Source organism: Carassius gibelio, chromosome B18 (genome assembly GCF_023724105.1).
Source record: "Carassius gibelio isolate Cgi1373 ecotype wild population from Czech Republic chromosome B18, carGib1.2-hapl.c, whole genome shotgun sequence".
Taxonomy (NCBI): domain Eukaryota; kingdom Metazoa; phylum Chordata; class Actinopteri; order Cypriniformes; family Cyprinidae; genus Carassius; species Carassius gibelio.
In genome coordinates this window covers 17,386,224-17,674,581 of record NC_068413.1, presented here as the reverse complement: position 1 = coordinate 17,674,581, position 288,358 = coordinate 17,386,224, and the positions used below count along the sequence as shown (strand labels likewise).

At 37.7% G+C, this 288,358-nt stretch overlaps 5 protein-coding genes across 7 annotated transcripts; 3 read left to right on the top strand and 2 right to left on the bottom strand.

Moving 5' to 3' along the window:
- The first annotated feature begins 131,595 nt into the window (after positions 1-131,595).
- On the top strand, positions 131,596-140,159 carry LOC127977911 (dual specificity protein phosphatase 8-like). Its single transcript, XM_052583135.1, has 5 exons — positions 131,596-132,202; positions 136,914-137,080; positions 137,612-137,771; positions 138,016-138,139; positions 138,255-140,159. The coding sequence occupies exons 1-5, from the start codon at positions 132,136-132,138 to the stop codon at positions 139,324-139,326; spliced, it is 1,590 nt and encodes a 529-aa protein (XP_052439095.1). The 5' UTR covers positions 131,596-132,135; the 3' UTR covers positions 139,327-140,159.
- Positions 140,160-146,075: 5,916 nt separating this feature from the next.
- Positions 146,076-183,060, top strand: LOC127977918 (MOB kinase activator 2). Of its 2 annotated transcripts, none has more exons than XM_052583149.1 (5): positions 146,076-146,522; positions 179,116-179,276; positions 180,110-180,203; positions 180,611-180,735; positions 181,865-183,060. In XM_052583149.1, exons 1-5 carry the CDS (start codon positions 146,506-146,508, stop codon positions 182,134-182,136), a joined length of 669 nt encoding a protein of 222 aa, XP_052439109.1. In that variant the 5' UTR covers positions 146,076-146,505; the 3' UTR covers positions 182,137-183,060. The 2 variants fall into 2 exon arrangements, with proteins under 2 accessions (XP_052439109.1, XP_052439108.1); XM_052583148.1 differs by lacking the exon at positions 146,076-146,522 and adding an exon at positions 168,769-168,930.
- A 745-nt stretch (positions 183,061-183,805) lies between these two features.
- Positions 183,806-209,344, bottom strand: abcc8b (ATP-binding cassette, sub-family C (CFTR/MRP), member 8b). The gene is made up of 40 exons (XM_052583151.1): positions 209,183-209,344; positions 208,185-208,344; positions 207,873-208,014; positions 207,139-207,260; positions 206,869-207,035; positions 204,580-204,822; positions 202,056-202,244; positions 200,734-200,898; positions 200,489-200,644; positions 200,229-200,363; positions 198,850-199,012; positions 198,255-198,295; positions 198,029-198,180; positions 197,576-197,681; positions 196,619-196,750; positions 196,414-196,486; positions 196,229-196,334; positions 195,467-195,499; positions 195,330-195,362; positions 195,164-195,262; positions 194,635-194,719; positions 194,464-194,544; positions 194,249-194,386; positions 193,983-194,096; positions 193,112-193,196; positions 192,143-192,387; positions 190,994-191,160; positions 189,629-189,698; positions 189,352-189,509; positions 188,555-188,647; positions 188,355-188,457; positions 187,506-187,619; positions 187,300-187,420; positions 185,935-186,065; positions 185,773-185,851; positions 185,574-185,682; positions 185,360-185,463; positions 185,077-185,210; positions 184,940-185,002; positions 183,806-184,066 (listed from the first exon to the last, which is right to left on the bottom strand). Exons 1-40 carry the CDS (start codon positions 209,201-209,203, stop codon positions 183,929-183,931), a joined length of 4,770 nt encoding a protein of 1,589 aa, XP_052439111.1. The 5' UTR covers positions 209,204-209,344; the 3' UTR covers positions 183,806-183,928.
- Positions 209,345-210,059: 715 nt separating this feature from the next.
- LOC127977919 (secretory carrier-associated membrane protein 5-like) lies at positions 210,060-218,163 on the top strand. Its single transcript, XM_052583150.1, has 7 exons — positions 210,060-210,245; positions 211,203-211,251; positions 211,395-211,514; positions 213,566-213,722; positions 214,143-214,244; positions 214,334-214,451; positions 215,538-218,163. The coding sequence occupies exons 2-7, from the start codon at positions 211,245-211,247 to the stop codon at positions 215,730-215,732; spliced, it is 699 nt and encodes a 232-aa protein (XP_052439110.1). The 5' UTR covers positions 210,060-210,245; positions 211,203-211,244; the 3' UTR covers positions 215,733-218,163.
- Positions 218,164-224,371: 6,208 nt separating this feature from the next.
- Positions 224,372-264,738, bottom strand: LOC127977916 (lysyl oxidase homolog 1). 2 transcript variants are annotated; one of them, XM_052583145.1, is made up of 7 exons: positions 264,541-264,738; positions 240,305-240,413; positions 239,868-240,005; positions 236,903-237,059; positions 236,702-236,797; positions 227,932-228,047; positions 224,372-227,585 (listed from the first exon to the last, which is right to left on the bottom strand). In XM_052583145.1, exons 2-7 carry the CDS (start codon positions 240,346-240,348, stop codon positions 227,579-227,581), a joined length of 558 nt encoding a protein of 185 aa, XP_052439105.1. In that variant the 5' UTR covers positions 240,349-240,413; positions 264,541-264,738; the 3' UTR covers positions 224,372-227,578. The 2 variants fall into 2 exon arrangements, with proteins under 2 accessions (XP_052439105.1, XP_052439104.1); XM_052583144.1 differs by lacking the exon at positions 264,541-264,738 and adding an exon at positions 247,212-248,585.
- Positions 264,739-288,358: the final 23,620 nt, after the last annotated feature.

Genomic DNA, 288,358 nt, shown 5'->3' with positions numbered 1-288,358 from the left:
ATAGCGAGGACGTGGAAACACCCCTATTCAACCCGTCTCTTTGGCACCGATTCTCAATATTATGGCAATGTCGCGGGGCTCAATGAGCGAGGATACAGAGCGATGCCCTGGGTCGAACAGATGCTTGCGAGCTATCTGTCACCCGGTTCGGCATCATCTCTGAAGGCTCCGGCCTTGCCCACGAAACCGTTAAGGGCTATGTGGCAGCAGGTCAGGCGGGGGCGTGCCTTCACACTATGGGTGTCCTCCAAGCATATCAGGCCGACCTGCTGAGAGATGTAGACGAGGGAGAGGGGATCAAGTCCGACGATATCGCAGAGCTTAGACGGGCCGCTGATCTCTCCCTCTGTGCCACCAAAGAGACCGCTTGCGCGATTGGGCGGTCTATGGCAGCCTTGGTGGCTGCGGAGAGGCATTTATGGCTGACCGTGTCTCAAATAAGAGAACGTGACAGGGTCTGCGTCTTGGACGCCCCGCTTCAAGCCTGGGGCCTGTTCGACAACACAGTCAATACAGTATTCGACAGGTTCCAGGAGGCACGCAAACAGGTGGCGGGTTTCCTCCCTCGTCGCTCTCGTGGGTTATCTGGGCGGGAGATACCCACGCCACTAGCAGGCTCCTCAAACCACGAGGCTCAAAAACAGAGCGTCTGAGTCAGGGACTTCCAAGATAAAATCAGACCTTCGTACAATTATCGATGCCAGGAAGTCTTCGACGAAGATGTCCTGACGCCAGAGTCACAGTGACCTTGAGGGTAGCCCCTACTGGGGTAGAGCGGTGTCCACCTCATTATCCGGTCTCTCCCCGGTGCCCTCTGGAGGCCGGTCTGGCAACACTGGCAGACTTTGAGGGTGCAGCGGTCTCCCACGAGCGTCACTCCCAGTTATGTCTGTCCGTGAGCTTAGCGGAGCTGGGAAGCTCGCCACCCCTTCGGGGGCCTCTTACACTGGAGATCAGTCTTGAGAGAGACTTGAAGTTGAACTTGAACTACGAGTACATCCCTTCGGCCTTGCACTCTCACCCCGCACGTTCACGAAATGTGTTGATGCGGCTCTGGTAACCCTCCGTATGCAGGGCATCCGCATTCTGAATTATATCGACGATTGGTTGATTTTAGCTCAATCAGAGCAGATGGCGGTTCGACATTGAGGTGTCGTTCTCGCCCATATGGGGGAGCTGGGTTTGAGACTGAATGCCAAGAAGAGTGTACTTTCTTCAGTTCAGAGAACCAACTATCTAGGAGTAGTATTGGATTCGACCACGATGCAGGCACGTATGTCTCCTGCTTGGATCGAGTCAATCCTTTTCTCAGTCAAGAGAGTCAGGGAAGGCCTGTCACTCACTGTCAAGCTGTTTCAGAGACTGTTAGGGCTCATGGCAGCTGCTTCCAACGTGATACCTTTTGGCCTCCTGCACATGAGGCCCTTACAGTGGTGGCTCAAGACCAAGGGGTTTTCCCTGAGGGGTAATCCATTGCGAACTATCAAGGTCACGCAGCGATGCCTTCGTGCCTAAGACATATAGAAGAAACCTTGGTTCTTGAATCAGGGCCCGTTGTTGGGAGCTCTTGGTCACCATGTAACGATAGCGACAGACGCATCCCTCAACGGTTGGGGTGTGGTCATGAGTGGCCACCCTGCCCGCGGTCTGTGGAGCGGTCGCCATCTGACATGGCACATCAATTGTCTAGAAATGCTAGCAGTGTATCGAGCATTGAAATATTTCCTCCCAGACCTGAGAGACTGTCACGTGTTAGTGCACACCGACAACACAGCGGTAGTCTCGTATATCAATCACCAGGGGGGTCTGCGTTCACGCCCCTTGTACAAGCTGGTATACCAGATCCTCCTGTGGTCCCAGGGCAAACTCCTCTCGTTAAGAGCAGTATATATTCCTGGGAGATTGAATGTGGGAGCAGACATGCTGTCGAGACAGGGGCCGAGGCCCGGGGAGTGGATGCTTCACCCCGAGGTGGTGAAGCAGATATAGCAGATATTTGGCAAAGCTCCACTGGGACTAGATGCCATGACACAGACTTGGCCGAGGCTTCGTCTGTTATTAGTAGCCCCGTTCTGGCCGGGCCGAGTATGGTTTGCAGATCTGATCTCTCTCTTCGACGGCTCTCCATGGGAGATTCCGATCAGGACAGATCTACCCACTCAGACGCAGGGCAAAATAATCCACCCTCGCCCGGAGCTGTGGAAGTTGTGGGTGTGGCCCCTGAGGGGGCACAGTTCCTAGCTTCCGGTCTCTCAACTGAGGTTGTTGATACCCTCCTCCAATCTTTTCCTCTACGAGGAAACTGTACGCCCTGAAGTGGAAACTCTTCACTTCATGGTGCAGAGACTGCCAGCTTGACCCTGTTAACTGCCCAGTTGGTACAGTTCTGGAGTTTCTACAGGCTAGGCTCTCTGCAGGGTTAACTCACTCCACCCTAAAGGTGTACGTGGCGGCCATAGCTGCTTACCACGTCCCTTTCGATGGTCAGTCAGTGGGTAGTCACCCCCTAGTTACACGTTTCCTCCGCGGTGCACTGAGGCTGAGTATGTAACGTATGTAACCCTAGTTCCTTGAGGGAACGAGATGCTGCGTCACACAGCCATACTCCTGGCACCCCTGCCGGCGCTTGCTTCCCTACTCGAAGCTGAAGCCAGCTACGTGGCACGTGCTTTTATAGCTTCCTGGTCGCTACGTCACCCCGTCCGTGACGTCACGCTCTTCCATTGGACCCATTGCACACGATATTCAGAGTTGTTCTTGCCAAAGGCGTTCTCCAAAAGCTAAGTGCTCGACGCAGCGTCTCGTTCCCTCGAGGAACTAGGGTTACATACGTAAACTAGGGACGATTTTCATGATTTCTGAAGATCATGTGACACTGGAGGAATGATGATGAAAATACAGCTGTGCATCACAGAAATAAATTACATTGTGATATATATTCGCATAGAAAAGGGCTATTTTAATTTGTGATAATTCTTAATATTTATTTTTTTAATGTGTTTTTTTGATCAAATAAATGCAGTCTTGTTGAGCAGAATAGATTCTTTCAAAAGCATTAAATAAAATATTACCTACAGCAAAGTTTTAAATGCAGCAACCTATGTGAACTATAAAAAATGTGTTTGTTATTATGAATCGCATTAATAAAAACAACGTAAGTTTATAATTTATCCATATAATAAATATATGGACTTTACAACATACAAGTTGTACCTTTAACCCACAACACTGTTCCATAAAGTTACTCATTGCCTTTTGATACAGTATATACTTTATTTTTTCACAAATTAGACTTTTATATTTATTTTTTTTTTATCAAAGTTTTTACAATATTGTATAGTACAATGAAGTATAATAGCATTTTTAGCAAAGGTAGGTTAACCAAGTGTTAGATTTGTACTTTATCAACTTCAATTCTGTATTCAAATGGAAAACTGCTATATAATCTCAGCCTATTATCTTAGACTCCTTGTGTACAAACTGTGTTCACAGAGCATGATAATTGTACATGAGACAAGTATTTAGACATTCTTGCCATTTTTTGTGAAAGCTTGAGATGTAGGGCTGTTGTGCAACACAAAACCAAAGAGTTGGCCTGTGAGACTGGATTTGTGGAGCACAGGCTGACATGTATTCATGTGCTAATGCACTGAGTCTTTGAAACCCTTTTCATTTAGCCAATTCCCTCATTTACTTGATGGCGCACAAAAAGTGCCCTCACTGCTTAACGTTAAATTTAACAAATTCAAATTAGTTCCACTTCGATTAGTCCCTGTCGGTGATGCTAATTCCATCATCTGTTGCTGACCAAAGGGTCTCTGGCCTCTTCAGCAATCTAGGGAACAAAATAAGTGAAGATAAGCAGATATGCTTCATCAGTCCCACTTTTGTGAAGGCTTGGCAGTGTCTGCACTTATCGGTGTTTCCCTACACTTTAGGTCTATCTGAGTGACGAAGCTTGTTGTTGCGATATCAAACACGCATGGATTTCTGTACAAGCAGGTCCACGAAATGCTCTGTAAACAGCACATACATGCAGCTCCTGCTGAGAAATGACACAAAAAGCCTGGAGGACGCGGCACTGCGAGGCTCGATGGAATCAAAGACAGCGATTAGCATTGTTGACAAGCATCAGATGTGAAGTATACTATCAGAAATGCAGAAATGCCATATGCATATACAGTCAGAGATTCTCCCACACACTTCACTGCAGGATTGCAGATATGTATTTTTTTCTTTAGCTGTCATTTTTGGATGTTGTATCCATGGGAACAAAATGTGATTTAATGTTAATGTGTTTTTTTTTTTTTTTTACCATAATAAATGCTTCACCAAAGCCAACTATGCAGTTAAAATATGGTTATTTATTTAAAAGATCAACTATCTGTGCACATATTAACACTTGTAATTTTCAATTTGTGGTTTTGGGTTTATGTATTGGTGATTAAATATATAATTATCTCATTATTCACTGTCAAGCACATTTATTTCTATAGCACTTTATAAAATACGGATCCATCTTCGTGTTAATAAAGATAAAAATATCAGAATTAAACTACCTAACTCCAGTCAGCTGCTACTGATGATACTAGAGTCATTATTCAGATCAATTCATTCCAAAGTTGATTTGTTTCAGTTCTAGCAAGGCCAGTGTTGTAAAATACATCAATTATGATTCAATTTTGATTTCATCTGTAAAGCAGCTCTACAGAAGACAGCAGTGTCGTAATTCAACTAAACACAGTTCAATAATGGTGTCGATGTTGCATAGTTAGTGTCATTGTCCAGGATTATTCAGCTCAGATTTGGTTCTCTCCTGATAATGTCATTTAAATCAATAATACTGCTGATTAATGTGTTGTCTTTTAACCCCCAGAGTGTGAAATAAGGACAAATGGTTCTTTATAATAATGCACTAAATAAAATGGTCCAAAACCTTTGGAGAAGTGAAGGACAAACAGAGGACAGTAGGAGGAGAGGGAACATGATGGATTAGTGAACAAAAGAAGCATGGGGCACATGCAAAGGTACTGTATAAATCAGTTTGATAGCACTTTATGTAAGGGAACACTATTAAGTAATTGCTTATTAGCATGTATATTAATACTCATATTGGCTATTCATTAGTACTTATTAATGCATGACTATATTCTAGATCCCTTAACCCTACCATATAAACAACTACACAACAACCACCTGACTTACTATCAAAAAGCAATAGAACAATACTTTACTAAGGGAAAACTGCATGACAGTAACTGTAGAATAAATAAATAAATAAATAAATAAATAAATAAATAAATAATAATAATAATAATAATAATAATAATAATAATAATAATAATAATGAATCAAAACTATGTTTTCTTTGCCAGAGGTAGAAAGAAAAAAAAACGCCACAAGCTTGAAGAAATGGAGGACTTTGTAAGCATTTAGGGAACTTCACGCACATTTCATAATCTATTGAGTCTTGAAAGAGTATCATATTTAGTACTATTTAGTAATTTTCCGAGACGTATGGCCATAGAAACATACACACCAAATTCCAATTTGTGTCCTATTTTTTTAAGTTTTTACAGAGGTTTGTTCATATTTATATATTTATGAAGGGATATTTCCGAAATCCCCTTTGTACAAACCTTCAATATGTCAACAAAATTAAACAAGAATATGAAGCCTGGCTTTATCCAATGTTCAGCTTTCAGCTCTGAAAATGAATGCAAACCAGTGCTTATTTAATTAGATATTTTCATTAGCATATTTAAACACAATATTACAGAAACCCATGATCCAATGTCTTGCTTTACTGTGATATATATATATATATATATATATATATATATATATATATATATAAATTAAAACTTTTACCCTGTTTAACCTTTTTTTTTCACTGAAGAGAAATAATAATTTACAGTTAAGGGACATGTAATGTGTTTTTGTGCAAACTGAATGAAAAGGGATGTGTGCTAATGTATAATGTTGAGGGTTTGAGATTATTCGAGAAAACTGCTGAGGAATAGGAATGTTTAATACATTTCTAGCTCCAACATCAGCAATATTCTACATTATGTTTCCGAAGTGAGCAACGCATTTTCTCCTGGATTTGATGTATTTTGAGGCAAATCATCCAGTTACACACAACATCCTGAATACAATGAAAAGTCCAGTATTATTGAGGATGACTCTACGAAAGCATTTGCACAGCATGTTTCCTAACACGGTTGTTTTTGAGTCCTCTCAGGCGTGACGGCTGTGAGTAATTACTGCCATATTGTTGCTAATGTTGTCGTGGCAGTGATAAGGCCGTGATGGATGTGACTGTCTCAGACGTAGATGCTTTAGAGGATGCTGACAGCAGAGAGCAGACACAGATGAGATCCTCATTCGATCAGTTCTCCTGTCTTTTCTCAATACCATCAAAAAATTCAGGAAATGTTGATGTTGTCTACAAATTTTAATCTGTGATAAAAAGGTGATTCTGTCAGTCAACCAATGGTGCTTCGGATCAATTCACTTGAGGGGACAACTGTGCTTTAAGAAAGGGAATGTCAATGATACCTAAATGTTGTATATACTGTACATAGCAATAAAAAAACAGATGTTTTTAACCATTGCTAACTGTAACTTTATATCTCAGAATTTTGACTTTAGAATATTCTATACTGAATTGAGTTATGCATTTCTACATATTTTCACAAAAAAAAAAATCATGCATCCATAAATCCATGTATGATTTTTTTTTTTTTTTTTTTTTTTTTTTTTTTTTTCACAGCCATATAAATAAATAAACAAATTGGGACTTTTAATTTTTAAAAAATGTGGTCTTATCTGCAGCAGTGTGCAATGCAATATAAGATTCAACTGACATCAGTTATTACTAACATTACATACATGTATAAAAATACATAAACACAAATACAGTACAAAACGATATCTAATATATACTGTATATGCATTCAGACCTGATGTCTTTGAAAATAACCAATAACAATCATATGCTTCAGATCATGATAACTAGCAGGCTTGCTGTTTCTTATCTAATGATGGAGTAACCCCTGTTTCCCGAAGCGGCGTGTGGATTGTTTATAATAAGCAGAAATTCCGTACATCATTATGAGAGCTGTTGGATCCAAAAGTGTTGAACAAAAGCCGGAACATGTATTCCCAAGACAAAAATATTTCTGTTCATAAAAGAAATGCTAATGCTGAACATCACAGACATCAGTGAATGCAGAGATGCCATATACTGTAGCTACCGTATGTGCCAAGGCATATTTGTCATCTGATTACATGAGATGTGGATCATTATAAGGAGTCTGCTGTCTACAAATGGCACTGGTGCTGGAAAAATAAATGAAAGCACAAGTGAAGACAGAGCAGTAACCGGCAGTCTGCCAACATCAACATTTATTGGTGTAAATATATAAATACATATGCAATTTTTTTGGAGACAATTGTTTAGATTATGTACTGTGAAATGCTCAGGGAATGGACTTCATCAACTCATGCAATATGAACAGGAATGTAAATAAGCTAATTTAAGCAGCCTTACAAAAACAAGACTAATTATATTTGTTTGGTGATATACAACGCTGAATTTAGGGGGCCACTAGGGGTTAACAATGGCCCTGCGGTTAACAGTGAAATCTCCAACCATAATGACCATGAAACTAGTTCAGTTAATGACTTTCAAGAGTCTCAGCTCAATTATACTCATGATGTCCATTTAATAATTTGGTGCAAAGATTTAAATCTTAAAGGGAATAAAGTCTATAGAGATATGCATGCTTAGATTAATCTAAATCAGTCTCTAAATGTCCTCCCCCTCAGGCTATCCAATATGTAAATTGTTTCTTCATCAGATTTGTAGAAATGTAGCACTGCATCAGTGTCTCATCAATGGATGCTCTGCAGTGAATGGGTGCCGTCAGAATCAGAGTCCAAAAAACATGCATCTCTTGTCTTCTCCAGATGTTAACTGATGGACTGGAGTGCTGTGGATTATTGTGATGTTTTTATCAGCTGTTTGGACTCTCATTCTGACGGCACCCATTCACTTCAGAGCATCCATTGATGAGACACTGATGCAATGCTACATTTCTCCAAATCTGATAAAGAAACAAACTCATCTACAACTCAAATGGCATGAGGGTAAGTGAATTTGAAACATTTTAATATTTTTTGGTGAACTATTTCATTAAAACACACACATATGTGTGTATATATATATATATATATATATATATATATATATATATATATATATATATATATATATATATATATATATATATTTTTTTTTTTTTTTTTTTTTTTTTTTTTTTTTTTGAACAAGAGTAAAAGCAAGAGTAAAGCAAGAGGTGCTCCTGAATAATATCATCTCAGCAGATCTAGTTTTCTCAGAATAAATTACTGAGACTGTCTGATCTAGATCCACAGAGATTAAAATTCACAAAATTGAATGGAATTAATGATGTTTTTTTGTGTACACCATGCTGAGATTAGACGGGTGTTTCAGATAGAGGTTAAGTGTAAGATTATGTCCCTGGCCTGGATACATAATAACAGCAGATTTTAATCCAGAGGGGGGAACTGCACACAGTATTTTGCAGTGTCTGCCAGTTTTAGACCCATCTTTAGTGCATTTGTGCCAACTGGGAAATCTAGTGTCTGCAACATTGTCTTCAACATGTGACTGACAGAATACAGAATACAAAATTATTAACATAAAAATAAGATTTTTTTTTTTTTTTTTTTTTTTTTTTTTTGTCAAGTCGCAAATGTCTTAATTAAAACTGGCAAAATCATTTTGATGAGTTAATGTAAAAGCATGCATTGGCATTATTTATTGACCATATAATTTGAACATTGTATAGTATTTATTGTCTTATGTAAAGTTTGCAATTTAACTTATATTTGAACAATTAGTTTAGCAAATTGTATTTTTTTTATTTTTATATATATATATATATATATATATATATATATATATATATATATATATATATATATATATATATATATATTTATGAATTTGTTCATAATTTTCTAGATTTCTGTGGTTATATTTGGTTGTGCCTTGATTTCATGAATGTCTGCTATTGAAACTTTTACTGTGTTGTAAATGTGTACAGTTACTCTTTGCATCAGTGTATATGTAATCTGTCGGTGGTCAAAGAAGGGTTGTGATTCATTAAAGAAGACTTAAGGACACGCATGTGTACAGGTGTCAAGGTGGGACAAACTCTCTCATCGAGCGTGTCTTAGGAAGTGCACTTAAACGCACACTTAAGAAGGATGGATGTCTGCTTAGCATTTACAGTGGAGACACCGTCACGTCCTCAGCACTGTTTGCCACGGGAACTTTATTCCCACCTCTATAGCTCACGGCAGGAACGTGCATCGAGTTCAGAGGAAACATCTGATTCTTGAGCAGGAGATTTAATCTTGCCTGCCTGCGGCGATGATAATTAACTTATTAATATTGATGACATAAGCCATTTTTGATGCCAAAACCAGCATGTTAGTACACGCTATACATATTTTTTATTTTATTTTTTGGGGTGCAGTCAACTGCCAAATGATCATATAATGTATTTAATAAATATTTTCCTTAAAAAAAAAAAGAAATGTGTATTAACAGGCACTGACTTTGTAGTGTGTTTTTAAATGTGGCAGTCCAATAATTGACTTTGACTACATATTAAATAATGACAACATTAAAACTAAACACAAAAAGTGTTTCATTATTGAAAATCTCAAAACCTGTACCTTTAACTACATCTTTTGTCACTGTCTTCTAGACTGATCTGTTTTACAAAAATAAAATCAAATAAAATCAGTTTTTGTACTTAAAAATGTCAAGATAATTCAGTGTCATTTGCCATTAATTGCATTTATTCGTGAGATTTACTAGTTTTTGAGTGCAAATTATTTTTAATTATTAGTTATCAATGTAGATGTAAACTGCCTGTTTGATTCACAAAAATGACTCATTTGTTCTTTAATTGGATGATTCACTGAAAACAATCACTCAAGGGAGTCATTTGCTTGAGAGTCAATCATCTTTCACACTGTTCAACTCGTGTTGCAGGTTATTGTGTATTCTATCACAATATTCCACCAAAAATGCATTTAAGAATCAAACTGTATTCAGCTATATGCATCAGTTCTCAGTGGATTTCCAAGCCAGCTTTTGTGCATTAATATTTTGCATATAAACACACAGTCCAGAGCATTTACTGTGTTTTACAGGTCCTTCAGTGGTGCTGTTTAACTCAAAAACACACCTATTTGTTGATGTCATATGGTAAAAGCTTGTGCATGCTTATTTTCCAGAATGCTTCTTTCAAAATATTCTTTTGATGCCTTTTATAAAATGTCTGCACTTATTCTACTGTCATCATTAGATGTCTCTTATTACATAACAACCGCGCTTTACTTTCAATGAAAAAAAGCAAGTTTCACTCAAGAGCAAAACCTAAGAATGCAGTTTCTTCAAGGAAACTTATGCACATTACTTTTTAACAGACAAATAGAGAGATACTCATGTATCCATGATTCATATCCCAGAATGCTCCAGAGCTATAAATACTCCAGAAGTGCTGTGATGTCTGCAGGCAAAGCAGCAGCTCCGTACTGACCCGTATCAAACAATAGAGCCGAGGAGACGCAAACACACAGCCGTCCTCACACACTCACATACGCTCTCACAGAACCAGAGAAGTTCTAAGCCGGTTTATTCCAGAACCTCGAGCCAGAAAGCCACAAATACTAAGCTCACAATGTTCTCGTGGACATAGACAAAAGCTCTTCCTACAATAGGCAATAAATCCACAAACTCAACACTAGCTGGTCTGTGTGGGCTGTAATTCCCTCCGAGTGCTCTGCTGTCAAATGTGAGGTTTGGAGAGGATTGAAATGGAGATCAGTTCACACAGACATGAACAACGCTAAATCATTTTCAGACACTCCACTTTTTTCTTAATTTTTTTTCTATGTGTGTGTATGTATTTGTGTGTGTATACATCCAAATCATCCATCCATTTATTTATACATGTATTTATTTGTTATGTGTGTGTGTGTGTGTGTGTGTGTGTGTGTGTGCTGTAAGTGTAAAAAGTAAATAAAATTACAAACATAATCAAATAATTTCTTTTTTATATATAACAAGCTTTTATCAAATATAATCATGTTTATTCTGTTTGAGGTCAGTTTGACCCTGAACAAAATGGCATTGCAGAATGAAAACGGAAATAAACAGTGGTCAGAGTGTATCTCTACAGACTGTGTTTTAAATTGAAATCAAAACATTGGGGTGAAAAGTCCTCGCGCTTAATCACGCTTTTATATCCCAGACCCAAACAAATACAATTTTTTTTGCTTTTAATGGAGGACACATGAAGCATGTTTCCACGTTGCAATGTGTTTTGTTTCTCCTGAGATAGGAAAGGTGAACACCCTGATACTTCAGAGTTAAGAGTTTTTATGTATTTGGGTTTCTAAGACCTCTAAAAACAAACATGAGGGTTAAAAAGATATTTGTATGCATGCGTAAAGGTAAACAAACTCTTAAAACGGACGATTTCTGAGGACGTTCCCAGGAGACTGATGTGTTCCCCTGAGGGCCGTGAGTTTGAGGACACGCTCATGTGTCCTAACACAGATCTGAACTCAAACTCCAGTGTGTTTTGAAGTTCAATCTCTGCAGTGGAATTAAAGATCCATCAGTGAGATCTGAGATGCTGAAATCAGGTGTTTTCAATCATACAACACTTATTCTATTTCAAAAGAAAGCATCAACAGACCATTTCAGGTTTTTCTTTTTTTCTAAATATCAAATGTGTTTCTTACTATGCGACACAGCTGTTGCTTAATGTGATTATATGCCATGATGTCTGAAACTAACTCTTGAATGCACACATTAGTATTCACATCACAAATGGGCTGCTGTTCTTTTCATCCCGGTCTTTTTCAGCACTCATCTGTCTGTGTTTAATCAATAATCTTTTTTAGAGATGTGTTGAGTAGGGTTACAGCCTCACTGCTGCTCTAAAATTCAATGCAGTGAGGGATGCATGACTAAGGACACGTATGAAACAGTAAAGCAGGCGTGGGCTGCTTACTTTCTGGTCACAGCAAGTTGCTATGGTTTTCACAATGTCATCAATGGCAGGATAGTTTTCTTTTCTTTTCTTTCTGTTTTCTATCAGCACATAAAAGCTTTATTGCATGCACAGGGCTGCAATGATGAAATATAGACCGAGTTCACCCGGAAATGTATGTACATAAAAATGTATGTACAGAAGTAAGATAATATATCAAAGTCTGGAATGAATGCAATGCAATTTACATGTTATAATCAAGTCCTTTACTTCTGCTTTTTACGTCAACACTTAAAAAAAAAATAATAATAATAATAAATAAAATAATAATAATAATAATAAATTAAATAAATAAAAAAGCACTTTAAATCACAACAAATTGTGATATATATATATATATATATATATATATATATATATATATATATATATATATATATATATATACTTTAAATAATAATAATAATTTGGCATTACTACAAAGTGCACTTTTCAAAATGGTGTAAAAGAGTCTCTTTTAAGTACAATTAAGTGTCATTTGTATATGTTGTATTATTATTATACTTTGTTAATATAATATAATATAATGATACTTTGTTAATCTAAAAGTAGAGCAGTATTAAAATATATATATATATATATATATATATATATATATATATATATATATATATATATATATATATATATATATATATATATATATATATATATATATATATATTATTTTGTTTTCATGCTATATATCAATGCTATTTATGAAAACACTGTGGGAGCAAATTATTAAAATACCTCAATCCAACAAAATGTTTTCCTCACAGAGGAAAAATGCTGCATATGAAAGCATAATTTTAATTTAAAAATTTACTTTTTTTAAATGTATTAATTTAGCTCAAGTTCATTTTGGTGACATATTGCAAGTGTGCAGTGTGTTGCTAAACTGTAAAGATGCATCCATCATTTACATGCTGAGACGTTAAGCATTCTGCAGATGTTAAACTGAGACGAGGAATAAGCGGAAACATCATCTCAAGGAGAAAGCGATGCATGCAGGAGCATCACTCATCCAGATAACATACGCAGCTCACACTCCCTCTACAACTGATATGCAATATTTAGAAGCCACCTTCTGATGCTGAAGGGTTTCTGCCAAAGTGCATCTGTTTACTTATTTTTCCTCTGCACTGAAATTAAAATGGTTTAGATTTTTTTTTTTTTTTTTATCAGAAATGGTTAGAAAGAACAATCAAGTAACACATTGAATTAAACATGAAATCAGTAAGGTTTTTTCAACCTAAAATAAATAATGCACACACAATTTTTTTTTTTTTTTTTTTTTTTTTTTTTAAGGTGAACATTATTATTGGATTATGCTTTACAAGACAAATTAAGTTAAAATTTCATATTTAATGTCTTACTTGCTGTGTCTATGTAATCATGTATGACATGTTCCAGCAAATACTGTGGTAAAAATGTTATTATACACAGTTAAAAAAAAATAACATATATGCAAAGTTATTTAAAAGAAGGGTTATTAGAGTCTCGCTTTTACCATGATATACTATTGTTTTGTTTTTGTTGTTTTACTTCAAAATGTCGTATTGATTGTGTAAATTTACAAGCACTTTCTAATTGAATTATTGATTCTACACCAAACTCTTTTCAGTGTACTAAAGCATACTAACATACTAAAGCATATTCTGATACTGGGATTCAATCTATCAGGTTAAAGGGGGGGTGAAATGCTCGTTTTCACTCAATCTTCAGTTAATCTTGAGTACCTATAGAGTAGTACTGCATCCTTCATAACTCCAAAAAGTCTTTAGTTGTATTATATTCATAAGAGAAAGATAGTCTGTACCGATTTTTCCTGGAAAAACACGACCGGCTGGGCGTGACGTGTGGGCGGAGCTAAAGAATCACGAGCGCCAGTAGGCTTTTGTGTTGAGAGCATTTGGAAGCTGTGACATTACCGTGAGGAAAAAAACATCATCCAAAACAAACCATGGCTTACAGTCAGATTCAGCCGTTTATTATGATCCAGAATCAGATCCAGAGGCTGAAACTGAACGAAAGCAGCAGCAGCAACGACTTGCTCCGAGCGGGGCTCGAACCCGGGTCTCCGGCATGGGAGGGGACGCACTAACAAGGAGGCAGAGATATTTGAAGCAGTTTTACTCACCGCCTGCGGTTCCAACACACGATCGTGACCTTTTTCCTTGGGATTGCATCATCCTTAAGAAATAAACGATATGCAGATCCAGCGTCAAACTGGGCCTTGTTTGTAAAACAAGCATCTTCGAAATGCAGGGAACAAACACAAACACTTGCACAACTCCGTTGATGCTCTGTAAAAATAAACTCCGTCCACTGGTCCCTTAATGCTGTTTTTTTTTTTTTTTTTTTGGTAATCTGTGCAGGGTTGTCTTGCCCTGGCAACCAAAAACACACTTCTTTTGTGACATTTCACGACGCTCTCGCTCTGATCAGTGAATGTCTGTTGTGCTCTCAGTGCTCTGCTATACGGGAGCGCGCGCTCTTCCGGCATCTAATGTCACACAGACCCATACTCGAAAAAAACTTTCCGAAACTTGTGACAAATCGGAAGGAGTATTTTTGGAACAGAAATACTCCTTCAAACGTACAACTTAATTTTTGAAACTTTGTCCATGTTTAGCATGGGAATCCAACTCTTTAACAGTGTAAAAAACTCTCTATGCATGAAATAGCATTTCACCCCCCCTTTAAAGGCACAATTTATCCAGACCACATTCATTTCAAGAAGTTGTGTTTGCATTTGAGCAGCCTTTTATCCTTTTTGCTTCATCTGCAGTCGGAAGAAGAAAGATGGAACAAGAGGGTGAGGAAATAAGACTGTTCCTTGTGGCAAGCATCTCTTAAATCCCAAGCTATCAGCTTCAGAATCCAGACAAGACAAAGCGCAGTGAGTCATGAGTGGGCCTGTCACTGAGGGCTTTGACGGGTTGCTATAATTTATCATGGATGCCCCTGTACAGTATGTTGAAAGGGCCGCAGCTGCTCTCTGCTGGGAGAAAACAGCACACGTGCCTCATTTAGACCGCATGATCCTTTTGCACGACCTGTTGCAGTGAGTCTGGGGAGAATAAGTGTTCTAGCGAGTGAGAGTATAAGGAGCAACTAAACTGGATATATAGGCAGGGGCAGACCGATGAATAGCATTATAAATTAAGATTAGAATTTTAAAATCAATACATGCTTGAATAGGAAGCCAATGCAACCTATGAGGTACTGGAATAAAATGTTGACGGAAAGTTGAATACCCTAGTACATACCCCTGTGGAACACCCTGCTGTACTAATGTTGGTTTAGACTGACATTTACCAAATAAATACATCGAAAGCAATTTGTAAGATAAGATTTAAACCATTCAAGTGCAATCCCAGAGATGCCTAACCATGTATGCAATCTTTCAAAAGGGACAAGATGACATATTGTGTCGAAAGCAGCACTAATATCAAACAGGAGTAAAATACTAGAAGGCCCCATGTCAGCAGAAATAAGAAGATCATTTATAGCCTGTACTAGAGCAGTCTCAATGCTATGACCTGATCTAAATACAGATTGAAACGATTCTAAGATATTGTTTATGGACAGGTATTCTTGTAACTGCCCATCAGCAACTCATTCAAGAACCTGAAGTGAGGTTTTCATTAGATTAGAGGCGTGTTCGGTAAATACAGTAGTGCCCTTACAGGAAAGGCTTCATTACACTGGAAAAATGGTGTAGGATTTACTTTAAAACAATTTTCCATTGTGACCATTAGACCATGTGGAAATTATACAGTGACTTTTTAAAATTAATTTCTACAGGACATGTTCATACCACAGTCTGCTGAGGGTCATCTCACGCAAAATAAATAGTGTTTTGGAGGCTTTAGCACAGATTTATTATACTTTTTTTTTTTTTTTTTGTGAGACATCTACAGTATGTGCTTTTTTATGTTATTCAACACATCAAAATAAGTGCACAGTTTTAAGATGGATAAATAGTTGTTAAAACAAAATTATTTAAAATATGGAAGGATGATTTTATGCCACTAGTTTGTTGATTTCTGTATAGTAGGAAACATGTTTTCTTGAATATGGAGTAGCTATAAAGACTAAAAGGTTTAATAGAGTAGTGAATTTAAAAATCAGACTGGGGGAATGAATCAGACGTTAGATTTAAGCACCCTGCAGCCAGATCTTCAAAGAAGGTAATTTTTTATTCATTTCTTTACATGGCTCTGTAAGAAATATCCATAACTTTAGCAGAAACAATAATGAATTGAAAAATGTAAACTAAATGTAATTCTTTATTATTATTCTTATTAAGTCTTCTTAAGATCAGTATACTTACAAATATAATATGATATACAGTACAGACCAAAAGTTTGGACACACCTACTCATTCAAAGAGTTTTCTTTATTTTCATGACTATGAAAATTGTAGATTCACACTTTAGGCATCAAAACTATGACTTAACATGTGGAATTATATACATAACAGAAAGTGTGAAACAACTGAAAGTATGTCATATTGTAGGTTCTTCAAAGTAGCCACCTTTTGCTTTGATTACTGCTTTGCACACTCTTGGCTTTCTCTTGATGAGCTTCAAGAGGTAGTCACCTGAAATGGTCTTCCAACAGTCTTGAAGGAGTTCCCCGAGAGATGCTTATCACTTGTTGGCCCTTTTGCCTTCTGTCTGTGGTCCAGCTCACCCCTAAACCATCTAGATTGGGTTCAGGTCCGGTGACTGTGGAGGACAGGTCATCTGGTGCAGCACCCCATCACTCTCCTTCTTGATCAAATAGCCCTTGATGCCTTCAGTGTGATTCTACAATTTTCATAGTCATGAAAATAAAGAAAACTCTTTGAAAGAGAAGTTGTGTCCAAACTTTTGGTCTTTACTGTACATCTGAATCTGCTTCACTTGATGCATCCAAAACTCTAAGATTCAAGGTTCAAAGAAAACCCTGACTTTCCCACTGGTAGCTACAACATTATGGAGCTGTTCATGTGCTCTCATCTTGTAAATACATGTCTTGAAGGCAGCAAAGCACACTTCTTTTTAGCATCACAGCAAGCCGACTAGCCAGATATAATCCCTGAACAACAGGAGGGAACTGTATAGAGCTCAGATGCTGCCATTCACTATAGCATAAGAGTGCATGCCTGGGGAGAAGAAGAAATGTGGTAACCTACAACTCTTTCACTTCATGTTCACAGGATTCATGTTCAAAACAGTCTATCACTTGTCTTTAATGATGGAGTGTGTCAACTGAATGGCTGTACACAAATCTTTCCTAAAACCTCGATCTCTGGCTGCATTAGCTGGAAAACACACACACACAAGACGGTAAACCATCATGGGGATATTACAAAAAATCCTCATGGAAAAAAAAAAAATCATTTTTTTTTTCTACTGTACAAAACAAACTCACACACATACTCACACACTATACTCACTCACACATTCTCTCACACTCACTTACACACACACACACAAACACACACACACACACTCAACTTACTCATGCAAGAACAGATTTTTTTTTACAGGTAATATATATAAATGAAATGAAAGGCAATTTAAGTTTCTGACCAATCCTTTAATTCATATTCATTGTATTACAGAGTCACCACACAAAAGAATAGCAAATCAAAACTTTTTTTTTTTTTTTACTTAAACGCTGACATTTGGCCACCAAAAGATGATTTATTTTGCAGGAGATGAACCTCAACATACTGTAGCATGATAATGTTCTGTAGAAATTAATTTTTAAAAGTCATCGCCCTTAAAAGTCATTGTATAATTTGCACACGGTCTGTTGGTCACACGGGAGCTATCTGTGCACTTGCAGGAAAATAATAACTTCCATAGCTATTTAATACTCTTTTGTAAGGTGCTTTGATGTGCATGGCCACTGAAATATTGATCACTGAGAATATGTGGTTGCACTAGTTTAAAAGACTTTCCGTACAGCAGCAAAAGAGAGTAAGTAAAATAATACTAGTCTTTCTGTACGTCTCCTCTTGTTAGTTGAAAGGAAGGCCGATCGTGGCTTTTATGGTGATGGGTGTGCAAATATATGAGCCACAACCTTTCTTTGCTGTCCTCGAGCAAGACATTATCCTCTTCAGTACATTGATCGCTCTCTTTTTCTCTGTCTATTTTATACATCACTCTCCTTTTACAAGATTTTACACACGTAGAATAGAGGAGCAATATACATCTGAGACCAAACAATAAAACAAACTAAACGTGAGCTTGAAATAATGCATTTACAGAGAAGTCAAAGTAAGCGGCATATCAAATCTGTGACAAACACAAACCCAATGGTACAGATCCTAATAAGACACTGAATCAAATCGCCATAGTTCACATTATTCACACCTGAAGAGCAACAGTCATCTTCTGTCATCTTCTGCCCAATCTGAATGAAATAATCCAATTTTCTAGCCATGTTGAAAGCTAAAAGGGCCCATGCTGTGTATATCTCATCCAGTCAGGGTTAGGAGATAATTAAAGAACATGGTAACATGTTTCATAAAGAAAATAAGGCAAAGATGAAAGAAGAGAGAGACCGTTAGCTTCCGTGTCAATTAAGCAAAAAAAAAAGACAGATAAGGCAAGCATGTAAATGCTAGTTTGGCATACAAATAGAAAAGGCACCTATTAATGAGATCCAGAATACAGCTGGAGTCAGCAGCTGAATCACGCAGACATTTATTATTCAAATGAACCCTCGGAGGGCGACAGATTAGTGATCTTGTCAAAGTGTAACGAGGAGAAGAACCACAGCGGACAAAGTAGATGTCAGAATTACACGGAGGAATCAGGCCTACCTGACAAATCCCCCACACTGCTGCTTCATCAGGAGGATGCACGTCCATGTGAGCAGAGACGGTGAGAAGGCCTTTGAATTTGACAAAATGATGTTCAATCCTTCTTAAGCCTCGCTTTGTGAATGCAGACTAAAGAGTTTCTAAAAAAAATACACTCTCTGAAGTCATTCCAGGTGTGGTTCTCGTTATTAGCAGACTAAACACTTCAGCGCATCACTACGGTAAAGTGCTGTAACGGATATCCCGAACCGAACGGCTGTTGTACTCTAAGTCAAAGGAAAGTGATATTTGACATCTTGAATTTCTCCTATCAAGCTGTGAAACTTTTACGTAAAACAACTTTAAACCATGGCACTTAACTCTACAGTAACATGTTTCCTAAGATTTCCAACCTTGTGAATAAGACCTCTGCATAATTGTACTGATTATGCACATGAATAAATAAATAAATTTATGTACTAGCAGATCATATAATATTAATAAAATAAAAGACGTAGTGCAAATAAAGAGAGGTAATATTTATAACTCACACTTAAGTAAAAGTTGAAAACTGTGCGTTGTAATAAAGTCTAATTAAAAACCTTTCAAGCATTTTGATATTTTTGTCGTGTTAAACAAGTACATCTATTTTCATGTGTCGTCTAACATATTAAACTGTAGTGTGCTATTGAATCTTACATTTTTTAAAGTTAATATATTTTAAGAATAATCATTGTAAACTTCATTGCAAACGTGTAATTAGAAGATATACTGTATGTAAATATATGTCATGTAAGTTGTAATATATATACTATATTTTAAGGGAACCCTATATTTTAGCAACCCTAAGATAAATCCTAATCCTAACCATAACCACATGTTAAGTGTATATAGTTAATTAATATAACTTGGTACTTAAATATAATTACACTGTAACAAGGACACCTTAAAATAAAGTGTGACCTATTTTAGTTTACCATAAATGCTTGTCAGTATATTCAGCAGTAACTTTAAACACAGTTCAAAAGAAGTAATTATGAAATTACACGTACGATATAAAGTTCAGCTAATTGTATTTAACATTAGCTATAATACATCATTGATTTCAATAAACATTCATTTAAGTATCTGAAAACATTGCGTTTAGTTCACATTCAAGTTTATTCTTTTAAAGTATATTATTTACACAGTAAGTACTCTTTTTAAGAGTATTATAAAGTATACTTTTATTTATTATTTTATTTAATTTTTTACAAGGGAATAAACCTGTCATTCTATACTATTAATATTGCTCTCTTTATGATGAATGTTTCTCTGCAAGTCACTTTATATGAAAGCATTTGCTAAATGCATAAATGTAAAACCAATGGCAGTAACTCTGTCATCACGAAGACTGCTTGTATATCACATTTGAAACTGCAAATTGCAATGCAGGAGCGATTGTCTTTTATTGTAAGTCATCAAAACAAGGAACAGAATCTCAATAGGTCATTTTGTGACAAATAGGCTCCGTTCCAAAACGCAGTCCGCGTAGGCAGCATTTAAAGGCATGATAGATGTGCTCCATATGTGAAAGTTGTTCCAGCATTCTAACGACACGTGTCCACTGGTGCGGAGTGAGCCGAGCTGAGCAGATGGAGTCCAACTACACAAAGGGAATTGTGGGATTGGCAGCGGATCAAACAGAGATTCACAACTTTATGCAGATGTCAAAACACCAGGTAGTGACACTAAAATGCTGTCATGAGTATTTTAAAATCTGCTGGAGTTCTGCAATATTAAGTGAGTAAATTATATTATTTGCATTACAATTTGCACACTTATGCACTATTCAATGCCATTTTGTAGTGCAAATACTGTTAATAATGTAGTAAAATACACTCACACACACACACACACACAGAGAGAGAGAGAGAGAGAGAGAGAGAGAGAGAGAAGGGAGACAGACAGAGAGAATCCACTTCAAATACCTGATGATGCACGTAATAATAATAACAAAATAATAATAATAATAATAATAATAATAATAATAATAATAATAATAATATAATAATAAAGACTTGCCTACTCTTGGACTAAACTGGCTGGGTTAATAAAACGTTGGGCACTCAAAACCAACCTCCATTTTTTTACTACCGTAATCATGTAATCATAATCATAATTATAGACAGTCATTACAGATGCATCCCAAAGCAGAGAGATTCTGGAGCTCTTAAATTAATATTCAAATCGTAATCTGCTTAACAAACTCACATTTAAAATAATATATTTCAAATATGTGATACAAATCTGACAGTCTGAACCTACCTATAAATTTCCTGTTTCTATGGGAACTGGAGCTTCTAACGGCTGCAGTGATGCGCTGAATCCTGGTACAATCACAGAGAGGCACAAAATCACTTTCCAGAACATTCTCTTTCACCGTTCCGGGCTGGTGGAATGATCTTCCCACACCCATCCGGAATGCTGAATCCCTGACGATTTTCAAGAAACAGCTGCATTCCAACAAACAAATAAGTAAAGTTGCCAATACTGAGCACTTCCTGTGTTCATTTATGATGAATCCTTTGTATTCCTTAACTTTAAGACGCTTTGGATTAAAGTGCCCACTATAGAATAAATGTAAATATATGTAGAGTTATACGCTATAAGTGATAAGAAAAGTTATACAAGTTACAATATTAATGAAATAAAAGGCCACTTAAAGTGAGAAACTTTCATGACGTTTCTTTACACACTTAAGTAGACTTTTTAAAAAGGGCAGTTTGCAATAATGTCAAACACATGACATACAAGTTTCAATAAAATATATTTTAATTTATCATAAATGCTTTCAGTACATTCGGTAGTGACTTTAACCATATTTCAAAGACAACAGAAGTAATTATAAAAATAAAGATTTATTGAAGTAGTACTGCAGCAGTTTAATTTAATACTTAATAACATGAAGTTATCTGTTTGAAAACACTGTATGCAGTTCACACTTAAGCATATCCTTTTAATGTATTCATTCTGTAATAACAACTCCTTTTATGCTTTTCAACAAGGGAATGTATGATACTGTACTGTTAACAGCAGACAACTATAAAAGAGTACAGGGACTCTTTGAAGGACTTTTGTGCTGAAGGGTTTTGGAAAGTTTTGCTTGCTCTGAATGAGCCAAAGGTCCTGGCTCTCAGTTTTTCTCAGACCATTCCGCCTAAAGCTTTGGAGGCCTTTGACAGTCTGCTGACCCAGTCCATAATCCAGACCAGTGTAACTAACAACCGCGACCCACACTGTGTGCAAGAAAGCTTTCTCTGTCATAGCAACAACAAAATAGCCAGCTATTTTAATGAGGTTATCAATGCTTTAGAATTATAAATGCCCTGCAAATGTTCATGACACCCACTACTGACACTAAAGAAATAATTTGGACTCTTTGTCAGTGACAAATGCCAAAGCACATAATGGGAACATGAAGAAACGAATGCTTTTAATTTATATAAAGACGTGATAATTGTCTGTTAGGTAACACATACTTTAAAGCAGATGACAAATGCTTTAAAGTAGCTTAATTTGTTCTGTCTGTCTCTACAGGCCCATGATGGAAATCTACAGGGCACTAATTGCAGAGAGACTGCGATGAGCAAATGCAGCTCGTGGTGTTCTAGGCTTGTTTTTCGCCTTACTGTGATGGATTGTGACACAAGAAGAGTCTGCATTTCTCTTCGCGTCTCTATCTGAAACCTCTTTGCCTACACCTACCCATCAATCAGCTGCAGCCGAGTCGTTTGCTTAGATGGCACTGATGGTGTATGATTGCAATGCTCTTTTCTTGTTCCACCTCCATTTCCTCACTCAAGCCTGCATCTATTTAACCCCCCCCCCCACTCCTCCCTTTCCGGATCTAGTCACAACACAATGTTTCTGCGTTTGACATTTGTACATGTGACTCATTTGCAAGACAAATCACAAGGTAAACAAAAATGCTAGCAACACAGATGAAGAGTGTTGCTAAATTCCCCTGAATTTTACAAATAAATCCTTGTCATCCCTTGTGATAAAGTACACTTAAAAAAAATACTTATTACTAAAATAATATATTTAAGTGCAACTGAATGTAATACTTATAAATTTAAACTACAATATATTTAATTGCATTAAATGCACTTAGTTGACCTTCAAAGGTTAGTTCACCCAAAAATGAAAATTATGTCATTAATAACTCTCACCCTAATGTCGTTCCAAACCCGTAAGATCTCCGTTCATCTTCAGAACACAGTTTAAGATATTTTAGATTCAGTCCGAGAGTTTTCTGTCCCTCCATTGCTAACAACAGCCCCAGAAGAGAACTCAATGCTGAATAAAGTCATAATTTTTTGCTATTTTTGGACCAAAATGTATTTTCAATGCTTCAACAAATTCTAACGGACCCTCTGATGTCACATGGACTACTTTAATGATGTTTTTCTTACCTTTCTGGACATGGAGAGTAGACCGTACACACAGCTTCAATGGAGGGACTGAGAGCTCTCAGACTAAATCTAAAATATCTTAAACTGTGAAGATGAACGGAGGTCTCACGTCTTTGGATTGACACGAGGGTCAGTTATTAATGACGTAATTTTTATTTTCACAAAACTTATATTTCATAATACCTTTTAATGTCTTTGAAATATGGTGAATGTTCTCATAAGCATTTATGATAAACTAAAATATGTTTTAATGTATTTTCTATTGAAGCTTGTATGTCATGATTTAAATAGACTTGAAGCAAAACATCTGTAAATCATTTAAAACTTGAACTTGAACTTGTGAACCAGAGCATGCGAAAAAGACGGTACAGACAGAGAAGAGAGACACTGAAATATAGTTTTACATTACATTTACATTTACAAATATTCATCTAGCAGACGCTTTTATCCAAAGTGACTTACAAACGAGGTCAGTGAAAACAATCAAAAACAACAAAGAGTGTAATGATATATAAGTGCTCTAACAAGTCTCAGTTAGGTTAACACAGTACACGTAGTATGGGCTTTTAAATAATATAATAAATAAAAAGAAAACAGATAGAATAAAAAAAAAGAATATAACAAGCTAGTGTTAGAGGTCTTTACACATACCCAATTGCATAATAAATGAAAAGAAAATATAATACAAAGAGATTAGAAAGGTAGTTAGATTTTTTTTTTTAAGAATAGAATTAGAATAGTGAGTGATAAAGTTAGAGTGTCAAATAAAGATGGAAGAGATGGGTTTTAAGCCGATTCTTGAAGATGGCTAAGCACTCAGCTGCACGGATTGAGTTGGGGAGGTCATTCCACCAGGAGGGAACATTTAATTTAAAAGCCCGTAAAAGTGACTTATGCTAGTGACTGTGCTTATTTGGGATGAACAATCAAATGATGTTCACTTGCAGAATGCAAGCTTCAAGAGGGCACATAAGTCTGAAGTAACAAATTTAGGTAAATGGGTGCAGATGTATTCTTGTGTATTCTTTTTGGCTCATTAAAAATTAATATTGCTGCCGCGTTCTGGATTAATTGTAAAGGTTTGATAGAATTGGCTGGAAGACCTGCCAAGAGGGAATTGTAGTAGTCAAACCTGGACAGAACAAGAGCTTGAACAAGGAGTTGTGCAGCATGTTCCCAAAGAAAGGGCTTGATCTTCTTGATGTTGAATAAAGCAAATCTGCAGAGAAGATAAGTGGTCCAAGAACTGAGCCCTGAGGCACCCCAGTAGTTAGATGTTGTGACTTGGAAACCTCACCTCTCCAAGATATTTTAAATGACCTATCTGATAGGTAAGACTTAAACCATTCAAGTGTGGTTCCTGAGATGCCATTTGCCAGTAGGGTTGATAGGAGGATCTGGTGGTTAACCGTGTCAAAAGCAGCGGACAGATCAAGCAGGATAAGTACTGAAGATTTGGAACCTGCTCTTGCCAGTCTTAGAGCTTCAATAACTGAGAGCAAGGCTTTCTCAGTAGAATGTTCACTTCTGAAGCCAGATTGGTTGCTGTCAAGGAGGTTGTTGTGTGTGAGAAATGTAGGGACTTGTTTGAACACAGCTCGTTCAAGTGTTTTTGCAATCAAAGGAAGAAGGGAAACTGGTCTATAGTTCTCTAAAAGAGATGGGTTGAGGTTGGGTTTCTTAAGTAGTGGAGTTATACGTGCCTGTCTAAATGATGAGGGAAAAACACCAGTGTGGAGGGATGTGTTGATGATGTGAGTGAGTGCAGGTACAACTGCAGGAGAAATGGCTTGAAGAAGATGAGATGGAATAGGATCAAGCGGGCAAGTAGTAGGGTGATTAGAAAGGACGAGTTTTGAGACTTCAGCCTCAGAGAGCGAAGAGAAGGAAGTAAATGAGTGTATATATATATATATATATATATATATATATATAGTAAAATGAGTTTTACATATATAGTTGTAAAATATAGGTTACAAGATTGAGTCATTCATTGCTGTTGAGTGGTTGATTGGTCGTTCATTTTACACCTGCATCTAAAAAAAAAAAAAAAATGAAAATAGTGATGTCATCTATGTATTTCAATACTGACCAGATACAATATGTTAGCCTGAATGCACTGTAAGTAACTTTGGATAAAGGCGTCTGCTATATTTGTGTGTGTGTGTGTGTATATATGTGTAACGCAAAATGCTATATTCGCAGAGTTATTAAGTCATGTTTTCTCCCTTTTTTTCAAACCACAACAAACACCAGTTTCTTTTTTTGCAGAATGCGATATATCCTCTCAACCAATCGCAGTGCACCATTTCATGCACTCTGAATACAACCAGCATCCTAGTTTTCCTCATCTACTTTGTACTTTGTGATCAACAAACAAGGGCTGCATGATAAATTGCATGTGATTTTCATGCGCATGTTCTGTGATTAATAATACCAGTAAATCTCCATCATGTGCTTTCAGATGGAAATTATTCAGATGCATTTAATACACAGAGCCGTAGATCACTGACTGCTATACCGCGTTCATTAGATGAATCACACTCGATTATGAACATGATATTGCATAGCTTATCAGTGTTAGGGTTTTTATTAGTGCCATTTGTGTTGAATGTAACATGGCAAAGATGAATGCATGTTCTTGTTCATGATGAAATTCTATTTTATTGCTGTAATTAATTTCATAGCATTAATAGCATTAACAAGATGGAAATGATGACTGATGAATGTATTTTTAGTCCAGTGCCTGTATATAAGATTAGAAGGAACTGGGATCGTACATTGTAATCTGTACAAGAAACTTTTAGATTTTTAGGAAAATCATTGTGTAAACATACCCTCATGGAGGACTGTGAGTGTTTTGGAGATTTGTGATATTAGCTACAGCGGCATGGGCATGTTTTTCTTGAGACCGACTGTGAGGATGAATTTGAAGTAACCGGCCTTTAAAGATAATCTTTAGATTACAAACATAAAGCCTCCTCCTGATAGCTGCTCTTATAAAGCGCCATATTAAATGCCCCCTCAGAAGGGCAGTTTTATCATCATAGATAAGAAGTATTATCCTCCTCCTCTGTAATTGATCACATTATAGCTAATCACTGCTCTTCTAAGAGACTTCACACGGATTCCGGCATTTTCTCCCCAGATAGCCTCTAACAACATTATTGATATGTATTATTTATGTTTGCACATCATTCAATTAAAAGCTTGTTGATGTTCTCTGGCAAGTTGTGATTAAACTATTAATCAGTTCCTGATGTGGACATGATTACAAACCTCCACCACCTTGACATCATGCTCTTCAGGGACTTGTCTTCACACGAATAATGAGTGCTGAGCTGAAACAGCTGTTAATCCTGTGTTTGTTTGGAGTGATACAGAGGAAACAAGCCATCAAGATTAAACTGCATTGTTAAACGATTATGAACTGCTATATATTCCTGGAACTAATTGCCATGGTTACAAATCTCATTTCATTGAGACTTATCATAAGCTCTTTGAGTGCCCAACTATGTCAGGAAATCACTTTAAGGGATAAATGATGGCTTAATATGTCCTTCTATTAAGCTATTTATTTATTTATTTATTTATGTATGTATTTATTTATTTGTTTATAAATCAATATTTTATTATTATTATTATTATTATTATTATTATTATTATTATTATTATTATTATTAATAATAATAATAATAATAATAATAATAATAATAATAATATAAACATTTATTTTAACATTTTAATACAAAACATTATTTTAAAATAATGTAAAATGTTTAAAAATAAAAAAATAAAATCATAATCTTCAATTATTTATTTATTCATTGTATTAATAATAATAATAATAATAATAATAATAATAATAATAATAATAAAACAATAATAAATATTTATTTTAACATTAAATTAAAAATATGATTTCAAAATAATGTAAAATGTTTAAAAAGAAGGGAAAAAAATCTTCAAACAAAATAATCTTCAATGCTCATCCAGGTCTTTGTCTCTGGCTCTTGTAATCATCCCAGCCATATCACCTGTTATTCTGCCTCGGATAATAACACAGACTTTGTCATATCCCTCATCCTCCTGTTTACCCACTAGCCTGCAAGGATTTATAAAATGACAGAGTTGCTTGCTTAGACATGTTTGCTTCTTATAGCACTATTGTGTGCAACACCCAATCAGAGCACATTACTGTAGCAAACATAGTGTGGCTAAAACACTTTACATGCAAAACCATAGACTTAAATTAATGTGCTCAGTTTTGTCATTTGAATATGGCCATGAATATTTCACTGAATTGAAAATCTATATATGCCGGCTGGAGTAGCATGAGCTCTGCATTACACTGGAGAGAGACATGCAGACATGCACCATGCAGATTTGATGGTTCAGTTGATGTGTGTAATACTGAGACAATAGCACAACCTTCTGACACACTGATGCAAAATACCACAAATGCTATTAGTATCTGTCCTCTCCATCTCCCAGTCCCTCTATACAAATACACGCTTGAGATTCAGCATGCGTCTGCATATGTCTGCATGTATTTGTATGCCCACTGAGAAAATCACAAAAAGAGTCCTAGTCCCATATGGACTCTACACTATATTATTCTAATAATATATGAATTGAGGGTCCTAATATATTTTGCTCTGTTCTTAAACCTGGTGAGCAGCATTTTACTGAATAATAAGGGCCCAGTGTGAAGGCCATTCATAAAAAGATTTCATTATAGCCAAAATTCAGCATTACGTGTGTCCTTCATGGAGAAGGCAATCTCAGACTGTCACTAGTTTAGAGAGAGAGAGAGCTCAGGCTCGCTGGGGAGAAAAATGTGTTCTGCAAAATGATATTACATTGCTTCTTTACGCAACACTTTCAAAGTGAAAAAGTGCGGCTAAAAGCATGTTCACTTTTATCCAAAACAGTGAATGTTTTATGTTGGTTGTTGCATGTATCATCCAGAAACAAAATGAAATGGGGCTTAAAGGTTAATGCGTTTTCGCATTTAAAAATAATGTAGCATCTACACTAAACCCTAGACTGAAGCTAAACGATAGTGTTAACAAAAGCAAATGTGAGATAAAAACACATTTGCTGAAGCAACCATGTCTTTTACAAGTCTTTCAGCTCTTTTATAGTGACTCATGTTTCACAGACTCATACCCGAGAGCTTCACATCACAAATGCAGTGCTGTGCCGGGTGTGCTAATGAGCAAGTTTACTTTGTCAGAGAAGCCAAACATGTGGAGCTGATTATGTGATGCAAATGTCAAAATGGAGTAGTTTACAAACCATGCACTATGGAAAAAAGTGTTTTAAGGTTTTAATAGTATCATAGTATTGTGAAAGAAACTGTGCAAAGTGTCTTTATTACCTGATAATCAGCCCCTGTAATCACAATTTAGATGCAAAGGAAAAAAAGTTGTTGGTGTTTTACTGCCTGTAGTGTTTATTTCAGCTGGAAACTGCAGTGAATTGTAAGTATAGGTACATTTTTGTTCTTTTTAGAAAAAAAAATAACAATCAATGAGATATCAGAAATACAAATGTTTCATTCAATACTATAAATATATATATATATATATATATATATATATATATATATATATATATATATATATATATATATATATATATATATATATATATTAGGGGTGTAACGGTTCACAAAATTCACGGTTCGGTTCGATACGATACACTGATGTCACGGTTCGGTTCGGTTCGGTTCGATACGTTTTAGATAAAGCAAAATGTAAAAACATCTCAACTTTTCAGAATGCCGCAAGCGCACCGCGGGTCATGTGACAAGAACTAACCAATCAGCTTCATCCTTTCCCGTAACAAGGTTGAGAGCTCAGCCAAGATGAAGGATCAGCTGATCATAGTTGTATATGGATTGCAATTTTGAAATAAATTTAGTAGCAGAGCTACTGCAAGCGATTTTTAGAGCTGCAAATCCATTTATCCTTCGCTGAAATTTCCGCGTCTCATGGAGAGAGCACGTCATTGTTGCTTAGCAAAGACAGACGCCTCATGAGCGCTTCTGCCCAAGCGCTTTGGAAAGGAGGAGAAAGACGCGCTTAGCGTTTTCCATGCGTTTTTAGGCACGATATGTGAACGGCCCCTAAGGCGCTCGCTCACTCAGCACGCGCTGAAGGCTCGTTGCAAAATGTCGAATGCCTTTAACAGACCAGAAATATAAGATCCTAAAATAACCAACAGGTCTGGTGTTTGGGTTGGATTCCCTGTAAGCTATAGTTTCTAAATGCTGCAGGGATAGTTTGCTGCGTGCATGTTTCTCCTTTTTTTCGTCTTTTCCCAGATAGTACTGACGCATATATCCCAGATATTCCCGCTGGTGTTTTTTTTTTTTTTTTTTTTTATTCCCGCTGGTGTACCCTGTCATGTTGCAGATGCGACATACCGTTGTTTTTTTATCCACCACTCTCTTGCCATCACCATTATAGTAGTGATGGGAAGTTCGGATCATTTTACCGACTCGGACTATTGAGTCTCGTTCAGCAAAATGAACGAATCTTTTTTCGAGTCATTTCGTTCATTTCGTTCATTTTAGCAAAATGTTATTAAAATATTAAGTGCTACCTCCCCAACACATCTAGTACTTACGCAAACGTTGATCACACTACAAACAATACAAAAATAAAATGCTATGAGATAAAGAAAAAAATACTCATTCTTTACCTGGGTCTTCAGTCTGTGATTAGCTCATCTCACCTCTTATCTGACAAGAAGTCTTCGGGTTTAAGTCATTCCTTAATCACGTGACAGACCCATACGCAAAACCAACGCGGTCGTGAGCCGGAAAGAGAATTGATTAGTTCATCTCATGAGTCTTTCGGGTCGAGTTTGACTCGTTCCTTAATCACGTGACAGCCCCATACGCGAAACTAACGCGGTCTTGAGCCGGAAAGAGAATTGATTAGTTCATCTCATGAGTCTTTCGGGTCGAGTTTGACTCGTTCCTTAATCACGTGACAGCCCCATACGCAAAACTAACGCGGTCGTGAGCCGGAAAGAGAATTGATTAGTTCATCTCATGATTCTTTCGGGTCGAGTTTGACTCGTTCCTTAATCACGTGACAGCCCCATGCGCTATTTCTGACATTTCTGTCACCGTGTTTTTGTTACTGTTTGTTGAGGATCTGTGGTTTGTTATTATTTTATAAATAAATAAAACCCTGTTATAAATAAAATTTTGATTAATTTGTCTTCTTGACTGTCTATTGGTAAATAAACACTAGGCTATATAATAATATAATAATCCAAGCTTACAATAAAAAGTATTTATAGACTAGTTTGTTCATTTTTACTCCAATTTTGAGTTTGCTGGTATAATAATTGCTTTTCCTAGGCAGACTTGACATATTGGTGTAATATATGTATAAGAAGATTGCTCAAAAAAGGACATAATGACATACATTAAAAGCAAATAACATTTTGAATTTGAATTATTAATGTTAAAGACAAATGTTAAAGACATTAAGGTTATGATAACTTCAGCTTTAACAGTTTTAACCCAGCTCAGAGTGAGGAGTTTCAGATCCTGGTTCACTGCCAGTGCAGGGGCCATGTTTTGGGAAGACTTTGACGAGAGGGTAGCAAGCTTGAGGCCTTCTGCTACCTCTTCTAAGACCTCAGATGCTATGATGGCCAACCTTGCAGAGCCACTCTTACCCCGCACATCAGACCCTCTGGCCTGGTGGAGGAGATGTTCACCAGTATACACAAGCCTTTCTGAAGTCACAAAGACAAGACTTTGCATTGTGGCCACATCCGTGCCATCTGAATTTTTTTTTCTAAAACTGGGCAGATTATCTCAGATAGAAGAACTCACAGACTCAGCCCATCCAAGGTCAGGGAGCTTGTTTTTTTTTTTAATAATGTAAACATGCCTTAAAGCAAGTCCTAGAAATATAGCCACAGTGTGTTATTTATTTTAAAGCTTATTTATTTTTATTTATTTAGAAAAAGACTAGCTTGTTGTGCAATATTTTTGTTGTTGTGATTTTAAAAGGTAATTTGTTATTGTTATAAGGCTCCATAGCTTTAGTATCTCTTAATTTTCATTTATTTTTTATTCAAATGGTTTAAAATTATTTTGGGAATAGCTTGTTGTGCAATATTTAGTTTTTCTTTTTTTTATATTGTACTTTTAAAGTTCATTTGTTAAGGTTATTAGACCCTGTGGCTTTATTATCTTTTAATTTTAATTTCATTTTTAATTATTTACATTTTTATTATTTTAATTTATTTTGGAATAGTTGTCCTCTTTGTTACAAAGCTTTTCTGTAATAAACAATAAACAACTATTCAAAAGTATGTACAGTGTTTTTAATGTTTATAAAGTGTCATATGTTACAAAAGTATGGTTTACACAGACAATCTGATTTAATAACTGCACAACTAAACAAAAACAAACAAACAGACATAAAAAAGATCAACATTTTAAGCATAACCAACTCTTTATTTCCACATTCAGTGTTATGGAAAAGTACCACCATGACAGAAATTAAAAACAACAATTTGAAACCAGAAATGCATCACGTTACTGTAAGAGTAAATAATACTAATAATAAATAAGTACTACGCACCCATTTTGTAAGGAAAGTTGTAAATGAACTAATTACTCTAGCCAATGTTGTCACACAGTACAAAAGAACGAAAAACCCGAAGAACCGAAAGATGAACTATTCAATTATCTGCATTCTTTTACTGTCAGTGTCTATGGTTTTAGCGTATGGGTCTGTCACGTGATTAAGGAACGACTCGACCCGAAGACTCATGAGATGAACTAATCAATTCTCTTTCCGGCTCATGTTGCATTGGGTTTAACGTATTGGGCTGTCACGTGATTGAGGAACGAGTCAAAAACCCGATAGACTCGAACTATGAACTAATCAATTCTCTTTCCGGCTCATGCTGCATTGGGTTTAATGTATTGGGCTGTCACGTGATTGAGGAACGAGTCAAAAACCCGATAGACTCGAACTATGAACTAATCAATTCTCTTTCCGGCTCATGCTGCATTGGGTTTAACGTATTGGGCTGTCACGTGATTGAGGAACGAGTCAAAAACCCGATAGACTCGAACTATGAACTAATCAATTCTCTTTCCGGCTCAAGACTGCATTGACTGACAGGTGAATTACTACTACTAGAACAGAACCCATAGAATAATGCGCATGCGCGACTGAACGAATCACTCCCCGAGACGACTCGTTCTTCCCGAGTCACATTAAAGATCCGTTCAAAATGAACGAATCGTTCAAGAACGACACATCACTACATTATAGCTTAAAGGGAATCCAAAGTGCACCCAAACACCAGACCTGTTGGTTATTGGAGGATCTTCTCATTTCTAGTCTGTTAAACGCATTGGCTATTTTGCAACGAGCCTTCAGCGCGTACTGAGTGAGCGAGCGCCTGCTGAGTAGCCTAACATAAACATATAAGTTGGTGTTTTTTTCTTCTTCGGGAGTGTCAGGGGCGTTGCCTGTTACGTTGTTTGGGTTATTGGGCTACCTTGTTGAACGCATATCATTATATTTTTCTCTCTCTCTTTTTTTTTTTTTTTCAAATATAATTAATTACTCCAACGAACCGTTCGGTATACATAATGCGTACCGCGTACCGAACCGAAAGCGTCGTACCGAACGGTTCAATACGAATACGCGTATCGTTACACCCCTAATATATATACAAAACCCGTAAATCATAAATAAAAAAAGGTACTATTGTACCAAACTTTTGTGTGCACTGCTTTGCAACATGTCAAACACTATTGCAATCCACAACACTTTTAGGAAAAAGAATGTGTAATATTAAAATGTGTACTTTCTGTAACTTTATGTACTAATATGTAAACTTAAGGTACTGATATACGCAGAACCTGATTTTACCAAGTGAGACATGTTCCTGGGACAACATCATTGTTGACCCTGGAACAACATTGTGATTAACCAATCAGATTTGAAGAACCAGTTTATAGATTTTGTGTAGTTTACGCTTAAAATCAGTGTTTGGTGCTTGTACATCAGTGTCATTCATCTATCATTTCCTCTGATTTTAGGGATTACTCATGGTTAAGGTTAGGTTTAGGTGTAGGGATATGGTTAAGAATATATTTTTAGAGTAAAATGTTGTTCCAGGGTCAACAAAATATGTTGACCTAGGAACACATCCAACTTGGCAAAATCAGGACTTGCCTGATATACACCCTTTAGGGGTGAATAAGATACAAAAGTGTCCCAATGACACTTTTTGTGTAGTCACTGCCTATATAGTCTGACAAATCTATGGAGTTTAAGATGTGCCCTCAGAAGGATGCAACTAGTGTAGGAAGTATGGCATTGAGACAACACTAGAGTTTGGAAGAGACTGACAGTAAACACATTCTGCTTTACCGTTTCCAGCCAAAGACCATAGGAGCGTACTTCCCCCTGGGCTGAAAGCACTTCCCTGTGTTTTGACCTTGCACATGTCCTCAGGCCTTTCATATCCTTTCCATGTTGAAATGAGTCATGTTACCACATGTCATCTTGACGTGCCAGTGAAAACAGTTCTGCGTGTTCTTTGTATTCTTACAGTCAAAATATAAAGGATTCTGAGCTCAGTCTGCAGCCGGGGGGAAGATGGACGGCAACATCAGAGCGCTGAGGTACAGAAAGGACCAGCGCTATGACTAGCTACATGATTCAGGGATGACATGCAGGAAGTGGAAAAAAGAGAGAGAAGTGGACAAATCAGGGAACGCCGGACGATTGCGGAACCCATCGGCTTGCAGCATGGAGATATCAAAGCAGCGGTATGGATCTGAATGCTAATGCTCCAGCCTGTCAGTCACTACAGCAATCGTCTGCTTTTGCCATCACTACCGTTTCACACACACATCAAGTGGCACAGCTTGACAGGTCTGCTGCCAACCGACTGTGGGGCCAAGCAATGATCAAATCTGTCAGTCATCAGAAGCAAGAGAGGAGACAAGCTAGGATGTTTTGTCACGTCAAGCCCACAAAGCTTCCTCTAACAATGGGCATGATTAATATTTATACCTGTCCAGGTGCCTTCACATTCATAATGCTGCAGGAAGCTGACGCGATGGGTCTGGAGGCTTCAGACGAGCCTCTATGTGAGGAACCTCAGAAACGATAACTGCAGCCTTCCCCTGAAGTAGAACGCTAAAGAAGCGGTGATATTTGTTGGCAGGCTGACTGGCATATTTTAATGTCCTGTTTACTTGTTACAACCCTGATGCTTAGTAAAGAAGAACCATGTCAGACAGCTTCTGTTCAGAACTGTGATTTTTCCCAAAAAATGCCTGACATATAAAAAATGCATAACTTTTGAAAAAAAAAAAAGTATGTTTGGAATCATTTAAAAACAAAACTACATCGTATTCAGGATTAAAATACATGAAATGACATACGATAACCTGAAAACATATATATATATATTTTTTTTTTTTTTTTTTTTTTTTTTTTTTTTTTTTTTTTTTTTTGAGGAACATTTTATTAATCCATATGTTTTCACACAGTTCCTCCTTGTGTAGGAGGAAAATACTAATTTTACAGCTTATCTTGCACAATATGCACCAAGGAATTCAGTTATTGTCTAAATAAACAAAATGCCTTTTGTACAACAGATGAGGTCAGAATCATTAGACTGTCTTTCTTAAAAGGTCCTCCAAAGGTCCTTATTACTTGACTAAATATCTCACTCTGTTTATCTGTGAACATGTGTGCTCGAAGGGGCTCACCTCTGCATACACAGAATGTCTCTGCATGAATGTATAAGTCTTTTCCAACCCACATTCCACAAAACAGAAATGACCGTGTCAGTTATCACTCCCACGCTCTCCCTGTGTGCCGTGTTAAGAATAGCCTCAGCGCGCTCTGGCCAGATGGACGGCATCGTCCACACCTAATGTGACACGCTGTCAGCACCAAATTAGCCTCAGAAAGAGGTGGGAGTATCAGGCACCAATCCAGCAGAGGAGAGAAACAATTCGATCTCAGCCTGAAGGGCATTACATAATGACTTTATTATGTGTGTATATGCTCATGCATAAACTAAGGCTTGAGACCTGCCAGGTTAATAGGTCTGTGTGTAATCACTAAATGTTGCATGTAAAGGGTTTCCCCTTCCAGTGGTAAATCATTGCAATTACTCCTGCATAACTGTTATTATTTATTTTTTATAAAAAAGAAATGCTGAATTAGTCCAGTTTCAGAACCATTACCTCCTTTAAACTGTTATTAGTGCGCTCTAATGTTACTTTAAAGCAGTTTATAGAGCACAGACATTAAACAATAACTGTCTCTCCAGGCAATGGGTAATTGGCTGACATTAAGCCTTAGCCAAGTCAAGTTATTATACAATGACAACTGCCATCTACGATCATTAGAAGGGGCAAAATAAACTAGCGGTATCAAACGGCAACTATTTGACTCGCCATTCCAGCTGGCTTCTGTCAAAAACAGCTCTATCAAGTTGGAACTGGAGGGAAGCTGGAGATTTTCTCTCTTATTTGGTTCCTCTTTCACAGCGGCTTGAAGGGAATCTATTTGGCAGCTCTGTGTGCTGCTAAAGCCTCACATCCCCGGGCGGCACAAGCCATAAAATCATAATGAGATCAGGTGAGATGAAAAGTGAGCTGTGGTGGTGAAGGCCACAGAGGCAGGTGGGAATTCAATCAGAGGAGTCAGGGCACACCTGGTCGTCTGGACTCATATTTTCTGCTCTTAGCGCTTGGGTACGAGCGAGTGCTCCATTTCCCCGGTGGACCTCCGGCCAATCAGAACATACCTGGTGAACACCGTCTGTCTGGAGGATCCCGTTAAACATATTGACCAGAACAGCAGCAGTGAAAATGTGTTATATTTCACGGTTTCAAGATTTCTCGAAATAATATAAGACCTTCGGGCGATGAGGAAGAGAGTCGTTTCCTTTGGCTCTCACCTACTGTATGTTCTACCTTGCTAATTAGCACTCTGGCATGACCGAGACATCTGTGTCCGGCAGAGACCGTGGATGATTTAAGATATTAGAGGATTTGCTGGACTGTATCACCTTCTTGAAGACACATCAGGAGCCTGGTGCTGCCACCATTAGCTGAAGCTGTACAATTATGAGTGCAGAGTTCAGCTGCTTAGCTTTGGCTCTTTAGGAAGAAGAGCAGCTCTGTCAGCTGCAGGTATGTGTGCGCGTCTGTGTTAGCATCTGTGCTAATTCTCATGAGGATAAAGCAGGCATCATCAGCAAAGCTAAGTCACAGACATTCGCAGTTAATGTTGTTGCTTTTTCGAGTCTGTTCTTCAGGGTCAGAAAAATAGCAAAGATTGTATTCTTTAAGTTGTTTTTTTTTTTTTTTTTTTTTTTTTTTCTGGGGCAGTACCCTCAGTGGAAAGGATGCATATTAGTACCTTAATGTGCAAAGAGGTAGATATGGTGCATATGTGTACGTTCAATGGTTTTCCCCCAGTATCATGTTCTAGCCAGCACAGGTTCACTGGAAATACATACAATTCACTACAGTCTATAGCTGAAATGAACACTCAAATCAGCAAAACACCAACAAACGTTATTATCATGCAGGATATGTTTACAGGGTCAGGTTATCAATTGATAACTAATGTGTTTCCTTGCTCAATGCTATGTTATAACCACACTGAACACTTGTCTTTGACCATAGTGCATTGTTTGTAAACTATTCAGTTTTCATGTCTGATTCATACAGCCAGCTCCATGTGCATGTTTTGTTTACAAAGTAAACTTGCTGGGTAGCACACCTGGTACAGCATTGCACTTGCAATTTTTAGCACCCGGTTATGAGTCTCATGAAACACGAGTCTGAATAAAAGAGCTAAAAGACTTAAAATAAGCAAGATATTTTTTTGTTGTTGTTGTTGTTGTTGTTTTGTTGTTTTTTTACATCTCAAATTTTATATTGTTAACAATACAATTAGGTTTCCTGTGCATGCTAGGTTACTTTCATGCACAATAGAGCACTAACATTTATTGACTTTTCATTTCTGAACTGTTACTATATAAACAATAACTAACGCAGTAAGCTGTTGTACGGCTTGCATTTTAAGCACCACTCACTGGACATTTGAATTTGAAAGGTTTGCTGAAATGTGCCCCTAAGACAATTTTTTTTTTCTTTTAGCTTGAGTTGATTTTACCCCTTAAAGGATCTACAATCAGATTGTAGATTTAGGGAGCAAAAGATAGGCCCATCTTGCAACAGACAGAGGAGAAAATATATGGTGACAAAGCAATATTCATCCAAGGCAGGTGCAAGGGAACAGAGATATCATCCGATGACCAGCCCTAAGGAAGTATGAATACAATAAACTTTGTGAAAGACTAATAGCACTTAGCTAAGCAACAATGGCACTGGCTACAGACGTGCTCATATACATCATACTCCTACTCTACGTGACTCAACAAACCCTAAATCAAGGTTTAGTAGACCATTTGGGAACTCCAGAAACTGCACTCTGTCACACATTTCCCTTTCCACTTTCCCAGATGGTGTGTGAAAACACTAATAAGCCTATTTGGTGCCCTTTTGATCAGAGTTTGCCGAAAGGCACTTACTCGTTCTCTCTCCTGCACTGCACAACCCATTATTTATAGCTGTTCCAAGGTTCTCCAAGAAGGCTTTGGTATTATACCTTCCCACAGGGCAATGGTATTGATGCTGCATCAATGTCAATGTGCAGATTTGAAAATGCGGTTTGTTTTTAGAGATAAAACACAGTGCTTTGTGCAATGACAAAATGCTAACAACATCACGGGACGTTTTGTTCTAGGCCTTAGGAGACCCCTGGAGAAAGAACCGTGGCATTGTATCAGATATTGCCATTTTGATGTCTCTAACAAGACATGATGTCCCGCCCAGTCCCAAATCGATAGGTTGAAATCGAAGTTTCACCCTAAAACAAATGAAACGACATGTTATTTCCAACGTTTTCAGAGAAAATAGTTTAAGAGAAAGGGGCACCATGTTGGCTCCTTATCAAATACAGTGTTGTAGAGACACCTGTCAGGAAAGGTGGGAAACACAATTTAAAGATTCAACCTTCACTGTCACTGCAATCAAACCATCAATCTGTCATTGCCAGCCCATCGCCGTAAATGAACCTTGCAATGTCATTTTTAAGAGAGGTAGGCAGGTCGGTAGCGTGTGAGGACATGGGTGGCTGTTTTTTTCTTTTTTTTTTCTTTTTTTTTTACACAAACTTGCAAGAACAGTTTTTGCATTTTTACAGATTAAGCATTATTTTACCAAGTGTATTGATCATTTTTAATGTTCATGATCTTAGGAAATACTGCTGCTGCACAAATAGCATACACTCTAAATATACAACCCAATGCTGGGTGAAATATGGACAAACCCAGTAATTGGGTTGCTAAACATGGACAAAGTTTCAAAAATTAAGTTGTACGTTTGAAGGAGTATTTTTGTTCCAAAAATACTCCTTCCGGTTTGTCACAAGTTTCGGAAAGTTTTTTTCGAGTATGGCTCTGTGTGACGTTAGATGCCAGAAGAGTGCGCGCTCCCGTATAGCAGAGCACTGAGAGCACAGACATTCACTGATCAGAGCGTGAGCATCGCGAAGAAAAAAGAAGTGTGTTTTTGGTGTCCAGGGCAAGACAACCCTGCACAGATTACCAAAAGAGAAACAGCATTAAGGGACCAGTGGATGGAGTTTATTTTTACAGAGCATCAACGGAGTTGTGCAAGTGTTTGTGTTTGTTCCCTGCATTTCTAAGATGCTTGTTTTACAAACAAGGCCCAGTTTGACGCCGGATTTGCACATCGTTTATTCTTAAGGATAATGCAATCCCAACGAAAAAGGGTCACGATCGTGTGTTGGAACCACAGGCGGTGAGTAAAACTGCTTCAAAGATCTCTGTGTTGTTAACTTAGCTATCGGCGCGTATGCACATCAAGTAAACAACATGCGATGTTGTCATCAAACTGCACTTTCCACATGTACAGCTTAAAAAAAAAAAATAAAAAAAAAATACGACATAAAGTGGAACTTAATCATTTTCCAAAACCGCTAAGCAAATATATACAGTTTCAGTACATACCACATAGAGACGTCGTTGCTGCTGCTGCTCTCGTTCAGTTTCAGCCTCTGGATCTGATTCTGGATCATAAATAAACGGTTGAATCTGACTGTAAGCCATGGTTTGTTTTGGATGATGGTTTTTTCCTCACGGTAATGTCACAGCTTCCAAACGCTCTCGACGCAAAAGCCTACTCGCGCTCGTGATTCTTTAGCTCCGCCCACACGTCACGCCTCCAGCCGCTCGGGTTTTTCCGGGAAAAAAACGGTACAGACTATCTTTCTCTTATAAATATAATAAAACTAAAGACTTATTGGAGTAATGACGGATGCAGTACTACTACTCAAGATTTACAGGATATTGAGTGAAAACGAGCATTTCACCCCCCTTTAAGGACCCATCAGCCTTGAAACGCATTAAATGGAAAGTTCTGTCATGAAACTCTAGACAGAACTTGCCATTTCATGCAGTTCAATCAGTGTTGATTAGTGGAACCATATTGTAAAGAGTTATCATGAACATATGTATGCTTCGGTCCATTTCATATGATAACTATAAGAATAAATGCATGATTCATGAAGCTTTTATTTGTTACAGTCAGCTTTTTGTCAAACCATTACTCAACAAATCATTGGTTAACGTTGCAAGTGGTTACAGGCACTTTATCATTAGTCTGTCTCTTTCAACCAGTTTGACCCAATGAAGTCAGTTTTGCAGAACAGTTTTGAACAAGTGGGCTTTTTAGAGTTGACAGGCGGTCATCAGCCGGTCTCAGTGATGTGGAGGATTTTTCAATGTGTCGTTTTTTAAAAGTCATGCTTTAAGAGCTCAACGATGAGCTTGAGGGGGAGAAAAAAGACAGTGTTAAATGATGTTAGATCATTTAGATCACATTCCATAATGTTTGTTTGTTTTTATTTATTTTTTTCTCAGTTATTATTATTAATAATGTGAGCAATTCTTGCCTCCCACTTGCCGTATGCCCTCCATTTACCCAAAACTGTACCATGCTTCAAATGACACATCACTTTTGAGAGCACTTGACTCACCTGTTGTTTATGCATGTTTCTCATGAGGGAAAATGCTTTATAAATGATTTAATTGTTTCCCTGTGTCTCACATTCATCTCTGTTCTAGGATATACTTCTCTGAGCAATTTGGAAACTTTGCATCACAGCACTTTTCATCTTATGAATTACTTATGTTGTTGTATTCTTATTTGCAAGTCGTTTTGGATAAAAGCATTTGCTAAATGAATAAATGCAAATGCATCATATCCAATAGCTGCGCTGTTTATTGTAAGAGAGCATCTTTGAAACTATGAATCATGCCAATGCTAGGAGACAAGTGGAGAAGATAAAATACAGAACAAGCCTCGCTTCATTTCCTGAAAGAGTGATATTTAATAAAACATCCCTTAGTCACAATTCAAATCCAATGGAAGTCTATTTTGTCTTGTTCACACAGGATTTGCAGGCATGCGTACCTGGCAGCTCTGACCCATATATCTGAGAAACGACAAGCCATTCAATGATTCTCCCTGATGAGTTTCCATGCCAGGGGAATTAATGTCTCTCAGCTTCTCTTCAAACTCAATTCTTGCACATAAATAGAGGTCTGAATGAAGCTGCCATTAGATGCCAGAGCAAAAACGGGTGCAGGAATCCTAAAAAAAAAAAAAAAATAGACCTTAACATTGCATAATGTTTTTGATCTAATTTCCCTATTCAAATGCATGTCAGTATTATCACTGCATAATAGCTGCTGTGGTCATGACGAGCGAGCTGTATCTGTGCCATCCTCATCGTGGATGATCTTATGAGGGCCAAGGAAGGACACAGATTTCTTAGGGGCCTGAGTAATGAGTGAGTTTGGGGGAAATATTATCATTATTCAAAACCGGTACATCATGCCTGTGCTGCTATGTGCCTTGCTGTGATAAAACAAGTAGCCACTAAATGAAGCATATTAAATGTTTCTCATTTATCAAGCTCTCTTTTAGGATTGCCCAGAAGAAATCTGAGGACGTTTGTTAACATAAACTTCAACTTTAGGTTCAATTCATGCACATTAGGTAATGTACTGTACCATGAACTAGTAATTATATAGCATTTGATAATGTAGGTTAATGATATTTATTTTACAAATATTGTTCATTGGGAAATCATTATTTGTATACTTCATTCATACATCAGATATTAGGGAAGCCAGATTGTTCAATATTATTATTATTATTATTATTATTATTATTATTATTATTATTATTATTATTATTGTTGTTATTATATTACTACTTTATATATTACTTGCCTTTGTGTTGCATTGCTAAAAATAATGCAGAAAACTTTGTAAAAAATATATATTTTATAAATAACCCAATACAATTACCCAACAGGCGTATCTTGCATAAAATAAAATAAAATAACCCAGGATTTGTTTTTAGAGTGCATGTATGGAAAGTGCTACTCTATAGATAGATATATAGATAGATAGGACATAAAACAAAATATTATTTGAGCTTGGTTCACAGTATTTTTATGTTTAATTCAGTGTGTCAACATTATTTTAGCTATTTCTGAGTGTAAATAGTTTGAAAGTAAAACCTACACCAGATTATTTGAGTGTATATAAACTTTGTGAATGGCGGATGTTAAAATTCATCGGAAAGAGTTTCTGCAGCCACAGCTTCAGCGAACGGCTGCTTATAGGTCAATGATTAATAATTTACAGTGGAAGAACTCATTTTTATGCACATAATGTTATCTGCATAATCATATTTTATGTATTTATTAACAATTCCTCATAGTGATGAAAAACATAACCCTTACTAAGCCTACAGTAAATGCAGGCCTCTATGTGCAAACAGACGCTGATGTTACCAGCTGCTATGTCCAGTTACCCATGATGCACCTGAGTAGTTTACAGATATTGTGGGCCCCATGAACTGGATTTACACTATATTTGATCCACTTATGGATGACATAGACAGTTTTCCGGCTCCCAGCGAGTTTCTTGGCTAATTCGTCACAGAGCAAAAGTGCTGTGAGCCGACAGCAGAGGACTGACTGTCACATTCAAACTTCTGAATAAAATATTTCTCATGTATAGTTGGCTACTATGAAGCTGCTCACACTGAAGCATGGTATAAAATTATAAAATTATAAAAAAAAAAAAAAATATATATATATATATATATATATATATATATATATATTAGGGCTGTCAAATGATTAAAAATTTTTATCAAATTAATCAGAATTTTCAGTGGATTAATCATGATTAATCACTATTTGCAATTACACCTGAATCCTAACCATTTTTTTTTTTTTTTTTTGAAATGCATACCAAAAGATAAATAACAGGACACAGATACATAATTTTCATGTATTGATTCATCAATATGTGGTTCTTTTTTTCTGGATTTCAAAAGTTTAACATTTACTTAGATCAGATTTACCTGAGCACTATATCAAACCATGCCATTTAACTACAGATAGTGTAAGAGTTTTAGATGAACCAGTGGTTAAATATAGCCACATATCTATGAAATTATGCATAGAGAAACTGGAAAGAATGAACTCAGAAACACAAACATGCGCCCTCTGCACTCTGGGCACTCTTGTTTTTAGGAGGTGTTCATTTGCTCTGCCACAATACTTTAGGATCGATATTTTCACGTTCTGAAGGCTTCAAGTGTCAGTAAAACCAAGTAAAAATGCAAATGCTTTCCCAAACAGCAGTAATTTTCGCTAAATTGCATGTATGCGTTCTGCGCATGCGCAGTGTGAAACACAGGACGCTATAACAGGAAGAAGAAGCTCCAGCGTATCACCAAAGTCGTCTCTGTTTATCGAGCTTGGCATGAATGTATTTGAGAGTAACTGGGGTAAAACCTTAAGCTTCTTCGGTGTTTTCGTCGCGGCACTCACCGCTGTTTTTTACTATCTTGAGAATTCAGAGACCGACGAGACTTTCTTGACCTGAATAATTTGTCACACTGGGCATGCGAGAAATGCGTTAAAAAATTTGACGTAATTAACGACAAACAACTAATTAACGTCGTTAACGCGCTATTTTTGACAGCCCTAATATATATATGTCTTGTCATTTCTTGCACATCTTATTCATCCATATTCATTTCTAATATATATAGTGACAACTGGGGTCTTTAACACTCATCTGTGCCCCAGTGATAAATCCAAGAGAGATTAGCATACAGCGACCTGACAAACAGGATATGTGTTTCATTGGATGTGATGATAATCTCCATCATCTAGACGTGAAGGATTATTGTCACACCGATTTATCTTATCATAACCACCTTCATCCCCTGAACTCACATTGCCTTTTTTTTTTTTTTTTTTTCAGAACCTCAGATATATATACTGTATATGTACACTCACTGGACACTTTATTAGGTACACCTTGCTAGTACTGGGTTGGAACCGCCTATGCATTCAGAACTGCCTTAATTCTTCGTGGCATATATTTTGTGATCCATACTGACATGATAGCATCACTCAGTTGCTGCAGATTTGTCGGCTGCACATCCTTGATGGGAATCTCCCGTTCCAACAGGTGTATCTTGCATAAAATAAAATAAAATAAAATAACCCAGGATTTGTTTTTAGAGTGCATGTATGGAAAGTGCTACTTTATTATGTTTAATTCAATGTGTCAACATTATTTTAGCTATTTCTGAGTGTAAATAGTTCTTAATACCATTTACAATGATGTTCCACCACATTCCAAATCTGCTCTACTGGATTGAGATCTGGTGACTGTAGAGGTCATTTGAGTAAAGTGAACTCATTGTCATGTTCAGGAAACCAGTCTGAGATGATCTGAGCTTTGTGACATGGTGCATTATCCTGCTGGAAGTAGCCATCAGAAGACGGGTACACTGTAGTCATAAAGGGATGGACATGGTCAGAAACAATACTCAGGTCGGCTGTGGTGTTTAAACGATGCTCAATTGGTACTAAGGGGCCCAAAGTGTGCCAAGAAAATACCCCCCACACCATAACACCACCAGCAACCTGAACCATTGAGACAAGGCAGAATGGATCCATGACTTCATGTTCTTTACACCAAATTCTGATCCTACCATCTGAATGTTGCAGCAGAAATCAAGACTCATCAGACCAGGCAACATTTTCCCAATCTTATATTGTCTGATTTTGGTGCGTCTGTGTGAATTGTAGCCTCTGTTTCCAGTTCTGTGTCCTGCTCTCGGTGTGATCTTCTGCTGCTGTATATCATCTGCTTCAGGGTTCGACCTGTTGTGTGTTCAGAGATGGTATTCTTCATACCCTGGTTGTAACGAGTGGTTATTTGAGTTAATGTTGTCTTTCTATCATCTCTAACCAATCTGTCCATTCTCCTCTGACCTCTGACATCAACAAGGCATTTTCATCTACACAGCTGCTGCTCACTGGATATTTTTATATTTTTCAGACCATTCTCTGTAAACCCTAGAGATGGTTGTGTGTGAAAATCCCAGTAGATCAGCAGTTTCTGAAATACTCAGACCAGCCGTCTGGCATCAACAACCATTCAATGTTTAAAGTCACTTAAATCCCCTTTCTTCCCCATTCTGATGCTCGGTTTGAACTTCAAGTAGTCTCCACCACATCTAGATGCCTAAATGCATTGATATGCTGCCATGTGATTGGCTGATTAGCTATTTTTGTTACCAAGCAATTGAACAGATGCACCTAATAAAGTGAGTGTGTATAAATATATATATATATATATATATATATATATATATATATATATATATATATATATATATATATATAGTTACTGAAGTTGAAAGAATGCATTTCTTTGAATTTCATATCATCTTAATACCATTTACATTCAAATCCTAGATACCATTTTCAATCCTCAATTCAAATGTATTTTTTTTTCTTTTCTTTTTTTATATATACATAAATGAAATTCTGAATGGTGCACAACTCTGAAGCACAAGCACATTACCTGCCTCTTTTAACCCTATAAAGACTCTGCAGGAGCTCCACTCTGAGACTCGGAGAAGTAATACAATCTAGGAACTTCAGCACAGCAATTCCATCACACAGACAGCTTGAAATGCCCTCCATATTAATCTGATATGAAGTAGGGTCAGTAATATAGAATGTGCCGGTCGGATGTTATCATGTTTTTTGATCCTAATCTGGTCTCTGCTTACACACCGAGAGCAGCACATGGTCCAAACAGGCAGAGATGGATTAGTGCGGCTTATCAAACCACACACAGATCTGCCTGCTATTTAACCATCAGAAGAGTGTCTTCAGTGCCAGCCTGAGAACAAACAAGACACTGTTGAGCTTCCCTTTGTGTTTATAGTTTGAACACCGCAGTCTGATAATGGAGTCTGTGTCTGTCACACATACTGTACGACTACATCTATAATAACAATACACTTGATCATGATTTTACATGATCCTAGGTCCAATTCTCGCTATTAACAAACTAAAATGTTTGCCTCAATAAACTGCCTGTTTATTAATAGTAAGGTAGTTGTAATACTACTACTACTGATAATTAACTAACTGAGATTTGTTATAGCACTTTTATATCATTGCTCTTTTGTTGATTTTGATTGCTTCCATTCTCCTCATTTGCAAGTTGCTTTGGATAAAAGCGTAAATAAATAAATGTAAATAATAACAAACATATTATTATTATTATTATTATTATTATTATTATTATTATTATATTGTGTAGTTTATAATTCATATAGGTTATCATTATTGTTATCATCAATATAATAATAATAATAATAATAATAATAATAATAATAATAATAATAATATTATTATTATTATTATTATTATTATTATTATTATTATTATTATTATTATTTCTTATTAATCTATTTATTATTGTTGTTGTCATTTATTTATTTATTTATTTATTAGTAGTAATCGGTTTATTATTATTATTATTATTATTATTATTATTATTATTATTATTATTATTATTATTATTAATAATAAACAATAACAACAACAATTAGTAGTTGTAGTAAAAGTAGTCGTACAGTTTATAGACATTATGTCAAGTTTGCCGCAAAGGAAAATTCTTTGATACTTCTCAATGCCATTTCAAACTTTGTGAATGCCACAAAAAACTCAATTAACTGAATTAAATATTGAAATACTCTACATAATCTCAGCAAAAATGTTAGGACACACTGGACTATCACACGTATCTGTTCCCTCCTCCTACCCAAAAACGCTTGTTCAGCTTCAGTGGTGAATGTGACTGCTGTCTCTTTCTGGATGTGTTATAAAGAGTGCAGTTTTCGGTCAGTGTCTTCCACTCGCACAGATCTCTGGAAAGTCTCCTGCAGAGAAGAGCAGAGGCGGTATGAAGCATCGCTCGGAGCAGAAATGAACCGAACACGATAATGCAGATCCTGCCTCCTGAGGTCAAAGGTCACAGTTATTAAGCAGAAAAAATAAAATAAAATCCTGCATCTGTGAGTGATCTGATATACAGAATTCAGGAGTATAAAATGAATTATTTTATCTGGATCTCCCCACATTTTCAATTTCTGTCTTTTTTTAGCTTACTTTCATCCTTTTGTTTCTCATGCTTGCCGTTATGTATTATTTCCATATAACAACAAACCGTCACACATTCATCCACGTTAAGAACTTAATTTAGTTGTTTGAAGTCGACACAGACACACCACATTAACAAAAGCAGACACAAGCTGATAAAGGAGGAACAGGACCACACATCCGGCAGCTATGACGAAAGTGAGTACCTTTTATTCCCTTACTCTTCTCTTCAGACAAATGTTTTGAAGGGAAAGTTCTTAACACAAATTTCAACATGTTTTATAATGTAGATAAAGAAAGTGAAGAAAATGATCTAAGAAAACGTCGCCTATCAAGCCCAGACAGCCAGAAACACAGATAACTCTCTGATGTACACCGGATCTCCTTCACACCAAGACGTGCAAAGCCTCCGAAATCTTCAGTCAGTATTTGAGGAACGGATGCTGATGCATTTAGAAATCTAAATGTACCTGCTGCTATTTACTGATTGAAATGCATCATCCTTAGCACTGATAACATTTGATTTTTTTTAACCCCATTACCTCTTTATGCAATCTGCACTTTACCCTGCTAGTGTTCTCTTCTGCATTGTAAACAATGATAATAACAGTGTGACTTAAAGGTGTAATTATGCATTTATTTATATTATTTGAGTTAAAATCATCTTAATGCTGGATGTGTTTCAGGTTTTGTCTTCTCCAGATGTTCACTGATGGACTGGAGTGCTGTGGATTATTGTGATGTTTTTATCAGACTCTCATTCTGACGGCACCCATTCACTGCAGAGCATCCATTGATGAGACACTGATGCAGTGCTACATTTCTACAAACCTGATGAAGAAACACACTCATCCTGATCTTGGATGGCCGCAGGAGAGACTATTACAGGTAATTTAAATTTTTAGGCAAACTGTTCCCTTAAAAACAAGTCTCTTTTTTTAAAATATTCATTTTTGCATTTAGTATGCTGTTTTGATTTCACTGCGTAATTAAAGTTCACCGGAGATAACAGCTCGCTCACAACAGTAGCACCACAAACACTCCTGCACACTTAATTGCTTTTAAAAGATTGCATTGTTTCTCTTCTGTAACATACAGTACTGCCCAATACATCGTCAATTACAAATTATCAGCAACCTTAAAAGTCAATCATATTGCTTAGCTCATTTTCATCATGGAACAGTGCAATTATGTTTCACAAGCCTATTATTCTGGGTGAGAGAAGATTAATTAAAAATAAATAAGCCAAAAGAAAACACTAATGCAGACTTTAAATAAAACAGCTCTACACTGCCATCCCACAACACAGAGCAGATGTATTCTGTTATTAATGATTGTTTATTATGAATGTTTGTGCTGCTTTCCATAAAATATCAAGGAGCACGACTGTTGATAATAATCAGAAATGTTTCTCGAGCAGATAAATCATCATATTTTCATGATTTCTGAAGATCATGTGACACTGAAGACTGGAGGAATGATGCTGAAAATACAGATTTTATCAAATAAATAATTTAAACTTTAATAGTTATACACATAGAAAATAGCTATTGTGATAATATTTAACAATATTAGAGTTTTTACTGTATTTATTATTATTATTTTTTTTTAAATCATTACAGCCTTGGTGAGCACAAAAATAAAATAAAAATAAAAAATAAAACATTATCGAAAAATCTTAGGAATTTACTAATTTGGTCATGCAATTAATGCAATTAACTAAATGCATTTCAGCTCTGGAATATATTTACGCATTGGACACATCCTGATTTCTGTCAGTGATAAGAAGAAATGAATAACGTTCTGTGCACTTTATTATTTCATGATGAAGCTCAATAAACCAATCCTCTAACAATCCCCCCTCTCAAATCTGGCCTGCGACAGCATTTCCCTTGGGCTGTAGGGGTTTTCTCTGGGTCCACAGGTCCAGACTTTGATCAGGAGGACGAGGGATTTAAAGCGGGTGTTAAGGAACAGGAGGACGAGACCCAGGCTTCGATTGACCTGCACCCATCAGCCATCGCTGGAAGACTTCAGCCTTTCTCCCACAGACCTGAGACCCGAGACAGAGACAGCCGGACACACACGACTGACCGTTAGCCCCTAGCAAAGACAGCGATTCTGCACAACAGATCTCACCTCTTTAATACGCTCTCATTTCTCCCCTGGAAAGGATTTCTGTAGCCTGCTGAAGGGAAAGCACTGTGTAATTACTGATGAACTGTAGATAACATATCAAGCTAAGGATGGTTTATGTTAATGCACTACTCATTTGTGAACGACTCAGGTCTGTAATACCAGGGAAAGCTAGCCGTTAGCATTCCTATTCATTTCAACATCGATTATGAAAATTAAATATGGGGTTAAAGGTGAAATATTGGCTGATAATCATGCACAGAGACAGTCGGATGATGTTTCTGACATTTTTATATGGAGGAAAATGTAAGAATCCAGTGGAATGGATTTCTATAGATATATCATATAGCAACTATGATAATAGAGTAAAAAGTGCTAGATTAGTAAACCAGAAACTAATTTCCTGCGTGTACACAACATAAGGCATGGATGTTTGGCAAATGCACCGCAGTGCAGTGTTCTCCTGTTCCTGTAAATAAATAAATACATAAAATGAAAACAGTTCTCAGGGGGGTGATAGCGTTGCCTTCGGGTCTGTGCCATTAAACCTGTTATTCAGTCAAACATATTGTCTTCAGTGAGCTTGATTCTCTTCCAGTGGTTTTATGACAGCACTTGACCTTACAGGGAAAACCAGTGTGAAAATGAACATGAGTTGATGAGATATTCTTAATATAAATGAGTCCCTCTAAGTATAGGGTATTTTTTTATTTTATTTTATTTTTTATTTATTTTTTTTATAACACATCAACTGGTTTCAGCTCATATATTTTATCAGTGCACCTTAATCTGCTAGTGTCCAATCTTAATAATTTAATACCAGTCCAAATAAATTGTGTTTTCCCTGTTATGGGCAAACTATGACAATTTATTTTATTTTATTTTTTTTATTTTTTATTTTTTTTAATAGCATTGATTCAGAATTTCAGTGGCATTATCTGACCAACCGAATGCTATTTTTCTGATCAGCTTAACTCAATCATAATGTGTTCAAAACGTCTGATGCATAACGAAATAACATCATATGATGTTGTTTGCATGGTTTTGTGATAAACATATCACATTTATATAATCTTAATTAAATTCAATTATAATTGTATTTATCTATACTTTCAGATGGGTGTTTGGTTAGTAACATACAGTAGTTGACAGATTTATTTATTTATTTATTTCTGTAGATGCAGTATGAATAATATTTCTTGTTTAGAAAATTCTATATATTTTTCTTCTGTGGTATTAGGATTGTAAAAATACATTTAATACAGATCATTTTGACTTAAATATTTTTTTTATTCATCATTTTGACTCAATAGCGGCCATTGCAAGAATTGCAATTCGAGACATAAAGGCAATTCCAAGCAAACTGAAAAACAGGGTGAACAAATATGTGTGTGAGACTTTTCTCAATGGATAAAACATGATATTTCTGAAAAACTTTGATAGAAACTGTATATTTATCATTGATGCATACAAAATGCACCCTACATTTAACAGACTGTACCAAATTTCAGTTATATACAAAATGTGACCCTGGAGCAAAAAAAAAGGTAGTCCTCAGTCTCTGGGGGATATTTGTAGAAATAGACATCAATACATTGTATGGGTCACAATTATACATTTCTCTTTTATGCCAAAAATCATTAGGATATTAATTAAAGATCACGTTTCATGGAGATATTTTGTAAATGTTTTACCCTTAAATATATGAAAACATAATTTTTTATTAGTAATATGCATTGCTAAGAACTTCAAGGGAGATATGATTTATTCAGCTTAATTAAGATAAATTTAAACTTCAGAAAATTGACCCTTATGACTGATTTCGTGCTCCAGGGTCACACATTGTTCAGTCACATTAGATAATTGTTAAACAAAACGTTATGAGGTTAAAATACAGAATCTTACTTTCATCTTCTTCAAATGCCAACTGAAAATAACTTACAAGGCAGTACAAAGCGCTGAACAAAGGCTCATGATGTATACCATACCCACAATGCACCTCTGTGATCTTGCATTGACTTTCAGTGGTGCTTCCTAAGCCGAAACCTGGTGATTTACTACAGACGGTGATCTGCAGTGCTTTAAATAAAGAGAAGTGCTGAAGCGTCACCATCCTCCTTCACTATACAGCAAGACAGAATAACAAATGCAGTGCTCATTTATTAAAATGCTAATTAGCTAATTACCATTATTGATATTAACTCATACAAATGATCTTCGTTATTGGATTTTCCTTGTAAGTGCTAATGGAATGATCATTACATTGGAGAATTATAATATAAAACACCTGAAACCTGTTCATCTTTTTGGCAGAGGTCAATTTATGGTAACAAGCTCAAATCAGTAATTTAAAAACTGCATAAATATATAGCCTCGCTACAACACATAAATACACTGATATTAATAGGTTAATAATAGGGTAATAATAGGTTCCAGTGGTTCTCATGTTGAAATTAGTTGGGACAACTTCATATTTTTCAGTAATCGACTTAAGATTTTGCATTTGCACTACAAATAAAGTTCCTACAATTCAGTGCAGTATGTTGGTTGAACTTAATTTATTTAGACTTTGTGATAACTCAAAAATATTGATGCAAACTGTTACTTTAATAAGATAAACAATACATAAACCAATGAAATTAATGCTTTTTAGAGTGTAGCTCAAATTAATGTAGTGTATTGTTCACTTAAAAGATTCATCGAGTTGTTCACAGCCAACCAACACAATTCCTATCTTTTATTAACTTAAAAGTCTATTAAGAGACTTAAAAAAAAAAAAAAAAAAATCAATTTTCACTTTTCTTACAAAGCAGGCTCATTACTTTCCTTCATTTTGTCTGGAGGCTTTGCCAAACTATGGAAACCCCTAAATGAAGGGAGAGCTTCAGAAAGCTCCTCAAGCAATGCTGGAGAAACTACTTAAGTGCTGAGTTACAACACTCACCAAAGCACTGCATTTACTAAAGTCTAATTCTAATTGTGCAGGGACATCAGTATTTTTTTCCCAATTTGTAAATTGGAGATTATGCCATGTGCAACACTAAAACCTTGCCTGTAAAACTTTATAAAACACCTCTCTGCTCAGACATTCGTTTCAGTTAGCTGGTCATTTCCAGGAATTTTCTTCATTATTGTGGCAGCTTGACCCTGCACTCATTTTTACTCTTAGTAGCATTCAAAAAAGTCTCTTGTAATGCATTCACTCTCTTTATTAGCATGAGTTTCAATGGAGATGGGAGCAGTACAGCAGAAGTTACAGAAGTGTTGATGCAGTCAGTGCACTTCATTCTGCTCGGCCGCAGTGTCCAGTGTGTGTTTCTGTCTGCACCCTTCACAGCCCACACTACACGACTGCAGTCAGGAAAGAGAGAGACTTCAGTGATGGAGAAAGATGAGTCAGTGCATGGAGGTGAACAGGATCATATCACTTTTCTACAGAAAAGGATGAGTTCAAAAACACGACCAGAAGCATTGCTGACTAGTGGCATCTGTCTGCATTTACTTCTTTGTCCATCACTATTAGATTGTTAAAGTGCTGTAACCATCGATGTTAATACACATCTCGTTTGGGACTCACTGAGTGACCTTTCTCAGCACTGCTCTCATTAGAAGCAACTTAACTATGATATAAGCAATTTAAAATGGCATTAGTTTGCTTTAATAGCCTCACTGTAGAAAAATATCATAACGTCAACGGTAAAAGAGTGATGAATGTGTTGTGATGAATATTTTTACCAAGCGGAGGATTATCTTGATTGTTTTTAAAATTCACATTCCTGAATCCAAGACAAATCATCTCATGAAAGTAACCTTACAAATGCTACAGTAAAAAATAAATAAATACATAAATAAATAATTTTCTCAGGATATGAAAATATTTTGTAATAAAAAAATAATTGACATTAGCAGAATTCTATGTTTGACAGCACACTTTTGATTATTTGTAATTGAAATAATGTGATGTTTCTTTTTAAAATGTTTTAAAAAACAAAATATGTGACACACACACACATATTTGTTATTATTAAGTGATATAATGTTAATATACCAATATTAAAATACTAATATCGTTTGCACCTTTTGTGCACTATAACAAACAAAAACAGGTGGTAAAGACACAAACCACTAAAATGATGCAATAAACATTAAACAACATTAGATGTTGGATTAAATCCTAATGTGCATATGTAATAATAATAATAATAATAATAATAATAATAATAATAATAATAATAATAATAATAATAATAATAAAATACAAAAATAGTACTTTTAAGAGAAAAAAATAAAAACAGTAACTGAAAAGTTTTGAGGGGGGGTGGGGTGGGGGGGGGGACTTTTACTTCCAAAGTCACAAATGTAACAGTATTTATTATGCTCATCGCATGTTGTTAAATAATTTTTTATTGCATTATTGTAGTAATGTTCATCACCATGAAGGTCGTGGTCAGTATACTATATATTAGTATTTCAGTAGATTGGCATATTAATATTATGTTCTTACTGAAATGCATTTATATATTTAAACCTGTTCTTACTGTAAAACGTTGCTACTGTGAATTCTTTTATTTATGTAATTTTTTTACTTTTTTTTTATTATTATTTTTTTACAGTGCTGGTCATCCCGTTAGCTATTTTATTTTATTTTTTTCAATGCAAGCAACTCCTTCCAGCCCTTGTGTTGCCCAGTGGAAAGAAGCTCTTCAGTCTCGGGTCAATAAGAGGAGCATGTTAACAGAATGCGTGCCCTCTCTCTTTCTCCCTCTTTCCCTGCTGTTCTGGAATGCTATCTTGTTTCTTTCCCAGCTGTCAGACTGCTGTCTGATGTATCAGAGGAATCCGCCTGGCTGTAGCCCTCCAACACATTTCTTCATTATATCTGTCTGTCACACAAGATGGAGGAGATTGCGTAGGCGTTTCTTTTGTGTTTGTGGCGTAGGCTTGTGTTCGCCTTGGTCCCTCTTCACTGCTGCGCACTGCAGATGACTGTGTATGCCATGCAATCTGTCAGCAGTGTCGTAGTGGGAGGATGTTTACTCTGGCCATGCATGCCACACATCGAGATCACAGGGAAGATCTGCAATACCGGCTGTCTCAATAAATAAGTAATTATATAAGGAAAGAAATAATTAAATGCAATGCACCATCGTCATGCAACACAAAAGAGCAGCCGTTTAGATCGAGGACAGCAGCACTGTACAGACTTGACGTGTCTTATTCTCACTGAAAGCTGTAGGTGTTGTGTATATTTGAAGCAACATGCGTGAGAGATTGATGTCGAGATCAGGGCTGTCACGTTAGGAGATAATCCCTGGGATTTCCGCCGCGATTTCACGGAATGCATTTTACTGTGCTTGAATAAAATGGAGAAAGAGAAGTCGTTAATTGCACATTTGGGTTTTCCTCCAGAAAGCGTCCAGCGTAGGCAAATGCTCACAATGATCTTCTGAGAGGAAGTGTGCTGATCTGCCATCGACTGCCGCAGCTTTCACCGGCCTCGTTTCAACACCATATTGACTGAGCCTGTCAAAAGCTATTAGTTTAAATCCTCGCCTGCTTCCGAGCTGAAAAGAAATACGGTTCGGATCAGGACAAGCGCTCAAAGATTTGGACAAAAACAAAAACAACAACAAGAGTGCGTTTGTTTTACAATAACGTCAGAAATGACAAAACACCCCTATGTTTATTAAATGGAGACCTGGAGACGCTCAAGCGTTTTTCTCGGCTGGCAGCATTTATTGGCAAATTCTTCAGTTTAGTAATCAATCTGGCTGTCTGAACTCTCAGAGGTTTGTCTGTATGATTCTTTCCCAACTTTATAATCATCTTTGAATTGATTCATAAATTGAATTGATTGATTCTTGAATTGGATCTTCAAGATTAACAGCCGACAAACATTTAAGGGGAAGTCATTTTTGCACCACTGTTGTCACCAAACAGACTGGAAAAATAACGGTGGACAGAGTGCAATGGATAGATAGGTGGGTTTGTGGGGTATAATGGTACATGCATCCATCATAGTACGGACATCATGTTTGAGTTCATGCCGTCTGATGATGGATACGGTCTGTCACAGGCGATCAATCCAGAAGGAGGCACACGATAATGCAACGGTAACTGTCAAAACAGGAAAGAGCAGAAGAACAGATGATCTATGCTCCAATCCAAAATAATAAATCATCGGTTTGGGAAAGTTTCAGGTTGATACACCGGTCAACCGGCTATTAATCTGAACCTTTTTATTTTTATTTTTTTTTTGGCTGATGTCTATTCCAGAATTGCACACAAACTGCATTGCAATACTTTCCCCAAAAAGTAATGCGTGTCGAAGTCTGTGAAGAAGAGAAAACAGTGCAGCAGGCAGATCAAGCTCACTGTTTGCGATGCTCAAAATATAAGAAGACAAATATGTGGGGGTTTAAAAATGAATGCAGAGGAACTGAACCTCTTCAGAAATGTCTCGATGGCATGTTCTTTTCCTCTTATCTTCATATAATGCATATTAAAGTAGTGTTATAAGCACAGCTGCTTTTGTTTGTACAGCGGTAACCAAAGAAACACTGTATGCTGTTCCATAAGCGCCACCTGCTGTTTATAGATAGATAGATAGATAGATAGATAGATGGATAGATAGATAGATAGATAGATAGATAGATAGATAGATAGATAGATAGATAGGATGCTTTAAGAGCAGTAATGTACTTAATGTGATGCCCTGGGTGCACTGCTGCTTACAAACACATTTCCAGAACACCACTATGGAAATCATTCGCTTATTAAAATTTCTAGTTATAGCGGTTGTTATTATTCCATAATGCTGTGAATGCTCCTTTTTGAATGCAGTGTCTAAAGCAGAAATGTGCTCATTCTCTGCAGTCTAATGTTTGTGATAATTTGGTTGTTCTTCGTGTTTCTATCCCCCAGAAGTTTGTTGTTAGATTAAAAAAAAAAAATATATATATATATATATATATATATATATATATATATATATATATATATATATATATATATATATATGTATATATATATATATATATATATATATATATATATATATATATATATGCAAAGCTGGAAAGGGTTCTTACAGATGTAAGAAATTATTGACCTTGACATATGACTAACTGATGAATCATTTCAGGTGCCATAAATGATGCTATAGAGAAGGAATGCTCCAATTAAATCCATAAATAGGTTATGTTGGTTGATGGTCAAAGTTTTTTGGAGTGTCCTATTTAAACAAGCATTCAGAGGATCTCTGATTTTGTCTGCTTCAAAGGCTCTGATTGTGTGGCCTCTTAAAAAACAGTCCTCGAGGATGAAGGCATTGCATTTTTAAGTGCTTTGTGTTTTTTTCCTCGGAATATAAATCATCACAAAACATTAAATGTGGACTCTACGGCTGATTACTGGTGCACTCATTCCCCAACGGTCACTCGCAGCAGATAAATCACTCGAGATGTGAACTCCATGGCATTTCCTCCATCTAAAGAGCAGTGTGCATCAAGGATTTTCAAACTTTTTGATGCCAAATATGACCTTTCCTACAATAGGTAGATATGTGCATGTATAAAGACCCATTTATATGGTTAAAACAATAGACATTTTTTTTGTAAATTAAGTAGAAGAATAAAATAATCTCTTTGAAATGGTTTTCAATCAGAAACTAATAATTATCTATAGTGATAAATGGTTTATAGTAATCAGATCCCAAGAAGTAACGTGTTTAGAGTGCAGCTTTATATTATCCGCCTTGTGAGCGATGCATTACTTTCTATTCAGTGTATTTAAAACACAGCAGCCCTGAACTCAGACTTATGAGATTCCTCCCTGAGTGACCTTAGATGGAGAAGTAAATCAGATGACCCTGAAATATTATTGCACTCAACAGGAGAAGATCATCTCCATAAATATAGACAGTTGACTATAGGTGAGCCGAGGGAATGAATGTGCTGTGTCTGAATGACTGTGCAGTACATCACACTGTATACAGCACATGCACATCAAAAACACATTAATGTGGAGCGGGCAGAACTGAGAAGACTGTGTGTCTCCCTGTCGTTTCGGAGCAGCATCTCTAAATATACTTCACAAAGCCCGATGCTTTTGCTGGAGGGAACAACTGACATATACTGATTAAGAGACATAATGCAATCAGACAAAAAAGAGGTAGAACTAGGAAAGCCTGATAGTATTCTGGATTGAAGTCTGGCAACCAGCGCATGCACTTTTATGTTTAATGGATGAATGCCTTCCGTTTGTTTTTGGCAAAGAGCACTGTTGTCTGACCTCTTTGATTTCTGCAGTAATCAGGCCAATTCCGCAGAGGGTTTGCTGTTTCTAAACATTTATCATTTTATATTTCTCACTGTTGATTTGAATCGTCCCAGCATGACCTCATAAGTAATCATATGCATTCATATGTAAAGTTGGTTCCAGTGCACATGTATTTTCATTCGTCTGAATACAGTCTGAGACATTTTGACAGCATCTAAAATGCAAACCTCATTAATGTGCAAATAACTGTGAAAACTAAAACCATAAAACAGTTTTTGATACTTGGAATTACAGAAACTCATGCATATATATATGCATGAAAAAGATGAGTCTTTAGATGTTTCTTTAAAATGAGTAAAGAATCAGCTGTACGAATTGAGATTGGGAGTCATTCCACCAGCTGGGCACAGTCCAGGAAAAGGTCCGTGAGAGCGATTTTGAACTTCTTTGGGATGGTACCACAAGGCGTCGTTCACTTGCAGAGCGCAAACTTCTGGAGGGCACATAAGATTTAACCAGTGAGTTTAGGTAAGTTGGTGCCATGCCAGTGGTTGTCTTGTAGGCAAGCATCAGAACCTTGAATTTGATGCGAGCGGATACTGGTAGCCAGTGTAACCTGATGAGGAGATGAGTAACATGAGCTTTTTTTGGCTCATTTAAGTCAACCCTCGCTGCTGCATTCTGGATCAATTGCAGAGGCTTGACAGTATCAATCAATCAATCAATCAATCAATCAATCACCTTTATGTATATAGTGCTTTAAACAAATTACATTGCGTCAAAGCACTGAACAACATTCATTTGGAAAACAGTGTCTCAATAATGCAAAATGATAGTTAAAGGCAGTTCATCATTGAATTCAGTGATGTCATCTCTGTTCAGTTTAAATAGTGTCTGTGCATTTATTTGCAATCAAGTCAATGATATCGCTGTAGATGAAGTGACCCCAACTAAGCAAGCCAGAGGCGACAGCGGCAAGGAACCGAAACTCCATCGGTGACAGAATGGAGAAAAAACCTTGGGAGAAACCAGGCTCAGTTGGGGGACCAGTTCTCCTCTGACCAGATGAAACCATTAGTTCAATTCCACGCTGCAGCAAAGTCGGTAGGTTATTCCAGAGTTTAGGCGCCAAATAGGAAAAGGATCTGCTGCACGCAGTTGATTTTGATATTCTAGGTATTATCAAATTGCCTGAGTTTTGAGAACGTAGCGGACGTAGATGAGTATAATGTAAAAGGAGCTCATTCAAATACTGAGGTGCTAAACCATTCAGGGCTTTATAAGTAATAAGCAATATTTTAAAATCTATACAATGTTTGATAGGGAGCCAGTGCAGCGATGACAGGACTGAGCTAATATGGTCATACTTCCTGGTTCTAGTAAGAACTCTTGCTGCTTCATTTTGGACTAGCTGTAGTTTGTTTACTAAGCCTGCAGAACAACCACCCAATAAAGCATTACAATAATCTAACCTTGAGGTCATAAATGCATGAATTAACATTTCTGCATTTGCCATTGAGAGCATAGGCCGTAATTTAGATATATTTTTGAGATGGAAAAATGCAGTTTTACAAATGCTAGAAACGTGGCTTTCTAAGGAAAGATTGCGATCAAATAGCACACCTAGGTTCCTAACTGATGACGAAGAATTGACAGAGCAACCATCAAGTCTTAGACAGTGTTCTAGGTTATTACAAGCAGAGTTTTTAGGTCCTATAATAACACCTCTGTTTTTTTTAATTTAGCTGTAAGAAATTACTCGTCATCCAATTTTTTATATCGACTATGCATTCCATTAGTTTTTCAAATTGGTGTGTTTCACCGGGCCGCGAAGAAATATAGAGCTGAGTATCATCAGCATAACAGTGAAAGCTAAAAAGCTCCGGATGATATCTCCCAAGGGTAACATATAAAGCGTGAAGAGTCGCAGCCCTAGTACTGAGCCTTGAGGTACTCCATACTGCACTTGTGATCGATATGATACGTCTTCATTTCACTGCTTCACTCTTCGATTCACTGCTACGAACTGATGGCGGTCATATAAGTACGATTTAAACCATGCTAATGCACTTCCACTGATGCCAACAAAGTGTTCAAATCTATGCAAAAGAATGCTGTGGTCAATTGGGTCAAAAGCAGCACTAAGATCCAATAAAACTAATAGAGAGATACACCAACGATCAGATGATAAGAGCAGATCATTTGTAACTCTAAGGAGAGCAGTCTCAGTACTAGGGCTGGGCGATATGGAGCAAAAAATATATCTCGATATATTTTGCTATATCTCGATATACGATATATATCTCGATATCTTTACAGGAAAAATAACCCCCAAAAAACTACTGCAAAAACAAATATGGCAAATATTACATGTTAAGGGGCCTATGAAACATTTTATTTTTTTCTTCACCATATGTTTTATTGTTACCTAATTCTGTGTGCATAAATGCATAAAAACAACTTAATTAGTTAAAAACAATTCTTAAAATAGCCTTATGTGAAATGTTTTTTTCCCTTCAGAAATTCTGTGTATTTACATTTTACTGATTATCAAATGAAGGCATAAAACATTCATTTAATTTATCTTTTAATTATTTAAAGGGGATTTACTATTAAAAATAAAACATGGGAGAAATGTTGTGTGATTATTCCTTATAAAATTATGTTCGTTTCATTTTAATAGTAGTAGTAGTGGGCTATCTACATTCTGCTGTACAATAGTAATAGATTTCTGTCAAATACTTTTATTTTGACGGGTTTACCTTTACAGTTCTGTGTATGTGATACCACAGTCTATGATGTGATATGAGCTAGTCTTACTCAAATCAAACGGTCAGATGCTCATGAAGTGACTCTCAGTGCAGTTCTGGAGATGTTCCTCATGTGTTCACGTCTTTATTTAGAGAGAGGAAAGACAATGAAATCAGCGCGAGCGTTATGCGAGCTTCCGTGTTTAATGAATGAAGACGCGCTTCTGCTCCATTCGTTGACACAGACACGCAGAACATGCAGGATTCATATTTAAATAGACTTTTCCGGGTTAATATTTGCAGATATTAGTCCATTTCGCGATTTGATGTAAGTGCAAAAAAAAATTGACCAATTCCGTGACATTCCGCGTTAAACTGTAAATTCCATTTTTATGACTGGATTCCGCGATTCCGTCCGCGTTTCATTGGGCCCAACAGTAGACATCTGCCTGCCGTTCGCCCTACGCCTTAAAACTGAAGTATCTCCATATAATGGAGCCAGTTGTCTTTTTTTTTTTTTTTTTTTGACTAGTTCTCTACACGCGAGGTGAGAGGGGACAAAAGCAAGGAGGCGGGGGGCGAGCACAGCACAGGGAAGGCAAACAAGCAAAGTGGCGGAATCAGAATATAAACAATATATCGATATATACGATATGTCAAAATCCATATCGTGTTTAAAAAATATCTCGATATATTTTAAATATCGAGATATCGCCCACCCCTACTCAGTACTATGATACGGTCTAAATCCTGACTGGAAATCCCCATATATACCATTTTTCTCTAAGAAGGAACATAATTGTGAGGATACCACCTTTTCTAGTATCTTGGACAGAAAAGGGAGATTCGAGATTGGTCTATAATTAACAAGTTCTTTTTGGTCAAGTTGTGTTTTTTTTATGAGAGGCTTAATAACAGCCAGTTTGAAGGTTTTGGGGACATATCCTAATGACAATGAGGAATTAATAATAGTCAGAAGAGGACCTATGATTTCTGGAAGCACCTCTTTTAGGAACTTTGATGGTATAGGGTCTAACATACATGTTGTTGGTTTAGATGATTTAACAAGTTTATACAATTCTTCCTCTCCTATAGTAGAGAATGAGCGGAACTGTTCCTCAGGGGGTCTATAATGCACTGTCTGATGTGATAATGTAGCTGACGGCTGAATGGTTGCAATTTTATCTCTAATAGTATCGATTTTAGAAGTAAAGTAGTTCATAAAGTCATTACTGCTGTGGTGTTGGGAAACGTCAACACTTGTTGAGGCTTTATTTTTCGTTAATTTAGCCACTGTATTGAATAAATACCTGGGCTTATGTTTGTTTTCTTCTAAAAGAGAAGAAAAGTAATCAGATCTAGCAGTTTTTAATGCTTTTCTGTAGGATATGTTACTTTCCCACCAAGCAATACAAAATACCTCTAGTTTTGTTTTCCTCCAGCTGCGCTCCATTTTTTTTTTTTTTTTACATGCAGGAAGAGCCAGGAGAGCATTACAATAGTCCAGTCTGGAGAGAACAAGAGCTTGGACAAGAAGTTGGGTGGCTTGCTCTGACAGGAAGGGTCTGATCTTCATTATGTTGTATAAGGCAAACCTGCAGGACCGGGTCGTTGTAGCAATGTGGTCTATGAAGCTTAACTGATGATCCATCACAACTCCTAGATTTCTGGCTGTCCTCGAAGGAGTTATGGTTGATGAACCCAGCTGTATAGAGAAGTTATGATGAAGCAATGGGTTAGCTGGAATCACCAGGAGTTCTGTCTTTGTAAGGTTAAGCTGAAGGTGATGGTCATTCATCCAGCTAGAAATGTCACTCAGACAGGCTGAAATGCAAGCAACTACCGTCGGGTCATCTGGATGGAATGAGAAGTAGAGTTGGGTGTCATCAGCATAGCAGTGATAAGAGAAGCCATGCTTCTGAATGACAGATCCTAATGATGTCATGTAGATTGAGAAGAGAAGTGGTCCAAGTACTGAGCCTTGAGGAACCCCAGTAGCAAGGTGTTGTGACTTAGAAACATCACCCCTCCAAGACACACTAAAGGATCTGTCGGAGAGGTACGACTTAACCCAGAGGAGTACAGTTACAGAGATGCCCATTTTTCTGAAGGTGGACAGAAGAATCTGGTGATTAACAGTGTCAAAAGCAGCAGACAGGTCCAGTAAGATGAGTACCGAGGATGTTGAAGCTGCTCTTGCTGCAGTCGCAGGGCTTCAGTAACCGAGAGCAGAGCAGTCTCAGTTGAGTTGCCACTTTTAAAGCCAGATTGGTTGCTCTCCAGGAGGTTGTTCTGTACAAGGAACATAGAAAGCTAGTTGAACACAGCTCGCTCAAGTGTCTTTGCAATGAATGGAAGAAGGGATACCGGTCTGTAGTTTTCAAGAAGCGCTGTATTTAGAGATGGTTTCTTGAGCAGTGGGCTTACCCGAGCCTGCTTGAATGCTGAGGGAAATGTTCCAGAGTGAAGAGAGGAGTTGATAATGTGAGTAAGCAAAGGTATGACTGAAGAAGAGATTGCTTGAAGGAGGTGAGTGGGGATCGGATCAAGTGGACAAGTAGTAGGATGATTGGACAGGAGAAGTTTGGAGACGTCCATCTCTGAGAGTGGAGAGAAGGAGGAGAAAGAGTGTGCGTGGGTCATTGTGGAATTGTCCTCAGTCTGCGGTGTGGAGAATTGGTCACTGATGGATCTTGTCTTATTTGTGAAGAAAACTGCAAAGTCGTCTGCTGTAAGAGTCGATGGAGGAGGTGGAGGCGGTGGATTAAGAAGAGAAGAGAAAGTCTTGAATAGTGTCTGAGCATCACATCAATTGTTAATTTTGTTATGGTAGTAGGATGTTTTAGCCGTGAAGACATTTGCAGAGAAGGAAGAGAGGAGAGACTGATACACACTGACATTGGTGAGGTCGAAATTTTGACAGGAACAGAACCCAAAACAGAAATGAAGTAGAATGTGATAGTACCGAACAAAATAAAAAAATTTGACCATTGGCCATTGTTTAATAACGTTATTTTTATCGTTCCATTGAATATTTGAAATTTGCTCTCAACCAATCACGAATTCCAGCAGTATGTCATATCTAAATGTGACGCTGAAGCCAACGAGTGAAATTTCAGCTCGGCTGTGAACTCATCATAGGCAAGTCTCAATGGTAATACACCGTCTGCATGGCCGGATTAAGACCAAATTAGGCCCGATGCTGCAGCAACCTCTAGAGGGGCTTGGCTGTTGTTATTGATTCTATTTGGAAGTCTACCGGAAGTTAAGTAAGGACACCTAAAGTGCGCATGCGCAGTAACGTTTGTTTATGTTTCGGAAAGTTAATAATATCAGAGGAATGCAGGAACAGAAACATTAAAATATAGATTCTGCTCAGAGTGAACCGATTAAATTTTTTCCCCCGTTTTCAAGCCTTTTACTGAACCCAGTTTGTTTTAGGTGCTTTAAAGCAAACCATATTACAGATGCTTTGTCAGATTTAAGTTGAACCGCAGTCCCAACACGTGCCGAACTGTGTGTGGAGAACAGAACGGTTCAGGTTTTTTTCAGCCAACCGTGCCACCCCTAACATACACACTGTGTGTGTGTGTGTGTGTGTGTATATACTGTATTTCATACTGTATATACATACTGTATATCATTTATACTCTATATCATTTTCCATCTGTATATTGATGCTGTAAGTTTAAATGTCAAACCCACACATGAACACTTTTGCACACAAGGCTTGTTGGTCACATGACTGCAGATAATACACTTCCTGGAATCTGTTTAAATCTGTGGTAACCTGAATCCTGTGGGATCTGCTCTAATCTGAACTGAACCTGACACTCATTTGATGAACATTTTAGGACCCTGAAGTGCTTCTCAAGAGATGCCAGATTGTGTGAATTAATTCTGACTTTGTTTAGTCATGAACAGAGAGGGAGCAGGCAAAATACTGCTCATAAATCCCTGAAAACACTGACATGACTGAGTTCATGAGTGAGGATCACAATGCCCCAAATTGTTTTAGTTCTGTTTTTGAGGTGTTGGATAAGTGGCACTGAATGAATACACAGATCAGATGAAGGTTTACTTTGGTGTGTCAGACTCTCATTCTCATGTTTCTCTGTGACACACACTGATGTGACTGACATTTTTTTCATTTCTTAAGCTGTATTCATAGCTGACTGCTCCACAGACATACTCTGTGATGTTAATCCTGTCTGTTTTCAGCATGCCTGTGTTTTCCTCACACAACCTTGGTAAAAAATAAGGGAACCAGTAACTGAATATTTTTCACTTAACTCTTCTGAGAAATCTAATCCTCTCCGGATAAGAATATCTGTGATTGCTGTATATCATTAGTATCATTATTTTGTTTGTTTTTGCATTGCCAGGTGCCAGCCTAAAGGGATATAAAAAGAAAATTAAATAATTCTGAAGAGTTCCACCATAACACCATAACTCTGTAGCATATGCTCTGAATGAAGGAATGAAACAGAACAGTACGTCAAAACTATATTATATGTTCTACAATTTACAGTTGTTTTGGCAATATTATATGTTCTACAGAAAGTGCATAGAAAACCAAATCAATAAAAAAATATAATAATTGTAATAATATCATATGTGTTCCTATGGCTCAGTGGTAGAGCTTTGCGTTAGCAGAGCAAAAGGATGTGGGTTCAATTCCCAGGGAACACTCATACTGATAAAAAAACAATAGAAAGTGTGTAGTCTGAATGCACAGTAAGTCACTTTACATAAAAGTGTCTGCTAAATGCAAAAATGTAATATAATATACTAACGCAGATTGTAGCACATACCAATGCAAAATAGCAATGTCAAGTGACCAAGTTCAGAAGGCCAAAAGTGCAGCACCCTGCTCAAGCCAGTCTGTGTTGGATATAATTGGACTGAACTTATTCTAAATTAATTCATGCAGTCATTTGGACGCTATTTTTAAAGAGAGGGAAAGAAAGAGACTGAGAAAGTGAAGCTTTCCAGTCCAGCAGTAAACAACAGAATAAATGTTTGATAAGGGACGACTTTCTGTATGAAAAGAAATGCAAGGTGCAGGTTATGACCCGAGCAGAAACAGCCTGCGAAAACAATTACTGTTGAACGCTGGTCAAATCATTTCTGAGCATGAAGAAGCTGGAGAGCATGTGAACAGATTTCAGCTGCAAAACAGTGTGAAGCCACACACTGACCTGACCTGCAGTTCAGATAGACTCATTTGTGTGTGTGTGTGTGTGTGTGTGGAGCTCTAATTACTCTCCTGAGATATGCTCTGCTAAGCAGGAACAGAGCTGGAAGTGGACAGATCCTAATTAAAACTCATGTCAGGGATCTACAGCTCCACACAACTCTCAATCCACTGCTGTCACTGATTCTCTGAGGACAGCATCAGGCTGTCAGTCTACTGTAGATGACACGAGTGCATTGATGTTAATGTGATTTCTTCTTACAAAACTGTCTTTTAACACTTTATTATAGCAATCTAATTATTAAAGGCCCAAGACACACTCTGACACCAAACTAGTTGGTGGCCGTTGTGTAAAGGTTTAATGTTCTTGGATTCTGTGGTTTAACTCACACTGTCTCGTGCATGCTGGGGGAAATAATTAGTCTATTTCTATCTGACACAAATGGTATCATTAAAGGCATGGTTTCTCGTGAAATCTGGGTTTGTGCAGGTTGAAGGTTATGAATTCAGAAGGCAGAGACATCTGAAGCAACTCAATGATTAACTGAACTTGAAGACGAGGACTAAGAAAATATGAGCTGCAAGCTGTCTGGATCAGTAAACAATGAGCTCCGAGGGCAAATAAATATGAGGGAGGCTTACTGACTGCATCTGAAATGAGAAAGAGGTCAGATTGTCACCTGTTTATTCATCTTTCCTCTCTGTTAGTGTGAATGTTTAAAAAGAATCACATTAGGAAGCACTGCAGAGCAAGAATCAAACATTTTCATCTCAGCAGCTTCATCTTCTGGCAAAAACCATTCAAAACGCTGCACTAAAGGCAAATTATACCTGTTTTAAATAGACAGGTGATGAAGAACAGGACTGGACCTTTTTATCTTGCAGTATTTGCTACTTTGAGATGTTATTACAGAGACTGGAGTGGCATTATGAAAATGTAATTCAAAATAAAGCACAATTAAAATGTATTTTAATGTAAAAAATAAATAAATAAATGCAAACGTGATAAATGTAAAACAAAAATAACAATTTAAATAAATAAATAAAAATTAAATGAAGTAAAATACTTAGAAAACAGTGTTGGGATACTCCTATATCACTAGGTTTACTTTGACACATTCTTAAATAAAATGAAATAAAATGAAATAAAATGAAATAAAATGAAATAAAATGAAATAAAATTAATTAAAATTAAATTAAATTAAATTAAATTAAATTAAAAAATATAAAATAAAACAAAATAAAACAACTGCTGCACTATTCCTATATCACTATAGTTACTTTAAAAATGTCAAACAAAACAAAATTAAATAATAAAAGTATCTAATGGAAAACTATTCTACAAAAATAAATAAATAAAAAATAATAATAATAAAGTTTTGTTCTGTTATTCCTATAACATTAAGGTTACTTTCCAAATGTAAAATAAAATGTAAATAATGTAAAATAAAATCCCTACCTAGAACAGTGCTGAGCTATTTCTATATCATCAGGATCTGCCACTGACTGTAGCACCATCTTTCTTCCGCTATGCATTAAAATCTGTAATCCTGCTAGTAAGACCTAGTTTCCCTAAATATATTCATAATCTGATTGCATCTTGCTTTGTGGAAACACTCACAAACATGCACAAAGCTCCCTTCCCACTTCATTCAGACTATTTATGGAAACTAAGCAGCTAAAATGGGTTATTCAGAAAAATCTCATGAATTGACGTCAACACAAGTGAATCGCATTTACACATCGACACAGATTCAGCAACTTTCCCCGTCCTGGTCAATAACAATGTAGAAGTTTATATCACTGTATGATTATATGCGGGGCCTTGGGAGCAATGGGAGCTCAGAAGAAATATGTCATTTTTACACCAAACAGAACTGAACAAAAAATAATAATGACGATATTTGTTTCTACACAAGCTTCCCAAAACAGGGCTGCTGTCGTCTATCTGATGTTCAGTCTCACTCAGTGTCAGAGTGTTTACAGACATTGATCATTTACATTTGAATAATTCAATTGTTGGTTTAGCAGGTGTAAAAAGAAAGCTTATATATTCATATTTAGTCAGCACTGATTAAAATTGGATGAGGGATGAAAACAGAAATGTTTGACACTGATGTAAACCAACAATAAACTTTAAAGGAATATATTTAAGTAATGTTTTTGGAGAACTCGCAAGTTACTTATTTTTAAATCAAAATGTATTAGATTTTAAATTTATAGTAAATATAATTAGCTTTTTTGACCCACTTAATTAATTCTACAGTATATCCTTTTGATATAATTTCAGAAGTACTTACAGTTTTTTTTCCTTGGTATATGGTTAAAGTGACGAATGCATTGATAAACATTTATATTCAACTAAAGGTTACACTTTATTTTAAGATGTCCTTGTTACAGTGTAGTTGTTACATGTATAACTGACTTAAGTACTGGGTAATATTTGGCTCAGGGTAAAAGTTTGGCTCAGGGTTACTTGCTTTCAATTACTCATTATTAAGTGTTATTATAATAGTAAGCACATGTGTAAGTAGGACTCCTTTTAAAGCAACAAAATGATTAATTTAAACTCACATCATAAACTCAGTGTGGTTTCATCCTCAAAATGAAGTGATTTGATTTTCGGTCATCGTTAAATCTACTCTGTGACTCGCTTTTACGATGTATAAAATATGGGCCCTCAGGATAGGAGAAAGCTTTCAGATTTGCACAGCTGTCAAGAAAGTGCTCTTTCTCTCTCTTCACAGGCATCTCTGACAGGAGAAGAGCGCTGATTTGTGGAGATCTCTCTCTCTCTCTGCGGAGAGCAGAAGATGATGCTGAATAAGGTTTAAACCAGGACGAATGAGAGAGAGTCTGGCTGGAAATTTTCAACTAAGCGACTGAGCGCTGTATTCAATGCTGCCTATTCAACTGAATAAAGGCCATTATTGTGGGTTTTATGGTGGCTACAGTAATTATCGCAAACATGAATGTGATAAACCCACTGCAATCATTAAAATATGACAGAAAGTGAGGGTGGCTCTCTGAGGACGAGGAGGCTCTAACTCAAGCACCTGAAGTCTCTGGAAGAGGCTGTTCAATGATTTCCCCAGGTGCCTCCAAATCACGAGTACGAGTCACGAGTATGAACACATGTTGATGGCTTCTGAAAGTGAACTTGAGTAATGTTTGATCTTTGGCCTGGATGCAGAAGCACTGAAAAGACCAACGCCTGACATTTGTGTCGCCAGACTGAACGCTGTTTGTTTTGGGAAGTACAGGGAAAAAATTATCTGGAGCGATTAAACATCTTACTACATCCCAGTGAATGAGGAGCAAACTATCTTGAAGAATGTTGATTTTGTTACTCAAAAGAACCCAGTATAATGAAACGTATTGTAACTTTGTATGTTGAAGAATAGAGCAAGTACATAAGTTGTGAATCGATGACTGAGTAAATAAAATAAATATTTTGTGTCTCATAAAGAAAACAACAGCAATTTTCAAATGGATTTACTAACAACTTGTGCCAGCGCAAACTTTCTTTTGGCTTTAAAATAAAACTGTGAGCATTAACTAAAGATGTGCAGGGAAGAATTAGAGCGGAAAAGGTGTGGACAGTTATCTTTTGCACCTGACCTTATTGAATATGCATTTGTAGGAGTTTTGCACAACAACATTTACTAACATTTGCGTTCGTCATATTACTGGTATTTGCGACATTATTTTAAAAAAAGCATGTCTCAAACTGTTTTGCATTTGAAATGGCTGCATTTATTGTTGCTTGGAGACACAGCACACGGAACAGAGAGAATAGAGAGGATTTTTTTTCCAAACGTTTTCGTTTATCTGAATGCCAGAAGAACACATTATCTGAATATAAAGTTTATCCAAGCCATTTTATTGTTAATATGTCCCAGGATTTACAAAAGGACATGGAATACCAGGTCTATCAAAACATCTACCGGTTCTCTTCAGCGTACTGTGGCTTCTTTATTTCTTTATTCTTTAGTTGTGACTACGCTAATTTGCACTGTGCTTGCATTTTGTGTTGGTCGATATGTAAATGAGATGATGCATCTGTGCAACGTTGCACATAATTTGCACGTTGCTAGTAAAGCACTTGTGGAAATTTCCCCTTTCAGGTATTTTGGAATTGTGCTCTCGCGCTTATTTCCCCTGTTTACTAAAATTGGCCCAGAGTTAAAACATACGCTAGCTTTTTGACTAATGGTGCTTTCTGTTTTTTTTTATTTTTCTCTATTTGTCAGATTAAATCACTTGACAGATCTGGTTGGTTAACACATGTTAAACTCGTGTAGGAAGCAATATTTGCAGTGTAACCAATTATTATCCTTTGATACCTTGCATTATCCTTGTCTTTCAGAGAGTTTGCAGTTCAGCGTTTTTGCTTGTTCTGCTGACTAAAGCTGACTCGCAGCCGTTCACCCCAAGGTTATCCATCCAGCTGTGCGCTGGAATAAACAAACGCCTCAAACAAAGCTTTGATCCCACGCACTCATGCTACAGTACACCAATGAAAGCTGAAAGAGTGTAAAATCGGTGCTCTACATTATTGCTCTCAGTATATCATCAGGCTGCTGTTAAAGCCAGAGAAGTCACGCATGTCTTACACCTAGTCTAGCTCAGCACAAAATCATTCTGACAGAAGCAGTCGCTTTCATCTTAGAGGAGCTCGCTTGCAGTTGGAGACAACGGGAACAGCACGTCGTGAAAGTCCTTATATTCTCTACTCCAAGTCATGACACAGAAACGTCTGAAAATTATGCTCACATTTTGCACCATCTAATTTTTTAAACAAAGATATTTTAGACTGTGAGAGAAACCTGCTGAGAGAAAAGACTGACAGAAAGTGACACCAAGGAAAATCATTACAAACTCAAATTGTTTATTTTATTTTGTTTTGGTTTATTTTGTTTCCTTAATGCAATCTTCTTTTACAATCTCACGGGTCACATTCATATGTATATATGAATTCATATGCATAAAATCAAACGTGTCCGATTATGATTGACCATGTGACACAACAAACAATACCATACTGATTCCAAACCTGGTGCAATTCATATGGCAATAATAAATAGAGAATTCAAAGTGTTGTGGGAAGATAATTGCTTTGTCTTTTTATAAATAGTGCTCGTTCATCTGATTCCACTCTGCTTCACTGAAGGTCAACTGATGTTCTGAAGATAACTCAATGTTGTGATGTTGCTGGGATGATGAAGTGAAAGACTGAAACACTAGATTTATAAAATGTCTATTCATTTTTACTGGTACATGGTGTACAGGTTGTGAACAAAACACTACTGGAGACCCCCCCCCCCCCCCCCCAAAAAAAAAAAAATTCTACTTCAACAATGTACCATTAATTTAAGCTGTGACATACCATTTATTTTATTGACAAATAACTTTCAGTTTCTGAAAATAAATAGTTTTCAGTGTACTTTTTCCATTGTTATAAACTACAATGATCCCAATCGTTCATGAACTTTACAAAAGCACAAAACCAGTGGTGCAACATGCACTCATTCATCAGAAAATTGGGCATCATTTATACAAAGAAACGTATTGATTATATTCAACAGCTCTTTCATAAGATTATCCATTTTGGCTCTATTGAAATTTCTGAATTCATGAGATACACATCTCTAAACTACATCATTCACAGTGAGAGTTTCAGGTTTTTGCCAGTGCAACGTCACGTCTAGCATCTACATTTCCCACTCAAGTCATCACTCTGTTGTCTTACGATGCCCTTTTACTGAAATGCTCCACATTGTCATTTATCACTCCATAAATAGGTTATGAATGGGCACCGGCGTATGGGAAACCCGGCAGCCCACGCAGTGTAACGTATTATAAGGCAATGAATCTCTGCTAGGATTTAAAGCACCTTTCCAATGCAAGAGAAAGCAGTTTCTGTGGTGCAGACTTATTAATGCAGCAAACATGTGTTTGCATACTGAAATCATAATCATAAAGGTGTGGCAGCCTGTCTCTGCCACTGAATAAAACATGAATAAAACAAGGTACTTCTGACTTTTTTTTCTTTTTTTTTATTGCCTTATATAAATTTGCTATAAAGTCAGAATTGTGGGATATACAGGTTTAATTCTCACTTTTTGCAAGTTTCAAGTTTACATCTTGTGATTCTGAATTCTGTTTCTCAGAATCATTAGATATAAACTCGCAATTGTAAGTTATACAAGTAAAGTCCAATTCTGAGGAACAAAAGACTGACTGTTTTCTTAAAGCTGCTTGACTATATCTCACAATTCTAAAAGTCACAATTGCATGTTGTAAACTTTTAATTACATTTTAATTTGTCAGAATTGTGCAAAACACAATTCAGAATTGTTAGATAAAAAATTGTCTTATTTCAATCTTTATTCAGCTGCATACAGCACACATGCAAAGCAGTTGCAAAATAAACAAGAAATTATAGAATGACTGCCTTCACAAAGTAGTTTTCCAGAACTTTCACTCTCGCTGTTCCTCTCTGGTGAATGAGCTGCCGAGCTCCACCTGAACTGCTGAGGCCATCACAACACAACTAAAGTCACATCTTCTGACAGTACTTCTCCTTTTCACAACTCTAAACCTATGCACTTGCAAAACAAAAACCTCTTTATTCCATTTCTCCTCTGCTTTAGATTGTCTCTTAGTCTAGCATTATATAAACAAGGCATTGTATACTGCGAATATTGTCAGCTCTGTGACAGATTGCTTATGCTCCACTATTGGATAAAAGCATCTGTTAAATGCATAAATGTAAACAGAACGTTTAGCTTGGCTGTTTCCATCAGTCAAAAACTTTGTGTCATCGTTTATGTGCAAAGCAGATGTGAGGAACTTGTCCTTCTGTGTTCTTCAGCTAAAGTGTTAGACATGCAAAGAAGAAAATAAATAAGACAATCAACAAATAACATTTAAAACATCAACAATCTGCTTTATAAGTCAAGTGCCCTGGCATTCTGCACGTCCCCGTGAGGCCGCTTGCAGAAAGAGATCAGAGCAGGGCAATTACGCTACTATTCTGGGGATTTAGCAGCTAATTATTTCAATACAACAAAGGAACACCTAGAAGATGGCTTATGAACGCTCACTATGGCACACACTTCATCAAAAGATCCCTAGAGTAAGTCCTTCTGAGTAACAGGACTCTTCTCCTGATGAAAGTCAGACTTCCCTTCTGTGAAATCGGGCAGAAACGTTGTTAATCAAATCATCGCTCTATTACAAAACAATTTAGCATTAAAAAACTAAACATAGAAATAATAATAAGAGACTTCTTAACCACTCAGATGTGTGTCTGCATGATAATTCTTCTAGTGTATGCATTTATGTGCATTGCATTTCAGGTGTAATATGCAAATTTGATGCATGTAATATCGACAGCTTCTGAAATATAAACACTTTGGACCATTAAAGATGATGAGGTTCAGCGAATATTGAGAATTCACAGATTTAATGTAATTTGCACAATTAATGCATTGGCATAACTTGGCTTCATGGACTGTGAGCACTTGTGACAAACTGCTTTTGATGTTCCTCGTCTCTAAGTCTCTTTGGATAAAAGCATCTGCAAAATGAACAGATGCAAATGTAATTTCACACAGAATTGAAAACAAAGCAGTTTAAAGTGATTATACTTGAATGGAACTGTTGTTTTGCTTAAGTATGTTGCTCATGCAAATGATAACCAGGACGTTTACAAGAATAAGCAGTGTCTGGATGGGTCATGTGACATCCAGCTATTCTAAATTACCTAGTGAAAGTTAACTAGTTTTAACTTGTGGCCTGCTCCTCTGCATTTCAAAGGCAAATAACAAAGAACTAAGATTGCTAATTGAGGCTCGTGGCAGGTCAACAAAGTTTCCTGAAGCAATAAACATTAGCTGAAAATATAATAAAGAAAGGCAAGAAATGATAAGGAGCTTGCTTTGCTTTAGGACACTGCTTGACAATGTGTAGCTTCGCCTTAGCTATTTTGATGAAAATCACACAACGCTGTGTTATAAGGTTAAATCAACCATCTGCTGGTAATTTGACTCACGCTCATTACTTGAAGAATATAAATTTCTTCCTGCTTGTGTTATTAGTTCATTCAGCAATTTGGAGCTTTAAAAACAGGCTAAACAATAAAGTAATTTGCTGAAACAGCTGTAATTTGGGTTTGAGGATGTTCTGATTAGACCCATGCAAAAGACTGGAAATTACTGTTTTCCTGCCTATTGTGGAGTGTTTATTAAACACTGCAGCACCTGTAGGTTAGACATTTTGGATACTGAAAAAAAAAGCATAGTTTATACTGAAGCATAAAAAATACTCACTTTTAGTAAGTCATTGTTGCACTCTTAAAATACTGGGTTATTTTATTTTCTAAGTCCTCTACAGGAGAGAGCGGTTCTCAGCACTGTCGATTTGGTGCACTTCTTCAGGGAAATAAAGGTTTGTATACACTTTATTTCATTTGTAAAGTCTTTACTGTACTGCAAATTGTTTTATTGTATGCAGCTAAACATAAGGACGAGATGTCAGTCAGCTGCTTCAGCATCGGTCACTTCACATGATGGAAACACCTTTTGCCTTGCAAGACATAAATGAATATTATTTGTTATAATACTGAGTTTAATTTAATTTGATGTAAAAATGTGTTCACTTATCTCAGTACTGTGTGTTTATGAGCAGGTTTAAACACGAGGCCGCGGTCTGATGTAGTAACAAAACATAGTAACACTTTCCTTAAAGCCTAGATGTATAGTTTTGATGCATAAGTGATGCCTTTTGATGCACTTTATAATGCATTGTACAATCTTATGAATAATTGTAAACAAAGTTAACCACTTCATTGTCACACTATGCAGTTTAAATTGTTATAATTATTTATGATACTACTCTTTATAAGGTATTACACATAAAGGCTTACGTAAAGTGTTACCATTCTTTTCAATGGATTTTGTAATACTCGAGTCATAACTTCTGGTTTACCATGACCTTCACTTTACAATTATTTGTATATTATTCATATTAATTATGAACCTGTATACAGTAGTCCCTAGTAGTTTTCCAGGATAGGAGTTCCAGGTTGGATTGTGATCCAAAAATCACAATCAAAGAAAACATGAGCATATCAGCTCTTGTGCAAAAGAGAAAACAAGACATGAAGGGACTGTCAATCATCATGATGACAGCCTTTTGTTTAATTGGTAATAAGTTTTACATTCACATATGAAATGTTAACATCCTGAAATGAGAATCCAACAATGACCCAAATCACTGAAGCTCCATGTTTATAAAAGAATAAAGATGCTCTTCCATCATTTACAAAGCCAAAAAAAAAACAAAGCCTTTATAATCAAAACCTTGCGTATAAACAAGCTGTTTCTTCTTGATATAAAATGACCACCCTGTTAACATTTCCTTCCTGTAATAATTCAGTTATGACAAGCATGAAAACACCACCTTTCATTTTGGCTCGATTTCCAAATCAAATTACTCATGATGGAGTCATTGAATTTGAACCAAGCAAAAGCAAACAGTGCACATTACGCTCTCCTTGGAAATGCACAGTAGAGGATGTAATTTAATGTGGCATTTCTTCACACTTGGCCAACATACTCAATACAAAACGCAAACGTAATCCACGCTAATTTACAAACGCGCCAGGTCTGTTAATTTAATTATCTAAATATGCAGGAGAATATAAGAAAAGGTCAAATGTGTTTTCCTTTGCAGGCTTGTCAGGGATTTCTGCATTGAATTCAGAGGGAACATCTTAATATTATAACATGGTGTTTCCTCCAGCTGCTCAGAGATCTATAAAAATACTGATTTCTAAATAAACCAACAACACAGCGTCATTTCACAACATTCCTGTGAGTCAGATTCTCAAGAGCGTTACAATCCCGACAGCTCGAGATCGAGGTGTGAGCTAAAGGCCTTCAATTCAAGTTTTCATAAGTGAAGTTGCCTTCAAGGCAGAGAAACAACTTTATTACACGGCTTCCTGGACAGTGTCTATACAGCGGATAAAAAACTGCAAGGACAATTCAGAAGGCCTTGAATAAAAAAATTAAAAATGGAGTACACTGACAACACAAAACACAAAATTTAAAAGATAATTGCGTGTGATTGCAGAGGAAGGAGTAATTGTGTGCTTCCCAGCTGCGAGGCTCGATTCAGCTCCTTTGGATCGCAGCACTGCGTTGGGAACGCCGTTTGTCGTCTCGTCAAATAAGGAACAAAGTCCTTATCATGGGCTATATACAAATAACCATCATCCCCCTCATTTAGGCCAATAACAGCAGGTACAAATGAAACGAAAGAAGGATCTCTATAGCAGATGAATGGGAGATTGCACATGTGTCTTCAAATCTATCTAGATATGTTTAGAATGCACATGTAAAGGGATATTTCCATTAGACTGCATTGAAAACAAACACATTTATCTGCAACTGGATCTAATTAAATTCAGAATATGTGCAGGTAAACAAAGTCACTGTTAAATGCTCAGATGAAAAATAAACAACCAACAAAAATGTCAGGCTTAAACCAGCTTTCAGTCTAAGGCTGGTTTAGACTGCTTCAGCGGGGTAATTAACAAGCGTTGCATGCTATCTGTGTAGATAAACAAGAAATAAAATCAAAGCTTCTAAACATATTCCAGCAATATTATGACTGATTCGTGCAGCCTATCCTCGCATCTTCCTCTCATTACAGTTTAGAAGTGGCTTTTGCTTTTGTTTAGTGAAAGATGCAATTCACAGTCGCAGTAAATGAAAAGCAGTTAGCACTAATGAGATTGAAAAGCCTTAAAACAATTACAAAGTGACATTCCCAGCTAATAGTTCCCCTGCTTCAAGCTGAGGGATTTACTAATGCATTGTTTTCTAAGAAGATGCGCATTAACGTGCGCGTGTTGTAGGAATAAGCGCATTGCAATATTTATGCAATACTTATGAAGTGTTCCTCTACTAAGTCTCCCAGGCTCTACGGTTTCTCTACGGTTTTGCCAAAATAAACAAATAAATAAATAAAAATCCCTAGTGGCACTTTTCAAATGTATGGAGTGTACTTTTAGCATATAACGTTATTTGTTACTGTAATTCACTGTTTGTAGCTGTGCACTTCCATATCATCTTTACAGAAGCTCCCTGGTTCCACAGTGGACCAAAATTCACCATCTGATCTCTGGAACCAGGCCAAGATATTCATTAAATTTGATTTTCTCTGACCTCCATTTGTGGCACAATAAAGGCCAAGGACGACGCATCCCAAATGGGCTTTAGAGGATGTTTGATTGAGCACATTAGCTGTAAAAGTAATTGTGTACATGCCCCTTTGGTCTCGCAGGTCAAAGAACATGAATTAAGAAATACAGCGGTCGTCTCCCTGGGCCAAAGAAGACGAAAACCAGTAGAGGTTTACCCAGAGACTGTTGAATAATATTAGAGTCTAAAGGAAGTTTAAAATGCACTGTATGTCTAATTGAAGATGTATGCCAGAGTGATTGTTATTAATTGTTTACTGCAAATGCCAGATTGGATTCAGAAAGGACACATCGTGCATATATAATTTAACATTATTTCCAAGTTTAAAGTCGAAAGTATTCATGTTAACCTAGAAATGTAACAGAAAAACCTTGGCCATGGGGAATATGGGAATAAACAGACTGGGCACCTGGACACAGAAACACCTGGCCTTTGACCTCGATCAAAATATACAGCTACAAAAAAGGGATTGTTCAACCAGAAATGATTCTTTACTGACCCTCATGTCACTCCAAACCTGTATGACTTTCTTAAAAAAAGAAAAAAGGTTGGATGAAGGAAAGATAAAGGAAAGAAAGAATTTGTTATATTGTGAGAAGCTGACTTGCATTCACAGTCATTTTTTATCATTTAATTTCCAAATGATTTATTGTATTTTTTTACCCACATTTATGTTTAATCAACACATTTGCACTGGATGCTCTGTTGTGGTCGGCCATCTGCTTCATTAATAAAACTAGAGAACATTAGAGAAAATTAGCTTCCTGTAACAGTTCTTAAATCTTCTGCAAGAAAAGTGTGACACTTGTAAAGAATCAGATATATTGTAATTTTAAAGTTAGTTGTTAACAAAAAATAAAAATACAAATATGTATGAGAATATATTAGGAAATGTAAAGTGATATATAAATTGATACAGTTCCATACATGGGAAATTAGTGCTTATATGTCTCAATATACCACAATATGGACCATGCAATAGCTTACTTGAGAGACTCAGTTAATTTCTCTTTCATTAAATGTAATTTTAATTTCTTTCGTAATGTATGAGTTTAAAAATGGACACAAATTCATAAACTTTTTCACAATATATATTTTCCTCATAATTTTGTTCATATATTGCACATACACGTGAGAGTATATGAAGAGTTAGCTAGTTTAGGTAACTCATTTTTTTTTTTTTTTAAGCATGTTTTGAATAATTTTATCATGTTTTAAGTGTTTACGTTAGCTGTGTTTTAGTTATTTTTAACCTAATCACAATAACTATATTAATAATAATTGATATTATTATTATGACTATTATTACTTGATATTAATTGGAATGCACAATGAAAAACACACGATTTGTGAAAAAAAAAAATTGCTAATGAAATCTTCATATGATGAAATATAAATATACATATGCTGAATATAAAACACAACATAGATATATAAATTACATAAATTGTGTGTGTGTGTGTGTGTGTGAGAGAGAGAGAGAGAGAGAGAGAGAGATGTTGCTGTGATGATGCTATAGTCTGGCTTCTTTTCTGCACAGCTATTTAAGAACAGTTATTTTAATGTATGTGTGGGATGTGTGAATTTATTTATATATTTAAGATGAATATTACTTTCTGTTACCATCAAATACTGATGATGCACAAATTCAGCCGAATGTCCTAATTTTCTCTTCCCTGATAAAGAACAGACTCTAAACAAGCACAGCATTAGCAACTACAAAATCCACTTCTAATTTATGCATTTAATTTTAGCTTACATGACGCAAATAATGAACTTCTGTTCTTCCAAAGCACAAACCTAACTACATTTCTACAAACCCAATAGAGGTCCCTGAAAATGGCTTCTTTTTCTTAGTTTTTTTGAAGTCTGATGAATTAGAAAAGCAGTAATCTACTCAAGCTGCATGCAATGAGGTATCATTCACATCTTTAGCATAAAAAGTGCAGGATGAGTTACAAGACCAGATGTAACACGTATTGATTTGTGAATAAAATATGACTAAAGTATGAGCGGTAGCTACTGTAATACTTGCTTATCAAACACCACTAATTAACAGAATCATCGGATACAAGACTAACATTTCATTTTTTATAATATCAATACTTATAACGATGATAATAACAGAGCAGCTACTCTTCAGACTTGAAAACGCTGTGGAGAGACACCAGCGGTCTCTATAATGATCTACAGCCGAAAGGTCAGACAAGTAATGCAGCTCTATAACAACTGTTGGCTTTTGGTGTTTCTGCTCCATTAAGCTCTAAGATGAGCCTTGATTGAACTGTTAAATAAGGTGTGCACATTTCTCCAGCGAGGAAGATCTGGGTAATGGTCTGTTCCAGCACAGTGGCTATAAACACTGGCTCATCACCGGCGCTCATCTGCTCCTCGTCCATGTCCCGTCCATCTAAACGTCCCTCTGACATTCGCTCGGATGTCTCTCGTCATCAGCCGCCGCTTGAAACGCTAGACCTGTGCAATTTGGACATGCATTTGAACAATATCTTAGTTTGTATTGAATGTGCTGTAGACCTGAAATGCAATTCAGTTTGGATATTAATACTAGACTTCTTTACTGTGAGACAATCATCATAGTTTAAACATTCATAATGATCTACACTGTATGTATATATATATATATATATATAATTTTTTTGACAATAAAATACTGTAGAAACGTTGATTAATTTCTACAGTAATAGATTTTTACAGTAAAATATTTGTTTTTGTTTTTATTTGATATATATATATATATATATATATATATATATATATATATATATATATATATATATATATATATATATATGTATATATATATATATATATATATATATATATATATATATATATATATATATATGTATATATATATATATATATATATATATATATATATATATATATATATATATATATATATATAATCATTATTTATGCAAATAAAATAAATATTATTTTAATATGTCAGACTTAAAATGTCAATGTTTTTTTTACAATAAATACTGTAAAAACATTTTGTTTAATTTCTACAGTAATAGATTTTTACAGTAAAATATTTTTTTTTTGTTTTATGTATATATATATATATATATATATATATATATAATCATTATTTATGTGAATAAAATAAATATACTTTTAATATGTCAGACTTAAAATGTCAATGTTTTTTGCAGTAAATTTTTGGAAACCACAGCTATTTTTTTACCTGTGTATTTCACTTTAAATTAAATTAAATTAAATTAAATTAAATTAAATTAAATTAAATTAAATTAAATTAAATTAAATTAAATAATCATTGTTAATGCAGTGTGCATCTGGTTTTGAGTGTATTATCACTGTATTTGAGACTCTCACACTGGTAAAACCACTATAAGGCCGCTGGCTGTCAATCAGAATCTACACTCATATCTTTGTCCTCCACGCCATCTGCTTTGTATCGATTCACACACTATTGGGCGCTCTCAGAGACACAGAGACCTTGTACAGTATGTGTGTGTATTTCTCCAGGGCTTTTTTTCAGCACGGTGCACAATGCTTGAACCATGCACCATTACGGCACCCATTCAAGTGTGCCTCATATGCCACTCACAGGAGAGCAACATATTAATAATCTTCACCAGAAGAAGCCGCATATTAAGTGAGTGTGAATTGTTTTCCAGAGTCATTTCATTACTTGCTCCATTACTCATCAGAATTTAGCAACTGCAATTTAAATTTGAATTTTGTCACCAAATTAATCAAGATTAAAAATTCCCATGCACTCAACCGTAAACGCTAAGTAATCTTGTTAGGTGTTGAACATGAAAAGTCAAGCGCTGGGATATGAATAAAACTCTATTGTGCAAAGGATCAAACGTTATCTAGGTATGTAGAGTATCTTATATCTAACATATCTGTCATGTGGAAAGAAAGAGAGACATTCTAATTCAAGAAAGACTTTAAAAGAATATCTTTCACTGGATGGAGCATTATGTTAAATTATGAATAAGATGTTATTGATGTTTTTTTTTTTACAAACACACAGCTTTTTTTTGTCTTCTCCAGATATTAACTGATGGACTGGAGTGCTGTGGATTATTGTGATGTTTTTATCAGACTCTCATTCTGACGGCACCCATTCACTGCAGAGCATCCATTGATGAGACACTGATGCAGTGCTGCATTTCTACAAATCTGTTCTTATGAAGAAACAAACTCATCCTCATCTTAGGTCTGAGGGACAGGTGAACTATTTCTTTAAAGGGGTTACAAAAATAATGAGCCTATGCACATCTACTAATAGAAAAGTGAAGAAGGTCTTTATTTCACTTTGGCTTTCCACAAACGGAAATAAAAAGCAGTTTTAAAATCTAGTCTCTGACTCTGCACATTAATGCGGTTCAGACGTTAAGCTTCGCTCAAAGTGTGTCATTAAAAAGGTTCTCTTGAAAACTGAGGCTTTGCACAACAATCAGCTTAGCCAAGCAGAAAAAGTTTCACAGAAGCAGAAACATTTTGAACCAGACCCAGTTTAATGTTCTGTCTGGAGTCTCAAAGCTGTTTAAATATGGCCATTACAAAACCTACACGCAAACCAACCTACGGCGTACCATAGTGTTGAACATCTGGAGAGGATCAGTGCCTCCATCAAGCATTGTTTTATTCTTTCCTGTCAGCCAAATTGCTAATTTTAGCTTTTCCAGATAAAAAAATCGGTAACACTTTATGTGAAGGCCATATTTATAATACATTATAAGGGTATTATTAAGGCATTATAATGAATGCATAATGCATCATGAAAAAGCTCATAATATTAACTCATGAATAATAATAACAATTATAATACATCATAATACATATGTATTTGTGGTTATAATTTAAGAGTATGATTATTTATAACACACTGAACACCATATTAAATCTATTTCATTTACAGTATAATGGACTGTATCATATCTTGACATTGTTTAAGATCTGCACAGTATCTTACTACAGCTTGAGAGTGGTTAGATGTTGAGTGTTATTTGAGTGTTTCCTGTGGAGCTGATGTTAATTAGTTGATTGAGCTTAATACAGGAAAAAAAATGCAATGTTTTATATGGTTAGATTTTATTTTGATGGTCTTAATCAGTCGACTGTAAGCAACTTTGCAACTACATGTCAACTAACTCTCATTAGAGTATCAGTATGCTCAAGAATAGTAGAATAATCTGACGTTCTTGCAAAGACACTTACAGTCTGTTGGTTAACCATCAAATTGAAGTGTTAGCATATATTTACAGTAGCAGACTCTAATGACCGCTAGTCGACATGTAGTTGCAGAGGTACTTATCAACAGCCGTCTAAAGAGTACCATCAAAATAATCAAACTGATATTACAATTAAAATAGTTCAGAGCAAATGTGTCATATTACATTCATCTGATCTTATATCTGATCTTATGGCTATTTGAGATAATGAAAAAAAAATATATATATTATTATTATTATTACTACTTATACGTGGTCTTTGATCGCTTTAAGTATAGTAGCATCAGAAAAAAGGCAAGATATGAGAAGTATAATCCATTGTGAAAGTTGATGCGCCGTGTTCATTGTGTTATAAATCATCATACTCTTAAAAGCTATAACCACAAATAAGTAAATATTATAATTTATTAAAACTGTTCTTATGAATATTTATGAGATGATACAACATATTATAAGGTTTTATTATAATGCATTATGCATTCATTATAATACCTTAAGAATACCCTTATAATGTGTTATAAATACAGGCTTCATAGAAAGTGTTACCAAAAAATGCATTAGCATTATTCTATTCTTCTTTGAGGCACTATATTTTGGGAGATCAGCAAAGAAAACAAATCAATTCAAAATGTGTCGAGAAATTATGCTGAAAATCACACAGAAAGGAGCAAAAATGTTCCAGAGTAAATCCTTTCAGAAGTTAATAAATAATATAATAACAGACAGAAAACACAAATGTGCTCATAAATATCTAATCTGCCTGCTCCTAAATATTGCAAACAGAAAGTAGAATATGGTTAATCCAGAGATTAGCTCCTCGTCATATATCATCCTGGTACCCATTCAGCACAGTTTTGGCTGAACAGAAATCATAATCCCTTGGGGATTTTAATATTAGAAAAGCAAAGACCTAGAGAGCTGAAATGTGTCTCGCTTATTGTCATAAACTCTACACGGACAGTAATTGCTTCTCATGGGGACGTCTGCAAAATAAATGTGTGTTACATAAAAACGATTTACATGTATTCACATGGAGAAGTCAGTTCTGTGATCTGACAGATTTAATAATAAGAAAATAATATTCCATTAATGTAATATTAAATATCCTACTTAATAATAGAATAGTGTCTAAATTGTGTTTTAAATGGTCTAAATTGTATTTCTCAAAATGTGAAAATTAGTAGAATAATGTTTAGATGAGAAACAAATTGTGTAGCTACTTGATCAACTGGTCAAATGAACAGCTTTGCAAGCCCTAATTTATATGCAATGCATGCTTAAAATCTAATTGCATGCCATAATAACTCCCACTTGCAGTTGTATAGCAGTGACTTAATATTGTCGTAATATTGTAGACATTTTCCAGGATTTCCGTGATGAAACGGTGAAGCAGTGGTGGTTCAAAAGCATTTCCAGAATGATGTTTGGATTGATCCCCTGAGATGTTGATTCAGAAAGCAATTAAAATACAACAAGACCTCAGTGTTTGTCAAAAACAGTAGGTAATTCAGTCGGGAATTTTTATGCGGGTGGTAGTGAGAAAAACACTGACTTTTTGGATTCAGATGGCAATGTCACCAACTAGCCTTTGTGAATGCTGAAAACACATGACATCCCCTTGAGAAACAATTAGTGTGTGAATAGGGCCATACACAGGATTCACCTTGATGAGTACATCAAGTCCAAATACGTATATAAAGTGCTGGCATCCCTGCTCCTGAACTGAATGGTTAATGCAGGATACTTAACTTCTAGCATTATGCATGAGTCTCTTTATTTCTGACCTCTCGTCGTCTCCTCTGGGCTTCGGGAAGACTGAATCAGATGTGTTTCTGGGGTAAAGGTGAGCCTCCAGGCCTCCAACAAATGCTTTTTACATTTTTACACCCTCAAACACTGCCTCACATATTGACTCAATGCAAAAGGTTCATGGAGGTAATTATATACAGGGCAGAGACTCGGAAACCCATGATGCTCTTGCATAGACTTTGAAATCTTGAAGTATTGGTGTGTTTTGTGTGAAGGTTACCTAAAAATGAATAAATAAATACATTTCACATTTACTCAACCTCATGTCACACATTATTAAGGTCTTTTATTTCAGTCTTTGCATGCAATTTAATACTTATATATATAATTATAACTATATTATGTCACTATTATGTCAGTGTCACTTCCTTTTCTAAAATGAATCTATACAAAAAGATGCAAAAAAAAAAAAAAACTGTATTTATGCTATCTAAAAAATATCTAAATTCATATGACGTTTTCTTTTCTTTGTCTTCTAGTCAAAATATATTTAAAATATGTAATTTCTTAAACTGAAACATATGGAGGACAAAATATATTTTTAAATGTTTTTAAACATATGTATTTAGATGACTAAAACACAGGCACACACACACACATACACACACTAATTCTATGTCTTTATCATAACTTAGATTAATATTTTAGTAATATAAAGTACTATAAAGGTTCGAATGAGGTAAAAATATTTTAATAATGAAAAAAAAAAAAAAAAAACGTGACATTGTTTGCATTCATTCCTATCAAAATTTAACAAATGGTGCACACCTTTTGAGCCACAATTAAAGCAGGATTTATTTCTGTGTTTCATTAACCAAAAGGTGGTGGACAGAATTTGTGTTTACTCTGTGAGCTTGTGCCTTACAAACACAGAGAGATGACAGATGACGGTGTAGAAGAAAAAAACCAAGGGAAAGAGAAAGAGTAGTTGTGTCTGACAGGACTCTTTGTAGCGACTGTGACATGTTTATATTTCAGTGTGAAGCTGTGTATGACGGTCAGAAAAACATCTCCACACACCTGACACTTTAATCACAGTCTCAGGAGTGCCATAACACACCACAAACAAACACATAGAGAGAGTTTCAATAAAACATATGAATCTGAAGGTCTCTGAAGGGTCAACGTGATCAAACTTTCCTGTCACACAATCTATTACATTAAATCAGTCTCTGATGAGAGTTTGCATGGACAATCTCTTTTAGTACAATTGTACACATCAATCTTCTTCATGTGTCTTCTTGAATTATTTTATCAAGAAAGCATTCGATCATGCATTAAATCTCTCTGAATTATGTTTAAACTCAGGCCTTTGAAAATAGAATAATGGACAACTAATTTGGAGCATGATGTGGAGCTGAGGGTGCTGAAGACCACACACTCGGAGCAGGATATTCAGACAGCTAATCCAGATGGAGCATGAAGTTAAGCGTAATCCTGCCTGATTTCTGGAGCAGCATCGCAGTCGAACAATCACAGTCGTAATCCAAAGCCCACATCTGCTCCAGGAACAACAAAGCATGATCATCCTGAAACAAGTGCTATTTGTGTGCATCACTCGCAGGATATGAAGCTGGATATGCTCTACTGGAAACAGAAGAGTTTATGCTTTAAACAACTCTCAGTTCATAGGAATTCATAAAGATTTACTGAACTCATAAATCCGTTGTCTGAAGATCAGAACAGCTTCAGTATCTTCTAGAAATGTCTAAATTATTTATTTTTTTATTTTTTTATTTTTTATCAGAATTCAAACTTTGACAAATTGAATCACAAGGGGTTCACAAGGGTTTTCACCTGAGATTCAGAGCCAGATTACAGGGGGTTAAAAATGACTTCAGAAAGATGGAAGCATCACAATGTTTTATAGAGAGAATGATAGGTCTGTTAGTGAAATCTGTCGACTTAAACAATATTTGTTGAAATATGTGCCAATGGTGACCATTCAAAAATGGGGAAACAGCACTTTTCAAGTGTTTTCTCCTAAGTTTGCATGCTTGTAACTCAAGAAGTATGAACTATATCTTAATACCCTTTTAGATTTTAGGTCTTAAGCAATTTTGCTTTTGGCATTTTCATTTTTAAAGGAGCCATATTGTGGCCTAAACTGGTACTGCAATCACTATAAAAATACTGTAGAGCGGTGTATCCCCTTCTCCTACTCTTTTTTTTTTTTTCTGTGAATTATGTTTATTCTTCATGAGAGATATTTTGATAAGTAATTATGTATTTAAAAAATGTACTAATTGTCATTAGTTAAATATAATCGTAAAGATGTATGCTCGTAATGTTGTTTTCCTCAGCGTCTCAGCATAATGACAGAGAAACAGGCTCCTGTAATGCATTGCTAATGTTAGCATACTTCCATGTGAGCTAACGTTATGTTACTTTGCACAAACATGCATAACTTTGTTCGACTGTCATGAATATATGAAATGTCCATTGACATCAAGTACAAGTTAGCCAAGCATAGATGAATCTTACCCGTCCAGGAGAAAATTAACAACGTTGGCGTCTGTGTTCAAATTATTCTCAGTTTTCAGCCGTCTCCATCTTTCAATACAAATTCTGGTTTTATTTCGAACTTTGTCACAACACATTTCTGAATTATGATGAGGTCTTTTTGATTTAGTAACATTATACATTTTTATCCGACTGGAGTTAGGGTAGGTTACAGCAAAGCTGGCAACACGGATCCCGAAACACTACTGACTTTCTGATTGGTAGATAGGAAGGAGGCGCGTCAGGCCAAAACACAAAATGACAACATCAACATCAGTTGAGGGAAGGGTTCTAAATTAATGTTGTAATGCTACGTGATGACGTTTCATATGCCCATTCGCTGCATGCAGTTTGCAGTGAAACCAGCATGAAAACACATGGAAATGAATAGAGCGTCCATCAGAATCAGAACACACAAGGAAGAAGACCACGGCGGTGGTTGGGACAGATGATGGATTAATTTCTGGGGGCGAAAAGAGGAACAAGGCAGGGGATGAGGATATCGACAGAGAAACAAAGAAAAGAAAATGTAATGCCAAATGGCTGACGAGTCATGAATGGCTTGTGTTTGATCACAAGAATGTTGTAATGCTTTGTCACGATTGCCGCATGTAATATACGCGAAAGAAGAAAAAAAAAACGAAACAAGCAATTAAGTGGTGGGAACTAATAATTTTAAATTTGAGTCAGTGTATATTTTGTATGCATTGTACTTTATATGTGTTTTTCATGCCAACAATGTTAATAAAATGATCAAATGCATTCAGTGGCACTCATAATTTATTATTTGTTACCGAAAAAAAAAAATGGCTAGTGGAAATTCTGATTCACATTGGCTGGTGATCAAAAAAGTTAATTTAGAAGCCTGGTTGAGGACTGCAACCCTGGCCGGACTACTGTTGTCAGTGATATAAACATTTAAAATGAACATGATTTCTTAATGTCTAGTGACACATCAGGGCCATTTTATGATTAATAGAAATACAAAACAACTGCATTGAACACACCTTTCTGAGCGCCATAAATATTTGTTCTCTAAAGTTTGAGTACATATAACTTATTTAAAAAAAAAAAAAAAAAAAAAAAAGCAAAAATATATTGGATTCGAGCTGCTAATAAACATTTCTTTTGGAATTTTACTCAAGAAGAGATTTAGCAGACTATTAACCCGTACGGAGTAAATGGGTTGGCAACAAGTCTGTACTAGACCTGTATAAATCCTATCTTACCAGGAGAAAATGTTTACAATGATGTAAACAAATCAACGTCAAGACACACAACATATACAACATCAATCTGACAAACAATTTGAAGTAAAATTCATATTAGCATCCTCAGTATGCTTATAAAAATAAAGATAAAAACCAAAAACAAATTGTGAATAGTACAATGCATTCACCAACGAATAAGATATGGACCACTGCAGCAGAATTTTATTCAGATACAGCAGACATTTGATATCATTATACACCGTCTCCCATCAACAATGGTTCAGCGAGCTGGAAGCATGTGGTGCGCAATCAAACCACATCAGTACAGAAATAAAGAAATAAAGCAACATAATGTGTGCAATCAAACACTCCAGACTTCTGCTTCATTAATAAGAATGCAAAACACAGTTAAACATTATACCATTATATAAAGGGGAAAGCATTCATAATCTTTGGCATGCTATTAAATGAATATGTGGCTACATTGAAACCACTAGCCAAGATGCTAACAGGTGCGTCGAGGACCCCAGGTATCCCTCAACTTTGCCTGTTCCCTGAGTGCAATGAACAGGTAATTATCTGGTTTGATTTTCAGTACTATTAATTTTCCTTAAGGTTGAATCATTTATGTTTTTGCATTCCTCATTTGTAATTCATTTTGGTGTGTTGAGTGTCTGTTAAATGCATGAATTAATGTAAATGTTGATGGAAGCATCTAACAACCCTCAAAGCACATTAACATAATCTTAAGTTCTTCACGTGCTAATCATGTGTAACAGTGCAGAGTCTGGGTGCCCTGGAAAATGACACTGCTCAGGTGTTATGAGACCCAGGTTGCTCTGATAGTGGCCTTCAGCTCTTCTGCATTGTTGGGTCTGGTATATCACATCTTCCTCTTCACAATACTCCATAGATTTTCTATGGGGTCAGGTGTGTTTGCTGGCCAATTAATAACAGGGATACCATGGTCCTTAAACCAGGTACTGGTAGCTTTTCCACTGTGTGCAGCTGCCAAGTCCTGCTGTAAATTGAAATCTGCATCTCCTTAAAGTTGGTCAGCAGCAGGAAGCATAAAGTGCTCTAAAACTTCCTGGTATACGGCTGTGTTGACCTTTGACCTCAGAAAACACAGTTGACCAACACCAGCAGATGACATGGCACCCCAAACCATCACTGACTGTGGAAACTTTACACTGGAGCTCAAGCAACGTGGATTGTGTGGCTCTCCCCTCTTCCTCCAGACTCTGGGACCCTGATTTCCAAAGGAAACGCAAAATGTACTTTCATCAAAGAAAATAACTTGGACCACTCAGCAGCAGTCCAGTCCTTTTTGAAGCGAGACACTTCTGATGCTGTCTGTTGTTCAAGAGTGGCTTGACACAAGGAATGTGAAGCTGAAACCCATGTCTTGCATACGTTTGTGTGTAGTGGTTCTTGAAGCACTGGCTCCAGCAGCAGTCCACTCTTTGTGAATCTCCCCCACATTTTTTAATGAGTTTTGTTTCACAATCCTCTCCAGGGTGTGGTTATCACTATTGATTGTATACTTTTTTTCTACCACATCTTTTCCTTCCCTTCTCCTCTCTATCAATGTGCTTGGACACAGATCTCTGTGAACAGCCAGCCTCTTTTGGAATGACCTTTTGTGTCTTGCCCTCCTTGTGCAAGGTGCCAATGGTCAAATTTTGGACAACTGTCAAGTCAGCAGTCTTCCCCATGATTGTGTAGCCTACAGAACTAGACTGAGAGACCATTTAAAGGCTTTGCAGGTTAATTAGCTGATTAGAGCGTGGCACCAGGTGTCTTCAATATTGAACCTTTTCACAATATTCTAATTTTCTGAGATAAAATTATTATTTTTTTAAATCTTTAATTATGTTTAATAATTTTTTTTTTTACATTTTATTTATTTTAGTAAGTAAAGGTACGCTAAAATGAAAAATGTTTCTACAGAAACTGTCTAAAATAAATGTAATTTTGTTTATATTTGATTGTTTGTCAATTAACTTAAAAACATTTGCTTTATAGTTTTAGTTTTAGTTAACTATATCCCTGAACCTGTAACATCGGCATGACTCTTATTCCATGCAATGTTTATGTTCCCACTGTGTGAAATATAATCTGTTTGTGTTGATATTGTGTCTATAAGCTCAGTCATACAACTGGCCTGAGGTGGAAATGCATAGCTCAGCCATCTGGATGCATTCATAGTCACTCAGCTCTTACAGAGAGTATACTACTTAATAAAACACACCTTTCAGAGTGCCACAAGAGGCTTGATTATTTTAGGCAGTCTTGAAGGATTTATGGAGGTGACCTGAATGCAGGCGTGGGGACAGACTCTGAGCCCGTGGGCCACTAGCACTACAGCATATTTATAGGATTAAGTTGTCAGCATGTAAATCCACAGAGAGCGATAAATAACCGCTCGTGCATTTGAATTGGGGATCTGAAATTGACAGCAGTGTACTCAGAGAGACCTGCTTACACAGAGCCATTGTTGAGTGTTTTTATTCATGATTATTTGTACAAACTAGGGCAGGATCTGTCAGTCTCAATGTGCATCTGTTTTCTTGAAATAGAGCAGTCATAAAAGTGGATTTTGTTGTGTTGGTGACTCACCTTAGATCATTATGTGATCCTGAATAGTCAGATGATTGGATAATGGCACCCAAGTGTCTTTTCTTGTTGGTCGAGCCAATAACGTAATGAGATGCAGTGAATTTATATCTTACGCAATATATTGAAATATATCAATGTAGGCAAATTGTCACTGGAACCGGACTCAGCTTGTGATCTGTGATGTGCCCAAAATTACTAACAGCAGCATGTTGCCTACAGCTTACATAAATAAGTGGTTATAAAGCATCGCTAACATCAGAAGAGTTGACATTTGTGGAAATGAATTTGGTTGAATAAATTTTGAGTTCCACCGAAGTACATCAAACTCTTATGTATCTTCCTCTAGTGTTCAGATGATGAAACTGGTTTGCATTTTTATTTATTTATTTTATGGAGAAAAAAAAAATGTCATATTAAAGATTCATATTTTCCATTGCAATCTGTAAGGAATCATGCATGTCAACAGCAAACTGAGTGTCAGTTACTATTAAATACAAGAATGCATACTGATTAAATGAAGTTTGTATATTCTATTCAGTAAGTCGATTGAGAAATCTTGGGGGTCCGATGGGGAACGCCTCGAGCAGTCTGTGTTGTTGCATGTGGGATTAATTTTGTATAGCATTAATTGTTTCTTCTTTGAATTTATAATAGCGTTGGAGAAACTTCAAAAGGCATCGCAGTGAACAATAGAATTAAAAACCAAAGCATGCACAGATCAGCATTAGGCTGAATAACAAACAAATAGTGTTTCTAATTAAAACACGTGCTAACAAACACGAGCGCTCGCATTTTTGCTGCTGCTGATGATGATCCTAAAATTGGTGACGCACCTGGAGGAATATCCAAGAGCATGCAAGAGGCAGAAAACGCATAAAATTTCTGACCAACCTAATTGTTATTCTACACAATTCACCTATCCTAGACAAAAGCTGGTTTATTAATTATTAACGCAAGTTAAAAGCACAGACAGGAAGATGGCTCTCATTAATGAAATACCCAAATCTCCAGAAAAAGATTATATTATTAGGCAAGGCATGGTCCGAAATGTATAAATATGGAATGATTATCATCCTTATTTTATTATTTTTTTTATGTGAATAATATATCAAACCTTGCATATTCTGACCTGCCAGCAAAAGCAGACCACTCTACGATGCATTTTTAATTTAATTTAATTTAATTTAATTTAATTTAATTTAATTTAATTTAATTTAATTTAATTTAATTTAACATGAGGTGTATGGTAAAAAAAAATAAAAAAATAAAAAATAAACTTTTCTTATTTTGATAGTTCACTTTAGACACTAACTATACGTTTCTTTGCAACTCTCATTACTATCAAAATAAAGGGTAACCTTAATAAGAAATGGGGCAAAAAGTAGACATTTGGCCAAAAATATCACCTACCCCTGAAAGTCATTGTTTGGTGTGCACACTTAGTAGAATAAAAGTTGTCCAGCTCATTTGCCATTCTCTTTGTCTTAAACTCTTGCGAGGCGAACTCTTGTTAGGCGAAGCCCTTCTTGTGGTCATCGGCAGCCAAAGGTCTGTCCATGCTTTTGAGTTTTCTTTTATTCCAGTCTTGTTTGGACATGAGAGAGCAATGTCTGATCTTGCTGCAGAGCGACGTGATGGATTTACCCATCATAACCTCACAAGGAGCAGGTATAAAGCTGCATGTGGCTCTCTGGGCTGTGACTTTGGCGGAGTTGCTATGCACTTCTTTCAGAGAAGTCGAGACAGCAACTTGATCTGTAGCACTTTAATTATTCTGTCTTCTCCTCCTCTGGGGAGATGTGGCTGGTTAGCTCCCGTCACTGTGCATATAGAGCATTAGCTTTGGTGTGAGATGTAAGTGTAAAGGTTACAAAGACTGTCCTTGGGGTGCAGGGAAGCATTTGTTGCTCTGAACTTCTGATGGATCAGAGTTAATGGAGCAGTGACCATGAGCAGACTGCTCTATCTAATGATGATTGGATGTTAGCTGGCATTACATGTAATGGACCTCCTTCACACTTGACCTTTCTTGTCTCTCTGGATGGAACAAGAACATCTCAAGACAACTAGACAAAGCTTTAAACCATCTAAACAAGTGGGAAAATAAAGATGTCAGAAGCTCCACCAATCTTGTTCCATCTGTAAATATAGATATACGTCTTTTAGACAACTGGAGTACAAGTTCACATTGACAGCCAGAGAAATTGTTGGCGTTCTGAGTGAGTTTGATTTATGCATGCATGCATTATCTTTCATCTTAATGATAAAACTATACATTTATTCATGATAGGATGAATTATGCACTGCCGTGATTCATACACAAACATTTTCCTCTGCATAATTAAAAGTAATTTCCCCTGTTATTTCTTCTTATTATTATTTATGTATTTTATTTGTATTGTATTTTTTGCGACAACAAAATGTTATTGGAGTAGGAAAGATGACCCATGATTGTGTGATATTGTTTTACTACAGTAACTTACATTTTAGACATAATATTGTTTCTCTCTCTTTTTTCTTCTTTTTTTTTCACTTTCATAAAAAATAGATCTAAACGGAGCCACAGCAGTTGCACAAACAGATCCTGAATGAATCAGTTGTTTTGTTTTTTTTTTTTTTTTTGAATACATTGGTTGAGTAAATGATCCAATGCCTAATTTATAAAGGAATTCAAATAAAATGTTTAGAAGATATTGGTTAAATAAATTAATCCAAAGTCTTAATTGTAAAGAGAGTAATGTATTGCCACCCACTGGTGTAGAGATTTACCTGTAGTAAGACTTTAACTGCAGCAGACACCTTTTGGTATTAGTTTTATTTATTTATTATTATTATTTTTTTTTAAAGCTAGAGCCAGTTTCCAACCCAACAACAACCAATAAGCACCAATAAAAGGCATATATCTATCCATCTATCTGTCTGCCTGTCTGTCTGTCTAATATGAGTCTTCTTTAAATTGTATTATTGATTTTTCAAGAACAATGAAAATCTGTTTCCCCTCCCATAAAACACAACGGATATTATTTAAAACAAAGAAGAAAACAAAGGAGAACCTTTAAAAGTGATTAAAATGTGCATTTCCGAACACGCAGTGCTTGTGTCCTGAACAGCGATGCCGAAAGCTTTGATCCGGCGTAGTCTCATCCCAAACGTCATTGGCAAAATTCACCTCATAAATCAAATACTTAAGAGAAGGATAGATTTTCTCAAGGGCAGCACACACACAGTGACACTGTCAGAATCAATCTTTGTTAATGACACAGATGTCCGAAACATTGGTTTCAGTATTCATTTATACCAGCTTTAACCATACACAAAAATTAATCCCACTGAAGTTTATTGTATCTCTCCGTCCGTGTTTTTTTCTGGTCCTCACTTTTCGCTTCACACCACACTTTTGCTGTCTGTCAGTCGAAAGTGTCGGTCCATGACTCATAGGGTGAAATACCACGTCTGAAGATAAAGAAATGTGTTTTGCATCTCTTAACTTATTGTTAAAACCTAAAGAGCGTTAAAGGAATAATTAGAAATTTGAAATCTGTTGCTGCGATGTTTTTTTATCAGCTGTTTGGACCATTCTGACGGCACCCATTCACTGCAGAGCATTCATTGATGAGACACTGATGCAGTGCTACATTTCTCCACATCTAATGAAGACACAAACTCATCTACATCTTGAATGGTCTGAAGGTGAGCACATTTTCAGCAAATGTAATTTTTTTTGGGGTGAACTATTTCTGTAACTCATACATGAAAAATCATGTTACTGCGCAGTAAGCGCTTGAAAGTGCATTTTAAATGGGAACTGTTATTCTACCACATATTTAATATTCCTAGACTAATGAACCTAAGCCAAGGTTACAGCTTTGGCTGTTTTTCCTCGAGTGACTACAGTTTGATCAACCTTGAGAAACCCAGAAGTCACCTTGATTAATGGTTTTGATTTCATTGTAAGCTCACATGGTAGACTCTGCTCTAACAGAAAACAGAGAGGGTCGTTTTAGACTTTGAAACATTAGGAACGAATTCAAGCCCTGAATGAGTTGGAAGATGTCCTTGTAAATCTCAGGTGAGCCAGAAACATGTCTGGAAGCCGTGTTATTGGCAGAATTTCAAGTGAGAGATAAATGAATCTCAAATTTTATAGCGAAAACTACATTAAGGGCACCAGACGGCAACAGAATTGAATCCAATCCATGCATATAGACTTCAGATGGAGACCTAAGATCCAGCTGCTTTCCTTTAATATCAAGCAAAAACATAAAACTTAATAGTTTTCTGCTTTAAAGAAGATTTGATTTACCACCTAGCAAGGCAAATACAGGCGCTCTGCCTTTCCTGCTTCAGCGTTGAGCAGCAGAAGGGTGATGAGACCACTGCTTGTCATATTTGTTTATTTAATGTATGTATCAGTTGGTAATTAGAGGATGCTAATGATCTGCTTTCCTGTGCTTTCTCATTTAAATACAGGCCAGGCCATACAAGAAGAGGTAATTATGCAGCCTTGGAATAAGTTTTGGCAGATGACATTATGAGAATGTTTTACTGTGGCTATGTCTCTTCTTTATCCTGCCTGCAGGGCAGATTTAAAGGTTTTGATTTACAGGAGCATTAAAAGCAGCGATGCAATTCATATGAAACCCCATCAGTGCCATCTGGGGAATACATCCTGGCATTGTTCGGTGCTCTATCTTATTATTAGTAATCCATTATAAGCAGAGAGAGAGAGAAAGAGAGAGGTTCATAAACCTGTTATGTGCTCAATAATCTGATCCCTGATCAGTTGTTTTACTACGAGGATTGCTGAAATTCACTCTGATAATAGCCTGCCATCATGTGCGGCGCTGTTGTTGTGATTAATTGTTAACAGCTACTCTTGTATATAGAAGATTATTAAGTGGAGTGCGCTCTTTGTGATCGTTCGACCGCCAAATTGTGTCAAAGAAGCAAAGCATAAACATGCTGTTACATCAGCTTTTCTGTGCTGCAGCAGGGAGAGATTCGTGGGTGGCTTTGTAGCTCACAGTGACTCTGCTGGAGGATGAGCAGGCGATCTGGGTGAATATATTGTACTGTGTGTTTATATCAGCGCTCTGTGTGCACAGACTCTCTGTAGATCAGGACTCTTGATCTGCACAAACTGATTTAGACTGCTGCATGCTCCCTTCGAAATAAAGCTTGTAAAAAAAGGGAGTACAGAAGAACCGTTTTGCGTTTCCCAAGAAAACTTTCAGACAGCAGTTTTATATATATATATATATATATATATATACAATCAATTTTTACCATTGATGTTCAAGGTGTAAATCAAATAAAAAATAAATAAATTATTTGTTCATCTGTATTTGTCTATATTGGGAATTTTAATGTGTGCATGCTCATTTAGCCTATATTTTTACATGAACAGTGCATACAATCAAATAATAAAATCATAAAAGTTATGTGTAATCCTATCTGTAATCCTTCACACATCTCAAAATTGGATTTTCATAATGTATATTATAATGTTGTGATTGCTAAATTTATTCACTTTTTAGGCTTAATTTTTTTCTTTTCTTATTTTACAGAATTTAAATAGTGCATATAATATTTAGTATATGTCTGTATATATGGATATATATATATATATATATATATATATATATATATATATATATATATATATATATATATATATATATATATATGTGTGTGTGTGTGTGTGTGTTTATATATGTGTTTATATACATATATTTGTTTATATACATATATATATTTATTTGTTTACATCAGCCATTTATTGCCCTTATGAAAGGAACATATATTTACCAATATATTTCTTAAAATATATTGTGATATACTGTAATATATTATTTTCCCTTTTTATTTTCTAATATATTATATATTTGAATACATTTAATAATATATTGATGACACATATATTATATGATATATTGCAAAATATACAAATGATTGCCGCTTTCAATGTATTGGAAAAAATAAATATTAAATCCATTATATATGAATATATGCCTAATATATTACATGATATTTTCCAATATACTGCAATACATTTTTGTTTCATAAGGGTGTTTTGGGTTTTGTTTCTGGTTCTGGTTTTCATGTCTTTTATTTTGATATTTAGCCATGTTTCATGTTCCTGTCATGTGATTCCCTTGATCCTCATGCGTTCCTGCCTTGTGTATGTGTCATGTTCTGATTGGTTGTCCTAGTCATGTGTCGTGGTCCTCATTGGTTGGTTTATGTCATGTGACCCTTATTGTTTTGTATTTATAGCCCTCATGTTGCCATTGTCTCTTGTCGAGTATTGTTCCTGTAAACTCTGTTGGGTTGAGTCCTTGGTTTTGTTCATGCCAAGTCAAGTCTATGTTTATTTTTTGGTCATTTTTGGGATTTAAATAAATAAAGATAATTGTACAATACAGTCACAATTTAGTCAGACAGATAAAAATTGAAAAAGAAAAAAATGACCTATATATCCATCTATCTATCTATCTATTTTTTTTGTACCTCACTGAGGACATATCAGTGCAAAATGCAGACTGTGGGAATCAATTTTTGTAGTTGTAAAAGAATTAACTATATAATAATAGGCATTGCGAAATTCAGGAACCACTACAACCTGATATACTTTATATAAAATGCACTTTATAAAAATCAACACCGTTTGTTCAGTTATTTTATTATTATACTGCTTCTATTTAATCACTCACTGGTTTTCAAGCAATATCCAAATACTGGATCAACTATGCCTATGGTTTCAATACAAATTTCTCAACATGTGAAACCTTTAAGATTGCAATGCTATATTTTAATATTAACCCTCTCAGGCTCAAATTAAGTTTTAGTAACTTAGTAAATTTAGTAACCTATAGAAAAGTTTTTAGTACTCCAGATTCATAAAATATGTATCTGGAGTAATAAAGTTTTTAGTTACTTTACTGTTGCAAATCTGCAATGCCTGCCTTGAGAGGGTTAAAGCCTTTTAATTTGCTGTGGACTCATCAGCTCTCTCTTAATGTCTCTCTATTCAGGACACATTTTTCATAAGAACATTTTCTCCATGTCATCCGTTGGTGTTTTCCGTTCTCTGAGTCGTGAGAAAACGGTTTAATTAAAGCCTGTTCTCTGGATCTGAAGCCACCCCCACCAGCAAACCAGAACCAGCAGGTGTTTCCTCCTCCTTCAGAGCAAGCTCTCCAGAATCAAGACACGGCCATCGCCACCATCTGCAGCTCTGATCTACAATAGCAGAAGATTGCCAGCCAGACGAGCTCCTTTATGCAAACCTGCACACAGATCTGTGTGATAACAGTCATCAAACCCACTCATCATTTTAATCTAAATATAAGGCCATTTGTTTGTGCGCTGATCGCTTGAACTGCTGATTAACACGTGTATTATATCCTGCCAAAAACAACGATTATAATGAACTCCAAGTGTGGTAATGTCATGATTGATTGCTGTTGATGCCACATGCCCTTCAGGAGAAATGACAGAAGCATCAGTGTATTATGATAAGGGTTTGGATGAATGGGTTACAGTCCCTCAGCACAGATTAAAAGGAGAAACAGAGAACATAATAAACTCTTGGTTCAGTTGTATGCCCTTAACCACACTGTGAAAAATTAGCTGATTGTAGAAGTTAAAAAGGAAGGCAGCTGTCTGCAGTTGGATTCATTTACATAATTACTTTAAAAACTGGCAAATTGGCAACAATTTAAAGTTATTAATTATTTGTATATGATTAGAAGTGTTAAGTAGTAATGTCTGAGTGTATGCTGAGAAAGAGGGTATATACTGTGTGTGTGTGTGTGTGTATATATATATATATATATATATATATATATATATATATATATATATATATGTGTGTGTGTGTGTGTGTGTGTGTGTGTGTGTGTGTGTGTGTACTGTATATAGCTGTTTTGAGATGCACCTTAAATTAATGAAAATTGTAACAGGGTTACTATAATAACCCGCCTGATTTATCTTAACTGCTATGTGTACCCAAAAATACACATGAACTAGACGAATTGACTGGCAACATGGGCACTATCTTCTCTAATACATTAGAAGCTTTGCCCCCATCAAATTGAAAAATGTTAGAGAAAAACATACTGTGCCATGGTATAACCGTATATCCACTCTCGGAAGAAACCCGTAGTCGTAGAACTTGGAAGTTTTTAGAATTGCTTAGAAAAACAGTATGTCCAGCTATAAGCAGGCTCTAAAAACTGCCATATCCACAAACTCACTGAAAATAACCAAAACAATCCAAGGTTTTTATTTAGCACAGTGGCTAAATAAACAAATAAGCAGACCCCACTTGATTTAACCACTTCACAACTCTAGTACAGGAAGAGCTAAATAAACTTATCACTGTATCTAATCTAACAACATGTTTATTAGATCCTATACCAACTAAATTACTGAAAGAGTTGTTACCTGTAGCCAAAGAACCTCTTCTCAACATTATTAACTCATCGTTATCTTTAGGTCATCTCCCAAAACCATTCAAGCTGGAGGTTATTAAGCCTCTCATTAACAAATCACAACTAGATCCTAGTGAACTGGCAAATTATAGACCCATTTCAAATCGTCCATTTATGTCTAGAATGTTAGAAAAAGTTGTGTCTGCTCAATTTAGATCCTTCCTGCATAAAAATGATCTGTATGAAGAATTTCAGTCAGGTTTCAGGCCCCACCATAGCACAGAAACTGCACTTGTTAAAATTACAAATGACCTGCTTCTTGCGTCAGACCAAGGCTGCATCTCATTGGTAGTTTTACTTGATCTTAGTGCTGCGTTCGACACCATAGATCATGACATACTCATAGATCGATTACAAAACTATACAGGTATTCAAGGGCAGGCTCTAAGATGGTTTAGATCCTACCTGTCCAAATTGCTACCATTTTGTTTATTCAAATGGGGAGTCATCTAATTTATCACCAGTAAAATATTGAGTGCCACAAGGATCTGTCCTAGGTCCTCTTCTATTTTCAATATACGTGTTGTCCCTTGGTAATATTATTAGAAAATACAGAATTAGCTTCCACTTTTATGCAGATGATACTCAGCTATATATCTCAACGAGACCAGATGAAACTTCTAAATTATCTAAGCTAAACGAGCGTGTTAAAATTGTAAAATATTGAATGACCAATCATTTTCATTACATAGACGGATGTACTGTTACTTCTTCTACAGTCAAAAATCTGGGTGTTATATTAGACAGCAACTAGTCTTTTGAAAACAATATTTCCCATATTACAAAAACTGCATTCTTACATCTTAGAAACATTGCTAAGATACGAAACATGTTATCTGTTTCTGATGCAGAAAAGCTAGTTCATGCATTCATGACCTCTAGACTGGACTATTGTAATGCACTTCTAGGTGGTTGTCCTGCTTCTTCAATAAACAAGTTACAGGTAGTCCAAAATGCAGCAGCTAGAGTTCTTACCAGGTCAAGAAAATATGATCATATTACCCCAATTTTACAGTCTCTGCACTGGCTACCTATTAAGTTTCGTATCACTTTATTATACACAAATTATCATTACTTACCCATAAGCCCCAAATGCCCCAAAGCTCCTGTGTGCCTAACTAGGCTTATACCACGCTACAATCCATCACGCTCCCTAAGGTCACAAAACTCTGGACGTTTGGTAGTTCCTAGGATAGCAAAGTCCACTATAGGAGATTTTTTTGCATTTGGCTCCTAAAACTCTGGAATAGCCTTCCTGATAATGTTGGGGTTTCAGAGACACTCTCTCTGTTTAAATGTAGATTAAAAAACATACCTCTTCCGCCAAGCATTCAAATAATGCATCTCATAATTTGTGACTGCATCTGATCAAATGTGCAGTATTATTCTTTAGCTTAAGTTAAACTAATTAATTTTACTTTGTTGGAACAGCAGCTAGGCTAATCATGTCTCTATTTTGTTTCTCTGTTTTGCCACAGGATTTACATCCCGTGGTAACTAGGATTTGCACAAGCACCAGTCTGGATCCAGATCCCATGAACTCCTATAGAGGGCTCTCCACTCAGGACTCTTGTATTTCCATTCTCAACTCCATTTCCCACAATCCCGTGCTTAGGGCTAATAACCACCAGGTGTTCCCCATTACCACTCCCCTATATAAACTGTCTGTGGACTCTCATTAAATTTGAAGTCTTGTTTAGTACTGTCTGGCATTTCCGAGCAGTTTCCTAATGTTTGTTCCTTCCGTGTCAGATCTTGGATTGTTTATACCAACTGTGATTCTCTGCTGCCTGCCCCGACCTCTGCTTTTGTCTGTTTTCAATTTTGGATATCCCTTGACATACCTGATGCTGTCTTTTGACCATTCTGATAATAAACCACTGAATATGGATCTGAATGTCTCTGACTCCATGTTACAGCAAGTACAATCACTTTTTTTTAAAGGAAAGTTATGTCGTTTGATTTTAATTGCAAATATTTTATCTAAATATCTTGTTAACAGTCTATGTGCAGACTGACATGTGAATGTGGAGTTGGAAGTGAAATACTCTTCCCATTCTCTCTTTTCAGGACTGTGTTGCCAGTGCTGTTGAAGAAATGATGAACGTGTGAGGTACATGCATTACAATAGCGGGTAATTGGATCCACTCAGTGTTACACGGATGACAAGTAAAATAAGTAGGAACATGAACAGTATTAATTGGAAATCAGTCAGTAGGTGAGCTGGTTTTCTTTAATGGATCATCCTTCACAGTTTATTCAGGTTCATGGTATGAAGTGAAAATTATATGTATTACCTTTGTTTTCAATCTAGCGCTGGCAGATGATTGGGAACACTCTCACACTCCAAACCAGACCAGCGTTTAATCTCATATGAGAAACAGAGTAAATGAACACACAGCCAGAATACGGCATCCTCTCAGAGTCCTGGCAGATGTGCATGTATTCACTGCTAGCCAGATTCAGCTGAGGACATGTTTAGGCTGTGCTCCAAATGCCTTCGCACCAAACAGCAGATAATCCATTTTTTCCAAATGTCGAAATGACTATAAGATGACTTCCTGCCTCCCAGCAGTCACCTGCCTCACATCATATCCAAAAGAACAAAATAATCATATTTATTTCTGCAGAAAAATGAAGATGTGCCACATCAGAATATCTTGAATCGTAGCTAAGTCTCTTTTGAGGAAAGCCAGTTCATTTGGTGGCCATCAAGTGCCACTTATGTGGGGAAAGACTGAGATCTTCTCTACATTATAAAAACATAAAGGTTTTAAAGATGTTTGGAGTATGCTTTGCAAGGAAATACTACTTCAGTCTTCCTCAAACTAAATACTTTCTTTAATGTAAATACTACACCATTTTTACAGTCTATTTCAAATCAGTAATTATAACCTAACGCTATTTTGCTTCTTAAGACCCATTGATAAAATTGGAAAGAAAGAAGAAAAATGTAATATATTTTCAGACTAACCAAACTAATAAAAGCCTGTTTCCACCACAAAATAAAATAAATAAGATAAGTACATTGTATTAAAATAGCACCTTTCACAGACAAGGGGGACTCAGAAAGCACTTAACAGTAAGGAAATAAAACCAAAACAAATTAAGTACCAAGAATAAAAATAAAATAAAATAAAACTGGATAAATTATCTCATAATTATTATTTTTTTCACAATCACTAATTATTTTCACAATAATCACAATTGTATGTTCATGATATTAACTATATCATGCTCCTTGTCATGTTTTATAACAAGTCCTGGAGTAGAAAAAGTGTGTGTGTGTGTGTGTGTGTGTGTGTGTGTGTGTGTGTGTGTGTGTGTGTGTGTGTGTGTGTGTGTGTGTGTGTGTGTGTGTGTGTGCGTGTGTGTGTGCATGCATGTGTGCGTGCATGCGTGTGTGTGTGTGTGTGTGTGTGTATCAGAGGGATCAATCTATCGGCCTTCTGGGTAGCATCCCATTTCTCTGATCCCTGACCCACACTTCAACTTCAACTCTTTTCTGTTCATGAATATTCCTGATTGATTTCCACCCATCTTCATGTCAACCTACAAAAGCATGACGTGCAGACAGATTTTCTAGATTATCATACTAATACTTCACCTCTCAAGACCAGTAGTATCTTTCTCATCTCTCTCACGTCACAAGTGACTCTGGCAAGCAAGATTTGGAACTAAAAGGCGTTTTTTCGTCATACCAAAGCAGGATGTATTTTTGCATAATGGATTATAGAGCAGTTTATCTGCTGCGTACATTTTCAACCACTTCCACGAAAGTGATTCAGTAATGTGATTCTCCAGACTGAAATAGACTTATATTTGAAATCTTCTCTCTTTGCATTCATGGGATTATCTGTTGCTCTGACTCCAGGTGAGTTTACTGCTGAAGCTCATGCTACACCTCTCTCTCTCTCTCTCTCTCTCTCTCTCTTTATCGCCTCTGAGGGACCCTTGACCTTTTAGGACCATGCTCTTTTTTTAAATGATATCTGTGTGCTTTCTGACAAGAGGTCAGGTAGAGATTCACTGTTCAGATTTACTTCTGGTTTATAAAGTTTATTTGGCATCTTTAAAAGTTTCTTCCAGGCTTGGCTGCTTTACGCTTCATCTGTCCTGCCAGCGTTTAAAGTGGTTTATAGGGGCTATAGAAGAGCTATACTTATCTAACTCTCAGGCTCATGCTGTTTTTAAAAAGAAGGGAGAGGTTACTGTCTGTTAAAGTGTCAGTCTGATACCCCCCACAGCCTCGGAAGATAAGGAGCGCTCTGATGCTTCTAACCATGCTTTTGCATGCGTGAGGGCACATCTCAGAAAAGAAGAAAACTGTATGAATGTTTTTCAGTTTTCAGTCCAGTTACATCAGTGGCATTAATGTTATCTTCCACAAAGATATTTGTCTTCAAAAGTCCATGGTACATTAACTTTATTTTATGTAAATTAATTAAATACAATCATCTGACTATAAAGTAGCAATTTTAGATGGTCCCTCGTGTTTTTTTAAAGCCAAAGTCACTGCACGCATTTACCAAGAAATCTTGGAGCATGTCATGCTTTCTTCTGCTGACCAGCTTTTTGAAGATGCCGATTTCATTCTCCTGCAGGATTTGGCACCTGTCCACACTGACAAAAACACCAAAAGTTGGTTAAATGACCATGGTGTTGGTGATCTTGATTGGTCAGTGAACTCACCAGACCTGAACCCCAGAGAGAATCTATGAGCTACTGTCAAGAGGAAGATGAGAAACAAGAGACCAAACAATGCAGATGAGCTGAAGACCACTGTCAAAGAAACCTGGGCTTCCAGACCACCTCAGCAGAGCCACACACTGATCACCTCCATGCCACGCTGAACTGAGACAAGAATTAAAGCAAAAGGAGCCTCTACCAAGTATTGAGTACATGTACAGTACATTAACATACTTTCCAGAAGGCCAACGATTCTCTAAAAATGAATTGGTGGGTTTTGATAAATGTGAGCCAAAATCATCACAATTAAAAGAACCAAAGAAGTACAATAAATGAATGGACAATAGCATTTTTTGGCCTCTTTTATGAAACACTTATTATTCTCTTTCGGATCTGCACATGCACATATACAAGTAAACTGCTGACTCTCCAGACACTGAGCTGAGGATCAGATTCTACACAAATGTATTTGTTTGGCTGATATTGCTGAAACCGAGAGAGAAAATGACAGAGAAACAAAGGAAATGCTTTATTTACAAAAAACACAACACAACTTCAAACACAAGCTAATAAAAACACAAAGGTGTCTTTTTTAATATGTGGAGGTCAGCTGGTTCCTGCACTAATTGTAAGCTGAGTCATCTTCTGCTTTAAGAGATAGTTCACTACAAAATCAAAACTCTGATGATTTTCTCATCCTCAGGTCATTCCACACCTGTACGACTCTCTCAAACACCAAAGCAGAGTTGTTGCATGACATTCTGGCACAATCACATTTATGGATTAATATTTTAACATTTGGATCTTTTCAGAAAAATTGGTTTGAAATATGTTCTGTAATCAGGTCGTATTCAGATTCATCTCAGATCAAATACACAATCTGGCTGCAGCAATTAATAGTTCAGGAGATTATTATTTGTAAATTCTGATTCAAACTTAAATGTAGCATTTTATGGACTATCTTCATGGCACGTTTGTGTCTTTAAAAGCTTGACTTTGCATTGCAATTCCATGGAGAAGAATGATTAATAGCTGCAGTATATCATGTAAAACCTTTTTGTGTTTAGTGCAAGAAATGAGATGATACCGGTTTGGAATGACACGAGGGAGAGTAAATGATGACAGAGTGAACGATTCCTTTCAGATTCTTCAGACAAATTAATTTAAATTTCAAGGATTTTAAAAGACCTTAAGAATTAATGTTTGAACAGATGGTATTACTGTACAATGAGCACCGAGAACATCAAATAGAAATCTTCAAAAGACAGCTCGAAGACTTCAAAAGATTTGAGACCTTAAACTGAGAGCGGTTAAAACACAGAGGACTCAATCGAGACGGGTTCAAATAATTTAAAGATTTCTCCAAATCAAATATAATCGTTTGAAAGGAGATTAACTATAAATGTGGGTCTGGTGATTTTTTAGTTTTTTTTTACTGCAGTCTGATTGTCATTCCAGGCCGTTAAATTCGACTGGAATCCATTGCTTTTGGTTCTCTTTAACAATCATTAGCATATAAGACCCATTTTATTGATTTTGTTGTGTTTGAGTAGATAATATATTTCTGTTAAAATATCATAACATCATAAAAAGACAATTTACTTGAGAAGCAAGTATATACAGTAAGACTTTTGTACAATTAAGCTGTTTTTTTTTAAATAATGAACCTCATAAAAATGTTTATACTTAAAGCAAACAATATAATATAATATAATATAATATAATATAATATAATAATAATTAATTAATTTGCATTTATGTTATGTATCATGATAAATAAATATTAGTGTTTTATTTATTATGATATTTTAGTTTTATTTTAGAGATTTGATTACCTCTTTTTATTTGTTTAATGTATTATTTTTAAATGTTTTATTTTAGTTTTAGTTTCATAGCAATTTTTTATTCTGTCTATTAGTTTTACTTATTTTAACACTGAAAAAAAAAAAAAATATTGATTTGGAAATTAGCTTAAATAATAATACAAATAATATAATAATAATAATAATAATAATAATAATAATAATAATAATAATAATAATAATAACAATAATATATATATATATATATATATATATATATATATATATATATATATATATATATATATATATATATATATATATATATATAAAACATTTTATTATCAATCTACATTATTCATCTACATTGATTGATTGATCTAGTTTTAGGTAACTCTTATAGCTCTGACACCGGGAACGTCCCTGTGATGAACCACCACCTGAGATTACATATTGAAGGAAAGTGAAAAGCAGAGCGCTTCAGTTCCTTACAGCAACTCTATCACTTTCAGTCAGCTGTTTACACATTTACTACTGTCACCGGCATTCATTTGATAAATGTTTGAACATACATAGAGATGTGCGAGCAAGAACTGTAGACAGTGAAAGAGAGAGAGAGGGTTGTTCTGCAGCGGTGAGATGCTGATATTGGCAGAGAGGAGAGGAGAGATCCAGATTCATTAACACTCTTAAATTTAGCCTGCAGTTTGACTGGGGGAAACTCATCTGTTCAACACCCACACCCTGCTTTGACTGAAAAACACCGGCAGAACACGGAGAAAGAAAGCGTTCTGTTTCTGCTCTGAGCGCAGTTCCATTTGCAGCACTTTGTCAGATATCTTAAGCAAATATGATTTGGGTGTGCATGATTTAGGATGCTGCTGGGGAAATGGCACTCTTATCCACGGTCTCAGATGCCATAATCTCATTATTGTCAGTTTGCCTTTCTAAATGGAGAGGGTTTTGTCTCAGTCAACCTCAGAGAACCTGCTTCTATAATTGTTGGTGGTGTTCGCCGAGGAAGGGAAGAGCTGAGAGAGAACAGATAGAGATAATACTCTCCCCACGGGCTCATAAGAAAGGCTGTCAAGCACTGGAGCACATGGTGTGAATACATATAATAGGACAAACAACAAATTGTGGCATGCTTTCACACTGGGTAATGGTCACTCCCACGGTCAGGACAGCTACGGCGCTCTCCAATCTGAGCAAATAATGCGCTTTAAATTAAACTCGGAGACATCGGCTTTAGCTTGTGTGTGTGATGAATAATACGCTGACTTCCTGTATAAAACATCTCTGCATCATAAAAGAAGATACATGACTTCAGAAGCAAGTCTGTGAGAGCTCTTAAGACCGTACTTGTGCTTAAAAAATAAATAAATAAAAAAACACTGTTTTACCTGCAAAATAATTACAACAAATATAGGTAAATAGTGAAATAAATAAATAACAATTTTAATTAAACATCTAATTTAATTAAGTAATTTAACAATGTATATGAGTATAACTTATTGTATATGAGTTTAGGACCTGAAGTGGGACAGTCATATTGACTCCTTCATCAGCTGAGGAAGTTTAACCTGCCAGAAAATCACTCTGGATCCCTCGCATCCAAGTCATCCCCTTTTTGAACTTTTGCCACCTGTCCGGCACTTCAGAGCCACAAATACCAGGACAGTCAGGCACAAGAACAGTTTCTTCCCCCAGGCAATCTACCTCATGAACAGTTACATTTCCCCCACTTATGCAATAGAAATGTGCAATATCCTTAAATTTATTTGTTACCTCCTCTATCCTAGTACATCCTTGCATCTCACTCTATTCTATTCCATTATCATCTATAGTACAACTGTTCATAAAATTTATTTAGCAATTTATTTTGCAATATTTGTCTTTTATATTATGATTATATATATATATATATATATATATATATATATATATATATATATATATATATATATATATATATATATATATATATATATATATATATATAAAAGGCATATTCTTTCTGGTTCTGATTAAATTACTTGAGAAGCAAGTCTGTAAGATAAGGCGTGTGTTAAATGAGCATGTTTGTTTTTCCCCATTACTTACATAGTGCTTTTTACAATGCAAATTGTGTCGAAACAGCTTTACAATATTAAACAGGGGAAAAAACGTGTTGAAAAAACGTTCCCCTCCAGGAACTCAGGAACTCAAACTACATCGGAAAATTACTTCGAGGAGTGTGTCCATGTATGCAGTCTTTGAAAGTGAAAAGAAAAAAAAAACGGTGAAAGTCATGACATTTGCCAAGTATGGTAACCCATACTCAGATTTGGTAATCGGCATTTAACCCATCCAAGTGCACACACACATCAGTGAGAAGTGAACACACACCCGGAGCAGTGAACACACACACACACTGTGAACACACACCCGGAGCAGAGAACACACACACACTGTGAACACACACCCGGAACAGTGAACACACACACACTGTGAACACACACCCGGAGCAGTGGGCAGATATAGATCCAGCACCCGGGGGGTAACTGGGGGTTCAGTGCCTTGCTCAGGGACACTTCAGTCATGAGTACTGAGGGAAGAAGAGAGCACTGTTCATTCAACCCCTCCAATCCTACAACTCCTGCCAGCACCGAGACTCAAACCAGCGACATTCAGGTTATAAGTCAAACTCTTTAATCATTAGGCCACAGCTGCCATTTGCAGTTCCACCCACACTATTGCTGAGGCACATCGGCGAGTGGGAATCGCGGGGATCATATATAATATGATATTATATATATTATATCTAGCACTCTCTCGAGATTTGGAAGCCTGCACTGCAGTCTCTTCCCCCTTTGAATGAGTCTCTGCTGCAGCTATCTCCTTCTGAGGAGATTGATGTTGTTAGCATTATTATGGAGAGATTAAGGTCATCTCAGTGTTTTGCATATGAAAAGAATTCAGCATTTTAGATGGCTCGTTTCTCCCTGCCCTCACTATAATAAGGGGTGGGGATGCACACAATTTATTTGTGGTTTGTTTTGGAGCTGAGCACGCACAGTCAGCTCTTGTGGGGGCTAGCTGTGTTCATTCATAAATTAACCTAAAGTGTACAAGTGAACATGCATTACCTTAGATGTTTAGCTCTGCTCCAACTGGCATTTGTTCTCGAGGGAAGAAAGTTTAATGGAAAGGCTCCCCATTCTTCTTCCTCTCTTGGGATATAAAGTTCTTGAGTGATAGCATGGTGTTTTCCTCTCTTCCTCCAAGGAGGTTGATGTGGTCAGCACGTCATTACTAGACTTTTGAGGAGTTAATGGAGATTGTAACTAAAAGCGTGCCATAGCATTCTATCACAGCTTTCATGTCAGGACCTACCGGTTTTCCCTGTCTCCACAGAGGTGTTGAGAGCATTGGTTTAACCATTTTACATTCCAGCTCTTCTTCTCTTATTTGCACATTGCTGGGTGGGAGCAGCCAACACTTATAGGAGTGTTGCTTCTCATACTCCCCCAGAATATCTGGAGTCAGAGTGGCGCTCGCAGGCCAAAGACTTCCAAGCAGAAGGTGGATCTGTGGACCATCATTCTCGTTAGATATTCTTCGACTTAAAGGTCATGACGCCTATGGCCCAGGACTTCTGAGAGCAGGTCCCTCTGGGGAAATGCAGTGTACACCTCATCATATGCTGGCCGTGTTTTAAACTCTTCTCCTACACTTTCTCCCAGACCTGATAAGCCATCATGTGCTGGTTCCTGAAGAAAACACAGCGGTGGTGTCTTATATTAACAGGCATCTATATGTCCTATATCTATATGTCCTATATATACATATATATATATACTGTATGTCCTCTGATAAGTTAATAAATAATGAAATAAATTAAACATATATATATATATATATATATATATATATATATATATATATATATATATATATATATATATATATATATATATACAGTATAATAATCAAATATTTTAATAAAGGAGGTTAAAGAGTCTTATCTGAGGTTATGACATGCATTCTCAGCATCTGTTTGGCTTGCCTTCATTAGTTTCTCTGCAAATATCGACTCAAACATTAAGAGTATGTCAGCAGTTCAGATCATTACACACAACGAAAGAATGACGGTGAGTTTTGATCGGTCTGAGTGGCACGAGGGAAGTGAAATTCTCTTAAATCGCAGAATATGTAATAAGTGGAGGCAGGCGGCTCAGATTTCAGCCTCTGTCTGGCTAATGAACCACCTGGCCCCGCATCAGACCCTCAACTCCGAAGATAAAACAAGTGAAACTTTGTCTCGCGTGTTTCCCTCGGCTGAGTGTGTGCAGAATCTCAAACGAGTTTGTTTCCGGCGCCGGCGAGAGCTCAATGGATGCAGGTGTCTGGCTTAAAATCTGAGCCTTGAATTCAGACACAATTCTTGTTTGCTTTACATAAGATGTTAGAGAGCATACATGCTGGCTCTGTTCCAGACTCTTTTGTGTGTAATTGGAATTTGCCACGTTCGAAATGCTACACTTTTGAAATATTCAGAGCGATATCTGAAAGACCTTGGACACAAACATAGAAACTACAAATGCATTCTGGCCTCCGGTCACCCTCCCAAGAGGACAGTCACAGACAGAATGAGACGGATAAAGATCTCATGATTTGTTAATGCGTTTTGGGGTCAAGGGAAGGGAAAAAGGCTTGCGCCAATGAGAGAGAGAGAGAGATTGCTATCGTTTCTCATTTAATCACTCTCTCTGTGGTTGTATGTGAAGAGGACATGGCACAGATAGCCATACTCCTGTTGAAATTTCCTATTTGCTACACAGGCAGAAAGAAAAAGAGGCAAAACGAAACCGTACCTGTGCTGAGAGTGATAAGCAAGTCCTTGAAGTGAGCGGCCAATTCCTGCCTTCCATCATCCATTTAACGCTGGAGTCATGTGCATGAGGATTGTCTTTTCAATGGCCTGAGTGCAGATAATAACGGTGAGGATTTAATGGAAAGCGTGTTACTCCAGAACTTGGAAAATGTGGTAAAATGGTACAACAGACGCTGGCCTTTGTTCAGGTTAATCATCAATCACAAAGAGTGGAGTTTCCATTCAAGCTGTTGTTTCTGATGGGAATATGGCTAATAATGTGCATGATTTGGATGTGTGCTCTTAGCTCTTTATCATGCATTTGACTGTTTAGCATATTCTAGTGAGCTGTTCTGCTTTTAATGTCATTCTTTGGAGAACTGGTTTTGTCAGAGATTTTTTAATTGCAAGAGCATTTGAAATATCAGTCACACTTAACAGTAAGCTTTGATTCATTTACATTAGTTAATGCTTTAGATGTCACACGCATCATGCCTACTCAGCTTGTTTCAGACAATGGGTTCAGAAAGAAAAAACACTCAAAAGTTGGGAATAATTCACATTCTTTATTTTTTTTAGAAATAAGTCTCTTTTGCTCACCAAGACTGCACTTATTTGACCAAAAATACAGTCAAATTTGTGAAATATTATTACAATTTAAAATAGCTGTTTTCTATTTGAATATTTATAAAAGTGTCATTTATTTATGTGATCTAAGCTGAATTTAATCATCCAGGAATCATTATAATTTACTGGTTTGCTGCTCTAGAAGCATTTATGATTATCAGTGTTGAGAACAATTGTGCTGCCCTATATCTTTGAAACTGTAACTAATTTCAATACTATTTGATTCATATTAAGTTCACCAACAGCATTTACCTGAAACAGAATCATTGTAAATCTCTACACTATCACATTTTATTAATTAAATCTGTCTGTGCTGAATAATTATGTATTTATTTGTTGTTGGGGGGGGGGGGGGTCAACTTTCAATTAAAATTAATCTTTGTCATTACAAGGGGAAAAACATATATATATATATATATATATATATATATATATATATATATATATATATATATATATATATATATATATATATATATATATATATATATATAAATGGAGTGCCACAAGGATCCGTCTTAGGTCCCCTTCTATTTTCAATATACATGTTGCCCCTTGGTAATGTTATTAGAAAATACGGAATTAGCTTCCACTGTTATGCTGATGATACTCAGCTATATATCTCAACAAGACCAGATGAAATTTCTAAATTATCTAAGCTAAGAGAGTGTGTTACAAATGTAAAAGATTTGATGACAAATCATTTTCTCCAATTAAATTCAGATAGGACAGATATATTGATTATTGGACCAAAAAACACTACACAGAATCTTGTAGATTACAATTTGCAACTAGACGAATGTACTGTTACTTCCTCTACAGTCAAAAATCTGAATGTTATATTAGACAACAACTTGTCTTTTGAAAATCATATTTCCCATGTTACAAAACTGCATTCTTCCATCTTAGAAACATTGCCAAGCTACGAAACATGTTATCTGTTTCTGATGCAGAAAAGCTAGTTCATGCATTCATGACCTCTAGACTGGACTATTGTAATGCACTTCTAGGTGGTTGTCCTGCTTCGTCAATAAACAAGCTACAGGTCGTCCAAAATGCAGCAGCTAGAGTCCTTACCAGGTCAAGAAAATATGATCATATTACCCCAATTTTACAGTCTCTGCACTGGCTACCTATTAAGTTCCGTATCAGTTACAAATTATCATTACTTACCTATAAGGCCCTAAATGGTTTAGCTCCTGCGTACCTAACTAGCCTTCTACCACGTTACAACCCATCACGCACCCTAAGGTCACAAAACGCTGGACTTTTGGTAGTTCCTAGGATAGCAAAGTCCACTAAAGGAGGTAGAGCTTTCTCACATTTGGCTCCCAAACTCTGGAATAGCCTTCCTGATAATCGTTGGGGTTCAGACACACTCTCTCTGTTTAAATCTAGACTAAAAATGCATCTCTTTCGCCAAGCATTCAAATAATGTGTCTTAAATTGTGAGTGTAGTTGCATCTGATCAAATGCGCATTTTTATTCTTTAGCTTGGGTTAAACTAATTAATTTTACTTTGTTGGATCAGCAGCTACGCTAATGATGCCAGAACACCCAAGAAGAAATGATGTTGACCTTCAGAGGACCTCAGATGATGCTAACCCTGAATCAACAACAGAACTAACAAATATTGCTACAAGTCTGACTGCATCATATAAGTATTATTAATTATTAATAATATTAATGTTCATCGTCTGGCTGAATACGTCTTGAATACATTTTTCTACAAATCCTGTCATACGTGCACAAACTGACAGTCACCACTAAGCTACTACTAAATATTGTAGAAACATAATTTTCTGTAAAGTTGCTTTGTAACGATTTGTATTGTAAAAACCGATATACAAATAAACTTGAATTGAATTGAATATTTAATATACAATTGCATAATTAAAATAATATGAAATTATATTTAATAGTTCACAATATTATGGTTTTTACTGCATTTATGATTTTTTTTTTTATTTTTTATTTTTTTTATTTTTCATGCAACCTTGGTGGACATTAAGAGAGATTTCTTTAAAAAAAACATTGTATTTTGGTGAATTTCAATGTTTTTAAATCAAAATGTGTTTTTTTTTAGCTTATGTGATTCATCCAGAGCCAAAGATGTGGTTATACCCAGTATTTCAATTTGTTAAGTTGTTAATTAAGTATAAAAAATTTGTGAAATTGTCACATGTAGGGTTCTGTGTCACATACACACACACACACACACACACACACAAAGATGGTGCGGTCTCAATGTAGCCTTACAGTGTCCAGTGCAGATGGTTTAAAATCATTTTGTTTATGTAAGCTGCATAATACATGGCAGATTGGATCTTCAGTTATAATTAACTCACTTCATGCCAAACCAAACCCATATGCTGGTGATCCTGGGAACAGAAAAGGATGAATTAAGAAGAATCTCCATTGAACATTTCCTACAAATATCTGTCAAGCACCAAATCTTACACAAAGCATTACAAAAGCACAGTAAAAGTTGTCCATGCACTTGTGCTCTAGTTCTTCAGCTGTTGTTTTCAGTTCTGTTGTTTCTGATAATGCCAGCGGTGCAAAAATGACACGCTTTAACTCTCAAGTGTCGAGGCCTGCCTAGTTTTAAATGCAAGGTTCAGTCCAGGTCTCTCAAAATCAGTCTCAAAATCATTCAGATATTGATCTGTGCTTTCTCAAACCTAGACAAACCTCAAGCACCATGTCAGGGCCCTGAGGTTGTGTTTGATTTGGTGCTTCGTCCGCTGGCCGTGACAAGGACGGCCTCTCATCCTCCCCTGAAGCTCTGCAGTTTTCTGACTTAACTAGCTCTACAGACACAAACACCAGACGGCACAGGTGTGAAGCCTCGGCTCATCTGAGGTGACTTCACCTGCGAGCTAGTGCTGTTGATGTTCTGGGGACCCTCACCTGTCCCGAGGGCTCTGTCCGTTCTGGTGGGAGATAGCTTTGAGAGAAACAGTAATTGGAGAGATGGAGTGCTCAGTATGTGTGAAAGATTGAAGCTGATGGAAGGAGACGATATAGAGTGACTTTCCTCAAAGCTGAATACCAAACTAGCACCCACCAAAAAAAGTTGTTTCTTTTAACTAACAAAATATTGAAGTTTTGAATCCAGTTCAGTTCACTTTTTTGACCCTCTCCCATACATAACAACTGATGGTACATATTAACAGTTTCTCTTACTATAAAGTTTAAACTTGGAAGTACTTTTCGTATTTTGCAGTCTAGTAGCTTTTGACAGGAAGAGGCTCAATCATCCTGATATTTCTTTGCTGCTTGTCCGTGAAGGATCCAATCAGACTCCAGTACTCTTTCTTCCTGTTTGAGATCCTGTTTAAATGTTTTTAGATGCTCTGGTTTTCTTTATTAATGCAGATCCTGTTACAGACTGGAGGGATGAGAAGGGTTTAGATGGAGGAAAGCAGCATCTCGCTGCCACTCAGCACTCTTCGAGGGGACAGACATGAGATAAGAGAGTCGTTTTGTGTTTTCTAGACCAGGCTTTGATTTGCAGCTCTTGAGAGCCCTGGACTAGATTTGACTTGCTTAGACAACACTCCTGATAAACATTTTATGCTGTGAAAGTTCCCGCTGTAATTATTTGGACAGAGTATAATGGAGACAGAAGTGCATGCAAAGCTGGGCAAATATTCCTGAGGATGTGTAAATCTGCCGAGCCTTCTGGGTTAAATTAAACACAAACACAGCTTTTATGTCGCATCTTCCCCTTCATGCAAAAAAAAAAAAAAAAAAAAGGAAAACTCGCGCCCAACAGCTGTTCATTCTGATATTTACATCTTCCATGCAAATAAATAAATAAATAATCCAAGCCGTCTGGCATTAAAAGGACTGAACATTCCTTGTTCTTTTAACACAATGCTCCCAAAGCAACAGCTCATCTTCAACCCAAATGCTGGTGTGAATTTATACCATCCATGAAAGCAATATTCTCTGACTTTAAACCTGGCAGAAAAACACCATTAAATGTGATGGGGAGGATTCAAGATGGAGGAAAAAAATTTAAAATGTAGATTTTTTTCCCCGCAAAGTTCGACCCTTATTAAACCCTGTCAAGTCTTTTATTGATTTTTTCCTTAAGAAGATACATTAAACCCACAGGAGCACTGCATCAGGATAATCTATATGAAAATCTGAAAAGTAATTCCAAGTTTGCATACCGGTCCAATCGCTCAGCCTATGATGCCATCACCACTACCCTCCACTCACACATCTGGACAAAAAGGACTCCTACGTCAGAATGCTGTTCATAGACTTCAGTTCAGCATTCAACACAATCATCCCTCAGCAGCTCATTTACAAACTGATCCAGCTGGGGCTCAACACTTCGCTGTGCAACTGGCTGTTGGACTTTCTGACTGGAAGACCTCAGGCAGTACGGGTGGGCAGCAACACATCCAGCACCATCACACTGAACACTGGGGACCCCCAAGGATGTGTGCTGAGCCCCCTCCTCTTCACTCTGCTGACCCACGACTGCACACCGTCACACAGCTCCAACCTCTTTATTAAGTTTGCAGATGACACGACTGTGGTGGGTCTCATTAGCAACAAAGATGAGACAAACTACAGGAGCGAGGTGAGCCGCCTGGCCGGGTGGTGCAGTGACAACAGTCTCTCTCTGAACGTGGAGAAGATGAAGGAGATTGTTGTAGACTTCAGGAGAGCACACACTGAGCACGTTCCTCTGACCATCAACGGTGCGACTGTGGAGAGAGTGAGCAGCACCAAGTTCCTGGGTGTGCACATCACAGAGGACCTCTCCTGGACTGAAAACACAGCAGCACTGGCCAAGAAATCACAGCAGCGTCTCTACTTCCTCCGCAAACTGAGAAGAGCCAGAGCCCCACCCCCCATCATGTACACCTTCTACAGACACACCATTAAGAGTGTCCTGACAAGCTACATCACTGTGTGGCACGGCGCCTGCAACACATCCTGCCGAAAGACTCTGGAACGCATAGTGAGAGCAGCTGAGAAGATCATTGGTGTCTCTCTCCCCTCCCTCCAGGACATTTACAGAACCCGTCTCACCCGTAAAGGTGATTCCACACACCCGTCACACAGCTTTTTCAGTCTTCATCAGGCTGTCAGGAAGCTGAAACTCCTCCCCTCTCTCCCCCTGCATCACTGAACTCTGAACCTCAACCACAAAGGCTCCAACTAACACACTGGGACACTTTGTACAGCACTGGTCTGCTCACTACCTCACTCAGCATTTAACCCACCTCATTCAACTACCTCTTCTGTCAGTTTAAATTAAGAACTGCTCTCTGAGATTTTTGACACTTTAATCAAACTGAATAAGCTCTATGCACTAAAATCATTATATCTGCACTGTTTACTTTACTGGTTTGCACTCTGTCTGTCATGTGCTTTGTGATGCTTTACTTATCTTTCTTTTTACATGACCTATTTGTATATTTGTATAGTTATACTTTATATTTTATCTGTATTTAATGTTTTACTAATGGTGTTATCTGTATGCACCAAGGGTCTGAGAGTAACACAATTTCAGTTATCTGTATGTATGTATTTATTTTATTTATTTTATTTATTTATTTTTTATTTATTTTGTTTAGCACATGTTTAGTACAAGTACAAAACTATGCAAGGAGGGAACGAAGCCACTCTAGGCTTGTACAGAGTTCCACTCCTGTTCATATTAACTCATGAGACATGCAGACTAAACACTCAAACAAAACAAAACAAACAAACTGTACATGTGGAATAATTGACAATAAAACAGATTTGACTTGACTTCACTTGATCTACAGAGCTGATGGATCAGTTAATTGCTATAAGAGGGTGTGTTTAGATTTCTATATTTATAGCATATTTTTACATGCTCACAGCCTGGAAGCCAATGCATCCCTGACGCCGAGTCAGTCATAATCATATAATCTAATGCATTTTTAAATAATAATAATAATCATAAATAATCTACACAATATATTTTATCACAGTCCATTGAAACTTCTCATCTAAGGATCACTTGAAATAACCCATATATCAAGGGTGACCAAATGTGCCATTTTCCCAGGACACGTCCTGTCAGGATTTCTTTTTTGCCTGAAATAGCCACATTTTGGCTTTGTTTGCACTGTGCAGACCAATTGTTGTATGACAAAGTACCATGAGAGCTCTAGACAGCAAACAATTTCTTGTACTTTTGAATCACTCTCACAGTTTTTTGATGTCATACACGGATCGGTATACTCCGTGCTGATTCAAGTCAAAATATATAATATGTCCACGTATTTGCATCGCTTTGACCGTTCTAGATCCCAGCTACTCAAGCACCATGATTGATCGATTACGTACAATGTCTGCATGTTATTGGTCAAACGATCATTACCTTCATTAAGTATGAAAATGGGAAACCAAAGTCAAAACCTGGATATTTTAGGCAATATAGAAATCCTGACCAGGACGTGTCCTGGGAAAATGGCACGTTTGGTCACTGTACATAAATCAACACATCATGGTGTCAGCTAAATGCACATTTACTTTTCACATTTTAACAATGTGTGTGTGTGTTTGTGTGTGTGTGTGTGTGTGTATGTGTGTGTGTGTCTCAAAGCTTACAGCACAGTGTATGGATGCCATCAGATGGCGAGGACAACAATCAGCATTTCCCCATCCGTCTCACAGCTGCTGGTCCTTTTTGAGTTTGTTGTTTGCAACACATACTAATAGCAATGAACACATTCGTCCTAACGGAGACAAAAAGAAACAAATACAAAAACCAAATGAGCAGATTTCACAGTCAACATTGCCTACAGCAATCATGTATTATGTCATATTAATCATCCGTCTTTTGCAGGAGATGAAACGAGTCCCTAGAGAGACATTGCATTTATTTCTGAACATGTTTTACGATTAAATAGCCTCTAGTGTGTTTGTTGTTGTTTATTTATATTCTTTATGTATTTATTTATTTGACAGCATTTTCTGAAGGTCAAAATACTGTAGTTTGTGGGAATCAAGTGCAAAAAGTTTTGAAGTCTCTAGAGAGGCCTGACAAACCTGCATTAATGCATCTGAACTTCATCAGCCAAACATCACAAGCACATGAGAGAGAGGTTAAATTATACAGCCACACATGGAAGGGGCAGCTGTGGCTTAATATTTAGAGAGTAGGACTTGGAACCCCCAGTTGCTCCCCGTGCGCTGGATCTATAGCTGACCACTGCTTCAGGGGTGTGTTCACTTCTCACTGCTGTGTGTGTGCACTTGAATATCCTCCAATCCTGAGTATTTGTCACCATACTTGGCAAATGTCATGACTTTCACACACACAACTAATGTCTTCCATTTGCATTTACACCAGAGCGCCCCATACCCATGCAAATAAATCAAATATAAAAGAAGAGGCATCCAACATCCACTGTGCTGTACACTAACACACCACTCAAAGTGTTTATATGCATGTGTTGATTTGCGATGGCTGGTTGAATGTATGACTGATGTGGATTTGCCTCACTTGAAACAGAAAAAAGGCAGATTTGTATAAGCTTACAGATTTGAGAATGCAAAATAATATCAGATTGCATATCACAAAAACAATATAACAGATTTCACACAGCATAAAGATGTTGTCACAATAGAGACTCCTATAAAGGGCCTGATCTTTCTGATGTTGTGCAATGCAAACCTGCAAGATTGAGCAGTCTTTGCAATGTGGTCTTTGAAGGTCAGCTGGTCATTACACCAAGATTTCTGACCGAAGTTGATGGGGAAATTGTAGAAGAGCCTAGCTGGATGGAGAAATCCCACTGTAGAGTGGGAGTGGCAGGAAAGACAAGAAGCTCAGTCTCGGCCAGGTTGAGCTGTAAGTGATATTCTTTCATCCATGCCGAGATGTCCGCCAGGCAGCCTGAGATCCGTGCAGCTACTGTTGGATCATATTGTTGAAATGAAAGATAGAGCTGTGTGTCATCAACATAGCAATGATACAGTAGTTGAATTCATGTGCAGTAATGCAGTGTATATGGAGAACAGGAGGGGTCCAAGAACTGATCCTTGAGGAATCCCAGTGACCGGTTGATGTGCTTTGGATACCTCCCCTCCCCAAGCCACACTGAAAGAACTACCAGAGAGATAAGATTCAAATCAGTGAAGTGGAATCCCTGTGATGCCCAGTGATTTGATGATTAACAGTGTCAAAAGCAGCAAAAAGATCCAGCAGAATAAGAACCGATTATTTGAAATCAGCTTTTGCAATCCGCAAGGCTTCAGTGACTGACAGTAGCACAGTCTAAGTTGAATGTCCACTCCTGAAACCTTATTGTTAAGCATCCAGTTTGTTGTTCTGTGAAGGAAACAATGATACCTGGTTAAAAATCAACACTTTTGAGTGTTTTTGCCATGAAAGGAAGAAGAGAGACAAGTTTGTTGCTATCTGTAAGTGAAGTGTTTAGTGTACAGTAAATTGTTATTGTTCATGTAATAAGATTTATTTATTTATAAAAGCACTATTTATTTGCTCATTCATGCACTGATTTATGCATTTAATGCACTTATTTATTTACAGGAAGTTATACATTTTTGGTTAGCATTTTTGTAAAAAAAGAGTGTATTTTTGTCTTCTATGTGTATTACATACTGTTTTGTATGAAGACGTCACTGATAGAAGCGCATGGAAGGTGCGTCAGTGTTACTGGGGACGAATGATTCACATGAGCCTGCAAACTTCCCTACATCTATCAAAATGATCTGAATCATCCAGAGGCATCTCTTCACAGACGGAAATAAGATACAGGGAAATGTCAGAGAACGTTGCTTTATAATAAGGTTTTGTGCGGGTGGCAGAGAACCGTTCCCCTGGCTCTGGCAGAAGCTTTTTGACAGCTCAGACCAGCAGGCCTGTTCCTGATGAATGTGTGACCTTTACAACCCGCTCTGACATTAGTTGTTGATAAAGACTTTTTTGTGCTTCCGGCTTTTGTAAGATGTCTCATATATCTGCTTCTTTGCATGACTCAAACATTCTGTCGGTTTGTTTTAACTTTGAGGCCTTCTCTTTGAAACGGTCGTGGCATGGGATGCTGCAGATACTACAGCCGGTCACACAATAATGAGGCTGGGACTTCACCACGCTGTAATTTATGAGACACAACAGCCTTTGGGTGTTTTTCTACAGACAGAGGAAAATGAACATGTGGAAAGGTACCAGAGGTAAGATTAGGATCAGAGAAATAAGAGAATCGATCCATCAAATCTCCAGCTTCTGAGCTGTAATTAAACAATGAGATACAAGCTGTGCACAGTGTGCATGCAACCTCTATTGCTTTCTAACATTTATTTATTTCATAAGACTGTGTACAAATGGTCAAACATGTTTAAAATATGTGCCATATATATATATATATATATATATATATATATATATATATATATATATATATATATATATATATATATATATATACAGTAGAGACCAAAAGTTTTGAAACATTACTATTTTCATGTTTTTGAAAGAAGTTTCTTCTGCTCATCAAGCCTGCATTTATTTGATCAAAAATACAGAAAATAAACAGTAATATTGTGATATATTATTACAATTTAAAATAACTGTTTTTAAATGTATTATACTTTAAATGATCATTTATTTCTGTGATGCAAAGCTGAATTTTTAGGATCATTATCACATGATCCTTTAGAAATCATTCTAATTGGAAACAGTTCTGCTGCTTAATATTTTTTTCAGAAAATGTGATACTTTTTTAGGATACTTTGATGAATAATAATTAAAAAAAAGCTATGTTTTCAAAATATAAATATTTTATAATAACAATATACACTACTGGTGTATATCATTTTTATTTAGAGTAATTAATTTCTTTTTTTTATATAAAATCAATACTTTTATTCAGCAAGTATGTGTTTAATTGATAAAAATAGTAAATTTCATAGTAAAAAAATTGATAGTAAATTAAAAATATATTATTAGAATATATATTATTAGAATTTTATTTTTATCTTGAATAAATGCAGTTCTTTTTAACGTTTTATTGATCAAATATATTAGACAGCAGAACTGTTTCCAACACTCATGATAAATCAGAATATTAGAATGATTTCTAAATGATCATGTGATCGACTGATGTTACTTGTGACACTGAAGGCTGGAGGAATGATGCTGAAAATTCTGCTTTGAATCACAGGAATAAATTATGTTTTTAAAGTATATTCAAATAGAAAACTATTATTTTAAGTTGTAATAATATTTCACAATATTACTGTTTTTTTCTGTATTTTTGATCAAATAAATGCAGGCTTGATGAGCAGAAGAAACTTCTTTCAAAAACATTAAAAATAGTCATGTTTCCAAACTGTTGGTCTGTACTGCATATATATATATATATATATATATATATATATATATATATATATATATATATATATATATATATATATATATAGTTTGTTTTTTTTGTGTGTTTTTTATTTTTTACTTTTTTTACTAAAAAGATGATGTATGAAATATTTCTGCTGCAAATATAACATACATGAAATAACTCCCAGCATACATCGTAGCAGATCTATACAGGTGGAGCTGGGGAAGGTGGAGGGTTTCTGAAGCAAGCTGCAGACTGCTACAGCAAACATGAGCCATGTATTTTAATATTGAGTATTGAGCTCATAGGCTACCTATAGAGGAGAGAACCAATAAGCTGTGCCATGTGATGATGATGTCATCAGGTCAGATTGAGTTAGACCTATTGAACTGCGCCATCTAGAGTTTCATGCCAGAACTCTGTGTTTATAATTATAACAATAATAGTAGTAGTAATAGTAATATTAATAATAATATCAGTGTATAGTAATATCTCACTGGGCCAGACCACAACTGACAAATGAAAATAACCTGAACTCAAAAAGACTCACAGAAATCACAGTTTTTAGGTTCCTCAGCATCCTCGGAGGATGTCTCATGGACCTTTGTCCTGGTGAAATGAGCACATCAGCACCTTTATTTTCTCAGAATTTTCTCCAGACACACAGAAGATCCGAGCGCCAGTCTGTTGTCCTTCTCTCCTCCGGATCTCACAGCAGCAGATTCAGAAACAAACTCCTGGACCCTCAAACTTCTTAAAACTCCCATACTTTATCTTTTCTAGATAATTAAATTCCATGCAATAACATGTAATGGCACTAGTAGAATGGAAACGCTTTTGTTAATCTATTATTTACTCATTGCTTTTCATTTATTTGTTTCTTTGTGCATTTGACATTGGTGCATTTGGAATTGATGTATGTTTATCTGTTAGTTTATGCATGCATGCATTTTACAGTCTAAACTTGTACTTCTATATTTTCTCTTTGACTATACATTTAATTTAATGTTAAAACAATATTTGTGGAAACTGTGATACATTTATTTCAGGATCCTTTATATTATAAATCCTATTAAAAAATGTCTTTATTACACTGATCTATGCATTAAAATGCATTGATGTATTTCTTAACAGTAAATGCACTATTTTTGATTTGCACTTGACTTGATGAATGCATTGTTGCATAGAAAGATCATATCTTGTCTTCTTCAACACTGTATGTTATGTATCTCATAATTACAGTATATCTCACAGCAGTGTGACTGTGGGGTTCTGCAGATATATCACGAAACCCGATCGCTTCCAATTCACTTCATCTTGTTTCGTTTCCTAGTGTCTCTTCTTTTCCTCCACAGCTTGAGTCTGTGAAGCATGGGGTTCCTTTCACGAGCTGTAAGAGTGTGCATCATCTGCCGAGCTTCCTGGGAAACAGAAGGGGAGAAACTAGAGAGAGGGACAGTAAGACACAATGGGTAGTAACAGCAGAAGAAGTGATGGAGATAAAAGAGAGATAGAGAGCAAGTGAATCAGAGAGAGAGAAAAGTGACAGCAATAAAAATTAAAGAGTAGGCGAAAAGAGAGCGAGAGACTGTGAAATATGGGGAAGATAGAAATGTGAGAGGAGCTGCTCTCAGTGTGGGATTGTGGGAAGGCCACAGGGACTCTGTTCATTAGGAAGGGAGTTGATGACTTGATTACAGATGATCAGATGAGTTTGTTTGGAGCTCGTCTCTCGTCTGCCTGGAGGAGGTTCAGTTAAAGTGCTGCTCTTTATAGGCCGTGGGAGTCCCTTTCATTCCTGCTCCATCTCTCTCGACACATGCTAATAGGGTCTGACCTTAATTGGCCAGAAAGTGATTTCTGCTGCAGCTTATTTACCCGCGCTGTGCGGTGCAGTGGCGGTAAACAGCCAGAAGAGGGCAGGAGTCCACTAGTGTTATACTGAGCTTACACACTGCCCCCGTCACGCGCTACCATGAGCGCGACTGGAATATCAATTCATTTATTTACTGATGCATCATGCATGCATTTATTTTTTAACACGTTTATTTTATTTCTTTTGATTCTAATTTGAGCAAACATAAACAATAAAGGTTTTATTTTATTTTATTTTATTTTATTTTATTTTATTTTATTTTATTTTATTTTATTTTATTTTATTTTACTTTATTTTGTTTTATTTTGTATTTATTTTTAATGCATTATGCTGTTTTATTGTTGTATTTTATTTACTGTTGTAAGAAAAACAATTAAACAAAAAAATATATATATATATTTTTTTTTATTATTTCCTTCTTTCTTTAGTTAATGTCACCCCACATTAATTGGGACATTGGGGGAAATTATTTTTTAAGGTTGAACTGAATATCAAAAGAGCTAAAATGTGAGTAAAAGAAAAGATGAACAGTAACATCACTTTTAACATGGACCTGAGTTTATACATGTACCATATGGTCCAACAATTTAAATATTGATTTCTTTATGCATGCATCATTTTCTTTCTTTCTTTCTTTCTTTCTTTCTTTCTTTCTTTCTTTCTTTCTTTCTTTCTTTCTATTCCAGGAAAGTTAAATGAATGCAAAATGACTGGTCTTTGCACTGCTGGAGTTTTCTGCGTTTAGTAACGGTTGGGCACATATGCAAGCCTCTTGGCGTCACTGTGTTGTTTGGTGTTGGTGTTGTTCAGTTTCCTGGAGCCTCAGAAGAACTGGGCCACCGTGTCACTTCCTCCAGACCACAGCCGTTCCTCCCTCCCAGTACGGCTGAACTCACTTCTTCCACTAACCCTGCAGAAGAAAGTGTGTCCATGTCCTCTTCTGTCATCTTTGGCCCATTTACCCAGCGCTTTGCTTCATTATAACCTTCTCATCCTGTGGCTGGCACACACTTCAGAGGAACACGTAACCAGAGGCACGATGCCAACTGGAGCACACCCGTATAAATGCTGAGCGCTCGGCTCTAATGTGCTGCTAATGAGTTTGCTCAAGGATTAACACTTTGTCTACACTCAAATAATCTCCTCATGTATTAGTCTTACCTTAGGAAGTTTGGTTTGGGTTCTTTCAGGGTTGTTCTGAAGTCTGTGGATGTTGCTGCAATGCAATTTGTGTTTTTCATTCATTTATGCATGCATTTAATAATCTATTTATGCATGCAGTTAACATTTATTAAGTATTTGAAAACAAACCTATGTTTTATGATTTTGAAATATGTATATAATTCACATATTCTCGTCATATATGTTTTATTCTCTCTGTCTCAAATCTGTGGGTTTTGCTGCAATGCAGTATAAATACAAGCACTTTCTGAGATGGAAACTAATGACTTATAGTTTCTCTGCAGATTAAACTGGGATAGAAAGTTTTTTCAGCACTGAAAAAATAAAAAGAAAGACTTAAACTTCAAGAAAGTCCCCAATTATTTCCCATGTGAAAAGAACAATAATTCTGCTTTCAGTCTTATAAAATCAAATAGTCCTTGTGTGATCTGTTTAGACTTCTATATGTAAATGTAATATATGTGCATATGTTAAATATGAACTATATAGTCATGTGAAGTAAAAACATAAGAAATATAATATAAGAAACCTTTTAAAAATGAATCTTATGACACATAATTACATAATTATTGCTGCAAATATACTTAAATATGTTAAATATTGTCATCTACCTAGAAAATGTATGTACTGTATGTTAAAAGTATATATCACCTTATTATTATATTTAATGTCTATTTAATGTAAATTGGTTTTAGCACTTTAAGTTAAATTCATTTAAAATTAGAAATGTTGCCTTTTATTTAGTTCATTAATTTTTTTAGGACAATCATTTTGTTTTAATCAAGGTTATGATAGTTAACTAAAACTTAAACAAAACGCATGAAGCAATTAACAACTGTTTGTTTTTCAGTTATTCAGTATTTCATTATGCATGGCAATAATAGTTAACTAACTAAATTAATGTTTGTATATAATTTCAGTTGTCAAGGCATTATTTCTCATTTTCATTTAGTTTACCTTGTTTTAAACTACTGAAACTAAAATAAAATCCATTAAAAACTATACATAAAAAAGAAAGAAAACAAATAAAAATGACAAAAGCACAAACACAATTACTAAAACCTTCATTTTTGACACTATGCATTCCATGTCTTTACATTTCCAGTGGTTTTAGTATTTGATAGTTGCCCGTGTTGAATATATCAGTTAAATCTATCTCAGCAGTATGTTCATTATGATATGGAGATCTCTGTAAAGGTGTTGAACTGTGGAGACCTCATCATGAGACGTGTGTAAGTCAATCTCTCTCCTCGTCCTGAAACAGCAGCGCATCTGTTGACATTCACAGTTCAACCCGGTGTTTTAATCACAGCAGTGGCCTGGGCAACACACACACACACACACACACACACACACACTCTCTTACCATCCTCAGGAACAGCTGAAGAGACACGACACACAACGAGAGAGAACCTGAGTTTACAGAAGAGCTGCTGTAACCAGCGAGGAGGAAGAGAGAGCTAGTGTCGAAAAAGGCATGCTGTCGTGTCCATGTTTACCATATATAAAGGAATAGTTCACCCAAAATTGGAAATTCTGCAGTGAATGGGTGCCGTCATGATGGATGTGTTTCATCTTGTGTCTTCTCCAGATGTTCAATGATGGACTGGAGTGCTGTGGATTATTGGGATGTTTTTATCAGACTCTCATTCTGACGGCACCCATTCGCTGCAGAGCATCCATTGATGAGACACTGATGCAATGGTGCATTTCTCCAAATCTGATGAAGAAGGATAGCTGTTGTCCAGTTTTGTGAGCAAATATTTGTAGTATTTCTGCGGTGTTTTGGCTTAATCTTTTATTTAGGATTTTTTTTTCTTCTTCTTCTTCTTCATTTTTTCCATTGCATCAGAAAGAGAGCTTAGTTCCCGTCAGAGGACCGCGGTCTTTATCACAGCTATTAGACGCTGTGTTTGTTTCTCTGAGTAACAGGCCGTCCACACACATGCAAGCTCTCTGTGACTGGACCTATTCATCTTCTCTAAACATCACGAACGCTTACACTCCTCTGTTTCCAGACTGTTCTGCTACACATTTTCTTCAGCGCACAAATGTGAGCGTGATGAGAGCTCTGTAAACATTGTGATTTAAATAACAGCCATAAAGTCGTCATTTGTTTAAAGCATATTTATGTTCGGCTCTTGTTTGAAGCAGGGCATGCTTCTCAAATGACTAAATAAATGAAGGGCACCCGAGCCATATTTCCACCCCACTGTGAATGATAGTGTACAGACCCCAGTTCTGCAGGGTAATGTAGGCCAGTGAGTGTGAAACACATGCCTCTGTGTGTCTATAAGTCCCCAGATATATGTGAATGCCAGCACTTTCTGTATATTAATCTGTGATGTTGCATTTATGTTGCAAACTTTCAAAGCCTTGATTTTATTTTGCATACAGTACATTCAACATCTAAAATACTGATGAATACAAAATGTTAAACATGTGCAGTACACTCCACTTCCCTGCGCTTCTGACAACCTGCAGCTTTAGAGTAAGTGCATTTTTTATATTGCTCTCAAGACTTATATTGCTCTCAAGACAAGGCAAATTCACAGCTCAGACTTCACCAGACTTGAACTTTGGATCACAGTGACATTTGCATGAGCTTGCGTCTCCGTGAATTTGCATGGATATGAATGGAAGTCAATGACATAAAGAGTGTTGGGTGGCCAATGCATTTTTTATTATACAATGCATGCACGCATCTTTGCCACAAGGGGAGCTGTAGTGCACATTTCTCACAAACTCTCTTCTATTTACAGGTCGAGTAACAGTTTGGAGTGTATTGTACGCAAGGGGCAAGGAACTCGACCGGAAGTTGAAGTCGGGTGGGGGCTGCCATCTTTTAGCAGAACTTCACTTGCGTTAGCATTCCCATTGACTCCCATTCATTTTGGCGTAACTTTGACAGCGAATAACTTTACATCTGAGGCGTTTAAAGACTCAGTTTGTCCATTATTTATTTCTAAAGATACACGAAAATGTATAAAGGGCTCCATTACCTTCTATGTTACATTATGGCCCCGTATAAACAGTTTTTGTAAAAAATAGGCTAACGATTGCGTCATAACCACTCGGTTCTCTGTCGCATTACCGTACAGACAGGAGGAGAAGCTCGCAGGCAATTAACTTAATATGGCGTACTGGCGTTACATTTTAAAATACTATACAAAATAATTAATCAGAATACTTACTCCTGCTCACTCACGCCAAAGAACTCCCCGCTCAAGCTCGCCGTCTCTGCAAGATTAACGATGGCAGTTTTCACGCACAGCCGCTTAGAAGATTTACATCTGGCAGACAGGTTGCTGACGTCGTCAAGCTTCGTTTGAGTCTGCGCGTCAGAAACGGAAGTGCTAAAAAACGCTAAAACTGGGCTTCATTTGTCTCAATTGAGTTCCAATGGAGTCGCTGTGTCCATTTCTTTTACTGTCTATGATTGTACGGCATGGGTCAAAACTATTTTTCTTTTAAGCTAAAAATCATTAAGATTTTAAGTAAAGATCATTTTCCGTTAAGATATTTTGTAAATTTCCTACCTGTAAACTTAATTTTTAATTAGTAATATGCATTGCTAAAAACTTCATTTGGACAACTTTAAAGATGATTTTCCCAATATTTAGAATTTTATTTATTTATTACATTTTTTGATTGATTTTTAATTTTATATATATATATATATATATATATATATATATATATATATATATATATATATATATATATATATATATATATATATATATATATATATATATATATATATATATATATATATATATATATAATATTTATTTATTTATTTATTTATTTATTTATTTATTTTTTGCCTTTCCAGATTTTAGATAGTTGTAGTCAGCCAAATATTGTCCCATCCTACATCAATGGAAAACTTATTTAATCAGCTTTCGGTTAATGTATAAATCTCACTAAAAATTAAAAATATAAAATACTGTTTTGACTGGTTTTGAGGTCCTGGGTCACAAATATGTTGATGTGTTTTAATTACCTGAATGATGCATTGTAATGGCTCAAATATTTTAAGGTTATTGTTTGAGAAATTATGTCAGAAATTTTGTTATGATATCTTGAGAAATTTGGTTTTTACCAGTAATGCACAAATGCATGCATGAGAGAGAGAGAGAGAGAGAGAGAGAGGTGAGAAGCCGCTCACATGATTTACACACACATCTTCTTCAAACATGTTCTCGCCTCTGACGTGCTTTTAGCTGGAAATTGCACGCTCTTCGTTGGGAATTCTGACGCTCTGCAGACATTCTGGTCTAAATCTGTGTAATGTTTCAGAAGACTAAAATAAAGGCCCTCATCAGACCTGGTGGGTGGCGTAAAGTCTGTGTCTTTGGCAAAAGCATGCAACGATGTCCCGAGGTTAGCTCACTGTGCAAGAATGTGTGATTTATTTCCCTTCACCCTTCCACCCTTTCCTTCCCACATCTCCTGTATACATCAGAGAAACAAACCCGATCATCCCACCTGAAGACGCTTGCTTGGAGTTAAACGGCTTCGCTTGATGTGCAGAGAACTAATAGAGCTGCATGTGTATGATCAGAGTTTTTTTTTTTTTTTTTTCTCTCTTCTTTTTATATATAGAATTGTTAGTATATTATGTAGTGAAAGATTACATCATAATAGTTGAAAAAAAAATCAGTGAAATTGTGCATCATAACATTATAATGTGTGTGTGTGTGTGTGTGTGTGTGTGTGTGTGTGTGTGCATATTATTATTATTATTATTATTATTATTATTATTATTATTATTATTATTATTATTATTATCTGCTGTCCTATGTTATGTCTGACAGCTGATTATTTTAGTTTAAATATATGGAAAATTAAACCCTAGAAACCCAAATTACTTGTTTTAAAATCAAATTAGGCATCAAAGCATTGTACTTTATACAGTTTAGTTCACATTCAACAGTGATATTTCTGATGTTATAGATTTATTTATTGAGAGATAAACAGCTGCCCATGAAGCAACGCTGACAGCATTAGATCTCTTTTTTTTTTTACATTTATTACTGCTTATGTGTTCTGTTTGACAATATGAACAAATGCATAGAAAGACAGCATGTCCTGTGCAGTATTCAGTATTCAGTATGCAGTGAGCTAGTTCTCCATTCTGAACACAGCCAGAGACTCCAGGAGAGCAGCTCTCAGGGAGACTGTGTCATGTTAGTCTACTGCCATCTAGTGCTTCTCACAGCTACTACATTTTGCAAAAAAAAAAAGAAAAAAGAAAAAAAATCACGTGACAGTTTTTTATTTATTTATTTATTTATTATTGTCCTCTGTTGCTGGGCAGCACATATTGCTTGTGTGTGTGTGTGTGTGTGTGTGTGTGAGAGAGAGAGAGAGAGACAGAGAGAGAGAGAGAGAGAGAATTAGCACCAAGTGCTCCCACAATTCTGCAATTTTCTCATTCTTAGATCAGTTTATAATTGTATGCAAAAGCATGTGTGTGTGAGTGTGTGTGTGTGTGTGTGTGTGTGTAAGATCTCTGTCAGTCACTCAGCAGTCAGTGTTGCTGTTCCTTCGTTAAAGATGTAGTATATTCCCTTCACCTCCACGTACAGAAATAGCAACGTTACTCGCACACCTATTTACAGCACTGCAGTCACACACACAAACACACACACACACACACACACACACAACTATGGACACACAGAAACGTGCAGGGCGGTCAGCGAAAAGCCCCTCAATTAAAACTGGTACATGAACCCGCCGGCTCCTAATTTGATTTCTCCAGTTCCTCTGATCTGTGCAACCCTGAAACATGTCCCTGCTCCACCGCAGCCAGCCGACAGAGAGACGCCAGAACCACGTCTCAGTAAACAACAAACAAACAACACTTAAAGGGACAGTCCAGCCACAACACATCGTTCTGTCATCATTTATTCACCTTTGTGTCGATCCAAACCTATAGGAGGAACGAAAAAGAAGATATTTTGAAGAATTTTGGTAACCAAGCAACTTTGGATAACATTGACTTTTACTGTATAATAATAATAATAATATCTTCTTTTGACATCAAATAAAGATGAGTAAATGATGAAAGAATTCTAGTTTTGGCATGAACTATCGCTTGTTAAGGCTCAGTCACATTAAGCCACTATTCAGGGAATTTTCACAACAGTTTTAAGTTGTTCACCAAACTCAGCACACCGAGCAACAGAAGTCTAGTTTGAAAGTGACTTCATACATCACTATATCATCAACAATTAACAATGAGCTTTTTTTGTGTGCTACATTTAGCTAATGGGATTGCACCTTTATGCTGCAGTTTAACGAAGGTATTATCACTTGTAGTTAATTTCTCACTCGCACAAAAACTGATTCAGTGTTCCTCAAAAGGAACAAAAACACTCAAATGCTCAGAATATGATGCAAACCTGCAATAATTCAATATTAAAGGACACAAACATTTTCTGTAGCAATGTCTTTGCTGCTGATCTTCAACAATCCAATTCAACTACACAAATACATTTACATTTCCTTTAGGCTGAGATGTATTTATTTCACTTTTGGTGTAAAATGGCTTTTGCAAACCGACAAGCAAGCCAAGCCCAGATGAGAAAAAGTAACACATAAGTAACGTAATGCATTACTTTCCATATCAAGTACTAACACAATGAGTTAGTTTTAAGAAAGTAATACAATATAATGCATTGTTTTTAAAAGAAACTTTCTAAACACTGCTCATATATACAGTATATAAATGGACACTTAATGGCTTCTCACTATTTTATCATGATGTTTTAATATTTTTGCTTGTTTTTTTTTTTTGTTTTGTTTTGTTTTTTGTTCTGTGAAACTTTGCCAAGATTTTATTTGCATCAATATTCTGCAAAGTTTGTAGCACTTTAGGTATTTTTACATATGCATCTGTTGTAGAGAAATAGACAAATAATGGATTCATCCATACTGACATCATGAGGAAGTAGATTGATTGGCATTTAACCTTTTTTATGCTGCAGTTTAACCAGGTTTTTAACACTTTCAGTATGTTGCCATGCATCTGTCACAGATTCTATCTCTTCCATCATGATGACAGCATGGATGATCAATGGCCATTATATGACAAAAAACTTTATTTGACCAAAAAAAAAAAAAAAAAAAAAAACACCATTTAACTTTTAGCACTTTATGGGTTTTCACATATGCATCTGTCATAGAGAAAATGCAGCACAAAAAGCAGTCATAATTAGCACAGCTATAGCTATTTGTAGTAATAGCCAACAATACATTGAATGGGTCAATATTATATATTTTTCTTTTATGTAAAGATCATGTTCCGTTAAGATTTTTTTTTTTTTTTTATGTCCTACCATAAATATATCAAAGCTTTATTTTTTATTAATAATATGCATTGCTAAGGTCTTCATTAGGATAACATTCAATGCGATTTTCTCAATATTTCGTTTTTTTTTTTTTTTTTTTTTTTGACCCTTATGACTGGTTTTTTGGTCACATATATTGGATTGGCTCCATCTATCTCATCATGATATGATTTCACATGATTAACGGCTAATGATTGATGGATGACGTCATCCGTGATTGACGCCGATTGATTCCAGGACAAACTGTTCTTCTGTTGAAGCGCAATCAGTCAACACGGACTTCCCAGTGACAGGACACAGATCATGCACGTGATGATGAGCTACATAAGAAACGGCGATGACTGTATAGTAAGCAGAAGGGTCACTCGAAAGCAACTGGGGCTCGTTTGTTGATTGCAAACACACAGACTGCGCGCACCGAGACGCTCTTCCCCATCGGTGGCCGCATAGTTGTGTGATGAGTCAGGAATGTGGTTGCATGCCTTACACATGAGCTATTACTGAACACAGGCCCCAGTAGAGCACAGCCAGTGCGCTCGCTCATTCACAGACGGGAGGGAGCGCGGGCGCGCGAGAGGGAGGAGGCTCAACAATAGAGAGCAGGAGCGCGCAGAGCCAGAGTCAGAAGCGAAGAGACGCGCCAGATGAAACATCTCCTCCTGTGATCCGTGTCCAGCGCTCGTCTGAGCTCCGAGGGGACTGTGGAGGTCTTCTGCGCGTTGACCTGGTGATCCCTCCTCCGCTGTGGACAGACATGCACGAGAGCGAGATGAGGCTGAAGATGCGCGTGAGGCGCATCAAGGAAGGGCGAGATCTGAGAGGTGAGCTGGACACTGAGCGTGCGCGTGGGGGATTTAGATACACGGATGGATTTTGCATGCACTTGCGTGATTTATTTCCATTTCATTTTTTTATTTTTTATTATTTGTATACCTTGCCACTCTGTTAGGGGAAGTGTATCAGGCTGGGTGCATCATTGCTTTACAGTATGTATGCATATATGCAAGTGTATGTCTCTTTCACTCTGTGTTATTGCATCTCTCTGACCTGCTTCTTATGTTTGGACATTGATGACAAGTTGCTTCGGGGGGGTGCAGTCGATTTTTAGTTACCTGATATCGTGAGTTTCAATCTTTGACTTAATTTGAATAAACAAAAGATCGAATGCATTGTTTATTATGAGCAAAGTGAAAGTGAAGGCAAACAAGATTATCATTTAAATTATATATATATATATATATATATATATATATATATATATATATATATATATATATATAATTAAAAGTTTAGTTTAATTTGATATACTTAAAATCAAATAAGTATTATACTTAAATGGAATATTATTTAAAATAAACATCAACAATAAAAACGTATTTTTTTAAGTACGTTATAAAACGGGTTTGTTTGTTTACTGTATAAGAGGAAATAGAAACTGTCTTCAATGTTTTATGAATAGTATTTGAGTTTTCAATATTGATAAATATTGATAAATATTTCAAATGAAACCTTTGGGTCTTACATGTCTGATATTTAAGGACCTCTTCCCAAATGATGAGGTAATGCCATCTGTTTCAGTGCAGCATCTTCTCTCACATATCTGATTTAGGGACATTGCAGGACAAAAGTTCAGGTGGAGATTTGCAACACTGTTTTTATGCAGATTTTAACTGCCTTCGATGTATGGTGCGCTGACATCAACAGCAGAACATCAGTATTATGAGATCTGAAATATGACATTGTGTCATTCCATCAATCTGAATGTGCCTGAACTTGCTGGAGTATCATGTCCTCTTTGACAAATATAGCAGTCTTGTTGTAAGCTCCAGCTAAGCAAAGTCCTAAATACTACAGATCTGTCTTTAGTCCTCACACACTCACATAATACACATTGTTCATTTATGATTTCATTTCAAAAAGCGCAGATGCAACTCTGCTTTTGTTTCTATAAAAAAATACAATCTGCACAAAACAAAATGCATTTATCCAAAGCAACTTACGAAAGGGAGAAAAAAAGCCAGGTTTATTAGACAACTATATTAGGATCACGCCAGTATAAACTCTCAGTGGGGATTGTTATACTCCAGCCTGTAAGTGTAACTCCTGCGCACCATGTGGAGCGCTCAGGATATTTTTGGGGACTGATATCATTGAGATCTCTGTGCTCACCAGAGAGGGGATCTACGCTGCTTTTTTCCTAACTCTTAATTCAGAAGCTGTATTATTTCAAACCAGATGTTCAGGAAAACCAAATCACATTGTTGTGGATCTTGCCACTAAGTTACTAAGTCACTTGAAGCTCACTGCTGTTCTTTTTCAGTGTTTGTCTTGTTTTTAGTACAAAAAACTAAGCATTATTAAATCAAAATTCATTTAATGGAGATGCACGGTGACTTAAGAAGTCCTGTTTTCTTAGAAACGGATCAAAATGAAGCGAGTTTATGCTTAAAACAAGAACAAATATCTGCCAAAAGAGACATTTTTTCGTATATTTGGTCTTGTTTTAACTGTTCATTTGTTCCTGAACTGACTTAATTTTGATCCGTTTCTCAGTAAACAAGACTTCTACAGTCGTTTTGCTTCTCAAGTAAATGTAACATTTAAAATATAAAAAAATCACACTGGAAAATGACACAAATATTGGTAAATGTATATACTGCATTATTCATATATGCAAAACCAAGATTATTAAACTTAAAAAAATATATATGTTATTTTATTTTTGTCTATAATTCTATATTGGTTATAATTTATGAATGTATGTGTGTATTTATTTCTGTATTTTATTATTAATTTTTTGCAGTTTAAATGTGACTGCATGTATTGCACTAACACCCAAATCAGATTTTTCAATGCATGCACTTTCTGAAAGTTTTGCAATTCATGCAAAACACGATGGTTGCTTGGAACACAGAATGTGTGTTAAACCTACACTAAAATCAATAATGAAGTCATTTTTATCTCTGCGAGCCACATGTCATGCATCCCTCAGAGCGGATTGGCTCCAGCTGTCTGTCCGCAGTAGGACACGCTGACATCATGCCTGTGGAATGTCAGCCAACCAGGTCTGCACTAATTCAGTCAATGCAACGTCTGCTCGCCTCCTATTTCTCTGTCATGCTTTTCTTCTTCTGCACGGCCCGGAGACTGATTTCACTTTGGCTTGTGATGTCATAAAACAGGCTACTCAGTCGTGGGATGTTAAAACCTCGTGTCAGAGCATGTCCGAGCACCGGGTGCAAGTCAAAACCTCTGGGGTGCATATGTGAGCAGAGACGGCCCGTTGGCCACCCGTGTGCTGAGCGATGATGTCATCCTGCTTGGCGGCGGCTTTTAATAGCTGGAAACAGACAGCCCTTGAGCTGGGCCTTAAAGGGCCAGGCGCTGCTTTAAAACAAAGCATGCAGCTGATTTGAATATTTAGCTCGCGTTTTTATGAAGTCAAAACTGACGGAGTGAGTGGCTTGAAACAGCTTCCTGGTAGTTTGGTGAACTCTTGGCATGAAGTCAGTGGCCTGGGGTTACACCGGTGTGAATCGAGTAACACTGACACTTCTTTCCGTGACAAGAGTGGGCAATGATGTCATTTGTGACTCACTCAAAGAGGTATTTTAAACAGGTTTGTTTGGTTTGACTCACATTACGTATCGAATGGCCTTGCCGAGTGATGTCATGTGATCATCACACTGAAAGGTCAGAACTCTTTCTCTGCTGTGAACTGGGTTAGTAAATGTTGAATCGGATGAAGGATGAATAATTGCTTTCTCCAGTCACATGCATTACTTCATGCAGATGAGCTCATCTGCTTTTACTGCCTGTTTACAAATGTTTTGCTTCTTCTGTAGCTATTTTGTTTCTCAATCTCTCCCTGTTTCGTAACAGTTTCCAGCTTGCATGTTCCTGTAACACTAATTCAGAGTGATGATGTCATTGCCCCGTCTGAGGTGTCATGTCTCAGATGTTTAGATGAGCGAGGACTGATTCCAAATCAGCAGTTCCTTTCTTCTTCATTAGGGATCCAAGAATAGTTGCAGATTGAATTAAGCCACTGGCCAAATCTGGAACAATGCATTGCATAGAAAATGTTAAAATAGTGTGCATGGTCCAAACATACAAAGTAATACATAAATAATACTGAGGCCAGTAAATGGGTGGGTAAGTGTTAAGAAGGTCACATTTTTAATTGTTTTTATACTTTTATGCAAACAATTTTAATCACGTATATTATATGAGTTTTATAGATGTGTATAACTTTGTGTCAGTGTGCTTTGGAATTATATTTATTGTGTAGAATATATTTAAAAGTGTTATACAAAAATTTAATTTAAATGATTTATGACATTGTATCATTTTTTATTTTTATTTTAGCGCACTGGTATTTAACATCCAAAACTCCATAATATTGCTTGTTGGGGGTCATTAGCAATAAAACGCTTACATTTCTCTACTAGACTCAGACTAAAGTCCCATTTGCACCAAGAACACAACTATATCAGTATCCACAGCAATGCACAATGACGTTCTTTGTATTATAAGCTTAAGCAGCAGTTTTGTCATCTGCTGCTTTGAGTGCTTGAGCTCTTTAAATCAGGATGGTTTCTGATTGGTTGTCAGTGTTTTTATTGTGCATAAAATCTTTCTGAAAGTAGCTTTAACAATATCATTCCTCTGTGCCATGATCGTTATACAGCAGACTCACTATCCTTTAAAACTATGTCTTATGTATATCATTATATTCGTGGTCCTCGGTGTAAAGGGGCCTTTAGAAGCTGGAATCATTGACCATGAAAGTGTGTGAGACCGTGGGTCGGGTGAGCGCTCTGGTTGGGTGTCAGTGTTCCCGCTGTGTGATGCTGGTCACAGGGAGAGAAGATGAGATCATGCAGGAAGCAGGAGACCGGAGAACCAGACACATGCAGACCATTGCTTTTCTCATTTCCTTTTTAAAGAGGAGCTTAGCCACTCTTGCAATCCAGCAGTAGTGTCGACCGATGCGCCAGCTCATGCTATAGTGTTGGTTTGGAAATGTAATAGGTTTACCCTGCTTGTGATGTACAACTAGTTAATTTTTTTATTTTAAAGTTATCTGATTACATTTGATTACTTTTATAATGTAATGAGTTGCTCCCCAACACTGCAAACTGGCTTGCTTGGGTGAAAAAGACCAAACATGGGTTCAGAGAGTGTAAAAACAATACCACAAAAGATTTCTTCATCCTGGCGGAGGCTCATCCACTGTACACTAAGTGTACTGGATAATATTCTGGTGCAAGAATTGAAACGACAGGATGTTTCTGCTGTGGCGGAAGGGCTTCTTGGCCCCTGTGGAGTTAGTGTTTGGGGTTCATGTGTAATTCAGTCGGTTAGGATGTTTGGAAACCCCCTTCATTGTTACAATTATTCCATTCTTACTGTGAGTAATTGAGTTTGTAGGAACAATGTGCGTACACACGATATTTTATGGTCTCTGCGTGAATCATATCCGAACATATTCATCCTAAAACAGTTCTCTTCTGCTCTGTATGCTTTCAGGTGGCTTTGCAGCTTTCTCTTCCTGTTTTCCTGAGCTGTGTGAGAGTAAACCAGCCACTCTTCCTCCTCTCAGCCTGTCTCAACCCTGTTTACCCGTGGCCAACATCTGCCTCACCCGCATCCTGCCCCACCTGTACTTGGGCTCCCAGAGAGACGTCCTCAACAAGGTTGGTGGACCTCAAGAATTAAAATAAAATATAAAAAAATAAGTTGTATAATTATTGCATACAGACCCCTTGAATATCGTCACATCAAATAAATTCTTTCAGTTTCTAGCACTCAATAATTCCCGAGGTGAAGACATAACATATTCATGAGGCATGATCAGATAACCAGAAATAGTTTTCTTTTACCTGGAGGGTGTTTGTGCATAGCTTGGAACAACTGAATTGTAGTGTATCTCATCACTTACTTAGATAACAGGCAGCTGAATGCATTCCGGGGAAATACTTTCGTTGATGTTGGGTTGACTTAAATGTTAGAGACTCACCATCAAAGCATTTTTTTATTACTTTTTTTTTGACAGATTATCTCTCTACATATTTCTCATTTACAATAGCTTTAGCATGCGTCACAGACTAACTGATACAACCGGAATCTGATCAAGGAAAATTTTGACCCCCCCAAATCCCAGTTCTATCTTCTTTGGGAGTGGTCTGTTTGTACGAATTTCTTCAAAAACTTCCATCTTTTCACAGGAACTGATGACTCAGAATGGAATCACGTATGTTCTCAATGCCAGCAACACCTGCCCCAAACCTGACTTCATCAGCGACAACCACTTCATGCGCATTCCCATCAACGACAGCTACTGCGAGAAGCTGCTTCCTTGGCTGGAAAAAACCAACGAGTTCATAGGTAAGAACATCAGACTCTGTGGTTTGCTGAATGGACAGTGGACTATTCTAGAAGCAAGCTTGTAAGACGGTAGAAATCTGTGAGTTTAGGAGCTTGGTTAACCTGAGCCATCTGTGCACCAGCTTTTGAGGGAGGTATGAGTGATGTCAGCGTTCGAGGTGGGCGAGTGAGATGACCTCATGCTTGGTGTGCAGTTTAACAGTGGAACTGCTTTTGACTGGTTTGCTATTCTCTCTGTCCACAGACAAAGCCAAGGTGGCAAACTGCAGAGTCATCGTCCACTGCTTGGCTGGCATATCCCGCTCAGCAACCATTGCCATTGCTTACATCATGAAAACTATGTGCCTGTCTTCAGATGATGCCTACAGGTAACTGCAGCTCTTTGGATGTTCAGATGCTCTATGGACTGACAGACCAAGCCTAGACCAAGTTCTATGAATTTTGGCATCCAATTGAATTTGTTCATGTCTAACATTCTTGTAGGTTTGTGAAGGACCGTCGGCCATCAATATCTCCAAACTTCAATTTCTTGGGTCAGCTGCTGGAGTTCGAGAGAGGCTTGCAGATGAAGGGTCTACCCTGTGACCCTATGAGGTTAGCAGGGAAGCCGAGTAAAGAGGTAGCAGAGGTCCGAAAGATGGAGAGCGATCGCTGCGACCAGCGGACTCCACAAGCTTCAGAGATCACCCTAAAGCCTCCATCACCTACCTCGCTGCAGAAAGACCTAAGCTCCCTTCACCTGTCCACCGACCAAATCCTTCAAACCAAACGGCTCAAGTGCTCCTTCTCCCTTGACATCAAGTCTGTCTACTCGTCGAACCAAAACCAGCAGTCTTCTCCCAACTCCTCATCGGATTTGGAAAATATGCCCAAACTCTGCAGGCTTGACAGTCTAAAGAATAGCAACGGGGTATGCAAGTACCCTTCAACGATGAACCACCCTAGCCCTACGGAGTCACAGTGTACTGATATGACTAGCAAGTCCAGGATGAGCCAGCGAAGTGAGAGGTGGGAAAATGGTGGCTTGGAGAGGTTAACTCTTTCCCTCCAACTGAAGCAGGGCAACTGTGGGCCAAGACCCCAGGATCCCATTTGCAAGACCAACTTTGAGGTGCCTTCTATCCTCAGCTTGCCGCTGGGTACATCTGCTTCTTGGACCATGCATAGAGGCTCGAATGAAGCCACCACCCCAATCACACCCACGGGTGACTGCCCTTGGTTCTTGGGCACTAATTTGACACCATCTGGAACGGGGAGCTCCGTGCACTTTGGCAGCGGTCCTGCCGGCACGGCTTACAGTTGCAGTGGCCAAGCTGGCAACTCCAAACCCAGGGACAAAACGCCAGAGCCGCTGGACTTTCAAAGACACCGTTGGCTCGAGGACGGGAAAGCAGTAGTGTGCAGTGTATCACAAGTGGACACGAAGTACAAGCGCCGCAGCTGCCAGATGGAGTTCGAAGAGATTATTAACACAACTCAAAGCGGCGAGGAATTTGGGAAGCTGGGCAAGCAGTCCAGTTTCTCTGGCAGCATGGAGGTCGTCGAGGTATCCTGACAAAGATGACAATCTAACTCCAGGAAAAGCTGTTTATTTATTACAGAGTTCTGTTGTTAAAGAGCTTTGCATCTAAGAGAGACCCTTTTCAAACTAGGGTTGAAACGGTGTAGCTTATGTGTACAAGGATACACTAAAGATGCGAAATGCCAATTTCTCTGGTATGCTGCTGGACTACAAGAGATTTTAAGGAGCTTGTAGACTTTGACATGCACTCACACCAAAGACCTCACAGAGTGACCTTTTTCTTGCATGTCATCTCAAAATGAAGGAGCACGATGGAGGATATCCATCTAGCATGACCACATCAAGACACTAGACATGAAGGAATGAATCAGATGAGTGTGTTTATGCTGGTTTTGATGCAAATTAGGGCAGTCACACTTAACAGTGGCTTCCGAGGAGGGACTGTATGTATGCCCAACTCTGAGAAGATGTAATTCCTGTGTGATGTTTATTATTCTGTCATTGCCCATTGTTCTATTTAGCTATGAATTGAGTAAATAAGGACAGTTTCATTCAGTAATTTCACTATTCATTGTTATGTGTGATAAAAGAGTGGAAATATGAAGTGTATGTTCGAGCTGAGGTTCTCTCAGATCTACTACTGTGCACTGAGCATGCTCAGAACGGCTGGCTACCTACAGACAGACAAGCTGCATCCAGCAGCACTATGTATTAAGCTGTAAATCTAGACAGATTTACAGTACATGTGTATGTAAAATAAATGTACTTCAACTTAAATGGTCTATTTAAAGTTTCATGCATTTTCGCTTTAATTTATTGTATGGGATTCATTCTGGCAATGAGCAATAATATATTATTTGAAAACATTTTGGTCTTTGTCTGAGTCTCTGGTGCAAATACAACACAGACACACATTTATAGTGGCTGTTAACTAAAATACACCTACACACACTTGTGTGTTTTCTCTGTATGGAGACAAACTGTAGTCTTCTATTGATTTTAAGAGAAAGTGTCACAAAGTGATTTCCATAAAAAAAAAAAAAAAAAAAAAAAAAAAAAAACAGATTAGACAAATACATTGTTTTAGAGGCAAATAAAGTGTTGTTGTTATTATTATTGTTATTAACATTATTCTAATATTGTAAAAGTTTAGCTTGTTAGAGATTAAATGTACGTTTTATAGGTTTTATACTTAGATATATTTAAAAGGTGCTATAGCAATAAGCATGAATTTCTTGCTTACCTTTAAAAAGATAAAATATAATTTGAGGACATCCGTGTATCAAAAATTTGAGGTTTTCTCAGGTTTAAAATGTTGTCCTGAAGACAAATTAGAGAGAGAGAGAGACTTAAACTTTATGATCTCTTTATTTATCAACAGTATTCGACAAAACATCAAAACCTAATCAGAAACCAGCAGTTAAAAAAGAGGGTAAGATTAGAAAAAAAAATAAAACAAAAACAAAAGAATTTTAAAAATATGCACACCTCTTAAGAAAAAGTTTAAAAAATAAAAACACCCATCACTTTAAACATTCGTTTGTAAAACAGAGAGAGAGAGAGAGAGAGCTAACAGGAAACATTATCAGAACGTTCTGATAAGGTTCTCTTAAAGTTATGAAGAAAACTTTGTCCAGTAGCATTAATAGAATACATTCAGCATTATTTGGTCTTTAATGTGCTCCAAAATGTTTAGACGTTAAAAAAAAAGAAAAAAAAAAGTTGGTACTTGCTTCAGAATGTTCAGAGAACATTTAAATGTAACTTTTGCAAAAAAAAAAAAAAAAAAAAAGAATTGACAAAAAATGTTTATAATGTTTTCAAATAAAAATGGACACACACACACACACACACACACACATTCAGTTCACAACACGTTATATGAGAATATGATGCATACAAAATAAAAAATAAAAATAAAAAATATATATAATAAAAGTAAAAAAAAAATTAATAATTATAAAAACATACCATTTATTGAACTGCATCTACAGTAATGATTGACATCAAACTGAAAAAAAAAAAAGACTGTGAAGGGCCAATTAAACTGAGACAAGAATACCCTACAATGGGTTACAGAGCTGAGGATCAATTCCAAATATTAAGGTTGCAATCAACATCTAAATCTAATTGTGTGTCAGTGATGTTCATTAGTAAGTGTTAGAGACTGATGTGGTGGGTGTTGCTTGGAGGAGACAGATTTGTGATGCTCTGTTATAGACTTTCCATTGAGCCACTTGACAGGCCAAGATTTGTGCTCTGTATTCTATATGGTCAGGATCTAATGTAGGCAGTGTTTCTGTAGGAGTCCATGTAAGTGTGTGTGTGTTTAATCAATGAAAAGACTTTCACATCAGTTACAGAAAATACATTTCAGACAGCTCAGCACTAATGAACTAATGATCTGCACCTTACTGAAGCCACACACACACACACACACACACACACACACACACAATAGACGCTTAAATTTACAACTGTATCTGACTGATTGAGTGCTTTAAAATCTATGAGCACTAATTGTCTTTTGCATGCCAGATTCCTTGTTTGAGTGCAATTAGGAGAAGGACATAATGATGGGCGTATGAGAAACATAACTCACCCAAGAAGAGCATCTTCCTCTGGCTTTATTTGGCAAAGACACACTGACCAATGCACAGATGGAGAAAACACTGAGCAACCTTAGAAGAGTGTTTGCTTTTATAAATGTTCTTGTTGTGTCTGTATATATATATATATATATATATATATATGTGTGTGTGTGTGTGTGTGTGTGTGTGTGTGTGTGTGTGTTTGTGTGTGTGCATATAAATGTGTGTGTGTACTTTAAATGTTAAAGGAATAGATAGTTATGTTTCTTCATCAGATTTGGAGAAATGTAGCATTGCATCAGTGTCTCATCAACGGATGCTCTGCAGTCAATGGGTGCCGTCAGAATGAGAGTCTGATAAAAACGTCACAATAATCCACAGCACTCCAGTCCATCAGTTAATATCTGGAGAATACCAAAAAAAATAAAAAAATAAAAAAATAAAAACACACATTCAGGAGTTAGGATTCGATTCAAACTAAAATACACATCCATAATCCATATTTTTTTCCGGTGAAAACGTGGTCTGTTCTGAATCAGGAGAGAAATACGCACACAGGGTTTTGGTGTATTTTGATGTGACAGACAACAGGAGATTATTACCATGGATTATGGACTCTTGTTTTGACAAGAGGCAATGGTTTGAAGTTAAAAAATATCTTAAATTATGGATGTGAGAAATGGATGTGAAAAAAAAAAAAAAAGTTTATTTATTTTTTTCAAAGTGTGATGTCAGTCAATATATATAGAGAGAGTAGATACATAAATAACTGAGTAGAATCACTCCTTTGTGCTAGCTACTCCTCAACACAACATATTTCCAATTCACATTACATTCAAATTTCTGCAAATTAAGAAGGGGTTCTGAGATACTGCCCCCTAGTGGAGTGGATCCAGTGTGTGACTCATTTACTCCATCAGCAAATCATGTCAGGGATTTCCTGTACAACAAATAGAGATATATTGATCACATCATGTGATCTCAACACGGCGTCTCTCACCAGGAGACCTGCTTTTTTTTTTTTTTTTGTATGAGTGAAATGTTGTTAATGAGAGAACAGCAGCTGATTTCACCTTGAACGAGCAAATGGACAATGTGTTGGCAGGCCAGAGCGTGAGAGAGCGTGTGAACAACCGATGAAGAGAACATTTGATTACATCCAGACGGGACACTGTAACGTGATCCAACCCCTCTGAATGGAAACTGGTGAAGAACCATGATGTCATCAGGACATTTTCCCCTTTCCATGATCTAGAGCAAGTGACTAACGCTGCTTTAAAAATAAATAGCACTTCTCTTCTCATCCACTTCTCTCTCGCTCCTCCTCTGGACTTACATAAGCAGAACACAGTGAACTACTTTCTTTCAGCAAATACAGGCCGAGTTGTTCATGATAGATGAATACATACTTCATTCCAAGCAAATTGGTTTAAATGTCAGAATAAATAGAGATTAAACAGCTGATGGCTGATATTTTGGGAGATCTGAAATGGTCCGTGAAGCTCTGAAGGATGTGAACATGATTTGTCTCAGTTCAGGGTTATCATCGTTAACTAAAACTGAAACCACAACTGTTTTCTTCTTATCTTGAGGTAAAATAAAATAAACTTTAACTGAAAAAACTTTTCTTTTATTTAAAAATATATATTTTCTTCATATTATGTTCATATTAAGCACTTAAATAACTAAATATACCAAAACCAAAAACTTAACCTACACTGACATACTTTAATTTACATAAAATAAAAATAATAAAAATGTCAAAAGAGACAGCGACATTACTAAAACTTTAACTAAAATTTGATTATAATATAAATTAAAGTTTAAAGTATACATCAGTTGTAAAAATTATTCTTAATTTATATTGGTTTTATTTTTTTTCAGCTTTATTATATTTCATTCAGTATTAAGTACACTGTATTAAAATTAAATAAACTAAAATAAGAAACTAAAACTACATCCATCTTTCCATCGTAATACCAGAGACATGCATAAAGAAAGTAAATATTATCATGTAGCCTAACAATCCGGTTTTGCTCCCACTTTCACATCCTGACTGGGTCTCATCAGCGCTTGAACACTTTCTAAAGAGCATCTGATTTTTCAGTTACAGTGAAGAGTGACCGTGGTTTGTTCGGTTCATAATACATGAGCAGGGAATGCAATGCTCTCTCAAGTCTCCTGTAATGGCCCTCTGCACAACAAGCAGGCTTTATCAAGAAGTGATAGTGTTGCAGCTTCCGCAGTGGAGAGCAATGGTCAGCATGCGGTCAGACATCAGATATCAGCTTTGACTGGACCGTTCTCTACCTGCTTACTCAAAAAAAAAAAAAAAAAAAACAAGTACACCGGAAACGCCAATGCAATGTACTGTAGAAACAGAAAATATTTATAAGGCCAAACATTACTGTTGCCCTAATCTCATCAGAGATGGCTCTCTTTCCTGCTCTTATTTGCTCTCGTCCTCTTCTTCCTCTTTCTCTTCCCCTTCCTCCTCCTGGTATTTGTCCTTGTTGTCCCCTGCCTCTTCTTCTTCTTCCTCCTCCTCCTCCTCTCTGTTTATTGTTAGCATCCATTGTTCAAAACAGGTAATCTGACCTTTGACCTATTTATAGGCCTATCTATACTAATGTAAAGCAGTGATTGGTTAGTGATCAGTTAAGCAATAAGTGTTTGCACATGTGTGTCTGTGTGACCTGATGAATAAGTGTAGCATTTTGATTGGTTGTGTTTGGAGAAGGAAAGCAAGTCACTTCCTGATAGATCTTTGTGTTTTACTGTAGGTAGAGAATAGTGTGTAGTGTTTGGAAAAAAGTGTTTTATGCAATTGAAAACTGAGTCAAAGGCTGAGAAATAGCTTATGGTTTTGAAGATTTGACATGTAGTTTTGCACTTTGAGTGAGAGGGTTGGTGTGTGTGTGTGTGTGTGTGTGTGTGAGAGAGAGAGTGTGTGAGTGTGTGTGTGAGAGTGAGAGAGAGTGTGTGTGTGTGTGTGTGTGAGAGTGAGAGTGTGTGTGTGTGTGCGTGTGTGTGTGTGTGTGTGTGTGTGTGTGTCTGAGCCCAGGCGTCTCCTGGAGTGACCTTGTCTGCCCTGCAGGTGTTGTGTGTTATATTCAGCCCTGCAGCGAGATCACTTCTGTTCTGTCCTCAGTCACTCAGTGTCACCGATCCTGAAGGACCACTGCGATGGAGAAATATAACAGAGTCCTAACAAAATGGATTAGTCCATGTCTGTAGAGAAGCTCTGATTCGGCTATATTCTAATCATCTAAATTTCGAAAACACACAAACACACACACGTGTATATATATATATATATTATATATATATATATATATATATATATATATATATATATATATATATATATATATATATATATATATATATATATATATATATATTAATGACCCAGTATTCATAAAGTGCATCAAAACTTTAGTTTTAAGTCTATATTCTGTATTCTCCAGTATTGTGTTGAATCACAACCAGCAGTGAGTCAGCTGAACACACTTTAACTAGAAGAAAGCAGAAGACAAACACTCAAGTGAACACTGGAAGAGCAGAGCACCAGTTTGTTTTGATGATAGATGACGCCCTCTGGTGGATTGATCAAATATTGAACAGGAAACAGCATTACTGACGTCACTGTGACACAAGAATCCCCCCCCCCCCCCCTACACACACCTTTTTTTACATGAAGTACATATTCAAGAAAGCGCTGAAACACTTCACGTTGCTCAGCTTGTTACATTTCGAATTCTGTAATTTAAAAAAATTAATTCAGCTTCTTAAATTAAGTATTATAGTATAGTATTATAGTAACACTGTGTCATTATTTTTGTTATTAATTTGCATCAGAGTCTTTTTCAAAGCTTCCATTTCTAGTATAATAATTTACGGTTTGGTCTTTATATACTCACACTGGATTCAGGCTAACACTTTTACTAAGTGCAGATAACATATTTTAGAGACAGCATGCAATTAACTTTTCTCTACACAAATAAAAAGGCACTAACATCAGACGAGTGCGCTGGCAGTCTTTTTTTTTTTTTTTTTTTTTTTTTTTTTTTTTTTTGAGTGCGCTGGCAGTCTTGAGCGTCTCGCGCAGCACGCACTACGTCACGTCTGTGTGTAGTCTTCCGCTTTGAAGGAAAACTACATATCCCAGCATGCCTCGGTGAGCCGACCACATCCCGGGAGAGAGGGGGTCGGCGTCGAACCTGTGTTTACTTCCGGATTTCCTGTATATGGCAGAGCTTGCAAACAGCCGCTCCACTTGCCCTACGAGCTCCGCGAGAGCCCCGTGGCCCGATCCGACCCGAGACCGTGTCCGGTGGAGCGCGATGCTTCGGTGACCGGAGAGCCGCCACACAGCGGGCAGATTACCGTCAGCGCAGCTTCACACGGAGAGGCTCCTTCTGCCACCCTTCGCCAAACGTCAAAGTCAATGCGGTCCTCGCTCTCAGCGCCGGAGCTCATCCGCCTCTCACGCGCCGAACATTAACGCGCTTCCGTTCGCCGAACACGAGAACCGGAGATTAAACACAACCGAGAGCCGAGCCACACTCCCAGTTACCGGGATACAGCGACGGGGACAGGATCTGTCTCTTTCATCATCATGGACTGGTTCATGGGGTGAGTGTTTCCAGATCGTCACATTTGTTGTGCAGATTGTCGCCAAAAATGATTTGATCTTCTAACTTATATAAATATACTGACGTTACATCCGTAGTCTGTGCTGCTTTTACATGCGATCTATGGAGCATTTACAGTAACTGTGACGCAATACTGTCACCGGTGCACGCGCATTCAAACTGATCGCGTGCCACCACCATCATCATCATCATCATCATCATCATTAATCTAGGTCTAGGCTATGATTTAGGAAGTCCGTGTAACATTGTATCATTTAAACCTCGCATCCGTTATAAAGTATCCTTCAGTTGTTAGTATTACAATATTGTCTAGAATTATTTTCAGTTCCACTTAGAAGTGTTCAGTAGATACTAACATTCACATTTTTTTTTTTATTGATTGAATGATTTATATATTTTTTTAGCAGGTAACATTTCTACAGTTTTACTAGTACTTGTGTGTCCCAGTTGGTTGTAGTATCTATCCCTTGTGCTTTTAACAATTATTATTTTGCTAGTTGGAATTCCGTTTGATTTTATATTAGGTGGCTTTAACTTCTATGCATTAATATTTACATTAATATTTTTAACGGTCCATTTATGGTGTAAATGCATTTTATTTTATTCTATTATTTTATTATAACATAAACATGCATGCAAATATGCCTCTGTTCAATCCTTTAACCCATCGTTAAACCTATCCGTTCCTTGAAAGTTGCTAAAGCTTACTCTGGCTTATCATAGCCATACACTGCTCTCCCTGTTCCTGACATTAAACCTGATTGGTCTCTGACTTGAAGTCAAGTTGTTGGCAGAAAACGGCATGGTCTGTGTGAGCTACTAATACAAGCGGTCGAGCTCAGTCACAGCGCTGACGTCTGCTTCCTGGAGAGATGCGACTCTACACGCCTTTAGAACATGTTCAGACTGTATAGAGTTCACAGAAACACTGACGCAATGATGCCAACTACTGATCGCATGCCTTCTTCTGCTTCATATCTTCATCCTCATCGTGATTAGCTTAGAAACCGCATCCGAGGTAGCTGAATAAGAACACACCTATAGGACGAGACTGTTGTATTAATGGATCCTAGCCTTCACCTGAGAGAGAGAGAGACATCTGTGGAGCTGTCACATGGCCAAAGCTTTCTGTGCGGACCTTACAACAACAAAAAAGAGAGCGCTTGCTGTTAATTTGTGCATTTCTTGCATTGCTTTGAGTCTTATAACTGCAAGGAATTCGAGTATTCAAATTATGCGACGTTCTAAATGAAGGCGGTGGGATGTCGCATCGGTTCTTGATTTGGCTTTGTGGTTTCTGTAAAAGAGATGCTGTGAAAGTGGAGCTCCTCGTCTTGGTTTTGTGAAGACCCTGCGCATTACAGACCGGGGTGGCTCGAATCAAAACTCTTGTATTAGGGGAATAACTAAAATTTGAATTAGTTTAAAATGTTACTCGCCTTCAGGCCATCCAAGTTGTGCATGAGTTTGTTTCAGGTTTGTAGAAACGTAGCATTGCATCAGTGTCTCATCAATGGATGCTCTGCAGTGAATGGGTGCCGTCAGAATGAGAGTCTGATAAAAACATCACAATAATCCACAGCACTCCAGTCCATCAGTGAACATCTGGAGAAGACAAAACCTGAAACACATCCAGCATTAAGATGATTTTAACTCAAACACATAGAGTCTATAATCCATAATAACACTTCCTCCAGTGAAAAAGTGTTCTGGTCTGAATCAGGAGAGAAATCTGCACAGATCCAGCAGCGTTTAAACAGATCTGAACTAATATGTGGCTGGATTTTGGATAGATGTTTTTATAGATAATGGACTCGTATTTTAGCTGGAAGCAATAGTTTGAAGTAAAAAAAAACTCTCATTCTGACGGCACCCATTCACTGCAGAGCATCCATTGATGAGACACTGATGCAGTGCACCATTTCTACAAACCTGATGAAGAAACAAACTCATCTACATCTTGGAGGGCAAGTACATGCTCTGCAAATGTTCATTTTTGGGTGAACTTCTCCTTTAAAACTATCAGGAATCGACTACAGCGTACTTTGAGAGGTTTCTGCGCATTGCTCTGATGTGTTCGCCGGTCTCTGGCAGGCGATAACGATAGGCCGAGGTGATGGGACTATTATATTTCAAAATCTTCTCAAGTGCTGCCTGTCTCGTGGTGCGGAGCACATTGTATTAGAAAGTGCAGTTCTTTCCGGCGTATCTGGTATGCAACCTGGCGACAGCTTTACATTCCTGCGTCAACCCACATCGTCATTTAAAGCGTGACCGATAATGTCTGTTACATGTCTCGTGGCATTTTGTTCACTGTCTGTCCCCAGACGCTGATGAGAGATACTTCCAAAACTGAATACCTTCAAGAGGGTGTTTCCCTCCTCAGTTCAGTGTTTACGAGACCGTGAAGTGTTTCTGATCCTCTTTATATAGACTCGTTTTACAGCAAATAGCTCAAATTAAAGACTGACATTTACGTCCACTTCCAGCATTCAGCATGAAGATTTATAATATTACTGATCTATAAACTGTTCTTTCTCAACGCTGCAGAACCCGGTGCCTTTCTAAAACCTCACAAATAGCATTATGGCACCAGCTTTCCCAGCTGTAATGCAGAAATAACTCCAAAGTTCATGTTTCCTGGGTCAGCATGTGCCCCGATATGTCGTCTGCTAATTGCTGTAGTTTGAGGTGGAGCACAATTAGCTGTTTCAGAGCTGCTGGCACAGGCTATCGACTGCCGATCGGTTGTTTGGCGTCTCTGATTCGGGTGTGACTCTGTCGAGCACAGGTTTGGGCAGTTCACGCTCCTCGGGAAGAATGTGTGTAGGATGAAGCTCAGATGTAAAGTAATCTTGATGCATGACAGAGACCCGCGTCATTGACCCCATGTTCTGAATGAAGATGGTGTTTATAAAGATTCAAATAAAATAAAATAACCTGAGCCAGCTCTTTTGAGGTCTGTCTGTGATTCTCAGATGATTTGGATTCAGGAAAAATAGTCAGGTGTGCAAAAGTGTCCTTAAAATCAAATCAACTACTTATCATTAGGGTCTTTTTTTTTTTTTTTTTTTTTTGTGAAATGTCAAAATTCTCATTTCCAATTTGGATAGCACTGCAAAAATTACTAGCCAGGCTAATTTGAAGTTCGGACATTATTAAAGACAACAAGTAGACAACAGTTGTATTGCGAGGAATAGCACAAATAATATTTGCACATATTATTTGGGTAATCAAATATGAAATACCACCGCTTAATCTTAACTTATTAAATAATAATCCTCATTAAAGTATCAAGTGCTCTCTGCGAGGTTCAAATCAAACCTATTTTTTGGTTCGTGACTCACTAGTTGACAACCGCTTGTTTGTTACATGAGACACAAATCGGGGGCTCGTCCGGGATGCAAAACCGAAATGTGACTTAGACCTCCAAACCACAGCACGCTAAAGTTATTTGCATACTGTCAAACGTCAACCCTGAGAGCGACGGTCTTACATGTGGTTTCTAGAAGTGAAGCAAAACTCTATATGCCACTTGTGCTTGGCTCCTCCCAGTTAAGGTTAGCAGTGCCTTCAGCTGGATACGAAGACATGCATCCACTTGACCCTGATAGAAACTAGGCTTGATATTCTGCAGTGTTGGGTCCCCAGTACAGCACCCAGCTGAACGCCTACGGCGGAGCCCGTCCTGTCCCACACCTCTTAGGGCTGGGTAATTGGGCTTGTGGAGGTAGTGTTGGTAGACAGCGAGAGAGACTGAAGGGATGTGTGTGTGTTTTCATGTGCATCAGATCTGTTGTCTGTTCTGCTCTGATGCTGGTCAGTGTTAGTGTGATGGGTATGAGCTGAGAGTTTCTTCCAGTAGCTGCGCTGCACCTGTGTTCAGGCCAGTGAAGGGAAAGCTGAGTAGTGGACATGACAGACCTGGAGAGTGTGCAGCCTGTGTAGGGCCTGAGGGCCGGTGGAGACAGCTGGATACGGCCTGAATGTGTTCAGTCTTGTTAGATTTGAATTTACTAGTATTTTAGTAAGCATTAGGTCACTATGAAATCAGAAATCGTTTTTTTTTTTTTTTCTAGATTCTGTTTTAATGTTTAATTTCAGTTGAAACCTAACAGTTTAATATCTCGATATTTACTCTAGCAATATTTAATATCTATGCATTTTATTTTATTTTTCTTTTGGGCCCCATTATTTTATTTTTTATTTTTTTGTCTACAGCGGTCTACAACCCTAATATTGATTTATACTGTAAATTATGATTTGGTTGCATCTGTATTTTCTGGATTGCATAAATCATAGGGCCTTTAAGTAGAGTAGTCATAGAGTGACATATTATCTGTAAAATCTTGACCTAGGTTGGATAGATGTACTTGTAAAATAGTAAAGGTTCATTGTACTTTATTTTTATTTTAATGTGTGTGTGTGTGTGTGTGTGAGAGAGAGAGAGAGTAAAAAGTTACACTATGTGAATGGTTTATTACCTTTTATTTAGTTTAAATAATACCATAGGTTGTGTCTTGTTTTAATGAAGTGTTTTTTGATTGTACAGCACTTTGGTTTGCAGGTGCAGTTGTAAAGTGCTCTATCAATAAAGTGAATGAATGAATGAATGAAAAAAGCTTTGGCTGATATGATACCATAACAAACATGGCGCTGAATGTTTGTATCTTAATGTAAATATTTTAAATGACATACTTCTGTTTGAGTCATCTTTAACTCAAAAAGTTCTATTACGTTTGCTTAAAATGTTTCCTGCTGTGTTTTTGGTGTGCTTCCAGTCTGTGCAGCATGTCTCTCTGTAATCGAGGCCGATTGTGTGTATGAACTAGTTCAGAGCTTTCCACTGAGTCAGACTGGTGAAGATCACGGTGTTTGGTGAAGCAGGAAGTAGCTTACATCAGCGCTCACCTCAAGCACTGGATTTATACAGCGTTTATAGCTTGTCTGTTTCGAATGAAGTCAAGGTAAACCTGGGAAATTGCTCTCTTCTGTCCTGCTGAATATGTTTTGATGCACACATCGACAGCATGAAGAAAAATAGCTCGCTGTGTAATGTTTCACTTCCTGTTTCTGCTGCAGAAAATATATGTAACCTTGTGCCTCTTTTTTCATAAATAGAAGAACATCCTCTGGTTATCTTTGTGGTGAAGGCAAACACTCAGGTGTGTGTGTGTGTGTGTGTGTTTGCCTCTTCAGTTTTTAGCATTTCTATTTTCAGAGGTAGTTTTGATGCAGTTGCAAAAGGGTTTGAAAGATTTTTTTTGATAAATGTTTTACTCGCCGTAATGTCGTTCTAAACCGGTCTGAGTTTCTTCCACTGAACACAAAAAGATGTTAAACCGATTGTTCATGCTGGTCTTCTCTATCAAAACTAATCATACAGTTTATTGAACTCACTTCGAAAAGGTCAGAAGGCAGTTGTACTCTATATTTTGTGTCGAAAACGAACAATAGCTTTAAGTGAGAAACTTTGTTAAAAAAATGTAAAATGCTAATAATAATCCAGTATTTCACCGGATACTACACCGCTCTCCAATCACTTTTATGTATCTGCATGTTTGTGTGTGTGATGATGGATCATGAGTGTGTCTCTCTCATGTGAGTCCCTCGTCCCTCGCTCTCTGACGTCTGAGGTGTGACGCCGCGTCGGTGTCGTCATGGTCCGGTAACATGTGTCCCTAAATATGAACACGGATCGGCCTCCCTCTTTATAGATCCAGAGTGTTAAACAGAGACACACACCGAGCTTAGACAAGGAAACAAGGAATTATTATTATTATTATTATTATTACAACACTAGTATTTTCACCAGATTAAAATGGTTTTAAACTGAAGTGTTAGGAATAATAATAAGGATAACAATCATTGTTTTTTAAGCTTAAACATATATAGCTTCTTGTTTATTTCAGGCTGTGCATACTGGAGAACTTGAAACAGAGGTGGATGCGGAAGCATTCATCTTGCCGTTCTCTTCCTCTCATGTGTTTTTCAGTCGTTTCTGATGACCTACATTGCATCCTCCATCGCTGTGTGTGCATCTTTTCCTCTTCCTCCATTTGTGTCTTTGTCTGTTCTCGTCCTGGCGTGTCCTCCAGCGTGACCTCGGTGCATTTCTTGCCGTCTGAAAAGAATGTGCACAATATGTCCCAACAGCCTGACCGCTATCACCGAAATAAGTGTTTTAGCCAATCAGAAACACAAGACTCTGCACATTTGGGTTCGCTGACTCGTTTTTGGAGGACAGCAGGGTTTTGGGAAAGGCGTGTGTTGGTCGAAGTTTGCAAAATGACTGGAATAGCTTACATCACCTTTTTAGCGTTTGCATACTCGAATGCAGTGAGGAAAATGCAAATGAAGCGTGAGAGAGCGAGGGATTCCGATGGAAGCTTGTCTTTTCTCTGTGTGGAGCAGGAATGGGCTTTAGCTGGATTATGTCGTGTGATCTCAGGCGTGCTGCAGGCTTCCCTATACCTCACAGATCAGCGGTGTGTGTGTGTGTGTGTGTGTGTGTGAGAATCTACATGGCTGCAGGATTTGAAGTGCTTCCTCTCCTGTTCTGCACATCCCAGGCTCATTGGAAATACCTGCTTGTGGCAACTAGCGGTGTGCGATATTGACAAAATAATATCTCTATTTTCTGGGATTTTATCGATAACGATACTCGGACGATATTTTGCTAAGTGTGTTATTCTGTGTGGTGGTCAGTTCACCTAATAGAAATGCATTTTTCCCGATAAGTTTAAATTAATTTGTACTTTTTAATGGGCATTTTTACCTTTAAAAATGTGCTTTATCTTTTAAGTCAAATTCTTACATTTAATCAGTGAATATGAATAAGACATTTGGGGGCCGCTACTAAGCAAATTATATCATTATCAACAAAATCGATCTTTATAATGCAGAGGAAACGCAGAAGCTACCCCCAGAACCCCAGCATGGTTTGGGTCCCAAACTGTGACCTTTTTGACCTCTTGTGCGTTTGCAGGTATGGTCAGAAAAAGCATGCATATGAAGCTGAATATGTGACGCTAAGATTCAAAAGGATCAGTTTTCAAATCTCACGGCATGTTGGAATTGTTTTGAAGTTGTGTTGTCAAAAGTACCCAAGTTGGTAAGATATAAGACAAGTTCGTGCGAGAATTCAGCTTTCTCGATCAAAACTCTGGCCCTGCAAATCTGTGTGAAAATGGATAAAAGTGGAGTTTTAGTGTCCATTTCAACTGGAAACAGCAGTGGTTTGTACATAAAGGTATGTTTTTTTGAGTTTTGCAGAATGTAGGTAGACTCTATAGAGGCACGTGTGGGTAGCTTTTGCAACATATGCATGTTATAGTTAAAGTTTGGGTCTGGAAACTGAAAGGTCATAAACCTACAAAGAGGGATTTGTTCCTGTAATTGGCATCTGATTTCCTCTGAATAAGTGTCAGCTTAATGACAAGAGTTTTCATGAACATGTCCAGATGAATCCTGGGCTTACCAAATGACCTTGGATGTCAAGATTTGTACAGTAAGCGGTTCTTTACGGATCGTGCTCACGCTGTCGCTCTGCGGTGTGTAAAGGGCAGGGAAGGTTGTGCATGGTGTTGACCTGTAGTAGCATTCTCTCAGTCTTGAACGGATAAGATCCAACCAAATAATCTCCTGTAAAATCACTTCTGAGCTGTTCAGGGTTCAGACGTTTCTCAGAGTAACACCATGCAGTTTTTTCCTAGCACTTCTTTCGTGTGGTTGTCATGTCTTTTGCATGAGGTTTTGGTCCTGATTAAATATTCCGTTGCACAGAAAGCTGATCAGTTATCGGTTGAGCTGTTTATCATTTAGTTCAAACGAAAAATCGCTCAGAGCCTGTATGAGTTTCTTTATTCTGAAGAATGTTGGTAACTTTTTAAATGTTGGTAGCCATTGACTTCCATACTATATTTTTCCATACTTCCCTACAGTTGTCCATTTAAGTATAATGTTAATAAATCTGGTGGTGGGATTACTCATTTATCAAGCAATACTATATTTATCTAATTATTTTGTTCATCTAAAAATTAATATCAACCATTTGCCTAACAATTGCCCCAACCAACAAGACTTTTGTTCTTCTGTAAAACACAAAAGAGGACACTGTTGTTAAAAAGTAACTTTTGTGAACCGATGCTCAAACTGATGCGTCTGGACCAACTGGGTCTGGGTTTCTTGGGCGATTATTTGTTTTGTTAGTGTGATCTGCCGATACTGATTTTTTTTTTCTTCTTTTTTTCTAAAAACTATAATTGACAGCATAAACAAAAATCTACTTTTCTTCAATCTAAAGTTTTAAAAAAACAAGTTAAAAGTCAGTAATAAAATAAGAAAAAAAAATGCAAACAACAGCACACATGCAATAGAATAAGTAAGTTTTTATCTTTTTCTGTACTACAATATTTATATTTAACAAACTGCCAATGGAAAATTCTTCTGAACATTTATTAATCTTAAATATACCAATAAATAACACGTTTTTAAAATTGAAAGTTGCAACCCTATTATTTAATGAGCTAACACGAACTAAGACTTGTATTTTTTAACAAAGATGAATAACTTCTGCAGATACTGTAAAGTGGTACCTGTTGGGTTTTAAAGTTCTTTTGCACTTTAATCGGTGTAAAATTTTTAACTTTATATATTTTTTTTAAACCTGTTATACTGTTATGTTTTTTTGTTTGTTACTAAATTACCTTACCGTGATAATACCGTATACCGTGATAAAAACATGAGCAATTAATGGCGACATGAAAGTGGGATACCGGCCTATACGGGAAACCTGTGGGAATGTCTAAAATAATGCAGAGTATAATGGATCGTCTCGAAATCGGAAAGAAGTGAGACTGATCCGGACCGATCCTGAGGAAAATCAGCCGATTCCGACCCTCGCCGATCGATCCGTGCATCTCTATTAAAAGGCTCCATTCATATGGATTTCTTTGTCAATGTCTTTATGAACTTTTTGAAGCATCACGTTTTGGTGGAGTGGACCAAAATCTCATTCAAAATTTGCCTTTGTTTGGCTTTGAAAGATGAGCAAGCAGCAGCATCATCATCACGTTATGTAAGCGTTAGCTAGCTGTGGAATGCACTTCAGCTAATGCCTGTGTAATCCAGCGCTGCTCTCTTCAGTCTCCAGCTCTCATCCCAACCCTCTTCCTGAAGGATTAGAGCACAGATCCGTCCGCACCCAACACAGCATCGCTTTCACTGATTCCACATATCATTGAACATAGAACTGTCCTGCTGTATTGATGTGGCATCACAACATGAGGACATCACCACATGACCGCCTGCTTCGTGTATCAGTAACCTGGCCTGAGCTGTGAACTGCACCAGTAGATGGAGACGGTGAGCTCATTATAACAGAGCTCATGCACTTAGAATCTGAAAGATACATTATAGCAAAAACAGCCTGATTCATCAGAAGACTGACTCGGAATGGGATGCTAACCTAATATCAATTAATTAATTCATGCATTTATTTAAGTACTTATTTAAGCATTTAATTATGCATGTATTTATTAGAGATGTTCCGATACCCTTTTTCTCTTCCCGATACCGATTCCGATACCTGGGCTCAGGGTATCGGCCGATACCGAGTACTGATCCGATACCTGGGTGTATATCTGTATATACAGCTGTATATACTACTAGCCCTGTGTAAATTGCTAGAATTTTTTTATGGTGTGCTTCAGACAGATCCCTCAATAAAACATGAACAAATACATGGTGAACTACTGTATTTATTACAGTATTTTTATTATCTAACATGAATTTGACAGTATTATTTATTTTCTTATGCAAAAAAGAACTTCAAATGCAGCCAAAAATCTAACACCGCAAACTAAAAAAGGTATTTAAGTTTTACAATATAACTGTATAAAAAAACTGCAACAAAAAAGATCTATTAATCAGATAATCTCTTTACAACAAAACAAGTAAAAAACAAGCAACCATCTAGGCATAATTATTATTATTATAGAGACGTATTATTATTACTGTAGGCTACAACAGTAGCTTTATATATTGTCAATTTACTCATGTAAACCAAACATTTATTTTAATGGGCTGCCATGAAGATCTTTGAGTGTCTGTGTTTATGATATGACAGTATTCTCAAATGAAACGGTAAATTCTCATGAAGTGACGGTTTATGCGTTCGTGTCCTCATGACACACAGCAGAGACTACAAAACAGCGAGCTCTCGCGCATCTGTGCCAGTCACCCACAGAGATGTAGATTTTGCGGGAGTAATATTTAAATAGTATTTTGCAGTTTAATATTCACAGACACTAGTATATATTCGGCTACTGTCTGGAGCCCTGCGCTTTGACTAACACGGAAGCGACTGAACGCAGTTGCCGGTACTGAATATACTCGAGAGTCTGTAACTACCGGTACTACAGAGACATACTGCTAACCACTGATCTATAATATAGTAGCGGCTTCACTGTCTTTTGGCAGTTTAGAATGTGATGAGTGATCCAGTCATATATAGATAAGGGCTGCTAACGCGTTTTCATTTCTTCTTCGCTGCTCTAAACAGGGGTTGCTTGTGGCAACACAGCACAACTTCCTGTGTTTTCAATGCATTTTGAGCAGCGAAGAAGAACCGTGCAGCGGTTAGGCAAAGCTTGCGGTCATAACTAGGTCTTTTTTAAGAAAATGGTATCGGATCGGTATATGGGTTCATGTACTCGCCGATGCCGATGCCAGAATTTGTTGTGGTATCGGAGATATTTCCGATACTAGTATCGGAATCGGAACAACTCTAGTATTTATGCATTCATTTAATTATGCATTATTATTATTTTTTATTTTTTTATAAATGGGTTTATAAATGTATTTGCTTATGCATTTAAGTATAAATGCATTGATTTATGCATGCATTCTTGTGTTTTTACTTGGTTTGCTAGGTTTTTAGGTGGTTGCTTTAATTCTTTAGCGAGTACTAAACTGATTGACCCTTCTCTATTTCTTAGTAACTCTTGCTGTCTGTGATTTTTCTCACAAGTTTTTGTGCTACTCGTAACCAGTAGTTCTGTAATTGTCACTCCAAACAAGTGGGACAATGTTAAAAATCTCAGTATTTTTTACAAAGTATGTAATGTACTGTAATGTAAGATTTTCAATATTTCTGAAGTGATTCCGATCAGATTTCCCAGTGCATTGGTTCCTTGTAACAACATTGTACTGTTTAGTTATAGATTAGTTTTTTAACTATTCGAGTGATTATGAGGAATGTGCAGTTTTGTTTTAAACCAGCTTGATGCAGAGATTAAAATGCTTTGTGAACATCATATCTGTAATATAGCGTTTGGTTTGGCCTCACAAACACACAGCCTGCTCTGCCCGGACATGCAGAGACGCCGTGTTCAGGCTGGGCTTGTTTTTCTTCCGAGGCTTCTATCCACACAGTCTCTTGTGCTTTATTCAGCCACCTGCCGGAGAGGAGCAGCGAGGCTGGCAGTGGGGCATGGGGGGTCATTAGGCTTCACATCTGGCTCAGTTTGGACAGCTTTGTACATTCCCAGATTGCTGCTTTGCTTTCCACAAATGACCTTCAGCTGTGCGATCGCGAGAGCGTAAATGCCACTGATTAGGCTAACGATATCATTCACGCATCCAGATCCTGGCTCTCTCGGAGACGCTGCAGTGAGTCACGGCTGGCATTGCCTTTGGATTTTCTTGTATTGAAATGTCAGTCAAAGTGAAACCCGAGCCAAGAGCCAGGATCAGAGCAGCAGCTTCACGAGCAGACGGAGACACTGCTCATGTTTGGAGTTCAATACTGGTCTACTGCGTAACACACTGCCAAAACTGTGTGTATTTACACTCACCTAATGGATTATTAGGAACACCTGTTCAATTTCTTATTAATGCAATTATCTAATCAACCAATCACATGGCAGCTGCTTCAATGCATTTAGGGGTGTGGTCCTAGTCAAGACAATCTCCTGAACTCCAAACTGAGTTTCAGAATGGGTCAAACACAGTATTAGTATGGTGTTCCCAATATATATATATATATATATATATATATATATATATATATATATATATATATATATATATATATATATATATATATATATAATATTATATTTAGAAACAGTATTCAACATTTCTTTTTTATAAAGCCAGAACACAGCACTTACTGAAAAAAAAAAAAAAAAAAAAAAAAATATATATATATATATATATATATATATATATATATATATATATATATATATATTATTTTTTTTTTTTTTTTTCAGTAAGTGCTGTGTTCTGGCTTTATAAAAAAGAAATGTTGAATACTGTTTCTAAATATAATTGATTGATATATATTATTAATAATTAATAATGTATATTATGTATTAAATGGCATTTAATGATAATAGTTATCACAAGTTAATGCTATTAAACTGTGATTAAATTGTATTGAGTAACTAATAAAAAAATAAATAATGCTGCTTATTTAATCAAGTACCATCTAGTTCTCATCTCTGGAACAAAAATGTCCCTTTTTTTACTCTAAAAAAAACTCTTTTACTCTCTCTCTCTCTCTCTCTCTCTCTCTCTCCCTCTCCCTCTCTCTCTCTCTCTCTCTCTCTCTCTCTCTCTCTCTCTCTCTCTCTCTGTGCTGAACCAGCAGATGGAGCTGAAACACTGATGCTTGGCTCTATAAACTCTAGCACATGCTCCCAGACAATGCTTTGGTTTGCGTTATATGAGCTTGCAATATGCAGTAATTTGACTAATTGATTACATCTCTCCATAATGAGTGCATATTTTAATGTAGATTAATAAGAGATGTCAGTTAAAGTGTATTTTCCAGAATGAAAGTGTAGATGAAAGGCCAGTGTGGGTTCTAGAGTCTGGAGACGGGCGAGGGTCAGACAGGGAGGACTGTGCGCTGCGATGAGACGAGTGTTTAATACGCTGCATTAAACCTCTGCTCAGATGAAGTAAGGGCTTCATTAATATTTCAGTCAGGGTCATCAGACTCCCATCAGCCCTCGAGGGGATGTTTGATGATATAACGTAAAGTGCAGAGCAGCTTTCACACGCTTTAGCACTTTTACTAAGGTTTTCAGATGTGTTTTTGTTTCTACCTCGAGCGTTCATATTGATCATGCACTGCTCAGCTCTGAAAAACAATAAACACACTCTGAAACCGGGTTAAAAATCCTTTTTTTTTCTTCACTGATGAACAGATGGTGAATAGTGTGTGCCACAAACATCAAAACTCATAGCAACTTTCTGAATGAATGAATTAATTAATTAATCTTTGTTTTCTGAATATCTGATTACATGAGAGCATTATTTTTTAATATTAGTATTCATGTTAATGTGTTAATTATAATAGTAATATTTTATGAACCATTCAAGTTTACTAAATGTTTATTTTTCTTATTTTTTTTCATTTTGTATTTTTGTATTTAAATATTTTTATTTTTGATTTAATTTTTATATTTTTAATTTGTTTAATTTTTATTTTTGAACCATTCTTTTAAGACTACTTAATTAATTTAAAATAATGCTAGTGAAAATAGTATAAAACTGTATGTTGTTATAAAACTTATATATTTTGTTATAATAATTATTATTATTATTATTATTATTATTATTATTATTATTATATTTTTCCTAAAAGCTTTCTAAATGACTTATTTCCCGGCGATATAATAATGAATATTATTAGCAGCATTTGATCATGAATATCAGCCTTACAGACTTGATTACATTGCATTTCTGCCTTCTACAATGGACAGGTGTGTGTGTGTGTGTGTGTGTGTGTGTGTGTGTTTTGTGAGCGCGCATTACTTAAATCCTCTGTTGTTTTCCGGGGTGGGATTCATTAGCATGACTCTATTTTTGGGATCTCTTGGTAAACTGAGGATGGGATGGATGTGCTGTAGAGTTGATTCATCTTTGATTCATCGTCACATTGTGCACAAGATCGTCTTCTAGCATTTCCCAGCTTTTGCTCCGTAACCAATCAGGACTCTCTCCAGAGTCTCTGCCCACCGTCCCGGGAGCGAGTCAAGTCTAGCACGTCCTCACATTCCCGTTTGGGATGAACTGATGCTCAAATATACTGTGTTCAGTTTTCTAGCTCAGGCTGTTCTGGGTGGAGCTGCTGAGAGCAAACGCTCCTCCAAAGCAAACATCTGTGTGCCCGACTCCAGCACCAGCATTGGCTTTTAGGAAGATTTATGCTTTAGAAAGCACTGAAATGGTTATTTTCTTTTCGCAAGCAAGGGCAGAGAAGGGTTAAGAGACGGCTTCATCTATTTCTGTTTCAGATCAGTCAGCCTTGCTCACAATTGGTGGCTAATGAAATGCTAATGAAAGGGAAATGGATGTGGCTCAGAAAGCAGACGCACCAAACCAATGATATTTGAGAGCTGTTTAGCTTTCCATGAAGATAACCACACGACCTCATAGTCTTAGTCAAGTCACCTTTATTTATATAGCGATTTAAACATAATACATTGCGTCAAAGCAACTGAGCAACATTCATTAGAAAAACAAAAGTGTGTCAATAATGCAAAATGACAGTTAAAGGCAGTTCATCATTGAATTCAGTGATGTTATCTCTGTTCAGTTTAAATAGTGTCTGTGCATTCATTTGCAATCAAGTCAATGATATCGCTGTAGATGAAGTGACCCCAACTAAGCAAGCCAGAGGCGACAGCGGCAAGGAACCGAAACTCCATCGGTGACAGAATGGAGAAAAAAACCTTGGGAGAAACCAGGCTCAGTTGGGGGCCAGTTCTCCTCTGACCAGACGAAACCAGTAGTTCAATTCCAGACTGCAGCAAAGTCAGATTGTGCAGAAGAATCATCTGTTTCCTGTGGTCTTGTTCTGGTGGTCCTCTGAGACAAGGTCTTTACAGGGGATCTGTATCTGGGCTCTAGTTGTCCTGGTCTCCGCTGTCTTTCAGGGCAGTAGAGGTCCTTTCTAGGTGCTGATCCACCATCTGGTCTGGATACGTACTGGATCCGGGTGACTGCAGTGACCCTCTGATCTGGACACAGACTGGATCTGGTGGCTACGGTGACCTCGGAACAAGAGAGAAACAGACAAATATTAGCGTAGATGCCATTCTTCTAATGATGTAGAAAGTACGGTGTTATGTGAAGTGTTTCCGGTTCCGGTTTACCTAATTAATGCAGCCTAAAAATCCTTAAACAGATTTGGATATTAAAAGCATATTAGTATGTTATGTGTATGCCAGGTTAAAGAGATGGGTCTTTAATCTAGATTTAAACTGCAAGAGTGTGTCTGCCTCCCGAACAATGTTAGGTAGGTTATTCCAGAGTTTAGGAGCCAAATAGGAAAAGGATCTGCCGCCCGCAGTTGATTTTGATATTCTAGGTATTATCAAATTGCCTAAGTTTTGAGAACGTAGCGGACGTAGAGGAGTATAATGTAAAAGGAGCTCATTCAAATACTGAGGTGCTAAACCATTCAGGGCTTTATAAGTAATAAGCAATATTTTAAAATCTATACGATGTTTGATAGGGAGCCAGTGCAGTGTGGACAGGACCGGGCTAATATGGTCATACTTCCTGGTTCTAGTGAGAACTCTTGCTGCTGCATTCCTCACAGGAAATCCTCACAGATACCATTTTTCTCTAAGAAGGAAACTAATTGTGAGGATACCACCTTTTCTAGTATCTTGGACAGAAAAGGGAGATTTGAGATCGGTCTATAATTAACAAGTTCTTTAGGGTCAAGTTTTTTTTTTTTTTTTTTTTATGAGAAGCTTAATAACAGCCAGTTTGAAGGTTTTGGGGACATATCCTAATGACAATGAGGAATTAATAATAGTCAGAAGAGGACCTATGACTTCTGGAAGCACCTCTTTTAAGAGCTTAGATGGTATAGGGTCTTACACACATGTTGTTGGTTTAGATGATTTAACAAGTTTATACAATTCTTCCTCTCCTATAGTAGAGAATGAGTGGAACTGTTCCTCAGGGGGTCTATAGTGCACTGTCTGATGTGATACTGTAGCTGACGGCAGAATAGTTGCAATTTTATCTCTAATAGTGTCGATTGTAGAAGTAAAGTAGTTCATAAAGTCATTACTGCTGTGGTGTTGGGAAATGTCAACACTTGTTGAGGTTTATTTTTTCGAAAAAGTTTGCTGCTGTATTAAATAAATACATGGGGTTATGTTTGTTTTCTTCTAAAAGAGATGAAAAGCAGTTTTTAATGCGTTTCTGTAGAATAGGTTACTTTCCCGCCAAGCAATGCGAAATAACTCTAGTTTAGTTTTCCTCCAGCTGCGCTCCATTTTCCGGGCTGCTCTCTTTAGGGTGTTAGTATGCTCATTAGACGCGGCTCGTGTTTATAACAGTAATCTTGGGGGGTGGACTCATTTATAATAAAGTAATCATCAGGTTTTAGCCAGGTTTCTGTCAAACAAAGCACATCTAGATTATGATCAGTTGTCATATTATTTACAAAAAGTGTTTTCGTAGAAAGGGATCTGATATTCAGTAAGCCAAGCTTTATCATTTATTAATCCGTATTGCATCTAGTGTGATATCTAGGTGAAAGAGTCTCTATGTGCTGAGAATTAACTGACCTCTGTGACGGGAGGCAGCTAGCAGACGGTCGGTTTAGCCAGTCTGTCTGCTTCCTGACCTGGGCCCCAGTTAGTCAAGTTTAAACACTAAGACTATTTGCCATATTTCTAGAGAGAAGAGTGGCGCCACCCCAGGAGGGATGAAGACCATCTCTTTTAAACAGGTCAGGTCTGCCCCAAAAGCTCGTCCAATTGTCTATGAAACCTATGTTATTCTGTGGGCACCACTTAGACATCCAGCCATTGAGCGATGACAATCTGCTATGCATCTCATCACCACGGTAAGCAGGGAGGGGACCAGAGCATATTACAGTGTCTGACATCGTGCTTGCAAGTTCACACACCTCTTTAACCCTTTCGAGTCGATTAACGCATATATGCGTTTTGAGTCATTTTCTCCTGATAACCCCGAAAAGAACTTAAATTACACTTTCAGTTTTAATCGTACAGATAAGAGCAATACATCAATCGAATCTGTAAAGGGTCTAGTTTTTTTTGGATACAGACATAATAACAAAAAACCTTTGTGCACTTATAAAATAAAGATAACAAACAAGGTGCGCTGTCTACAGTCTTTGTCTCCGCTGATCGTCATGTACAAACATTTCATTAAAATGAACTGTAACTCCGTGAATACTCAAAGAAGAGACATGAGAGAGATATCTATAGAAAGCCTGGAATGTCTACTTTTAAACTAAACAAATGCTGCCGAAAACAAATATTCTGAGATAGAGTAATCCATATGAAAACAACGCAATGTCTGTTTTTCATATCTCTGCTCATTATATCTAATGTGACCACGCCCCCGCGCTGAACGCGCTATTCAGATTCAAACTGAAGCGCGCGGCTTGAATACGCCCACACAGAAGAAAAGGCATTGACACTGTTCTTCAAGTTTTTATTTTATTTTACTGTTTACTGCTTCGCGATGAGAGGACTAAGACATAATTCACCCCAAAAAGATGTGGTGTGGCTGAGGATTTGAGAAATGGATTTCCTCAGAAAAAAGAATGAAGCACTTTATTCAGCAGAGATCATAAACATGAGTAAGTCTCTTTTTATTTATTTGTACTAGTTTTCACATAACGTGTAAACATTTTACTAGTTAGACTTTTTCCAAAGACTTTTTCCAAACTATAATTCCTGACTAAATGTATAATCAAGTGAAACATTATGAAGTTTCAATAATAATATACAATACTATACCATTCAAAAGCTTGATGTAAATAATATAAATGTGACAAATAGAGATAACTCTAATAAATGTAAAAACAATGCAGTTCTTTCGATTTATTCCCCCTAAAAAAACCTGAAAAATATTCTCAGCTCTTTTCAACATTAATAATAATAATAATAATAATAATGATAATAAATGGGGTTTATTTGGTAGAAAATAAGATTGTTAAAAGGATTTCTGAAGGATTGTGTGACTGAAGTAAGGATGCCAAAAAAATTGTTTGAAAGTCAGCTTTGATTGTTCCTAATAAACTGTTTAACTGCTCCCCCAAGTGGATATTAAATTATGTTGTGGGATAATTAAATATATTCTTAATAAACTACAAACATAAAATTATATACTTTTATTTTGTTCTCACATTCTTTCTTGTAAGTCGTCCCTCAGAGTGGCACAGTTGAATGAGAGGCTCATTATGCAGCTCATTATGCAGGGCTTTGTCTTCTCAGGTGTAAATCACAATGATATTCATGATAGTTGACGCCTACTCGCATATGACTTTTACCAACAAAAAGTGTTTTAGAAAATTTAAATCAATACATTGTTTTCTGTGAATGAGTAAACAAGATGATTTTCACATCATTCAGAAAGAAAAATTCTAGGCTACAAGCTCCAGTTCTCAACTTTTCCGGCAACCAATTTTATGTATGTGTTTTATTGCCTTATTCAAGTGATTTAACATTTTTAGTTTTTCACTAACCATGCATAACATTTTTTTTCTCAAAAATGCAATCATGTACATGCATGCCTTTCACATATTATTATAGCCCAGTTTGTGCTGATTACAGTGATATTATACTTTACCCATTTAGATATTTATAAGAAACTGAAAAAAGCACAAATGTCAGGGCATGACAAAACTTCTCAAGGCCCCAAAAATACCCTTAGACTCCAGAGGGTTAAAGTTATTTTTTTGTGATCTCCGACTGGCGAAGTCGAACATCATTAGCGACGGCATGAATAACAATAAAAATGTGTGTTCTGCGCATGTTCTATTCGCAAGGAATCTTTGTCTTTTGAGTCTTTGGATACAGGAAGAAGAATCGGAAATGACGCATATTGCGTATTACGTACAGACGCTAACCGTGCAACGCAGTTTACATCGGGATATTGGCGACTGATTACACATTCCATGTATACAGGAGTAACTCTCTCTGCTCACGCATGTAAACGGGTTATCCCGAATGTTTCAGAAACCCAAATAGTAACCTTAACCTGACCATAACCCGAATTTTAACAACTTGTAAACGTAGTCACTGACTACTATGGAATAAACCAGACTCAGAAACACAAACCAAGTACAAACACCTAAGTAATTGCATAAATGTTTATATCAAATATGTCCCACAAAACCATCAAAACAGTGAATCAACAATTGAAGAGATGCATGCATGTTTTCTAAGTTGATAGTGCAAAGGATATATGGTAGCAAACTTCTCTGATCATTGTCCATATACCCCAGGTACAGATGAAGATAGGGGATTTGTCAAACAAGAAAAGAGCAAAAAGGTCCAGTAGTTCATTTCATATTCTAGCTTCAGTCAATCCAGGCTTCAGTTCAGCTTACATTGCTACAGGTTTTTGGAGTTTCATTCATTCATAGACACGTTCATGTGCATTCAGGGTTAAATCCCATTGATTATAAACCTGCTATTAAATGCTTAATTGTGGTCATCTTCAGAAATGCAGAACATTAATATCTAATAATCAATAATATAATTAATTCAAACACACTCTGAAACTGACAGATCTTCACCACGAACCACAAACATAAAAGTCAACAGATCTGAAATTCCTACAGCATTGAGTTTACAAAGAAAACATTCACCGCACCGCAGCATCTACACGTTTGCGTCACTGCTTTCGCGAGCCGCTCTTTCATTTTCTCTCACCTGTAGAGGCAATGAAAGCCTCCTCTGTCTGCCCCCTGCTTCTGTTTTTTGCCCTCCTGGACAAACACCGCCTGTGAAGACTCAGCGCTCACACAGACCTCATTATTTCACCACTCCCACCTACAACCTGACGTCCACCTACAACTTTTTCCACTCTCTTTTTCCAGCATTTATTTCAGGCTGACCTTTTAAGGCTTATGCAGTAATAATTGAAGGCTGTGTTTGGATTGAAATAACCAGCCAGCATATTAACTCTTTTAGCATTTTGACCTATGCTTCATGTATGCCTAAAAATAAGTGGTCTTCTATATATGTACTGTGTATATATAAATATAGAGGGTATGCATGCTTATTTTTATTTTATATATTAGCAGAACAGCTAAAGAGGGTGCATGCACAGAGCCAGAGAGACTGTGCGTCTCTAGCATGTGTTTGTCTGTCTTGGCATGCTGTTAGAGGACTAAAATACTAGTCCTGGGGCCAGACTGGCCCTTCTAGTGTCGAGTCTGAACATGCTTTCGAGCTCTAAAGGAAAATTCCAGCCTGATGTTCCACTGTGAATTATATTGTACAACAATCTGCTGCGCAAGAGCAGCATCCAGTACGTCACAACATCCGCTGAATCAACCTGTTACGTAAATGATTCGTTGGTAGTTGTTAACATACAGCGGTGTCATGATGCACCCTTATGAATATAGAAGCATTAAAAAAACAATAAAAACACTTTTGTTCATTCTTTTGCTAATGCGCATACATTTTATGACTGTAAGTGAAATTTATATATATTAATAAAAGACATGTAAGGACTAAAACCAGAGATATTGTCAAAATCATTAAATATTGTCATTATTAAGAGTATTTGGCATTTCCAATTAATGTAAGCCTGTCATGTTCTGGCTATAGCCTAAATACAATTGGTACACTTCTGTAACACTTTATCAATGAAACAAAAGGGCAGCTTTATTTTATGCACCCACTTTCAAAAACAACCTGTTCAACACTAAATACGTTTCTTCTCATCGTTTTCACTATGTTCAGGAAACAAGAGAAACATTAAAGAAATAAATTAAAATGGTTATATATATATATACAACATATTAGATGCCGAAAGCGCCGTCAGTTTTTGCATTCACGATCATGGTGAAAGATGTTTAATGGCATAAGTTTGACTTGCACAAAGTTTGCACGTGGCTTGTATGATATCGACTGGCTCGCCTTCATTGTTTAAAACCGAAGTAGCCTACAATATTTCCAATATTGCAATGCACCTGCGCAACCAACCCTGAATAGTCAGATGTGTCGTGGACACCCTCTTGGCTGCTCCTGTAACAACGTGCTGAAACATGGCAAACAAACCCAAATAATTCACAATTTTTTTATTACGGTAATATTTACTTTATAATATTGGGCCCTATAATACACTCAGTGCAATGAGACGCAAGGCGCAGTGCAAGTTTGTTTGCTAGTTTCATTCCGGCGCCGTTAGCATTTTCCCGTCCAGCACCACGTCGTTTAATTCAGCAAATGCATTTGCACTCATTTTTGCGCCCATGGGCATGCTGGTCTAAAAATGAGGTGTATTCAGGCACATTGCTGGTACAATACTATTTTAAGGAGCTGAAAATAGAAAATAGATCTCATTATAATATGACAGACTTGCACTGCATGTTGCAGTTCACTGTATTGTCCTTTTCAATGTAATTCCAATAATATTTCTAGCAATTAAAAACCATTATGGTGAACAGTTCTTATCTGAAGTGTCTCTGCAGGAAATAATGCATTATTTTAAGATTTTGGCCAAAATCTCTTATCGGTTCGATAACTATAACAGAAAAATTTTAATGTATCTACCGATATGGTGGCCGATATATCGTGCATCCCTAATATATATGATGATTATTAGTATTTATGTGTGTGTGTGTGTGTGTGTGTGTGTGTGTGTGTGTGTGTGTGTGTGTGTAAAATCACACCTCAAGATTACTTACACATCCTTTAATTGAACTTGGCAAAGTTTTATTTATTTATTTTATTTTTTAAACAGGATGTAACTGATACAGTATACTGTATAGCCTAGTGTAAGATGTTTATATGCATGTATGTATGTATATATTTACTTATCTATTTAAATTATAAAAATGCAAGGCAAATGCATAACAATGCTGTTAGAAACTTTAGTAATTCAGGACAAATTATGTAGAAAATAAGGTTTTCGGAGAAAGCTGTAAATCTTCAGATATGTGATGAATATAGTGGAAAAGCATATGCATATATGCATTATAATATTCCAGTAGAAATCCAGGAATCATATCCGTTTGTTTCCCAGTGTGTTTTGGGGGAAATCCAGCTCTAATGTACCCAGATGGAGCACATGGTTCTCTGCGTCCAGTGTGTGTGAGAGAGAGAGTCACATGCATGAGGTTTCCTACATTCCAAACACTGTGGCTTGGCTCCTCCCATCCGCTCTGTGATTGGCCAGAAGTTCAGCTGCAGGAGAAGCGCAGCAGAGCGAACTCTGGGTTCACTTGATCAGAATCTATGACCACGTTCAGAGGCGTCTGGAAACATGGTCGGAGATGACAGCACTCTCATGCAGAGATCCCCAAAAAACGGATTAAGCTGTAAAATGGTCCTTCAGGCGGTTGGCAAAGTGCTGAGGTATATCTTTATCGGTCTCCTGTGCTCCTCTAATGATTGCAGTGATTTCTCTCTCAAGTCCTTCGCAGTGCACTGCTCTGGAAGCCAATGGGATGGAATCAACTTTCCACTGACTTTTAATTGTTAGCAGCGCACCTTTATTGTGCGTGTCATTTGCATGTTTGTCAGGTTCTTCAGGCTGGAATCATATGCTGTATTTCCCCACGGGGCTCATATAGAGAAGTTATTATTAGACCAAATTACGGCTGGGCCAGCGCGGTTATTTCTGTGTCAGTGGACCAGAAGGTGTATTTTTAGACACCATATATGTGGTTTATATATAAATTATGTCGAAAGTGCTTTAAAAGTTCACAAAGGAAGAGTTATTTTGATGTGTGTGTGATACAGCTTTTATTCCGAGTCCATCTAGTGATGAGTTTAGTCTCAAATTGTTGACCTGTTGCTGTCAGATACCTGCAGTCACTGTTTGTGTTGTTAAAAGTGTAGCTAATATGAATATAGACATTTGTATATTTTTTTATAAAAATAAAATGTAGCATGCATTGAATCAGCAACAACTTAAAATAAGCACCATATTTTAAAGAAATTTAAATGATTAAATGAATGAGATTTTATATGGATAGAAATAATGTTATGGAATATTAAATAACACTGAACATTTTTTTCTTTGCACTCTTCACTCATTAAACTGTATAGGGAAATCACTATATGATGCATAGAGGAATCAGTATATTTCTTATATATTTTGTCAATCAGTTTGAATATTTATCATTAGTGTTTTTTTATTATTTGTGTGTGTGTGTTATAAGTTGTATGTGTATTTTACCACAGACAAAAAAACTAATTTCCATGAAAATGGATTATAGAGAGTTAAAAAAATAAAAATAACCAAATATTAGCATTACAATTTGCTGTTTTTTTTTTTTTTTATTTATTACATTTGTTTTGGCATGTAGTTTGAGACTTTTGGACCGCATGTATCAGAAGATATAATATGCATGTGGATGTAGTCCCTTGAATGCTTCTAGGCTGCACAGTATTTTTTTTAATGCATCCAAATGCTTTATTTCTCCTTTATTGCACTTTTTACCCAGAGTGCGGTTTAATCACTAAATTTAGGCTGTGTGTTTTCCAGACTACAATGGACTGTAATTTCTTGTTGATTGATGCTCAGGTGCAGTGTTTTAGTGAATAAGTGAACAGGTAGAGTCAGGTGAGCTGTGAAGAAGAGAGCTCTTTCTGTCTGTCAGTTCATCATTGAACAGACTCTCATTCTGTGTGCACAGCTGCAGTGAGCACCGATCACATACAGCGTCAGGGATTTCAGAGATTATCACCACCAGACATTACTCTCCGGTATCCTTGTGTTTTCATTTCACAGCATATTTCTTTGAGAATCATTATATATGTAAGTGTTGGTAACCTATCAGCTCTAATTATTGCATACTTGATAAATGCGATCATGCCATGCCAAGAGTGCCACACTTTGCATGAACTTCAAACATCTGGATTTGTGATTTACCGCACAGCGTTGCAGGTGAAATAAACCACTGCTCTTTTACAGCTGTGTACTAACGCATCTAATTTTAGTCTCTTGAAAAACAGTCTTGGCGTTCCTGCGTTCCCACAGACTGTGGCTTTTCAGAGAAAGGCCTAATTTGATGTTTCTATAACAGTGTTTTAAATGACACTTTTTCAGGCCCGGAGCATTGGTCAGTCAGTCTGGAGTCAGAAAGCTGTTTCTTGGTTCATATCGGCTCAACTTAACCTCGCAGATTTGCTAATGTGTTTTAGGTGGGATCAGCGTCTGAGGAAATATGTGGAGACTCCCTAGTTTGAAGAGCTTTGCTAAGTGACTTTGCCTTGTAAGTCTTGCAATGGGACGAAAAGATTAACCCAGTTAGCAAATTAAAACACACTGCTTTCTTCTTTCACGCCCATTAAAATGCTTGTTTATTAATTTGGGATTTAAGGCATGCTTTTCTACTCCTTCAGTCAGGTTTATTCCTGACGTGTTTGGCATGTTTCTGAGCATGAAGGTCAGTTCGTACGTAGGATTCACACATTTTGGAATAGTTTAAATGTTTGAGATTCTGCTTGAGATGCTGGTTTATATAAATGCACCAAGTTGCAATAAAAAAATAAACATTGGATCAAGATGTCACACTTTGCCTTTTGCGGTTTTATGTATTAAATACTACTACTTTAGTCAAATACCATGCTTTTTTGGATTTTGCATAATGCATTAATAAAGCACGGAATGCATTTTTTCTCCGTCTTGACTCTTGAAAGTAGGGAAATGCGTCAGCGAGCAGTGGAATGTTTTTTAATCGTGTCTCAACCATAATGGACAAGGCATGTAGCTTATGAGTATTTGCCAAAAAACTTGCCCTGGGAATAAAAATAGGCTCGATTGCGACCCAGACATACGTTCCTAATTGCACAAACTTTTCACATTTCACTGTCTGAGAGCTACACCAGTCCCTGATCGTATCTTACACATTCATTCATAACAGCTGAGCTCGTCTTGTTCCCACAAAGAGCATCAGAAATGCCTTCTCAGACTTCAAGTCTGTCTTCATTCTACATCTCTGCATCTGCGTTTCCTTTCGCGAGTCTGTAGTTCATTGTTCGATTGTGATCCCGGGAAGGAAGTTGGGAACAGTGATTGAGTCGAAACGTCTGTTGCATCATTTGACTTTCCTGAAAACCACAGGCATGATGGTTAAGAGACTGTTGTGAGGAAAAGAAGTGTGCCAGAGCCTGTTTTATTAACCGTACATAGACGAACACAGGCCGGTCAGAAATCAGACCACATGGAGCGGTCATCTGCAGTAATATCTCCATATTTTCTGGGATAATTAGACTATTTTGAGTGTGATATTGTGCTGGTATCTTGACTTGTGGCCATGTTTGGAAGTATTTTTGTTGGTGAAAATTTCTATAAATAAAGAACGCTGTCTAAACGCGCATGTTTCTAACCTTCTAGACTTCAGGGATGTGTGTACTTTGCAATATACTCAATAATTTAAAATCACGCATCGTTAAAACAACAGTCACGATATTATTGAAGACAATATATATCGCATACCCCTACTGTGTTCACACGTGTGTGTGTGTGTGTGTGTGTGTGTGTCTATGTATATCTGTGAGTGAGTGTGTGTGTGTTCGTGTGTGTGTGTGTGTGTGTGTGTGAGGTAAGTGGCAGTTTCTGCAAATAGATCATGATTTTCAGCACCGCTTTTTTGTATGTTTGGTAGTTGCAAGTTAAAAGCCACCAGATGTTGAGTGCTTCAGAGCTTCTTACATGAGGAACAGGAAAAGTCGAGATGGTTATCATTGTGTGGAAGAGCAGGAATGGAAAAGCTGCTGCTATAATCTCAAAAGAATGCAGGCAACCTTTGATCTGTACAGTATATACAGGAAATGGCAAGGCAACTGTAAACTAAAAATACTGTCAGTATATGGTTACAATTATTGTGTAGGTTCAACATGTACAAGTTGTTGTTGTGTGTAAAAACAAGAGCAAATCAGGTAGTGCAGCATATAAAATTGTTTGTGCAATTCAGAAAAAAAAAAAAATAAATAAAATAAAAGCAGCAAGAGAGTTTTTTTCTTCTTCTATGACCATTCATTTACATAAAATATCTGTTATTTTGTTACTTTTTAATGGTGTGGAAATTTGCATCATTGCATCTTGTGCCTGAGCTCTTCCAGCTCTTCAGCACTGCAATATATATATATATATAAAACACTATATTAAAAGTATGTTAAGTACATAATGTGTCCTATAAAGTAGCATATCACAAATAAGAGTGTCTCTTTTTTTATTAATTGTTCTTTGTTTTCTTGATTTTCCATACATGTTTTGACTGTGTTAGCCAGTGAGTTGTCATCTTAAGTGTGAAACTGTCTAAATTTGAAACAGAATTTGTGTGAATTTGTGATTGTAGACTGAAGCGGTGTTGTTTAACCGTCGGACAGCAGTTGCTCTGAATATCTTTGGGCTTGCAGCTGGTCACGTGTTTGAATCCTCCTTCATTTGTGTGTCTCACAGAAGATTGCATGAATGGCAGACAGATGTGATTGTACAGTGAACGAGCAATTTATCATTCCAAAAAATAACAAAACTGACCTTAAAGATTCAATGCAAAATCAAATTTGGAAAACTATTAACAAACCAAAAATGTCCTTACATCACGGTCAGATGAGGCAGGGATTCCCAAATGGGGATTCACAAGTTGTTTATAATTTGTAAAATCAAATGCGCAATTCAGCAAAATAAAGTTGCAATATAGCATTGTTATATGAAAGTTTAATACAGTTGCATGCCTAATGAGATGAGTTTAATGGTTGGTTGACTTTATGTATAAATTTGCATAATTTCCAACATTTCTGTGGAAGTTTACAGAATTTTACCAGTTATTCTTCAACATAAAAGCTTTAGGGTTTTAAATGTTAGAAGCTCAAGGGTTTGAAAGTGCAGCATTTTAATTAAGATATAAAATTTGGTAACTTCTAGAGTAGCATGAAATATTTGACAGCATGAATATATTTCTCTTCATTTTAATCATTGACCCCAAAATATATTTTAATTGGTTTCAGTGTCAAATTCAAAACAAAATAAACTAAGTTAAAATGTTGTTTGGCAAGTTTGACTAAACCGCTAAGTTTTACAAAACAGAGTTTGTGAACCCCTGAAATAAGGGATTGTGTTCCTGTGGTTCTGCCACGCTTCACTCCAGGTTTCTCCTGCTGATTGTCCTCGTACTCTTGACATTCATGACGTGCCTTCAAGATGAAACGCACCATTAAACTCCCTCACAATCACTTCCCCCTAAACGCTGTTTCCAGAGGGCACTTCCTGGCTTTAGTGCCGTGCTTTTCCAGGAATCAGGAACGCTTTGTCTAAATGGACTGAAAAGGGAACAAAAGAATCCAAGACGGAGGGAATTTTCTGGAAGCTGCAAACTGGAAAATCAATTGATATCTGCGTCCCTGCAGCACAGAAGCAGTCTCAGTGTCTCCAGGTATATAGCAATAGACAACAATACATCGAATGGGTCAAAATGATCCATTTCTCTTTTATGCGAAAAAATCATTAGGATATCAAGTAAAGATTTTGTAAAGTTCCTACCATAAATATATCAGAACCTATTTTTTGATTAGTAATATGCATTGCTAAGAACTTAATTTGAACAACTTTAAAGATGATTTTCTCAATATTTAGATTTTTGTGCTCCCTAAGATTCCAGATTTTCAAATAGTTGTATCTCAGACAAATATTGTCCAATCCTAATAAACCATAAATCAATGGAGAGATGATTTATTCAGCTTTCAGACAATTGTCCCTCATGACTGGTTTTGTGGTCCAGGGTCACAAATGATACCCAATATTTATGTTTCTTTAGATCTAAATGTTCTTTTATGGTGCTTCAGGTAATCCTCTACAGAACGCCCGAGACCATCTGTGCAGTCGCTGCAGACTCGGTGTGTGTTAGTGGTCAGCGTGTGGACGTGAGTCTCTGTGTGTTTAGCAGCGCTGGCCTCTGACTGAGGCTTTAGGTCGGGTCTCTTCATTAAAGCAACAAGGCCACTCTCTGTGTGGAGAGCTTGAACTGGCCCCGGGCCCCGGAGTCAAACAACATGGGAGCATCTGACTGAAGAGCGGCCGGTCTGTCCTTTCAGATGGACACAGACACGGCTTTATACCACGCTGCTGTTATTGGACTGCCGTGCTTTTGGATAAAAACAACAAACTAAGATATATAAGAAACACAGATGATATGAGAATTGTTAATATGATTATTATTGTTATTATTATTATTAGTGATGCACTGAAATTAACTCTGGATGCACTAGTTATCAAACTAAAAATATATTATACTTTATTGCCAATAAATGTAATAAAATTTAATAATTACATTTTTTTTTTATGTAAACATTTTAATATCAAAGAGTTGCAAAAAGGTACGCACATCCAAAATACCCAAAAATGTTTTTGGAGCTATAATTTTCAGCTATAGTTTAGTTAGTTTAGTTTCAGATAGTTTAGTTAATTTAGTTTAGTTTATATTTTTTTGTTTAAAGGTTTAGCTTGGGTTAGTTTAGTTCAAGTTTGGGTTTAGTTTAACTTTGGGTTTAGTTTAAGTTTAGGTTTAGTTTAGTTTAAGTTTGGGTTTAGTTTAGGTTTAGGTTTAGTTTAGTTTAAGTTTGGGTTTAGTTTAAGTTTGGGTTTAGGTTTAAGTTTAGGTTTAGTTTAGTTTAAGTTTGGGTTTAGTTTAAGTTTGGGTTTAGGTTTAAATTTGGGTTTAGGTTTAAGTTTAGGTTTAGCTTAAGTTTAAACTTTAGTTTTGGTTTAGTTTAAGTTTGAGTTTGGTTTAAAGTTTAGGTTTAGTATAGTTTAGTTTTGCGTTTCGTAACAGAATTATATTTCCACTACAATTTATTGTTGAAAAATGCATAATTGTACTCCTCACAGATAAAGTAAATGGCATGAACAAAATGTTGCTCTGTTAGCACATTGTTCTTGGCCCGCTCCGTCATCATAAAATTGTTTGTGCAATTCAGAAAAAAAAAAAAATAAATAAAATAAAAGCAGCAAGAGAGTTTTTTTCTTCTTCTATGACCATTCATTTACATAAAATATCTGTTATTTTGTTACTTTTTAATGGTGTGGAAATTTGCATCATTGCATCTTGTGCCTGAGCTCTTCCAGCTCTTCAGCACTGCAATATATATATATATATAAAACACTATATTAAAAGTATGTTAAGTACATAATGTGTCCTATAAAGTAGCATATCACAAATAAGAGTGTCTCTTTTTTTATTAATTGTTCTTTGTTTTCTTGATTTTCCATACATGTTTTGACTGTGTTAGCCAGTGAGTTGTCATCTTAAGTGTGAAACTGTCTAAATTTGAAACAGAATTTGTGTGAATTTGTGATTGTAGACTGAAGCGGTGTTGTTTAACCGTCGGACAGCAGTTGCTCTGAATATCTTTGGGCTTGCAGCTGGTCACGTGTTTGAATCCTCCTTCATTTGTGTGTCTCACAGAAGATTGCATGAATGGCAGACAGATGTGATTGTACAGTGAACGAGCAATTTATCATTCCAAAAAATAACAAAACTGACCTTAAAGATTCAATGCAAAATCAAATTTGGAAAACTATTAACAAACCAAAAATGTCCTTACATCACGGTCAGATGAGGCAGGGATTCCCAAATGGGGATTCACAAGTTGTTTATAATTTGTAAAATCAAATGCGCAATTCAGCAAAATAAAGTTGCAATATAGCATTGTTATATGAAAGTTTAATACAGTTGCATGCCTAATGAGATGAGTTTAATGGTTGGTTGACTTTATGTATAAATTTGCATAATTTCCAACATTTCTGTGGAAGTTTACAGAATTTTACCAGTTATTCTTCAACATAAAAGCTTTAGGGTTTTAAATGTTAGAAGCTCAAGGGTTTGAAAGTGCAGCATTTTAATTAAGATATAAAATTTGGTAACTTCTAGAGTAGCATGAAATATTTGACAGCATGAATATATTTCTCTTCATTTTAATCATTGACCCCAAAATATATTTTAATTGGTTTCAGTGTCAAATTCAAAACAAAATAAACTAAGTTAAAATGTTGTTTGGCAAGTTTGACTAAACCGCTAAGTTTTACAAAACAGAGTTTGTGAACCCCTGAAATAAGGGATTGTGTTCCTGTGGTTCTGCCACGCTTCACTCCAGGTTTCTCCTGCTGATTGTCCTCGTACTCTTGACATTCATGACGTGCCTTCAAGATGAAACGCACCATTAAACTCCCTCACAATCACTTCCCCCTAAACGCTGTTTCCAGAGGGCACTTCCTGGCTTTAGTGCCGTGCTTTTCCAGGAATCAGGAACGCTTTGTCTAAATGGACTGAAAAGGGAACAAAAGAATCCAAGACGGAGGGAATTTTCTGGAAGCTGCAAACTGGAAAATCAATTGATATCTGCGTCCCTGCAGCACAGAAGCAGTCTCAGTGTCTCCAGGTATATAGCAATAGACAACAATACATCGAATGGGTCAAAATGATCCATTTCTCTTTTATGCGAAAAAATCATTAGGATATCAAGTAAAGATTTTGTAAAGTTCCTACCATAAATATATCAGAACCTATTTTTTGATTAGTAATATGCATTGCTAAGAACTTAATTTGAACAACTTTAAAGATGATTTTCTCAATATTTAGATTTTTGTGCTCCCTAAGATTCCAGATTTTCAAATAGTTGTATCTCAGACAAATATTGTCCAATCCTAATAAACCATAAATCAATGGAGAGATGATTTATTCAGCTTTCAGACAATTGTCCCTCATGACTGGTTTTGTGGTCCAGGGTCACAAATGATACCCAATATTTATGTTTCTTTAGATCTAAATGTTCTTTTATGGTGCTTCAGGTAATCCTCTACAGAACGCCCGAGACCATCTGTGCAGTCGCTGCAGACTCGGTGTGTGTTAGTGGTCAGCGTGTGGACGTGAGTCTCTGTGTGTTTAGCAGCGCTGGCCTCTGACTGAGGCTTTAGGTCGGGTCTCTTCATTAAAGCAACAAGGCCACTCTCTGTGTGGAGAGCTTGAACTGGCCCCGGGCCCCGGAGTCAAACAACATGGGAGCATCTGACTGAAGAGCGGCCGGTCTGTCCTTTCAGATGGACACAGACACGGCTTTATACCACGCTGCTGTTATTGGACTGCCGTGCTTTTGGATAAAAACAACAAACTAAGATATATAAGAAACACAGATGATATGAGAATTGTTAATATGATTATTATTGTTATTATTATTATTAGTGATGCACTGAAATTAACTCTGGATGCACTAGTTATCAAACTAAAAATATATTATACTTTATTGCCAATAAATGTAATAAAATTTAATAATTACATTTTTTTTTTATGTAAACATTTTAATATCAAAGAGTTGCAAAAAGGTACGCACATCCAAAATACCCAAAAATGTTTTTGGAGCTATAATTTTCAGCTATAGTTTAGTTAGTTTAGTTTCAGATAGTTTAGTTAATTTAGTTTAGTTTATATTTTTTTGTTTATATTTTATAGTTTAAAGTTTTGTTTAAAGGTTTAGCTTGGGTTAGTTTAGTTCAAGTTTGGGTTTAGTTTAACTTTGGGTTTAGTTTAAGTTTAGGTTTAGTTTAGTTTAAGTTTGGGTTTAGTTTAGGTTTAGGTTTAGTTTAGTTTAAGTTTGGGTTTAGTTTAAGTTTGGGTTTAGGTTTAAGTTTAGGTTTAGTTTAGTTTAAGTTTGGGTTTAGTTTAGTTTAAGTTTGGGTTTAGTTTAAGTTTGGGTTTAGGTTTAAATTTGGGTTTAGGTTTAAGTTTAGGTTTAGCTTAAGTTTAAACTTTAGTTTTGGTTTAGTTTAAGTTTGAGTTTGGTTTAAAGTTTAGGTTTAGTATAGTTTAGTTTTGCGTTTCGTAACAGAATTATATTTCCACTACAATTTATTGTTGAAAAATGCATAATTGTACTCCTCACAGATAAAGTAAATGGCATGAACAAAATGTTGCTCTGTTAGCACATTGTTCTTGGCCCGCTCCGTCATCATGACAGTAAAGGTTTGTCAGAGTGGTTTTGTATGAAAGCTTGATTTACAAAGCCTCTCCTGTCAGCAGTCTTGTGTGTGTGTTTAAGGTGCTGTGAGGTAATTGTTAGCTCTTAAAGCGCTTGTTTTCCATGAAAGCAGCTCTTGTGTGTTGAAGTGTAGTGTCTGTGCTGTATTCGGGTGTTTGAAGCGTGAGATGGGTGTGGTGGGAGGCGCTGGCTCTGATGGTAATACAACCCTCCTGCGCTAAAAATAGATGTGGAAGGAAAAGCCTAGATGTCTGTGGTTTGCTGCGCTAATTACAGGCCACGGTTAACTGAGCAAACCTGCAGTGGAAAAACGGATGTGCACAGAACGTTGTGTAGTTTGCTGCGACGCATGAGGTGTCCCTATGTAATAAATAATGGACCAGCTCCATGCATACACACAATGCTGAATATTTGCAATATATGCAATGATTTAGCAATTTTTTTTTTTTGTGGGACATTTTAGGGTTATGATATTATATGGATTTTTTTTTATGCATTCATAAAAAATATGTGGCGTTACAGTTGAGTAACCTCTGTTTGCCCTCGTTTCGTCTCGTGCAGGAAGGGCAAGGGGAAGCCCAATGGAAAGAAGCCGCCCGCAGAGGAGAAGAAGCTTTACCTGGAGGCAGAATACACCAAAGTAAGAGTCGTGGACTTCGACCTCAAGGAGCTGGTGGTCTTGCCCAGAGAGATCGACCTGAACGAATGGCTCGCGTGCAACAGTGAGTCACTCGCATCCCCTCGTATAGAATTAATCCTGCAATAGATTTAATGTTCATTGGTAGATCATCAGATCTTGCCCTGAAAAGCTTTTAAAAGTCGGAAAAATAGGACTTCTAGGAATGCAGAGGAAACAAGTATTTTCTCTTGTTGCGGTGTATGTAATCTGGGAAGGCCGACCCTTGACCTCAACCGCGGCTGACCGTCTGCTGTTGTTGTGTCTAGTTACTAGCTGTGTTTTGCAAACATCAGCGGGAATGTATGATTTGACCTCTGTTATGTAAGCGTATGATTTATCAGCTCACAATAACACTCCAGAGCCACGGATCACAGCATTGCTTGCATTTCCCTCCACTTTACCTCGAGAGAAAACACGCAAGAAAATCACCAAGTACGGCTTGATACACTTTCAAATTCCACAAGGACTTATTAAACCAAAATCACGGCCTTTTAATGACTAATCGAAGCCATTTCTCTGGATCATTTCAGTTTATAACTTTTCCTCTGAAAGCTCTGTCGTATCGTACAGTACTTGAGTGGATTGGTTCATTTACATTGAATATATGTTATAATTGTACATGCAATTTTATTAAACGTGCATTTTTGTATCAATTTCAAAAAATATAAAACAAACAAAAAGGTGTAAAGATTTTTGCTGATGTTTAGAAAAATGTTTATTACCCATAATTTAATTGATGGTCACCTGATCGTTGTTTGTGTGTATTTAGGCCTCAGTTTTTTAATAGAATGACTTTTATGGAGTGAGTTGGAGTGAGTTTGATGGCTGTGTTTTATCGTTTCTTAATCTTGGCATCATCTGTGTGTGATCCTCTAGCCACGACGTTCTTCAACCTCATCAACCTGCAGTACAGCACGATCTCTGAGTTCTGCACCGGAGACACGTGTCCGGCCATGACCGCCTGCAGCACGTGAGTTTCCCATCATTAACTCTCAGAGACGCGCCGAGCGGAAACTAGACGCGACCTCTGACCTAAGGGAGAGATCTGACTGTACAAGAACAAAGTCAGATTGTGTTTGATTTCGTCCTTCTGTAATACCAGAGGAATAGATCAGTACTGCTGCAAAAAAACAATATAACCGTCACAGTAAATCTATATATAAATGCATCATTCATTCTTTCATTAATTCTATTGGTTGTCACTACAAATGTCATTACACACAACCAGTTAAACCACTGCACATTCCCTGAAGTTTTTTTTTGGTTTGGATATTTGTGAAAGAGCAGTGATTGAAGGGAAGTGATGATGATGCTGTACTTCTAGCAGAAGTCTGTGTGTTTTTCTGACATGCTCTCAATCTAACCTCCGTCTCTCAGGACGTACTTCTGGTATGATGAGAAAGGGAAGAAGACGAAGTGCACAGCGCCGCAGTACGTGGATTTCGTCATGAGTTCAGTTCAGAAGCTGGTGACCGACGAGGACATCTTTCCCACCAAATACGGTGAGTGAGTCTCTAGCGCCACCTGCTGATGCACGTGGACTTTATTAGGAACATTTATGGATATGTTACAAATGTAAATCTAGTCTTAAATAATCATATATCTCACTTCTGTTGTGTTTATTTAAAATCAAATGACCAGTTTTAGTAGAAAACTAATCAAGACTCTCACAATGGATGTAGACATACATTTTTTGAAATATTCTGTACATTTAAACATTAACACTTCATCATGAGGTTGCATTAGTTAACTGCTTAACTAATTAGTTAATATAAATTTTCTAATGAAAGCGTGCATGTCGTATATTTGTGATTTTCAACTATTTATGGTTAAATATGAAATATTGTGAACAGCCACAATCAAAAAGAACACATTGATTGTTGCATCACTTCAGTTTTAATGTAAAAAACAAACTAAAAAATAACTTTTTATATTATGAAAAATGGAACCAGTTTTAGATTTGACGAATCTTAATTAAAACATAAAAACATGCATTTTCTGTAAAGCTGCTTTAATATGCATTATGAAGAGTGCAACGCAAATAAATATGAATTAATTAATTCTTGTGGTCTTGGAATATTCTTAGTAAACAATCTTAGAATATAATTATTCTTAAACTTCTACAGTGACCTTGAAATTATACACATAATAATATTTACTGGGGTCAGGAAGGATGCATTCATCTGATCAATAGTGACAGTTTTTAATATCACAGAAGATTTATATTTCAAATAAATCTTCTGTTCTGTTCTTTTGAACTTTCTGTTCATCTGTGAATCCTTGATAATTAAATGTATGACCGTTTCCACAAAAGTATTGAGCAGCACAGCTGTGTTCAACATTGATAATAATCAGAAACGTTTCTTGAGCAGTGAATCATCATATTATTCTGATTTCTGAAGATCATGTGACACTGAAGACTGGAGGAATGATGCTGAAAATACAGCGGAGCATCACAGAAATAAATTACACTTGAACACCGATTCACACAGAAAACAGATGTTTGAAATTGTAAAAATATTTCACAATTTTCACAGTATTTTTAAATCAAACAAATGCACATGTCATGCGTTCATCACACTCTGTGGTATAACTGTGTGGCGCTGATGGAGTTTGTCTGGTTCTCTGCAGGTAAAGAGTTCCCCAACACCTTCGACTCGCTGGTGAAGAAAATCTGCAGATATCTCTTCCACGTTCTGGCCCACATCTACTGGTCCCACTACAAGGAGACGGTGGCCATGGACCTGCACGGACACCTAAACACACTCTACACACACTTCGTGGTATTTATAAGGGAATTCAATCTGATGGACCCCAAGGAGACGTCGATAATGGAGGACCTGACGGAGGCGCTGTGCACGCCGCTGCCCCCTCAGCCACAGAACCACGTGACGGAGAGATGAGTCCGGCCAAGGACTGCTGGGACTCACAGACCTGAACACTGCTCTCTTTAGGACCCAGTCGGGAGCGCCGAATGACCTCAGACGCGGCCGTCTAACCCTTTAACCAAGAACCGCCTGACCATGCTTCAGTTTCCTCCCCGTTTTCCGCTTTCCGTTTGATGCAGCAGTTTTCCATCTCTTGGTTTGATAAGGGTGTCGGCCTGGTCCTCGTGTACGGTATAAAGGTTTCTTTTTCATTTTTATAGGGTAAAAGGGGTGTGTGTGTGTGTGTGTGTTCAAGGCTTTTGCACTCAGGAACTGAGAGAGCTGTCAATGCTACCTGCTCACCCATAAGCCTCTCGGTGTCACTTTACTCCTCATATAGCAATCCCATCCTCCCTCGACTCATATGGGACAGACTTGTGTTGCGTATTAGCACGTTAACCACTGTAAAGAGAGAGAGCAGTTGAATCGGCCGCCATTTTGGCTCCAGGGCCTGGGTTTCACGCGTTCTCGCTCCAGAATGACAAGGACATTCACGTTGTCTGCTGTTGAATCTGAACGTCCTGAGTTCGGAGGACTGCTTGTAATCATGTCTAGCCTCGTTCTGAAAAGACGATTTGTGAATGGAAAAGAATGTACACTTAGTGTCTATTGTCTGCGAGCGACTGAGAGTGTGAGTAAAAAAGAGCGACAGATGTTTTAGTTCTCCCTTCATCACTGTTCAGAGAGTTTGTGTCGCGACGAGAAGATCAGACTTTTCCTTTTATTTAATTTATTTCTTGGTTTTCTTTTTCCTTTTCGTTTCAGTTTTAGTTGACGTTTTTCAGGGCTCCTCGGTTCTGGCTTTTGTTTTATGTATTTTAATAATACTTTAAGTTAAAAGCGATTTAATATTTTAAGCTCTGCAAATTATAACCTAATAAAATATTTAAAAGTCACAAACAGTGTCTTTTTTTCCCCTCTTTTTCATCCGTGAAATCAAGAAGTGTCAAGTCAGAAATATTGCAATTTCATGTGTTTTTAATAATTATTTGAAGGTGTTATAAGTGGTTTGAGTTGTCATGCTAACCCCGCCCACAATACACATGTCAGCCAATCAGGTTACAGAAGTAAAGTTCCTTTTATTTTCTCCACAGAGGAAGTTATTTTGAATGATGTTCTCTTAAATATCTGTAAAGACAGAACTACTGTGAGCTACAAGGTGTGCTTTTGTTAAAGCATTATGTTTAAATAATTGTAATGTTTTTGACAGCCGAATTGCTGGGGGGGGGGACTACATTACCCATGATTCTGCAAAGAAATCTCCACCAATCAGAGAACAGAAATGGGCAAATCATCCCAAAGGGGCTCCGCCCAATCACATGAAGCTCAGTTCATTCTCCCTATGAGCTCAAACTATTTATTTAAGTGCATATTTTGCTTTTTATGTGAAATATTTTCTATACTTTTCTAATCGACATCTTTAAATCAATTTTTTATATCTCCATCTTTTGTATATAAGATTTGATGATGGAAAAATCCTGAGAAGTGACGCCCATGTTGATGTTGTTGGACATTATTATTTAAGATAAGTATGAATTAATGTGTAAACCACTTTCTAAACACACTATCAGTGCAATTTGCATGAAACTCAGTCGATCGTGCTAAATTGTGATGATAGGTGGCAGTAGAGAGTCAAACACCGCTGTGGTGTCACAATGAATAAATTCACCATTTTATTAGTTTACAGGATATGAATTGTACAAATATTACACAAAGCATATGCAGCCATACACATCTGAGTTGTGCATGATTATGCCTCCATCCGTCTTTATTTGTCGGCTCGCACAAATGCAGAGAAAACGCTGTCCTTCTGCTCCAGCAAGACGTCTGGTTCATCGTACTCTAAGATAGCGCCGTGTTTCATCACGATCACCACGTCTGAGCCCAGGATGGTGTGAACACGATGCTGTCCGACACAAAACACACCAGCCATCACATCACAGCGAGACTAGCCCTTTACACTTTGAGTAAAACATAGATCTGGTATTGTGGCTTTCTTATCTCCAAATTCTGGGAAACAAGGCAGAATTGAAAAAAAAAAAAAAAAAAAAGACTAACCTTTAAACTTTTGATCTCAGAATAGTGAGAAAAGACAATTATGATATATAAATTTAATTTGAAGAAAAATATGCCAGAATTATGTGGAAGAATAATTGTGAGATACAATTAGAATTATGATATAAACTAATCGAGAAAATAGAATTGTGAGGAAAAAGGTAAAAAATTGTGAGATACAAACTCAAAATGTGTGGGAAAAAGTCAGAATTATGAGATATAAACTTACTACCGTAGAGGAACAATTGAGAATTGTGAGACATCAGAATTGAGGGAAAATAAGTCGGCTTAGAGATATAAAATACCAATTACCATTCGACTTCTGACTTTTTTCCTCAGAATTGCAAGAAAAAAAGTAATCGTTTTAGATATAAATTGTGAGAAATAAAATTTGCATACAATTTGCATTTTTGAAATAAACTTATCACATATAATCCAGCATATTAGCGTGAATGTTGCTTGATGAAAGGCTTTTGTGGATTGGGATGAGTAGATGACAGTCTTTCGGTTTAGTTCTGTAAATGCTTTATAGCGGGGTCTTCAGCTCTGGTCCTCAAGGTTCACCGTCCTGCAGAGTTCAGCTCCAGTCCTAATCAAACACACCTGAAGCAGCTCATCCGGGTCTTCCTCGCAGGTGAGTTTGATCGAGTCTGCAGGGAAGTGGACCTCGAGGGCCAGAGCTGAAGACCCCTGCTGTGTAGTTGTGTATGGTGCAGGGACTCACTGCTATCGTAACCACTGTTCGGTCTGCAAACGCCGTCATGACTACTTTCTGCAGAATACTCTCCTACAGGAACAAAGACGGTGGTTAACCAAACTTTAGAGAAACAAATGGCTGAATAAGCTGAATCTTGCTCTCACTGTGGCCATGTCGATGGACGCTGTAGCTTCATCCATGATGAGGATGCTGCTCTTCCTCACGAAGGCTCGAGCGAGACAGAAGAGCTGCCGCTGACCCTGACTGAAGTTCTCTCCTCCCTCGGTCACCATTGCATCTGTGGAGCGGACAATTTGTACAATTATTATAATTTTGACCTTTACAATGTATTGGTGGCTATTGCTTCAGATATAGCCGTGCTACTTCTGACTGCTTCTGTGCTCCAGGGTCACATATTACACACTGAACTGAACTCCTAGATCTCACCTAGTCCTCCAGGTAGAGCTTTTACAACTGGCATGAGCTGGGCAATCTCAAGAGCCTCCCAAAGCATCTGATCAGTGGCCTTTCTCTCCGGATCCAGATTAAACCTGAGAAACACAAGTGAAGACTAGAGCCGACCGCACTGCATGATTTGTGTGTCTTTGTGCAGTCAACCTGATAGAAAATGCAGTATAAAAGAGTGGAGAAACAGCCTCACCGAATCGTTCCACTGAATAAAATGGGATCCTGCAGGATGATGGAAAACTTTGATCGTAGAGTCTGCAGAGGAAGCTTGGCGATATCAATCCCATCAATGGCTATTTGCCCTGTTTCAGAACGAAACACATCCATGGAGTCACAAAGACCCAGAAGAGGTCAGAACATGAGGAGTTTGATCATGACGAAGCACGTGTTACCCTCGATGGTGTCCAGCATTCTGAAGAGAGCCAGAGAGAAGGAGGATTTCCCACTCCCCGTCCGTCCACAGATTCCCACCTAGACATAAAACACTCCGTCTTCACATGTCATCTGCTCTTCCAGAGAAAGCTGAGTGTGTTTGTGTAGAGCGTCAGACTGACCTTCTGTCCCGGTCGGATGTGAGCGCTGACGTGTCTCAGGACGGGCTTCAGGCTGCTGTCGTAGCGAACGCTCAGGTTCTTGATCTGGATCTCTCCGTACTTTGGCCATCCGGCAGGAACCTGAGCAGGAGCTGCAATCACATCACCATCAACATCACCATCACCATCACATCACAATCACCATCACATCACCATCACCATCACATCACCATCACAATCACATCACCATCACCTCACCATCACATCACCATCACCTCACCATCACATCACCATCACCATCACATCACATCTGCTGAGGACACTTTCTAAAGAACTTTCAAAAGTGGTGAACAAAATACTGCATTATTCTTTCGTGAATCATAATATATAATGTGCATTCAGATTGTTAGAAATGCTATAATTAAAATAATAAGAATATTTATTTTAAAAGCATAGCATATTTATATATTTAATTTAATTTGGATGAAATACCAATATTTTACATTATATAATCATTTTAAATTAATATTAGTTTTATTATTACTAGTATTATTATTTTCTAAAATGTTATTATTATTTAGCTTTTTTTTTTTAAATGAAAATGAACTTCTAATGTATATACCCAGAATACAGACCACTTATTTATATTGATTCAGATATTTTTTTAAATATAGAAATTGTTATTATTTAAAATAATAATAATAATTTAAGAATAAAACTGATGACAAAATTAATCTGAAATCAATATTTAGTTAACTTTTTTTTTTTTTTTATGTTCCCCAATTTTGGATTAAATATGACTCAGAAATGGAAATAACAATTATGAAAACAACAACAACAACAACAACAACATAATAATAATAATAATAATAATAATAACTAATATACTAATAAACAACTATTTTATATTAATGTGTAAATATTTTAACTATATTAAATGTGTGTGTGTATGTATGTACGTATATACATATATACAGACACAGGTGCATCTCAGTAAATTAGAATGTTGTGGAATAGTTCAGTTATTTTAGTAATCTCGGGGAACTCCTTCAAGACTGCTGGAAGACCATTTCAGGTGACTACCTCTTGAAGCTCATCATAGTTTTGATGCCTTCAGTGTCAATCTACAATTTTCATAGTCATGAAAATAAAGAAAACTCTTTGAATGAGAAGGTGTGTCCAAACTTTTGGTCTGTACTGTGTATATATTAGCAAAATGTATTGCATAAAAAAAAAAAAAAAAAAAATCTTATGATCTGAAATGAATATTTGATCCATACGTTCAAATAGATAATTTTTATTGTTATTATTTATTTTAATTCCCTCTTCTTATTCTGATGTTTTTAGGACTGTTCCCTATTTCCCAGCATTGTGTCAGTGTCTCACTCATGAGTCCGTCGTAGCTCTCCGGCTGTGTGTGGATCAGACCGCTGACTCTCTTCACGCAGCCCAGCTGCACCTCCATGTCGGCCAGATTACGCACAATCCAGTTCAGATAGTTGGACACCTTCACGGAGGCAGAACGAAGACGGTTAGTGAGGAACACTCGCTAGAAAAGACTGATGAGCAGCAGGCTTGTTTCTGTAGTTTACCATGAGAGCGTAAGTGAGTCCCAGACCCACCAGTCCTGCTGAGAGCTGACTGCATAAAGCATTGCTTATAGAGGTCACTGCCGCGATCAACACCACAAACGCCCCGATGTACTCCTGCACACAGCCAATACAAAAATAATATGCATTCGTTAACAATGTCATCCTGGGATTTATGGACACCTATCTGTCTTGGCTTAGATTATATCTTGCTGGTCACACTCAGTAAGTAAAACTTAAAAACTTCAGGTCTGAGCTATCGCATGTTACTGATGGTGTTCCCCAAGGCTCAGTCTTGGGGCCTCTTCTATTCATCATTTATTTACTGGCATTTACTGTCAAATTTTTAAGAAGTTTGGAATTTATTTCCATTGCTATGCCCACGATACCCAGCTCTTTATGTCTTCTATCCCTAATTCGGTATGTCCTTCTTCTCTGTTAAGCTGTTAGCTGAAATAAAAAAATAGTTTTTCATTTAATTTCATTTAAAAAAAAAAAATAGTGATCAAACTGAAATTCTCCTTGTAGGTACAAAGTCTAAACTGGTCAAATCTGGTCTTTTTTTTTACACAATTAGATAAGACCAATTTAGGTCAACCAATTACCAAGCAATGCTTCATTTTCTTCAGTATATAGTGTAAAAAGGTTGAGTTAGCAATTAAAGAAAAACCCTTCAGCAAAACATGGCCAGGTCAAAATATCTGTATAATTGGTCTCAAATTTTTATCAGTTTTATTTGTAATCCAATCTAAATATTTATATATATATTATATTTGGTGTATGAATACTTTTTGGTTTGAATGTATATGTAATTTAAATCTATGCTAGATATGCTATGATAGTTTTCATTACCATGCGAACCTCCAGCCAGCGATTGGCTGCCATCAGGAAAAGGGAGGAGATGTTATTCGCATCTGTGTGTTCCAGCAGTTTCTTCTTAAACCTTTGCTCGTGTCTGAGACAAAACACAGTCAAGTCAGTTGGTATGGTGTGTCAAATCAATAACTGACTCAACATTAGTGTGTGTGTGTGTGTGTGTGTGTGTGTGTTACCTGAACGCTCTGATGGTGGTGAGGCCCTCTATGGTCTGTGAGTAATGGGAAAGGAGCGGCATCTCAGTGCTGTCCTCAAGCTGCTGCAGATCTCTACACACAGACACAGAGAAAACAGTTTTCAATAACACAATAACATAATTATAAAAATGCTGTGCCATTTTAACAAGTTTTGAGAAATAATTACATCAACAACATTAAATATAAATGAAAATATAAAAATGTATTTTGAATCACTAAAATGTTTAAAATGTAGGAAATATGATAAATCTAATTGAAATTAATACAACAGTAAGAAGAAATATAATATTTCAAATGTAAATAAAAAAATCAATAAATTAATATAAATGTAACAAATATCAAAATATTTAATATTTATTATTTTTGAGAAATATTAGGAAATATAACATTTAATATAAAACATATTTGAAAAAGAAATCATTAAAAATAAATGTGTAATTCAAATAAATGCATAATTAGAATTATAAAATATATAATTTAAATGTATAATACAAAAAAAAAAACATTGAGAAATGATATAAAATATAAAAAATAACATTATAAAATATAATACATAAATATGTTACATATTTAATACAATATTATAATAACATAATATTATTTCAGTTAATTATTAAAATTAAATTTGAGGGGGATTTTTTTTTACGACCTAAAAAAAATAAATGAAGAAAGTAGTTTGGGTAAGCTGCTATATTTTTTACAGACATCAGTGGTAAACTTTATTTGTCACAGACATTGTTTATATATTTTCTTTATTTGAGAACTCTGTGACTAACCTGGACGCCACCCTGAAGTACTTCTGAATGAAGTAGCAGGCGACGGCCAGCGGCAGCAGAGCGATGAGGAAGAGCGGCGTGACGTAAGAGATGACGCCCACCGCGGACACACACAGCAGAGTCGAGCGGCTCAGACACTCCAGAGTCACAGGGATGTGCTGCAATCACACAGACACACATCTGCCCATCACAGTCCAACACTGACCAAACCAATCCTGGCTGCAAACACTATGCATGAGTCTTCTGTGAAGTGTAAAATCTCTTTATCCTCCAGTACCTGATCGATTGTGTTGGTGTCCGCTGAGAATCGGTTTAGGATGTTCCCCAGGGGAGTTGTCTCAAATAACCTGGTGGGAAAAACAGATCAGTATATGTGTAAAAAAGAAAAAGAAAAAAAAAGAATCACTCCAATTGAATCAAAATTTGTTGTGAAAAAAGCTTTTATTTACATGCTTTACATTAAAAACAAAAACAACAGGTGCACCATTTAAACAATCAATTCATCACATGACATAGTCACCTGATTAGGTGTCAAAGCATCACACAGATAATTACTTTACAGATTAATTAATATGAATAATTAGAATTTTTTGGGAACAATTACATTTACGAGAAAAATTATCTGTGTGATGCATGGACACAATCATATGACTATATTTATGTTTCCATACACTTTTTTCATGTCCATTTTGGGATATTGCATAAAAAAGCACTGGATGGAAATGGCAAGATGCATATAAATAAAAAAAATGTGCATAAAAAAAAAACAAAAAAAAAAAAACTTATGCACTCAACTAAGTAGGATTTATTTTCATATCCAGTAAGAAAACATGCGCATAAACCATGATGGAAACACTTTTACCAAATCAATTGCTTTTTTGCGCATCAAAAACTGACTTTGCAATGAGACAGCATAAAACTGGACCAACTAACAGACTGATCTAATTGCACAGCATCTGAAATGCTAGTTTTGTCATTATAAAATTCTTGCGCAAAGTCTCAATTTGCTTTATAACTACTTTAAAACCCAGAACTGCATTACTAAACAGCAGGCTCCGAAAATAAGACAACATGACCGCTTTAAGTTTGCATGCTCTGAAGCTCGAAATTCATTTAATGTATAAAATTCATGTAATGTATAAAAACAAAAAAAATGTATACAGTGCCTTCTACTAAACTGCAGCAAATTTCATTCTTCATGATATTTAGTTCAAGTAATTTAGTATTGACAATTTTGTTCTTTTCAAATTTGCTTAATTCACAAATGTTTTATGCAATATTCCAGTTTTGCGCACAAGTAACAAGTATTCGTAACTTTGGATGGAAACAGCTTATGTTATGTGACGAATTTATTAAATGGACTCTGAGCGTGTTTGTAGTTTGACATCCCGATGAAGGCTTGTTAGCCGTGATGCATAATTGCACTGATGTGTTGCCTTTAATGTAAAGCAATGTGAATAAAAGCTTTTAACAAAATTTCACCTCAATTTCGATTGCCTTGGAGTAATTCGTTTTTTGATTAATTTTAAAATCTTGCATCCAAAGAGAACCTATTTATGGTTTTTGTACCCCAGCATATTTTTTTTTCAGAATATGTGTGTGGTTTCAGAGGATGATCACGAGCTGATGAACTCACACAGACCTCATGGGTGCGAGGACGATGGTGCGCAGGAGGCTGCAGTGAAGCTCTCGGGAAACACGCAAACCCGTCCACTCCACCGCCAGAGACGTGATGAGACACAGGACGATTCCCAGAGCGCACAGACCGCAGAAAACCTGCAGGTACGACGAGTGACTGAACTCACAGTCCTGAGAGAGAAGCACAAAACAACAACACTCAGCTCCACTCAAACTAATGACAAATATACAGTCTGTAAATACATAAAACAATAACATCTTAAAACTTTAAACGCTTTCTTTTGTGCAGAGCTACTTCCTTCCTCCAGGGATTCAAATCTCAGTTTGACAGTTTAGCAGCTGACTGATTCCATAACTTCACATTAAAACTAGTAACGAAGGAACATGGAATTGCTTCATTAAAAGCTTATTGTATTACTGCAGTAAAAGCAGTGTATTATGTGTAGTAGATATTTATGAGAGAGAGATGAACTGAGCAAGTGTGATTACCTGCATCTGATACAGCATTCATTATTTGTCTCATATTCACAATAAAATATTAGTTATAATGTCAGCTGAGAAAAGCGATATCTTTGTTGTATTATCCTTTCATCTGTTCAGGGTGATTCCTGATGACAGCTCTGCTCTTTACTGTCATTTTTGAGCAATTGAATGTGTTCTTACTAAATAAAAGTATGTATTTCTTTGGGGCTGTAAGATTTTCTGTTTGTTTTTCCAAAGTTTTGAACGGTACTACAGTACATTTCTTTGAAATTAAAATTATATTGCCATTTTTTCCTTGTAACTCACCTATTATGAAACTGATTTTCTGAAAACAAGAAGACTCTTTCACCTCTTTCACTCTTTCATTCAGCTGAGACTAAAGACTTGTGTGTGTAGCGTACAGACGGTCTGCTGGGATTGAGACTGAGACTCCAACAGCTGAGATCAAACCCTCGAGATTAAAGCAGTGCACTTGTGTGTGTTTGTGTGTGTGAGAGACTATGCGTGTGTGTGTGTGCGTGTGCGTGTGTGTGTGTGTGAGAGACTATGCATGTGTGTTTTTGCTCAAGCATGTGTGACACAGTCTCTATGGATTCACACAACAGCACTTCATTTGAAAATAATTCAATTCATTTTTTCAAATTTGTCCAAGTTGTTTCAGTGTCCTGACCTTTGTGCTGGTGCAGTTCCTCTCGGCGCTCCCGATCTGCGCTGCGATGACGCGGGACGTCCAGTGTGCGAGCCAGAAGTCGATGGCGACCATCAGCGTATGTTTGGTGAGCTGCGAGAGGACGAGCAGTGGCAGCAGCAGCAGACCTGCGGAGCGCAGGTACGTGGCGAACGAGCTCCAGGGGATAGTGGTCCTGTGACGCAGCTCCGCCCTGAGGCTGTCCTCATCGGTGCTGGTGGTACTGTCTGCAAACACAACCAAACACCATCCAATCTCGTTCTGGAGGAGGTTAAGCTTCAGCTCGTTCATTCCACTTAGTGCACTCAGATCAACCGGAATGAATTACATGAAAGAGAAGTGTGTCACTTTGGAAATGCATTCTGTTGTTTGAGTCGTTCAGAGTGTGTGAAAAACAAACATGCTGAATATTTGCAGTGGTTTATTAATTCCCGTGCACTCATGCATGGGGTCTGGAAGAGAAAGGAGAAGGTGCATCAGTTTCTCTGAACGCTTCATGCATGTCATGCGTCTGAGACTCAAGCGGAGCGCATTATCATGTGCAGGAATGTGATAACTCTAGCTCACAGGAGCGTAGCGAAGGTTTTGTGCGCTGTTTTGTTGTGTATGTGTTACATAAGACTAGCTACTATAATGGCTTCACTGTGTTTCAAACATCCTCAGGCTGCATGCTATTCATCAGAGTATTCATGCCGTTGAGTCCAGACCTTTGACTTCACTAACAGTGAGATCTGCAGCTGGATTAAGTCCACACACGGGAAGCCATCATAGATGTGAAGACAAGAACATCAGAGTCACACTGCAGCACAGCATCACAGATACGACTGTCACAGCACAACCACCTGTCAGGTGTTACACAGCATAATCCTGTATGGCTAACATTTCTATTAGAAATTTAGATATACAAGCACTGACACTGAGTTTCATGGTTGGATGAAGGAGATGTTGTACCTTCATCCTCGTCCTCGGTGGCCAGAGTATCTGTAGAGTACATGGGCCGCCTGAAACTCTTCCTCTTCAGTTCTGTGGTGTTCTCCTGTGGAGATATTGTGATACTGCATTAGTCAAACATAGCCCTAAGAAATTATGTATATATATATATATATATATATATAGAGAGAGAGAGAGAGAGAGAGAGAGAGAGAGAGAGAGAGAGAGAGAGAGAGAGAGCGAGAGAGAGAGAGATTTATTTTTTATTATTATTATTTTAGAAGAACATCATAGCAAAGACATATGCTTATGAATAAATAAATACAAATATATGTATTAGTTTATTTTAGAAGAACATATCAAAGCATTTATTTTTCAAATAAATAATTACAAAAATATTTAATAATACATTTATTTTAGAAGATCATCATATCAAAGAAAAATATAAATAAATCACTCATTAAACAGATATTTATTATTTATTTATTTGAGAAGAATACAATATCAAATAAGTATTTTTATTTAAAAATTTTAATTGTTTTATATATATATATATATATATATATATATATATATATATATATATATATATATATATATATATATATATATATATATATATATATATATATATATATATGTTAATTTATTTAATAAGGTCATCATATCAAGGAAATATGTTTGATAAATACATACATATCTTTAATACATTTATTTATTTATTTATTTATTATAAAATAACATCTATCAAACAATCATTTTTAAAAATAAATAAATCAAATTAAATGTTTATTTAATATTTATTTTTTTCAATTATTCTATTTTAGAAGAACATTACTTCAAATACACTTTATTTTTTATTCAGTTATTTATTTATTTATTTATTTATTACTTTGTCCTGTCTGTTCATCAGGGCTCTCCACTGCTCAAACAGTTCAGGTTCGGCACACTGGATGTCCTTTAAGGTCCCTTGTGTCTGCACCGTCCCATCCCGCATGGCTATAATCTACAGGACCCATATAATGAAAGCACATCTTACAAGACTGATATAGTTAATGCATTAATGTGAATGTATGTAAAGCATTTCTCTTCCCATGTTCAACAGTTTGACCCATGCAGGCCGACTGGTGAAATGACTGCACAGTTAAAAGCTCGTACCCAGTCTGCATGAGGTAAATACTGCAGTTTGTGAGTGACCAACACGACGGTCCTCTTCTCCTGCCGGAGGAACTTGAGGATCCCTTCATGCATGAGGTGATCGCTGAGGTGTATGTCCAGAGCTGAAAACGGGTCGTCCTGAAAGCACAGATGAAGGATTTCTCAGGTTATACCAACACAGCTGCTGATGATGCTCAACGTGAGCCTGAACTCACCAGGAAAACCACATTAGTCTGCTGATAAAGAGCTCGAGCCACGCTGATCCGCTGCCGCTGGCCGCCGGACAGAATGATGCCCTGCAGCACAGAGACTGAGACGCTCACAGACACGCAGAACATGCTCTCGGCTCCGTTTGTGCTGTAAGAAAGATAACTCACGTGACATACCCTCTCTCCGATCACCGTCTGGTCTCCGTGCGGCAGTGTGTCCAGATCGGGCTGCAGCTGACAGACCTCAATCACCTCCTTATATCTGAGGGAAAAAATATGGTGAATAGTAGAAGTGTTTTTAAGCACAGTGTTGCACACCAATATGCATTGTCTCGTTTAGTTCACACTTGAAGATAATAGGGCTCTCATGAGACCGACTGAAAGGGAACTTTAAACAACACTGAATAAAGCAGCATGTTTCATGTGACGGCCAGCATTAAAAGACCGTTACTGCAGCACAGCTCCTGTTACATAACAGCAGAGCCTCACGGACGAGCCGTGGACTGGGAATCCCATTGACAAGCCTCTGGTTTCTCCCGCTCGGCTCTTTGTGAGGCTGATAAAAGCACTTTGCTGTGGCCTCTGGGACAGCAGCAGGACGATTGTGTTTGTGTGAGGAGCGTGTCATCCGCACGCATCTCTCACACGACTGAACACGCAGGAATCAGGACAGCGACGGATCACGTCAGGGAACCACACACTTTACCTCTTCTCGTTGGGGGCCATGTCGAACAAGATGTTCTCCTCCACCGTAGCGTTTAAGAGCCAGGGTCTCTGGGAAGCGTACGCCACCGAACCTCTCGTCCTGAAAACACAAGCAGTGAGGAGACTGTGCAGCTGATCAAGTATTAACTGAGTGATCAAATCATTACTTGAGCGACTGTCTTCCACTCAGATACTGGGCTCTGGAAGACAAAACAAGATAAAGGATTTTAATGAATACAGAAAGGTTATATATATATGTGTGTGTGTGTGTGTGTGTGTGTGTGTGTGTGTGTGTTTGCAGTACCTCAGATTTTCTTCAGAATCACTCTTGGGTAAACTGTGAGAAAATGAAGCAGTGTAAATATGAGATTATCTGATTACAATCCAATCCAGTATTTAAAAAACAAACAAAAATGTAATGGAAAATGATTAAGTGAATTAAAAAGATAAAAATATATAAAATTCATAGATGCTGATTGGTCAATACAGTGTTCCAGAGTTATAGTTAATTTAGTATTAATATTTACATTTTATAAATATTTTAATTGATTTATTACAGTTTTTCTTATTTGTATTTTAATTTTAATTCTAGTGCAGTATTTTGTTAATTTCGTAATGTGATTTTGTCATTAGTTTTTCATATTTAGGTTTTATTTATTTTTTATTTCAGTTTTAGCTTTTATTTATTTATTAGTTGTTATTTATGTACTTTTCCATTATTTATTTATTTATTTATTTAATTTATTTTTTTATTTTTATTTTTTTTGTAATGAAAGTGCTTCAACAAACTTATTTGCTTTAGTATTTGTTGCCTAATTTTCAAACATATATTTATTTTGGTTTTATGTATAGTTAATTTTAGCATGATTTTTATAAAATGATGATAATAATAATAATAATAATAATAATAATAATAATAATAATAATAATAATAATTTTGGTTAACAATAATTAGCATGAAATAAACACGCTGAAAGAAGGCCTTTCATTATGTTGTAGTGATGCCCTTTGACATGATGACTTCTAATAATCTTAGAGTATGACGTGGCATTATGCTGATCTTTACCTGTTCCATGTGATGTTTCCTGAAATCTTCTGCATCTCTCCCAGTGCTGCCAGCAGAAGAGAGGACTTCCCACATCCCACCTGGCCTACGATCATCGTCAGCTGACCTGAGAGATCACAGGGAGTCAGAGGAAATACACTCAGAGCTTCTCTAACATCTGCAGCAACTGTGAGACAAAACCTCACCGAAAGGAACCTTAATGTCGATATTGATGAGAGTCGGGCAGCCCTCTGTCCATGTGAAGTAGCCGTTCACAATCTAGAAAAAAAAGAAAGAAAACAATACTAAGTATTTTGATTATAAAAAAAAATAAAAAATCTATAAATGTTCTAGACATTCAGTATTTAAAACATCCAGTATTCAGTAAAGCATGCGTCATATGAATAGAACCTTTATGCATGTGTCCTCGTCCTGATTGGCTGACGCCGTCAGCTCCTGGTCCTGCTGCTCAAAGTTCCTGTTCACGTCCTGCTTGGCTTTATTCTTACGATTCACCAGTTTGGCCTGGAGCTGTAATGCATACTGAGAGCAGAGAACCACAACTAATCATTCATGCAATGCAGGACTTATTCATACAAAAATATATAATAATAATAATATTAATAATAATATTACACAATAAAAACTGCATTTAACAATAATTATTTAATTTTACATTTTACAACTTTACATTTGCAAAACTAATACTCATGTTACTAAAGTGTTTATAGGTCTGTACCTTCTGGGAAAATAAATCTAATTTTGGTTTCTCTGATAAAATAGCAATAAATAAATACATAAACAATGAAATACAATAAATATACAAACAAAAATGGCTTTGCTTGTAGGGTTTAATACTTTGGCCAAATATAAAATAAAATAAAATAAAATAGTTTCATTATTGTGGTAATTAATGATAATAATAATAATAATAATAATAATAATAATAATAATAATAATAATAATAATAATAATGAAAACATAAACATTTGTAAATAAAAACAAGTTAAGAAATAGTGTGACTGTAATATAAAAATACACACACACAAACAAAATATTTTAGAAAAATTTAAAATAAAATTTGCAATACTATTAAATATTTATAGCTGTCATAATTTCTGCCTGCCTTTTAATATATTTATTTAATTAATTACAAATAATCACAGAGATTGTGGTTTTATTTTAATTAATCACGCAGCCCTAGAGTTGAGTGTAGATGCTTTTGAAACAGCGCTTAAAGAGCAATCCTCGATCTTCCTCTAACGTAGAGGTATAGTTCACCGTGTCCTTGTTTAGAGTCTATTCTGTTGTTTTCTGTGTAAGGAATCAGTTCACACACGGCAGGGAAGGACATGGAGCTGGACTCACCACAGACTTAATGTTGCTGTTGTGTTCTGTTGCTGCAGTTTGACCGGCAGGATCCTGATCGATCTCGATCTCAGTACTGCCAAGAAACTCACTCAGCTTCTGCACACTGAGAACAGGACACTAATCAGGCTTTTCTGAGGTCAAATGTGTGAAACGATGAGGCTTGAAGCAGTAGTTCCTCATAGGGCTGGGCGTTTTTTTCTAACCTTTATTGATTCATTTGAATGCATCTCAATTTTGAATAGAAATATAGAATTAGACACGTTGATAATATGACAATGATAATTGATTCTGCATGTTTATAATGCTGTTTCATTCATGAGATGCTGCAAGAGATCAAATGTGTCCATGTTCACAAAAAAAAAATCTATATATATTCTAAGAAAATTTAGATTTATTTTTTTTGGCCATATCACCCATCCCTAGTTGCTCAAGCGTAGGGATGTGGGTCACCTGACGAGAGCTTTGACGGTGGAGTGCAGGACGCTGGAGAGCAGGAAGAGAGGCGTGACCAGGATGTGGAAGAGCGACAGCGAGCCGAACGCCACAGCGGGAGACAGATCGAAGTCTGTAGCGCTGTGCACGTGCACGTGAACGGCAAAGATCTGCCAGCAGAACACACACAGAGCTCTCACACTGACACACAGAGCAGGGAGCATTAAACAAGAGTGTGACTCACTGTGAGAACAGCAGCGATTGGGATGGCAGCATTCATGAAGACTGAGGACACATAATAAAAGAAATACTAGCATTCATTATCTCATAATTTAAATGTGTTTATATGTGTACACTTTCATGAAATTATTTAATTGTAACTAGCAGCTGCTTTAAAACAAGATGTGCTGTGAAACAACAAGCTGTGAAACTTTTGTAATTTTCTGATGTATATTTCTGAATATTTTACAACATATGCAATAATCCAAATGTAAATATATAATTTTAGATATAAAAATATTTAGGTAATTGAATTTCTAACGTCTTCTGTATATTTATTTATTCTATTTTAAAATTTTTTGTGAAGCTGCTTTGTGACAAACATTTCCTGAAAAGCACTATGCCCAATGTATATATACACTTCATAAACTAAATATATACACTACACTACACTGCACTTACTGTATATATAAAATAATTTAAACAATTCAATTTAATTGTTGCATGTTCTTGTGTAGGTAAAAATCCAAATTATTATTATTATTTTTTCCTCCAATCTTGTGATGTGTGTATTTTATATTTAAATTGTGTTGTTGATTGTAGTTGTGTGTGCGTCTCACTGGAAAGGGACGTGTAGAGGGCAAACGTGCGCAGGTTCCTCAGCTCCTGTCTGCGCGTCTCCTCCACGCTGGACCTGAAGATGTGCTCCCACGCGTACAGCTTCAGCAGCTTGATTCCCCGCAGCAGCTCGTTGGTTTTCTTCAGTCTCTCGCTGGTGTACTCCTGAAACACACCACATCACGCGTACACACTCTGACTGATAATGTAATGACATCGAGGTGACTGATTCATCTCATTATAGACAGGGTTAGAAACAAGACTCCCAACAGAACACTTAAGGTTTATTTCTATTCTATTAAGGCTATTTACAGTTTAGTGGCAGTGCAGGCACATAGTCAGTAATGAGAAATGTTGTTCTCCGAATGACTAATTTGATCCTCATATGGATGTGTGCATGATATGTATAAATCAGTTCAGACAGATTGCAAGAATGTTTAGCATCTGTTGTATGAAAGCGATCGCTGTGAGACGCAGATTGCCAGATCCAGCTATTATAATCATTTTTGGACTTGTCTTTTACACTTAATTTAACACTTTAGAAAGTTAATAAAGTAGGAAGTTTCAGTTTGGGGTCAGCGATATCTTTATCTTATTAGCAAAACAATTTTGGTTTATTTTATTATTATTATTTTTTTTGCTTTTTATTGTAATATCTGGTAACACTGCATTGCTGACAGGTTATTGCTGACAGAATATCACATTCGGTAAGGGAAAGGCAACAAATATAATGATAGTATCAGTCAGAAACAATATCAACAGCAGCACTAGTGCATCGATCTGTAGAACAAGTTACAGAATGAAATGAAACTGACATCACAAACACTAGCCATGAAGAAGTCTATGCTAAGTCATTCAGTATTTGAACAAATCATGCTAAAAACATGCATAAGAGCACTAGACAAAGTTTCCAGCTATGTAACAATGCTCATATATATACATACTGTGCAAAAGTCTTAGGCTACTAGTATTTTCGCAGACAAAAAAATGGTTTTAAGTCAGTTATTTCTATCTTTTGCTGTAGTGTGTCAGTAGTAAATATCAGTTTACATTTCCAAACATTATTTATGCCACTAATTGTAATAATTGAGTGCTCCACACAGAGATGTGATCTGATCATCTCAGTCTGTCTGGAATGACATGAAGAAACAGAACAAACTGAGACAGACTCAATCCAGACGAACTGTGTCTCCAAGACACTTCAAGAAACCTGCAAAGCTAAAGGTATACTGAGAATAACAGAGAAACAGAGAAAAACATCTTTCACAAAATCTACATCTCTGTCTCTTTTAAAGTGTAAGTGTATATAAAGAGTTGTACGTGTAGGGGTTATTCTAGCTCAGTTCATAACCCCAGTCCTCAGTATCAGTGAATGTCTCACCAGCGTGCTCTTCTGCGCTCGTGAGAGTCGAGTGGCCACGAAATACTGCAGAGGAGCCAGAATCAGGATGACGGTGGCACCGATCAGAGCGCTGACCCCCAGCAGAGAATACAGCAGCAGAACGCCCATCACAATCTGCACAGCACAACAGCACAACACAACTTACAATGCATTCACCATTCTTCTCTTACATCTAATGTGTTTGGTGTGAGTTTGGGAACCCGTGGTATAATTTACATAATGCAATAGTTGATCTTAACCTGAACTGGCATGGCACACAGGTTGGGACAGAGAAAGAAGAACCACATGAGGTGGTTTGTGTCTCGGGCCACGAGACTGCAGATCTGAGCCGTGGTCATGTCACCCATAGACATGTTAGATGTGCACAGACGCATGATCTTATTGTAGATCTTAGTCTGAAAGGGGTAAAGAAAAAAAGACAAATGTCTAATCAAGTCATTAGTAAACCAGTTTGACGACTGAACACACAGACAGTGAATCTGACCTGAAGTGCTGCTCTGAGTTTGATGCCGGTCTCGATGGCCACATAATAAGACGCCTGGAGGAAGGTTCTCTGCAGCAGAAGAGCCAGAAACAGCAGCACGGCCAGAACATATGCGTTCGCTAGGAACGCTTCTGACGAGATGAAGTGCACTCCGAGAAGCTTGACCTACAAACAGAGGCAAGCGTCTAAAATCTCCAGCAGTGGGAACACATCCAGGTCACATTTCTATGGAAGCCCGTTTTCACCATCATAATAAAACAAATGTTAATTGCAACTTTGTAACTCACGATTCCATGTTTCTCAATCACAATTCAGAGTTTTTCTTCTTCAGTCTACGTTTACATTTCATAATTCAGTTTTTTTCATGCCAAAAAAAAAAAAAAAAAAAAGTTCTGCTGTTTTTCTTACAATTGCAAGTACATTATCCTGCGATTCTGACTTTTTTTTTTTTTTTTATCCTATGGCAGAAACAGATTTTGGCAGAAATCCTTAATTAGCTTTTTCATTCATTACACTGATTTTTATTTATTTTTATAACTTACTCTGTAATTCAATTGAACAAAGAAAGAAAGAAAGACAGAAATCACCCATATTTATTATAGCTCAGAGCACACAATCATCTAATAACAACTAATAAGATGTGTGAGATATATCACAGCAGTCTCTGTGCTCTCGATCCCTTCAGGTGTGTTCAGATCGATCATGGGATGAGATAAACACTGCATCATCCCCTTGTGTTTGTAAAATAATACATAATCAATCTTAACCAGAGCAACCTATTTTTTAAGAAGTAAATATTGTGAATGTTTCAAAATATTATGCATAAAAATGCCATAAATCATTTTGGTGACCTGACTCTCCATTGAGAAACAGAAACCCAAAGCAATTCCCTTAAGTCTTTGTCTGCACTCGGTGTTCAGGAACATGAATATATACAGTATATATATCTATTACACATTCAGAGTGGCATCTGAGAATAATTTTTAAATGATGCAATGATACAGATGTCACATTACCAGCTGTTTCAATAATAATGCATTTACGCAATTGCACATTTCATTATGTAATGCAATGACAGTTTGAAGGGATGGAGATTAATTAGTTAATAACTCACCCTCTATGGGAGGGTCAGAGAGCTCTCGGAATTCATTAGGAATAACTTAATTTGTGTTTCCGAAGATGAATGAAGGTCTTAAAGGTTTGGAACGACATGAGGGTAAGGGATTAATGACAGAATTTTCATTTTTGGGTGAACTAATCGTTTAAGTGCATCTTATCTGTGCCAATAGCTGCTGTGTATGCTGTATTATTTGCAGTGGTACCGGAGGCAGAGCGCTGTGATTGTCACTGCTGATGTGATGAACAATCCCTGAGATGCAGAGCGGCCCGGCGAAGCCCAGCAGGTCAGCTATGAAGCGGAAGGTGATGCTGAGGACCAGCGGCCGGCCGAACGCCTGACGCAGAGCGAGCCAGATCCACCTCGAACCCTTCAGAGGGACCAGACCCTTCTCCTGCGCGGAGAACACAGAGCTCAGCGTAAAAACCGTGAGAGTCAGTCTCTATACTTGAAGCATCTCTAAACTGGCAGGTTAGTAACAGGTGTACTGATTATGTAAATTCCACACCCAAACAGATTTTATTTTTTTACCGTATCTTACATAAGGACTTTAATCTGAAGTGTTTCTGAAGTCCCTTCTATTTTTCAGGACAAAGGGGATAAAAATGATTCTGCTGTATTAAGGACATAAGCAGTCTGGTTATACAAGTGGACGTCAACACAAAACAGGACGGATCAGCCAAAAACACACACAGATGCTTGAAAACTCTGGATTTGGCAGAGAAAAGGATCCAACCGGTTAAAATTATGTAATATCTCTCTTCCTGGAATCCAGATTAAATATCGCTGGCCTTTTATGAACAGTTTACACAAAACTCTGAGTGATTTTGTCTATTTTCACTCTTTAATTTTCAGGTAAGTTTTAAAAAAGGCACTTTGTGATTTGCATCATCATCAAAAAAAAAAAAAAAAAAAAAAAAAAAATATATATATATATATATATATACAGTCTTGTTCAAAATAATAGCAGTACAATGTGACTAACCAGAATAATCAAGGTTTTTCGTATATTTTTTTATTGCTACGTGGCAAACAAGTTACCAGTAGGTTCAGTAGATTCTCAGAAAACAAACAAGACCCAGCATTCATGATATGCACGCTCTTAAGGCTGTGCAATTGGGCAATTAGTTGAATTAGTTGAAAGGGGTGTGTTCAAAAAAATAGCAGTGTGGCATTCAATCACTGAGGTCATCAATTTTGTGAAGAAACAGGTGTGAATCAGGTGGCCCCTATTTAAGGATGAAGCCAACACTTGTTGAACATGCATTTGAAAGCTGAGGAAAATGAGTCGTTCAAGACATTGTTCAGAAGAACAGCGTACTTTGATTAAAAAGTTGATTAGAGAGGGGAAAACCTATAAAGAGGTGCAAAAAATGATAGGCTGTTCAGCTAAAATGATCTCCAATGCCTTAAAATGGAGAGCAAAACCAGAGAGACGTGGAAGAAAACGGAGGACAACCATCAAAATGGATAGAAGAATAACCAGAATGGCAAAGGCTCAGCCAATGATCACCTCCAGGATGATCAAAGACAGTCTGGAGTTACCTGTAAGTACTGTGACAGTTAGAAGACGTCTGTGTGAAGCTAATCTATTTTCAAGAATCCCCCGCAAAGTCCCTCTGTTAAAAAAAAGGCATGTGCAGAAGAGGTTACAATTTGCCAAAGAACACATCAACTGGCCTAAAGAGAAATGGAGGAACATTTTGTGGACTGATGAGAGTAAAATTGTTCTTTTTGGGTCCAAGGGCCACAGGCAGTTTGTGAGACGACCCCCAAACTCTGAATTCAAGCCACAGTACACAGTGAAGACAGTGAAGCATGGAGGTGCAAGCATCATGATATGGGCATGTTTCTCCTACTATGGTGTTGGGCCTATGTATCGCATACCAGGGATCATGGATCAGTTTGCATATGTTAAAATACTTGAAGAGGTCATGTTGCCCTATGCTGAAGAGGACATGCCCTTGAAATGGTTGTTTCAACAAGACAATGACCCAAAACACACTAGTAAACGGGCAAAGTCTTGGTTCCAAACCAACAAAATTAATGTTATGGAGTGGCCAGCCCAATCTCCAGACCTTAATCCAATTGAGAACTTGTGGGGTGATATCAAAAATGCTGTTTCTGAAGCAAAACCAAGAAATGTGAATGAATTGTGGAATGTTGTTAAAGAATCATGGAGTGGAATAACAGCTGAGAGGTGCCACAAGTTGGTTGACTCCATGCCACACAGATGTCAAGCAGTTTTAAAAAACTGTGGTCATACAACTAAATATTAGTTTAGTGATTCACAGGATTGCTAAATCCCAGAAAAAAAAATGTTTGTACAAAATAGTTTTGAGTTTGTACAGTCAAAGGTAGACACTGCTATTTTTTTGAACACACCCCTTTCAACTAATTGCCCAATTGCACAGCCTTAAGAGCGTGCATATCATGAATGCTGGGTCTTGTTTGTTTTCTGACAATCTACTGAACCTACTGGTAACTTGTTTGCCACGTAGCAATAAAAAATATACTAAAAACCTTGATTATTCTGGTTGGTCACATTGTACTGCTATTATTTTGAACAAGACTGTATATATATATATATATATATATATATATATATATATATATATATATATATAATATTATTATCCAAATATAATTCTAAATAATTCTAATTAGACGGGGTAAATCCTCATAATCTGATACAGATATCTTTAGCGCAGAGAAGAAGGTTACTGTACTGCTTGAGTGTCGAAGGCCTTGCGGAGCCGCTGGAAGTTGGTCAGAGCTCTCATGGAAATGGGCAGCTTGCCGATGGTCTTCAGGTCGATGGGCCGCTTGTGTGCGGAGGTGATGAAGGTGTTCATCCACCAGTATGTGCTCTTAGACAGCAGATTCACGAACGGCTGAAGGAAACGAACACCCAGGTCCTGGAGGTCATCCGGAGGCTTGACCTCTGTTGGACACGGAAACCACATGTAGCGCTGAAACCCAAGAGACGACACAATCATCAGTCAAGCATCCCAGGGAAGCAGGGATTTACTGAAATTACATCTAATTCATCCTAAATGTGCTCAGTGGATCTAGGTTTTGTGAAGAACACTCAAGATTTTTAGTCAGTTATGAAAAATAAAGACCACATGTTGAAACAAATAAAAAAAGGGCTCTTGCCAAACGATTTGTCTTCTCTAGAATAACAGGAGTTTCCCATTATATCATTATATCAGTCTCACAAATCAACATTTTGTGTGTATCTGTTACAAGAGCATTGAATGTGCAAAAGAACATAAAAGTATTTGGCAAAAATTTATATGCAATACAATATATCAAAAAATTAATAAATATGTAGCAATAATTATTGTAAAAAAAAAAGAATAAAAATAAAACAATCACCAAATGTGAATAAAATAGAGCTATAATGTCAAATTTCATAGGATTTTTTTTTAGTAATCTTTATGAAAAGAAGAATGGTTAATGATATTGAAATGCACTGAACTTCAAAACTTAATATATATATATATATATATATATTAATATATATATAAACTGTACATGAAGATGTAATATTAAAAAAATAATAAATAAATAAAAGGCATCTTAAATACATTTATAGAGAGACACCTTCATGATGTTCTTAAACCATTACTAAATTATGAAATTACATATAAAGATATAGTGAGGTTCTATTTATCTAGCACTCTTAAGTTTAACTAATTACATTTAATATGAATTTAAAATATAATACATAGTCCTTTAAATGTAGATAACGTAATTAAGTGTCTAAAGAAAACTGCATTCAGTTCAGACTGAAGTATAAACCTTTTTAAAAGTAAATTGTACTTCTTTTACACCAAGGATACTTTAGTAAAACTATCACCTTTCTAAAACAAACTTGAGTCTTTGACTCTTGTTTTGCACACGGCTAGATAATTAGTTTCAAATTGTTCAAACTCATGAATGACTTATGTTTATGTCCAAAAACATTTTCTTGACAAACTTTAATTTGACACCAGTTGAAATGAAGCTTAGCTGTTTTTCCCGCCAAACAGCCGACTCATCTTCTAATTACCTGAAGCCTAATCACAGGTTACGAGACTGGATTATCCCCAGTGATGAGTTATGAACATTCATTTCTAAGCAGTCATAAATTTAAGACCTGGACTGAGCCTCTGTTCTCCTCAGAAGAACACAACCATCCTGATAAAGAGCTTAGCAAAGCCAGCGGACAGAGGGGGATTTGCCCCCGTCCAGCGGTTGGCAAACAGCTGTCAGACACAAACAGAAGTTCACTGTGTGCTGCGGTGACATTGGATTCGGCTGGAAACTACAGCCAGGCCAGGTTCTCCATGTTTTAATCTCACACGGAGCACCATTATGCAACACACAGAGGGGATCATGCCATACCTAAAGCACCAGTGTCCTCATGATTTGATAATAACATTTTTTGATAATAATTGTTAAAAATAATATATTAAATTAATATGTAAGTTAATAAGTGATACTTTGAAAGTATGGAAGGCCGTTTCCGCCACAAAAATAAAAATAAAATAAAATAAAAAAATAAGATAATAGTGACTTTTTTTGTAACTTTTGAGTTATAAAGTCAAAATTGCCAGATAAACAGTCACAATAACCTTGTTTTATTTATTTTTTTGTCTACTGCCGAAACGGCAAAACTTTATTTTTTTGTGCAATTGTGCAATTTAATGATCAAAGATTTTTATGCATTACATTTCTGATGTCACCAGTGGAAATAATGGTAATAATTTTGTAAATAATGCTCAGTTTCTTGCACAGACCGATTGTTTCACTTCATAAGACCTCCGTTTATCGTCAGGAGCCGTATATATTCCTTGACATGTATATATATATATATATATCTTGGATGGTCTGGGGCTGTGTAAATTAACGGCAAACTTTCACGTTTGAGTGAACTGTCCCTTTAAATGCTGTCTCCAGTAATCCACTCTGTGTGACAGTATTTTACACAAACACACCCGCTCTAAATAATCCCCTGACCCCGTGCTTACCCTCCGCAGAACCACATTGACCTCGACTCCCAGCAGCAGGCCGTACAGAAGCGCCAGCAGTCCTGTGATGCAGAAACGCAGCTGCATCAGACCGATGCCGTGATCGTCATACTTCACAAACTTGATGGTTTTGGTGATAAATGCCAAAGTCCAATAGATCAGCAATGCTGGGTGAGAAGATAAATAATTCATGAGCACATTATTACGAGACGTTTGCACACTACATTCATCAGTCCAGTGTGAAATCAGGCTGTCAGGGTCTGTTTATACCTATGAGCAGCTTGGGGAAGTTGGAGGTCTCTATGTTATGGTAGTAGATGATGGAGGTGATGGCAGCCAGCATCCCGAGTCCTGCCGGCATGTAGAGGTGGAGATGACGGGACTGATTAAACCTGGTGGAGAGTTTCATTCAGACATTAAATAACATCAGTCACGGGCTGAACTGCCTGTTATTATCTATTGATCTGTGCTGAAAACTACATGCATTTTTACTATCTCAATGCAAATTGAGATAAATTCCTAAAAATATATATTTTTTATGTTTTTGTAAGGCTGCATTTATATTATATATTAAACTAATTTATTTCTGTGATGCTCCGCTGTATTTTCAGCATCATTCCTCCAGTCTTCAGTGTCACATGATCTTCAGAAAACATGAAAATATGATGATTTACTGCTCAAGAAACATTTCTGATTATTATCAATGTTGAAAATAGCTGTGATGCACAATATTTGTGTGGAAACTGTGATACATTGTACTGTTAATGATTCAGAGATTAATAGAAATTTTAAAAGAACAGCATTTATTAGAAACAGAAAACTAAACATTTTAATTTAGCCAACATTTGATTTGTGGAAAAGCAATTTTGAATCTTAAATACTTCTACTTGATTTAAACTTTAAATTGCATATTTAATAGCTAACTATTTTATTCCTCACGACTAAATAACTGCAAAACTGTCAGACACAAATGGACGAGGGCATGGTTTAGTAGTTGTTCTTACCCGTCCGACACGATTCCCTCAGCGATCTCACACACCAGCACAAACAGCAGGACAACGGTGAGCAGCCAGCGGAAGTTATGACCGGGGAAATGAAGCCATGTGCTGTGATGAATGTGAACCTTAGAGCTCTGACTGCCCCAACCTACAAACACAACCACACCAACACAAAACCACAACAGTTGAGTGAAGCTGTGATATTTTTCAATGCACTTGAACAATGTTCAGTATACTCATTTATGCCTTGGAGGACCATATCTGAAACCAAGCCCAGGTTCTCACGTGCAAAATGTGTAATCTGAGAAAGCATCTCACCGATGAAGAGGATGGGGAAGGTGCTAAACAGCAAGAAGACATGAGGGACGACACCGAGAGCGTCCAGAAAGCAGCCGTTATTCAGCAGGCCATTATCAACCTTATATGCTGAGGAGTTATCAGAGCCACAGAAGGACAGAGTCGAGTTGGAGACGGGAGTCTGAGGAGACCAAACAGAGAGAGAGAGAGGTTTGTAGACACAGAAACAGGCCACAAATGCAGCAGTTATGGGCATATATGAATGCAGCAGACCAGTCATTATTAAAGATGTGTGTGAAGCACTGGGGTGGCCTGAGGAAAAGCTACTGTAATCCTCCAATCCACGGTTTGAATAAAAAAGCCATATTGCAATTGCAATATTGTGATCCTCTATCCCCCTATCATCTTTTTTACTGCAGCTTCAGTCTCACTGCAGACATCATATCAGTTTCATATATAAATCATACTGCCCTGCATGTGAATAAGACCTAAATTAATCATTGGCCATTGATATCTCACTATAAAACGTGTGCAATAAATGAACTACTTCCTGATCCCTACCTGTGTTGGGATTCCTATAGGTAGTGAACATTATATTTTATATATAAAACATGTTTAATTCTTAAAAACCGCATGCGGAGGTTATTTAAGCAAGTTATATTTCAATCACAGCTCTCTCTCTCTCTCTCTCTCTCTCGATGAAAAACAACAATTTCATTAAAACAAATGTCATTGTCTTTCTTTTTTTTTCTTCTTCACAAAACAGTATTTTGCAATAGTTGCAAAAAGTAAAATAAAAAAAAACCCCGATGAAATACAAGCTTGTTTTAACATTTTTAAATTGCATGTTCATGAAAATGTAGCATTTGAGGAGACGATGTTTAAAAAAATTATAAAAAAAAAAAAAAAAAAAAAACATAAAACAACAACAACAACAACAAGTTCAGGTTATTCTCCGGTGGGGGAAAAACACATGCATAATATTCACAGAATATTCTAACTAAAGCGCAGTTCCTCACCGGTCTGTATCCGCGCATCATCTTCCGAAACGGTTATTTCATCTTCCACGCGATGCCTCGTGACTTTCTGAAGTCAGTATAAAGACGAGCTTTACAGACGGAGAGTGTGATGCTGTCTGTGCTCTGATCTGACTGACAGCAGAGATTATCAGTCCTCACTCACCGTCATTAATCTCCACCCTCATCCTCTCTCCCTTCATGCATTTTTGAGCGTTTTATGAGTTAACTTACAGTAAGACTGTTTACTGTTAGGGGAAAATGTTATTTGTAGATTCATAACTATGATAGAACTAAGAAATTAAGCTATAGATATGAGTTGACATAGAAACTGCCACTTAGTGGTAAAACAATGCAAATGCAAGAAAAAAATTTCATAAAATAATTTTATTAAACTTGACATAGTGAATTTTGAAATAGCGTTTTTGTAAAACGTAAACTACTCAAAAAATATTTATTTATTTATTTATTTATTTTACAGTAATGAATAACTTCACACTTTATAACAGTATTCATAATTTATCTAATAATTTAAAGATTTTTTTTTTTTTTTAATAAAAAATATGTGAAATACATTCGCCTTTTTGGACATTACGTGCACTTTTTCTCTTTTTCTCTAACCTGTTTGAAATCTCTTGTGATTAAAATACGAATGCGTTATTTTATATGTATGAAAATACTTGAAAATTAAATGCTTTATGTTTGATAATGGTAATGAGGTCAGTCTTAGGTCAAAGGTTTCCGTCTTTAACACGCCCACCAAACTACAACTTCAGCACCGCGGACAGCAACCGCCATCCAGCGCGGTGATTGGCCAACGAGGAGGAAGAGGGCGTGTTCAGAATCTAGCACTGCACTCCTATTGGCTAAAATCCGTAAGCGTATTCACTGATCTGTCTCTGGATATGTGACTAATGTTAACTCAATGAAGATTACATGAAACTTTAGAAACAGTCTGAAGAAGCGAGCCTCTCTGCTTCCTTTAGTGTGTGCTGTGTTTGATTTGATGTGAAAGACTGTGCACTAGAAGTCATGTTACTGTAGTGCTCTCGGTGTGCAGGAGAAGGTAAGGCGATTATTTTCCTCTCTATTCAGTCTGTGTTAATGCTCGAGCTTAGCTTGAGCTGACTTGATGGATGGGTTTCATTTGCTCACTGTTTGTAGTGAACGGCCGCGAAACAAACAAATGCAGCATTAGGGATGTAAACAATAGTCCGAGGATAAATGTTGCGATCCGCGTTGAGAAGCGTTGTAATATGTGTAAGGAAAGAAAACACTGACTTATAGCATATCTGTGATCCTGTCTCTTAATCCACGAGCTCTTAACACAGTCCCAGCCGGCAGACATTAAACACTATTAGCTCGACAGAGTTCAGAGTGTCTTAGTTTTAAACAAAACATACAGTTCTTCAGCTGGACTCTGAATATTACAAGATTTTAGAGATCTTTTTGACTTAATATGTACCCCAAGGTCTTCTTTATATATATATATATATATATATATATATATATATATATATATATATATATATATATTAAATGATATTAGCATAGGCTACATTACCAGTGTCAGGTTGGAAGATTTTTTAATGTTTTTAAGATAAGATTCTATAATGTCTGCCCACCAAAGCTGCATTTATTTGATTCAAATACAGTTTATGACAGTAATATTTTAACTATTTAAAGTAGCTGTTTTCTGTGTGAATCTGTGTTAAAGTGTTATTTATTTCTGTGAAGCTCCGCTGTATTTCCAGCATCATTCCTCCAGTCTTCAGTGTCACATGATCTACAGAAATCAGAATAATATGATGATTTACTGCTCAAGAAACATTTCTGATTATTATCAGTGTTGAACACAGTCGTGCTGCACAATATTTTTGTGCCGAAATTATGACACACAAACACAGAAGGACAAACAAAAAGAATACTCTTATTATGTGACTGTACTGTTGGTCAATGTTCATTGTTCTGTAATGTTCATAATGTACATTGGGCTGATCATATGAATGTTCTTCACTTGTAGATTCACAGCTCTTAAAAACAAGTAGCCGACACCAGTTTCCCAATGGCAGGTAAGGACGCTAAATCAAATCTAACTAACTAAATACATTCGTAATAATAATAATAATAATAATTTGTTCATTCATTACAAAAGTATAAACAATAAGAATGTGCATTTAACATGTATGCATTATTCTGATTGTTTGTCCTGTAGAAAACAACTTTCCTCCTCTGCCTGGCTTCATTCCTCTGAAGCCGTGCTTCTACCAGGACTTTGAGGAGATTCCTGACCAGCACCGCACCATGTGCAAGAGACTCTACCATCTGTGGATCTGTGAGTCTGGAAACACAGAAACCAACCTTAAATAATAATCAGGTCTAATTCACAGAGAATCTGCTTGGACAATATCGACTCATTTTCTCTCTCGGACCCCTAGTGGTGTGAACTGTGATTGCATGGAGTCTATGGAATCTTTTTTTTTTTTTTTTTTTACCAATGCATGTTTAAGATATATTAGTTTTGGTATATATTACATATATATTACATATATTTAATTATTTAAGTATTTTGCAAAGCAAAAACCAGTAAGTAACCTACATATCTTGAAAATATGCAACTATTACTAAATAATATTATCCTGCTTATTATTGAGAAATTGTCACAACATGAAGTGTGCCAAATTGTATTCAATATGCACTTATAGTATACATCAAATCTTAAAATCTTCACACACACACACATGCAACTTTATAATTTTAAACAGGTAATTATAAATATATTAATATTAGTTTTTTTTTTTTTTTAACATATTTTTGACATGCATACAGTATATCTTGCACATAACTGGTATGGCTGCAGACTGGGTAAGCCTACTAACTAGTGATCTATACTTCATTTGCTCACTGCACTAATGAAATCAGTAAGCGTGATTTGTTCTGAGGGGTTTCAGAGATGATGGGGATCCAGTAAAGTTGAGAAACACTGACGTGTTTATGACAGAATAACAGCTGGCACTGTGCTGTATATACGTTAATAATTCTCATCTCCTGCTCTAGATCATACTTGTAGCTGCTCCTGCCAAAGGTATCCTCTCTTTGTTGTTTTGAGTGAAACGGCATGATTTTCTACAAATTTTACTTATTTACTATATATATATTTTTACTTAATAATAATACTTATTTACTATATAAAAATAATACTTATTTACTATATATATATATATATATATATATATATATATATATATATATATATATATATATATATATATAGGTCATTAATTCATTTCATTTCATTGAGTAGACTGCATCTCTCTCTCTCTCTCTCTCTCTCTCTCTCTCTTTCTCTCTCTCTCTCTCCCTCTCTCTCTCTCTCTCTTGGAGTGGTGCAAGTGACTTTATGTGCAGTTAAAATTGGAAACAAAAAAAATATATATATATATATTTTTCTTGAGAGGCGTGGAGTGAGAAAGGGCTGCAGTTTAAGCCCCACCCTTTTCAACATTTACATAAACCATTGGCCAGTATTCTAGAACATGCTCCCATTCCAGGTCTCACTCTTCATGACACAGAGATAAAGTGTCTTCTTTACGCTGATGACCTGGTTCTCCTGTCGCCCACTAAACAAGGGCTTCAGGACGGCCTGGATCTGCTGGAGGACTACCTGACCCAGTGAAGTCTGAGGTCCATCTATAAAATAGATTTTTTAAAATGGGAGATCATCCAATTGAAAAAATGCATTTAGATTTCTGTAAAAGAATACTCAAAGTCCAAAGAAAATCACCAAACAATGGATGCAGGGCAGAATTCGGCCAATACCCTCTCCTTCTAAACATTCAAAAAAGAGCCACACTCACACACACCTGGCTCTCCCGTGACGAGAGACTGTGTTCCCACTGCATTCTGGGAGAGATCGAAACAGAGCTGCACTTCCTCACACAATGCCCCAAATACCAAACCATCAGAAACCACTACTATCCCAAAATAAACAAATGATTTCCCCAATTTAATAACTGCACCCCAACTGAAAAACTCACCTTCATTCATCTTCATTCAATCTGTTCCATAACCTTTACTATTGCATATGTATGTCTATATGTATCCATATGTTTTAATCTCCTTCTTTTAATATTACTTATTCAAATGTTATTTCAATTGCTATATTGTTCCAAATTACACTGTTGTATATGTTCTATTTTCTTATGCATGCTTTGACAATGCAAAATGTACTTTTGTGATGCCAGTAAAGCTAACTGAACTGAACTGAAAGCAGGAGCGTTATCTTCTTGTAGTCTGTCTGGATCAGAAGGGTGTCTCTGATCTCTGATCTCTCACACAGATCCATCGGAGGGTTTGTGATGGTTTAATAGTCTGCTGTTGTTCCAGTGTACGGGGTGACGCTGCTGGTGAACTTCTTGGGCTGTATGGCGTGGATGTTTGGAGGTGGAGGAGTGACTAACTTCGGCATGTCCATCATCTGGGTTATTCTCTTCACCCCCTGCTCTTACGTCTGCTGGTTCAGACCCATTTACAACGCCTTCAAGTCAGTTCACCTGATTACATGTCATTATTTATTTATTCATTATTATTATTATAATTTACCATTTGAATTTCATGAAACTTTATAATAACATTAATATTCATTAATAAAAATAACAACAATATTGATTAATAATATTAATAATAATAATAACAATCATCTTTATCACATTATCATGATATTATGGTAAATGTGTAAAGAATACATTATTGTTATTATTATTGTTATCATCATTGTTTTTTATTAATATTATTTTGCACTATTTAGCATTTTATGAAATGTATTAGTATTTGTTAATTATTTTTTCATCATCATCATCATCATATAGTAAATGCATAATGAATTCATAATGTTATTATTATAAAGGGTTCATTACACATTTACTGTACGGTCTGTTTGTTTGTTTGTTTGTTTGTTTTTTAGGACCGACAGCTCATTCTACTTCATGGCATTCTTCTTCGTGTTCATGGCACAACTTTTCATTGCTATAATTCAGGCCATAGGAATACCAGGATGGGGTGTCTGGTGAGATTAGGCTATGATTTATGCTTGTTTAATGAACACTCTTCTCTGTATTCGTCTCCGTATCTTCGGGTCTGATCTCTGTGTTTCAGCGGCTGGTTGGGCACCATCTCCTTCTTTGGCACGAGTATCTTTGCCTCCATCATCATGTTGATCCCCACCCTCATGTTCACCGCAGTCGCTGTCATCTCATTCGTGGTGCTCACGAAGGTACGGCTCTCTCTGATCTATTAAAGCGGACAGCTCCTTTAGCTGAAGACGAGGGGCGGCTTTGTTGTCATTAAATGTGATGCTGGAGCATGCAGTGCTTGTTAAATAGATGTGAGAGTAAATAAATCATTTGCCTTAGTATTTGTGCCTGCAAAGCAGAAAGGTGATAATCCACCTACCAGTCTTATTTTAGTATGACTGAGATAATATTATAGTAGAATATTTTGAAATAGCATCATTTTTATTTTATTTCATTTTTTTGTTTGAATTGGTTGTGTTTTATTATTATTATTATTATTATTATTATTATTATTATTATTATTATTATTATCATCATCATTTTCGTTATTATAGTTATATTAGCATTATAATTGTTCAGTTATTTTAATACATAAACTTAAACTAAATGAAAATGGGAAATGCTGCCTTGGCAATTAATTAAATACATTTATTTTTTGTTGAAATTTTATTGTATTTCAGTTAAAGTTATTATATTATAAATATATTCTCAGCTTCCCTTTTGAAAAAGAAATACAGTAGTGTACTTTAAATCCTAAAAGTATATATTTTTTAAAAGTACATGACTTTGTTTTTAGCACTTAAATACACTTTACCTTTACTTTTAAAGTACATTTTAAATGATGTTTTATGTTACATTTAAAGTTAGTATATTTTAACTTCATCAATTGCACATGCAATTAAAAACTTGACGCACTTGACATGAAAGTATATTTTATGTATGATGCATACATCTCAATTTCTTTAAAATTGACCTTTGAAACATTACTTATTGACTGGTTTTGTGCTCCAGGGTCACATATTTCAAAGACAATGTTAGTAATTATGAAATTACATATGAAGATGTACTGAAGTCCTACTTACTGTAAGTGGGTCAGAAAACACACTTATTGTTTTAAATATACATTATATTTAAACATAAACCATATTTTCATTAAATTAAATGTAATGCAGCATATGAAAACATGAATTCAGTTCACACGTATTCTTTTAAAGAGAGTTGTTTCTGTAATAAGTACTGTTTTTAAAGTCTCCCGGTATAAACTGAGTATTGCTGGTGTTTGTCAGGTTCATAACTTCTACCGCGGCAGCGGCGGCAGCGTGAGTAAAGCGCAAGAGGAGTGGGTCTCCGGAGCCTGGAAGAATCCTCACGTCCAGCAGGCGGCTCTGAGCGCAGCGGCCGGAGCGATGCAGGGGCCACAGGGGCCACAGGGACCCCAGGGACCGCCCTACTCCACTCCCTCCTACGACAACACTGTGTAAAACACAGCCCAGCCTGCAGGCTTCAGAGCAGACTGACCCTCAACACCAGGTGCAACCAACCAAGTGATGCTTGGAATCTTTCGCTTCTTTAATGTACATGTTTGTGTCTTTGTTCTGTGTTTTGTGTCTGTTTTGGCCTATTTGCTCCCAGCTAAGAAAAATATGTTCTGAGAACGTTTTCCTAATATTCACATTAAGTTAGGAAAACATTCAAAACATCCCGGTTTTAAAACTTTTTTGATCATTTAATTGTATCATTTTCCAAACATTCCATGAACGTTACATTTGAATATTCTGAACATTCTAATGAATAATGTACACATAACATTTGTTACTGGTAGAATATTTGTTCATAACTTTCTGAGAACATCTCCTGTTAGCTGGGTTGCTCTTATGTGACTGTATTAAATTATAAATTAGTTTATGTAGGTTCAAATTTGTAATCAGGGTTCCCATGATCACGAAAAGTTGGAAATATCAGGGAATTTAAAAAATGTGATTTTTAGTCTAGGATATAATGCAATATTTAAATATTAATTAAGCTATAAACTGTTTGTGAATTGAAAATAATGAAAAATATTCTTTTGATCTTTTAACCACAAACGATTAAAAGTGTTTATGCATTTTAGTTGTGACTATATAGTTTCTAGTTATTCTAGTTATTGTTTTACATGATTTGATATTCTAGAAACTGCTCAAGTGAGAGCAACCTCAATTATATGACTTCTAAAAACATTTTAGTATTGATGAAAGGACTAGATGATTACTGTATTAAGTAATTAGGTTTTGTGTGTGTGTGTGTGTGTGTGTGTGTGTGTGTGTGTGTGTGTGACGTGTTTTAGCTGTTCATTTACACAACAGCAGCATTTCAGAAGCCTGAAAACACATAAAAAGTACAAAGAGCACGTTTTTGAAACGATACAGTTACCATCTCCATATAAACTATAAAAATCACGGATTACAGTTTTTCTCAGTCACTTTGGTGCATTTTTCAAAACAGAAATGAAATTTTCAAAACTACTTGTACAACCTCCACATCATCTAGTCATTAATACACATCATAAAACCAGTTTCTCATTCTTTTGAACAAGTTGCCATTGCTTTTGTACATTCATGCAATTGATTACGCACATTTATCTGCGGTTTCCTACATTATCAGTTGCTAATGTCATGTTGCTCAAAATGTATTATACAGTTTTCTGTGCAATAGTCTTACCCCCCAAAACATCTAGTCTTTAGTTCATCGTATAAGTCATTAAATGCAAAATGGTTAATCTAGTTGTCATAAACTGCCAAGCACACTTTTTATTTGTATTTTTACACACTATTATTAGATGTTTTGTCAATTTGGCATGAATTGTGCAAGTGAATCTTGACTAATGAAGAGAATGTAGATGATAAACCAATGATAAACCATTTCTCTGAAATAGCTCAAAGGTTCATCTCATGAATCTTCAGTAGGAAAGCTTATACTGTATAGACAAAGGACAACACAAGAGTTACAAATTCTGAAAATGGAATTATTTTCATCTTTGTTCCCATATTTCCTTTTCTATATGACAATGGCATTGTAAAAGTATTTTTTATTTTTTTATTTTTTTGGTCAGACCACTAGTAAAAGTGTAACTGGGAATTCTATCCAGTCTCTTTCAATCAACATCCCACAAACAGTAATGTGTAAATGTGTAGTTTTGAAATGGATATATGGCATACATAAGCATATGGCATACTGTTCAATACAGTAGTTTACATCAGAACATCCCTCCCCTGTTAAATTGACAACATGACTAAGCAATTTGACTGTCTTATCCGTAAACTATGACACAAGGACTTGACATTCTGATGGCACTGACATGTTCATTGACACAGATATTTATTTTTGAGAGATGAACTAAGGATTTTGAGCAAGAGACTGGCTTTTGCAGGTCATCCATTGTGTTTTGATATCTGTACGAGTTGTTTTGAGAAATGCACTTACTGTTTTGCAAATCTCAAGAATGATTAGAGAAATGTACCAAAGCGACTGAGAAAAACTGTAATGAATACAGTTACACTGTATCATGTGCATGCGTATTGCAACCATAATACAGCATTTTTCGTTGTTTGAGTGGGTATCATTTTTGATAACGTTGTCATCTGTATACAAAACTTTTCAAGAATGCATGTGTCTATATTTAGTGCATCATTGTTGTGTACATGGACCCTTAGACTTATTTTATTTGAGATATGTGTATGTGTTGAAAATACTTAGCCTGAGGGGCCTCTGTGTGTTCATGGATGTTGAAGAACGCAGATGAAACAGTCCTGTTTGATATGCACTGCTGTTTTTATTTTATTTTTTGCGATTTAAAACATTTATTGTGATTTCTAAGTGATATGAAGCAAATGTTACTGATTGACAACTTGAATTTAAATAAAGCACCAACATCTATTTGTGTGTTTGTTTTCAATGCCGCGGCAGCTTCTGTGGCTATTTTCATGCCAAGAATATTTTATGTTAACTATATCAGATCTATTTTGCAAAAAACATAAAGTTTTAACATTATTCAAATACAACATGCTGCATGGATAAAGGGCTCTGACAGCAAGAACTACAAGTAAACCTGCTTCATGTGAAGTCGTGTTTGTCCAGCAGGGCTCAGTGTTGTTCTACGTGGAGATATTTCCCTGTGTTTATCATTCCCTCTCTTTGCATTCTGGGATTCCCCAGACACACATCACCCAACAGCCCTGACTTTGCTACACTACTTAGTCAGGCTAATAGCTTGATTCTCACTTAGATGCAAATGTAAGCAGGCGCCTTTTCAGCGTGGACATCCATCGAGCATGTGTTAGATTAGATTGCCGAAGACAATAAATGGATTTGTCTCATGCTCCCTTTCTTTCTCATCATTTGTATCTCCCTGCGCAGAGCAATGATGGAATCGTTCGCATTAGAGCTTGACACACGGAGCATCCCAGAAGACAACAACACTATCCTCCGCCATAAACATCACGGACACGATCTGCACTGAGACAGAGGCGGTTTAATAAAACTCAGGGACCGTATAATGAAGATGAGCATATTTCCCAGATTCAATCAAATTGTTTTACACAGTATTACCCATAAAGTCAGTGCAATCACAGTGAAACATATGCTCCTTATATCAGTGCATACTGACTATTATATCATCTCAAACCTGGACTCTGCTCAAATTGGCTTGTACTGACAGCAGAGGGCCCGAGTGTTCATGCTCCTAAAGATCAAGCCGTAAAAGGTCAGGGTCACTTTATATCTTAGTGCATTTGTGCAGTTATAACTGTTAAATTTGCCAACATTGAACTGATGTAACACTATTTCTAATCAAATATTGAACATGCATACTAGTTTGATCCATATTTCAACTCAGTATGCAGTACTTCTTGTATAAGTGAACATAAATAAAGGCAGAAATTCATGTAGAGTTTAGATGAGAAATTAGAGTAAGATTTGTTTAGGGTTTATCTCTGAATACTCTTTTCTCTGTGATACTCACCACACGAAACAGCTGCTCTTCTGTTGCTTGTATTAGAAGGAAATTAAGTAATTCTGAACAGCAGTTAAGTTAAATTAGTGTAGAACGAGCTACGTGACGGGATACCGCTCTGCGTCAACAACTATAAAGATTCATATCTCTGCCGCTTTAAAGCAACTGTTTGCACGTTTTTATATTGAAATATTGTTTTAAAATCATTCTGATGATGCACTGGCTCCTGTGTCTTTCTCACTTTTCTCTGAAACGTCTGTTCTGGGAGTTTTCGAGTTTATTGAGCAGGTATGAAAATCCCGCGAAAAATAGCGGCTCGCAGTGTGGCTGTGTCCGAAAGCGCATATAGTCTTTGGTTAAGTATTTATTTTAGATAGCCGATTATGTGGTGTCTGTTAAAAAGTATGTTTTATATAGTATGAATGTGTGTAGTATATGATTAATAATTGCTAAATCATATTGCATATTAAATTCATTTGCTTAAATACGTTAGTCAACACAGACAAATTGTAATTCGTTAAAGCAACACAAATAAAAAAATGATTTTTAAGTAAAACTTTTAATGCAATTTTTTAAAAGTCTACTTAAATGTGTTGAGGAAAAGTCATGCATGTGTTTTTCTTCAAGACACTTAAGTGGCCTTTTATTTCATCAATATTATATTATGTGCAAGAAAAGTTTATATATAAAATATTTTAAGTGCACTTCAAGTGCAAATTCATGACTTCTGTTTCATAAGAGTCGGTCCCAGGTAGATGTATAATCTCAGTCCATCTCGCATAAAGCACCTTGAGTGTAATTTTCTCTTAGGATCGCCCTTAAGTTTCTCTTACACTTAAGGGCATTGCAGAAAATATTCCTTAAATGTTACTTAAGGGTTTCTTTCGGTGAAACGTTGTAAACCCTTGGAATTTCTCTTAAGTATCCCTTAAAACCCATTAAGAGTTGCAAAAAGCCCCTTAACTGTAATTTTCCTAAGGATAACATAAGGGTTGGAAAATGTCACGTTAAGTGTTACACAAAAGTCTTCTACAAGTGTAGTATTCTTGGCTTGGGCATGAAGGCATGATAAAGTACTGGTGGCTGGGACATGACGTCATCATCTGTCTGGTTTGGTTTTGAGATCTCCACGGCAAGTGTGAGACGACAGCTGGCTCTTCCAGAATGCTGCATCCCCCCCCCCCCAAAATCAACAGCTGTTATCTGGGCCGGCCCAGTGGCCTGAACCTTATCAATGTTGTGATAAACTCTATCAGGGGGAACATGACAGGGTAAATGTGGTTTTAGGTTGTGATGGGGGTGCAGAGAGGTTGGATAAAGGAGCGAGAAGAGGAATAAAGTGAATTTGAAGGGGAACACAGAGGAAGTCAGTTCTCCAGGCCAGAGTCCAGTAAACAGAGCGGCTTTATGTCCTCCAGCTCAAGGGTGAGAGAGCTTCATCCTTGGGTTGTACAAACACACACACACACACACACACACACTGCAGACACACACACACACACCGTGTAGAATTACTATGTGATGATGTCTAATGTCCTCTGTCTCCTTTCTCTTTTATGGAATTCTCCTTCACTTTATGATCAACACGCTCTTGATCTTCACAATCAAAACACTGCTTTAAAATACACTAACATCTGAGGAGCTTCTTTCTTGTTTTGGGATATAATAAAGTTAATCTAAGGATTGTTGCTTTGCAAAGTCTGGGTCATGAACTGCTTAATTTGCACACTTTATATACAGAGGTCCAAAAAAGTTTATGAACTCTTAACCCAGTCCTCAAAACTCAGCATTATATAAAATTGAAACCAAATGTTTAAATTTAAACCAAAACTTTTATTTTGGATGTGATTAATGTTATATATATATAAATATATATATATATATATATATATATACACATCATCTAACATTTAATGTATGTTCTAATGTAACTTTCTACTTTTAAATCCTTTGCTCAGTTAAAGAATACTTGATGCACTTTTATTTATTTGGAAAGATCAAAAGAGTAGACTCTTATTTATGTGTGTATTGTTCAACTCCATAGGATTTAGAAAATAATTAGTGATATGTAATACAAAACCTTTTAGAGAGAATAAAATAATCTACACTGTTAAAAATGTAATTAGTAGCTAGTAATTACTTGTATAATATAAAACTATGTATATAGCATATATATGTATCTATATATGTGCGCGTGTGTGTGCATGTGTGTGTGTGTGTGCGCGTGTGTGTGCATGCGTGTGTGTGTGTGTGCATGGTGTGCAGTGTTGAAAGTCATTGAATAAAAGCATCTGTTAGATCCATGTTTTGAGGACAAAGACTCAGTTTGTCCTTCGTAATCTTGCGTTACATCAGCTGTTGTTTGCCTCTTGTTGTCTGCTTGTGTACAGCATTCATCACATCCCTGCAACAATTGCAAACAGATAATGCAATCCAAACTTTATTTAAACTTTTAAACAGTGCCCCTAGCTGCTTTTTTGACTTCTTCATCTCTGCTTTTATTTAATGATGGGACTCATTGTTTCTGAATTATAATCATGCCTGTAAGCTACTAATGCACTGCAGTGTACTATTTCACAACATGATGTGCTTTTAAGCATCGTAGTTCTCTTGACCATCATTTCTTTATGTCTGGGTCTCAGCGATCCCAATGCTGTGATATAGATAGATAGATAGATAGATAGATAGATAGATAGATAGATAGATAGATAGATAGATAGATAGATAGATAGATAGATAGATAGATAGATATATTCAGTGTTGCATAGTTCAGACTGAACAGTCACCTGCTTTAACAGTTGAATTAAAACCCAAAGGCCTGCTGCAGGGTGAAGATCCCGTGAGATTTGGATCAGCTCTCTTGAGCCACCATGTATCAAAGTTGTCAATGTTTTAAACCCTTGTGCCACATCAGCATCTGTGGATTTAAAGCCTCATCAGGACTGAGAAGAACCTGTAAAATAAGCAACTCCAGAGCTTTTCCAAGTCATTCGTTCCAATTGTCTGAGAGTCTATAAACAAGCGTATTCCTGCCACAGTTTTGCCCTCTGTTAGCAGCACCTCTGTAATGAGAATTAATTCCCCTATTGCTCGCTTGTTGTCTCAGGAACGGCCCATTTGCGAGTAACTGAGAACTGAGGGTGGAAAGCAGGCTGTGGAAAATCACCTTCACCGAGGACAGGAGCGATGGAAAAAGGGACTCCCGGTGTTTACTGCCATAAGCCAGATTGCCAACACAACTCATTTTCTTTCTTCTAAGACCTTCAAACCTAATGGCACACATAAATAGAGATGATGAGGAGTTCATTAGCTCAGGCGAACGACCTCGGCTTGCAACAGGCCGTCATTATTAAAGTAAACCAGCCGGTCGCTGAGACTGAAGTGAAACATCTTCATGCTTTTGTTTTTCACCATAAGTGATAGTTGAATTATTTACCACGGTGCTCTCTCTCTCTCTTCAAGATAATCTCCCACTGAGTCCAAGTTGTTATTCATTTGATTTAATGGCGGAGAATAGCAGTCTGCATGGAGATAAATCACAGCGACGTCCAGAACATTGCGTCATGATGTCGTGAGAGCAAAACAACCACTCACTACACAAGCATCTCAGGTCGACCGTCTGCTGTTATGTTTTCTACTTACTTTATCGTCACAAGTCATGCTCGAAGAATATTGAACAGCAGATCAAATGCTCCATTGGATTTGTACATAAACCATATGACCAAGTTTTCACATGGATCCACATAATCCATTCATACTTGGATTTTAAAAGCCAAAAATAAGTTCCAAGGAAGTTATGAAACATGACGTCCAAATGTTCAGTTTCTTAATGTTTGTTTAGAAAAATAGGAAATAGTTTAGGAAATAGTATGGGAATGTTATTCGTGAATGTTCTTTGGATGTTTTGAAACAAGTAGCCACATTTTAAAAACATTAACCGTAAACATACAACAAAATGTTCAATGAATGTTGCGTAAATAATGTTTTTGTGCTAACGTTTTAATATTATTAAAGACCAGATAACTCTTTACTGGACGTTACTGGAAGAACGTTGTTCATAACTTGGAGAACACCTCAAAGCTAAAGTTTTGCGAACATTGCCACAAAAACATTTGAACTAAATTGAGAAAGGTGATGTAGCTTGAAACAATCTGATCAAAAAAAAAAAAAAAAAAAAAAAAAAAAACATCTAAATGCTTGAATACAACTATTTTTCAATTGGATTAAAAAATACCCTGAACACATGTGCAATACTATAAAGCATGTTGCATAGCCTATACATTATACTGGTGACTGAATATTTACTAAATTCATGTTAAAAAGCTCATCAAGGCAAAAATGCATGCTCTGGTCTCATTATTGCAGTGGCTCTCTTCGTTTCTGAATGTTATGACTTCTGAGTCATAACGAGCTTCATAACTCAAATAACTTAACTGAAGAACTGTTGCATGTTGTTGCGTCACTCGAGCATTTGACTTCATCATGTGTTTTCCATTGTTTTCCATTCCTACAAAAAAAAAATACCATCCTGTTAGTCTAAACTAGTTTTCAGAGGCTCTGTCTGGTTTTCCAGACTGCATGGCCGAGCTGGTCTTCAAGCCTGAACAGGTGATAAGGTTAAAAACCTTTCTAAAACCATCAAACTAGATCGATCTGGTAATCAGCTAATGCCAGTAAGAACAGCCGGTTTATGCTGGTTTAAGCTGAAATGCCAGATTCTTATGAATCATATTCGCCCTTCTAATCTTCTGGTCTGGCATTTCTATTTTCTCCCTCTCTCTGTTCGCTGTCATCTTTGTTCTCTTCTCGTTGAGGGCTTGCAGACCTTCAGTGACGGAAATCAGCTCGTGCACGTGTTTACTCCGAAGCACACGTATTACTTGACACTCTCCTAGTTCTGTTTTTAATCTGATGTCATGTCAGTGGAATTCACTAATAGGTCTTACTTGGTCTTACACTTCTTATTTGGCATCATTTTCTCACTGAAAACACACAAGCATGTAGTCTTTAAACTGTACAGTTCCCACTCACTTTTTCACACCAGTGGTCTCTCAAAATGTTATCATTATTAAAAACTTTGTTTATGCTAAAGAAGCCATTCCTTGACTGATTTGAAAAACAAACAAACTAAAATACATGCACCCATTTATTTATTTATACATGCATGGATTCATTCATATTTATACACACAAGCTAGGGAATCAGCTGGTGACAAATACAATTCAAAAGGAAGAATAATGATTAAAATGTTTTGCTGCTTAGCCAGCATCTCATAGTGTTCTTCACCTTAACAAAAACTCATTGTGTTCTGGTTCGTGTAGATTGTTATTTAAAAAAAAAAAAAAAAAAAAAATGGTGGATGTGATGTCATCTTTTTTTTTTTTTTTTTTTTTTTTGCTCTGCTTCTAGGGTTACAGAGTTCTTATTACTGGCCTAATTCTCAATCAAAACATTGTTTTGGTACACTGGCATCCAGTACAGTACATGTTCTGTGCAAACGCAGACAGAAGATGGGAAACTTTCCCTAAAACTCTGCCACTTTAGCAGTTTGACGAGTGTGTGGCACAATTGTATTTTCCAACGACTTCAATTGAATTTAGATGGTCTCTAGTCAAAAAATTAAACTACACTAGCACTAAAACAGCTCAGTCTTTATTTAAAGATCCAGTATGAACTCTAAGCACAGAAAAATAAAATCAATAACCACAACGATAACAAAAACTCAAAGAGATTGATTTGCACCTGTCCTGGACCACAAAAGCAGAAAACAACCAGACACACATTTACTGTCTACACTATAAACAATGTTATAATAATCATTTATTCAGAGTATAAAGAGATATGATAAGACAAACTCTGTTCTGCATTTGATCTGTATCATGATAATGGGAAAAGACTGTAACAAGTTTTCATAATAAAACTGCTCACCACAGAAAGGAATTCATTTAGCTTTGGTTGAAGCATGTGATGCATCATAACACACACTCCATTCACTCATATCCGATGACCCCCACAGAAAGCTGGTCTTGCATGCATTTAACTGAATTTAATAGATTATAGCATGTGTGTTGGATGTTTGTCATTTAGGGCTCTTCAAGCATAGCATCATAAGGAGCTCTTTTTCGCTGCATATGTTTAACTTTCTCTTTCCGAGGTAGGTACGGATAGAATTAAGATTGTCAGTAACATCAAGTTATGCAATGTTAGCTTTGCAACAGTAGTATCAACTAAGTTTGTGTTCGATTTAACAATCAAGGCATAAATCTCAATTTCAGATACAAAGAAATATGAATTCCTGGAGTGTAACACAGTAAGTACAGCATGTCCCTCCACACAGTACATGAGAACAGTGGATATGAATATGATATGATAAAATAAAGTATTTTCTTACCTAGACAACAGCATGCATCAGTGGGTTAACTGTATCATATATGAGACCTGTGGCAGCTGACCAGTGTTGGCAGTTAAAAAAACAATAGATATGTTCCAACATGGTCGTCCGTCCAAGTAAATCTCACAAAGGAAGGTTTACAAACTTAACACTCAAGGAATATTCCTGGCTTCAATACAAGTTCAATACACCAGCACTTGTGACATAATGTTTCTGCAGCTTAAATAATAGATCATGGCATTAGAATTCCCAGGGAATGCATGAAGTGACAAAATGCATACACTTGAATGCAATTAATTTTTTCTTTTCTTTTTTTTTGGGGGGGGGGGGGGATAAAACGTTCTGGTAAATGCATAAATGTAAATGTAGCTCATGTACTGTAGTTAGTAACATCAAGGTCATTGGTTCAACTCTCAGAGAATGCACTGACTGAAAAAAAGCATATCTTGATTGCAGTGTAATTCACTTTTCAAAAAAGGTTTGACAAATGCATAAATGTAAATGTAGATCATGCAGTTAGCAACAGCAAGGTCATGGGTTCAGTTCACAGGGAACGTGTTGACTTTTAAAATGCATACATTAAATGCATTGTAAGTCATGCATAAAACCGTCTGCCAAATGCAAATGTAAATGTAGATCGATGAGTTCGATTCCCAGGGAATCCATGAACTGATAAAGTGCATACCTTCAATGCAATGCAAGTCTCTTTAGAGTACAATTGTCTGGCAAATGCATAATTAATGTTGCCCCCCCCCCCCCCCCCAAAAAAAAAAAAAAACCTTACCGTTTACAGCATAACCATTAACAGCATTACCATTTTCGTTTGCTTACATTGGAAACACTTTTAAATAGTACAGCCACAAGTTGTTCATGATATGCATGATTTTTGTGCAGAAAATCAATTTTTTTTTTTTTTTTTTTTGTTTAGTTACATCCAATTTTACAATTTCACTGCCATGACGATGCTAAAATCAACTCAAATGATGCACAATTTACAATACTTTTAAATTTTTACAATAACTTTTAAAGGTTTCAAATCAAGTGTACTTACTTGTAAATGATTAGTGGTGGTACAGTAATCAATATTATGCCACAAATTCTGTTTGTTAATTCTTGTACTGAACCTGAAATATCCATTTAATCACAGAAAACCAAACTGATAGAGTGTCAGCTACTTGTAGGGGGAACATCTCAAGTATGGCTTAAATTTAAGTAGTTTGCTTTATTGGATTATCAATGTACTGACATATAAGGCAATATTACAATTAAATGTAATGTAAATCTCAGCAGGTTAAGTAAAAGACTATAATAAACCTCCAAGGTAAAAACACCTTGATAAACTGCCTCCAGCTTTTGGATTCAAGGCATTTATTCAAAGTGCTTTAATCCCAAAGCTATTTTTTCCAGGTCCCTCATTCAAACTAAAACCACTTTTTACTTAATTGGTTTGCTGGAGGATGACTGAGAGGCAGGCCATTCTCTCATACAACTCTTTCGTTCAGTATTGCACCTTCACCAAAGTGGCACAGACAAAAAGAGAGGCTTGGAAAAATAGGAGGATTGTTTCCAGTTGCTGATTGTCCTGATCTGAATGACAGAATTACAGTTCACCAGTGCCATACCTGATCTCACTTTGCATTCCAGTGAAGTAACCCACTTAAAATGGTGAAGGAATTAAACTTAATTGGGGGCAGCAAGTGTGTGTTTTTATGAAAAACCAGGGTTATTGGGGTGGCTGGAAGGAAAATAGACGTTGGTCTGTGGTGTGCTGTGAAGTATGGGATTCCTCAGGTTGTGTTTGTTTTTGCGTGAGGGTGACATTATGTGTGCTCATTCCTCCCAGCTTCACAAGAACATCACAAATATGGGAACTGAGACAAATGCACCAGGAATTCCATTCACATTGCAATGGACAGCGCTACCATGGGGATTCATCCGGATCTGACAGATCATGACCTATAGGAGCAGAAGAAACATTTCAAGTCATTTGCTCTGTTGAGTTTCGTAGATGTGGAAAATTAAAGGTTCTATATTGACATTGATGGTTCCATGAAGAACCTTTCCCATTCATGAAAAACTTACCTTTGACCAAAATGAATTTAAAGTGTAAAAAGGTTCTTTAGATATTAAAGCACTACGAAAAACATGGTCCTTCTAAGAGCTGATCATCAAGACATTCTTCTATGGCACTGCAGTGAAAACTCCTTTTTGAAACTTTACTTTAAAGCATGCAGATGAATATATGCCATACATTATGGAGCTACTGATCCATTACCACACTCAAAAAGTGATTTGTACTTACTGGGAGATTTTGCAGTTTGTTGTCCTGACAAAGCGGCCCGTATAGTGGATATTGCACCTGACTACATTGTTTGTGTAGTCTGACTCATGCACCAAGTACTTGGGGTTAACTTGGAGCTGGAATTTAAACAGAATTTAAACCTTCAGTGCTGTGAAAAAGTAAGTGCACACCACAATATATATTATGCTCACATTATTACATATTTTGGGCATGCAGTGCCTACATAAATATATACATTAGATGCATACAGTACAGACCAAAAGTTTGGGAACATTACTATTTTTAATGTCTTATTGACTCCCCTGAGTACCCTGTTATCCTGGGTCACCCTTGGCTGTGCAGACATAATCCCCATATCGACTGGCCCACTGGCACTATCCTAAGCTGGGGTTCTACTTGTCAACTCTCCTGCCAACTTCAGAGTTCCCCAGCCCCTTGTCCTGAGTTTCAAGAGTCTATCGACCTGTCTCGAGTCCCCGGAGTTTATCATGAGTTTAAGGCAGTGTTCAGCAAGTCCCGGGCCACCTCCTTACCACCTCACCGTGCTTACGACTGTGCTATTGAATTACTCCCTGGCTCTTGCCCTCCCAGGGGTCGGATTTTCTCTTTGTCTCCCCCAGAGCGCTCAGCTATGGATCTCTACATTAAGGAGTCCTTGGTAGCCGGTATCATCCGTGCCTTGTATTGATTACCGGGGCCTCAACAAGATCACAGTTCGAAATCGATACCCCCTACCTCTCATGGCCACAGCCTTTGAACTGCTTCAAGGAGCCTCTGTTTTCACTAAACTAGATCTCCGAAATGCTTACCATCTTGTGCGGATCCGGCAGGGAGATGAATGGAAGACTGCCTTCAACACCCCCACAGGCCACTATGAGTATCTCGTATTGCCGTTCGGACTCACCAATGCCCCCGCAGTATTCCAAGCACTAATTAATGATGTCCTCCGGGACCTTCTTAATCAGTTTGTCTTTGTATAACTTGACGATATTCTCATTTTCTCAAAGTCACTGGAGGAGCATGAGGGGCATGTTAGCAGGGTTCTCCAGAGACTCCTTGACAATCACCTCTACGTAAAGCCAGAGAAGTGTGAATTTCATGTTACCCAGGCTCAGTTTCTTGGATTCATTGTCACCCTTGGCCACCTGGAGATGGACCCTAAGAAAGTAGAGGCAATCCACAACTGGCCTATACCTACTAATGTCAAGGAGGTACAACGTTTCATTGGCTTCGCAAACTTCTATAAAAAGTTAATTAAGAATTTCAGCTCTGTTGTGGCCCCCTTGACAACACTTACCAAGGGAGGAGGAACCAAGGGTCAGTGGGGTCCGGAGGCATGTCTCGTCGCCTGTCGGATGCCGAGCGCAACTTCCACGTGGGGGATCGTGAATTGCTTGGAGTAAAACTGGCCTTGGAGGAGTGGCGCCACTGGCTCGAGGGGGCCCAGCATCCTTTTCAGGTTCTCACGGATCACAAAAACCTGGAGTATCTCCAGCAGGCTAAGCGGTTGAATCCTTCGGCAAGCTAGATGGTCACTGTTTTTAAGTCGATTCCAGTTTCTCCTATCTTACAGACCTGGCACCAAGAACCTCAAGCCAGATGCCCTGTCTCAAGCCTACTCTCCTGAGACACAAGAGAGGCCTTTGATACCAATAATTCTGAGGTCTAGTATCGTCGCGCCCCTTCAGTGGGAACTGGAAAGAGTGGTGCGAGAGGCCCTTGCCCATGAGCCTGATCCAGGTGGTGGTCCCCCTGGACGCCTGTTCGTTCCTCAAGCTGCCCGATCCGAGCTATCTTGAGTCTCCCTTGACTTGCCATCCAGTAAGTGCCCGCACCCTTGACTTTCTCCAGCGGCGGTTTCAGTGGCCATCCATCAAGAAGGACGTTAAAGTCTGTGTGGAGGCCTGCCCTGTATGCAACCAAGGAAAGTCTGCACATCAGCGACCTCAGGGACTGCTCCGTCCCTTACCTATTCCCTGCAGGCCATGGTCACATCTCTCTCTGGACTTTGTTAAAGGCCTTCCGCCAACCAAGGGCAATACCTGTTCTCGTCCCGGTTCTGGGGAGCCTTCTGCAGGCTGATTGGGGCCACGGCCAGCCTATCGTCTGGGTTCTATCCGGAGTCTAATGGCCAGACAGAACGTATTAATCAGGACCTGGAGACCACCCTACGGTGTATGGCGGCTAACAATCCCACGTCTTGGGCCACTTGTATTATTTGGGCCGAATATGCCCACAACACCCTCCAGTCCTCGGCCACTGTACTATCCCCCTTTGAATGCCAGTTTGGATATACCCCTCCATTATTCCCAGAGGAAGAGTTGCAAGTTGGTGTTCCCTCGGCCCAACGCTTTGTCCAGCGCTGTCGGCTTATGTGGAGGAAGGCCAGATGTACCATCCTTCGGACTTCCCAGATAAAGTTTGGCTATCTACAAAGCACCTGCCCCTCCGGGTCGAATCCAAGAAACTCTCCCAGAAATACATCGGCCCTTTTCGCATAGCAAGGAATCATTTATTAAGATAATTTATTTCTCCCTCGTTCCCTTAGAATTAACTCCACATTTCATGTCTCGTTACTAAAACCTGTCTTGTCTTCTCCATTTGCTCCCCCGCACAGGCCCCCCTCGACCTCCCAGGATCATAAATGGCCAGCCAGCCTACACAGTGTGCCGGAAACTGGACTCCCGGAGGGTCCAGAACTCACTACAATACCTGGTGGACTGGGAGGGCTAATGGCCAGAGGAGCGCTCCTGGGTTCCTGCCAAAGACATCCTTGACCCAAGTTTGACACGGGAGTTTCACACCCGGAGGCCGGGGTGTTCTGGAAGGAACGTCAGAAGCCGTTCCTAGAGGAGGGGGTCCTGTCAGCATTTGACCTCCTGTAGTTTGTCTCCGTGCCTCTAGAGGTCCCCTGTGTTCCCTTCTGTCTTAGTTCTTCTTTGTCTACTCTTGTTAGGGTTATCCAGGTCACCTGTGCCTTGTTTCTCTTAGAGTATTTTAGCTGAGTCTTTCCCTTTATTTGACACTTGGTTTTTGAGTCCAGGCTACGTGCTACCAGCTCTGAATTTACAAGTCCTTCCAAGTCTTTCCATGCTACCTCAAGTAAGGTGTTCCTAGTTATTTGATTGTTCACATGCTCTAGTTTTGTTTTCTCATGGAGTTTTTATTTTCCCTTGTGGTTTTGTTTTCCCATTATCTCTCTTGTTATTAATTCCTCTGTCTGAGAAGAAATTTTGTTGGATTTTTGGCTTGCAAAGTGTTATTTTTTTATTTTTTTTATTTAATAAACCAATATTGCGTGGAGTCCTCCCTTGAGTATTTCAATTGGGTCCAACACCTCAGCCTCTGTGGCCTAGTGGCAGATCTCTCAACCGCCACACCAGAGACCCGAGTTCTAGCCCGGCTCGTGGCATATATATATATATATATATATATATATATATATATATATATATATTTATATATATATATATATATGTATATTCCTGGGATGCTCCAGCCTTCAGTGTGACATGTAACATCCAGTCTGTTCAGTGTGTTCAGTTCAGTGTGACATGTAACATCCACATACATTTTATATATATATATATATATATATATATATATATATATATATATATATATATATATATTTGGGGTGTAACAATACGCATATTCGTATTGAACCTTTCGGTACAAGGCTTTCGGTTCGGTACGCGGTACGCATTATGCACCGAACGGTTCGTTAGACTAATTAATTATATATAAAAAAAAAAAAAGTGAAATATATTGATATGCATTCAACAAGGTAGCCCAATAACCCAAACGACGTGACAGGCAACGCCCCTGACACTCCCGAAGAAGAAAAAAATACCAACTATGTTTATGTTAGGCTACTTAGTCAGGCGCTCGCTCATTCACTCAGTACGCGCTGAAGGCTCATTGCAAAATGGCCAATGCGTTTAACAGACCAGAAATAGAAGATCCTCCAATAACCAACAGGTCTGGTGTTTGGGTGCACTTTGGATTCCCTGTAAGCTATAATGGTGATGGCAAGAGAGTGGTGGATAAAAAAAACAACGGTATGTCACATCTGCTACATGACAATAGGGTACACCAGCGGGAATACACAAAAAAGAAAAAAAAAAGAAAAAGAAAAAACAACAACAGCGGGAATACTTGACACATGTCAACTCATTTACGCCGACATCACCTTAGTGTGTCAGTATCTGGGAAAAGACGATAAAAAAGGAGAAACATACACGCAACAAACTATCCCGCAACATTTAGACAGACATTTCCAACTGACTCAAACAGGGCAAAAGACATCACCGCGGCGATTGGTAGGCTACATTTACATTACATTTACATTATAGCCGCGGATATTAGACCTTACTATTTACCATTCATTCTATCATCACCATAGCTTACAGGGAATCCAAAGTGCACCCAAACACCATACCTGTTGGTTATTGGAGGATCTTCTATTTCTGGTCTGTTTTTCTGTACTCGATGGCGCCGCGCATGGCTGCTTCAGTGCTTGGCTCTCCAGTGTTTGTACTGTTTTTGTTCGTTTTTCCTGTTTTTTGTTTAACAAACACTATCAGTTTCACCAGGGATGAACTGCTGAACATTCGGCAGAACACACCACAAGATCTTTTACCAGATTTAAATTATTCAGACGTTTTACTGAACGTTGTTATCGGAGGAGCGGCGGCGCTGATCAAACGCTTCAGGACGCGCAGACGGGGGAAGCGATCGGGAGCGCTCGTCAGACTCAGGAAGCGTGGATTTCGAACGCCGTTGCCTAGCATCCATCTGGCAAATCTCCGCTCTCTACCCAACAAAACAGACGAACTCCTTCTGCTCTCTCGGAAAAATAAGGATTTCTCTCACTCTGCTGCTCTGTGTTTCACGGAAACCTGGCTGAATGACACCATACCGGACAGCGCGCTCTATCTGCCGGGCTTTCAGCTGTTCAGAGCGGATCGCGAATCAGAATCCACGGGGAAATCGCGCGGCGGCGGGACATGCTTTTACATCAATGAGCGGTGGTGTAGAGATGTAACTGTGTTAAAGAAGATGTGCTGTCCTGATGTAGAAATGCAGTTTGTCAACTGCAAGCCATTCTATTCGCCGCGGGAGTTTCATTCGTTCATTCTGGTCAGTGTTTACATCCATCCGCAAGCGCATGTGAGCTCAGCTTTACAGAAACTTGCTGATCAGATCACAGAGACAGAACAACAACACCCGGACTCTGTTTTAATCATTCTGGGGGACTTTAATAAAGCCAATCTCTCCCGTGAACTGCCAAAATACAGACAGCATGTTACATGTCCCACCAGAGACAGTAATATATTGGATCACTGTTACACCACAATAAAGGATGCATATCACTCTGTTCCACGAGCAGCTTTGGGAAATTCTGATCACTGTCTGATTCATCTTATACCATCCTACAAACAGAAACTTAAATCTGCTAAACCTGTAGTAAGGACTGTGAAGAGATGGACCAGCGAAACGGAGCAGGATTTACAATCTTGTTTTGACCTCACTGATTGGAGTGTTTTTGAAGCTGCTACCACCGATCTGGACGAACTCACAGAGACTGTAACATCCTATATTAGTTTCTGTGAGGATGTTTGCATTCCTACCAGGACTTATTTAACATTCAACAATGATAAGCCATGGTTTACAGTAAAACTCAGACATCTTCGTCAGGCCAAAGAGGATGCCTACAGAAATGGGGACAGGGTCTTGTACAATCAGGCCAGGAACACACTGAACAAGGAGATCAGAGCGGCTAAAAAGAACTACGCTAAAAAGTTGGAAGACCAGTTTTCTTCCAACGACTCAACTTCAGTTTGGAGAGGACTGAGGGCCATCACAAACTACAAGACACCATCCCCTTGCACTGAGGCTAATCAACGGCTTGCTAACGACCTGAATGAGTTTTATTGCAGATTTGAAACCCCCAACACCCATTCTGACCATCTCCCTGCACAACCATTAACACCTCCTGCAATCCCCCGTTCCACACCTACTGCTCTTCAAATCTGTGAAGATGATGTGCGCCAGGTCTTCAAGAAGAACAAAAGAAGAAAAGCACCAGGCCCAGATGGTGTTACACCAGCCTGTCTGAAAATCTGTGCTGACCAGCTGGCCCCCATCTTTTCACAGATCTTCACCAGATCCCTGGAGTTGTGTGAAGTACCTTCCTGCTTCAAACGCTCCACCATCATCCCCATCCCAAAGAAACCCAAGATAACAGGACTTAACGACTACAGACCTGTGGCTCTAACGTCTGTCGTCATGAAGTCGTTTGAAAAACTGGTTCTGGGTTATCTGAAGGACATCACTGGACCCTTACTGGACCCCCTGCCGTTTGCTTACCGAGCAAACAGGTCCGTGGATGATGCAATCAACATAGGATTGCACTTCATCCTGCAACATCTGGACAAAACAGGGACTTATGTGAGGATCCTGTTTGTGGACTTTAGTTCGGCTTTCAACACCATCATCCCAACAACCCTCCAGACCAAACTGACCCAGCTCTCTGTTCCTAGCTCTATCTGTCAGTGGATCACCAGCTTTCTGACAGATAGGCAACAGTTAGTGAGACTGGGGAAATTCACATCAAACAGCTGCTCCACCAACACTGGTGCCCCTCAGGGATGTGTTCTCTCCCCTCTGCTCTTCTCCCTGTACACCAACGACTGCACCTCTAAAGACCCCTCTGTCAAGCTCCTGAAGTTTGCAGATGACACTACAGTCATCGGCCTCATTCAGGACGGTGATGAGTCTGCTTACAGACAAGAGGTTGAGCAGCTGGCTGTCTGGTGCAGTCTTAACAACCTGGAGCTGAACACGCTCAAAACAGTGGAGATGATCGTGGACTTCAGGAGAAACCCCCCTGCACTTTCCCCACTCACCATCATGAACAGCCCTGTGACTGCAGTGGAGTCATTCAGATTCCTGGGAACCACCATCTCTCAGGACCTGAAGTGGGACAATCACATTGACTCCATTGTAAAAAAGGCCCAACAAAGGTTGTATTTCCTTCGCCAACTGAGGAAGTTTAACTTGCCACAGGAGCTGCTGAAACAGTTCTACTCAGCCGTCATTGAGTCTGTACTGTGTACTTCTATAACTGTCTGGTTTGGCTCAGCAACAAAATCAGACATCAGAAGACTACAGAGAACTGTTCGGACTGCTGAAAGGATTATTGGTGCTCCCCTGCCCACCCTTCAAGAACTGTATACATCCAGAGTGAGGAAAAGGGCTCATAAAATCACTCTGGATCCCTCACATCCAAGTCACCCCATTTTTGAACTTTTGCCATCTGGCCGGCGTCTCAGAGCCGCAAATACCAGAACAGCAAGGCACAAAAACAGTTTCTTCCCCCAGGCAATCTACCTCATGAACAGTTAAATGTTCCCCACTTATGCTTATGCAAACAAAGTGCAACATCCTTATATTTATTTGTTACCCCTCCATCCTAGTACATCCCTGCATCTTTTTCAATCCTATTCCATTATCATTTATAGCACAATTGTTTATACACTTATTTATTTGACTACCTTTTTTTTTTTTTTTTTTTTTTTGTCTGTGTGTTGGTGTCTCTGTGTACTGGAAGTTTATGTCACTAAAACAAATTCCTTGTATGCGCAAACATACTTGGCAATAAAGCTCTTTCTGATTCTGATTCTGATTCTAAATGCATTAGGCATTTTGCAACGAGCCTTCAGCGCGTGCTGAGTGAGACAGAACGCGTGGAAAATGCTAGGCGCTTCTTTCTCCTTCTTTCTCCTTCTTTCCAAAGTGCTCGGGCAGAAGCGCCCCTGAGGCATCTGCCTTTGCTAAGCAACAATGATGTGCTCTCTCCATGAAGACGTGGAAATTTCAGCAAAGGAAAAATGGATTTGCAGCTCTAAAAATCGCTTGCAGTAGGCTAGCTCTGCTACTAAATTTATTTCAAAATTGCAATCCATATACAACTATGATCAGCTGTTCCTTCATCTTGGCTGAGCTTTCAACGTTGTTACGGGAAAGGATGAAGCAGATTGGTTAGTTCTTGTCACATGACCCGCAGTGCGCTTGCAGCATTCTGAAAAGTTGAGATGTTTTTACATTTTGCTTTATCTAAAACGTACCGAACCTTACCGAACCGAACTGTGACATCAGTGTATCGTATCGAACCGAACCATGAATTTTGTGAACCGTTACACCCCTAATATATGTATATATATATATATATATATATATATATATATATATATATATATATATAGAGAGAGAGAGAGAGAGAGAGAGAGAGAGAGAGAGAGAGAGAGAGAGAGTGCAATGAAAAGTTGACTTTGAAATCTTTTCCTCAGCAAAAATATATGCAGAACCGCACCTGTCATCTGTGGAAAAAGTACATAGCCCCTACATTTAGTAGCTCATTTCTGTCTGTCAGTCTCCAGCCTTGACTAAGACACATTTTTGGCAATTCTTTCAATTCTTGCAGACTGTTTGCTGTTCAATCTTCTATTGCTATGAAAGGATATTAAATCTTAGCCTCAGAGTAGAAGGTAATGGCAACCTCTTGCTGTGTACTTCATCTATTGTGTTGTAGTTTTGCTGAAAGTCTTAAAGTGAGCGGCTGGGATCTGCCTGAAGAGACATGTCTGTATCTGTCTTATTTATGAGCACTGATAACAAACAGAAGAGTTGATGACATGCGTGAAATGCATTCGGTGTGAAATAGGAGAATGAGTGTAATTGTTTAGTTCATCTTTGAGAACGTTACCTTGAGTATATAGTTTCCTGGCTGAACATCAGTGATGTCAATCCATTGGCAATCAATATCTGCATTGTATGTGTCATAGCAACCTGGACTGAGACCCTGCAATATTAAAACAAATCAAAACATTAGAATAATCAAAAAACAGTGCCGTACTAATAATTTTATTTTTAACAAAAAATAAACAAATGTGTCTCAGAAGTGCACCTGGGTGTGTGAAGTACAGGCGTATCGTTTGAGATGGCCGAAGTCGCAGGTCGTGTCCTCCAGACAGAAGCTGGCCTTGTGTCCCTCTGCCACCTTCCGGCCGCTGCTGACCTCTAAAAGATCATAGTGACTGAACTCATCCATACTGTGGTAATGTCTGATCAGAGATAGAGAGAGAAGAGACGATACTGATATGAAAAAAGGACCATGGCAATACCACCTAGTGTTATTTTATTTTTATTAAAGCTGCAGTCCATAAGGTTTTGCCTCTTTGTCGGCATCTCTGTTTGAAACCTGCAATTGCAGTTATTTGTTGAATTATCTTCCTTGTGTGGGTCGTGCACCGGCAGGAATCTAATGCTTTGAGGTGAATGTGTGGATACTGTACTCAGGAATCACAGATTCTTGCCTACGTTTTGGAATATATGATCCAAATAAGAGTTTTCACTGGAGATTTTCACCTGTACAATTAAGTAACAAGTCTGCCACTTTTGTTCTGAGTCTTGGTGCTGGCAGGAGTTGTAGGTTTAGGTGAATGAACAGTGAATGAACAGTGCTCTCTTCCTCCCTCAGTACTCATGACTGAAGTGCCCTTGAGCAAGGCACTGAACCCCCAGTTGCTCCCTGTGCACTGGATCTATATCTGCCCACTGCTGTGTGTGTGTGTTCACTGCTCTGGGCGTGTGTTCACAGTGTGTGTGTGTTCACTTCTCTGGGTGTGTGTTCACAGTGTGTGTGTGTGTTCACTGCTCTTGGTGTGTGTTCACAGTGTGTGTGTGTGTGTTCACTGCTCCTGGTGTGTGTTCACAGTGTGTGTGTTCACAATGTGTGTTCACTGCTCTGGGTGTGTGTTCACAGTGTGTGTGCGTGTGTGTGTGTGTGTGTGTGTTCACTGCTCCGGGTGTGTGTTCACAGTGTGTGTGTGTTCACTGCTGCAGGTGTGTGTTCACGGTGTGTGTGCGTGTGTGTGTTCACTGCTCCGGGTGTGTGTTCACAGTGTGTGTGTGTGTGTTCACTGCTGCAGGTGTGTTCACAGTGTGTGTGTGTGTGTGTGTGTTCACTGCTCCGGGTGTGTGTTCACAGTGTGTGTGTGTGTGTGTGTGTGTGTTCACTGCTCCAGGTGTGTGTTCACAGTGTGTGTGTGTGTGTGTGTTCGCTGCTCCGGGTGTGTGTGTGTTCACTGCTCCTGGTGTGTGTTCACAGTGTGTGTTCACTGCTCCAGGTGTGTGTTCACAATGTGTGTGTGTTCACTGCTCCGGGTGTGTGTTCACTGCTCCAGGTGTGTGTTCACAGTGTGTGTGTGTTCACTGCCCCTGGGTGTGTGTTCACAGTGTGTGTGTGTGTTCACTGCTCCGGGTGTGTGTTCACAGTGTGTGTGTGTGTGTGTGTGTGTGTTCACTGCTCCAGGTGTGTGTTCACAGTGTGTGTGTGTGTGTTCACTGCTCCAGGTGTGTGTTCAAAGTGTGTGTGTGTTGCTCCGGGTGTGTGTTCACAGTGTGTGGGCATGTTTTTGTGTCATATCAGGACACAACTCTGTATAATGACATGGGTATGACACAGGTATTACAAGGAGAGGGTGACTTATGAGGACATAAGCCATGTCCCCATTTTTCAAAACACTTATAAATCATACAGAATGAGTTTTTTTGAGAAAGTTAAAATGCACAAAGTTTCCTGTGAGGGTTAGGGTTAGGTGTAGGGTTGGTGAATGGCGATAGAATATACAGTTTCTACAGAATAAAAACCATTACGCCTATGGGATGTCCCCACTTTTCACAAAAACAAACGTGTGTGTGAGTGTTTTCACTGCTCCAGGTGTGTGTTCACAGTGTGTGTGTGTGTGTGTTCACTGCTCCGGGTGTGTGTTCACAGTGTGTTCACTTCTCACTGCTGTGTGTGTGCACTTGAATGGGTTAAATGCAGAGCACCAATTCCAAATATGGGTAACCATACTTGGCAAATGTCACGACTTTCACTTTCACTAAGCATTGAAATAATTATTTAAAGCAATGCTCTTTGTTTCTGGTCAAGTCTTTGAAATGCATGAATATCCCAGCAGGTGAGTCAGAAGTCTGACTCTATGTGTCACGCCGCTGTTTCTTGCAGTCTGTATGGCAAAAGTGTTTTCTCGGAAAGCTGTGGTAATACCTGAAGGACTGCGGCAGGGAAAACAGGTACTTTCCTCTGACAGAGTTCAGAGTTTCCACAGGGATACTATATTTCCCATAACATGCCAAACATATTAAATCTTATTTGATGAGGGGATGACAGACATTTCAGGGGCCGGTTGCCAAATCCCTGAGCAAACTACATTTGAATGAAAAATCACACACACACACACACACACACACACAAACACACGCACACACACACATACACACACACAAACACAAACACACACACACATTCTCACACCACTCACAAAAATATGGCCTACTACTCAAAAATATGGCAACTCTCACTTAGTACATGTGCAACTGACTTATAATACCAATATTTATGATATATATAATATTTAATAATATATATAATAATATATATAATATTTATTTAATACCGAGTACAAATAAATGTGAGTTATAGAGAAGTATTTAAACAATCACAAACTGAGAAGGAAACACCTGTTGTCATATATATATATGAATCTGTGATGGACTTTCTGCATGAGAATGCCCTCTGGCTTCGAGTATGAATGAGTCATGCACTGCATGAGTGTTTAGTGCTTTATAGTGTTCACATTAGCTCATAATTGTGAATAAAACGTCAGGTCATGCATGGACTATACTGTCTCTTAAACTTCAAATGTAGATTTATTTACACTGGCCCTAGAAAAGCTGTGTGTGAACACACCTGCCTGTCAAAAGTAAGGGGGACTAATTTGCATTTTATTAAAAGTTCTCCACGTACCCTGCATATTCTATGCCCATGATGTCTCCACATATACAGATGTAAAAGAGAGACTCACTGGTGACAGCTGTGCCACTCCCAGGTGTGACGAGGCCGGTTGGGCATGAAATCAGCTGTCCCTTGGTTCTTCACTCTCTGAGGGAAGCGCAGAAGAACCCTGAGACTGTAGTCTGTGGTTTCATCACTATAGGCGGAGCTGAGGAAAAAAAAAATAATAATAAACAAATAAACCTTCATGAGGGACTGCAGCACTGAGTAATAAAACATGTTGTATATATGAGATGAGCTCATAACAGCAGGCTGGATTTATATGATGTGACACCACCCATACTTCTGCATCAGACATCATCAACACACTTTTTGTTAGTTGTTTGAAGTATTATTGTATGGTGTGGTGTAAACAGATGTAAACGAGTGTGGGAGGGTTATTGTGTAAATACTGCCTGACCAGCTTTGTTTTGCCTTTTCATAAATAGAAGAATTGAGGATTCTCACCTGGCCAAACACTTCTCCTCTGCAGCACAGCGTAAAGAGTACATATGGGCTCTTTGAATGTATGTGGAAGCTTGGACATAATTCGGGTCAGGAACCAGGTCAGGCAAACCTAAAAGCAGGAGACATCATCAGGATTACAGTATAGAACCAGCTGCTGAAGCACATTTCCTGAAATTACACTGAAGGGGAAAAAATTCTTAACTGGTCTTAGTAGGTCAGGTCTAGGTCTAGGCTGGTCTAGGCTGGTGTTCATAACTGGTCAAGCTGATTTTCAGCTGGTTTGTAGAATTAAATGCACCCAAAATCCCTGAAATCCACATTATAAGTATCTAAATAACTTTAAAACCACCACCTGTTCACCTAAAAAGTATCTAAAACCAACAAATAGACCAACCTGACCACCCACAAATTGTACAAAACCACTCAAATAACCACCAAACTGACTAGTCTATCCAAAAAAAAAAAAAAAAAATAGTGATAAAAACTGTATGACCACCAAACCCACAGGTCTGACCACCCCTGTGTGCAAAATTTATGTCTGATCACCTAAAAAATGTCCAAAACCACTTGAAAACCACCAAAACAACTGATCTGAAGAACAAAATTGAGTCCAAAACTCTAAAACCACCAAACCGACAAGATTGACAAGATGAAGTGTCTCCAAATGCCTGGCCCTCTGAAAAGTATCCAAAACCACTTTAAAACCACCAAACTGACCAGTCTGATCATGATGAATGTGCGTGGTTCAGCGAGGTCTGCGACGGGAGAGAGAGCTGAGGACTCGTGGGAGAAAGCAGCAGACGTGCGGGAGAGACCGTAAACCAGAATAGTGTTCAGTGAATGTGATTGATGCGCATGTGGCGCGAGTTTTGTTTTCTTTTTGAGCTAATGAATATTACCACGAGCCTCAGAACGCCGACCCCGTTCTCCTTCCTTCTCAGTTGATCTTGAGCCTAATATCACTACACTGGTGCCAAAACCTGGGAGGGAAGGAGAATCACACCGCCATGCAGACTCCGCCAGGAACACTGGGATCGACGTTTGTGGAGATCATCATGTCGCTTGCGGGCCTGCACCAAGAACACCACCAGGCCCTGCTGGACTTGTGGGCCGACCACGATCGCCGTTTCCAGGCGATGATGCAGGCCCAGCAGGAGGACCGCGAGCTGTTCCGAACCTCCTGGTTTATGCCGACCTAAAAAGAGCTATTCTCCAAAGGGTCGGCCTCAGCCTCGAGCAGCATCATCAGCGCTTCCGGTCGCTGGACCTGGCCGAAGCGGGCAGGCCCTTTGTCCTGGCCCAGCAGCTCTGGGACTCATGCCGCAAATGGCTGTTGGCCGGAGGAAGCGACGCAGAGAGTATCATCAACACGGTGGTACTGGAGCAGTTCTTCTCCCGTATCCCGAAAAAGACTGCTCAGTGGGTTCAGTGCCACCGGCCGGTGTCGCTGGATCTGGCCATCCAACTGGGTCGAACCCCTTCCAGCTATCTCTCTCTCTTCCCCTACCTCTCTCTCTTCCCCCACCCCAAAATCTGTTCCTTCTACTAGGACCCGAGTCGGGGGGCCACCGAGGGCCACGCCGCGTTGTAGGACAGGGACGGAGCTGGTGGCCGGGTAGAGGGGCCCTGCCCAGGGGAGTGAGGCCGCCGCGCTGGGATCACCTGACCCACTTCCGGCCACTAGGGCAGTGGGGAGGCCTGGGCCAGCCTGCTGGCGTTGCGGGGATCCAGGTCATTTTGTGGATAGATGCCCGGTCATGGAGGTGGGGACGTTGGTCCGGATCCCGGACGACCCGCAGGCTGCCCCCAATCAAGCCGGGTTGTACCAAATACCCGTGAGTATTAAGGGGGGTATTTATCGGGCTTTGGTGGATTCAGGTTGTAACCAGACCTCCAACCATCAAAGCCTGATACAATCTGGGGCATTGGATATGGGCCGCATGGTTAAAGTGAGGTGTGTGCACGGGGATATAGTGGAATACCCCGTAAAAGCCATAGCTATTAAATTTCGGGACCAAAAGCATTATGTGGAGGTGGCAGTTAGTCCGCTCCTCCGGCACCCGCTAATTTTGGGAACCAATTGGCCAGGCTTCGAACAATTATTGGGGTGTTTAACCGTGGGTGCCTCTGGGAATTAGAGTCGGCAGGACAGGGGAGCGAGCGCTCAGGTGGGAGAATCTGTGCCAGGACCCAGCGGGACGGCTCCAGGGGAACTGAGCGGCTTGGCGAGGCTGAACCTTGCCAGTTGTGATGATTTTCCCCTGGAACAGTCCCAGGATGAAACCCTCAAACATGCGTTTGAACAGGTCCGGACCATTGATGGACAGGTCCTCCATCCAGACCGCGCTCTCCTATCCGTATTTTGCCATTATTAAAGACCGGTTGTATCGTGTGACCCACGACACGCAAACAAAGGAGGATACAACCCAATTGTTAGTACCTCGGAGCGGTCGGGAAATGCTATTCCATGCTATACCCGTTTTTTTTGGCCGGGCATTCACGAGAATGTGCACAGATGGTGCGCGTCTTGTCGTGAATGTCAGTTGGTAAACCCACCGGCCACCCCAAAAGCGCCATTGCGCCCTCTTCCTCTAGTGCAGATCCCCTTCGAACTAATTGGCATGGATCTCATCGGGCCATTAGAGCGATCGGCACGCAGACATCAGTTTGCGCTAGTCATAGTCGATTACGCAACCCGATATCCCGAGGCAGTGGTTCTCTGCAACATCTCAGCAAAGAGTGTGGCGGACGCCCTGTTTCGTTTAATCTCCCACGTGGGAATCCCAAAAGAGATTCTCACGGACCAAGGCACTGCATTTATGTCACGCACATTATGCGAATTGTATGAATTATTGGTCATACGGTACGTACCAGTGTCTATCACCCGCAAACGGATGGACTGGTCGAACGCTTTAACCGCACTTTGAAAACGATGATTCGTAAATTCGTACAAGAGGACGCGAAAAATTGGGACAGATGGCTGGAACCCCTCTTTTTCGCTGTGCGCGAGGTCCCTCAAGCCTCTACGAGGTTTTCCCCCTTCGAGCTTCTTTACGGACGACAACCCCGGGGGGTCTTGGACATCCTGAAAGAAACTTGGGAGGACGGACGTTCGGACAGTAAAAACAAAATTCAATATGTCTTGGACCTGAGAGCAAAACTCCATACACTGGGGCGGCCAACCCGAAGAAGTGCGCAGTTGGGCGGGTGGAGGTAAGGTATCTGGGCTTCCACTTGGGTCACGGGCAGGTGCGTCCCCAAATTGACAAGACAGTAGAGATTGCAGCCTGCCCCAGGCCCAAGTCCAAAAAGGAGGTGAGGCAGTTCCTGGGGCTGGCGGGATATTACAGGAGGTTTATCCCTGACTATTCGGACCTCACCAGCCCGCTGACTGACCTAACTAAAAAGGGGGTAGCAGATACGGTCCAGTGGACGGAGCTGTGCCAACAGGCCTTGACCCGGGTTAAGGCTGCCCTGTGTGGCGGACCACTCCTGCACTCTCCTAACTTTTCTCTCCCATTTTTGTTGCAGACTGGCGTGTCGGACAGGGGGCTGGGTGCAGTCCTATCCCAGGAGGTGGAGGGGGTGGACCAGGCGGTTCTGTACATTAGTCGGAAGCTCTCAAAGAGATAGACTAAGTACAGCACCATAGAAAAGGAGTGTTTGGCCATCAGGTGGGGGGTTCTCACCCTTCGCTATTACCTCCTGGGGCGGGAGTTCACACTCTGCTCGGACCACGCGCCCCTCCAGTGGCTCCACCGCATTAAGGATAACAACGCGCGAATCACTCGTTGGTATCTGTCTCTGCAGCCGTTTAAGTTAGAGGTGATTCACAGGCCGTGGGCGCAGATGGCTGTGGCCGACTTCCTCTCCAGGAATGGGGGGGGGGGGGGGGGGGCTGCAGGCCGGATGGCTTCCCGGCCTGAGTCGGGCGGTGGGGGTATGTGGCGGCGGATGCATGGTTCAGCGAGGTCTGCGACTGAAGAGAGAGCTGAGGACTCGTGGGAGAAAGCAGAAGACGTGCGGGAGAGACCGTAAACCAGAATGGTGTTCAGTGAACGTGATTGATGCGCATGTGGCGCGAGTTTTGTTTTCTTTTTGAGCTAATAAATATTCCCACGAGCCTCAGAACGCAGACTCCATTCTCCTTCCTTCTCAGTTGATCTTGAGCCTAATATCACTACAATGAACAAGTCCAAAGCTACTCTAAAATTGACCACCAAATGTCCAAATTCCATTAAAACAAGCAAACAGACCATCTTTGGAGATAAACTTTGACCATAAAAACGAGCAGGATAATAACAATATCATAACACACTGTCCTGGGGACAAATGTTTGTCTTTAATGTTCTGAGCTGTTCTGATGTTGCATACTTTTAAATGTAAAAAAAGCTAAATACTTGAAAAATGTCTGTAACCAAGTAAGTATGCCTTTGAAAAAATACACAAGAGATGAAGAGGGTTTTGAGGATATAATGCTGAAGCCTCACAGTATAATGCATCAAACACTGTTTCTCATCTGGTTTCAAGGTCATGCAAAAATAAGAAAAAAAGAACAAAGTGTTGCACCTAGAGAGGGAGAGAGGGAGAGAGCGAGAGAGCGAGATAGAGAGTACAAAAGATGAGGGAGAGGTGACAGTGAAACAAAAATGAGATCACTTCCCTGCTGGATATGCTGGATACGGGCATGTGACCAAGTTTGTTGAAAAACAGAGCTAGTGGTAATAGCTATTGTTCATAAAACTCTTTCCAGGGCCAGTACAGAAACTACATACTTATCACCTTTATTTACACTTAAAATGCAAGCTCACTTTCTGTCTAAATAATCTTATGAAAATAATAACAGTGCAGTCAAAGTCCGTAGGTGTACATTAACATTTCTTCAAAGGGATGGCGACAGCATATTTGCTTTCATGCTTTGCATGTCATGGATTTCAAAGAAAAGAATCCTTTTGAGAAGATCTGTACCAATGGACTCCAGCGTATGATACTGGAGTCCCACTAGCCCTCTTAAATACCTTAACCAGCAAGACTTTGATGGTCATCCAGCAGCATTTTATTATAAACATTTTTTGCATACAGCCATACCAGCAATAACAAACATAAACCAGTTTGGAGTAGCATCAAAATTCAGCTGTTTCCAGCAAGCAACAATCTGGAGTGCAGATCTTATCTCTGCTGGAGGCATGTTTAGAGTAGGGAACAACTTTCACTCTATAAAACATAATGCCCTTGGCCAGTCTCCTTATTTCAGACTCGTTAGTGCCACCCTCCACTGGAATCTGTGAATGCTTTGCAATCTTCATCTCTGTGTGCACATCTGATTTGCCAGCTTGGTCTGAAACAGACTTCAGAAAAGGCCTCAGGAAACTTCCTTGGTCAGCTTTTGTAAACAGTGTAAAGAGAGTGTGAAAGACTGTGGTCATCAAGCAAAAGTTTCTTCACACAGTCTGCACTTTTCACAAAATTCTGTTGGATGCCCGCGATACTAAAAAAGTAGTTGACTTAATTTCCTTATAAGGTCTACAAGAATTTAGAAAAACATGATGACAGGATACTGTTTTTAGCAAGATGTAAGTAAAATAAATCAATGGTCACTATTCAATACAATGTACAATGTAAGTCAAGTCAAGTAAATGTGTCCCATCTAATGTTATTTCAATTTCTAAGACTCAGATTGACAGATAATATATTTATTCCCACAGGCTGGAGCTCTGATTTCAACTTATTTGTTTGTGATTGCATCATTGGGTAATGAGTAATGTACATTTTTTCCACATGTGTACCTTCCAGTGGATTGAGTTAACACCCATTTCCCTTATGACCAGATTTTGTAAACTAGGGTGATTAGTCGTGCGTGAAGTGACTCAAGCAAGAGACAAAGACCATTTCACATTACAAAATGAACCTTGGCAGTGGCCAGAGACTCAGTCCTAAAGGCTTTACACACACACCCGTCTCCTCACACACGTTCACATATTTTCACACACACACTTTTATTTAGGGGCTAGCAAAATATTTTCTGTTTCCTGAGGCAATGGACCCCATGTGTGCTGGGTAATTTCCATCACCCCCCAACCCCCACCCCCAAAACCACACACACACATACGCTCATGTTCGCCACCCACCCCGCAACAACCAAGCCACTTGAGACCCTTACCCCACCCTCTAAAGCAAATACTGGGAACATTCACCATTAGTCCTTGCAATGCAGTCATCACCAAAACCAGAACCAAATCTTCAAACAATGAGCACTCTTTGTGCAGAGCGAGTATCCATAGGCACTAAGCACACACACAAACTACCGCATACTCTTACCCCCACAACACCTGGTTTCAATAACCCAGTCTCTGAGATGAAGATGGACTTGGGACTTCTTTGATTGTAAATTGAAACACAATGGCAATGTGTGTGTGGTGGTGGGGGGTTCAGACATGCTCAGATATTTGGAGAGAGTACATTTTTACTGACTCCTTATGAGGAAACAAACAGAAAAAATTTCCAGCTGCATAAGCAAACAGCTTTACAATCAATTTTGTGCAGTCTGAGTCCCTTGGGTTACATGTTTGCTAATCCAAAGGGCTGCCAGGAAACACAAAGAGATGGCAGAAGAGCTACATTTTTTAGATGTCTCTCTGCTTTTCTCACTTCCTTTTGTTGAGAGCAAGAATCTAAAACAAGCCCCACACATGCATCCATTTCCCTTGTGATTAACTTTACTTAGCATAGCAGCCTGCAGAATTGCTCGGCACGTGAATCACAAGGAAAAATAGTAGTATCCAGTACGATATATGCAAAACACACTTTCTGGACTGCTGGTCTATTTCCCAAACTGTTGAGTAAAATTAGTGTGGGATGTACAAATAGATTCTTTCACAAGTGTATACGATGTGGATATGCATCATACCTCTTTGCTGAGTACGATAAACACTCCCTGCATTCACGCTGGGGCTCTCTGCATTGTTAGAGATGAGTGGGTTACGTGGAGGTGGTTGTACGAACGGAGGCTGTGGTTGGGGCCTTCCAAAGGGGGGAAACTGTTCATACTGGGGGCTTTGCACCGCAGGCTGGAATGAGCCTGTGTTGCTAGAAACAGGTACTGCAGCATCTCGAGAGTCCTCGTTGTACAGACTGTGCATGTACCTGTGGTCCAGTCCATCAGAAACTGGTGGCTGTGCAGGCTGGGCAGGAACAGCTTGGTATGGTTGACCATAAGGGGCATAGTATTGATGCCTGTCGTCAGTTGCAGTACCCCCTCCATTATAGCTACCTCCTCTAAAACTTCCAGTGGAGTACCCACCTCCTCCATATCCTCCTCCGGCATAGCCACCACCAGTGCCCGTAGAGTACCCCGTCCCACGGAAGGGAGGTTCGTATGACCTGTCTGGATCCGAGTCATAAGGAGAAGAATAAGGAGGCTGTTGAGGGAATGGATACTGTGAATAAGAAGAAGAGGATGAGGAGGAGGATGAGCCAGATGATGGTCTAAAGCGTGAGCCGGTAGATGACTGGAAGCGACTCGTTTCACCTGTTCCAGCTGCACCTTGACGCCAGTTTTCTGGCACCTGGCCAAACCCAAACGGATGTCTGGCTTGGCCTCTCACAGTCTCAGAACTTCCTCTGGAGGGTGCTTGTCTCCGTACATTCCCACCCTGTGGTCGACGGTTGGGAGTGTCCGCTAAAATCACTCGGGGGTTCCCTTCACGCTCCTGAACCCGAGCCGGGACGTATTCAGCCCCACTATTGAGAAGACTGAACACACGTCCATTGTTCTCCCATTGAATCATCTGTCTCCATGGGTTTGAGTTGTCAGTCTGAGATTGATGCTGAGATTGGGACTGTCCACCTACGCTTCCAAGGAACACCCAGACCCACCATGTCACGAAAACCACAGGCAGCATATTGACAAGACTTGCATGCAAAATAACTTCTAAGCTACTTCAGAAAAGAGTGGACAGTGAAACTTCAATTTATATCCCTTGATCCAGCAGGTTAAAGGTGGAAAGGCGTAGATGACTTACAGTGTCCATGTGCAAGTCAGACTACATGCAGTGAAGAAACTTTGTCCTTGGTTCAGTATGTGGTCCAAGCATTGCTGTAAAGAAGGCAGATGATTTCTGAGGCCCCAGGGCAGGCTGCAGTATGAAAATCCTCCCTCTTCCTTACTGTCCGGATGTTGCGTTGTTGTCAGTGGACTGAGCATTGCTCTCAGGCTCTCTCTGGAGATGCCTGCCTGTTGCTCTCCTCTGCACTTCACTATTTGCCTCTCTTACTGCTTACAATGGTCTGTAAAAAAAAAGAGTAAAAAAAAAAAAAATCTCCCCCTCCCTCTCTCTCTTTTTCCCTCTCCCTCGCTCACTCAATCTAACATGTTCTTTTTTTTAGATCCCACATGGCCCTAGTGCTAGAGCTGTTTCCTGAATTCCAGCAAAGCCGGGTCTTTGCACAGGCTTCCAGAGTCAACATCACCATCTGTGAAGGGACTTGAATATCTAGCGTGCCTGCGCTGACTTCCTTTCATCCTTCTGAACAAGCAGGGATGTCTGGTGCATGGCCTAGGTTCATCCACCCAGGTGCTAGGAGAGATGTGACTTTGTCTCATGTTTTTCCAAACACTATTTTTTTGCACTCATCATCATCATCAAAAAAGTCAGCGAAATTTGGAACAAGCTGTTCCATTTAAAATCACTTTCCAGTAAACCAAAGACAGATGAAAACAGGCAAATACACATCACTTACACTACAAAAACTAACATTATTTTACAAGCCTTATTTAAATATGCAGAGGAAGCCCAGACTCAGTAAAAATATATATATTGCATTGGACTTATATCTTTAGTGTGGATCAAACGGAGGTAATAAATCATGTACAATTTAAAGGGGTCATATGACATTGCTAAAAATAGCATTATTTTGTGTATTTGTTGTCATGCAATGTGAGTGAGAAAACACATTATTTTCCACATACTTTGCATTATTGTCACTCCTCTCTGTTCCGCCTTTCTGAAATGTGTCAGTTTTTACAAAGCTCATCGATCTGTAAAGCGCGTTGTACTCTGATTGGCCAGCTATCCAGTGCATTATGACTGGCCAAATAACCTAACGTGTGACGGAAATGTTATGCCCCTTACCACACAGCATCTCCAGAATATGTTGGCAGTGGCAACAATATTACAGCGAAAATAAAAGTTACTTCTTCTTTCTTTGCGTAAACATTTGGTTATGCAAATCATCCCATACAGTGATGTAGAAATGTGGGGGCATGATTGAATGAGGCATTTTAGGAAGGCGTGGATGAGTCTTAACTTTGAGAAAATAATATCTCTTTGTTTTTGAGACTTTAATCTTTGTGACTTTGCAGATCTTATATAAAACAGTTTAAAATACAGTTTGTTAAGGCTGCTGATCTAAAAAAAAAAAAAAAAAAAAAAAAAAATAGGATTGATGTTCCTGCTTACTTTAACTGGATGGGTTAACATCTAAGGACTGAATATATTTTTGACTTCTGAAGACGGATGAGGGCTCATCTGGCTTCAGACTATTAATGGCCACCAGCTGGTTGTAACAAGCTCCTTATGAAAAACTTCAGTTTTAATATCCATAACATTTCAACTAAGGGTTTTTAATAACTTAAGGGAATTGTTCTGACACTCACTGCTCAAAAAAATTGGGTTGTCATAAAATGTATGCCACAGTTTTACTTATTGATAATAATAGAAAGTTTACTAAACAGCTCCAAAGCTCAGAAGACATGATTTGACTGTGCATTTAGTCCCAAAACTCACTAGCTCTGATCTCACCTCCATCTTTGAAATGTACGTGTCTGAATTCGACGCAAGGGTCTGAAAATAATCGTAGACTCTTAACATCCTGTTAACTGCCTCTTATCACCCCTCCCCACAGGCAAGAACCTCAAGCTGATTAAGATGAAACCTATTCATTTTCCCAACTCTCAACTCTGCTTATTGTTGGACTACTGACTTGCCCTCCATTTATACATCAGCACATTGTGTTGATTTCTAAAGCACAATAATATTTTATTACAGTACAGTAGTCATTTACTTTATTTATACAGAGATCTGTCCAATGAGATCGTTCAAGTTTTATAGACATGAATGTGTTTTCCATATGTGAGATTTATTGGAGTGATATTCACCCAAATTCTGTCATAACTGACTCACCCTCATATTCCAAAGCTACATGACTGTCTTTCTTCTGTGGAACTAAAAGGAGAATTTGCATAATATACAGGTTCAATATTTAACCTTAAAGGATTCATAAAAGTAGTCCATTTCACTTCTAATGTGGAATATGATGTGAAATATCTAGTTCACAATACCCATGGCACTATTATTTTATGATGTCATATGATAACTTTTTGTGAGAAACTGATTTAATTTAAGTTATTTACTCATAATCTTCTCCCATGAGTTTGAGAACTGCTATTATTACAGAATCAGTTAGTTAATTCAGAAAAAGATTTTATTTTTTATTTTATTTTTATCTTGAATTTTCAAATTGTTTACATTTTATTTTAAAGTGTCCTTGTTACAGTGTACTTATATATTTAAATAGTGAGTAATAATAATTAACTACATGTTTCCTGAATGTGGAAGTTCCATTCAACTCATACTAGAACAATGATTTACTTTTCATGGTATCTCGTGTTTATAGTGAAAATAATGTCTGTTCTGAGCTGATTATGTAACTTTAACCCTACTAAAATGATTTTAAAGCAGCCCAATGTTGGTCATCCCTCGTCTCCACATTCCTTGCTCCTCTCTATAGCAATCGTGACAGAACACAGGACAGACAAAGAGTTTATTGGTATGTTTTCCCACCCATTTTGTTTCCCATTGTTTCCAGTGACGCGCGGGTCAATGTATAAACAACCCGCAACCGACCGACGTTTTCAACTAACCCGCCGCAACTCGGACCGCAAAAAAATAAAAATAAAATATTGTACCCGACCCGCTTCTAAAAGAGTTTTCTATAAAACAAAACTTAATGAAGTCGTCAAAATCATGTTTTACCAAAACAGCGCCGTTGCTCCCCAGTCTTGACCTTTTCTCTCACCGCCTCCATCTCTTCCTGCAGACTGAGCTCATGCGTCATCTTCGCTCCAGTCATTCAGCCAATAAAGTGTAGGCCTATGCATTTCAAAATTGTGTCTAGTACTATACAAATGTTTAATTAGCATCTTTATTTCAAATGACCCGACCGACCGCGTCCCGAATATAATCATTAAAACTATTTTTGGATGACTCGTAACCGCGGATTACTGCGGGTGACCGCAGGCACCCGCTCATTTTGGATCAACCCGCGCATCACTGATAGTTACCCCACGGATCCCCTTGCTGCTTTGTTCATCTCCCTAGTCCATAAAGACCTGCCCCTTGTGGAGTATGCGGTTGCGTTCAGCTAGTTTGCTGTTCTAACAACGTTCGATGATGCTGCACTGAACTCACTGTTCTTGATCGGGGCAAACTACTACCAACCTGTAGACCTCCCAGACACCACTGGACTGAGATGGAGGGAAGCTATTATCCAGTGTCTGGAGAGCATCTATTCCCAATCCAGAGCACAGCCAGACCCAGAGACCAGCCCACTATCACCCCGCTGTGCAGAGCTCAAGCCCGAGACCACTGCGACCGACGAGCCATCGCTGAACGGAGTAACAGTGCCTAGGATTGCCGCGGAGCTGGAGCTGCAAGTAAAGTCAGATCAGGTGTGAGATCTGGCTATAACACCTAACATGAGGGAAGGAGCCACGGACAGTGAGAGAACAGAGAGGAGCTCCACCCCCTACACCATGGCTGAGGGGGAGCTTATTGTGGATCTGTGACTGTGGTGCGCAAATTGGATTTATGGTCCGACCTGCCCCCTGTCCATTCTCCTTCGTCAGAGCCCTCTGTCAGTTCCATTCACAAGTCCAGCCCAGAGAGGGCTGCGGTTTCCACATCTGGCCCAGGGATGGCCTCAGATCCTGAGTCAAGCACAGAGAGGGCCCCTGTTTCCACGTCCACCTCACAGAGGGCTGCGGTTGCCACTTATGGCCTAGGGAGGGGCACAGGTCCTGAGTCTAGCACAAGGAGTCCTCCTGTTTCCACGTCCAGCCCAGAGAGGGCTGTGGTTCCCATGTATGGCCCAGGTAGGGTCACAGATCTCAAGTCTAGCCCAAAGAGGACTCTTGTTTCCATGTCCAGCCCAGGGAGGGCTCCTGTTTCCAGGTGCCGCCCAGAGTGGACTACGGTCCCCACATAGGGTCCAGGGAGGGATGGTCCTGAGTTTAGCCCAGAGAAGGTTCCCGTTCCTGAGTCCAGCCCGGAGAGGGCTCGTATCCCTGAGTCTAACACGGAGAGGGCTTCCACAGAGGAAATAATTGTAGCTGAGGGCTTTATTGTCCCAATTAAAGTTTAATTAAAAAATGTTTTGAATTAAAATGATTATTTACACTCAATATGTAATTAGTGCACTAATGTTATTTCTTTTATAATGTACAATACTGAGGTGCAGATATGTGCCAGTATTTGCAATCAATAGTACAAATAGCAGAACATCCTGCTATTTTTACATAGTGTAAATATAATTTACACAGTGTAAATAGCATATCTCTTAGTGCACATAGCCGATGCCGCTTAATCCCAAGTAGGTCTATAGTTCCTTGTTTACAAAAAAAAAGAGAAAAAAAAAAAAAAAAAAAAAAAAACCTTGTATTCCCAGTTTTGCTCATCTGAAAGTGACATGCCATACAGACAAGTATGGTGACCCATACTCAGAATTTGTGCTCTGCATTTAACCCGTCCAAAGTGCACACACACAGCAGTGCACACACACACACACACCGTGAACACACACCCGGAGCAATGGGCAGCCATTTATGCTGCGGCGCCCGGGGAGCAGTTGGGGGTTCAGTGCCTTGCTCAAGGGCATCTAAGTCACAGTATTGCCGGCCCAAGACTCGAACCCACAACCCTAGTCAAACTCTCTAACCACTAGACCACAACTTCCCCATCTAGGCCATAACTTCCCCATCTGGCACAGGATCCCCTGGAATCACCTTATTTGAAGATACCATTGCTTTGAGCTAGTTAATTTGATCACTATAGTCATTACATTTATTCAAAACAATTTAAGGGAGATTCAGCATCCCTTGCCTCTTCTGATGGACCGCAGTTGCTGTCGAGCCATAAAGCACTTGAAAGAAAAACAAGATCAGAGAGCTAAAAGCACATTAGTCTTTGGTGTGGAAGACTGCCTTTGTCTCTCGCTGAGCCATATCTCTTTGATTTGATTATACAGTACTTGCTGAATATTGATATGTGCTATGCACAAAATGGCTTTATTTTGTTATTGCCTGCTGTGTCCTACACTTTTGCAGCAGATGAGTAAAAAAGCCATGTACTCTGTAACTTTACAAATAAGGGAAAGCAGAGTATAAGATTACTGCATGAAATTGGAATGAATTTTGGGACAGTGAGTTCAAAATGTCCCAAATATCAGATTTCGCCGTCCGTTCGCCGTCAAAATCAACAGTTGCCATGCTGTTTGCATTGGCCATGTGTAGAGCGGTAATGTCCTCAATGTACTGGAGAACAAGGCATGACAACATTCCTCACAGGATTATGTTTAAACTAACCAGCCAGCATTTTGAGCTGGCTCTGGGGAAAATGAACCTACCAAAACATGCAGACGAATAACAGATTGGTTTAACCACACATTTCTGGCAGATGCATGGCAACGTGCTTCAAAGTGAAGCCTTATATTGATGTTCTTGGGATGAAAGAAGGAGAGAAAGGTGAGGGACAGCTCTGAAGATTACATTAGCCACACTACTCCATCAATATGTTAAAGGATGTGTACTGTATTGTTAGATTTACATTCCTAAAAATAATAGCATAAAAAGGAGATTTTGATGCAATGCCATTTTGTGTTGCCTTTAATTCTATAAAAGAACAATTTTTGTTTTATTCCGTAGAACAATTTAATAATCTAAAGAACCTGTTTTACACAATGAAGAACTTTTTGTGCAATAGGAAGATTCCATGGATGTTAAACGTTCTTCATGTAACCACTGATGCCAATAAAGAACCTTTATTTTTAAGAGTGTATTGATATTTATTACAAGCTGGTTGAAGGTAAAGTCTGATCTGAGGTTTGAGATTTGTGAAAAGTGAATTGAGAAAAACAAGAGAGATAAGACACAGAGGATTAGATGCAACGAAGGGGAAATGTGCAAATTTGCTCATGATACCCTACTCGGGAATTGTAAAATACGTCTTTGGCACTCATCTGTGTTCCAGCAGACAATAAAAAAGAGCATGTGAATAACTGTAAGCGAGAAACACCACCAATATTCTGACGTTTTCAAAAGTCCTGACATCCTGTTTTCCGTTTGTGTCTGTTGTAGGAATATCCATCAGCAATGTTCAGTTCTACATTTCCCAGGTCATGAAAACAAATCCTGGGGCAGCTTTGCACAAGGAAAACCCTCAACAGATCAACAGGACAAAGCTTTCACAACACAAATAGACAGGGCTTTAACCTCCGCAGTGTGATTTCCGTAATCCCATACTGCAGACTTTCCTGTCCCAAAAAACATGTTTGATTAATCATCCAGACTTCTCTCCTAAGACCACTGTTGTCATTGCAAAGCTCATTATTTTCTAAGTAGGCCTGGCATGCTGTTAAAATGCCAACAGCCTTTCATTCACTTGCACAACCATTACAAGTCTAAAGCAATTACCCTCAAATTTGCTTGTGTTAGTTAGTAGCTAGGCCACAGCAAGAACTGACAAAAGTGCTCATTTATAGCAGCTTCAAGCGCCTGTTTTTTATGTTTTCTCTTAAAAAGGCAATACTTATTCCCCTTTAAGTCATTTATTTTGTTGAGTAAATGGGGCCAGGTGTGAAATCTAGCTCCAGTCAATTGGACGAGCTCTCAGGAGCCATTACGACCTTACCTTCTCTCAGAATGGTTTGTAAAGGACCTGACATGACTCACGACTGAATAAGTGGCACATGCCACTTATTCAGTCGTGAGTCAAGTCCTTTACAGACCATTCTGAGAGAACTTTCGGTTGCACTTTATTTTACAGTACATGTACTAACATGTACTTATAGTGTACATACAGTGGATTTATCTAAGAAAGTTCTGGTAATACAAGGTAACTACATGGGGTAGGGTTAGGTTTAGGGGTAGGTTCAGGGTTAGTACCTAGTTATTATATAGTTATTGTAATTACTATAATAAGTACATAGTATGTACATGAGGAACAGGACTGTAAAATAAAGTGCTACCAAACTTTCCTCTCCATTTGTGCAGCTTTTAATAATGTTGCATGCATACAAACCTGATCATCTGAGGATTAGGTTAGTTTTACTTTAGCCTAACCAACAAAGCTATATATATATATCAGTCTTTTGGCACACCAGCATAGAATTATGATTAGTATCTGAACCCTACAGTAGTCATTTAATTTAATTATAGCCCCTTTTACACATACTGTCTATACTGGTAAATTACTGATTAAATTACAATTAAGAGATCATATGTGAACAGGACTTTTACAAAAATACCACTAAATTAGTTTTGGCAATTTACCAGTGTAAGAAGTTGTAACATTACCAGAAAATTACCAGTAATGTGCACTGTGTCAATGCAGAAAATGAAAACACCAACAAAAACAGTGACCATGAATACCCCTCCATGTTTATAAACACAACACCGGGAGGCACTGCCGTTTAAAGGTCATTACTGGTTAATGATGTCACAGCATTTACCGGTATTTTGAGACTGGTGCATGAATGGTGCTTTACTGGTAAAAGGATATAACATTGTTGCCTGTGTAAACAGTGCATACAGTATTTGTATTTACTGGTAAAGTAATTTTACAGCAATTTATTGGTATTACTGTATGGCTCATGAGAAGAGAACTTGTTTGCAAAAGTGAAATGGCAATTGGAGGTTGATTTTGATGTTATTTTCTTTGCATCTTTATTTTAATAATTATATTTTATTGTATTTTATTTTTAATATTATTCATAATTTTATTATTAATATTATTCATTATAGTATTTAATACTAATACAATAAAACTATATGATTTTGCCAAGTAAGACATGTTCCTGGATCAAAATAATTGTCCAAAATATAGACTTAACCCAATCCCTACCCACTAAACCTAACTCTACTCATAATGTATACCTAAAATTAGTGGGAAATACTTACTAATTAACAAGCGTGTAGAAGCACTTAACCCTGATTGTAAGCCTAAAACAGATATTTCCTGAAAAGTTATATCTCTGTTCTCATTGGTTGATTGGAATGTTGTTCCTGGATCAACAAGGATGTTAATCCAGGATCATGTTGTACTCGGTGAATGTTCCTGGATCAACATTCCAATCAACCAATCACAACCAAGGGAATACCTTTTTTTAGGCTTACAATTAGGGTTAGGTGCTTCTACACCCTTCTTAATCAGCTATCATTTTCCACTGGTATTAGGAATAAATTAGGGGTAAGGTTAGGTTTAGGGGTAAGAATTGGTCTATATTTTTGGACAATAATGTTGATCCAGGATCATCAAAAGATGTTTATCCAGGAACATGTCTTACTTGGCAAAACTGTAAATATGTTTTTATTTTATTATGTTTTATTTATGTATTTTTTTCACTTAAATGATGTCAAAGCCTCAGTTTGAGTTAAAACAATGTGTACCTGAAAACAAACAAAAAAACAAACAAACACAGGAGCACACAATCTGTACATATTAAAAAATAAAAAATAAAAAAAAATAAAACTGATAATGGCTGATAAGGTTGAGAAAATACGCAAAAACCCTTGACTGTTTAAAGCAAAAATTCCAGGTCTACACATCAAATTCCGAACCCTCAATGACCTGTGAATACTAATAAACATTTTCAACCTAATTACACGGCTAGTTATTCCCTCAGGAGATTCCCTCACAGCAGCACCATATGCCTTCATCCACAAACCCTCCAGTTTATTCTTTGTCTCTCGTATATACAACATGTCAGACATAAAATCTCCTAAGCTGTTGTTTAGATTAACACAGTTTTGTATTACAATGTGCCAAAATCCAAAGACATGCGTATGATGCCTCGCTGTCAGAATAAGCCATTTCAGAGTGTTACACGAGGGGGTTCAAAGTCTGAATACATACTTTTAAAGACTTTTAAGCTTGCATGTGTTTCAAACAGGTGTTGAATGTCACGGTTCATCTTGAAATTCACTGCAGTTTGTAAGAAAGCCATGAAGGTCAGAGGATTCTGGTGTTATTCTCTATCAACTTCTGACATATATTCTTACTGAAAACCTCAATGTACAGCAGATATTTGTGTGCTTTTGTTGCAAATTTTTAGATGTTTTTAGACTTCAGCCAGAAATGAAAAGGAAAAAATTATTTATTCACCTTGATGTTGTTCCAAACCTGTATGACGTACTGTACAAAGGGAGAAATTATACAATTGATGGTCATTTTTTTTTTTTTTGATAAATGGCTAGGATAGATTTCAAGCTACAAAAATGATTGCAAAAGCAACACAGCATTCAGGATATTATTCAAAAATGCATCTTTTGTTTTCGACATAAGAATGAAAGTCATAATGGTTTGGAACGACAAGTAGGTGAGATCATTTTTTTTCCCTTTTGGTGGAGGAATCAGTTACATTGGCTTCAAAATGAAGGAATATAAACTTCTAATGTTTAATCATTAAAGCATTAATTCTCTATTAATTCATCCATCAATACAATGTGTTTTATGTTTGTGCAGGTAAAAATGCCCTATTCTCATCTTCTCTCTGGGCAAGTAATGCACCCTGGCATGAATAATACTGCATGTATTGCTGTAAGCAAAGTTTCTCACAGATGGGTATCAGACAGAGGGCCTTACTCTTATCTTAAGCAGTTAGCCACTCACTCTTGGGCTTCAGACCAATTCTGCTTTGAGTTAAATGGTAACCTCAGTTTCTTACTCTCTGAGGGGAAACAAGGCATGGACACACTCACAATACACAGTTCAGTTGCTCAACATAAGTGTATAGCAAACACGCAGTAATTTGAGCTACAGAACGATTACCTTATTCATTCACCATGAGATTTACATGGTACACTATACTTTACTGTGGTACAGTCATGTAAAAAAAAAAAAAAACTATTAAAATTACCCTGCTATTTGGTACTTTTTTGTTTGCTAAAATTAAGTAAAAAAGGCTGGATTTACCATATGCCACTTTCTGCCACCTAGTGTTGACTGAATTAAAAGCACATTCAGTAAAACATTTGTGCAATAAATTTTTTTTTTTTTTTTTGGGGGGGGGGGTCAACACCTACTGCACTCTTTAGACCACTGCTCTCTTCAGCAGCATCTTATTTGCAGATAGAAATTTTGAGTTTGCTGTTTCACGTCAGAAAATAAAAATACAGATGACAGAGAATGAGCAGGTCAGGAGTGCTTTAAAACTGGCTGATGTCGGCATGTTAATTCTTTCTGTTATGACTCTCATAGGAGCAGAGCATCACTTCATCTCTTTCCCTCTCTGCATCTCTCCATCTCTAGAAAACTAATCAGAGTGCTGTCCTGTAGCCGATGCACTACTTCATTAATTAAGCCCATATGTCGCTCCTTCCTCATAATGTAGGATTTTCTCCTGACTGAGCATTTGCTGCGCTGGAACAAATTCATCACCTAGAACACAGAAATACTGCAGCCTAAAGTCAGCACCTTACATTACATATACTGAAGCAGAGATACTGCATGTTTTTGAATGGCCAAAGTAAGTGGACAATAAAAAATTGAAACGTCTCGGTAACGTATGGTAACCCTCGTTCCTTGAAGGAGGGAACGGAGATGCGACATCGGTGACCGATGCAAAATGGGATATTGCTTCGATTGACCAATCTACTTCGAGTGTAAATTAAATGAGCCAATGCACATTGGCATGCAATCATTGCATCCAGCTTCCGGTGATCACAGCGTGAGTATAAGGCGGCAGCAGGTGCGATTTCATACCAGGTTTTCGCAGAAGAGAAAAGCCGATGTCCGTTTGCTCAGCAGCGGCACAACAACCATGGGGACTGGACGTTCCTTCAGGGAACAAGGGTTACCATACGTAACCGAGACATTCCCTTTCAATCGGTCACTCTCGACACCACGTCGGTGACCGACGCAAAATGGGATCCCTACCAAAGCGCCATGGGTGCTGCCCCTTCCAGTGCCCTGTGTGAGCCGCCTGCCCCTCTATTATGTGTAGGCCGGGGCTCAGAACAAGTAGTTCCACTCACCATTGTCAAAGCACTACCTCACTGGGTGAGATTGGATAACATTGGGAAAACGTACCTGTTCTGCTTGGAACAGGGATGCTGCAGACGCCCCATCCTTCCTGAACAAGGTCTCAGGAGCAAATACACATAAAGCATCCATTTGGGTGTATATGGAGAAATTTGAGGTGATTAAAACCCTCTTGGGAAGGCAGAAGTCTGCCGGGGAAACACAGGTTCTAAGGTTACCGTGGACTATACACATACAATTACCGCTTAGGTCTCAATATAGAACCCAGCCTCTCATGGTTCTCACGGATTCATCATGAAGGCCTGGCACCAGATGCTCCACTGCGACCAGCGGTCTAGGGTGATGGAGAATCTCAACAGGGTCAACAGTATGGACACTCTGGAGCAGTTTAAGCAAGCCGACACTAACCGGGCCTCTCAGTGTCAAAACACGTTTGAGATGAGAACACAAGAGGATACCGCCTCTACACAAAGCCTATAGATCCTAGCGAGCATGTTAGGGGTCACCCAGCCTGCAGCTCTACAAATATCTGTCAGCGAGGTGCCACGAGCCAGCGCCCAGGAGGATGCAAAACTTCTGGTTGAGTGAGCTCGCAACCTGAATGGGCCAGGCACACCCTATGCCTGATAAGCCAGGGTTATGGCATCCACAATCCAGTGGGCCATCGTCTTCTTAGGGATGGCATTCCCCTTCTGCCGGCCTCTGTAACAGACAAAGAGCTGGTCTGAGGTCCTGAAGCTTTGTGTCCGGTCTATGTCACATCTCAATGCTCAGACGGGACAGAGCAAAGCCAGGGCTGGGTCTGCCTCCTCCAGGGACAGCACTTGCAGGTTCACCACTTGGTCTGTAGTGGGAACCTTGGGTACGTAGCCAGGCCGGGGCCTCAGGATTACCTGTGAGTCAGCCGGCCCAAACTCTAGGAACGACTCATCGACCAAAAATGCATGCAGGTCCCCTACCCTCTTGATGGAGGCCAGTGCAAGCAGGAGCAGAGTTTTCAATGAAAGAAACTTTAGCTCAACTGAATGCAAAGGCTTGAACGGGCCCTGCTGTAGTGTTTAAGCACTAGAGTCAGGTCCCAAGAGGGTATAGAGGGGGGCCGGGACATGGAGTTTCCAAAGGTCTGGATGTGGGTGCCAAATGGTGCCCCGTCTCTGAGTCAGTAGATCCTTCCTCAGAGGAATCAGCCAAGGAGGGGCTGTCGCAAGGAGCACAAGTTCGGAGAACCAGGTCTGAGTGGGCCAATACAGTGCCACTAGCCAGACTTCCTCATCGTCCTCCTGGACTTTGCACAGTACTTGCGTAGGCCCCGCAGCCAGCTGTGTGCCAGTGCGTCCATGCAGAGAGTTCCCTCGGTCAGCGAGTAGAACAACTGGCAGTGAGTGGTCTCTGGAGAAGCAAACAGGTATACCTGAGCGGCTCCGAACCGTCTCCAAATCAGCTGGACCATCAGGGGATGGAGTCGCCATTCTCCTGGGAGCACTGCTCGAGACAGCTCGTCGGCTGTATGGTTGAGCAGGCCCGGAATGTGAACAGCACGAAGTGACCTCAGAACCTTCCGACTCCAAAAGGAGGAGGTGGCGGGCGAGTTGTGACATGCGGCGGCACCGCAGACAACCTTGTCGGTTGATGTACGCAATGGTTGCTGTGTTTTCCCGTTCGGACCAGCACATGCTAGCCTCGTGAGTGACCTTTGAGACTGTTCAAGGCAAGGTGCACGGCTAACAACTCTAAATCAGTGTTGATTGAATGTTCATATGTGACCCTGCAGCACAAAAGCAGTCATAATTGTCATAGCTATATTTGTAGCAATAGCCAACAAATCATTGAATGGGTCAAAATTATAGATTTTCCTTTTATGTCAAAAATCATTAAGGTATTAAGTAAAGATCATGTTCCATATTTTAATTTTGAAAAATGTACCCTTATGACTGGTTTTGTGTACCAGGGTCAAATCTAGGGTTATTTATAATTTTATATCCAGTGTATTTTTAAACATATTGGCTGATTAATTGGAATATTGTGCTTAGTCTCTAACTCACTGGAATGCATGCACTTTTGATCTTTAGTGTATTATAATACTTTGCTTCATTAATAAATGTCACTTAAATGCAGTTCTGCATTGCCTGCAGAGTGTAGATAATAGCAAACTTTCAATCATAAGACTGAGAGAATGTATTTTTACGTGTGTGTATGTGTGTGTGTGTGAGAGAGAGAGAGAGAGAGAGAGAGCTCCCATGTTGAGCTTGTCCTTCAGAAGAGCTGAGAAATGGAGAGTGGTGACAAAGGTACAAACATTATTCTCCTCCTGCTATATTTTGAGGTCTTTATTGCCGTCTAATGCACATCACTATTCATCCAGCACTGTTCCTGACACCTCATAACACACAAAAACACAAAAACACACACACACACACACACACACACAAACACGTAACGTCCTTTATTCACTGCTGAAGTAGCCCACTCAGAATGCCACACTCGTTCTCACACAGAGAAAATGAGAGCGAGAGAAAGGGAGGGAGAGGTATGAGGAAGGTGAAGTAAAAGAGAGATCAAGGATGAAGCACACTGGCTCCAGTATGCCACAAAAATGTCACAGCGGGCTCCGGTATAAATCACTGACCGCTGTGATGTGTTTACTCATTACACTGAGATGCAGTTCTGTCATCCAGAGTCTCATTTAGTCCCCCAGAACCCGAAGCCAAGGCCGCCATGGCCATTTTATCTCACAATAATGATATTGATGATTTACAAAAGCATGTTTATGCTCTTTAAATGTGTTCACGTACAGTTTGTTTTTACCATTATTTTTTTTTATTTTATTTTTTTGCTAAAAGATGCAAATAAAATAATGTGTTATGTTTATTTGGTTATTTTATTAATGAAGCTCATAACTGAATTATCAGTGGTTATTAGTGAATGTTTTGAAATGATTTTCAGCATTGCTTTCAGTGTAGATTACAGTATGGCTATTTCTGTAGTAAACTACTACAGAGTATGTTTTGGGTCTGGGTTCTTTAAAGTGAAGAGAAATTCATTATTTTTCACTTTGAAAACTGTTTTTAATCAATTATTTCAAAAACTAGAATCATGGAGTTGGAACCTAATACTCAGATATTGAGTGCGTTAATCAAGTTTGAGCTGTTTTAACAATCTATCCAGACTCCATACGGAACATGACATTTTTGAAGGCAAGATAATACACATCAAGAACAAATACACTTAAAGGAAAGTGTAATTGTTCATGGTTTGACAATCTAGGTGCTCTCCAGAGCCTCTCTAGCTGCTTTTACACATAACACAAGGCCACTTATTCTAATACCACATTCACATCACCTTCACCACATAAATACTTTTAGCAGAAATTAATTAATTTTTCCTCCCCTCACTCTATCTCTGCCTGAGATAAAGTAACAGTCTATTTCTGTTGCTTCTGAAACATGAACACAGTTGTTTTAATACTCCAGAAAGACTGACACAGCCTCACAGCTTTAATATAAGAAGTCAAGCAATCAGGCCCTGATTTAAATCTGACTGAAGGCATAAAGCCCTGAGGTGAAGAAGGAGGGCAACCGCCGCTGAACAAATGAAGGTAATCCATCTGTGGAGCAGGGGTGAGATACAGGTCCACATCTCTGATACACACACACACACACACACACACAGAGAGAGAGAGAGAGAGCTGTCTGATAGCGAACCTTTAAATGTCTGGAGGCAAGCTGAAAATAGGGAGCTTAATAATGAGGATTTACTGTCTGCGGTCAGTTTTCTTGTAAATGACTGCCAAAGGAAGTCCATAATCTTGTTTTGGTTTTGTTTCTGTATACAGCGAGGTGTGTGCTGACAACAATATGCAGTGATGAAGGGCATTTCTATGTTTACCATGAGAATTTTAATGCCATCATCAAACAAGGGTGTCATGTTATAATACAAGCTTGTAAAGGATCATTTATTATATGGACAGCTCTGACTCTACATTGTGATGGGATGGGCACATTCTGTGTTTATAAAATGCTGCTGTATTTATATCTAACTGTAAAGAGCCAACAGATTATTTCTGCAAAATCTTTTAAAGAATCAAAAACATGCGTTACCGGATTTACAACTGAATCAAAATTTGGGTTGCACTTTATTTTACAGTACATGTACTAACATGTACTTATAGTGTACTTACAGTGTATTTATCTAAGAAAGTTCTGGTAACACAAGAAAACTACATGGGGTAGGGTTAGGTTTAGGAGTAGGTTCAGGGTTAGTACCTAGTTATTACATAGTTATTGTAATTACTATAATAAGTACATAGTATGTACATGAGGAACAGGACTGTAAAATAAAGTGCTACCAAAATTTGTTTGAATATTTTAAACCAAAACATATAGCATGGCCTGTGTGATATAATTACTGAATAAGAAACACGCACACAACCAGTATAGTCTGAATCACAACATATGACTCAAATGGTTCTTCTTAGTGAATATAAAACATAAAGTGTAACAAACAATCACAAACAAATTACTCTTTATAATGGTTATTTTACGGTAAATAAATAACAGTCAACATGACCAGTGAAGTCTGAGTGACCGACAAGTTTCTCTTTTAAACCGGTTCTTTTATACAGAATCACAAACATACAGTGTGACCAGTATAGTGTGAATCACAAGGGAATGACTCTTTAATTGGGTCATTTTTCAGTCAATCTATAACATACAGTGTGACCAGCGTAGTCCGATTCACAAACAAATGACTCTTTTAAACTGGTTCTTTTTGTTTGGTTCATGTCTAATATGTGCCTGTAGTGTCACTGTGTGAATCTAAGGTTTTCCATGTCCCGTGTTTCTGTGCAGATGATAAACAAATGACTGACTAATACATGTTGAACATCGCTGTGTTTTCTAATACTGTTTTGTAAAAGCTACTCACAGTCGTGTTGTTTTAGGTTGTAAAATCAGGGTAAAACACATCCTCTGGTGGCTTGTTATTCTGCTCTGGATGGGCTTCCCAAGCTGTTTTCCTTTCTCTCACTTTATTCTGTCTCCAATGCCAGCATCAGCGCAGATTAGTCACACTGTACTGTCACTAATGCAAGACAGACAGACTCCAACAGACACGTATTCTCAGATAAACACGGCATACAGACTGAGGTTACTCTGAGGGGAACAGACTTATAATTACTTTTCCTTCTGTCAGTGTTTTGTCAAACTGTAACAGCTATTGATTTCTCAAATGTCTGTCTGCGTTCATTAGGAAGGTGTGTATCTGTTTGACCCTTCTCTGCCAGTATGATTTTATAACATGTTAAAAATCTGCATGTTTGTGCATTTTGCCCTAGAGAAGAGTTGAAGTACCTTAACTACCCTCAAAACAACATCTGTCGCCGGTTTTAAGGAGGCCAACCTCCCTCTTCCTAAATTGAAATTTAATTAGGGTGTTAAAAAATAACTGCTGATATTTCAGGGAGTTATTTTTATATGTGAGAAGGCCACAGCATTAAGCTATAAATGAAAGCAAAGAAACTGCACCTCAAAATGTTGCATTAAATATTAAATCTGAAACAGTGCTAAAATCCCTACCATTCCAGCATCGATTAAATTGTACATATCATACTCAAACTCACATCATTTCCCTAAACGATTTTGTAATAACCTTAATGGTTAATACGGTTGTAGTGAATGCCAAATGTATTTCTTTATTTGAACTATACAGTGTTGCTTTGGACCCTATTGACTTTCACTGTATGCATAAAAAGAGCTAAAACATTTTTCATAATATTCATAATGTTTTTCTTTAAGATAATTTCTGAAATGATCAAATAGTTGTTAAAATGTTAAAACAAACTTGTGATTCTTCTGAAGGATATGCGATGTTATGTGCATTATTATTTTAGTTTTATTGAGACACTATTGTAGCTTTTTAATATTTTGAAATAGAATGTTGTTGTTTTCATTTTCATTTTAGTTAAAATGTTAGTAATTTTGTGGTGCTTTCTGTAAAAAAAAAAATATATATATATATATATATTTTTTGTAAATATGTCTCTTTACACTTAAGTTATTTTAGTACCTCATAAAACTCAATGAGAAAATGAGAAATGTTTCCTTGGCAATAGCTGAATTATGTCTTTATGATTATTTTATTTTGATTATTGTTACTGTTTACATGCCTTTCGATGGTGAAATGGTTTTGTTTTCAGATTTAGTTATGGATAATAACCCTGATTGTACAGTAGCTGCTCCACACAGCCAGAATCAGCATAACAACTAACAGTATTTTCTCAGATTTTACTTTCAGTATTTGTTCAAGAATAATGATCTCATTTTGATGGGTCAAGTTGTTGAACACCAAACTAATGGCGTTTGAAATATGTATCCATCTTTTAGACATCAGAACAGTGGCGGTTCTACATTGAAATACACCCTGGGCGAGACCCCTTTCGAGCGCCCCCCCCCCCCCCCCCCCACACACACACACAAAAAAAATAGCAAACAAAGTTCTGCACAAACAGCAATATTTTATATTTTATTATAACAACTGTTTTCATATGATGTGAGATCATTGCATGCATGTTTCCAATTTGCCATTCCTGCACTTGTTAAATTGATGTTCCTCTTGGAAAACAATTTGCAGCAGAAGCAAAAGAGGCTGTTGTTCTTAACTGAAGAAATCAGCCAACTTCTTGCCATCTTTTCACCACTTACTAATGTCTTATTAAAATATTAGTGGTGGCAACTTCTCCCATTACTCTCATTCCTACGGAAAACAAAGCCAGGTGGCACTTTACTTGGTCCTCTGTGAACCAGCTCAGTCCGAATCCTGTCAGTCAGATGTGAGGGCCAGTGGGGCTCAGTGGGGGTTCAGCTCCAGGCATTTCTATCAGACAGCATATTGGCATATTACTCAAAACACATAGCAGTGAAAAAACACAGTCCTACTCATAAATTATCAGAAATAGTAAAATTACATTAAATTGCAGTTGTCTTGTAGCCCACACACACACACACATACACACACACACCTAGACCCGGAAAATAAAAAAAAACATTTATTTATTATTTTTTTTTCCCCCATGTCATCACATTTTTTTAGAGCATAGAAACAAATAGTAAAAAAAATACATTGAAAAATTATATTTTATTCACGTTGTGCTATGGTCACTGGGACTCAGTTGTTTAAAAAAATATAATGACTTTAAATTATATGTATAGGCAAAAACAAAAACTTTTTGGGTTTCAGGATATTTTTCAACCAAAATTTGTATATCAATCTAACTTTCATGGAGGTGCCATTAGGTTACTGCCTCAAATTATACGCATGACACACTTTTAGTTATGACTTGTAAAACTATACTTAGGAAACTATACTTAGCATACTGTGTAGCAAATAAAATGCCCTTGGTTATTTACAGGGCCTAATGTTAAACCAACTGATGGAAATGATAACTGAACTTTTAACAGTTTTATTGCAAAGCACAATATTATAAATTAGATCTCGTGATTGAGTTGAAACCAAATTATTGTTGTATAAGCATAGCAAGCATCATAGCAAAAAGGCTAACAAAGAGTTATACCCACCACCAATTAACATTAGCCCTTCATTCATGAAATGGATACTGTAATCATACAGAGACAATAGTTGCATACCTTTATCTTTTGCTCGTTTCTCCTCTTCTTCTTTTCTTTTTTTTTCGAAATTGGGCACCTGGCTTTGACCTTTTCTTCTCCATCTCTGTTTATTTGGCACTCGACAATCAACAGATTTCCCATGCCCCCAACTGTCATTCAGGACCAGAAGTCAAGACTAAACCAATTCACCTTGATGACCGCATAATCGTTTTGTATTACCTAGTTTCATTTGCAGGAACTATAGGCCTGTATTATAACATTATGAATGAAATGTGCGTTATTTGGAAGAAAGTCGAGGTGTGTGACTGACTTTAGCTTATTATTAATTATATTACTAGTGTGGATCCCCCGTCCCCGTCCACCCCCGCCCTGTCCGTTCCATTTGAGAGAGACCCAGAGGTGAAATGTCGCACGCGCCTCTCGCCCCACTCCCTTACACTTCTCTCACAACACAAAGCTTCAGTGGATATTTTCAGCAAGCAGGGGCGCCGGCAGCTGCAGGGAGCGCCAATTTGCCAATTCCACACACAGTGAAATGATATAAATGACGAAGAACCGCTTTGCGACACAGAGGATATTTTGTTTGTCTGCTCGTGCTGCCGCCCCCAATGTGTCACGAAAAAATGACGCCCCGGGCGGCTGCCCGGTTCGCCCGTGCCTAAAACCGCTACTGCATCAGAAAGTTGTGGAAGCACAGAACTGGAATAAAACAGTATGTTTTCTCAGCACAGTGAACTGAAGGAAACTTTGATGCCTCATGATACGACCCATTTAATCTGGATGTTAGCTTTTAATTAGACAAGGCTCTGTCTTTGGCTGCTTTACGTCTCAGTCTGAGCGGAAAGCCGCTAGAGGCGCCAATCTATACAAGTTCAATTTGTAACATTTGTGCCTCCAATTAATCAGTACTGTCCTGATAATGCACACCTAAGGTTATACATATGTTTGAGAGCTTGAGCATTCACAGGTGAAAAATTCGGAGCTGTCTGGAGATTAATCATGTTTGGGTGGAAGCAGAGCGAGAACGAGCGAGAGATGTGCCTCGTCTCTGGAGGGAACGGCTCTAGGCATGAGTGACTCTCAGTGGGTCGAAACTGATTAATTGGCAGCCTGTTGAATGCTGGGAAAGGGACTGACCTGGACACACATCAGAAAGCACAATGTGAAGGCCGGGCTGAATGCATTGGCCACAGTAGACGTCTCTCACTCTATCTGTCGCTCCCTTTGGGTAAATTGGTCCCATTGGACAGAGCTGTCTCACCTCGTGGTGCCAGAAGCACATGTCAATAAAGTCCTTCTAGCTGGAAATATGATGAGGTGCATGTGAGGGCAGAGGTTAAAGGTCAAAGGTGAAGCTTTCATTTTTGGTATCAATTTGTATTTATTATTACATTTGTGTTAAGTTCATGTAGAGCCTCTGATTGTCATGTAGAACAATCAAACACAGAGCTATTTTAGTTTTTAACATTTGATTTTAGTTAAAGTTTCGGTAAGTTTGTGAGGTCATTTCCTTTTATTTATTTATTTATGTATTTATTTATTTATGTAGTTGTGGGGTTTTGTATAATGTATATATATATATATATATATATATATATATATATATATATATATATATATATATATATATATATATATATATATATATATTTCTTTTCTTTTTTTTTTTTTCTTTTTTTTTTTTTTTTAGGTACTTTAAATGAAAATAAAGGCTAAATAAATACATTTTATCTCAATAAGTAAATATATTATAACTCAATAATGTAAATTGCCTGACCTGTAAATGCAGCTTTTTAACTTTATCGTTAACTGCATTAAATTATTATGGGCTTTTTAATGTTTGGATTGTAAATATTTCCATTGTTGTTATATACCATTTACCAAAAAATAATACAATTTTGGTTTTGGAGGCATGCAATTTTATGTATTTTTTTTTTTTTTTTTTTTTTTAGCTCATGTTATTTTAGGTAACTAATATTTATTTATTTATTTATTTATTTATTTATTTATTTATTTATTTATTATTCTGTTAACAATAACACTGGTGGCATTTTGAGATTTTTTTTTAAGTATAATAAAACTAAAAAAATAAAATTGTAGTTTTTATTCAAAAAAAGAAAAAGAAAAATACATTTAATTGTTTTACTTGCCATTTTTCGTAAATGTATTTATAAATCAAAATAATCAAAATCAAAGAAGGATTTGCTTCTACATCCAAATTTTCAAACTTCAGTGTAATTTGTGTGTATATAAATGGAGGTGCTAGTCATAAATGTTTTAGATGAGTTGAGGACCATTACCTTCATTTATGAGCAAGCGCTTTGTTAATTCAGAGACAATTTAATCGATGATGATGAGGACAACTTCTTCGCTTCAGTAGTGTGTATTCTGTGCGCGTGATCTAAATATCAAGACAGAATCACTCCACTGCATACAATTAAAGCAAAGCAACAGCAATTTTTCAATTTGCTCATGCCTTTCAAATTGATCTTTTTTTTTTTTTTCTCCTCACTGCAGAAAGCCATTTGCCAAAGAAAACAGATGGTTTGTCATTTAATGAGTATTTTGTTCTTCTTAGATGATTTGGAGTTTATCTGCTGTAAACTGAAGGCATGATTAACCTGAACGTAGTGTTACGACTTCTAAGAAAAGAGTTTGATTATCAAAAGTCTCTTAAACATACACGCAAAACATCAGTTATAGCAGAAGAAGTTAGGATGTTTGAGACATTCCTTCTGGACCTCCATCTGATCCAATGAATATAAATGTCACATCCAGAACAGCAGATGGCAGAAGTGGACTATATTTCCACCTTTAGTACAAGACCAAAGGTGGCTATGCTTTTCTCCTTCTCTCCTCCCCAACACATTTTAATGGTGGTATTTCTCTCTTATATAAGAATGCAGTGTCTTTTATGCTGCTCTTATCTGCAAGAAATGACTCCGCACTCCCCCATCAGCTCTCAAACATGTTTTATCATATCTGGAAAAGTGCCACGCTCAGTCAGAAATCACAGTCTTCCTCATTTCTCCCAAGTGATCCGGCTTTGATCACTGACCTAATTAATGGAGCAATTGATACACGTAAATATCAGATTAGCTATGCAAATGATCGTGCAGCAAAAACATGCCCTCGTTTAGAAGTTACACTGACTTTTCCACTGAATTACACACGCAGGCATCAAACAAGATCTTGCCTGTCAAACACCAAACTGTTCGAACCCATTTTACTTCTGTAATCTGATGTGTTCAGTGAAAAAAATATGAGACTGGGGCTTGATTTTATCCATTTGGAAATTGCTTGGATTGCAAAAAGTGGATGTTAAATACCAGAAGGGACCAAGTAGATGATCAAACAGAAAGAGGAATTCATGATGAATTTGTGATGTCAAGAGTCATTTCAGAAGCATTTTGCTGAAATCTTATGAAGACAAACATTATTATATTATATTATATTATAGTCAGGATATACACTGGAGACAGAGGTAAGTGAATTCAACACAGTTTTTATTTTTATTTTTACAAGAGTTCATGAAAGGTGAGTAGGAGTTAATTCCAGGTGCGGGTTCTGTGCAGATCACTTAGTGAGCGGCGAAATGCAGGTGAGTTCGTCAATTGGCGAGAAGTCAAAACCACACAATTCTGGAATACTAATACTTGTCTCTTTTGCTTTTACAGGGGAGGCCACTGCCCAGAGAGTTTTACGAGAACACAGGAGATATCGAAGCTCGTAGGGAATTCAGGTAACTGGTTTATCACAGGAGTCCTGGAGACAGGAGAACAAAGACACACAACTTAGCTTCTCAAAGGTAAGTATACATTACTTCTGGAGGTCTTCTGGAAGCAAGGTGAGCTGGAGACAAGATTGTGAGGTCGATTCCTGTTGGAGGCTTGACGGTGAACTGGTGCTGAGGTGAGTGCTTTATAGTGCCTTGGTGAGGGTGATCAGGTGCGGGTGATTAATACTCAGGGAGCGTGAGCATTGTGGATTGGGTGAGACTGGGTCTGCCTGGTCCATGACACTACAACCCCCCCCACCCTCCAGGATCCGCGCCAGCGGACCTTCCTCTCCGGCGTCGTGGGGGTCCGCTTCGGTGTCGTGGAATGGGTTTCTCTGGATGCTGGGCATGAAATTCTGTGAGCAGACTCGGGTCAAGAATATCTTGACGAGGCACCCAAAACTTTTCTTCTGGTCCATAATCCTCCCAGTCCACCATGTACTCTAATCGCCCACCACGACGCCGGGAGTCCAGGATCTGCTTCACCGTGTAGATGGGTTCAGCGTCGATGGGTTGTAATGGGGGTTGTCGTCAGGGACCTGGTCTGCAGAAGGAAAAGTGGGGTGTATTCGTTACTGAGCAGGAAGTTGGAGTCGGTAGGTGACTGGGTTGATCTGTCAGGAATGGTCCTATGTACCTCGGGCTTAATTTTCGACATGTGGTCAGGCTGGTAGGTAGGGGTTTGCTGACGGTGAACATCCGTGAAGTGTTGATGGCGGTTTACAGCCTGTTGAAGGTGGTGGAGTGCCTGGTTCCAGACTCCCTTGCTGTTTGGGAACCAGGTGATCACTGTGAGAACATCAGATGGTTCCCCAGACCAGGGGAACAGGGTGGGTTGATAACCGAGAATGCATTGGAACGCAGTTAGGTTGGTAGATGAATGTCGGAAGGAATTTTGGGCATATTCAGCCCAGACTGAGTACTGGTTCCAGAGATTTTGGTTGTGGTGGCAAAAGGTTCTGAGGAAGCAACTGATGTCCTGGATCTTGCATTCCCTTTGACCATTTGTCCGTGGGTGGTAGCCAGAAGTGAGACTTACTGTGACGTTGAGAAGGGCAAAGAACGACCACCAGACCCTCGAAATAAACTGAGGCCCCCTGTCCAAAACAATATCTTCTAGAATGCCGAAGTAACGAAATACTTGTTCAAACAGAAGTTCAGCTGTTTCAAAGGCTGTAGGTAGGGCTTTCAGGGGAATCAGTCTACATGCCTTTGAGAATCCATCTATGGCCACAAGGATGGTGTTACCGTCCGAGACTGGGAGATCGGTAATGAAATCAACCCCAATGTGGGACCAAGGGCGATGGGAAATCGGTAATGGGAGGACCTTTCCAGTAGGCAGTTGTCGAGGTTGGTCATGGCGCAGAGGGCCCATCCTTGGATAAACTCCTTGATATCCTCTAGCATTCTTGGATACCAGTATTTCCTTTGGAGAGTGGTGAGTGTCTTACCTAATCCGGGATGACCTGTTCCCACAGATGTGTGAGCATCTGATGAGGGGCATATGATGGTCTTCCCCGAACCTTTTGCAGCTTTCACATTTCTGTCTGTTTCACTGCTAACTTGGGCACTACTGGCCATGGATGGTTTTGCTTTGGTTAAAAAAAGTATTGCAAAAAGTATTTTTTGTTTAAATCCCATGACTCTGTATAGGAACTGCTGAGGGGTTTTGTGTTCACTCTGCTTGGTGCACATCAATTCTTGGAGCAGCTTTGTGCTATTTTGGTCCCCCAAGTGCAATTGTAAGAATCCTTTTCGTTCAGATACAGTCATGTCATCCTTGTTCATCAGCATATCTTAAAAATACCTGGCTTGATAATTCACAGCACACCTCTGACAACATCGGCATTGCTGAAGTTCTCTTTTAGGCCACTGTCTATTTGCATGAACACATTGTTGAACGTGATGTCTGATAAATTATCGCCAATCTGGCCTCCATGTATCTTAAACTCACAGGGCTGGATATACTGAAAACCCCCCATAGGGAACGGAAAGTCAGGAGCTACACTTCTGGGTTGCTCAGTCTGGTTCACGTGTGCTGTAGTGGCGCCCCCCTGTGCTTAAGTGCGAGTCACGTCAGTGTTCTGGGTCGGTGTCATGCTCTGGTGGATTTTTCTGCCAAGTTCTTCATATTCTGCTAGCATTGTATGTATTTCGGTGTTTGTTTCAGATATGGCACCCTTCACATTCCCTGAGTCAGGTGCAACATGTGCTGGTGTCTGATAAGTGTCATGAGTGATGGGTGGATGTAACATGTGTAGGGTGAGTGTTTGTATCACTATCAGATTTAGATGTGTTAATCTGTTTTGCTGATTTTACCATCTCTTGAGATGACAACAGTTCACTCATGCCTTGGTCCTCAGTCTCTAGCAAAAGTTCACTGGACATGAAAGCGTTGATATGGTCATAACTAACCCCACTGTCCTCCAGATCCTGTTCACCGGTGCCTTTAGATCCGCCTTCTAGCGTCACATCGAGTGGATCCCGGATGAGCCCCCAAAAACCTGTTGCAGGCCCAGCCTCCGGAGGCCCGTCAGACAGATTACTGTGCCTGTAATAACAAGATAAAATGAATAGACCGTACAATAGAATAGACCGTAATATACATTGTGTGTATCACAAAAGCTTTGTGTGATAATCTGACCAGACATTGACATTGCAAATTAAATTTGAGAACTGAATATGTCTGAAACCGATTTGATTGGTTTTGTGAACTGAATCAACTTATTCATTGAAGAGATCTGACTCAAAGTATCATTCTTCTCTGCATGTTCTCTGTTCTATATTGTTTCCAAGTCATTTTCTAACAAACCATTGTATACCTTGAATATATTCAGCTCTGTGAAGAATTTCACATGTTCCTTTATCGTAAGTCTCTTTGGATAAGAAATAAGTAAATAAAATAAAGTCTGCTAAATGCATACATATAACTATGAACTGGCCATCAATTTCCATCAAGAACTTGATTAATCTTTCATCTTATATACTTTTATGTCACATTGGCGTTTGACAGCCCTCATTCACTGATTGTTTGCAATAAGCAAGTGCAATTTAAGTATTTTTGGTTGAACTATCGCTTATAGGAAGCAGGCACGTGCACAGGTAGGGCTCAACCTGTGCAGAGCACGTGCCCTTTTTCCCCTTACACTCCGAAGTGCCCTTTTTTTGGTGGTGTTTTTTTTTTTTTTTTTTTTTTTTTTAATCAATGCTATTGGTCACCCTTTACGCCTGTCTGTCTGTTTTACCAAATTAAAGTTCTTAAAACGAGCTTGTGTAAATCTTATTCGATCCTCAAGCTGTCAGTAAGCTGATAACTCCGCCCCCTCTATATTCATCGAATCAACTGAAGTTCCACAGCAGCTGCACAGACACCACCTGAGCTGAACAAAGTTTTGCGAAGGGTAAATAAATATCTTGTTGTTTGAATAAGTACTACTAAACACTGTATCTATAAAGGCTCATATTTTATTTATTTGATGTCTGACTGACGTCGCCTGAGAGAGAGGGCTAGCATTTGCCATCTAGTCATAGCCAATACATAGCCAACACAGCCTGTGCATACAGTTGCATTTCATCTTTTATAAAATGCTAATTTGGCCAAATGCATTTTACCACAGGAAAAACTGAGCGCTCCGTCTATATAGCTAAAAAAAACTAGTTTGTAAACTAGATGAAAATGTGATGTGATCCCGGCAGCGGCAGGCGCCGTCGCCGTTTTAATGGCGGACAGAAAAAAAAATCACATTTGCACACATTTGCTGGTCAAAAACGATATATTAATAAGTAATACAACAACATATAGCTAATTTGTTTTTACCATTGGAAAATCATAACAGGTGCGCCCCCCGCTGTTTCGTACTGGAACTTACACAGCGACGAGTGATCCTCGTCACCTAGATAACATATATTTCTAAGAAATTCTTCTTTGATTTATGATTGCTGATACACTTAATTTATTAACATTTCGGCTAATCATGTTATGGTATACTCTCCGCTCGTCCTCACATGTATAAAATGTTGTAAAACATGGTTTTACTACAGTAATGTAGTAGTTACTAAAAAAAAAATTACAGAAGATCACTGAAATCTTTATATTTTATCATGCAGAATGTAATTCATGATTATTCCAAAGCTTCATTTTTTTGATCCAAAATACAGCAAAATCAGTAATATTGTGTAATATTTTTACAATTTTAAATAACTGTTTTCTATTTGAATATTTTAAAATGTAATTTATTTTTGTGATCAAAGCTGAATTTTCAGCATCTTTACTCCAGTTCAGTACTCTTCAGTGTCACGTGATCCTTCAGAAATGCTTTTCACTGCAACTGTACTTTTCACACTATTTTTATTTATTTTTTCATTGCTGGCTTATTTTAGCGAAAGTGTAGTGAATAAGAGACCTTCAAGAGACCAACATCCCTGGTCCACCACAGTATAAGATTTTTGCCAGATACATGGGTCACAGAAGGTTGCTGTTGTATTAGGTTTAAAGAAGCCTTTAAAACCCTGTTTATCTATCTTATCTAATTATCTAATATTCTTATTATGGTTGTTATTAATCGTGAACAAATCTAAAGCTTTTGAGACTATTATTTTGTGTTATTGAATTTGTCATGAAGATGTGACCATTTCTTCCTTTTATGCAGGCTTACTAAATAATCTTGATATAAAAGGGGGGGGGGGTGCCCTTTTTCAGTTTCAGCACATGCCCCTCAAAAGGTCTGTGCACGGCCCTGATAGGAAGTAAATATAATTCATGTTGATTTTAAAGAAGTCCAAAAAAATTAAACCAGAAGGCAAATGTTTGAGAAAACAATATTGGATCATACAAGAGTGAGTGGAGGAGGATGAGGAGGGTGATGGACTCGGGCCCTTGATGTGGAGAGAAAATAATGGAAAGGCAGAGAAGCTTAAAAAGTCATCTTTCTAAAATGACTTGATTTTTTTTTTCCTGCAGGCCTGTGCCCTGTGGTAATAGCGATGCCTGTCACAGCTCTTTCTGCACTGGAGAGTCCAGGGATTAACAGCGAGAGGAAGCCCAGCCGGACACAGACGCACTGGGCCGAGCACACAGACGGAGACCGGCCTGCTCCAGCGCTCAGAAACACGGAGACACTTCAAATGTTTGCTCAGATTTCACTTTCACAGTCCAAGTGTCTCTTTGTTTTACAGGGTGAGAGCAGGACTAAGTGAATAGAAGAAAGTTTTAGGGGTTTGAGGCCCTCTAACCACAGATGAAGTTGACGTGCAGCTCCAGTGATTGTCATTAGAGAGAGTATGTATAGTGGGAGACCAGGGCTAGCTGCCACACTGTTAAAGGGGTAGTTCATCAAAAAATAAATCAGTTCCAAATCACATTAAGAAGATATTTTGATAATCAAACATGTTTGGGTCCTATTGACTTTTTTATTTTATTTTATTTAATTTTAATTTTTTTTATTTTATTTAATTTAATTTAATTTTATTATTTATTTTTTATATTATTATTATTATTTTTTTAATAACATATAAACCAAAACCGTTTAGTTAGTATATATATATATATATATATATATATATATATATATATATATATATATATATATATATATATATATATATATATATATTTATTTTATTTTTTTTATTTTTTTTTATTTTTTTGAAAGTCAATTGGGTTCTTAATAGGGACACAATCCTTAAAACCCCAAAAATGAAGATTTACTAAAAACGTACTTTCAGATTAGTAGAAATGTAGCACTGTATCAGTGTCTCATCAATGGATGCTCTGCAGTGAATGGGTGCCGTCAGAATGAGAGTCTGATAAAAACATCACAATAATCCACAGCACTCCAGTCCATCAGTGAACATCTGGAGAAGACAAAAGATGAAACAAATCCAGTGGGGTATGTTGTCAATCAGAATCTGCATTTGAAACCATCATGCAAAACACTCCTAGAGTAAAATCTTATGAAACTAGGCCCAGTCTCCTCTGCTATACAGATTGAGTTATTTAGCATATGAAGTCTGTATTTCTGCAGGAGAGTAACTACATGAGCATGACTCAGAGGTCAGAGTTCAGAAGATATCACTGGCATTATTACTGTACTTGTTACACACACGTTTACCTGCACATAAACCCTGCCAAGAAGTTTCATGTAACTAAATAAATTCATGTGTGAAGTATATTCCACATAATATTTAGTTTCTAATTATTTTATTTGCTTTACTTTGTGTTGCATTGGAGTCACACTGCTCCATTCTTCTTTTCTTAAACATGTTCTGATTGGGTTTTGATTGTTTGATTGGGTTTTGACATGTCACGTTGACTGTGGACAGGGAAATGTCACTGTAAACGTGTAGTTCTCATCTTCTGCAGCCCCAGTGTTGAGTTTTGTCCAAATTTGCTTAGCTGCACTGGTTCTGTGTTAGACATAAACATAAAGATCTGAGACAGTAATGGGTCATTATGCATTTTAAATGTGGCCAGATTCGGCTGCGTGGAAACGCTTCTGGAGATGTAGGACCCTGCACTTGAATACACCGCGAGATAATGAAGCCTGTTCGTCCCTTAATTAAAACAAGCCACCAGCTGGTCTGCCCACAATTAAATATGAGAGGTAGGAAGGTGTGGTATTTCAAGAGAGTTTGGGTGGCATTGCTTCTTTTACAGATGATTTAACAAGCAGCTGTTGGCATTTTGAAGCTGGATGTAAGTTAGCTCCAATCAGCCAAATCACTTACTTTGTCTGTATTTGTCTCTTGATTTGGACGCTTCAGCGTCTCACGGATGGCCAGCTGCACAGACAGTGTACAGAGACTCAGTCTTACAAAACATCAGCTATGTGTGTTTTTCTGTCAATACAATTAAAATCCTCTTTCTTTGTTCATAGGATACAATATATTTTAGTAATATAATATATATATATGAAAAAAAATGGAAAAGGATTTGTTTCCAGATGCTATTTATATTTCTTAAAAAGTAACATTCTAACATAATTAAACTCGTACACTCAATATTTGTATAATTGACCTTTTATCCAGAATTGAGCACTTTTGTGTTGCTTTTTAGGCTGAAGGTAATGTCTGTAAACTTAATAAGACTACCAGTTCCTTTTTCCATTTTTTAACAGGTTTTCTCTTACTGTAGTTGTTTTGAATAAACACTAATGCAATATTGTAAAATGATATTTGTGAGCAAACTGCTGGTTTCCTCTGAGGCTCACGGCTCGTCTCCTCCGCCTGTGTTTTCTCCGTTTTAAAGCTGATTTTCCAGGTTGTAGATGTAGCTGAGTGATTGCAGTTGGCTCATGGACAGCTTATGCAGGGGATCCCTTTCGCTGTAGATTTATGGGATGGATTTGGGGAATGGTGTGAAGGAACGCTGGCAGATGGTTCAGGAAATAAGCTTTTGTGAGGAGCCTCTCCCTCCTCACCAAGACATTAAAACACAACTACACAATCATGCTGCGTTTGTGTCCATCAGTCAATCTCCTGCATTCACATTCAGCCGCTCTGTCTCTCCATCCATCCCTAACGCTCTTCTGGTGGCTGTGCTAGGTCAGCCATACAGAGAGCAGACGGTCTGGAGTCAGTGCGAGGTGAAAGACAGAGGAAGACGAGGCAGAGCGATTGACACTGTGATTTGTTTCACAGGCCGCCTGACTGACATTCATGAAAACACACACAGCGGCCGATGAACAAGGTCACTCAGAAGAGTGTGTCATCATCTCCTCACTGAAAGACCCCTCTTCAGTCCGTCTGTGTGTGTGTGTGTGTGTGTGTGTGCGTGCGTTAAATATCCCGTCCCTCTTCATATACGAGATTTGATGTTCAGTCTCCTGTCTGACGTGTGTTTACATGTTTTTATTCGCTGTGATGTCCGCATTGATCAAGTGTTCCTTAACAAATTAATTTATGATCCAGTATCAAGAGGAAAATTAATTGTTCACCAAATGACAAAATGAAAAGGATGTTACTTATGGATATTCATTAAGTTCATAAAGCAGATTAATAAAATAAAAAAATTATAATAATAATTAAAAAAAAAACTTAGGCTGAAAGAGCAAATAATATTAGTAATTGCAATTGATCATTTCATGAAAATAGCAATTTAGATGATGACAAAAAATAGCACAAAATAAAAATAAAAAAAATAACCACACATATAAAAAAGCTTACAAAATAAGACTGAAGCTGATATTAATGGTAGTTAACTGAAACACACACATGTATATTACATTCTGTATTTTAATTCCGGTAGTTTTCCGGTATTTTTCTATTTTTTTTTAGCTTCACTTGTAGTGCTAAACTAAAACTAATAAATAAAATAAATACATAATACTTATTTTCTAAGAAAAAAAAAGTCAAATACTGGCATATTTACTTTCGTTAACTGGCATACAAACAAGGTAAATAAATATTAATTATACACATATTTCAAATGTATATTTTTGTCTTTTTTTTTTTTTTGCACTACAGCTTAAGTATTGATAATAAATAAAACTACATAGACATATTTAGAAAATGAAAATAATAATCAACAATAAAACAGACAAAATTACTAAAGCTGTCTTTACAAATACATTTTGGGGGAAAAATAAAATATAATAGTACTAAACATTTATACATTTTAAAAAGGGTCAAACATAAAACAATTATACTAATAAATAATGCTGTTCTAAGTTTAATCATGATTAATCGCATCCAAAATAAAAGTTTTTGTTTACATAATATGTGCTTCGTATATTATTTATAGTTTTTAATCACGATTGATCATTTCACAGCAATCGATTTAATTGTAAAACACGTCCCTCACTGTACGTGACATACGGAGTTTTCATATATAATACTGTTTCAAAGTTACAGTGGTCAGTGTGCAGTCGAGTATTGTAATGTTGCTATGGCAACTGCATATTCACACCTGGAGTAACAGCAGACCCAGAACACACTGAAGCGCTTTCTTCAGCTCCGGATGAAGCATCATCTCATGAAAGATGAAACGAGGTGTGATTATAATGAGTGTGTGTGGGTGGAGATGGAGCATATGCAACTGAAGTCCACCAAGAAGCTCACAATAAGCCTCGTTCTCTTCTCCAGACAGAGACGTGTGTCTCAGGAGCTGTGAATGAGTTCAGTTATTAAAGACAACTCATTAACACCATACAAATTAAACATTAGAGCATAAACATTCATTAAGAGCTGTTCAGTTATTACAGACGACTTCACGCTGAGCTCTGAACTACATCTGCAGCACAGATCATCGCACAGACTATTATTTTCCATAATAGTTACCTGTGTTTAAACACACACACACATGCACTTCTCTTTCTTTTCTTTTTTTCTCATGACTTTCTTTGTAAATAATTTTCCAAACATGAAACTGGATCCAGAGTTTGAGGCAAACAATGCTGTGTGCAAGTCCTAAATGATGCATAAAATAGGCTACTGTACAAATGTACGATTGGAAATGTATTTTTTTGCCCCTTTAAAAAACATTTAGAAATATGTGTTGGCATATGAAGGTTGAACGTAAAAATAAATAAATAAATTATATATATATATATATATATATATATATATATATATATATATATATATATATATATATATATATATATATATATATATATATATATTTATTTATTTATTTGTTTATAACAGTGAAACTTTATATAAGTAGGGGAAATTTGGGAAGGAAAAGATGTGGTAGAAAAAAAGTGTACAAGCAATAGTGATAACCACACCCTGGAGAGGATTGTGAAACAAATCCCATTCAAAAATGTGGGGGAGATTCACAAAGAGTGGACTGCTGCTGGAGCCAGTGCTTCAAGAACCACTACACACAGACGTCTGCAAGACATGGGTTTCAGCTTCACATTCCTTGTGTCAAGCCACTCTTGAACAACAGACAGCGTCAGAAGCATCTCGCTTCAAAAAGGCCTGAACTGCTGCTGAGTGGTCCAAAGTTATTTTCTCTGATGAAAGTAAATTTTGCATTTCCTTTAGAAATCAGGGTCCCAGAGTCTGGAGGAAGAAAGGAGAGGCACACAATCCACGTTGCTTGAGCTCCAGTGTAAAGTTTCCACAGTCAGTGATGGTTTGGGGTGCCATGTCATCTGCTGGTGATGGTCCACTGTGTTTTCTGAGGTCAAAGTTCAACACAGCCGTATACCAGGAAGTTTTAGAGCACTTCATGTTTCCTGCTGCTGACCAACTTTAAGGAGATACCGATTTCATTTTCCAGCAGGACTTGGCACCTGCACACAGTGGAAAAGCTACCAGTACCTGGTTTAAGGACCATGGTATCCCTGTTCTTAATTGGCCAGCAAACTCGCCTGACCTTAACCCCATAGAAAATCTATGAGGTATTGTGAAGAGGAAGATGCAATATACTAGACCCAAGAATGCAGAAGAGCTGAAGGCCACTATCAGAGCAACCTGGTCTCTCATAACACCTGAGCAGTGCCACAGACTGATCGACTTCATGCCACGCCGCATTGCAGCTGACTCTAGTTATAAAGAAAGTTAACATTCTAAAAAAAGACATTGAATTTACAAAATTAATGAATAAATAAAATAAAAAAACATAATAATTAATCAATCAATTCAAAAATAAATTAATTAACAAATTAGTGTTAAAAAAATCACTGAAAAATCAAAGTCATACAACTGGTGAAATATATTAGGGTGAGTAAAACATATCAATTTGGTTGAGTTTCTCTGTGGACAACTTCATTAACAATCATTCAGATATGATTTGATCACATAAAAAGCCCCATAAGCTGCTGAAATGTCAGAGAGAAGTCTGTGATTCTCTTTAACCGCAGACTGCAGAGCCTCTCTAAGAGATTCACATGGACACAGCGACCCACCTTTGAGACTCAGCACATTCACACTTCATCTGTTGCTCTATTCGTCTGTCCTCTGTCATAGCGAGAGGGAATATTAAAGGCCAGCACTTCATCTGATTTTACAAAAGCACCTCAGTGAGGTCAACATGATGAAGTGGCGAGGATGGATCGTTTGACAGCAGAACAGATGCATAATGCTTCACAAGCACCTTTGTTTTTTTCCTGCAGGTCTGTCACAGGATCATGTTCTATGGGCCTGACTTCTGCAGAAGATGTGTCACTGAGATGTGACTCGTAGTATCATCACTAGAATCATGTGTGGCTTGTAACGAGTCAATTTCCTGAACACTCAAAAATATTAAGGCCTAATTTAGGATTTATTTATTTGAATGACAAACATGCATCACATTAAGTTTGTTATTAATTATGTTAAAACAGTGTAATTAAAAAATGGATAGATTTTTTTTATGTTGCATCTATGTTTATCTTTCAATAAATAATCAAAACGTTGTGAATAAAACCAAAAGATTTTTGGTGTACTTGTATAATATTTATTTCTGCATTGAAAAATAATTGAGATGGAAACAATTTATATTTAGAAACTGACACACATGCTGGAGTGTAAATCAAAGTGCACGATAAAGGCGATATCTAAATAGTTCTTTTAATGATTCACAGGAGAAAAAAAAGGGCACATCAAAACACAAATTCAAATAATTGAACATCAATAACGGACAAAACCGAACTGAATAGACAGGGGTTTAAAAGGGCATTCAGATGGCGCTGAATAAGGGTGAGCTGAGGGGCTGACAGGCACCAGCGGAGATAGGGTTGAGGAACTTGTTGGTTTGAGAGGAGGCGGGAGAGGGAGGGTGGGAGGGAACACAGAAGGACTTGGGCTGGGCGGAACCAGCAGAGACACAGAAGATTCAGGGCTGGGCGGAACCAGCGCAGACACAGAAGATTCAGGACTGGGCGGAACCAGCGGAGACACAAGAGATTCAGGACTGGGCGGAACCAGCGGAGAAGCAGAAGATTCAGGACTGGGTGGAACCAGCGGAGACACAGAAGATTCAGGACTGGGTGGAACCAGCAGAGACACAGAAGATTCAGGACTGGGCGGAACCAGCAGAGACACAGAAGATTCAGGACTGGGCGGAACCAGCATAGACACAGAAGATTCAGGAATGGGCGGAACCAGCGAGGACACAGAAGATTCAGGACTGGATGGAACCAGCAGAGACACAGAAGATTCAGGACTGGGCGGAACCAGCAGAGACACAGAAGATTCAGGACTGGGCAGAACCAGCATAGACACAGAAGATTCAGGACTGGGCGGAACCAGCGGAGACACAGAAGATTCAGGACTGGGCGGAACCAGCAGAGACACAGAAGATTCAGGACTGGGCGGAACCAGCATAGACACAGAAGATTCAGGACTGGGCGGAACCAGCGGAGACACAGAAGATTCAGGACTGGGCGGAACCAGCAGAGACACAGAAGATTCAGGACTGGGCGGAACCAGCGGAGACACAGAAGATTCAGGACTGGGCGGAACCAGCGGAGACACAGAAGATTCAGGACTGGGCGGAACCAGCGGAGACACAAGAGATTCAGGGCTGGGCGGAACGAGCGGAGGCGCAGAAGATTCAGGACTGGGCGGAACCAGCGGAGACACAGAAGATTCAGGACTGGGCGGAACCAGCGGAGACACAGAAGATTCAGGACTGGGCGGAACCAGCGGAGACACAGAAGATTCAGGACTGGGCGGAACCAGCGGAGACACAGAAGATTCAGGACTGGGCGGAACCAGCGGTGACACAGAAGATTCAGGACTGGGCGGAACCAGCAGAGACACAGAAGATTCAGGACTGGGCGGAACCAGCATAGACACAGAAGATTCAGGACTGGGCGGAACCAGCGGAGACACAGAAGATTCAGGACTGGGCGGAACCAGCGGAGACACAGAAGATTCAGGACTGGGCGGAACCAGCGGAGACACAGAAGATTCAGGACTGGGCGGAACCAGCGGAGACACAGAAGATTCAGGACTGGGCGGAACCAGCGGAGACACAGAAGATTCAGGACTGGGCGGAACCAGCGGAGACACAGAAGATTCAGGACTGGGCGGAACCAGCGGAGACACAGAAGATTCAGGACTGGGCGGAACCAGCATAGACACAGAAGATTCAGGACTGGGCGGAACCAGCGGAGACACAGAAGATTCAGGACTGGGCGGAACCAGCGGAGACACAGAAGATTCAGGACTGGGCGGAACCAGCGGAGACACAGAAGATTCAGGACTGGGCGGAACCAGCGGAGACACAGAATATTCAGGACTGGGCGGAACCAGCGGAGACACAGAATATTCAGGACTGGGCGGAACCAGCGGAGACACAGAAGATTCAGGACTGGGTGGAACCAGCAGAGACACAGAAGATTCAGGACTGGGCGGAACCAGCATAGACACAGAAGATTCAGGACTGGGCGGAACCAGCGGAGACACAGAAGATTCAGGACTGGGCGGAACCAGCGGAGACACAGAAGATTCAGGACTGGGTGGAACCAGCAGAGACACAGAAGATTCAGGACTGGGCTGAACCAGCGGAGACACAGAAGAGCGGAACCAGCGGAGACACAGAAGATTCAGGACTGGGCGGAACCATCGGAGACACAGAAGATTCAGGACTGGGCGGAACCAGCGGAGACACAGAAGATTCAGGACTGGGCGGAACCAGCATAGACACAGAAGATTCAGGACTGGGCGGAACCAGCGGAGACACAGAAGATTCAGGACTGGGCGGAACCAGCGGAGACACAGAAGATTCAGGACTGGGCGGAACCATCGGAGACACAGAATATTCAGGACTGGGTGGAACCAGCGGAGACGCAGACAATTCAGGGAATAAATTCAATTTTAAAATATTTTCAAATAGAAAACTTATTTTAAATAGTAAACAATATTTCACAATATTACTGCTTTTGCTGTATTTTGAATCAAACTATAAAAAATAAAATAAAATAAAAAAATAAAAACATCAATAAAAACTTTTGTCTGGTTGTGTACTATGTAAACACAAGCTTTTGTTTTGGATGCAGTTAATCGTGATCAATTGATTTGACAGCTTAGATTTTAATACATAAATCTAAACAAGTGTATGGAAGATTATTTATTTATTTATATTTGAAAAAAGATTTAATAGATCTGGACAATCAATCGATCGATCAATAACCATACATAGTGAATAAGAGCAGGTTTAATGTTCTCATGAGACTTTCGTTATTCAACTCGAGTTGTTATTGGCTTCATCTGCTCACTGCACTTTAAAAAGTCCATCTTTCCAAAGATAGCAGGTGCTGTCAGTAGCACAGAGTGAGGAGCTCCAGCACATCAATCACTCACTTTATTTAGAACAAAGTCAGATAACAGGCATTTAGACTACAAATATGCGCTAATAAAACTCACAAGACTTCAGAGCACAGAATACTGACCAGTGCTGAAAGGGAAGCCTGGTAAAAAATATACAGCTTCTAAAACACATCCGAGTAGCTTCATCCTGCCAAAGGACACAGTAGTGCACCAACATTTTTAATTGAGTAAATTTTATTGATGCAGAGTCCATCCAGAAGTAAGTCTGTTCGGTTCACCTGACTGATTCAATGATTTGTTTTCCAGTTCTGCAGTTAAGAGCTCACTCTTGAAATGAGTCATTCGGGTTGCTTTTAAGTTTATTTGCATGCTTTACATTTATTGTAACTATGTTGACCTTTTATATTATTATTTTTTCGCACCAAGGCTGCATTTATTTGATCAAAAATATAGTAAAAAAAAAAAAAAAAAAAGATAACTTATAATTATTATTACAATTTCAAATAACTGTTTTCTATGTGAATCTGTGTTAAAGTGTCATTTATTTCTGTGATGCTCCGCTGTATTTTCAGCATCATTCCTCCAGTCTTCAGTGTCACATGATCTTCAAAAATCAAGAAACATTTCTGATTATTATCAATCTTGAACACAGTTGTGCTGCACAATATTTTTGTGGAAACTGTGATACATTTTATTTTTCAGGATTCACAGACGAAAAGAAAGTTTAAAAGAACATAATTTATTATAAAAATAAAGCTTTAGTAACATTATACATGTCTTTACTGTCACTTTCCATCAATTAAATGCATCCTAGATTAATAAAACTATGAAATTCTTCCGAAATGCTCAATATCACATAGTCTCTAAAATGAGAGAAATGAAAGCATGAACCGGTTTTAGGGAATAGAAAACATTTTATAGAAAAGAAAGAGGTTTGTTGTTTTCCATGTTCTAGAATCTCTGAAAGAAACACTAAGGAAAATAAAAAGTGGAGAGGAGAGAGAATACCAGTCTGATCACAAAACCCGCCGATAGAACAAGATGTCATTTCCATGCAAATATCTGCAGTCATTATTCCACGACTCCTCCTTTTCAAGCCGTGCTATTTTCTTTGATTTGTACATGCTTGAGCATTCAGAGTCGCTGCTTTCGGAGGCTTTTTCATCACAGTACAGTTCAAGGCGGCTTGTCTTGTGGTTTCATCCACTTCAGTGGTGTGCAGGGATGCAGATGGCTTCTCAAGCACACTGATCGTATGCCAAGCAGTGCGACAACCCCATTAATCTCTCTTATCAGTGTGGCAGTCGAGCGAAGTACGCCGCACTTTTCATGGGACTGAATTACAGCCGTGTCACCTCTGCCCAACGCTTCTGCTCTGTGTTATTGTATTTCTCTCTAAACGCTTTCTGCTGTTCTTTAAACCAGCGGCTCGACAATTTGGTAATTTGTGTTGTGCGATAAAAAGCTAATTAACTTATAGAAGATGTCTTATCGCCACGCTAACAGCCCAATGACCTTGATAAAATCTGCCCGAGCGCATGCTGATTTTCTCAAGTTGTGCGTGTTGTTGAAGTCTTTATTGAAATCTTAGTTAGTCGGCACGAGAAACATTGAGCGCTGCTGGACGTGAGAAGATGGGATTGAGTTGTTATTGGACAAACTGTGGGGTTTAGGACTGCAGACCTGATAAAACTCTGAGGAGAATCTGTGCGAAGATGAACATGTACAGCAGGCCAGACATTATCACAAACGAAACAAAGGGAATATACAGTGTGACCTCTCAGTGGACCAATCGGAATGAACATGACTGTGGTTTTGTTACAATTCGATTTTTGAATTTTAGTATAATTTTATTTACTTCTTCAAATATATTATTATTATTATTATTATTATTATTATTATTTAATGTATTATTTATTTTTATATATTTTAAATGTAATATACATTAAAAATGTAGTTATATCTATCTATTTATTTCTTTGTTTATTTATAGCATTTAGCATTTTGGCGTTGATCAATTGATTTAACTTTTTGTTTACTTTTATCATTTATTTTACTGCATAAATATATTATATTTTAATATATTTATTCAATAATCATATCCTTATTTGGTTTCAAGTCTAGTTAAAATCATATTTTTGCAGTTTGGTCCAGTTAACGGTTTGATTGTTTGTAATCATCAACTGTGACTTTTCATTTTCAACCTCCCCCAAACAAACAAACAAATAAATAAATAACCATATGCATACTATATATTGTTTTAATTCTAGTTAAAATTACATTTAAGTGCGTTTGTATTTATTTAGTCATTTATTTATCATTGTTTCACTCAGATATAGCTCTACAAAAACATTGTTGAAAACAAACAAACACACAAACATCTTTTAACTGTGACTTTTGATGTATATTTCTTAGTCTTTTTTTGTCTTCAGTATCAGCACTTCAGGAAATGACTACAGTCACATCTGAATCTATATTCGTTCATGCTCATTGTGATGGGTATTGAAGAGAGAGGACTCAAATGCAAGGGCAAAATGACAGTCTTTAATTAAACAAGGGAAAGCCACAGGAAAATCCAACCAAGGAGTACAAACGATGAGAACCGAGGGAGGCCCGAAGGCTGGGTATAAATAACACAGGTGACCTCTGTGGCTGGAACGACCACCAGGCTGGCGAGGCGGAGGCTAGACCGGGCTCAAGGGAGAACCGGAGATGAGAGCTCGCAGAGCGGGGAGGCCGCAGCGTTGGACAGCAGGTAAGGTTCTGTGGGGTGCAAATGGTGAGCACAGAGAAGTACGTGCAGTGATAGCAGTTAACTAACCCAACAACGATAATACGGGACACGACAGGACAAGACCAACTTCTAGTGAAGATGCCAAAGACAACAGCCTCATACGGAAGTAACAATCTGACAAAGAGACACGAGAACGAGAGGGTAGAAGTAGCCCAAATAACAAGGCAAGATGAGAACCAGGTGGAGGGGGAATTATCTTAATGAGAAGTGAAGTCAGCTGTGACACAGAAGCGAAGAGCGAGGGAGACAGGAGGGGAGAAACCAGCAGGGGGAGACAGAGAGAGACAAAAAGAGAGAGATAGAGACAGGATCATGACAAGACCATGACAGTACCCTCTCCTC

Coding starts and splice junctions, on each gene's coding strand:
- abcc8b (XM_052583151.1), bottom strand. CDS start 209,203: ATGATGCGCGGATACAGACCG. Junction 195,263..195,329: donor AGTGGAAGACAGTCGCTCAA/GTAATGATTTGA, acceptor TTGTGTTTTCAG/GACGAGAGGTTCGGTGGCGT. Junction 188,458..188,554: donor ACCACCATCAGAGCGTTCAG/GTAACACACACA, acceptor GTTTTGTCTCAG/ACACGAGCAAAGGTTTAAGA.
- LOC127977919 (XM_052583150.1), top strand. Junction 211,515..213,565: donor ACTCTACCATCTGTGGATCT/GTGAGTCTGGAA, acceptor CTGTTGTTCCAG/TGTACGGGGTGACGCTGCTG. Junction 214,245..214,333: donor ATACCAGGATGGGGTGTCTG/GTGAGATTAGGC, acceptor TCTGTGTTTCAG/CGGCTGGTTGGGCACCATCT.
- LOC127977911 (XM_052583135.1), top strand. CDS start 132,136: ATGCACGAGAGCGAGATGAGGCTGAAGATGCGCGTGAGGCGCATCAAG. Junction 132,203..136,913: donor GGAAGGGCGAGATCTGAGAG/GTGAGCTGGACA, acceptor GTATGCTTTCAG/GTGGCTTTGCAGCTTTCTCT. Junction 138,140..138,254: donor TCTTCAGATGATGCCTACAG/GTAACTGCAGCT, acceptor ACATTCTTGTAG/GTTTGTGAAGGACCGTCGGC.
- LOC127977916 (XM_052583144.1), bottom strand. CDS start 248,205: ATGCTGCCTGTGGTTTTCGTGACATGGTGGGTCTGGGTGTTCCTTGGA. Junction 240,414..247,211: donor TTATCGTACTCAGCAAAGAG/GTATGATGCATA, acceptor TCCTGCTTTTAG/GTTTGCCTGACCTGGTTCCT. Junction 228,048..236,701: donor CAGGAAACTATATACTCAAG/GTAACGTTCTCA, acceptor TTTAAATTCCAG/CTCCAAGTTAACCCCAAGTA.
- LOC127977918 (XM_052583148.1), top strand. CDS start 168,839: ATGGTCGGAGATGACAGCACTCTCATGCAGAGATCCCCAAAAAACGGA. Junction 168,931..179,115: donor GCGGTTGGCAAAGTGCTGAG/GTATATCTTTAT, acceptor CGTCTCGTGCAG/GAAGGGCAAGGGGAAGCCCA. Junction 180,204..180,610: donor GCCATGACCGCCTGCAGCAC/GTGAGTTTCCCA, acceptor TCCGTCTCTCAG/GACGTACTTCTGGTATGATG.